General features: G+C 33.7%; 1 protein-coding gene across 1 annotated transcript; it reads left to right on the top strand.

Annotated features, from left to right (window-relative positions):
- The first annotated feature begins 163,177 nt into the window (after positions 1–163,177).
- Positions 163,178–275,406, top strand: LOC141551040 (endogenous retrovirus group K member 7 Pro protein-like). The gene is made up of 2 exons (XM_074282285.1): positions 163,178–163,281; positions 273,651–275,406. Exons 1-2 carry the CDS (start codon positions 163,178–163,180, stop codon positions 274,417–274,419), a joined length of 873 nt encoding a protein of 290 aa, XP_074138386.1. The 3' UTR covers positions 274,420–275,406.
- Positions 275,407–288,358: the final 12,952 nt, after the last annotated feature.

The following is a 288,358-nucleotide window of genomic DNA, read 5'->3' as shown; positions in this document are numbered from 1 at the left end:
TCTACTTCATCACAATGAGAGAGTCCTGGCCTCAGAAAGAAGTCTTGGCCCAAATTCAATTCCCCATATTCAAGAAACAGAACATTAGAAGGGCTTCTTGGCTATCAAATCTCTATTACAAAATAATATTTTGATGACTTCAGTGTGAACAAATCAGAAACACATGTCTTTGGTTTTCCAAGGGAATACTGATGGCTTTCAAATTAATGTAAAAGTGCCAGGTGGATTTTAAATGCTATTAAGCCTCAAACATGTGGGAAATACTTCAAGATGTTTGACTTAAAATGCATCTGGACTCATCTACTCCTAATATAAATTAGATATCATAGAAACGTGTTGAACTGTGCTGCTTTGAAATTCTTTCAAATGGGATTTGGTTTTCAGACTTCTAACTCACTTTCTATTGTCTTACAAATAATTCAGTAGGTTTGGGGAATTTATTTTACCTCATCAATCTTTTTTTCCCTTTGGATAATTTAGAGGGATAGTTTAAAACATGAAAAAGATCCCCCTTTTTTTGGAGGGGAGGTGGAGGTATGGTAAAAGGAAATGTCACAGAACTTTATAACTCACCAAGAAATGGAGCACTAGGGAGAATGAAACCTGTTTAGGTCCTTTGAGTGGATGAATCTTCACTTTAAAGCAGTAAAATATGTTAGCAGATTTTTGTACATATTCCAATAGCACTGTTTTCAAATTATAGTAAATTGGATAGATATAAACACATGTGAAAAACTTCCCTAAGCTGTACTTATAAGGAATTCACCTTTTGGATCAGTACTCATCTTTGTGAAACTGACCATACAAATGATCTGGTTCCAGAACGATTCAAACTGTAGTAAATATTAAAGAAAATTATCATGTTAGAATCATTATGGTTTGTTGTCTATTTAAGGCAATTGCTGCAATTGTTCCAGCGATTTCTATTTTGGGAGGGGGTGGGAGTGACTGGGAAATGTTCTTAAGCATATGACTCCTATCATAATTTTGCCTGCATGGATTCCTTAAGGGGGGTTTTAGGTAAGAAGATGGTGTTGGACACAAGAAACTATAGTAGAAACCAATGGTCCAAATTTCTAAGTCTGGAAGACCTGGACCATGATAATACAGAAGATATTTGCCCCTCTTCTTTGTCAGCAACATGAAGTAATCTACCTTCACTGCAACTGATTATCCCTTCCCATTTCTTGTGCTTACTCTTATGCCATTAGTCTTAATGACAACTTCCCAGTCATAGTTTTATAGGATTGCTGTCAAAATTAGCTCAATATTATTCTAAATAATCACTTTTATCATCAGCATATCTTCTACTATCCACATGGGCTTATCTTTAGAGCTAGTTTATAGAGAAATGAATTATATTTAGGATGAAATGAAATAGAGAAAAAACATATAGATAAGAAGGCATGAAATTATAAAAAGGAAATGGGGAGAAAGGAAGAAAGGAAAGGAGGAAGTGGAGGAGGGAGGAAGGGAGAGATAGAGACAGAGACAGACACACAGAGAGAAAGACTGAGACAGAGACAGAAAGAGATAAAGAAAGAGAGAGGAAGGGAAGGAGGGAGGGAGGACAGAGATTCAGATAGAATCCTTGGAAAGCATGAGCAGGAGCTTTTAAATGAAAATGTAAAATATAAATGTATATCCTCCACTCCTCTGTCAAATTAATCTTCTTATAAAGTATCTGTCTGACTATGTCACATCCCCCACCCCTACTTTGATTTCAGTGGCTCCCTATTACCTCAAGAATCAAATGTCAAAGAGATTTTAAAGCCCTTCATAACCTGGTCCCTTCCTATATAATTTAATAATGTAATTCCTACTATGTAGTTTGTGATCCAGTAACACTGATTTCCTTGATGTCCCTTGCATACCTCTAAGTTTTTTCTCCTTATTCCCAGAATTTTCACAGGCTATTCCCCCATGATTGGAACTCTGTTCTTATCTTACCTCTTGGTTTCCCTTCCTCCTTTCTAGTCTCAGTCATTGCCCCAACTTAAGAAAATTTTCCAATTCTTCTTTAATCTTATTGTCTTCTCCCTTGAAATTATCGACAATTTAACTCACATATAATTTGTTTGTACATAGTTGTGCATACATTGTATATCTTATTAGACTGTAAGCAGGGACTTTTTTTTTACATTTTATTGTATCTCCAACATTTGGCTCAGTGCCTAGAACATAGTAGCAGGTTAACACTTGGTGACTCGACTTGAACACATATTTATTGCATGTTTGCTACATGCCCAGTAATGTGTTCATTTCTGGGGAAACAAAATAAAAGAAAGGCAGCAGTACCTACTTTTAAGGAGTTTACATTCTAAGAAGAGGATAACACTTATAGAGGAATGGGGACACTAAGGGTATATTTTAGTGGTAATTGCAGTTTTGATTGGATTGGCTTCAGAACTGCAAAAGGAGGGTGAGGAATATGCACTCTGTGGCAAAGTTGTTGATGGAAAGACGGCTGGACTCCATGGCAGAAGCTAGCTTAAGTAGAGTGGGACACATGAGACACTGATCAGTTCAGATAGTAGGGCCCCATGATGTGAGTTCCAAAGCTTAAAGGATTAAATCTTCTAGGGCATAGTTTGTGGTCCAGAGAGCAAGGGGAATGGTGAAAAGATGGAGTAAAGGGCAGCATGATTGGATGTATTGTTTGAGATGAGTTTTATACTATCTTAACATATTGAAATTATGGCTTACTTTTTTTTCTTATGAATTTACAGAAAAGGAAAAAAAATACAGATGCGTAGAGCATAAGCATCTGAATTAGCCTTACTTCCTTTTCAATCCAATTTTAAAAGCATTTATTAAGGATCTATATGTGGTCTATATCTTGACGAAAGTTAAGAACGTTAAGGAAGTATAAAACATGATCTTTGTTCTCAAGGAGCTTGCTACTCTTTAGGAACTCAAGATTCTCACATATGAAAAAGAAAAAAGTACATTATATGTTAGATTGCAAAAAATATGGGATAATAACATCTAACAATATTATAACAATAGAATATGTATGTACACACACACAAATATATATGTTGCCTAATATATGCCAGACAGTATCTAAATACTTTACAATTATTATCTCATTTGATCTTCACAACAACCTTGAGAGGTAAGTGTTATTATTATCCTCATTTTACATTTGACAATCAGCACCACTTAGTAAGGTCACTCAAGTTAGGTTATTTAGGATCATGCAGTAAGGATCTAAGACTAGATTTGTACCCATGTTTTCTCAACTCTAGGTCTAGTGCTCTATCCATTGTGCCACCTAACTGTCCCAGTTACAGAAATACATAGAATTCCAGGATTTCAAAGTTGGAATAAAACTCAGAGATGATCTCCTACATGAACAAGAATTTCCTTTGTAATATGATCTCCCTTTCTGCAAGAAATCTTTCCAAATTTTCCTTTAATAGTAGTGCCTTCCATTGATTACTTTAAATGTTGCTTGCTCATCATTATTGTTTCCTCTACTAGACCATGCGATCTTTGAAAGCATGGATCATCTTTTATTTTCAGCACTTAGCACAATACTTGGCACATAATAGGTATTAAAAAAAACTTGTTGACTGGCAATTATTATAATAGTGCTTTAATTATTGTAAGATATGCCTACCTGGCAACAGTCCTATGGAGGAGGTAATCCAAATATTATTAGTTCCATTTTACAGATGAAGACACTTTAACTCTTAAAGCTTTAATGACTTGTCAATAATTATATAGCTTACATGTTTCAGATGCAGAATTTGAATGCATGTCACTTAACTTCAGATTCAGAAAATTATTATCCTGAAGCTTTTAGTCCACTTTTAGAAAGCCCTAATTTCTAGGAAGTCTTCCTTTGTATCAAGTTCAAATGTACTTCTAACAGTAATGCTGCTCCTAGTACTATCTATCAGAGCAAAGGAAAACATGTTTTATAGTCTAGTAATTATAATAGCTAGTCCTTCAAATACTTGGACATGGATAGAATGTTACAAATAATATAGGTCTTTGATTAAGAAAAAAATCTTAATAATTTACTCTCAACTGTGGGTGGCATTCGTTCCCTAATTACTTTGTGTTTATTTTATATTTATTCTGCTTATACTTTTACATGTTCTACCCCAAATTAGAAGGTAAGCTCTGAGACAATAGGGATTGTTTCAATCATTAACTTTGTATCTTCAGCTCCGAGTACAGCATCTGGCAAAGGCTAGGCCCTGAATTAATGCTTGTTGGTATATTGATCAACTTAAGAGTGAAAAATCAAGATAAATGGGATACAAAGAGATCATAAAAGAGAGAAAAGGACCCACATGTGCAATAATTTTTGAAGTAGCTCTTTCTGTAATGGCAAAGAACTGAAAATTGAGTGGATGCCCATCAATTGTGGAATGACTGAATAAGGTATATGATATATAAATGAAATGAAATATTGTTGTTTTATAAAAATGATGAGCAGGCTGATTTCAGAAAAGCCTAGAAAGACTTTATATGAACTGATGCTGAGTGAAGTAAACATAAGCAAGAGAACATTGTGCACAGTAACAGGATTATATGATGATCAACTGTGATGGACTAGATTCTTTTCAACAATGAGGTTATTCAAGGCAACTACAATAGTCTTGTGCTGGAAAGTGCCATTCACACCCAGAAAGAGAACCATGGAGAGTGAACGTGGATCAAAGCATATTATTTTTACCTTATTTGTTATTGTTTGCTTGTTTTTTTTTTTCCTTTCTCATGGTTTTCCCCCTTTTGATACGATTTTTCTTATACAGCACGATGAATATGGAAATATGTTTAGAAGAATTGTACATGTTTAACCTATACCTGACTACTTGCTGTCGTGGGGTTGGAGGATATGGAGAGAGGAGAAAAATTTGGAACACAGAGTTTTGCAAAGGTGAATGTTGGAAACTGTCTTTGTATGTATTTGGAAAAATAAAATACTATTAAAAAATAGAATATATAGTGATATAATGATTAGAATTACTGAGTGTCTAAGGTATAGAAGAGTGAGGAATATAGTTACAGGGCAAAAGCAGGATAAAGGAGTGTGAGAAAGAAAACTTCTCAGAGCATGAGAGAAAGAAGAAAGGAAAAAAGGCTGTCAAAAGGGGCAAAGAGTAATTTCTATCAACTTCTCTTAAAAACTGCTTTGGGGATTATTATCATGTAGAACAATCGATTTCTCTGCCATAGCCCTGTTCAACTGCCTGCAGTTTTGTTCTTGCTCACATTCTCCAACAGAAACACTAAAAAGATTTAATCTTCCCTTTTCTAGTTACTTTTATTACCTCCTCCTAAGGCTATATAGGTCTTCACTGGGCCCAAATCAAATAGGCCTAAATGGACTAAATAAGATCAGAATCTTCATATGTTCCCCTCAAGCTTCCATGTACAGAGGGGAAGTGTTCTGGAATGTAGCCATTGTGAAAAGTGATGGGACCAACATAGAGATGTCAACTGATTCTCTTACCATGTTGGGGATGAAAAATGACTTTAATTCTACATACACACCATCATTTGTTGAATTTTTCTCTAAATAATAATTATAATAAAGTGTTATGTGAAAAAGGTGATTAGCAGGTATTAATTTTATACTGTCATAGGTATTTTCTGAAGGAGGCAGAATACAAACAATAACTAGAAAAAATTACATATGCCCTAACAAATAAAAACATCCTTGAAATTCATTCATCCAGATGTCTGCCTTTTTATTACTATGTAACCAAATTCACTGTAATGTCTTCTTCTTTGTAAAACAAAGAAAGAAGAGATTCCTAAATATACTCTCAGCAATACCTTTAACTCAAATATGAAAGCATTGTTATCCTCAGGATGATATAAAAGCAGAGAAAAAAAAGATTTGTCTTGGTTAATAGTTTTGGGTAATGTTTGGGAGCCCCCAAATCAAAGAGAAGTTGACAGTGGTAGGCCTTGTAGCTATTTTGTCAAATTGGAAAAGATAGATGATTAAAGTATGCTAGGACTGCAATTCTGTATTTCAGAATCTGGAACATTCCAATTTGTTTCAGCAACTAATGTCTTTTCATAATGTTTTTTATAATTTTATTTTTCAAGTAGTACTTTAAAAAATATGTCCCTCCTATTATCTCCTTCTAAACAAACAAATTAAGAACTAATAAGCAAAAAATATTTCTCTTAATATATAGCTTTATAAGACAGTAAAGTAAATCCCTGTGTTAGCATTGTCCAAAGATGTGTGGATCTTTCTGCATTTTAAATTCACCATTCTTCTGTTACAAGCTGAGTGGCAAGTTTCATTTTCTTTCTTTTTGAATTGTGATTTATCATCATGTTAAATTTAATTCTAAAGTTTTTCAAAGTTGCCTTTTCTTTATAGGTTCTGAATCACTTTGTTCTATATCAGTTCATAAAGGTCTTATAGTATTCTTTGAAACTGTTCATTTCATCATTTTATGGCAAAATAATATCCCATCATATTTATCTACCACAATTTTTTAGCCATTGCCCAACAGGATGCCCTCTTAGTTTCCGATATTAATAACCTCTCTAATATTTGTCATTAATGGCTTTTCTACAGTAGTAATCAGCAGTCATTCAAAAGGAATGTGTCCTACTAAGTCATAGACTCTCAGAATAAAAATGAACCTTGAAGTTCAACATTATCTTTACATAAATTTCCAATACAATGTCCCTAAAAGATGCTAATTTTACCCCTACTTCATGGTCTCTAATGATGGGAATGAGTGGATGGAGTTTCACTGCCTTCCTAAGCAGTATTTCCATTTTTTGATAGCCTTTTAGGAAAATGTCCCTTACATTAAGCCTAAATTGAACTCTCTTTACTTTATTTCATTGTTCTATCACTGGATCCAACCAGGAAAAGTTTAATTTTTCCAGAGAGATTGACCAGAAAGCTAATAAGCAAATACTAACTGTGCTAGGCATTTGTACTAAGTGCTGAGGTTATAAAAGAAAGGCAAAACCAATTACTATTCTCAAAGAGCTCATGTGTGAATAGGAAATACAATGTTCAAAAATAAATGTATATGCTGTGTGGATATGAATATCAACATATATATACATATACATATATATACACACTATATAAAAGCTATAAAGCTAAGGAGATATTGAGATATTGATAGTTACATATATATATATATATACACATATATATGTGTGTATATGTGTGTATGTATATTTGTAAGAGACAGAGACAGAGACAGAGAAGAGACTCAGAACAGAGAGACAGAGGGACAGAGAGAGACAAAGAGAGACAGAAATAGCCATACAGAAACAAAAATAGAGACAGAAAATGGAACATAATTTCAGTGGTTAGGAATGATTAGAAAGACCTCCTTCAATAGGTAAGATTTGAGCTAAATCTTGAAGGAAGCCAGGAAATTCAGGAGATATAAAACAAAGAGGGAGAGCATTCCAGGCATGGAAGACATCGTCTTGTTCTTCTCTTAGCCAAGCATTCCAAGATTTCTCTCAGGTTCCTTTCATAGCGTGTTTTTAGTTGTCTTGCTATTAAGGCTGTTCCTCCTCTGGAGGGCACTGACAATTCAACCTAGTCATCTAAATGAAGTCTAAGTCAGGTACACCAAGAAAAGAACCACTCTGATCTTAAACCTTTATTCTTTCAGTTAAAATGGGCCCCTGTTCTTCTACTATATTGATGTCTGGAATGATATGGAATAAGCTATTATCGACATCTACCAGGAAAGGATGTGTTTAAATATTTTCAGAATTATGTGTGTGGTTGTGTGCTTGCTGCCTACATCTTTCTCCTCACTTTCAGGAAAAGAGAAATGCATCCAGGACCATAGTAGCTTTCAAAGGCATTGCCATAAGGAAAACAGAGAAGCTATAAAGAACCATCTTATTTGTTTTTTTTTTTCATTAAAAAACAAAAACAAAAAACAATGTTTAAAGCTTAAAGTTCTGTAGTGGTTTTTTAATATATAATTCATATTTTTTCAATCAAAACTTCTGTCACTTCTTTACCCCCATTTTAATCAGAGCACAGATATAATGGTAAATATATTATGAAAAGATGCAGCTAGATATAAAGCAAAAAGTGATATATCTCTACTCCATGGTAGAATAAATTTAGAGTTTGTTCATGTAAGTACTGGACATTTCAATTTCTGTAATTACATATAATATATATGTATATATACATATTCTTACATACACATATATATAATGAATTAAGCTATATAATTTGCCTTTGTATTTAATAAAATTAAGCAAATAATGATGTAGACAAATCTAACATGTAGATTCAATCAGAAGCAAAGAATAATAAAAAATAGTTATTTTTTACTTCCAAAAGATTGAGGAATCTTACCCATATATGATGGTTCTCTAATGTTTAGGCAATTATTCAATGCATTCATTGTCCTATATCATCTTATACTAAAAACAACTGATTTAAAAAGGCAGCAAGGGGCTTAAAGATGACAAAAACACATTATATACATTATATATATATATATATATATATATATATATATATATATATATATATATACACATACACATTATATTAGGAGTTATTATGAAAAAATGTCCTATACCTTAAAATATAGGCATCCCAATTGACTTCAGAATATCAATAACTTCATATAAATATATGGTTAGAAAAATAGGAGACTAGGATCTGGTGGTTGTTTTTTTTTTTAGTATATAAGAAAAGGAGTTTGTTTATGGCACCTAGCAAGCAGTGGCATCCCAGTCAGGGAATCTCTGAGCAATTGAGCAAGCCCTATGGGGTGAGAACCATATCTAAAGCCATCAGAAAAATATGCCATTTCCCAGAGAATCGCCTAAGTGGGTGTTTAATAAGCTGATCACTATGTCAGAAGCACAAAACATGTAGAAGAAACACTTGTAGATTACAAGGTGAGGTTTATGGGGGAAATGTCAACATGAAGAGCATTTCTATGGGGTACATATTTGCTTCTATGGGAAGGACATTAAATTGGCTGTTTGACATGGTAGCTAGCTGAATGCAGCTGTTTAGATATTTGTTGGGTCTGCCATAGGATTTTTCATTAAAAATACATGGTTAACAGTAGCCAACCTGATTTGCATGTATGTGTTTCTGATTTGTTCACTGCTATTCCTCCTGTCTCCTACATCTTAATCACATCCAGGCACCCGCCCCATTACATTACCAGAAGGGAAGTGATGGACATCCTTTGACTCTCTTCATGACCCCCTGATAATCCTGTTTCACACACAGGCTCCCTGCTGTATGAAACACAAAAGCTGCCACTGTAGTTCTTTACTTCCAGTCGATATTCTGACAGACTTGATCTAGCAAATTAGTATGCTGTGGTAGGGGCACGACAAAAGACCCTTTTGACACACTCTGAATCAATACCAAGGCCAACAGAGAGCCATTTCACCGTAGTTCTGTTATTTTTCCCCTTTTGATGACCCTTTGCTTTTTTTTTTTCAGCTTATGTGACCTTGTCAGATTTAAAAACATAATGTTAGAAAAGTCGTCCCTGTACATACACACATAGGCACCTACAAATCTGAAGATGCAGAAATTTGGAATAAAAAATGTAAAGGAGAATTGTAGCTAAATAAAGAGAGCTATAAATGTCATGTACAAATTATTTCCTATTTTTCAAAAATAAAATCAAACCACCAAAATATACAAAAAAACTTGTCTCAAATGTCAGTATACATTAGTGAAGATGGCCTAATTTAGTGAAACTAACCCACACATTATGTCCCCCTGGATACTCCTACTTTTTGAATTCTAAAGCTTTCTGGAATGAAAAGAAATTTCATGTCATCAGAGTTTCCATTAGATTGTTATCCATCTAGGTCATTTGTTGTTGCCATTGCTATGTCTTATAAATGTGAGAATACAATTTTTCATCCTGAAGTTAAATTCTTAAATTACTTTTCTACCAATATGAAAACATATTCCAAATAGTGACACATGAAGAAATAAAAATAACAATAAATAAGAACACTACTTACTTCCAATTCATTATCACAACTGAACATGACAATGCTAGCTTTTTGTTCAATAAACCACATCTTTTGGGTATGAGAAAAATGAAATATGCTCTCGTTTACTAATCTAGTTTCTTCTTTTTCTCCTTAAATACACTTATGTAAATATTACCAACAGCACAGCCAACTTCTTCCTTGTTTAAGAGAATATATTTGAAATGTTTGTCTTTAGAAAAAGTAGTTAAATATTGATTCTAAATGTTGATCCTCTCTTACGCATATTTAATGTATAATTACATCAAAGATACATAGATGTTAGAACCTTGCTTCATTATCATCCTGAAGGTATAATTATGCATATTATAAAGACCAGTTCAGCTCATTTATATGCTTTTATTCATCCCTCATGCACAAAATAGGCAATCTGTGCTCTGAAAAGGAATTGTGTACTGAAATCCTATATATTGTCTCCTTTTCATTTTGCAACCAAAAAACACAGACACAAACAAAACACCTGAAAACATTTTCCAGGGCCTAATCTATGAGCCTGAAGTAGTCCAGACCAAATAAAAGTTAAGTCAACAAAATCATAGACATTCTCAGTCTTTGAAAATACTTTACCTTGGCTCATAAAGAAACTTTCTCTTAAAACACAGGTGTGCCAATTACTCCTAGTGTTTGCCATGGAGTATGTACACCACCTCTGTGGCACTCCATCATTTTCAAACACATAAACCTTGTTCTCTCAAATAAAACAACTCTATAGACACAAGGGATAAAGCACACTACATCAGAAATGCAGACTACTTCAGACAACTCATCTTAGAAATGGAGCAAAATTACCCTATTTCCCCCCCAATTCCCAATTCATCTTTTTCAGTGTAAGATTATTCTGAGTTCATACTGTTGTTGAACATTATAGTTTGGGAATAGTTTGCATTCTTTCCGTTTTCATTTTTCATCAACAAATTTATGAACCACTGATTCATGCCTCAGCACAAACTGGGTATGTATTTTCATAGCACAAGATAAAATTGTTAACACTAATCATATAAAATTTATAATTCTATGTCAGATATTACATCTAGAGAAAATAGATTTTTCCTCAAAGATATTTTTTATTTCCATCTCACAATTCAATTAAGTTACTATAAAAATGAATATAAAGTTATCTCAGGAAGAAGTCCAGAAAAGACCATTAGAGTAAAGAAAAAGTACCTGTTTATAGTAGGATAAGAATTTTCAGAATATATATGGATATGCACAAATGTTTTCAAATATGCTACATATTTTGAACCATTAGTTTGATGAATTTATAGAAGTAAGAAAGGTTTTCTCCTTCCCAGAATAACTGATAGGGCATATGATACTGGACGTGGAGACCCAGTTCTATTGTTTTCTCTCCCCACTAAAATCTTTGGAAGTCTAGACCATAAATTAGCATTAGTCAGCATAGTATAATAGATAAAGTGTTGGGTTTTTCAGTCAGGAAGACCTGGATTCAAATTCTACTTCGGATACTTAGCTTTGTGACTTTAGCCAAATCACTTCGGAGTTTGAGTTTCAGTTTCTGTAAAATTTAGTGATATATTTTAATAGTCTTGAAGAATCCTTCCAGCTTAAATGTATGATTCTATGAAGGCACTGAAGATTTTTATTAGTGGATAATGATGGTGGAACTGGGGGACATTATTAGAAGGTCCTCTCCCTTCACCCATTTTTTCCTCCAGCGATTCCATAGCAATCTCAGAATATAAAAGATGAAAAATGGCCCTAAAAATTCAGCTACACAAATATCCTCACAGTATCCTCTTTGTGGAGCAATTTTCTAAAACATACCTATTGTGGTTACAGAAGTGATATACTCAGCTCACACTAATACAACCTCAAGGAAATAGTTTTCTTTAGTAAATTTAGCTAAATAAATAGAATGCTTAATACACTCAAAAAAACAGGCTTTTGGAATTTTATTAACTTCTGCATTGCTACTCCCACTCTCACTTAGGTTTCCCAATCTACTCATAGTAGTCATGATTTCTGAAGCTGGGTAGGCCATTATCTTACCTATTAGATAGAATATCCTCTTCCTCCCTGAACAGAAATGATGATATCATTAAATCATAGCTCATTATCTGGGTTGGATGACTTTTTTCTATTCATTTGTTCATTCACCTATTCATCAAATATTTTATATATGTAATATGTATGATATCTTTTCATAAAATAGTAAAGATAGGAAAAGGGAAAATAAGTTTTAGAGCTTTCAGAAAGCCTAGAGTGAGACTCAGTGAAACTACTTCATTCCAAAAACATTCACTGATGGAACTGGAAGGAGGACAAATATATGTAAAGTGAAACATATCCGCCAGCCTTTCCTTAGCAGTTTACTATCATTAATTATAATTGCCTATCAATTTTGTGCCACTATAAAAGGAATATTAGAATTATACCAAGAAGAAGTAGAGATAACATTTAAAAAGGTGAAATCAAAATAAAAAATGTCTAGACATGATATATCTATATCTATATCTATATCTATACCTATATCTATATATACATGATATGTAGAGAGGGTCCTAATGGAGATGATACCCTTGGGAATAGCATTTGTGTCATTGGGTAAGACATAATTGGGAGGTCATATTTCTGGTTGAGTAGAGAAAATCATGATTTTAGTAACTTGAAAAAGAAACTAAGACTCCAATAACTGTTTAATAGCATCTTTTTGCATTTTTGCTAAATATTTGTGACAGTGGACTATAGCTGTACCCATTTGTCTTCACTGAAAATTTAAGAGGAATACTGGGAAGTTCCTGAAAAATAAATCTCTACAAAAAAGACAGTGGAAAATAAAGAATTGCATTATATTTATGTTGTTGTTAATAATTAAAGGATTGCATTTGTCTTAGTATAATATGAAATAGCCTTGGTGGCTTTTTTTTTTGGCAAGGACTGATTCACAAATATGAAGGAATCATTTAACAATAGTCTTGGTCATACATCCTGAAGAAACCATATACCTGTAAATTCATCTAGGCAAAGGGATCCATTACCCTCATGAATGATGTCCTATACAATGTCAAATGGGAAGGAAAATGTTCTATGAATAGTAGTGTGCTTGTATACCACTTTTTGTGGATTGTACAGTATTGATTAAATCATACCCCCAAATCCTACACAATCTTCTCAGAGAAATCTATAATTGCATAAAAAGAACTGGAAAAGGTGGATGAAGAATACATGTTATACAAATTGCGATATAGAATTGGATGGGAAGTCCTTTGTGTTAGTACCAGTACATATAATTTAAATAGGTATGGCAAATAGACAGTAAGCTTGGCCTAAAACTGAATAACAGGAAATGAGTGGTTTGAATTACACTTGGAAAATTGAACAGTGCCTCTAATAATTCCATAGTTCCTAGACTAAAAGAGCCATATTTTTAATTCTAGAAACCTCTCTCCCTCCCTCCCTCCCTCCCTCCCTCCCTCCCTCCCTCCCCCCTCCTTTCCTCCCTCCCTCCTCCCCCCCCCCTCTCTCTCTCTCTCTGTCTCTCTCTCTCTCTCTGTCTCTCTCTCTCTCTCTCTCTCTCTCTCTCTCTCTCTCTCTCTCTCTCTCTCTCTCTCTCTTCCTGTCTATCTGTAAAGTTAGCTAGTTATATTACATTAAGGTTTGCAAAATACTTATATATTGTCTCATTTGATCCTCCTCCAAGTCACTTTGTGAAGTAAATGTATTTCCAACCACATTTTACAGATAAGGAAACTAAAATTGAGAGAGGTTAAATGATTTGATTTGCCTAGCTAGTCAATATCTCAGGTAGAATTCAAACTTTTTCTCTGATGACAAGTCCAATACCCTATCCATTATTCTATGATATGTCTACTATACCCATCATACACAGAATTCTTTTGTAATGCTACCTGACTGTAAATCATAAAATACCATGATGCCAGAAGAATCAACATTTAAAATGACCAAAAGAATAATGGAAAGATGCAAGCAAGTTATAAATAGTGATGTATCGTATGTAATAAAATTTTTGTAGCTAGGATTCATGTAGTGCTTTAAGGTTTGCACAGTGCTTTACAAAAATTATTTAATCTAATCCTTATAATGATCCTGGGAGGTAGGTGCTATAAGTATCCTGATTTTGTAGATGAGGCAACTGAGGCACAAAGAAGTTAAGTAATTTTCCTCCATCTACTTAGTGTCTGAGGCACAATTAAAACTTTTTTTAATATTTGTTTTTTTACATTTCAAAGTCCAACATTATCCATTACTCCAAGATATATCTGCTATACAATATACTCATGGTATTCTTATAATGATTCAACCTTTTTGCAAATCATGAAATATTACAATGTGAAAAGAATAAAAATTCAAGGTAACTTAAATGGTAATGGAAAGAAGTAACCAAAAGCATAATGTTAAGATGCATAGTGGGTATAAGTAGGTTAAGGTGCATCACCAATGATAACTATATAGTTTTCATAACATGAACAAGGACATGTAGTAGAGGAAAAGAAAGTGGATCCAGTCATACAGAAATAAGGTGTACAAATAAATGGACAAGGTTACTTTTGTACAAGTATATATAAAATATTAAAAAGAAGAAAAACGATGCCTACAGCATGTTGAGAAAATCAGGGTTTCTTAATTTTTGTGTGTATCATAGATTCCTTTTTATGTGAAGCAGCATGAGTGCCCCATGAAAGTCTGGCAAAATCTATAGAAACTATCTCAGAATGTGTTCAAATGCATACAACAAAAAAAAAAATCAGGAGATTACAATGAAAAGACTTAGGAGATAAATATAGTAAGAGTTTGGAGAGCCCTCTTCACATTGAAATTAATTAAAGGATCTAAGTCAAATTTAGCAGAGAATACAAATTGGGGGATGAGAAGAGCTATCTGCAAATATTTGAAGTCCCATAATGATCATAATGATGTTTCATTGTAGTTCAGAGGTAACCCTGGGCTCTTAGAGATTATGACAATAAAATGTAAGATCTTATAGGTTCTATCATTCTAGAAAATTTTCAATTAAGGTCATTGTAGCAGATTATGTTTTACAATGGCTATATAAGTTAAATACAGAGATAATGCTGTGCTTATTGTTTGTTGTCTATACATATACACAGACATACATATCTGTGTATGTGTGTGTGTGTATAGAATTTGATTTGAGAGAAAAATATTTTCCTAAAAATTCTTTTAACAGATTGTCTCCCAGACACATTTGGGAATATAATATAAACACCTTATAAAATTTAATAATACATTTATCTTTGACTAGGAAACTTCTGGTTACAAATATCAAATGAAATATTAAACAGCAAGACGTTTTCTAAGATTGTTCAACACTGTCACAGAAAATGTCTGATGAAGGACACAAAATAAAAGATAAATAACCTAGGGATGATGAGGTTCTCTAGATGCTCCCATCAATGAATGTTATTATGCTGATCACATCAAACCCTAGAATATTTTTTTAATTTAATTTTTATTTTATTTTATAATTATAACTTTTTTTGACAGTACATATGCATGGGTAATTTTTTATAACATTATCCCTTGCACTTACTTCTGTTCAGATTTTTTCCCTTCCTCCCCCAATCCCCTCCCCCAGATGGCAGGCAGTCTTATACATGTTAAATATGTTACAATATATTCTAGATACAATATATGTGTGTAGAACAGAATTTCTTGTTGCACAGGAAGAATTGGATTCAGAAGGTAGAAATAACAGTTTACACTCATTTCCCAGTGTTCCTTTTCTGGATGTAGCTGATTCTGTCCATCATTGATCAATTGGAATTGGATTAGCTCTTCTCTATGTTGAAGAAATCCACTTCCATCAGCATACATCCTCGTACAGTATCATTGTTGAAGTGTATAATGATCTTCTGGTTCTGCTCATTTCACTCAGCATCAGTTGATGTAAGTCTCTCCAAGCCTCTCTGTATTTCTCCTGTTGGTCATTTCTTATAGAACAATAATATTCCATAACATTCATATACCATAATTTACCCAACCATTCTCCAATTGATGGACATCCATTCATCTTCCAGCTTCTAGCCACTATGAAAAGGGCTGCCACAAACATTTTGGCACATACAGGTCCCTTTCCCTTCTTTAGTATTTCCTTGGGATATAAGCCCAGTAGTAGTATGGCTGGGTCAAAGGGTATGCACATTTTGATAACTTTTGGGGCATAATTCCAGATTGCTCTCCAGAATGGTTGGATTCTTTCACAACTCCACCAACAATGCATCAGTCTCCCAGTTTTCCCACAGCCCCTCCAACATTCATCGTTATTTGTTCCTGTCATCTTAGCCAATCTGACAGGTGTGTAATGATATCTCAGAGTTGTCTTAATTTGCATTTCTCTGATCAATAGTGATTTGGAACACTCTTTCATATGAGTGGAAATAGTTTTAATTTCATCATCTGAAAATTGTCTGTTCATATCCTTTGACCATTTATCAATTGGAGAATGGCTTGATTTCTTATAAATTAAAGTCAATTCTCTGTATATTTTGGAGATGAGGCCTTTATCAGAACCTTTAACTGTAAAAATGTTTTCCCAATTTGTTACTTCCCTTCTAATCTTGTTTTCATTAGTTTTGTTTGTGCAGAAACTTTTTAATTTGGTGTAATCAAAATTTTCTATTTTGTGATCAATAATGGTCTCTAGTTCTCCCTTGGACACAAACTCCTTCCTCCTCCACAAGTCTGAGAGGTAAACCATCCTCTGTTCCTCCAATTTATTTATGATTTCGTTCTTTATGCCTAAATTTTGGACCCATTTTGATCTAATCTTAGTATGTGGTGTTAAATGTGGGTCCATGCCTAGTTTCTGCCATACTAATTTCCAGTTTTCCCAGCAGTTTTTGTCATATAATGAATTCTTATCCCAAAATTTGGGATCTTTGGGTTTGTCAAACACTAGATTGCTATTTTTATTCACTATCTTGCCCTGTGAACCTAACCTACGCCACTGATCAACTAGTCTATTTCTTAGCCAATACCAAATGGTTTTGGTAACTGTTGCTCTATAATATAGTTCTAGATCAGGTACAGATAGACCACCTTCACTTAATTTTTTTTCATCACTTCCCTTGAAATTCTCGACCTTTTGTTGTTCTATATGAATTCTGTTGTTATTTTTTCTAGGTTATTAAAATAGTTTCTTGGAAGTCTGATTGGTATAGCACTAAATAAATAGATTAGTTTAGGGAGTATTGTCATCTTAATTATATTCGCTCGGCCTATCCAAGAGCACTGAATGTCTTTCCAATTATTTAAATCTGACTTTATTTTTGTGGCAAGTGTTTTGTAATTTTGCTCATATAATTCCTGACTCTCCTTTGGTAGATATATTCCCAAATATTTTATACTATCGACTGTTATTTTGAATGGAATTTCTCTTTGTATCTCTTGCTGTTGGATTGTGTTGTAATGTATAAAAATGCTGAGGATTTATGTGGATTTATTTTGTATCCTGCAACTTTGCTAAAATTCTGAATTATTTCTAATTTTTTTTAAAGATTATTTTTCCCTCAGACTGTATTTACCGGAGCTGCTATTGGGCCTCTACATTGTGATTAATTTGGAAGCCTTGATAATTTCCATTTCAGAGCTAGGCTGTTGTGTCTCTCTTAGAAAGTCTGGCATTCCATTCTCACTACCCATCTCTTTCTGTGAGTTCACTATTTTTATAATGAATTTAATGAATGCATCCAACTGGCTTCACTCACTATAGACCAGAAATCCTAACTTTAAGTTTTCCTCCAGCCTTAGCATCTCTAGTAGCAAGAATTACAAGTATATACAGGTATGTACAGGCAAAAGCCCCAGAACATTAGAAAACCTTCTAAATATGATCCATACTCACTTAAAGATGTTTAGTCTATCTATCAAAAAAGGAAAAGAATGAAGAATGTATATTGTCTGTATTATGATAAGCAATTGAATGGATGTCTGATACATCAGAACATGTACCTTAGATAATGCAGATAATGGAAAGAAAGTCTCAGAATGGAATAGGAGCAGAGTGTACTGGATTGCATTTAGGAACTTGTAAAGTATTTTTAATAACCTTAAGCTTGTAACAAATACAAAGGACTATTTTTATCCCCATGTTGATGCTGCAAGACTGAAAAGCACAGACTACCAGAAGAAAACAAATTGCAGATATGCTATAATATATTCTAATGAAGAATTGTATAGGAGAATTGGGCAAAAGTAGGAAATGTCTATCTTTGGATCCCGACCCTCAGCCAACTTCTACCCCTTTTATTTTCTTTTTAACTCTTTGTCTAAATTTCCCCTTTGCCATTATAGAATTTTGCCTTGTTATTATAGTTATTCATGTTCATGTTTTGTGCCCCTGGGTAGGCTGCAGGATGCTTGGGGGCAGCAATTTCATCTTTCTCTCCTTATTCCTAGCCTAGCAAACTGCACTAGAGTAAGTACATAATATATATTTTCTGAATTGAATTGAGTGGAATTATTGCTATCACTGTTTTTGATTGAAAGGCATAGAGATCCAAATCTTTACCTCTTGGGAAACTGTTGTCATTTTCTTCAAATGGGATTAAAAACGGGTAGTCATTTTGTTTTGTTTTGCCTTCATAATACTCCTCAATTTTGTCTTACTTTTATATACTCTCAGTACTTATTTTATCTAGGAAGAAAAATAAGGTATTTTATACATACATATATATATATATATATGTATATATATATATATATATATATATATATATATATATATATATATATATATATATATATATATATAAAGATTTTTCCGAGAGTTGGTGATGAATGTGGTGATTTTTGTCTTGTCTTGGTGTAAATTTTCTAAGGGATAAAAGATTTTGAAGATGTTTGTCTTTACACTCTGATGGGATTGTGAATTTATCAATGTGGATGGATAGATAGGTACAGTTTGTTCATACAGTTTACTCCAATCCAATAAACATTTATTGTGTAAGGCACTGTATGAGGCACTGTAGATAGAAAGAAAATTAAAACAGGATTAAAAACCACAACTTTTAATCCTGTACATATCTTTTCCATATCCTTCCAACAATCCTGAAAAGAGGGGTCTCCCCCAATGTGTCTGCCTTAAGAGCTCTTTAGACTATGTGAATACCAATAGAGTGCAAGGATCACCCTTTGTTCTTGCTACACCAAAGGAGAAAAACCCAAACCTGTTTTCTCTAATCAAATCACCAGCATGACTTGATAGTCAAACTGCAGAACTGCATTTTGTAGATTGACATTTTGCCATATTCAACTCTTGTGGAATTAGCTATTTTTTTATTACTGTCACAAAACATGGGTAAAAGAAACCTCTCAAATAGCTTTCTTGAAGTCAACCAGATATTCACAGGATAAGGAGGAAATAACTAGGAGGAGTCATACTCTCAAACTACCATCACACATAACAGTTATTCACTTGGCAAATATGTTTTGAATCTCTGCTTTATACAAAACACACATATTGTCTCTCAGTCTTTTAAAACTGTCCCTGAGTCTAGTAACTTCCTTGGTACTATTATTCTGAAGCTGCCTGCTACAGTTGGAAACAGATTTTCTTCTGTCTTTAAAATAGTTTGTGTCTCACTTTAAGTACATTTCTGTTCTTTAGTTCTTTATTGTTTTAAGATTGACTCTGTGATGAGTAGAGAACCCTCTGATCATAAGCTACTTGCTTAGATGAGGTAAATGAACTTGTCCAAGGGCTTTGGAAGTTATTTATAGTACAATGCTGGGAAAATCACTGAGCCCAATTCTTTGGAGAGTTTATTTCCATCAATTGAGAGAGAAGCTTATTCTTAAAGAGGAATTAATTGAACATGGGCTCTCTCTCTCTCTCTTTCTCTTAAATATTCAGTAAACTATAAGAAGGACTGGCAACTGAGGCACCCAAATCTGCCACTGTCTGTGTGACCTTGAACAAGTCATGTCACCTAAATTTCAGTTTCCTCTTTTATCACATGAGTGAGTTGACCAGACTTCAATAGTGACTCTTCAATTTTGTTCAAAAAAAAATTTACTCTTGACCAAATTGTTAGGTGAAGTTACCCTTTCTTTGACCATTTCCCCTTTGTAAAGGGCTTATCTCACCTTCAGATGCCAAGGTCCCTTATTCTCTTCCACCTTACATTTTCACTAAGATCTATTATCAGAAATGACTATAAGGAATACTAAAGTTTAAAAGAAAATATTTACTATCTTCTTATGGATACTTTAATTTTTACACAGGACAGAAACAAAGGAATTACAATTTGATGTTTCAGCTAATGTGTAATGTTCTTTTTAGGCTCATCCTGAAAAATGACAGGATCATTGATTTAGAAGGAATATCAAAGTTTGTCTAATCCATCAATCATCATTTCATCAGTAAGGTAACTGAGGCCCAAGGAGATTAAATGATCTAAGGTGATAAAGCAATTAAGTTACACTGACTTTGAAGTCAGTGTTCTTTTTCATATTCCAAATAGAAAATTTCAGTACTCCGTTGATTAATGTCTGCCTAGTAACTAAACACCGATTTTATTTTTGTGACTAACTTTACTATAATACAACCAGCTCTTATTTTTTATTTCTGGTTCTTTTCTTGAGATTTATGTGAAATATATTTTTTTTAAAAATGAATGTTGAGGCTGCTCAGGACTTACTGAGTCCTAATTCATTGCAAATAATATATGCTAAAATTATTGCATATTGGCTCTGTAGCTGAAGGAGGGCACTTTATGTGCTTCTATTTATTAACTGCCAAGGACACATTGTGTCCTTGATTTCCCCTTTAGTTAGAAAGTATGTTCTTCCTTTGTAAGCTACATTTGAAAGACAGAATAGAATAATAGAAAGAACTTTTGATCTGTAAAGAATACTAGATTTGGAGTAAGAAGACCTAAGCTGAAATCCCAGCGTTCAAAATAACCTTTTCCAAATCACTGAATCTTTCTTAGCTCCTGTTTCCTCATCTGTATGATGAGAAGGTTGAACTGCATGGATTCTAAAGTCCTTTCCAACTCTCAATATATGCTTTCATGGTCTCTTATCTCCTATTTTCTCCTATAGCATCTACCTATATAACTGTTTCTAAGGTGAAATGATTGCCATAGAATTTATTCTTTTGGGTGCTTTTTCTGCTATGTGGACCAAGCAACTGTATGAAAACATAAAGGTATTGGGATACCCTCACAGGGCAATGGCTGAGTCCAGAAAAACCCAATTGGTGTGTGCCGAGCAGAGTATGATCTAATTATACAATAAGTGCTCAATAAAACTATAGAATTGAATTGAACTTCCCTGAATGAAAATGCAACACAGAAATAAAAATTGTGCCCTATTTTTATGAGAAAAAATGAAAAAGTTTTTATCAGATGTTTACTATTTGCCAAACACTATGCAAAGCACCAGGTACACAAATACAAAGCTGAAAATAGTTGAAGGATTAACATTCTAATAAAGGGAGATAGAAAAGAGATTGGGAATAAAGGCCAGGGAAGGGTATTTTGGTTTAGAAAATTATAAATATGTTGAATGAAATAATAGGGAAATAGATGTCAATTATCAAGCAATATTGAATTAATTAAGATTCAGAGGTGAGAAGCAGAGTTGGGGATGGGATCAGGAACAGCATGGTGAGTATAGGTGCAGCAATGCAACTGCTAGAGAGTAAAATGAAGCTTTAAAGAGTGGGCCAATTAAGGTCCTTGCCAATTAGAACATTTTCACTAGTTGTCCTCTAGCCTTGGAATTTTCTTCTTCCTCATATTCATCTCCCTTGACCTTCATACATTCCTTCAAGCTCTAGGCTAAATCCTATTTTCTACATGTAGATTTTTCTAATCCCATTTAATGCCATGCCTTCCATCTTTTCATTATTTCCAACTTACCCTACATATAACTTCTGTGTATATAATTTTATATGTGTTGCCTTCTCTATTAAACTGAGTTTTTTATACTGAGCTATCTTTTAATTTTCTTTGCATCTCTGGTGCTTAGCAGAGTGCCTGGTACATGGTAGGCACTTAATAAATAAATGCTTGCTGACTGACTGACATTATGGGCATTATGGTGGCAAAAGTAAAACAATCCCGTCCTTCAGGGCATGGTTTCTGGTAAAGGAACAAGGTTGTTGAGAAAAAGGTAACTTATTCCATAGTACATTTCATGATTATATAAGGATCTAAAACTTCAAATGTTTCAGTGAATTGATTATAAATGAGTCACCCTAATGAGTGATTTAAATTAAGGAATTACCTATTCACAATGTGGACAGGATTCAGTAGCCTCCTGAGTTCACAATGTGGCAGAAAATTAAAATTCAGTGCAGCTAATGAATCTTCTGTGGTTTTTTAGTAATTCATATAAGTCTCTAGGCCTAGGCAGTGACATGATCTAGAGATCTCTGAAGGAAACATCTTGGATCTCTTCATTATGGATTGTGGACAAGTCATGTAGCATTCCTAAAATGGACTTTCAACCAGTGCTAAGACTCTGGGCTTCCTTCCAGGGAAAAAGCAGAGCACCACTAAGCACTTTTTTGCAGACATAAAATGTTAGGTCCACAAATATCAAGATAATGGAACATGTGAGTTGGAATGATGCATCTTTATATGCAAATACATTCTCACATTCTCTGTAACTCTAGCCATATATCACCAATGCAGAGGCACTGAAAATATTCACATTTTATTTCTATTTAATGTGACTAGGAATTCATTCATTTGTTCATTTATTTGTTCATTCAATAAACACTTACTGAGCGTCTTCTATTCAACAAAAAATTAAGTATCCACTCTGTGCAAAGCCCTGTGAGCCAGTTGGTATAGATACAGGGACAGCACTACCACAAATCCTTCTTTTACTGAGCTTGCAATCTAATGGAAGGGAGAACTAGAATTGTAACTAGCATTGGATAGTTGGTAATCCTTTGAATTCACCCATATTTCTGCACTTTGTGATAGTGTTTTTTTACCTATCCCATCACTGGTAGATGTGATAAATGTCTCAAATCCAACCAGTTCAGTAGGTGGCAATCATCAGTGCCCTCTCATACACACAATCACTGGGATCCCAACACTTTCAGTGCAGGATAGGATAGGTCAAAACTGACTCTGTGCTCCCTGGCACTCTTCTTGAGACACATAGAATTTTGAAAGATCTAGAAGGACAAATGCAAGGAGTGGCAGCAGAATAGATCTTAAAGTTCTGATATGGACCAGTTCCTCTGGTTCCTAGTGCAAAATAACTGAGGATTATATACTTAATGCCTCATTTCCCAAGAAGACACTCTGTGTTTATTGCTCTCTCTGAAACCTTACCTTATATATGGTCATCCCCAGTGTCCTATCTCCTAAATCTCCACATGGTAAGATGTTAGTCCTGCCTTGGATGGTAGCTGCCAAGCTGCTTGAAACCTATAGCCTATATTAGGCTATAATGTTGAAAGAAAACAATTCAGGCAGACAAGGAAATCATTTAAAATTTTATAGGAAGCCAAGAAGGGAGTAGGTATTAAAGTTTGGAAGGAAAAGGTAATCCACAATTAAATGCCACATGAGAGTATATGAAAATAAGAACAGAAAAAGGGCATTGAATTTGAAATCATTAATACAGGAGAATATGATTTGAGTTGAGTGGTAGGATCAGAAGCCAAAATGCAGAGGACTGAGTGATTAGATAGTGAACAAGGAAAGGCAACAGCTACATACTAACAGCTCCTGCTAGGAGTTTAATTGACATAGGGATTAGAGAGAAAGAATGATCATTTGAAAGAATGGCAGGGTCAAGGGAGAATGTTTTTTAGGATAGAGACCTGGACATGTTTATAGGCCAGAGGAAAAGAACCATTGAAGAGGAGAAGAATGAAATACATAGGAAAGAGGATGATTGATGGATCAATGTCACAGAGGAACGAGGAGGGGAGGAGAGCAAGGTGACAGTTGGAACAATTGATTTTAGTAGGTATGAGAGCCACTTCTTAATAGTAGCTAGCATTTGTATCACACTGTAAAGTTTACAAATTATTTTATATGCTATTTAATTTGAGTTTGACAACAATCCTGTGAAGTTTCATGCTATAATTGCCTCTTTTTGGAGATTAAAAAAGGAGGAGAGAGATTAAATGACTTAGCCAGTGTCATATGCACATGAGTTAGAATTAGAACTCAAATCTTTCTGACTCTAAGCCCAATAATCTATGTACTACATTAAGTAACCATCTCTTCCTCAGAGATTGCAGAGAAAGAGGAAAGGGGAAAGAGGGAGGGAAGGAGAGAGAGAGAGAGAGAGAAAGAGAGAGAGAGAGAGAGAGAGAGAGAGAGAGAGAGAGAGAGAGAGAGAGAGAGAGAGAGGAGAGAGACTGAGAGAAAGAGACAGAAACAGACTTGTATACACAGAAATAGACAGAAAGAAATAGAAAAACATGAGACAGAGAGAAGCACATATACACAGAGACACATAGAAAGACATAGAGACAGTAGAGACAGACAGAGACAGAGACCGAGACAGAGAATCTTCAGATTTCCTTGTTTAGATCCTATATAAAAATATAAAAGATCCCAGTCAGATCTTGTAATTATCTTCCTTCTTGACAACATCTCTCTATGCCTGTTATTTCTACCATCCTCCCACCTCCATACTTCCATAAAGATGGGAGGAAACCTTTTATATTTTGAGCTGTGTCACATCTGAGTGAAGGTCAGTGGCAGTGTTTCCCTTCTCAAAGACCAAATTGGAATCAAGCAGTGACTGCCTTTTCTAAAGCCTTCCTCTCAGTTATGTAACCTGGAATAATGTTTCTCACTTCCTCAAAAAATATGGTTCTAGCTATAGTTAAGTGGTAAAAGTTAAGTGGGAACAGCATTAGTATCCTTACAAGAAAGAAATGAGGTATCAGTGGATAATTACAATATTGCCAATCCCCTTGGCAGTCAATTTCCTAAGAGTAGGATTTAATTGAGTAAAGTCAATAATAGACTACAGGTTTGTTTTTTGTTTCTTTTTTTTCCTTCTCATTATCAGATATATTCTTAGACAATCATAAGGGAATGGTTTAAGTTAGAGAAATCAATAAAGATAACTTAGTAAAGGCTGGCCTTTCCTTGCTCCTGCCCTTACTTCAAATTCTAGTATCCTCACTCCCGAACTATCTTGAATTTAATTATTTGTGTTTATTCTATATATATACACATGACTCCTTGGTATATCAATTGAATGCTATACTCTGCTTTTGAATCTTTACTCTTTACTTATCTTGTCTTGTAGGATTCCAAACCAGGGATTCCACTTGCAAAATTCCATTATTCACTCCTATTGTTTCTACTTATCACAAGGAATTCAAGAAACCACACTGATTGGGTTCACTATAAAGTTATGCTGGCTAATTTAACTGGATCCTCACCTCACCACATCAAGGCAATCATACTACTCTTACCTAATTAGTTATTTTTATTACACATAACAATTGTTGTTCCAAACATTTCTTTTTTCCTCAAGTTTTTCATTCCCCCTCCCTTTTCCTAGCTTTTCAGAGGACTTCACCTTAATTTGAAAGAAAAATTGAAGTCATTTGTTGACAACTCCTTCATCCTCCTGCCCACATTCTTCTAATATTCCTCCACAATATATTTCTTCACTCATCTTCATCTATTTTGTATTTATTTTGTATTTTCTGATTAATATATGTTATCTCTTCCATTAATCAATAAGTCAGTAAACATATAAGAATAAAAAAACAGTTCTTATTCTCAAGGAACATAAAAATTAATGGGGGAAACAACAGTTGGATGGAGTAATACTGGGTTTGGAGTCAGGAAGAGCTGAGTTCAAATTTTCTGTGTGACTGTGGATGTAATGTCCAGGCTAGCTTTCTGGAGGATATCAGGACCAACCTGAGTCCTTGGTCTTAGTGGAGGAGTGATGAAGACACTATATGTGCCTGTATCTGTGTCTGAGAAGCTCCTTCTGTGTCTGTGTCTGAGAGAGTCCTCTGTGTCTGTGGCTGAGAGACTCATTCTCAGTCTTCCCAGCCCTTAAATACTTCAGTATAATTACACCACTACAACAACTGAGCATGTGAAGCCATTACATCACCATATCACCTTAAGTATACATTTAGAGAACCATTATCTCAAACTTCGTAGGTGCTTAATTATAAGCACCCGGCTCTCCTTGATTCAAGTACACCTTTTCAGAGTTCCAGCCCTCTACACCTAGACAAGAAACTTAACTGCTTTTTGCTTCAGTTTCCTCATATGTAAAATGGGGATAATACTAGCATCCACTTCTAAGGGTTGTGGTGAGGATAAAATGAAATAGTAATTGTAAAGCATTTAACATGGTACTTGGCACATAGTTGTTGCTGTTCAATTGTTTTTCATGACTAAGTATTTATGGGTTTCTTAGCAAAGATATTGAGATGGCTTATAATTTCCTTCTCCAGCTCATTTTACAGATGAGGAAACTGAAGCAAACAGGGTTAAATGACTTACCCAGAGTCATAAAGCCAGTGTCTGAGACTAGATTTGAACTCAGGTCTTCCTGATTTCAGACTTGGCACTTAATCTATGGTACCACCTAGCTGACCTAGTTGGCACATAGTAAGCAACATATAAAAATTTTTATTAGTTTTGTTAGTTGTGTTATTATTTACCAACAATTTAGATAAGGGATAAATTAGAAATATTTGGTAGAAGGAAAGCACTATAATTAAAGGGGATTGGGAGAGGCTTCCCATTAAAGATGAGATTTTAGCTGGGACTTGAAGGAAGTTGGGGAAGTCAGGAGGCAAAGATGAAGAGGGAGTGAATTCCATATCTAAAAGACAGCCACTGAAAATGCCTGTGGTGGGATATGGAGTGACTTGTGGGAGGAAAGGCAAGAAGGCTAGTATCATTGCATCTAAGAGTACTAAGGGAGGAGGAAGGGTATAAGTTATAAGAAAACTGTAAAAATGGGGAGTGAGAAGCAGATAATGAAGAGTTTTGGACACCAATCAAGATTTTATATTTGATCCCAAAGGTGAAAGGGAACTACTGGAATTTATACTGGAATTATATATGGAATATAATACATACATGTATTGTGGGGTTGGGAGTGAAGTAAGGGGAGGAACATGGGCAAAGTTGTACTTTAGAAAGATCAGTGACAATTGGAGCTGGGAGAAACATGTGGTAGGGAGACTTACCAGTTGGTTATTACAATAGTCCATATGTGAGGTGATAAAACCCTACCCTAAGATGGTGGCAGGATCATAATGGAAGCTCCTTGAGGGTAAATACTGTTTTTGCCATTTTGTTTTAATGTTGACCTTCCACAGCTCATTGATATGCCAGGCACAATAATAACTTAATGAATGCTTATTGGTTATATATGTACTTGTTTTCCCAATAAATATACATTTATTATTTCATGCTCAGCATATAGTAGATTCTTAGTAAATAAATGCCTTTTAATTGACTAGTACTGTTCTTTAAGGAGAACTTGTCATACCAATAAAATCAGAGGGATTTGATGTATAGCTTTAATAGATGCCCTCATTTTTATTGACACACTCACTCCTTGGCCAAAAAGAATGAAATATGTGATCATTTCTGGCATGTTGGAGTAGACATGCTGGATTTGGAGCCAGAGTACCTGTGTAACCTTAAGCAAGGCATTTAAACTTTCCGGCCTCAGCTTCCTGCACAAATGGAGGGACTACTTCTGAGTTCCCTTCCACTTCTAAATCTTTGAAATGTCATTGGATCAGTGTGGGGGCTTTCAATACACAAATCACACTCCTTTCTGAAAGTTCAGCTTTGTCACTAGGTGCATTTTTGTAGTCACACATTCACATGTTTTCTGTTCTGGTAGCACTTTCTATGGGTCATTTGATTACAGAAGATAGAATGCTAGATATGCATATGACAGGATTGTGGATACATAATGGAACAAGGGAGATGGAAATGAGACACATAAAGGCACATGGACTGAACTCTGTATAATGGGTTTAAAACATGTGAATTTCACTGTTAAAAATAGTAGCACGTGTATCTCATCCACCTACAGAGCTATACATTTTGGGTACTCAGGTTTTTTCTTGTTCTTTGGAGTCATTCACCTTCTGCTTTGTGCCCTTGAGCAATCAACCCTTATCTGTGGGCAAACTTGGCAGCTGTTGGAGGGAGGTGTCAGAAGCTGAAATATATGATATCCTTCCAGCCTGAGCATCAGGGCCTAAGGCTGATTCTTTGAATAGATTCACTGCTAGCTTTGTAGGGGTTCAGCCCTGACTACAGTAGGCAGCTTGTAGTATTGCCTTGGGGGCTTCAAAGTCAGAAGGTTATGAAGCTGACCAGATTTCTCAGACACCATTGTCTTTTGGCACTGATTTAGTGACCAGCTATTTTACCGCTGTTATCTTTACAGAAATAAAGTCTTGCTCTTTGCCTGTATGCTGTGGGTATTTGGAATGTTCAAGGTTACTTTAAAATGGAAGGGGAATTAAGGAGGGGTGGGGAGAGAGGGTACATTATGTGATCAAAATGGTTTTTCAAAGCTTGGCATGTGTATAGTCAATAAAGAGTATATTTCTCCCATGGGTGAAATGATTAACCATTATTTTTCCTGCTAAAGTGTGAGAGTGGTCAAGTTTGTTGGTAGAAATCAGTCTCTCTGTCTCTCTCTCCCTGTCTCTCTCTGTCTCTGTCTCTGTCTCTCTCACTCTCTCTCTTTCTCTCTCTGTGTGTGTCTCTCTGTCTCTCTCTGTCTCTCTGTGTGTGTGTGTGTGAGAGAGAGAGAGAGAGAGAGAGAGAGAGAGAGAGAGAAAGAGAGTGAGAGAGAGACAGAGAAAGAGAGAGAGAGAAAGAGAGAGAGCGCTCACAGGCTCAGAAATCCACATTTTGAACAGCAATAATTTTTATATGTGTCCTCAGGTGCCACAATTTAAAGAAAGATTATATGGCTGTTCAGTGTGGACAAAATTGCTTATTTCAAATCAGTCTCAGGGACCACCTGTCTATAGCAGCATCTGCAAATACATTTATAACCACAAATTTTATATTTTACACACATATTTATGTATACAAATATTATATTATATATGTAACCAGATTATCAAAGGAGTCCATGACACTAAAAATGCTAAGATACCATGCTCTAGCACTTTACCCTTCTTTTTCTTCACCAAAACTAATGAAAACCTTTGTCCCATCCTCTACAGGTTTTATATAATTGAAAGCCACAAACCAATTTCCCAATAAGGCATGTATTTAATGTAGTTAAGTCATATTTGAGCTTTTGTGACTCCATTTGGATTTTTTATGGCAAATATACTTGAGTGGTTTCCCATTTCCTTAGCATTAGGTGACTTGTCCAGGGTCACATAGCTACTAAGTGTCTAAGGCCAAACTTGAACTTGGAAGTCTAGGCCTTGACTCTATCCACTATCCTACCTTGCTGTCCTAAGATATATGTAAGTATGTATGCGTATATGCATATATGTATATGTGTTTTTATGAACATGATGATACCCCTATCTCCCAACATATCCAGTATTAGCACATGGTAAATTTGCCTGCATAATTTCTTCATCCTGGGATTATATTGTTTTTATCTTCCCTACATGAACTAACCTGACAATGTTTTTGGGGAAAATTTTCCCCTCCTTTCCCTCCCTCCCTCTTTTCTTCTCTCCTTACCTTAGTCCCTCCTTCCCTCTTTTCATGATTTCCTTCTTAAGGGGATATTCATATACTTGATCTTTTTAATGATAATTTCTCTACTGTCTGTTTTGTTTTGTGATTTGTAAAAAATGATACTTATTCATCTGCCATTTTTGGCATCACCTTCCCTTCCTCCCTTTTTTTTTTTGAAAATATGACACCTTTCCTATCGATGCCTCCTCTGTCACCAATGAGTTTTTCAGAATGGTAGCTGTTGACCAGTAAAAATTGGGAATACTTTTTTTTTTAACAGAATACTGAAAAAGTGTAACTATGGCACATTTTGTTAGCACTTCATTGCTATATCCATAGCATTCCTATTCTCTGCCAGCACTTCATCTTCATTTTTTCCTTCCAGTTTCTGGTCTTTCCCTTTTTCAGTTCAGAGATTACCATCTTTGCAAAGATTTTGACATATATTATTAGATTCCTCCATAAAAAGAACCATTTTTCTTTCACTTTTCTTGTTCCTGATATGGTAACTCTTTCTCCACATTCTTTTAAGACCTGCATATTCGACTTCATTTTATACTTTTTTGTCTTTTTAGAATTTGTTCAAAGAATTCTGCACTTAGACTTACTGTTTTTTGGAATTATGTTAAAAGAGACAAAATGAACACATTTCCTTTAAAAGTACACTGTTGGGGTGGAGGAGATGATTGAAGAAATGAAAGAACTACAGATTTTGAGATTTGGAAGAGACTGCAATGACTATTTAGGACAATCTTATTTGAAAGAAATCTCCCCTATAACATTCTTTATAAGTATCCAGTCTCTGCTCCAAGGAGGAGAATTCTACCTCTTTTCCCATCCTATCTACATGTTTTTCCTACAAATTTCTGTTTAATTAAATGAACCCTAGTACTTGTTAGATTGATTTTTTGGAGTGATTATTTTGTAAATATTCAAATAAAAAGAAATGTAAATATTCAAAGTCAATGTTTGAATTCAAATTCTCTAATTCCAAATCAGTTACTTTTTTTCAAAATATCATGCTATCTCTCTAAAAAAGAAAAGCACTATTGGATGAGGAAACAGTCTGAGGGGTGATCTGACATTCCAGTGGTAACTGGTATTAGAGATGTAATTTAATTTAAAATCTTCCTGATTCCAAGTCTAGGGTTTATTCCACAATATCATGTGCCTTCTTTATGTTGTAAAAGAATTAGGGAAACCCAGATTGTGTGTGTGTGTGTGTGTGTGTGTGTGTGTGTGTGTGTGTGTGCGCATGTTAAAGGCTTATAGTTTTAGAGCTCTTTAAAAAATGATGTGTTTCCACATATTTAATATGTATGGGAATGCCTGCCATCTAGGGGAGGGGGTGGAGGGAGGAAGGGGAAAAATTCGGAACAGAAGGGAGTACAAGGGATAATGTTGTAAAAAAAATTACTTATGCATATGTACTGTCAAAAATGTTATAATTATAAAATTAATAAAAAATGATGTTTTTTCCAAAGCCTGTTTTAAAAGTAAATAAAATTTTATGTTAGCTATGATCATGGAGTTAACTGCTCAGTAATCCACTGTGTATCGTTGATATCAAATAAAGTAAAAATATGTATATAGGTGTGGATGTGTGCATATTTCTTATCTCCCTTACTAGAATGCAAGCTCTTTGAGAACAGGATTCTTTCTTTTTTTGTATTTGTATCACCACAATTTAATACAATATCTAGCACAAAGTAGGTATTTAATAGATATTTTAAAATTTATTCATTAATTGATAAGTGAGAGAAGAAAATTCATGTTATAACTCATCTTACAGTCATGTGAGATTTAGTGATCACAAACAGGAACAGTGGAATCAAAATGAGAAATAGATTTAGGTTAAATTGATTTGGTTTGAAACATGCTAGGCTTGAGGTGCTAAAGGAGATGTTTTATAAGCAATTCATCATGTTTTGTGCAGTTTTGAAGAAAGATTAGAGCTAGAAATATATAATCTCTGTTAATAAGTAATAATTGAAGTAAAGAAATTGAACTATGGAACAAAATAAAAAACAGACACTTGAGGAATTAATTCTCATTAAGAAAATGAGAAGAAGTGAAATATTTGGTAAGGAGAAAGAGAAGAAAATAGACAATAAGAAATTGTTGTCTCTGAAACTGAGGAAGGAGAGAATACTCAATAGAAAGAAATGATTAACAGAGTCAAAACCAGTAAAGAATTTTAAAAGGATGAGGAGGAATTTTAAAAGGGGAGAAAAGGCCACTGGAATTTAGTAGATTGTTATTGATGACCATGGAGAAAAAAGTTTTAACATGCTGAAGTGGTTGAAAACCAACTACAAGGAAGTGAAAGAAAGGCATTAGTAAAAAACTGGAATCATTGGGAGTACAAGTTTTCAAAAAGTTTCTCAGTAAAGGGGAAGAGAAAGCTGGAAGATCAATCAAATTGTGCTCTTCCAATTCAGTACTGCAATTGTGTTTCTGTGAAGTTCTGTCTGTGGAATATGTCCATGATACAGACTCTTCATTCTTGGTCATTTGGTATCAAACAGGTAGCATGGTCAAAACACCTAATTCCAAAAAATTCTTCCTACTTTCCCCAGCACACTCAATCCCACTTTTTAAGACTCATACATTCCATTGTGCTCCCTGTAGTCACTTCTGTATTGAATTCAACCAACCATTGGTAAGTGCCTCCTGGAGGAAAGACTTTGTGGTAGGTGTTGGCAAAGCAAAGTTAAAGGACAAAATATGCGCTTAAAAATTGGATAGACTTCTGGGAAGATAATGGAATAGAACATAAAACTTTGATTCTCCAGATTTCTTTCACTGTGACCCTACTGACTATGGACACTTGTAGAGGACACTGGGCTGCCACAGTGGGGGGAGTGGGAGCTAGTATACACCTGGTGAGTGTAGTGAAAGAGAGGTGGTGACCCTGCTGACTGTGGGCACTTGTAGGTAAGCAGATTCCCTGGTTTCAGTGGAGGAGAGAACAATCATAGTTTGCAGTTACCAGAGGGACCACAGGAAGTAAGATCATTTGAGGGGTAGTATGGGTAGGAGTTTTAGCTATGGTATAGCAGTGAAGAGGAGAGCCCAAAAGCTGAGCCTTAGAAATGACCACAGAACATAACAATAGGAAGTACCTGAGACTTCTAAATTCTACTAAAAAGTAAAAATAAAAATGAGCAAGCAAAGGAGAAAAAAACCAACCTTAGATATTTACTTATAGGGATAGAGAAGATCTGGATTCACATTAAGAGGAAGATAATGTCACTTTAAAAAGTCACTATTTTTTCAATGAGAAAATCATATGGTCCCAAGAATAAAAAATTTATTAGAAGAACATAAAAAGGACTTTTAAAATCAAATGAGAGAAATTAAGGAAAAATCAGAAAAAACCCTCAAGAAACTAATCAAGAAAGTTATGAAAAGATCAATCAACTTGAAATTAAAAAAAAAAAAAACTTAAGAAAACAATTCCTTGAAATCTGGAATTGGCCAAAGGGAAATGTTATATTCTAAGATACAAAAAAATTATAAAACAAAATTAAAAAAAAAAAGAGAAAATAGAAGAGATATAAAACATTTTATCAAACACTTGATCTAGGAAACAGATCAAGGAGAACTAATATGAGAATAGTCAGGTTACTTGAAAAATGTGATAGAAAAGAATCTTCATACAATATTACAAGAAATTATTAAGGAAAATTGCCCTGAAGTTCTAGAACAAGAAGGCAAAGCAGAAGTAGAATCATTACCAATCACCACCTGAAAGAGATCTGGGGGGGGGGAGAGGAAACTAACAAGAATATCATAGCCAAGTTTCAAAATTCCTAAGGGAAGGAGAAAATATTGAAAGCAACAAGAAAAACATTTAAATATCTTGGGACTACAACAAAGATTATACAAGATTTAGGAGTAATTATATTGAAGGATCATAAGTCTGAGAATCTTACATTTTTTAGAGCAAAAGAGCTGCAGTTATAAACAACAGTAACTTTTCAAAAAAATTAACGTATAATGCTGAATGAAAAAAAAAAAGATGTTCAAAAATATATATTTAACAAACTAAAAAACTTTTAAATATTTGTGATAAAAACAAGAGCCTGAAGGTAAATTCAACATCTAACACTCAGAATAAATATAAAGTAAACATTAAAGACCAATTATAAGGAAATCAATAAAGTCAAATTGTTTACCTCTCATATATGAAAATATTATCAGTTATTTTATGACCATCATTTTTGTTTGGGTGATTTGAAATAAAGGTTTGAACTGAGCTGAGTATGAAGGGGGATTATATGTATATATATATATATATATATATATATATATATATATATATATATATATATATATATATATATATATATATATATATATATATATATATATATTAGTACAAAAGTCTTCTAAATTCAGAAAGAAATAAGATGACAAGGGACTAGATTGGGGGAAAGGATAAGAGACAGATTCTTAGAGGGGTGAGTGGATTGAAGGGAATAAAAGTCTTCTAAATGTATAAAGAAATAAGAGAATGAGGGAATAGAATAGGGGTATAAAAAGGTGTGTAAATTAATGGGAATGGGATAAAGAGGGAAGAAAATATGTATTTAGAAATATATAAAAGTAGAGGGAATCATGATAGCTGTCCCTAATTATCTGAAATATCATGGATAAGGTGGACCATACAACTCTTTGGCCTCATTGGAGGCAATGTTTATATCTGTCCTTTTTCAAAGAGGTTACAAGTAATCCTTTGGTGATGATCCTATGGTATCTTCTTTAAATTTGCATTTTTCTCGAAAGGATGCTGTCTCTACTAAATTAGTTCTTCTTTGTTGGAAGTAATAAAGATGGTATGAGGGTTGGTGAGAGAGAAGTTCCTCATGATTGCAATTCTAAATAGAATTATATGGGTCAATTCTCACCAAAGGCAAACATTTATCTGGCATTTGGACAATCTCAGAATGGTCCCTTAAAGCTCCCTAATACTTACTAAATGTAAATAGGCTAGAAGTACAAACAACACCCTTTAAGAATCACAAACATAATATCCATATGTTTTGATCTCATGTTCAAATCTCAATGATTTCTATTCAAATTGATGTAGGATAATTGTGAATAGACATGATACCAAAAAACTATTTGGAGATAACTAGACTAGCAAGATTTTCTCATTGTGTAAACACACAGGATCCTCATTCTGTAGAAACCTATGAAGTTGTAAAGGGTTGGAAGGAAATAACAGAATTATAGATTTAGAATTATAAGAGGTATCTAGTCCAGGGCTTATTCAACTTTTTTTACTTGCTACCATTTTTCACCTGAAATTATTTTTACATAATTCTGGGTATATAGGTATATAAAATAGATATACAAATTAAACAGTTATTGGTAATAGATCACAATTTCATGATCCCCACATTCAGTTATATGCCCCCATATGAGGTCATGATATATAGTTTAAGAAACTGGGATTTAGTCTTCCTGTCTCATTTTACACATCAGAAAAAAGAGGTCTATGAACACCAATTAGCTTGTTCAAGTTTATCTAGTTACTAAAGGGTAGAGTTGGGATCTTAAACATAAAATGTTCAAAACTGGACTCATTATCGCCCCCCCCAACAAACAAAGCAAACAATACAGCAGCAGCAGCAACAACAAAAATCTTCCTCATTTAACATATTTTCTATTACTATTGAGGAAATCACGACCCTCTCAGGTACTCAGGTTTATAACCCAAGTGTCATTCCTAATTCTTCATCTTCCCTCATCCCTCAAATCCAATCAGAAGCCAGGACATTTGAGTTTTACCTTCAAAACATCTCTCACAAATGCTTTCTTTTGTTCAGATGCTGCTACCACTCTGGAGCAAATCCTTATTGCCTTATGCCTGTACTATTCTAATTGCTTGCTGCTTTATCTACTTGTGATAAGTCTCTTTTTAATATTCCTTGCAATTAGTACAGTGCCTGGTACACACAGTCGGTATTTAATAAGTGTTTATTGACTTATAGAACACAAGCCCTCTATCTCCACATCCACCATAATATAGGATCACCATATTACATTTAGAAGTTCTTGGTGACTTCTTAGTGTAACATTAAACTAAGTATATTTTACAGAGAGCAACAGGTGAGGGAAATGGTTCACCCTGGATATGGTACAGACTGCTTTCAGTTTGCCCTGTATTTGTATCCTCTGTCATCCTGGGTTTCTGAGGCCCACCTCTATTGATAGTAGTTGAGTAATAGGTATGGTCAGCTAGATGTTGTGGTAGATAGAGTGCTAAGCCTGGTGTCAAGAACACCTATCTATCTTTGTGAATTCAAATCTGTTCCCAGACACGGACTAGCTGTGTGATCCTGGGCAAATCTCTTAATCCAATTTGCCTCAGTTTCTCATGTATAAAATGAACCAGAGAAGAAAATAGCAAATGACTCCATTTGTCAAGAAAACCCCAAAAGAAGTCCCAAAGATTCAGACATGACTGAAAAATGAGTAAACAATAAGAATTATGTGTGAATCAGATGAAATGCACAGAAGATCATTAACAATAAGTTAGAATATTTACATTCTGGATCTCCAGAGCATCTTCCTTCGATGATTGTCATACAAGTTGATTTCCCATCTTCCTAACTAGATGTTACACTCAGGTGATCAGAGAAACAATTAAAGTAAGTTCTTGGCTCTCTTCTTCCTATCCCTAAATGAAAAAGCAACAAAGTTACTCTCCTTCAGAGACACCAATATTTATGCTGTTCAATAAAACCCACAGTGAGATTGTTACTTTTAATTTGTTGTTTGTAGTACAAAATCAACCAAGTTGACCACATCTCCTAATGTACTGTTTCCTTCCTGAAGACCACAAATATTCCCTTTGGCCTTGGCCTACTAGAGAGAATCAAGCAAGATTTGCCAGCAATTCTGGTCCTTTTTCTCATGTCAGAATCCCCCAAAGTCCTTGTCTTGGCTTATCTGAAGCTCACATCAAACAACTTACTTCCCAGGATGAGATTTGAATTACTGCCAATGTGTCCCTCGGGTTCATCTCAGTTGAATTAATAATCAGTCTTCATTACATAATCTCTTACTGGACAGCTGTTCTTGTCTTTTGTGAAGTGGATTTTCACAAGGAAATCTCTCTTTGTAAGGATTCTCCCATTGTGCTCCTCCTCCCACAACTGCAGCAAACAGTGTACAGTATCCCAGACCTAAAAAAAATTGTACAATCCTGCCAATACCTGCACAAGAAACTTCTCTACATTCTATAGGAAGAAAACAAGGATTTTTTTAATGTACCTATGCTAATAGCTTTATAAATATTTTATCTGATCCTCACAACAACTTGGGAGGTAAATGCTGTAATTGTCTGTATTTTATAGTTGAGGAAATTGATGTAAAAGAGATGATTTGTTCACAATCACACAGCCAGGAAGTGTCTGAGGTCAGATTTTAGTTCATTTCTTCCTGACGCCTTACACAGAGCTATATCTATCTACTTTGCCACCTAGTTGCCTCTTAATGAAACAGACACATTAACAATTTCTGCTGCTTCATTAGTCTCCTCATTCTTCTCCTCCCTTCTTACTTTCATCTATAGTTTTCACTTTTACCTCTTAGACCCAGATATGTGATTGATAAGCTATTGTTTGATGCTATTTACTTCTCTTCCTTTCTGTCCCTGATGATCTGGTGTATCGTCCATAGAGTGTTCTAAATCTTTCCAAGTGAAACTCAAGTAATCTATTCTAAGATATAAATAGGACAGGTAGGAAATTAAGTGATAAGGAAGTTTAAGTGTTATTAGAAAGCTAGTTAATAATCAAATAAATGTTAGAATTCAGGTCTTCTAGATCTTGATCTCACAGTCCTTTCACTGAATTTGGCTATCCTGAATTCCCTGTCTCCAAGTCATCTTACAACAGCCTTACCTACCTAAACTCAGAAAATAGGCCTTAGAGGTTTTAATTCTTTCATATCCCAATCTTCCATCACAATGTTCTACTCTGACTAAAGAGCACATCTGAATTATTAAGGACCCAGCCATGTTTTACCCAGGGTGAAGTGGATAGAGCACTGGGCCTGGAATCAAGATCTGATTTCAAACCTTGCTGTGTGACCCTAGGCTAGTTGCTTAATCCCACTTATCACAGTTTCCTTATATGTAAAATGAGAAAAGAAATGATGGAACCACTCTAGTGTCTTTGTTAAGAAAGTCCCAAATGGGGTCATATAAAGTTTGAAATGACTGAAAATGTACTGAACTATAACTTCTTCAGGTTCTCTCTTCGATTTGGAAACAATTATCAAATCAACTCATTTATTACTTCTTAAAAGAGGTATGTGATTCTATTGCTAGTCATTATCACTGTAACTTTCCAGACCAAGGTTCCTCTTCTTTTTCTCTCCTATTGGAATTTAAACTCCTTAAATGTAGAGATTGCCTTAGTTATAGTGTTTGAATCCCATTGCTTACACAATGCTCAGTACATAGTACTTGATAAATGCTTGTTCTTCCATTCTTTCATTATAGTCATTAATTTGCACTTCAGAATTTATAATGAGAATTGAGATTTAGGTGATATATATATATATATATATATATATATATATATATATAATGTATATATATATATATTATAAATATTTTAATATATATTTTTTTATTTTAAGAAGTGAGAAGAGACTTGTGAAGGGTCAGAGATTTAGAAGTAGAGGGTAAAGAATAAGGAGAGCATATTGAAAGTTGGTCTACAATAGGATCATGGCCTCTCCAAAGGATAATGGTGAAAAAATTTGAAATCAATGACAAACAACATTTTATGTAGAATGTACAGTAGGGTCTGGTGAAATTTTGGGATAAAGAATATATAGCAGGGTCAAAGCAACAGAAAAGAAACATGATTTCCCCCACCCCAGGCATTTAAATGAAATAACAGCAGTGTAACTAATTGAGGTTGATTGCTAAGGAAGAACAATTTGCATACAAAGCTTGAGTGAACAATTTGTTCCAGAATTAAGACTGGGATGAATTTTTGCCAAATCAACATCATTTCAATATGGAGACATCTATTTAGAAGTGCATGTTTGTAGTTGAGTTAAAAACTGCTTTTGTCTTCTGTATTCCTCTAAGATCTAGTTATTTATTTATACATAATCCTCAGTAATATGTTTAATATAAAAGAGACTAACTGGCAGAGCTAGAGGGATTAAATTGAAAAGCTTTTCCAGTGAAGGTCCACCTTATGATAAAGCTATTTTCACTTATCTCTATAAAAAAGTCTCTGGATCTATTTTTGTGATCCACAGATGGAATAGCTGGTTAGTCTGCATAATTTGTTTGGTTAATTTTCCCCTTCAGAGTTCTAGGGGGTTACTCCTGAGGGAATGAACATGTCTTCTGATGCTATTGACTTAAACCCTCATTCTGGTGTTTCCCTTCCAAAATCATGAATTAACATCAATTAGGAAATATTTGCTGAAAAGACATAGCAACAAAAATATCCCCTTGAACAAGGATTTAGTCTTTCCTCTACCATCTCAACCACTTGGGGAAAGTGGGTTCATCCTTAAAGTGGTTGCTACACACATTCTATTCACCAGAATCACTTCCAGAAATGATATAGCCATTGTAGATATAACTACTTTGCTAGGGGGGATACTGTCTGAATTATTTGGTTGATTCACTGTTGGTCTGGATCCTACCAACTTTCCTCCTTACTAGGCTTGATGGCTAGAAAACTCTAGTATGGATTCCATTTCCTAAAACTCCTGTGGCTCTTTTAACCTTTCAGATTTTACAAAACTCATAGTAGTAGATTGTTTAGTCATAAATATTCATTGTACAGCAGAAAGAACAAAAAGGCAAAGCAACAATATATCTTCCCTTAGTTGCCACTAAGAAAAAAAAAAAAGTATGATTTGGTCAATTAGTACCTTTATATGAACTCTCAGTTTTGGTTTAGCATTTAGTTGAAAAGTTATGTATATCTGTGTATACATACACATATATGTATATACATATGCGTGTATATTGTGTGTGTCCATTATCTTTTTAAAATTTACTTAATTAATGTTTGGCAGGGCAGTTGAAGTTCAGTGATTTGTTTAGGATGTCACAGCTAGTGGATGCTAAGTGTCTGAGACCAGATTTGAATTCAGGTCATCCTGACTCCATGGCTCGCACCATCTAACTATCCTTATATTCTCTACACACACAAAGCTTACAATTTTTTATATGTTGTATCCTTTATTAGAATGTGAGCTCCTTGGAGATGAATACCATGTTTTTGCCTTTCTTTATATTCCAAGCACTTACAACAGTGTCTGGCACATAGTAAGTGTTAAAAATGTGCTGGTTAAATCATTGGTTGACATAACCTCTCGGTATCCCCAAACAACCTCTAAAACTGAGTTACAGACCTAATCATCATTGGTAGAGAGAATCTCCTCATAGAGATTTCTCTAGTGCAGTGAAATCACAGTTTTGGTCTCTCCTAAAATACCCTAAAAAGAAAAAAAAAAGGAAAAAACAACAACAAAAAAGATCCTTCCTTAGGTCTGAACAACTTTAAGTTATCTAGAAACAACAAGATAATTTGTAATACCTGCTGTTCTAATGATAGAATGGCAGCTCCTTGAAAACAGAGATAGTTTTTCTTTGACCACTAGCACCTAGCACATAGTAAATCTTTTAAAAATTATTTTTGATTAATAAATGATTAACATAGCTAAAATGTACTTTTTTTCTCTAATAATAAATTTCTTCAAAATGATTTACGCACATACATAATAATTTTAAAAATCTATCTTCTTTTCCCTCCCTGCTCCAACAATACTTCAATTTTAGTTATTTTATGGAAATGGCAAAAAAAATTCAATTCTACCTTTTGTTATACAGGCTTTCTTTAGAAAAACATATTGATACTGCAAGTCATAATTTTCAGATTTGGGAATGTAGCTTTGCTATAAAGATGACAAGAAATTAAATAGCCAGTTTGTTTTCATTTGCTATAATTTCATAATATTTTCTTTTCATAATATTTTGTTCTCTTCATAATATTATGCTTAATGCCATTTGGCCATTCTCCTAGGTCTTTACATGTAGTTGAACAATCAATAATAATAGCTACCTATTGGTAGTGATTCCATGCAGTAGATGGCAGTATGATCACCTGAGGAAATGGAGAATATGATGGTATCAGAAAAAAAATTTCCTATCCATGAAGATGTATTTTTAGCCCTTTTCTAGGACCTGACTTACTTGCAGGTAAAGTAAGCCTTATATAATCTATGTATTAATACTGGAGGGGCAGACAGTAGGTTTCCTTATATCAAAATAATTCCTTTTACTCACTGTGCCTAAAGTTGTCAAATGTTGGTATCCTTTGGATGAAGGAATTTGAGTAGCCAATATTACAATGTTAGCAATAAGTAGAAAATCATTAATTGATTAGTTAATTTAATAATTCAGTTTCTTTGATAAAATAAGCTGAGCTAAGCAGTTACCAAAGCTTGGATGGAATAAGACACAAGACAGGTAAGATTTGATAGGAGAAGGGAAAAAGGAAAGGTATAACACATTAGGTTGATGGAGAAATCAATTTCTTACATCATTTGGAAAAGAATGATGGAAGGCAGTATTTGTTAGCTGAGCACTAGGCATCATAACTTGTATAGGCACTATGTAGAATGATAAGAAGTATAAATCATGATCACTTTTCCTAATTAGGTCACAGTTGTATCAGGAAGAGGAAGCACATAACATCAAACAATAAATATGATCTTTTATCATGTCCTTTATTTTTTAATTATGAATATTTTTATTATCATATAACACATTTTTCCAATTCAATATTCTCATTTATTCTCTTTTCTTTGTCTTTTTCATTAATTTATTTGTGTTCTCTTTCCTTTTTATTTTTTTCTTTGTTAAATTCATTCAAACTTCTGTCTCCTGCCATAAATGTTTTTATCTCTTTTCCTAAGAAAGAACTACATTTCCCTTGCTATCTTTTTGCCACATATTTGGTCCATTTCTAGGAACTTTATGTGTCTTTAGTTCTCCTTTCTCCCCACTACAAGCCAATAATCAAACTTAGTTTTCCCATCACTTCCTCAAGCCAGAGATTCAATAAACATTAGGTGGTTTTTATGGACCAAATACTAAGGTGGTTGCTGGGCATATACATAGTGTAGTCTTTGATGTTCAATGTGTTTACAGATACTTCTAGAGATATATACTATAGAGAGGCAAAAGGGAAATCCAGATAAAGTGTTCAAAGAATTAAGAATCTCGATCAAATCAAATTTTCCTCAAATCTGATTTAAGGGAAATATTCTGTTGTGCTACTACTACATGATTAAGGCAGAATGGAGATTGAGTAATGGGAGTAGAAGAGGTTGAAAAACTGCGAAGCTAGAATATTCAAAGGTCCAGAGGCCACAGTGCAGAAGACTGTGATAAGTATGGATCTTATTAGAGAGGAAGAAGAGTGATCTGAAGAACTCTTATTGACAGTAATGAGGATCTGGACAGAATGAACATTTTAAAGGTGATGCTTGGGTGATAGCTACAGTAGGAAAGAGTAAAAGTAATATTGTGGAATAGGGAACAAGTTAACTCCAACTGCTGATTTTACAGTTTAGACAGAAGATATTTTGAAGAGGGTGGGAGAGCTGAAAGTGGGAATCAGTTTGGATGGAAAGAGTGCCCTGGAGAGGAGCATCCTTAGTAGTTAGAATGGTGCCTAGTCTAACATCTTGTCCATAATAGGCATATAATGTTTTAATAAATGGATTTGGGAAAAAGTGGAAAACATAAGCCAAGTTGAAACAGGATAAAGAGTAGCTTACTTTGGACATAGTGTCAAATTAGGTGAATTAAGAAAAAAAAAGTTAGATTACAGGGAGCATCCAAAGATGGACAGAATGTGAAAGAAAAATATGAAGGATCAGAGGTTCAGAGTGAGAAGTGACCTTTCCAGAGTACATTTATTTCACACACTACTCTCCCCTCCCTTCAGATGGGGAGATCAAAGCCAAAGAAATAAAGTCACTTGTTCAATGTCATACAGGGAGAAAATTAGGGATTTGAACTTAGAATCTTCAAACTTCAAATTCAGGAACCTTTCCACCGAACCATGATGAAGAGGATTTTATGTGTGCAGCAGGACAGGGGGATGAGGGAGAAAGCACTCGGGAACAACGGAAGCAAGAATAAGAATGAAATAATGTTAAAAATAAGTTTAGTATGGGGAAATGAGAAAAGGACATCAGTGTCTGGGCAGCCATTGTGTACCCCACTGATGCTAACTCCTGATATTTTGTAATGAGTGTTACATGTCCTCAAGCCATGAAAAGATGTTTCGATCTCATTGTCAGCTCATTTTAACCATTTTGCTTCCAGGCCTTGTACTAAATTCTGGGAACTCAAAGATAAAAACAAAAACACAATTCTTATTGGGATATTAAGTGGTTCATTTGAAGTCACATACCTAATAGGTAGTGGAGCCAGGGTTACAACTCAGAAAATGGGGGCATAAATTCATTTCTCTTTCTGCAATAATTCATTGCCTTTCTTTACTTGTAGAAATAGACTTACTGAGCCTCTCCATCAATAGTGCATATATTTTTTGAGTTGTTTATCCAGTAGTGATGACTGGCCTCTGCAGAACCATGTGCATTCTTTTGCCTGGTTCCTCTGGTCATTAAGAAGCTGCCCTTAGTTAGATTGCATGCAAGGCTTAGGAAAGCAGTCTCTAGTTACCAAATAGAGTGAAGTTAACCGACACATAAGAATTAATATGTTTCTGGAAACTCATGTGTTAATGATGCTAGGGTTGTGTCAAGATGACCTTAGCAGAATTTGTTTTGAAGGAAGGATGGGGTGGTTCCTATTCATTAAAACAAATATAGGGAGCTCATCAAAGAGAACAGTCTTGAAGGATTTATCTCAGCCAATCATGAAACAAGGATGCTGGTGTTTGATATATTAAATCAATAGAATTGTTTGGCTCAAGCCTGTTCTGCTGCTGGCTCATAGAAGTCAAGCCTCTTTTAGTTCACCCTCTAGCCTAAATCAAAACTTTTTAAAATGTGAAGTTCAGCCTCATGTGGGGTCTCATGACTGAATATCAGGATAGTAGAAAAATTTGGCAACAGTAAATGGTATAAAATATTCTATCAAGATGTAATTCTTTACATAAAATAAACAAGCACATCCTTCTTAGTATACAAATTTGCTTTTGTCTTAAATAATTGGTAAAATTATATGTATACCAAAGAATTGTTCTAAAACATATTTCTTTATGCTTTATTATCAGCAAATGTTTGATTTGTATACATATTTTACATACCTACTTACCCAAGGTTGTGTAAAAATTTCTTGGGCAAAAACTATGAAGTGGAAAAAGGTTATGAAGCCCTGACCAAATGACTTGAAAGTAGTAATAATAAAGTTCACAGTTATTCACTTTGGCATTTATTATTGGACTTTAAGCTATCTTTATTAGAAAGAGGCCATACCTCTTTGTCTATAAGCCTTTCAACCAACTTCACAGTTTATATTGGCCATGTTTCTTTTTGTATAACAGGATGCCATGGCTGCAAGAGAAGATTGTATTTTAAAATACATGAGAGATGATGATGATTTCCTTGGAAACCATACATTTTATCCCTTATGTTAGGATTACTAAGTGAGAACTGAGGTTGTCTGGATAGTTACAAAGTGAGAACTCAGGTTGACTTGGTAGAAGGAGCAAGCCCATTGGCTGGGGTGGTTCTTCCCAGAAGCCCTTGCATTATCCCACGCCATTCTCTGGGAGAATAAAAGAGAGAGCACTGTGCCTGAAGAGCAGATCGGCCTGGAGAAGGATAAGAGCTGGAGGAGATTCAGAGCCAGGATTCAAGAAGAAAGACTCTGCATTGCATAAGGCTTGACGGGGCTCTCTGCAGGAAGGGAAGTCACTTCTAAGGACAAGAGTTAACAGCAACTGCGTGGAGACAAAGGTTCGTTACAGGAAGAAGAATCTGTTGGAGAGATTTGAGTAGACACAGCAGATCTCTTCCCAGAGAGCGATCCAGCAGCTTCTAGAGACGACAGCTCACTACAATTGGCGTCCACACGTGGGGCAAGGACTTTTGCTTATCCTGACAAGAGGAGCTAGACCAGACCTTTGCAATTTGGCGCCCGAACAGGGACAGACACAGTCCTGATTCCAGTGGAAAAGCTTCTGATCTAGATCTCAGTCTCTCTGACCCAGAACCGTGAGTAACGAGGAAACTTTATTAAAGATTAAGTGAGCGTGCTAATAGATAAACAAGGAACTTAACTTGTTAAGGGCTAAACGAGGAATCTCTTATAGCTGAAATGGGGCAGATGTTAGCTATATTCAATCCCTGGACTTCAGCCGACTCATCCCCAGCCCCAGAAGCAACCTCAGCTCCACCCCCATTCAGGAGTGGTACTATAGAGAGTATAATCAACATAATTGAGGAGCAGAGTTTACTTGTAACCTGGGTACAGATTGCTAAACTCTTGGCTGCATTAAGACGCACATCCCCTTGGTTCTTAGAGGAAGAAAAGATAGATGTAGATAAATGGAAGCTAGTGGGATATGAAATGAAAGAATTTCAAGCAAAAAATGGGCCTCGTTCAATTAAAAAATGAACAGAGGATCTCCCCCTTTCTTTTGATTTAGAACATAGGACAGTCATGACCTTGAAACATAAATCCATCAATATGGGAAGTATTACAGATAATTACATAAATTACATAAGCACATAGTAACATAGTAACATAACACATGCTAGAAGTATATAACATAATCATAATCAAATAATCATAAATTGAAAATTTATAAATGTCCATAAGTCCATTGTCCATTAGTCTCATCTTGTGTGAGGAAGTCCAATGATTCCTGCTGGTTTTTAAAGTTCTTTAACAGTCTTCTTATTATTCATGATCTTTCAGTGTCAGATGTTTCTTAGACCTTCACTTGTTAAGAGGTTATTTTTACAATAGTAAAAAAGTTTCCAATAAAAATTAAAAATTAAAATAAATTCCTATATTTCTACCTAAAAGATACTATTTAAATCTCATCTATACTTTAACTCATTTTCAGAGATGAAAAAATTAATCATCAATCCACTAGTGTTTCTATCTGTAATTGAACATAGATCAAGGAAGGCATATTTCAAAGTTAGCATCTAATTACATTTCTTCCTCTACCCCCTTTTCTATACCAGAGAAATGACATGGGGTTAGGAGTTGGATCCTTATTTTCACTGGGCTAGAGGAGTCTCATTGAAGAACTTTCCATCACTAATGCAGGTTGGCACTTTTTTTGCAACTTACAATCTTAGAGAGTTTCTTGGGGACACTGAGAGTTTATAAATTGTTCAGGATTATGCATCTAGTAAACATCAGAGGGAATATTTGATCTTAAATCATCTCAGCTTCAAGATTGGCTTGAACTATATAATGGTGACTCACTAGAATTAACTATTGGACCATAAGTCAAAAAATACATTAAAACATTAATAATTATAGTTCATGGTCAGTTAACTTTACCAAGTGTCTGCTATCTGCCAGGTGCTATCCGAAGCACTGGGAATAAAAAGAAAGGTAAAAGGCAATCTCCTTCTTCTTCTTCTTCTTCTTCTTCTTCTTCTTCTTCTTCTTCTTCTTCTTCTTCTTCTCTCTCTTTCTGTTAGAACTCACAATTTAATTGAGGAAACAACACGAAAACAATTATATACAAACAATACATATAGGATAAACTCAAAATAATCAATAGAGATAAGGTACTAGAATTAAGAAGGAAAGACTTACTCTGGAAAGTGATATTTAACAAGAATTTGAAGGAAACCAGGGAGGCCAAGAAGTAGAGATGATAAGGGAGAACTTTATATTTATGGGAGAAGGTCAGAGAAAATGCCTGGAGTTGCCAGTTGAAGTATTTTGTTCAAGGAAGAACAATGAGGCCCGTGTCATTAAATCACTGAGTACATGGTGGAATATATGGTATAAGAAGACTAGAAAGGGGAGGTGGAGTCAGCTTATGAAGAGCTTCTCTACTTGACCTTGGGGGTGATAGGGAGCTAGAATTCATTCAGTGGCAGGTGTATATGTGTGTCTCTCTGTGTGTGTGTGTGTGTAAAAGAGAGAGAGAGACAAAGACACTGAGACACAGAGAGATACAGAGACAAAGAGATAGAGACAGATAGAAACAGAGAGCAAGGAAGACAGAATCACAGAGAGAGAGACAAAGAGACAGACACACTGAGAGGGGAAGAAAAACAGAGACAGAAAGAGAGACAGACAGAGAAAAGGAGGAGAGAGAGAGTGGGGAGAGGGAGAAAGGAGAGAGAGAGAGAGAGAGAGAGAGAGAGAGAGAGAGAGAGAGACAGAGACAGAGACAGAGAGAGAGAGAGTTGTGGTTAGGTTTAGGAAGATTACTTTGGTCATTGAATAGAGAGGATGAATTGGAGTGGGGAGAAACTTGTTGCAGGCAGATAGGCTGGGGGGCTTTGGAATAGATCAGTTGTGAGATGATAAAGGCTTTTACCACAGTGATGGCAATGTTAGAGAAGAGAAGCAGGCTTATGTGAAAGATATGAAGATAAAATGGATTGGTCTTTACAACAGATTGGATATGAAATGGGGTAAGGAGAATGAAGAGTCAAGGATGATAACTAGATTTTGAGGCAGAGACACTAGGAGGATGGTGATGGTCTCAACAGCAAAAGTAAAGTGTGGAAGTAAGGGTAGAGTTTGAAGATGTAATGCCAGAGAAACTGAGGCAAGATAGAAATTAGAGAATATTTAATATTTTATTTGAAAGGGAGAGACCTTTACTGGGACCAAATGGATCCATGGTTTGGTCCCAAAGCTGAATGAGACTATTATCTCCAAGAATTCAGGAAACAATGTGCGTTCTCAATGACACACACACACACACACACACACACACACACACATATATATATATATATATATATATATATATATATATATATATATATATATATATATATGCATATATATATATATATATACATACATATACATATACACATGGCTCAGATGCAGGAGGTAGACAGAGGCAGGGACAGAGTCAAGGTGCTGAGAGTGGGAACACGGGATTAACAATTTGGTTTTGACAGGGTGAGGGGAGGCATGGGGGGATAGCTGATAATTGGGATTGCATAATGGGGAGAGGCACCCAACATTCTGATGATAGCTAAGATAGAAGGTCTTTCTCCTTATTTGGATCATCATGGAGGTATGGTTGAGCAGAACAATTATAAACTGAAGCAGAACAATTAGGGAAACTAAGTCAGGATAATAAAAGAGAACTGTGAAACAATAAGAGGTCAGTCATTTATTTTCATTCCACTATAGAACATCATAGCATCTCTTTTTAGCCAGGAGTTCCAAAACACAATTCTGTTGAGTTTCAATAAAAATCCCAGTTCAAAAATATGTACCTTGCCCTCTAGGTAGCTTGAGTTACAATAGACTTGCTTTTCATCAAATGATTGCCATATTCTGGAATAGGTGATTCTCTGAGCCATTTGTAGTTCAATCAACAGTAATGCTAAAAAATGATATCATTGGTAACAATTTGTCGTGCTTTGTGTGCTTTGAAAGATACGTCATTAATTATAGCTTCATTCATTGTTTTAAATGTTCATTGTGATGCTATTTAAAATTTAGAATTTCATAAATTTATAAAATTATAATTTTATAAAAAGATTCACCTTTCCTTTTCAAAATTGCCTCAATAGGATCAAATTTACTTTATTCTTTTCATTTTTAGGAATGATATTTGCACTTGGTACTTGGAAGGGTCACATTTAGTAAAGGTTATATTTTTTAGACTTTTGTTTATATCACTGTCTTGTTATAATGAGAAATAAACATTGGATCTGGATACTTTGATTTCTAAACAAATTGCCTTTTAATATCACTGCGTCTTTAAAATCCGAACTAAATTGTACATTTGGGAAGGTTCAATGCCAATAAAAATCTAGGAAATTTACCTTTAAAATTTTGTATAGCTTTCTTAAACACCTCCAAAAAATTACAGGAATTGTATTGGAGTTTGTGTAGTTTGGATTACTATTAAGGGAAGCAGTTGTGCTCAGACTGGTTATTATTGACAGTTAACAACCAGCCTTAGTAAGACACTCATTTTAATTCAGTAGATGTCTTTTGAGCATTTACCTCCTACTTTCAAAGCACTGAGATGAGAGAAATGAATTTCTAGTTAGCTTTGATCGTCCAATTTAACATAAGCCAGATAGGCAGAAGACTTTAACATAGTTTCACACTGAATGTGAAGAACAGTAAATGAAACCATTAGTAATGATTGATTTCTTCCAAAGCTCACAAGCAAAATAGTTGCTACTATAGATTTAATTTATTTCGAATTATTTTTGTGAACTAAAAGAAGTTAGCACAATAAGTAGAAAAATCAGTGTCTCTAGAATCAGAGAATCTGTGTTGAAACACTACCTCTCATGTTTAATATGTGCATAATCTTAGGAAGAAGAAGATAGGCGGCACTGTGGATAGAACATTGGCCTTAGAAGCAGGAAGATACTTTTTTTTTTTTTTTTTTTTTTTTTTTTTTTTTTGTGCATTCAAATCTGGCTTCAAACATTTAATAGTTATGTGAACTTGGGGAAGTCATTTAACCTATATGTCCACATCTATAAAATGAACTGGAGAAGGAAATGGCAAACTACTCCAGTATCTTTGTCAAAAAAAGGCACATAGAGGGTCATAAAGAGTCAGACAAAATTCAAAGTGACAAAACAGCAGCTGCAGCAACAACAACAAAAACAACAACAATCTGGGAAATTTCCTTAACTTCTATTGGTCTCAGTTTCCTTATCTGTTAAATGAAAAGCTTGGAACATATGGGGGCATATGTTGGAATCAGTTTGAACTAGCTCTTGTTGAGGCAATTGTGTTCATATATATATATATATATATATATTTTTAAAAAACTGACAAAATGTTACAAATATGATTTTGTTGTTTTATTTTGTTGATTTATAAATTTAAAAAATGACTGGGAAAATTTTAATAATGAATATTAAATTTAAAATAATATTATGAATGCTTTTGTTTTTTCTGAACTGGTTCTGAAACATTTACCAGAACACAATTAAGGACATGTTCAATATGACATTGGTGCTATTATCTCTAGTCCTAACTTTAAACTATAGATAATAGGGATAGATTTAATAAATCTATTCATATCAGAAAAATCCTGTTTTCATAATTTAAATTGAATTTCTAGGAATTTGCTTAATCAAAGTATACTATTTCAAATATAGTATTCATAAGTTAAATTCCTTTCAAACGAAATTTGATTTTTTGTGTGTGTGTCTGCAATCCTTAGCATATATATGTCTCTGAAATTTCTAAATGTGTGAAATATCCTCTCTGGTTTTGTCTACATATCACTAATTTCCAGGCCTTCATAGGCATTCTTCATTGCAGTTGATCTGACAGTTGATTCTAACTATCATGACACAGTTTGTCTTCTTTAGCTATCTACCTATTTTGAAGATGGTCAAAGTGATCCATTGTTTAGATCCTGCTTTGGCTAGTTTAAACAGAAATATCTTGCCTCTTGTAGACATAGTGGAAGAATATTCAAATATAGAAGAATATACAAAATGTCAAAAGTAATAAATATGTTTTGAGGTAAATATTTTCATTTCAAAGAAAAAACCTTTCTTTTATATGATTAGAGAGGAAAAGCTTATTTGAATTCATGTCATTTCTGGCCACTGTATAATTCATAAGAAGACAAATGACTAAAAAATTCTGTGAGAAAAATGTGCCTCCAAGGGGGGGATCTTTTGTGCCAAGTTCACCGCTGAGATCATAAACTAGTGACAATAGGGGTTAATAATAGATATATTGGTAGACCTCTCTTTATAATAGAATCAGCAGTGCTACAATAATTATAATTTTCTTTTTCTTCTTTTTATAAAGAAATGAATCAATATCCATGCAGGAAGAGATTTTTTTTCAATAATTTGTACTGTTCTTTAAAAGAAATGACTTCTTAGGTCCACAAGTCAATTGTCTCATTTAAAATTATTACAAGTCTATTTATCAAACAGTGTAAATTAAAATTTATTGTGACCATTGAAAGATTTTTAAAATGTGGTTTTCAGCGAAGTGTTTGAATAATCATGCACAATTTTCTTTTTGCTACCATGTGGTTTAAATTTTTTTTAAATCAATTTTTCAAGGAGAGTTAGATGAATAAGCTCTCTAGGTAATCTTTTGCTTCATTGAATTGACAATAAGATGATAGTGACTATGTTTGATAGAATAATGATGTGTGCTGACTTGCTTATATGGATAGAATTCAGTTAGTCAATTTTAAAATATTTTATTCCCTTGATAATAATAATAATAATAATAATTTTTATATAAAATTAGTCTTGACTAAATAATTAAATACACATATAAATAGGTGTATAATTCACATATAATGTAACTTTTAGTTCTATATGTATGTTTTATGTTTTGTTATTATATATTATACATATATTATGCAGTATATTTATACTTGTAATAAGTAGATATACATATATTTGCATGTGTGACATATGTATATCTATATATATCTACACATCATAAAAAACCATGAAAATCAGTATTTTCCCATATATCCAGAGACTAAAATAATTCCATGTGGACATATTATCTTGCATTATATACTAATATAGTTATTGGTTATATACTAATATAGTTATCTGGTCAGAAGGACCAGAATAACTAAAAAAGAAAAAAAAAGAAATCTATAATAATTCTGAGTCTTAAAAGCAGTTATTTTTAATAGTTGAAAAGAATAAGAGAAGACTAGATTGGATTGAGAAGACTAGTATTCATATTTTGGCTCTGTTACTTGTGAAATTTTAAATACATTATAAGACATCTTTGGGCCTCACTTTCCCTTTTTATGAAATCAAGGGGATGGAATAAATATTATCCAAGGTCCCTCCCGATTCTAAATCCTATGATTTTTGAAAATCTATAATTATATAAGGGACTTCTATGTCCTTCCATTTATAGTTGAGAAATAAAGTTGAAAGATAAGATAGTTTAACCTACTTTCTCCTGGCCTGTGGCCATCCTTACATGTCTCTTGAAGGAATATCTCATTAGCATTTACAAATTAAACCTTTTTCCTGGGGTTCTTTTGATGTCATAAAATTATAACCTAGAATTTAGATAGAACCTCAGAAGTCATCTAGTCTATTCTTCAAATTTTACATATGAGACAACTGGGGTCTTAAAAGGTTAAGTGATTGATCCATGGCCACACAGGTAACTAAGTGGCAGACCAATTTTAAACCTAATTCAAATTCTATGTACGGCACTTTTCATTGAACAACATTGCTTCCTATAATGTTCATTCCAAATAATTTGTTCTTTCTACCTTGCTTTCTTTCCTTATGTCTTTTTTTTTTAAGAAAAAATTTTAAATTTGCCAAAATGCCCTAATTGAAGCCTATTAGATTAATGATAGGATTCCTTCCCATTTCTCCCAACTCAGTTTTTTTTTTAAACATGGTTAAGTTAGCTTAAAAATGTAATAATATGAAACAAACCAGGAGTTAATTTTTTTCACTTAATTCCTTGACTGAATTGATTTAATATATAACAATCTGCTAAAATTTGCATCTCAGCAAACATTCATTCTTCTTTAATTTTTTTCTATTGCAAATTCATGTAGAGCAGAGACTGGCTTTTGTTCTTATTTTGTTGTTGTGGCTGTTTTTTTGTTGTTGTTTGTTTTTTTGTTTTTTGTCTTTATGACCCTTGTGCCTTGCACAATGGATGATATGTAATAGGTATGTAATAGGTGCTTGATAAATTCTTGCTGAATTCTAATCTACCCTGTCAACACTTTAGTTTTAAGCACTTTTAATTACATACCTTTTCTTTGAGGAGGGATGTCTTTAGTTAATTATATTCAGTTGATTGTTTTTCAGGTTCCACATGGAAAAAATCAAATTCTTTAGCAGTTCTCCTTAGTCCCTGTTCATTGTGAAAAAAAAATAGCAAAAGATATAATTCTTTTCTATTTCTTCCAAGTAAGGACTTTGTTCTTCTTTGGCCATAATTCCCCATTGCTTAGTTCACTATTTTGTGGTTTCTTCAAGGAATCTTTCATACTTTCCCATGTCACTTATTTCTAGTGTTAAAATTTCATTACAATATTGATAGTGCCTTTCTCCTTGATCTTATAGCACAGATTATTCCAAAGGTCTTAGTGCAGCTATAGTCTATTCATGCTTATTTTAAAGAATAATTTAATAGTTTAAGTTGGTTTTCTATTGTACTTAAATTTTTTAAAAAAATCTTATTATTACACTCCAACTTCTAATGCCTTTTACCCTTTTCTTTACAATTAATCATACGAGGTGAGACAATTATAACATTATAAAATGGTACAGTCATTTTTTAAATAAAGAGATCACATGCCACTTTTGAAGCAAAAAACTAATAGGATCAAAATAATATATAAAGACAAACTTCATGTGCCATGGTAGAGAAAGGGAAATTGGTCATAGATCCTCTTTTTTTAAAATAATATTTTATTTTTAATTTATGAAATGAAATAAGCTTTGCCTTAATATTGCAAAAAAAAGATGATTGCAAATGAAACTGCAAATTTACTATGTGTAATTTGCTATTCCTTTTAAATATACAATAAAATTATAATGTAAATTTCTGGGTATTTTTCCCTCTCTCCAACCCTCCTTTTCCCCTACTTTAGAGATGGATACCATTAGATAGAAATAACTATGTATGTGTAAAATTATTCTGTACATACTTCTATCTATCAGTTCTTTCTCTCTCTGGATGCAGATAACGTCTTTCTTCATATGTCCTTTATAATTCACTTGGGTATTTGTAATAAAATAATTTAGTCACATCTTCACTCATAGAGAGCAGTAACAGCCTAATGAAGTCTCATTTTCAGTTTGGGAAGTACAGGAATACAGTATGAATAGTACAGAGCAAAATAGGACTGAACAAGGCTTCCTAAAAGCTTTGGCAGAATTATTCAGAATCCTCAGGGAGACCAAAAAATACAATTCCTTTTCCTTGGTTATTCTTGCACAGTTTATCCTCTAGAAAAAAAAATGTAATTTTATAAAATTTGTATTCAACAATCTTCTCTTTAACAGACAGATGTTTAGTCCTCTCTCACTAACTTTGAACTTCAAAGTCTTTTATAATTCTCCTTGCTTGCCCTGGGTCCCACACTATATTGTTCAGCATTTTAAACACATATGACTCTTTGTGACCCCATTTGGAATTTTCTTGGCAAAGATATTGGAGTGATTTGCCATTTCCTTGTCCACCTCATTTTACAGATGAGGAAACAGAGGTAAATTAAGTATCCTGCCCAGAGTCACATAGCTAAGGAATAATGGAGGGAAGATTTGAACTCAGGTCTTCCTAACTCAAAAGTCTGCTGCTGTATCTACTGAGCCATCCAATTTCCCATCCCATGTCATAATACCACACAGATATTTACTTCCCTTGACAGCACTTCATATTCTTGATGATTCCTGGTCCCTTTCTTTTAATAAAATATTACCTAGACTGTATCATTCCTCTGTGCAATGTTCTCTGCTATGTGAACTTCTTATCTAATGGATAAAATTATTTTAAAATGATAACTTCCAAAGGATCAATGCTACCCTTCTCATTTAACAAACTTTCCAAACTAAGACCCCCTATTATTTATATCAGATGATATACTGAAGAGAATAACTCCTAATGTATCATGATAGAAAGCTTATTCAAGTACTATCTTGGAGAACAGCTCTTCTACACTGAAGCTGCTGCTTGTTGCTTTCCCTATAGAGGGACTGACATTATCCATTGAGCTGCTTTTGCTGCTGTGCTGCAACCTATTATTTTTTTTTTCTGCTAAGCCATGATGACCAACACATGCTTTTTAATTGAATTGCAGCTGGGAATAAGTTTCTTCCATGTAAGGGAATGTCTATCACTTTCTGCTAGATAGCTCACAACCTCAGGATTTTTCCTGCTCTTTAGTGTTATATTTATAGTACTCCAAACCAGCACAGCAAGAGTCCTTCTGGTCAAGTCCGTCTTACTCACTGACTTTACTTAGCCCTCCACAGAAATTTTCCCAGGTCTGCATGATATTTAGATTAAGGTAAGTAAATTCTTTTCAAATCTCATCCTTCCCCTGGAAGTTACTACTTATGTCAAATAGAAAATCATTTACTGTGTTTTAAAATGGTAGAATAGAGGTGGTCACCTTTTTTCTAGGTTCCTACAATAAAGTTCCATCACTGCTTTGTCTACAAACATGTAAGGCACTTTTTTAATCACTGGAGACATAAAGTAGAAAAACAACAATGTCTTTATATTTAAGGACAGTATTCTATGATGGGTGGAGTCATGGATTCACTTAGCAGTAAAGTAGAAAATGAATAGGCAAAGAAGAGGCCCAGACTAAATGTTTTATGGAAAAAAAAACTATAAGGGGTAAATCAAATTCAAGATGATGGATGACTTCATGGAAGAATTAGCAACTGAGTTAGGTCTTAAAGGAACAGAATGATTTGAACAGATATTAGAAGGGAATGCATTCAAGGCTTGAGAGAGAGTTTATGAAAATACTCAGATTTGAGAAATTATAGGAACATCTACTAATCCAAATTGAAGAGAGCCAGACTACATAGGGCATCAAATACTAAACTGAGGAGTTTGTATTTTATCCTAGAAATGATTTTTCTCTTTCTATTTTCTTTTAGTTTAATCTGTTGTCCATTTGTACTTTCTATCCCAAATATACTTCTGGAAAGTTCTATAATGTAACTAGTAATGTGCTGGAAAGTGTTTAACAACACACATAAACACATACACACACTCATACATATATGTATGCCATATGTTTAAATTTAATCTGCATTAACATTTTATTTAACATTTAACATTTTTCTCATCACTTTTGGTCTATACAATAAGCAATTTTTAAGGTGCAAATGCTCACATTGAAAATTTAATAATGATTTCTTGAGAGCCATTTCATATTGTCTCCAGTGCATTTCTAAGTGTTTCAATTTAAGCTCATATTGAAACCTGTGAAATATGTTAATGGATGGGTCAAATCTCTATGCATTTTCCCATATTTCTTCCAAAATTCCCTGTAATTCTTTGGGGTTGATGATTCAGGAAGTGTTCTTGAACCTAAGATTCATAGGAAAATCAGAAACCCTGGAGGTAGCTGAAGTGTGTTTCAGGTATGGGAGATAGCCTATGCAAAGATATGTAGATGGAGAAATATAGGTAGTACCAAGAAGGCTAATTATCCAAACCCAAAAATATATGAAGAGGTATAGTATATAATAAGGAATGAAAAAGCAAAAGGTGCTCAGATTGTAAAGATTTTTTAAATAATTTTATTATATATTTTTTATAATATTATCCCTTGTATTCATTTTTCCAAATTATCCCCCCCTCCCTCTACTCCCTCCCCCCGATGACAGGCAATCCCATACATTTTACATGTGTTACAATATAACCTAGATACAATACATGTGTGTAGATACCATTTTCTTGTTGCACAATAAGCATTAGATTCTGAAGGTACATGTAACCTGGGCAGACAGATATTAGTGCTAACAATTTACATTCACTTCCCAGTGTTTCTTCTCTGGGTGTAGCTACCTCTGTCCATCATTGATCAAATGGAAGTGAGTTGGCTCTTCTTTTTGTTGAAGATTTCCACTACCATCAGAATATATCCTCATACATTATTGTTGTTGAAGTGTACAGTGATCCTCTGGCTCTGCTCATTTCACTCAGCATCAGTTGATGTAAGTCTCTCCAAGCCTCTCTGTATTCCTCCTGCTGGTCATTTCTTACAGAGCAATAATATTCCATAACCTTCATATACCATAATTTACCCAACCATTCTCCAACTGATGGACATCCATTCATCTTCCAGTTTCTAGCTGCAACAAAAAGAGCTGCCACAAACATTTTGGCACATATATGTCTCTTTCCGCTCTTTAGTATTTCTTTGGGATATAAGCCCAGTAGTAGCGCTGCTGGGTAAAAAGGTATGCACAGTTTGATAACTTTTTGGGCATAATTCCAGATTGCTCTCCAGAATGGTTGGATTTTTTCACAACTCCACCAACAATGTATTAGTCTCCCAGTTTTCCCACAGCCCCTCCAACATTCATCATTATTTGTTCCTGTCATCTTAGCCAATCTGACAGGGGTGTAGTGGTATCTCAGAGTTGTCTTAATTTGCATTTCTCTGATCAATAGTGATTTGGAACACTCTTTCATATGAGTGGATATAGTTTCAATTTCATCATCTGAGAATTGTCTGTTCATATCCTTTGACCATTTATCAATTGGAGAATGGCTTGATTTCTTATAAATTAGGGTCAGTTCTCTATCTATTTTGGAAATGAGACCTTTGTCAGAACCTTTGCTTTTAAAAATATTTTCCCAATTTGTTACTTCCCTTCTAATCTTGTTTGCATTAGTATTATTTGTACAGAAACTTTTTAGTTTGATTTAATCAAAATCTTCTATTTTGTGATCAATAATGATCTCTAGTTCTCCTCTGGTCATAAATTCCTTCCTCCTCCACAGGTCTGAGAGGTAGACTATCCTCTTTTCCTCTAATCTGTTTATGATTTCATTCTTTATGCCTAAATCATGGACCCATTTTGATCTTATCTTGGTATATGGTGTTAAGTGTGGATCCATATCTAATTTCTGCCATATTAATTTCCAGTTTTCCCAACAGTTTTTTCCAAATAATGAATTTTTATCCCTAATGTTGGTATCTTTGGGTTTGTCAAAGATTAGATTGCTATAGATGTACCCTTTTTTGTCCTTTGTATCTAATCTGTTCCACTGATCTACCGGTCTATTTCTTAGCCAATACCAAATGGTTTTGGTGACTGCTGCTATATAATATAGCTTTAGATCAGGTACACTTAGACCACCTTCCTCTGACTTTTTTTTCATTAGTTCCCTTGCAATTCTCGACCTTTTATTCTTCCATATGAATTTTGTTGTTATTTTTTCCAGGTCATTGGTATAGCACTAAATAAATAGATTAGTTTGGGGAGTATTGTCATCTTTATTATATTCGCTCGGCCTATCCAAGAGCACTGAATGTCTTTCCAATTATTTAAATCTGACTTTATTTTTGTGGCAAGTGTTTTGTAATTTTTCTCATATAATTCCTGACTTTTCTTTGGTAGATGGATTCCCAAATACTTTATACTCTCAACATTTGTTTGGAATGGAATTTCTCTTTGTATCTCTTGCTGTTGCATTTTGTTAGTGATATATAAAAATGCTGAGGATTTATGTGGATTTATTTTGTATCCTGCCACTTTGCTGAAATTTTGAATTATTTCTAGTAGCTTTTTAGCAGAGTTTTTGGGGTTCTCTAAGTATACCATCATGTCATCTGCAAAAAGTGATAGTTTGATTTCCTCATTTCCTACTCTAATTCCTTGAATCTCTTTCTCGGCTCTTATTGCCGAGGCTAGCGTTTCTAGTACTATATTGAATAGTAATGGTGATAGTGGGCAACCTTGATTCACTCCTGATCTTACTGGGAAAGGTTGTAGTTTATTTCTATTGCATATTATGCTTACTGACGGTCTTAAATATATGCTCCTGATTATTCTAAGGAATAGTCCATTTATTCCTCTACTCTCAAGAGTTTTTAGTAGGAATGGATGTTGGATTTTGTGAAATGCTTTTTCTGCATCTATTGAGATGATCATATGGTTCTTATTAATTTGATTATTAATATGGTCAATTATATTAATAGTTTTCCTAATATTAAACCAGCCCTGTGTTCCTGGAATAAATCCTACTTGATCATAGTGTATTATCCTGGAGATGATTTTCTGAAGTCTTTTTGCTAATATCTTATTTAAGATTTTAGCATCAATATTCATTAAGGAAATTGGTCTATAATTTTCTTTCTCAGTTTTCGATCTACCTGGTTTAGGTATCAGTACCATGTCTGTGTCATAAAAGGAGTTTGGTAGGACTCTTTCATCCCCTATTTTTTCAAATAATTTATATAACATTGGGGCTAATTGTTCTTTAAATGTTTGGTAGAATTCACATGTGAATTCATCTGGTCCTGGGGATTTTTTCCTGGGGAGTTGATTAATAACTTGTTCTATTTCTTTTTCTGAATTGGGACTATTTAAGCAATTTATCTCCTCCTCTGTTAATCTAGGGAGCCTATATTTTTGGAGGAAGTCATCCATTTCACTTAAGTTATCAAATTTATTGGCATAAAGTTGGGCAAAGTAACTCCTTATTATTTCTCTAATTTCCTCTTCATTGGTGGAAAGATCCCCCTTTTCATTTGTAAGACTAACAATTTGATTTTCCTCTTTCTTTTTTCTGATCAAATTTACCAAAGGTTTATCTATTTTATTGGCTTTTTCATAAAACCAACTCTTGGTTTTATTTATTAATTCAATAGTTTTTTTACTTTCAATATTATTGATTTCTCCTTTTAATTTTTGTATTTCAAGTTTAATTTTTGGTTGGGGGTTTATAATTTGGTCTTTTTCTAGCCTTTTAAGTTATAAGCCCAATTCGTTAATCTTCTCTTTCTCTATTTTCTTCAAATAAGCCTCTAAAGATATAAAATTTCCCCTTATTACTGCTTTAGCTGCATCCCACAGATTTTGGTATGATGTCTCATCATTGTCATTATCTTGGGTGAAATTATTAATTGTTTCTATAATTTGCTGTTTCACCCAGTCATTCTTTAAGATGAGATTGTTCATTTTCCAATTACTTTTTGGTCTATTTACCCCTAACTTTTTACTGAATGTAGCTTTTATTGCATTGTGATCTGAGAAGAAGGCATTTATTATTTCTGCCTTCCTACATTTAATTTTGAGATCTTTATGTCCTAATGTATGGTCTATTTTTGTATAGGATCCATGAACTGCTGAGAAGAGAGTATATTCCTTTCTATTGCCATTCAGTTTTCTCCAAAGGTCTATCATACCTAGTTTTTCTAATGTTCTGTTTACTTTTTAAATTTCTTTCTTATTTGTTTTGTGGTTTGATTTGTCTAAATCTGAGAGTGCAAGGTTGAGATCTCCCACTATTATAGTTTTACTGTCTATTTCTTCTTGCAATTCTCTTAATTTTTCCTTTAGAAAGTTAGATGCTATACCACTTGGTGCATATATGTTTAGTATTGATATGGCTTCATTATTTATGCTACCTTTCAGCAGGATAGAGTTTCCTTCCTTATCTTTTTTAACTAGATCAACTTCTGCTTTTGCTTGATCTGAGATAAGGATAGCTACCCCTGCTTTTTTGGCTTTACCTGAAGCATAATAGGCTCTGTTCCAACCTTTTACCTTTACTCTGTATGTATCTCCCTGCTTTAAGTGTGTTTCCTGCAGACAACATATTGTAGGGTTCTGATTTTTGATCCAATCTGCTATCCGTCTCCATTTGATGGGAGCGTTCATCCCATTCACATTTACAGTTAAAATTACTAATTCTGTATTTCCTGCCATCATATTATCCCCAGATTATGCTTTTTCCCTTGACCTCCCTGATCCCCCTCCCCGATATTTAATTTACAGACCCCCCTTGTGACGCGCAACCCTCCCTTTTTTTTAGTATCCCTCCCCCCTCCCTCCAAGTCCCTTCACTTATTCTCCTTTTCCTTTTCCCTTTTCCTCTCCCCCCTTTTAATGAGGTGAGAGAAAATTCTCTGAAAAACAAATATGTCAATTATTTACTCTTTGAGCCTCTTTTGATGAGAGTAAGATTCACACAATGATTCTCCCCCTCACTAAATTCCCTCAGATATGGTGTATTTTCTATGCCTCTTCCTGGGATGTTGTTTCCCTCTTTTTATCATTCCTTCCCCTTTTTCTGAAATGACCTCCTTCCCTTTACTACACCCCCCCCTTTTTTTTATATCAGTAAAATCAAATTATCCATGAGTACTTTTTATATACCCACAACAGAGTTACAGTTCTCAAGGGTTCTGTGTACCTTTTTCTGTTTCTCTTCAGTCTTGTGGATGTAGATCAAATTTTTTGTTTAAGTCTGTTTTTTTTCTTAGAAACATATAGAATTCCTCTATTTCATTGAATGACCATTTTCTTCCATGGAAAAAGATGCTAAACTTAGCTGGGTAGTTCATTCTTGGTTGCAGTCCTTGATCTTTTGCCTTACGGAATATCAGGTTACAGGCCCTTCTATCTTTTAATGTGGAGGCAGCCAGATCTTGAGTGACCCTTATTGTGGCACCTTGGTATTTAAATTGTTTTTTTCTAGCTGCTTGCAAGATTTTCTCCTTTGTGTGGTAATTCTGCAGCTTAGCCACAGTATTCCGTGGTGTTCTTTTTTTGGGGTCTATTTCAGAAGGAGTTCGATGAATTCTTTCCACATCTACTTTCCCTTCTGTTTCTATTATCTCTGGACAGTTCTCTTTGAAAATTTCCTGTAAAATGGAATCTAGGCTCTATTTTTGGTCATAGTTTTCGGGAAGTCCAATGATCCGCAGATTATCTCTCCTAGATCTATTTTCCAGGTCTATAGATTTTCCCAGTAAGTATTTGACGATGTTCTCCAGCTTTTCATTTTTTTTTGTTTTGTTTGACTGATTCTTGAGTTCTCTGTGAATCATTCATTTCTATTTGTTCCATCCTGACTTTTAAGGAGTTATTTTCTTCTTTCACAGTTTTTAGTTCTTTTTGTAAATGCCCAATTTCGTTTTTAAATGAATTATTTTGCTCTATTGAATTTTTTTCCATTTCCCTAATTTTTTTTGAGAATTATTTTCTTTTTCCAATTCAGAAATTCTATTTTCTTGAGACTTTTTTATCTTCTCCAATTCAGAAATCCTACTTTCCTTTGGTTTTTTAACCTTTTCTAATTCACAAATTTTGTTTCCCTGCATCTCCTGTGAATTCTTTATTTTTTCCAACTCCAATTTCAGGATGTTGTTATTCTCTATCATAGCTTCCCTTTCCTTTCCCCATTTTTCTTCAAACTCTCTTAACTTTTTAATAGTCTCTTCTAGGAGAGAGTTATGTGATGGGGGCAGGAATCGTTCCCCTTTAGGTTGTTATCTGCTGACTCTCTGCTGTTAACTTCCTCGGGGTTGGATACCCGCTCTTTCTCTGTGTAGAAGGAATCTATAGTTTTTCTGGATTTTTTGTTCATACTTAAAAAATCTTTTGGGGTCTGTCCCTGGGGTAGGAAATTATTTATTTACTTCTTTACCAGCTTCCTCCCAGACCGGATGGATGCAGCGCCTCTTGGGCCTGAGCTAAGATCGAGCTCTTGGAGAGAGTTCCCCACCCCCTCCCTGGAAGTGCCTCAGAGGTGACTAGCACTGCTGTGCCTTGAGGGCGTGGTGTTCTAGCAGCTTCCCTGAGGTTTGAGACTGAACAGTAAAGGCGACACAAAGCCCAGCCTATGTGTCCTGGTGGGGAGTGGATGTTTTCAGCAGGTGATATGAAAAGCCCCTGTGCTCAAACTGGAAGTGTCTGCCAGAAACCTCGGTCCCTAGTTCAAAGGTTCTGCTTCTCTGGGACTTCCAGAGCTGAGTTCCACACCCTCCAGCTAAGCTAGGCAGTGTGTGTTGCCTTGGGCCGTATCCGCCCACTTGTCAATCTCTTAACTAGTCTCAGGTGGGACCTGAGGCCACACTCCCTGGTGCTGAGATCTGCTGAGTCACCCCTAGGATCAGGGAAAATCTAATCTATCTGAATTTTTAAAGTAGTTTAGATTTCTCTTCTGAACTGCTATATTATAAGCAGAGAAGAGCTAACAGCCTGTGCCAGATTCCTTTATCTCAGTGGCTTCTCTGATCCCAGAGCCCTTCCCAGCGCAATAGGCGCAGTATGCTAGCACCCAGCTGTCTGTGCTGGCCTCTCTTCTTCCTCCCCTGGGAACTGACCTTTTCTGTTGAAACTCCAGATTCTCTTCAGCTGGTAAGTTGTGCTTCCAATCCTTGTGGTATCCATCAGTCCAGCGCTATTTCTGAGGCTGATTTATCTAATTGGTTGTGAGGGAGTAAGGACGTTCACAGAGTCGTGTGTTTCTTCTCTGCCATCTTCAGATTGTAAAGATTTTAAAATGTGTTTTGAAACAAAAATTTTTATTTGGTCTCACTGGAGTTCATCAAGTATTTAGACAATGGTTTTTTAGAGCATGAATTGGAGAGATAAAAAACTTGACGTGTTTTTTTTTTTAACATTTTAATAATATTTTATTTTTCCAAATGCATGTAAAGCTAGTTTTCAACATTCACCTTAGCAAAACCTTGTGTTCCAAATTTTTCTCTCCCTTCTTCCTCCCTTTTCCCTAAGACAGTAGGTAATCCAATATAAGTTAAATATGTGCAATTCTTCAAAAGAAATTTCCATATTTGTCATGCTGTGCAAAAATAAAAAAAATCAGATCAAAAGGGGAAAAAGCCAAGCAAATAAAGAATAGCAGCAAAAAATGTGAAAATACTATGCTTTGATCCATATTCTATCTTCATGGTTCTCTCTTTTGATGAAGATGGCACTTTCCATCCCAAGTCTATTGGAATTGCCTTGAATCACCTCATTGTGGAAAAGAGCCAAATCCATCACAGTTGATCATCACATAATCTTGTTGTTACTGTTGACATGGATCTTGACAAGGAATATCAATTAGAGAGTTATTGTAATAATCCAGATTAGAAATTCTGAAGGCCTGACCTAGGATTGCATCTGAGTCAAGAAAAAGAAAAAGATTTTTAGATGTTTATTGTATAGTTATAATCAATACGGTTTGGCAAATAATAAAATCAGTCAATAAATAAATAAGTTAGTCAATAAATATTTATTAATTACTCACTGTATGATAGATACTGAGTTTAGCACGGAAGATATAAAAAAGGCCAAAGACAATTCCTCTTCTCAGGAAACTTGCAGTCTTATAGGCCTGTGGGATATGGGAGGGTGGGAAGTGAAAAACCCATTTTATGGTTGTGAACCTGGCTGACAAAAATAATGGTGGTGACCTCAATAGAAACACAGATTTTTAGAAGAGGGGAGATTTAGAAGAGAGGATATAATGAATTGTCATTTGGAAATGTAAAACTGGAGATGCATGAGGGACATCCAGTTTGAAATACCCAAAAGACAGCTACTTAATCACAAATTGGAATCAGGACATACATAAATGTGTCAGTTACCTGTGAAGAAATGACTTTCAAACCCCCCCAAAACATAACAAGGTTACAAGGAGAAAGAAAATAGAAATAAAACAAAAGAGCCTAGGATAGAGTCTTGGAATATATCCATAGTAGCTGAGAATAAAATAAATAATGATCCAGGAAAAGGGGATTGGGAAGGGGATAGTCAGATAGGAATGAGAATGATATAGACATAGTAGTGCCACAAAACTCAAAGGGGGAAAGAATATTCAAAAGATGAAAGTCATGTAACAGCTTTAAATGTTACAGGGAGGTCAAGAAGGATGAGGAGTGAGAAAAAATTATTACATTTGTTAATTAAAATTTAATCATTATAAAATATGTTCCTGGAAAAACATAGATGATGGATTGAACCTGAGGGATTGCTGACTGAAGATCTAGCAAAGCTTAGTGACTTGGTCAAAGGAGAGGGGAGAAATCAAAGACATTATCAACAATAAGAACTCTATTGGATTGTGAGTTCCTTGAGGGAAAAAGAATGGCTTTCACATCTTTCCTGTGTCCTCCATGTTTTAGTAGAATACTTAGTACATAATTTGCTGTTTAAAATATATATATATATATATATATATATATATATATGTGTGTGTGTGTGTGTGTGTGTGTGTGTGTGTGTGTATGAACAGTTAGCTAGCACAGTGGATAAAGTGCTGGGTCTGGAGTCAGGAAAACTCATCTTCCTGAATTCAAATCTGGATTCAGATACTAGTTGTGTGACTGGGCGTGTCACTTCACTCTGTTTGCCTCCTACTCATTTGTAATATGAACTTGCAAAGGACATGACAAAACTACTCTAGTGCCATTGTCAAGAAAACCCCAAAATGGGGTCAAAAGGAGTTAAATATGATTGAAATAACTGAACAAAATCAACAAAAATATGTATTGACTATTTACTATTGACAATAGCAGCCATGAGAACAGGGAGAATTATGGTGCTAACGGATACTGCTCAGAACAAATGGCTCTTGGTTAAAGCAAATTCATTTTAAAATTCAATTTAACAAATATTTAATGATTAAGTCATGTTGTAGAATCCCAAAAAGCTTTCCCATGAATAGCTGGTGATAAAGTCTGGAACCAAATTAAGAAACTAAAGTACTCATAAATTGATAAAACATTTCATATAGTATTTTACAGTTAACAACATGCTTTTGTTATAACAATTCTATGGTATAAATAGTGCAAGCATTGCTATTTCCATTTTACAGATGATGAGACTGAGATCCACAAAGACTAGATGGTCATTCATTCAATTAGTATTAAAAATCAGGATTTGAGCCCAGAGCTTCTGAATCCAAATTTAAGACTCTTTGCATACATTATCATATCTTTTTACTTACTGAATATCATATTGACAATATTTACACCAGTATTCTTACTTAATGCTACTCGGAAGCAAATCTTTACAACGTGGGGGGAAGGACAGGAGGTGTCTGCTGTTTCTAGAACTTTTATAAAAACCAGTGTTTTTAAGAAAAACAAAACAAAACAAACAAAAATACTCTAAACAACCTAATATCTGGATAGCTGTTGGAGCCACAAGAGTTCCTGGAAAAGTAAAGAAAGCACCATAGGAAGACACACAATATAAATAATTTCACTGTCTCCAGTTAATTCCCTTGATTTAAAAGCGATGATATTTCTGTTGCTTGTTCCCATGGTAATAACTTTCTACAATGATAACCTTTTGCCGAGCCAAATTAAAGTTTTAGAAGTTTCAGGCCAAAAATAAAAAAAAAATAAAGTGGATTGCAATGAAGGACTAAATTAACTCATAAAAACCCTATCATTGATTGTAAATGCCAAATACAAGACTTGTGGATTTCTGTACACAGTCAAAGTAATGAACTTCATTTCAAGGGACTGCTCCTAAAAGTATGTACTTCGTCAAATCACTGCCAAAAAAAAAAAAAAAAAAAAGGAGAGCAATGAAAAAGAGAATAATACTCTTCTCCCACAAAATAGTCTGTGGAATAATATATGGAAACATATTATGAGTACCTATCGGATTCATTATGTCTTCAAGTATCTTATCAATTTTTTTAAATTTGAAAACCTCCATATTTTCATCATTCTATCCTAAAACTATTATTTGTAATATGTATTTGGGGGGCATAACTGCTGCAAAATGATTTAACTCTTTTTCTGGTTCCTAATTATTAAATATTAAGAATGGTCACTCAGTGCACCTGAGGGTATGCTGGTCGTAGACCTTACCACACTCTTCCTTGAGAAATTACGTGCTAGGTTATTTGTTGTTGTTGTTTTTGCAATCTTGCCAAAATTTTTAATAGATCAATCTTAAGGAAATAACTCAGGAATGTAGAAATTAAGTGTCTTTCTAGATTTACACAGTTAATAATTGGCATAGAAGGGATTTGAATCAGTCTTACTGACTGCAAGGTGAGCATTATCACTAGCATTTGAGGCAGGGCTCCTAAATAACAACAATGATAATACTAATACATGAATTTGCCTAACACACTAATAGTTGCAAACAGTCTTACATATAATTAATCATGTTTCCTCTCAACAGTTCTGTGAAATAGTACTATTATTACCTCCTTTTTATAAGTAGAGAACAGTGTCTCAGAGAACTTAAACGTCCGGTGTTGCACAACTAATTTGGATAGGCTTCCATCTCAGGTGGTTTTGATAACACTATCACTATTTGCAATATACTATATTGCCCCATGGGTCATAAATAAGAGCATGAAACTAGGATTAATAGAAATGAAATGGTTTTAAGGCCACAGATTGGTATACATATCTACAAAAACTAGTTTCATGAAAGTAATCAAGATGTATCTTTAAGCCTGCAATTAACCATTATTATTTAGAATTAATAACATTTTGATAATTATTTTGAGTAAATAATAAAAATGTACTACAATGATATATGTTAATGGTCATAATAATGGTATAAAATATTTGTAATAATAATGGTCATAATAACAATAACATTAATACAGCAACTTAATGTTTGCAAAGGACTTTACATATATTATTTCATTTAATCCAAATAGCCTTGTGAAGTTATTACTACATGTATTATCATCACCATTTTACAGATGAGGAAACTGAGGTTTAAAGAGGTGAACTGTCTTGCCCTGGGCAATACAGTAAATATCAGAGACAGGTGTTGCCATAGGTATTCCTCCAAAATTCCATCTATACACTATATCTTGATATGTTACTTAGGCAGTAAGATTTATATCTGTGTTCACATTCCATTATTAGAAAAGGGAAAACATAAAGTGGCAGAAAGTGAAAGGTGGGGGAGTGTCAACTTCCAAGTAACAGTAACAGATAGCTTGAGGGGACAAGTATTTTATTCTTGGTGGAGGGGAGGAATTGACTGAAACACTGTATAATGACAATTCAGTTATATAATTGAAAAAAGTTTTTTAAAAGATTTTTTAAAGTCTGCTTCTAACAGAAAGATATAAGCAATATATTTTTCTGATGAAAGATACTGATTCTTTGTTGTTTGTTGTCACATTTGAAAAAGAGAAAAATATTTCTTGATTCCTTTGGAATTTTTTCCTCTGAAGTTGTGTTTCCACGGGACATCTTTATATTAAATAGTAGTCAGAATTGGAGCTGATATATTAAAGTACATTGTAATCCTTTGTAATTTTAAAATTTTTACGTTGCTTCAACTGACTTACCTAATAATTGTGTTCTGCTATAAACCAAGGCAATAGGAATATACAAAGAAAGCCATTTTAAACTTATTTTTGTCTAGGAATGACAAATATGTCGGTATGACTGTATATATGATGGCAGATTGTCTTTTTTTCCTCCTCCAAATGAAAAAGGAATGCTTTTCATTTTCTGTGACTTTGCCTTGATATGGAGGGCTTTTCAAAATAACTTTGAAGATGGGTGAAGTTGCATTGAATTGAATTCTGGTTATATAATGTACGATTATTCATTTTTAACAGTTGTGTTATTTGGAACGTGTGAATACTGTTACTTTGGTGCTTTCTTTGAAAAACTGATTTCATAGCTTTTTTAGAATAAGAACACTTCTGTTGAATGACATCATTTAGTGCTCAGAGTAATACTTGATGATTGAATAAAATATGAGTATATTATACCCATGTGGCACTATTGATGAGAAGAGAGATATTGCAAATCTAACAAATTTAAAATATTTAATTCAATTCAATTGTGGCACCCTCAGCTATTTCCATGCTTTTAAAGCCTGTCCCACATCCAGTTTCCTCAAACTTATCCTTCTTTACGTGAATGAATGAATGAATGAATGAAATTAGTAGGTGATTAAATGAATGGAATTAAATGCTGAATATACAAATAAAAAAAAATAAGATCTTCCCTATCTCTTAAAGAGCTCATAATTTAAGAGGGAGAGGCAACATATGCACCAGATTTCTGCTCTAAGTCAGAAGGATAGCTGATGGTCTTTAGAACATAACAGAAAAACAGATGATAATACATCTTCTTTACTATCATCTCCATTGATCAATAATATCAATTTCTGCTATTTGACCATTTGACAATGTCAAGGACTTTGCTGTCAAAGACTTTCTTTTCTGGGTCTTCAGTAGTTGCAACTGCTTAGGAAGTGGAATAAGTAGCATTTTTAAAAATTTCCAGGTCTTATCTCCACAGAGATGGCTTTCCCAGATGATTACTGCAGGGATTGGGCTGAAGACACAGCTAATTGTCAAGGGTTGGGGGCACTGTTACTCTGAATCTTTTGCTAAAGGATCTAGTCTGTGCCTATCATAGTCTAAGGGGAGTTGATAGTAGTAGTGGTCTGACTCACCTGGCAACTGTTGCTTCATGTTCCTCCCTCTAAATGACTTTGCTTCTTCAGCTAGGATACCTTATCTGTATTGTAAGTAGCAGTTGGTCATCAGTTAGAAGGTATGTCTGCCTCCTTTCTGACCCTTTCTAGATCATAATTGGAATTTGGGCTAGAAGTAAGGCCAATATTCTGAAGTTTTGCTTTTCAATGACTTTAAGATTTACCTATCCATGAATAATAGGTAGTATTCACAGTGGTGAGAATGTTGGATCCCTTCTCAGGAGTTGTACACCTAAATGAAGGTTTTGAGGGCCACACTAGAATAAGAACCATTGTCCTAGAACTATTTGTGCTATACCTAGAACTCTTGTGCTCAGAATCATAAATTTTTTCTCTATGGAGTCAGTGGATGCTGTCAAAGGTATTATGGTTTGACTTGTATGGTACACACTGCTTTTGTTTTTGATAAGTATCTTATTACTCTCTACTACCAGGGAGATACTTCTGAGAGGACAATAAATGAAAATGCTTACTTTACTTAAAATTGAAAAGCAAGATAAAATTAGGAAAATTCATTAACAGCAAATATTATCAACAACTATGGCTCCTACATAACTAGCTCTATCATATTTCATCTTTTCTCCAAAATATGTAGCACTATAGCTCAGTGCTAACCCAAGTCCCAGCCATGAATACTTTCTGGGGAATTGAAAACATCAAGAAAGCAACTTATCCATCCCTATAGGATTGCTATAGTTTTCATGCTTGAAAGAGATATATGGATGCTTGTCCATAAGGAGGGAATAAGAGATCTGCAGACACCAGAAGATCTTGGACCTCATTAAGTCCCAAGTCAGATTTCAGCAGAGACAATGAAGCTTCTTAGCTCTATTACTTCAGGACCTGAACTCTCACCTTGATATAAAGGGAGGAAAAAATCTCAAAGACTCAAGAATCCTTAGAATGATATACCATGTCATTTTTCTTACCTCCTTTTCTTGTTCTCCCAACTCTGCAAACAGACAGAATTTCCTTGATCACAAAGACTTAGAGAGTTTAGGGAAATTGGAGAGACTCCTTATATAATTAAAAAAAAACATTTATTAAGAACCTACAATGAGAAAAGCACTAAGCTGGGTTCATGAGACACAAATGGAAAATGGTATAATTCTTTTCTCCAAGACCATACAATTTAAAGGAGAAAGAATAACATGCTCATTATAATAAACATGAGAAAATAGGATGTGATAAGGACAAAGTTGAAGTCTAGACAAATTGTCCTGAGCAACATTATGGTAGGGGAACATTGCTTTAGTTGGGGGATGGGGAAGTGTTGAGGGAAGAAGTACCAGAGAAAGCTTCATGGGGGAAGTAATACAAAAGAAAATTTCAAAGAGTCAGAAATGAGGAAGAAGTGTTTTTCAAGTATTTGACTGCAACTGCATGGGAATGGAAGGATAGGATTAATGAAAGCAGGGAACAGGGTAATGTTCAATTTGGTTGAATTAGAATACAAATGGGAGTAGGGAAGTAATAGTATGTGGGGAAAACTGAAAAGGTATATTAAAACCATATTTTGTGAATAAAAAGCATAAGGGCTGGAGATGCAAATAAAACAAATTAAGACTGGTCCTGCCTTCCAAGAACTTATACTCTAATGCAGGGGAAAACAAATGTAGCAAAGAAATAAAACTGGGATAAAGATATGATCTGGGTATTCATAGATATAGGGAATGAAATTGCACAATCAATTGACATACCTTTTCCAGGGTCAGTAGTCATGATTTAATTATAGTTCTCTGATAATAAGGAGGGAGGATGGAGTATGTATCCTATAACAAGGCAGAAATGTCAGTGGTGAGGAAGAGACTGATTGTAAAAGACTCTAAAATCTCCTAAAGAACCTGTTTTTTTTAACAGAATCAGACATATAGGTTAGAAAGATTATCTTATCAGCTATATGAAAGATGGATTGAAGAGGAAAAAGGTCAAGATGACTAGTTAGAAAGCTGTTTTAATAACAGTACAAGTGAGAGCTGATGAGGTACTGCACTCTGATATTCTCATTATGAATGAAGAAGGAACAAATTCAAGAGATATTGTGTAGGTAAAATCAACTGAAATTTGAAGTTGATTGGATAAGGAAAATGAAAGAAAAGGAAAAATTAAAGATGATACTAAGACTTAGAGCCTAGGTGACAGAGATGAAAGTGCTTTTTCAATGCACATATCAAGTACCACTTCCTGTGGGAAGCCTATTCTAATCCTTATTAGTGTGCTATAATGCCTTCTATGATACTTGACAGCTAGAAGATCCTTTATTAAGTGCTTATTGAATGAATGAAGAATTAATCTTTAAAAATTAATATTGTGGGCAGGGATCATTATCTTATCCATATCTTTATTCCTCATAGTCTTTAGCATATTAGTCATAGTAAAATAGTCATTTTTTGTTGAATGAATCAATGAATGAAGGGTTTTTTTTGTTGTTGTTCATTTAAAAAAACCCAGAAATATAAGTAATAAGTTTTACTACTAATACTTAAATCCAAACATTCTCACTATAAGTCAAATAAGCTTTATACTGCTTTTACATGGTCTGGAGCAGAGTGTGATTGGATTTCAATTAAGCATTGGAGAAAAAATATGATAATTACTAGAAAGCAACATGACTTCCCTAAGCCTGTTAGGCTAAACAAACCTAATTCCTATGTTGAAAGAACTATTAAACTGGTAGATCAGCAAAATTCTTAGTATATAACATGTCTTTATTATATGCATGGTATGTGTTATGCATAAATATGTCATAAATAAATGACATATAATATTGATATATAATATATACTTTATATTATATACTTAGTACATTTTATATTATATACATGACATGGGGCATGTAGGTGGTAAAGTGAATAGAATACTGTGTGGAGTCAGGAAGACTCATCTATATGAAATTAGATCTGGCCTGGTTTCAAATCCTACCTCAGACACTTACTAGCTAGGTGACCCTGTTTCTTCATCTGTAAAATAAACTGGAGAAGGAAATAGCAAACCATTCCTCTATCTTTGCCAAGAAAACCTCAAATGGGGTCATGGAGAATAGGATGCAATAGAAAAATAACTCAAAAACAACAAAAAGACATAATATATCTTGATTTTAGTGAAATATTTAATGATGACTTTCATGATAACTTAGGGATACTGTAATGATATGTGGGTTAGATTTTATTATAGTGATTGGATTTGAAAAGGTTGAGTAGCCATACTCAGATTATAAAATCCTTTAAGTCAGGTTTTTACTTTTTTACTTTTTCTAATGAGTAAATAATAGAGGCCTAATAAACATATTATCATATAAACATGTTTAGTAAAATGTGGTTGGGTACATCTTATTTATATTTATAAGTTCTTCAACAAGTCTTTGATAAAATTAGATTACATATATAAAATGCTCTATATGCCTCACAACTCACTGTATTGCATATATTGTTATTATTAATGTTTATAAAACATATAGTAAAGTCATCTAGAGATCTATCATTGACTCTATCTTGTTGAATGTTTTGTTTATGACTTGAATGAAGTATATGACTTAGGGAGATGTGATTTTATTGGTATATGTATATATTGGTATATATGGTATATATATATATATATATATATATATATATATATATATATATATATATATATATATATATATATATATATATAATTATTAAAAATCCAGAGTTAATGAAGCAATTTGCCAAATCAAGATTTAACATTATTTTGACAGATTAGAATTCTGGGATCAAATCAGTAGGATGAAGTGTTAATGCTTTAATAAGTCTGGTAAGTAGGAACTACCTCACTGACACAAAGGATACAATCTTACAATACTTTTATAAATTGGTAGGCCAAAATATCCATCAGCTAGTGATCATCTTCTATTAAAATTTTGTATTTACTATAATGGTCATCAAACAAAAGTCACTCAGTAGACTGAGTCTAGAAATCTTTAAAGTCTGGTAGGAATTGTCAGAATTTGAACTCTGTTAATGTAATGTTTAGAGAATCATTGTATTAGAAGATGTCAGGATAAAGATTGTTTGATCTAGCTGAATGCCTCTTTTCTCCCTCAATGGATGTGGGGGGAAAATGTAAAGTACTGAATATAGATAGACAGACACCCACAAGTAGAGAATCTTGGAATGCTAAAATTTATTTACAATAATTCAACACATTCTAGTTAATCATGAGTTCAGTATATAGATAGTGCCATATAACTACTAAAATGCAATCAAGTACAATAATATAAATTGTAGCAATCAATGGAAATAGAAACTAATCAACAAGAACTTATTGTCTACTTTGTTAGCCATTCTGCTACTCCCGCTGAATACAAACAAAAATAAATAATGAACCAATACCTACTAAGAAGGATCTTATATTTTAATGGGGAAGACAAACATACATGTATCTGTTTTGGGAATAATATAAAGTGACTAAATTTTTAAAAATGATAAAACACCTATATTTTCTTGTTGTATGTTAAGTATTAGATTCCAAAGGTATAAGTAATCTGGGTAGATAGACAGTAGTGCTAACAATTTACATTCACTTCCCAGTGTTCCTTCTCTGGGTGTAGTTGTTTCTGTCCATCATTGATCAACTGGAAGTGAGTTGGATCTTCTTTATGTTGAAGATATCCACTTCCATCAGAATACATCTTCATACAGTATTGTTGTTGAAGTGTACAGTGATCTTCTGGTTCTGCTCATTTCACTCAGCATCAGTTGATGTAAGTCTCTCCAAGCCTTTCTGAATTCATCCTGCTGGTCATTTCTTACAGAGCAATAATATTCCATAACCTTCAATATATGAGTAAAATTACAAAACACTTTCCACACAAAAAAGTCAGATTTAAATAATTGGAAAAATATTAAGTGCTCTTGGATAGGCCAAGTGAATATAATAAAGATGACAATACCCCCTAAACTAATCTATATATTTAGTGCTATACCAATCAGATTCCCAAGAAACTATTTTAATGACCTAGAAAAAATAACAACAAAATTCATATGGAAGAACAAAAGGTCAATAATTTCAAGGGAATTAATGAAAAAAATCAAATGAAGGTGGCCTAGCTATACCTGATCTAAAACTATATTATAAGGCAGTGGTCACCAAAGCCATTTGGTATTGGCTAAGAAATAGATTAGTTGATTAGTGGAATAGGTTAGGTTCACAGGACAAAGTCATTAATAACTATAGCAATCTAGTGTTTGACAAACCCAAAGATCCCAACTTTTGGGATAAGAATCTGCTGGGAAAACTGGAAATAAGTAGGGCAGAAATTAGGCATGGACCCACACTTAACACGGTATACCAACATAAGATCAAAATGGGTCCATGGTGTAGGCATAAAGTGTGAGATTATAAATAAATTAGAAGAACATAGCATAGTTTACCTCTCAGACCTGTGGAGGAGGAAGGAATTTGTGACCAAAGAAGAATTAGAGACCATTATTGATCACAAAATAAAAAATTTTGATTTTATCAAATTAAAAAGCCTTTGTACAAACAAAACTAATGCAAACAAGATTAGAAGGGAAGTAACAAACTGTGGAATTATTTTACAGTTAAAGGTTCTGATAAAGGTCTCATTTCCAAAATATGTAGAGAACTGACTCTAATTTATAAGAAATCAAGCCATTCTCCAATTGATAAATGGTCAAAGGATATGAACAGACAATTTTCAGATGATGAAATTGAAACTATTTCTACTCATATGAAAGAGTGTTCCAAATCACTATTAATCAGAGAAATGCAAATTCAGACAACTCTGAGATACCACTACACACCTGTCAGATTGGCTAAGATGACAGGAACAAATAACGATGAATGTTGGAGGGGCTGTGGGAAAACTGGGACACTAATACATTGCTGGTGGAGTTCTGAAAAAATCCAACCATTCTGGAGAGCAATCTGGAATTATGCCCAAAAAGTTATCAAACTGTGCATATCCTTTGATCCAGCAGTGCTATTACTGGGCTTATATCCCAAGGAAATACTAAAGAAGGGATAGGGACCTGTATGTGCCAAAATGTTTGTGGAAGACCTTTTTGTAGTGGCCAGAAACCGGAAGATGAATGGATGTCCATCCATTGGAGAATGGTTGGGTAAATTATGGTATATGAATGTTATGGAATATTATTTTTCTGTAAGAAATGACCAACAGGATGAACACAGAGAGGCTTGTAGAGACTGACATCAACTGATGCTGAGTGAAATGAGCAGAACTAGGAGATCATTATACACTTCAACAATGATACTGTATGAGGATATATTCTGATGGAAGTGGATATCTTCAATATAGAGAAGAGCTAATCCAATTGCAATTGATCAGTGATGGACAGAATCAGCTACACCCAGAAAAGGAACACTGGGAAATGAAGGTAAACTGTGAGCATTTTTTGTTTTTCTCCCCAGGTTATTTTTACTGAATCCAATTCTTCTTGTGCAGCAAGAGAACTGTATGGTTTTGCACACATATATTGTATCTAGGATATACTATAACATATTTAACATGTATAAGATTTCTTGCCACCTAGGGCAGCGGTTGGAGGGAGGGAAGGGAAAAGTCAGAACAGAAGTGAGTGCAAGGAATAATGTTGTAAAAAAAAAATTATCCATGCATATGTTCCGTCAATAAAATAGTTATAATAAAAAAATGTAGAGAATGGGAAAAGCAAGATCTCACACAATTGGCTATAAATTTCTCAGCGAATAAAAGGCAAGATAGGGCAAGGGTAGGAAAGTTTTAGAGGCTTGAGGAAGGAAAATGAGGTTTTTGGAATCATTTCTCTGATGAAGGAGATGTGTAGTCAATTAAAGAGGAATAAAAGGATCCCTTTCTGTGGTAGAGGATATGAATGGTGGAAGTAATTGATTTGGGAAGAAATGAGTAATAATAGGACAAAAGTGAGAGGTATTTAACTACAGGCATCCTTATAAAATTGAAATGGTGAACAATAGTGTTGAGACAGAAAAAGGATGAAAATGAAGTCAGAGCAGCTTCCTCCCTTCACCTAGCCTATTCCCAATTCAAAGTAAAATAAAATTATTTTGTTTTGTTTTCTAGGAAAAACTGGATATTATAGAGTTTGTCTCCTTAGTTCACAGAAGGATTAAACTGAGATCCTAGAAGATGATAATACTTGCCCAGGATCCCATAGTGAAATGATAAAGCAAGTGAGCAAGTTGAGCTACTTCCAAGGAATATATAGGCCTCAATGAGGGAGAAAATAAGTATAGAAGTAGTGGAAGGATTTACAGATAGTGGAAGAAAAATGTTTCTGATTAAAAAAGCAGAACATTTGTTGGTAATGGGAGATGCAGTGTGACTGTCACTATCTGTGAGTGAGATAAAGTGAAGGAAAAGTTTATAGGATGTAAGAAGTTGAAAAATTGGAAGTTAGGGAATTTTGAGGGAACAGCATAGTAGTGTAATTAGGATGAATTGTGCTTTTTTATTTTACAATATACTTGTTTATTTCTTTGATTCAAAAAGCAGAAAATGAATAAGCAAGAATATGTATCACAAAAACAATGAGAATGTTCAAAATTATATACAAATATTTGCAAATTATTATACTTTTTTAAAAAAAATATTTTTCACTTAATAGACATTTGTTTTCCACTCAGACCACCCAATTCAAAAAAAAAATTATGGTATGTTTTCTAGGAGAAACTTTGGGTAATATGAAGCTTATTGCCCCAGTTTATAGAAAAGCTGTTGCGTCACAGTTCCTTGCAAATTGTTCTGCCTCAGTTCCTAATTGTTCTGCCTCAGTTCCCCTGGTTGCAACACCACCCTTCTCTCCTGATCATTAGAACTGATATAACTTAGGTTTGGCTAGGCTAAGATTATAAATTGTAAATGTTTAATCCAGATAAGGGGAAAAGACCTTCTATCTTAGACATCATGACCCCAGACTTTCCCTACTTATCAGAATGTCCGGTGCCTCCCCTCATTCTGTCATTTGTTCTGCTTGATCTCACCTTATCAGAATGTACAGTGTTTCCCCCTACCCTGTAAAAACCTGATTGATAGTCCATTCCTACTCTTAGTACTCTGGCTCCACCCCTGCCTCAGCCCACCCCGGTGACTTGGAGCCATGTGTGTATATATACTTCAGGGAAACACACATTAGAGGCTTGAAGACAATAGTCTCATTCAACCCTGGGACCATTTCGTCCCAGCACAATCGCTCCCTCTAAAAATATTAAAACTCTCTAATCTCTATCTTGTCTCAGTTTCTCCATCATTACAAAGTGAGATCAAGAGAGGTAATTAATTTTACTTGCCCAAGTTCACACAGTGAAGTGATAGAAAAGTTAAAGATATTATTAAGGTCTTCTTCATCTAGTCTGGCTCTTTCCTGGAAACCAAGTAAATCCTGTCATATTCTGTGTCAATCAAATATTATACTTTGGAAATCATATTTTAGATGGACATTTGCAATCTATAGTGAAACAAAGAGTCAACAAGATATTGAGGGGGCTGCAAATCATACCCTCAGAAAAATATTTTGGAGTAGCACAGAATGTTCAACCTGCAAGGGATTAAAATTAAGTTGGTAAAGAAACAGAAACATCTATGGGTCAGAAATTGCAAAAATCAAATGACAACCCTTATCCCATTTAATCCTCACAACCATCCAAGGTAGAATTCTCTTATTATCTCCATAATACAGTTGAGGAAATTAAGGTAGATACTGATTAAGTGGCTTGCCCAAGTTCAAACAATTAATAAGGACCCAAGATCAAATTTGAACTCAGGTCTTCTTAAATCAAGCCAAACACTATCTCTGTCCCTTGGCTTAATTTTAAGATGAGGCTTAATAATGGTATTCTCATATTTGGCTTTGTTCTCCTTAGCTTCAGATTTCAGAATGAACAACAATAGGAACAAAAAGAACAAAGAAGTAACATTTTTGATTCATATTAATGGTCTTAAAAAAAAAAAAAAAAACAATTAGATCTCCCTTCCCAAGGGAATAGATTGCCTCATTAAATAACAATAGTCCTATCCCTGGGAATGTTTAAGCATTTGGATGTTCTCATTGTTAGTGGAATTGATACATGTAAAGGATGAGACGATTCCTTTTCATCTCTAGGATTCTATGTTTCTTGTTTACTTCAGAAATCACTAGCTTATCTTGGTCTTATTCCTGCATTTAGAGATTTATATTTCTCTGTCAGTATCAAGGATTCACAGGATATCTAAGTTGGAAGAGTTCTCAAAGGTAATTTCTTCCAACGAACATCTGAACAAGCATTTACTTATCAACATAACTTTTGCTATTTGACCTAATAGCTTTTTTTAAAATGTATTTTAATAATATTTTAAGAAAAAAATCATAATTCTTAGGCTATCTACAAATTCTAAATTAAAGAGCTAAAATTATGTACATTTGAGTAACAATTTATACACTATTAAATAATTTATACTCAAATATTCAGTTTAAACACATTCAACTTAAATCCAAGAAAAATATCGTTCATCTCCCAAGTTTTCACATTCTAATGTCTGTTGCCAGGCACATTTTCTTGTCCATTTATAAAGGGCTAGTGAGATTCTATGGCTTTCAGCCAATTCTTAGATGTGTTATCATTGCTGTCTCCTTTTTGATGTAATCTGTATCCAGACTCTCAAAAAGCATGGGATCTAATCAAGTAGCAACAAGCAGATATCTGGGAGATAATAGACACAAGACATATAAATTCCTGACTATCCCTTTCAGAAGGTCAGCATACAGAACTATACCAAAGGAATATAGAGGAGAGCACAAAGGTGCATCACCTCACCACAAATAAGCCACTATAGTGCCCCCTGGGGTTTTCTTGATTCTTCACTCTCATTCTCTTCCAATCACTGTATAGTAAATTTAACAAAGAATGAGTCAACATTGATAATTGAATACGAGTATTAGATATATTAGTGGTTTCTCCTAATATCTCTCTCTGTCTCTGTCTCTCTGTCTCTGTCTCTCTCTGTCTCTCTCTCTCTCTTTCTCCTTTACCCCCCCCCCTCAACACAGATATGGATGGAGATTCTGGGGTGTATCTCTCATGTAGCTTCATGTGTGTTCTTCTGCATTTGTAATCATTTCTACAATTGTGAAGATCGAGTAAGGCTTCATCTACCCCAGAGTTTGAGTAGACCTAAAAGTCTTTGAACATTGACTCAAGGGCATACCTAAGTTCCCTTTCTGCTATCCTCCCATGACATCATTTTCTCCCTTCCATGATCCAATATGGGCAACTATTTACTTATTGGCCAAGTTCAATTTCTTGTGTGGTTCCCATGTTTAGAATGTAAGACCTTCAGCCAATGAGGATGATGGTCAGTGCTGGGAGGAGTATTTGCAATAGGGACTATTTAAAGTGTAAAACCTGTCCCAAAAGGTGCCTCCTTCTTTCAATTGCTTGCTTGATGGGAGGGATGCCTGTTTCTCAAGAGAACTTACAATAAACTTTTGCTTTGCTCATAGAGAGCTCTCCAGCTTTTTATTAAATGGTGACCACTCACCATTCTGAGCCACACACAGGTGATTTGAATGAAAAGTGAAGCAAGATTGAAGGTCTTCCAAAAATAGGGAGAAAAGTAGACTTTGATAATAAACAGTGAAGGAAAGTAAGGAAGAATATAATTTGGTGAAGGAAAATGAAAAATAAATGTAGTTTAAATAGGAAGGTCTCTGCAGAATTTTGATTCAACATAGGTAATACAGTATTGAGTAAGTTACAGATATGTGGAGGACAGAGAGAGCGAGTTTTCAGACTTGCTGGGGATTACTAGGAGTTTTGACTAAGACCCTATTATAGAGTGTTTTGGTTCAATTGAAGAGTTCAGACTTATTAAGTAGAGAGTTGAGCCATAGTAAGGAAATTTTACATAATAGATAAAGGATTGATTTCAGCATCAGGAATATCTGCATGCAAAACCTGCTTCTGATACAAACTATGAGGCCTGGATATGAGTATTACGCTCCCCCCTCCAAAAATAGTATGTCTATAAGTTACCCACAAGTTGTTGATCTGTATCACATGAAGTCATAGATTGAGACTCTTATAATTCTCACCCCCTGTAAAAAGAAAGGAAAAAGATTAGGGATTCTTGATGAAGTGAGTAATATAATAGCTATTTTAAAAATATCATTGTAGGATAAATTATAGTAAATAAGCATAGGTAAATACAGGAAGAAATTTAAGAGATTGTTATAGTTCTTCAGGTATGAAGTGACACAGCCAAACCTAGGACTGTATTAGTGAAAAGAGTGAGAAATGGGCAAATCTGACACATTTCAAAAGACTAAGAAGGAGAATATGGTGACAGTTTATACATAGGAGATGGAGGGGAGGAAAGAGAGAATCAAAGATTACCCAGATTTTGAGTCTTGGAGACTGGAAGAATATTAGTGTCAATGATAAACAGGGGAATTGAAATAGGAAGCCAGAATGATATAAGGGTAATGCATGATATTTCTTTCAGGTGATTTCTATTTACAGTGGGAAAACACTATGGAACAGTAAAAAACAAAATGAAAAGAGAGATGTTTAAAGCATGAGAATAAAATGCCTCTAGTTGGAAAAGAAAAAATAGGAGTTACCTTTAGAAAGTAGGAAAGCTCTCTTTCCCTGGATTTGTAGCAAAGGCATAGAATTCTTCAGAGGCAGAGATGAGTAATAGGAGTTTTAATACAGAGAAGAGTGCATATTATATGTGTGTGTGTGTGTGTGTGTGTGTGTGTGTGTGTGTGTGTGTGTGTGAGAGAGAGAGAGAGAGAGAGAGAGAGAGAGAGAGAGAGAGAGAGAGAGAGAAAGAATGTTTTACAGGGGCTTATGTTTCTTAGGAAAGGTCCCCGTTAATCATAAAAAGTGTTTATAATAATATAATAATGTAAAATAATAGAAGAGATAAATAAAAACAAATGGAATTAAAAAGAGGCATGATTCATAAATAAATTAGAGGAACATAGGATAGTTTACCTCTCAGACTTGTGGAGGAGGAAGGAATTTGTGACCAAAGGAGAACTCATTATTGATCACAAAATAGAAAATTTTGATTATATCAAATTAAAAGGCTTTTGTACAAACAAAACTAATGCAAACAAGATTAGAAGGGAAGTAACAAATTGGGAAAACATTTTTACAATTAAAGGTTCTGATAAAGGCCTCATCTTGAAAATATACAGAGAATTGACTATAATTTATAAGAAATCAAGCCATTCTCCAATTGATAAATGGTCAAAGGATATGAATAGACAATTTTCAGAGGATGAAATTGAAACTATTTCCACTCATATGAAAGAGTGTTCCAAATCACTATTAATCAGAGAAATGCAAATTCAGACAACTCTGAGATACCACTACACACCTGTCAGATTGGCTAAGATGACAGGAACAAATAACGATGAATGTTGGAGGGGCTATGGGAAAACTGGGACACTGATGCATTGTTGGTGGAGTTGTGAAAGAATCCAACCATTCTGGAGAGCAATCTGGAATTATGCCCCAAAAGTTATCAAACTGTGCATATCCTTTGATCCAGCAGTGCTACTACTGGGCTTATATCCCAAGGAAATACTAAAGAAGGGATAGGGACCTGTATGTGCCAAAATGTTTGTGGAAGACCTTTTGGTAGTGTCTAGAAACTGGAAGATGAATGGATATCCATCCATTGGAGAATGGTTGGGTAAATTATGGTATATGAATGTTATGGAATATTATTTTTCTGTAAGAAATGACCAACAGGAGGAATACAGAGAGGCTTGTAGAGACTGACATCAACTGATGCTGAGTGAAATGAGCAGAACTAGGAGATCATTATACACTTCAACAATGATACTGTATGAAGATATATTCTGATGGAAGTGGATATCTTCAACATATAGAAGAGCTAATCCAATTGCAATTGATCAGTGATGGACAGAATCAGCTACACCCAGAAAAGGAACACTGGGAAATGAAGGTAAACTGTGAGCATTTTTTGTTTTTCTCCCCAGGTTATTTTTACCTTCTGAATTCAATTCTTCCTTTGCAACAACAACAACAACAACAGAATTCGGTTCTGCACATATATATTGTACCTAGGATATAGTATAACATATTTAATATGTATGGGAATGCCTGCGATCTAGGGGAGGGGGTGGAGGGAAGGAGAGGAAAAATTCGGAACAGAAGGAAATACAAGGGATAATGTTGTAAAAAATTACCTATGCATATGTACTGTCAAAAAATGTTATAATTATAAAATTAATAAAAAAGAGGCATGATGTTTCTGGTTACTAGAAATGATGTTATATTATTTTTTCATTTCTTATCATTGATTCAGTTTGGATCCAGGAAATATACATGACAGCTAAACTTCAAAAGATTGAGTGTGTCCACATCAAAATGCTTGTACTTCTTATTTGTCAATTCCTAAAGCAAAAGTAGAACCTATTTTTTTCTTGAGGATTAGTATTGTGTATGTTATGCCACAGTTATCAATTTCTCCAAAATGCCACAAGTAATATTAATTTTAACTTGTAAATAACACAATTAAAACTAATCATGTCACATTGGGCACCTATGCAGAAAAATGTATTTGAAAGATATCTTATAGATTTACATGTAATGCTGGAGAAACTGAGCAAGATAGAGATTAGAAAGTATTTATTAAATGGGAGAGATATACTGGGACCAAATGGATCCATGGTTTGGTCCCAGGGCTGAATGAGACTATTGTCTCCAAGAATCCAGCAAACAATGAGAAATCTCAATGACATATATACACATTGCTCAGATTCAGGGATCCATTTGGTCCCAGTATCTCTCTCCCATTTAATAAATTATTAAATACTTTCTAATCTGTATCTTGCTCAATTTCTCAGCATTTTGAAGAAATTTTTCCAATAATGGAATTTAATAGTAGGCTGAACAAATATATTTGGAAATTTACCTTTTTTATGTGATAGAATACATTACTTACTTCTTTATTTTGAAGTCTTTGAAGTCCTAAAGTCAAGTCATCATTCCTTATATAAAATAAACTTCCAGTAACATTTCACTCCCACATTTTAAAAAAGAAGCTACTTGGAAATCTAAAAAACAGATGAGAATATAGATCAAAGTTAAAAATAATATCTAACCTGTTAAAATAAATCTTAGAAAGTCCATAAATTTGAACTTAGAAAGTCCAAAATACATGTATTTTACTAAAAGAGGATTCCTTAGATCCTCTGTAAAATACTATTTACTCTTATTTTATAAACAATTTTGACAACTTCACAAGAAGTAAATTTTCCAGTAGGAGTAAAAGTTGGTATACTAAAAGCAGCAAGGAATGATAAAATGATTCAAAGATAGCAGATTGACATACCATTTCCTTTCCAGGAACAGTGGTAATATTGACTAGATTATGCCTAGAGCAGGAGTTGGAAAGCTGGGGTAGGGGGAGATATAAAAGTTGGGTCATAGAATACATCCAGCAATTCTGGAGAGCTAATTGGAACTATGCTCAAAAAGTTATCAGATTGTGCATACCTTTTGACCCAGCAGTGTTACTACTGGGCTTATATCTCAAAGAGATCTTAAAGAAGGGAAAGGGACCTGTATGTGCAATAACGTTTGTGGCAGCCTTCTTTGTGTAGCCAGAAACTGGAAACTACGTGGATGCCCATCAATTGGAGAATGGCTGAATAAATTGTGGTATATGAATGTTATGGAATATTATTGTTCTATAAGAAATGACCAACAGGATGATTTCAGAAAGGCCTGGAGAGACTTACATGAACTGATGCTGAGTGAAATGAGCAGGACCAGATCGTTGTATACTTCAACAATACTATATGAAGATCAATTCTGATGGACATGGCCATCTTCAACAATGAGATGAACCAAATCAGTTCCAATAGAGCAATAATGAACTGAACCAGCTGCACCTAGTGAAAGAACTGGGAGATGACTATGAACCACTACACAGAATTCCCAATCCCTCTATTTTTGTCCACCTGCACTTTTTATTTCCTTCACAGGCTAATTGTACCCTATCTCAAAGTCCTATTCTTTTTGTACAGCAAAACAATTGTTTCCACAAGTATACATATATTGTACTTAATTTATACTTTAACATATTTAACGTGTACTGATCAACCTGCTTTGGGGGGGGGGGTGAGGAGGGGAAAAATTGAAACAAAAGGTTTGGCAATTGTCAATGCTGTAAAATTACCCATGCATATATCTGGTAAATAAAAACTATAATTAAATTAAAAAAAAAAAGTTGGGTCACAGAATTTGGACTGAGTGGATTAAATGTGATGTAGGGTGGGCTTCAGCTAGCTATAGTGGGTTAGATGAGTTTGTATTCACTATCTGATCAAAACAACACGGCCTAAATTGAGTAGATTAATGTCTGCAGACAATAGAAGCATGATTTCTAAAGATCTCGTGGGAGGGGTATAGTTCTAGGTGGGGAGAAGTAGGTCATCAGCAGAAAAGTGGTAAGATGATTAAGGTACATTGCTGAATATATGTCATCTGACAAAATACTCAATTAGAACCACAGAGAATATTAGAATTGGGCATGATCTTAGAGATAATTTTATTCAACTCTGTGATTTTATAGATGAAGAATTCTAGAGGTGAAGTGATATACCAAGGCACATAATTATTAAATGGTAAAGCTAAAATTTAATTAAGGTCCAGGATAATTTTCCTGTGTTGCTTTTTTCTCAGGGTGACATATATTAAATATGCATTTGGGATTTTAATTTCCACAAATATGAATCCATCAATTACTTTATCTAAGACCCTACTCAGTGTCTTATACACAGTGCGTTTCTTATTTCTAGCTTTGTCCCTTAGTTTTTTGTACTTCATTTTTTCTCTACGTCAAATAACTACCAAATGATTTAAAACCAACACTTCACAATTGTTATAAATATGTCTGAGATAATTTCTATTTTTCTTTACAACTTGTGTGCTTTTAACTGGAGATTTATAGTAACTACTTTTAATAGGCTATCATGCTCTGTCTTTTTTTCACTGCTTACACAATGTAATCTGCCATGGAAATCCAATTACTTAAAATTAAACCTTGTGGTTTCCAGTGACCCAAAGTCTGGAATAGCCATGGTCTTAAATTGATATGGGTTGTTTCTTAACATGGGATCCCTCATTACATGCTAAACATTGTCTGGAAAGTACATTTTCTCAATTGCAAGTGCCATGTATTATCTCATAGCCTCTAGTGCAGAACAACCTACATAGTGGGAATCTAATATTTTTTTTTTCAAATAATTTCAAATGAATGAGATCTACCTTGCCTTCTAAAATTTTCAGAGTCCAAGGATACAAGGAATATTCTCTGAATAAAGACAAACAAAAAACATCTAGTTTCTGATGCTACCATGCACACTACATGGGAGGAAATATTTAAAACTATAATGAGTACAGAAAAATCTGCAGAATACAAAAATGTTAGCTCTTTTATGAATGTTGTTTTAAAAAATTCAGTCTATAGCTTCCTTTGAGTTAGATATAAATAGATATAAAGTTCCCAATGTTTAGATTTAAAATATTTTTCCTCTGGAGGACATACCCATCTAGTCATAAATATAAACAAGAACTCTAAAGTCAATATATGTAAGAAATATGATGAATATGGGGGAAAGAATATTGGATTTAAAATCACATGACCTCAATTCAAATCAGAGCTCTGCCACTTATTACCTAGGTAAGTAATTTAATTTCTCTAGGCCTTGGCTTCTTTGTAGTTTTGTTTTTTTTTTTTAATTCTTTAAAATGAAGGGGCATACTAGATCAATCCATTAACAAGAATGATTTTTAAGTGCTTACTATGTTTCAGATACAATGTTAAGCACTGGCAACACAAATACAAAAAAAAAATAAAAATCATATTCTCAAGAAGCTTACATTTTATCAGAGAAGATAAATTCTAGGATATTAATAATCATTACTTGGTTATGTTGTCTTCTAAATCTTTATTTGTTCTTTATTAAACTTTTTTATTTGGCTTTTCCCTGATCCTCAGTCTCATATTTCCAAATACCAAGCATCTTGACCTGAATGTCTCATACAAATCTTAAAATCAACATGGACAAAATTGAGCACATTATTCTAGCTATAAACTCTTTTCTCTTCCAAGATTTCTACTGCTATACAAGATAACAACCTCCCCCCATAACCTGGGTTCTGAGATTGGCAACCTAACTGTTATCTCAGACACCTCCCTCTTTCTTATGTCCCATATCCAATCTGTTGCAGAGTCCTGTCAATTTTCCTTTTACAATATCTCTGGCATAAGTCTTTTCTCCTCTGGCAAGATTGCCTCCCTTGTGCAAGTCCTAATCATCTTATGTATAGAGTATTGCAATGCCTTCTGGTTGGTCTCCCTAACTCAAGTCTCTCATTTTAGTCCATTCTGCATTCAGCTCTCAAACTGATCTTCCTAAAATATAGGTTTAATCATACTACCTTCTCCTCCCCACCCTAATTCAATAAACTCCAGTGGCTTTCTATAACTGTCAGGATCAAAAATAAATCTGACTGATATACAAAATCATTAATAATTTCTTTCTCCCCCTCCATTTCTAGTATCCTTTTATCCTCCTCATATTCTTCCCACACGACATCTCCCAACTCCATGCATTTTCATGGACTGTCCTCCATACATGAAGAAAGAATGCCCTTTTTTCAATGCTGCCTCCTGGTTTTCCTGGTTTCCTTTAAGTCTTGAATTCTGCAAGAAAATTTTCCCAATCCCTTTTAATGCTGGTGCCTAGATTCTGATGACTATCTCCAGTTTATCCTATCTATGTCTTGCTTGCACATTGTTTCCTCCATTAGTTTTTGAGCTCTTTAAGAGCATGAACTATTTCTTACATATATATGTGTATATATATACACATATATATGTATATATGTATATGTATGTATTCCAGTGCTTAGTACAGTATCTGGCACATAATGGGTAATTAATAAATACTTATTGTCTCTGTGACTTTCTAATCTATTTTATTATCTTTTAAAAATTGTTACTATGTTGATAAAGAAAACTAATATAGGAAACTGGATCTCGATATTATTAATTCATAATTTCTTTATCATTATTGTGCTTATATTGTTAATTGCAATCTTTCTAAATTGAAAGAAATGATACTACTATGTGGAAATGTATATGAACACTGCAATAATAACTTATTTATTTCAGAAAATGAGTAATAATTAGATATGTAACAAATGCAGCCCTAAGACGGAGATATAGGAAACCTAAGGAACATGCTTACTCAATATTATGCACAAAATGGTAATTTATCTGCCCCCTTAAGAAGGAGGAAAATCACAATGTCAAGTTCAAGCTGTGATGTCTAGTTAACACTGTGGCTTGAATGGATTCTTGAGTGCTTTCTTAGAGAAACCATTTAGATCCTAGTGTGGGGAAGCAAGGGAGAGGTCTAAAGAGAGCATGGTAGCCATGAAGTGAGGGTATAAATGAGTTTCAGGAAAGTGCTTTGTGGTAGACAAATGAAGGGAAGATAATTGTTGTTGCTATTGTTATTATTAATTATTATTATTATTAATACTATTGCCAGGACAACCAGGTGTTGCAGTGGATAGAGTACCATGCATGAAGTCAGGAAGACTCAAATTCATGAGTTCAAATCTGGCTTCAGACACTTATTAGCTATGTAACTCTGGGCAAGTTGCCTCAGTTTCCTCTGGAATGAGCTGGAGAATAAAATGACAACTACTTGACAACTACTCTAGTATCTTTGGCAAGAAATCTCCAAATGGGGTCACAAAAAGTTGGATATGACTGAAGGACTAAACAACAAGAAAACAACAACAATATTGCTATTAGGGGCAGTGAATAGGGAATGATCCTCAAAACCAAGAGGGCCTGGGTTCAATTTCTGCCTGTGAAACATATTGTGTTTGTGATTTTGCACATTGTTTAATGACCCAGTGATCTAAGCAGCTCTTTAAGATTGTAAATTGCAGAGAACATATTGATCTATACTGGTAAAGGAGGTTTCCTCATATGAGTTCCTTTCCAGGTGTGTCAAACTCCCGATCAGCTGCATGAATCCCAAACCTTCTGATTAAAAGATAATAAGGAAATATTTAGCAAAATAAATAAAAATATGCTAACACATGATATTAATTTGTACTTTTCTAAATTAATATGTGACTCCCAATTTTCTATTTTAGTTTGACATCTTGCCTTATGCCAATGAAGCATTCACAATAAGGAGACACAATAAGATCCACTTATATAGATCCTGGTCCTATCACTATTATTTTTGATTCAACTATATTTACCTCAAAACAAAAATCACTCCTGAACTTCTTCTTTTCACTGATGAGGAAAGAAAAGGGGGAAAAGGATAGAAAGGTAAAGAGAGTATACATCACTACTGAGGCAAGGAAAAGTCACTAGGCTCATCTGGAGTCCTTGGATTCAACCTAGCAGGAATGTTTCATTGAGGAGAAAAGCTGCCCTAGCAGCTATTTTCCCTGCTATTGCTACTTTTATTTCCCATTCTCATTTTGAATGTTTTCTTTCAATTAGGACATGAAGCAAATTTTACAAGTGGAACTGTAAGATACATTGATCTTGCCTCTTAAAGAACATATAGCATTGTTTTCTTTAGCCATTTTACTAATATATGTAGTGAAGGAAGTAATTTTAATTTTTTGTTAAAAAGAAAGAGGGTGAAACTGGCCTATGAATTCCTATATGTGTATATGTGTATATATGTGTGCATGTGCATGCAGCCTACTTAAGAGAGCCAATTATTAAATGTTCAATTTGAGTATGTACATGCCAGAAAGAAGCAAGCACTACAATTCAGAGCTTTATCTATTGTCTTGTTGATTGTTGATTTAAGAAAGTAATGGAGATTAAGAAAGTAATATCAAAAAAGATCCACCTTAAGTATATATTGTCTCTCTCTCTATACATATATATATATATATATATATATATATATTTTTCCAAGAATATGCAATGTTTTCTTTGATATGTAGTAATGGGAAATCATAGGAATTTAAATAGAACTAAGATGCAATCTTCCTAGACTTCCCTTCTCACCTGTACCAAAAAGAACTCTCCCCACCATTACCCTTAACTTGAAACAAGAAAATTTAGGAAATAAAAAACCAATGAAATTAAAATGGAAGATTTACTGGAATTCAGATTTACCATTCTAATAAGTGCCCTTTTATGTATAAATAATGAACAGTATATTGCAAACAGTTTTCTATACCTTATTGAAATAATACTAATTGTTTACCTTTTATAATCCATAAGTTTTTTGAAAATCTCTTTACAAAGTTTTTGCCATAGCATATCTGTGAGATAAATATTATATGAGTCACTGCTCCCTTTTTAGAAATGAGGAAGTAGGTTCAGATTGATTTTGTAACATGTATATAGGATATGGTTAGAAAATATTCTAGCAGTATTCAAACTCTTCTTCTAACTATCAGATTCGTACTTTTTCTTACTACCCTACTGAGTAAATTTGGATGAGTGTCATAATGTTACATGAAATTTGTCAAATCCACTTATATAGTATTCATTTGTTTTGAATGAAGAATACCCTTCTGCTCCCTAAGTATATACCTCTCACATACTAGCCATATGCTTACAAATTACAAATAAATTACAGTCAAAATCACAGAAAACATTTTCAAAGTGCCTGAAAAAAATTTTTTTTTTTTTCCATTTGGTTTAAAGAGCTCATATTGGGGCAGCTAGGTGGCGCAGTGGATAGAGCACCAGCTGTGAAGTCAGGAGGACCAGAGTTCAAATCTAATCTCAGACACTTAAAACTTCCTAACTGTGTGACCCTGGGCAAATCACATAATCCCAATTGCCTCAGGAAAAAAAAAAGAACTTGTATTAGAACATCAGATAATTTCCTTATCCTGATTACAAATAATCAAAGCAGAAAGTCAAGTTAGCATTGCTTTTGGATATAATGAGATCTAAAATGGGAATTCAATGTCATCAAAGGAGGATATAAACACATCTAGAGCCTCTTTGGAGTTTAGTGCAACAAAAAGGTATGCTTTGGGTCTGCTCAGATCTGTTGGTGATCTCTTCTCTACTCAATATTAGCTAGAATGGAAGAAAAGTCTTGGGAGATTTTTCATGTGGGTGTCTTGTCCGTTTTTATAACAGGCAACTGGTAGAATCAAAAGGCAACTCTGTATATGGTCATCACCAGATAGTCAATACTGAAATCAAATTGATTTTATATTTTGTAGTCAAAGTGAAGAAGTTCTGTACAATCAGCTAAAAACAAGATCTGGAGCTGCCTTAGTTCATATTTTGATATTATTGTAAAATTCATACTTAGATTGAAGAAAATAGAGAAAACCATCAGATTATATTGGTGTAACTTAAATAACTTTTCTTGTGAGAGTGATAAATGGATTTAAAGATTAGATCTAGTGAATAGAGTAAGTGAACAGCTAAGGACAGAGGTTTATAACATTGTACAGGAAGCAACAACAAAAAATAATTCTAAAGAAAATGAAAAGCATGAAAGTAAAATGGTTCTCTGATGAGGCTTTGGAATTAACTGAGGAAATGAGAGTAAAAGGGAAAGGGGAAAGGGAAAGATATATTTAACATAATTCCAGGGAATAGCAAGGAGACATCAGAAGGTTTTCTTAAAAGACTAATGCAAAGAAATAGAATGGGAAAGACAACAGATCTCTTTAAGAAAATTAAAAGTAAAAAATGGTAGAAACTTAACAGAAGTAGAAGAGATTAAGAAGAGGTGGCAAGAATATACAGAAGAACTATACAAGAAAGATTTTAACATCACCAATAATCACATTGCTGTGGTTACTGGCCAGATATTCTGGAGAATGAAGTCAACTAGGCTTTAGGAAACATTGCTAACAAGGCTAGAGGAGGTGACAATTCCAGCTGAGCTATTTAAAATCCTGAAAGATGATGCTATTAAAGTGGTGCATGTACTATGCCAGCAAATTTGGAAAACTCAATAGTGGCCATTTGATTGGAAAGCATCAGTTTATGTTCTAGTCCTAAAGAAGGGCAATACCAAGGGAGCTGAGTAAAATACAGATTCAAACATATACTAATTGTGTGATCTTGAGCAATTCACTTAACTGCTGTCTGCCTCAGTTTCCTCAACTGAAATGGATTAATAAAAACAATTACCTCTTAAGGTAAAGGAAAGATCAAAATAGATAATATTTGTGCTTAATACAGTGCCTGACACATAATAGACATGTTATAAATGAATGTTCACTTCAACCTCCCTCCATTATATCCAGGGAAGCCATTGATAAGAAGAAAGCCATTGCATACACCAAAATATCCATAACAACACTTTTTCTGATAACAAACAATTGGAAATAAAATAAACCTCCTTTGATTAGAGAATTACCAAACAAATTATGGTATATCAATATAATGAAATGTTAGTATAATATAAGAAATGATAACCATGAAAAATTCAGAGACATGGAAAGATTTATATAAACTGATGCGGAGTATAGTAAACAAAGCCAAGAAAACAATTATATAAAGTAATTCCAAAAGTATAAATGCAAAGAACAACTATTAAACAAAGTAAGTATTATAAAATTATAAAGAACAAGAGAGAGAGAGAGAGAGAGAGAGAGAGAGAGAGAGAGAGAGAGAGAGAGAGAGAGAGAAAGAGAGAAAGAGAGAGAGGGACAGGTGATGAGGTATTCTTCCTCTCCCCAAATTTCACTGCAGAAGCAAAAAATCTAGAAGTGTCATATAAGATAATTTTCCAGACCTTTTTTTCATCTAATAAGTAGGCACATTTTTTTCCTGTTTGTTTCTTGTCTTTAAAAGAATTAATTTGTTATATGAGATAGCTCTCGGAGGCAAGGGGGATAATGGGAGAAATTTTGGTGATATAAAAAGCAAATAATATAAATAAAAACTCATTTTAATCTAAAAGATATAACTATGTGGATGGTTAGAGTAGCATTCTACGGTTAGGATTATGTGTTGATGCATTTTTTTTTTTACAAGAACAATGGGAGCGTTGATTTGATCATGGTTTGAGAATTGGAAAATGAATGGGTTACATACATTGTAACAAAGCAATGGTAAGATTATTGAGATGACCATAAAGTAAGAATAAAATGAAATGAAAAATATTGATCTTTCTGAAGTGTCAGAGATGAAAGTTTAAAATTGCCAGAGCATGGTCTTAGTCCAAGCTAAAAGTTGTTGGATGAAGCTAAAGTGAAAGAATTAGTGGAAACTGAGGATAAATAAAGGTGATATTTGAGTATTTGCATAGAGAGTTTGTTTCTCACTTTGGAGAAAATCTAATCAAAACCAGATCTGGGCAATGAGTCAAGGAAAGAAAGTGACTTTTTGAAGGCAACCACTAGGATTTGATTTGATTTGATTTATTTGAGCCTAGAATTATGGAAAAAGGAGTTTGGTCATAAACCACACTTAGTAGTACTTAATAAAAGTTAACTGAATGCAATTTATAGTCTCTTCTAGTAGAGTTTTCCCAGCTATTCCCCTCCTTTTATTTTCTTTTGCTCAGTTTGTAGCTCTACTTCTTTAAGACAGGTACACTCAGGATTTGTGCAAGCCTCTCTTCACAACTGCTTCATGGATGATCTAAATTCTAAGACCTACTTAATAAAAAAATCATGACAATAAAAATCTTAATTCTTACATATAAATAATTTTGTTACATGGGATCAGAAAGAATACACTTATTATTTTTGCCTTTCTATATTTGATTTTGTGGATTTTATGCCTTGTTACATGATCAATTTTTGTGTAGGTGCCATATGCTGTCAAGTAAAATGTGTATTCCTTTCTGTTCCCATTCAGTTTTCTTTAAAGGTCTATCATTTCTAATAATATATTTACAGGGAAAATCAAGAAGAGGCAGACAACAATATCAAAACACCTATGGGAAAGACCCTCAAAGAAAAACAGTAAGTTGTCTTAAATCCAGAAAGAATGCATGGAAGATCTCAAAAAGGAGTATAAACATCATATGAGAGGGAGAAGAAAAATTGGGGAAAACATGAGAGTGATGCAAGAGAAATATGGGGAAAAAATCAAAGGTTTGGAAAAAGAAAAGAACTTCTTAAAAATAGAATTGACCAAATGGAAAAGAAAATACAAAAATCAATTAAAGAAAACAGTCTTAAAGAGTATAATTGGGCAAGTGGAAAAGAAAGGTCAAAAGCTAATTGAGGAAAACAATATCTTAAAATTAAGCAAAGGAATGTCAATAATTTGATGAGTCAACAACAATCAATCAAATATAAAACAATGAAAAAATGGAAGCTAATTCATTGGAAAAACAATTGATCTGGTAAATGATTTAGGAGAAATAACATCAGCATCATTTGCTTACCTGAAAGCCACAATCAAAAGCAGGGCCCAGATATGTTATTTTGGAAAATTATTAAGAATACTGTGCCGATATATTGGACTAGTACGCAAAATAAGCATAGAAAGAATCCACCAATCACTTCAGGAAAGAAAACCCAAAATAAAAACTCTAAAGAACATTATAATCAAATTTCAGAACTATCAAATCAAGGACAAAATGCTACAAATGGTCAGAAGAGAAAAAAAAAAAATCAAACATCCATAATCAGGAGCCACTACCAGGATTATACAGGATTTGGCAGTTACAACTTTAAAAATCAGAGGTCATTATATATGATAAGGCAAAGAAGGTAGAACTACAACCAAAAATCACTTACCTGGCAAAATTAAGTATAATAAATCAGGAAGACCTGAGTTTAAATCCTATTTTGCACAGCATCTATATGACACTGGATAAATCTCTCTTCCTCAAAAATTTTAGCTGTCAACCAACAGGATAGGACTTGATGGCCTCTGAGGTCCCTTCAAGCTCTAAATCTGTGATCTTATGACTTGTAGAAAGTAGTAAGTTTGTTCATTGTTAGATAAGGCTGTTAGGTAGCACAGTGGATAAAGTGGGAGACCTATAGTTAGGAAGATTTATTTTCCTGAGTTCAAATCTGGTCTTAAATACTACCCATATGATCCTGGGCAAAGTTTCTTCATCTGTATAATGAGCTGAAAAAGGAAATGACAAAGCATTCCAGTATCTACCTCCCATGGTCATTTTGAGGAAAAATGAGAGAATGTATTTTGTCTTTTCTACCTCCCAGGTTTATTTTGATAATCAAATAAGAATCTTCAAAGCCAATGATTTAGAGTTATAAGGAAATTTAGGAATAATGTAGTCCATCTCTATTTTAAAGTAAGAAAACTGAAAACCAGACAAGGTTAGTGCACAGATGACATGTGTAAAATATTTTGTAATTGCAGATTTCTGGATAAATGTATTTTTCTTTTTCATTTTAACCATGCCTGACATTTCTGTCAAATATATCCCTTTTCACCTACTCACTACACCATATTATAAGTTTTTTGGCTAGATTTATAGAATTTTTCTAATTATACAGAAGTTTAAAGTAAAGGTGCAGTATGACCAAATGGGATATAATTAATAGAGGCAGGCTTCAAGAAATGGTCAAATATGGATAATTAGGACCGTTATTTAAGATTCTAGAACTCATTCATTCATTTAATCATTCAAATGTGAGCTTCTTAAAGGTCCAGACTGTATCTTTCCTTTCCTTTCCAGCACTTACCACAGTGCCAAACATATAGGATATGTTGAATAAATATTTTTGACTTTTCTTTTGTATTACTCTTATCATTGTTAATGTTCATGTATGGATTATCTCAATGAAAAAATAAATCACCAAAATAACTGTACTTATCAGTTGCTCACTCATGGAAAAGAGGCTATCTTTTTTTTTTTAATTTTATAATTATAAAATTTTTGACACTATATATGCATGAGTAATTTTTTTTAAATAACATTATTCCTTATATTCATTTTTCCAAATTTTCCCCTCCCTTCCCCCACCTCCTTCCCCAGCTGACAGGCAATCCCATACATTTTACATGTGTTACAGTATAACCTAGATACAATATATGTGTATAAATCCAATTTTCTTGTTGCACGTTAAATATTAGATTCCGAAGGTAAAAGTAACCTGGGTAGATAGATGGTAGTGCTAACACTTTACATTCACTTCCCAGTGTTCCTTCTCTGGGTGTAGTTGTTTCTGTCCATCATTGATTGTAGCGAGCTGTCGTCTCCAGAAGCTGCTGGATCGCTCTCTGGGAAGAGATCTGCTGTGTCTACTCAAATCTCTCAGACAGATTCTTCTTCCTGTAGTGAACCGTTGTCTCCAGGCAGTTGCTGTTAACTCTTGTCCTTAGAAGTGACTTCCCTTCCTGCAGAGAGCCCCGTCAAGCCTGATGCAATGCAGAGTCTTTCTCTTGAATCCTGGCTCTGAATCTCCTCCAGCTCTTATCCTTCTCCAGGCCGATCTGCTTTCCAGGCCCACTGTTGCTTTTTATCCTCCCAGAGAATGGGCGTGGGATAATGCAAGGGTTTCTGGGAAGAACCACTTCAGCCAATGGGCTTGCTCCTTCTATCAAGTCAACCTGAGTTCTCACCTTGTAATTGTCCAACCTGAATTCTCACCTTGTCACTATCCAGACAACCCGAGTTCTCACTTAGTAATCCTAACAATTGATCATCTGGAAGTGAGTTGGATCTTCTTTATGTTGAAGATTTCCACTTCCATCAGAATACATCTTCATACAGTATTGTTGTTGAAATGTACAGTGATCTTCTTTCTGGTTCTGCTCATTTCACTCAGCATCAGTTCACATAAGTCTCTCCAAACCTCTCTGTATTCCTCCTGCTGGTCATTTCTTACAGAGCAATAATATTCCATAACCTTCATATACCATAATTTACCCAACCATTCTCCAATTGATGGACATCCATTCATCTTTCAGTTTCTAGCCACTACAAAAAGGGCTGCCACAAACATTTTGGCACATACAGGTCCCTTTCCCCTCCTCAGTATTTCTTTGGGCTATAAGCCCAATAGCAGCAATGCTGGATCAAAGGGTATTCACAGTTTGATAACTTTTGGGGCATAGTTCCAAATTGCTCTCCAGAATGGCCAGATTCTTTCACAGCTCCACCAACAATGTATTAGTGTCCCCGTTTTCCCACATCCCCTCCAACATTCATCATTATTTGTTCCTGTCATCTTAGCCAATCTGACAAGTGTGTAGTGGTATCTCAGAGTTGTCTTAATTTGCATTTCTCTGATCAGTAGTGATTTGGAACACTCTTTCATATGAGTGGACATAATTTCAATTTCATCATCTGAGAATTGTCTGTTCATATCCTTTGACCACTTATCAATTGGAGAATGGTTTGATTTTGAAAAGAGGCTATCTTGCTCAGTGTTAAAACCAAAGAATAATTCCATATAGACGTTTTCCAAATGTTCCTGTTTGCAGGTGATATTGTGCTTATTGCTTTGTGGCTGTTTCTCCCAGCCCCAGAGAACTTTGCCACTGTTGTAGTTTAGTTGTTTTCAGTCACGACCAATTCTTTGTGAGTGCTTTTGGGGTTTTCTTGGCAAAAATAATATTTTGCCCATTTCCTTCTCCAATGAAACAGAGTTAAGTAACTTGCACAAGTTTGCAAACTAGTGTTTGCAAATGGGTTTTACATTCCATTTGTACATCCATACAAATGGAGTCAGGTCTTCCTGACTCTAGATCCAGGATATTGTGCTTATTGCTTCATAATTGTTTCACCAAATCCCAGAGAACTTTGGGGTCTGATTAATAAGATTCCTGACCACTTAAAAGATCACACCAGCAACCACATAGGAGAAAAAATGAAAATAATTGGCCAAAGAATGCTTTTCTAGGTGATGATATGTACTGGATGGACAGCTCATTGGGTTAGATCCTGTTTAAATCCTTTTTGAATAAGAATTGATGAAGGAAAATTGCTGGGACTAGAAATGAATAACAGGAAGAAGTAGCCTAAATTGCAGTTGGAAAACCGTCTAATACTTTTGATGTTCCCAAGAGTCTACTTGATTGAGAATTTAATCCTTTTGGCATTCAAATTCTTCTAGTTACTCTAATGATTTGATATGACTATGAAAGATGGAACACACCAATATTTGAGAAAACAAAATTGTATGGTACTCAAAGAGCAAAGGCAGAAATATGTTGCATATATTATGTTACAGCAATGATTACTTACAGGCAAGAAAAGACATCAAAACTTTCATCCGGGAAAAATATAAGCAGAAAAGGAGGTGGATTAATCATACATCAAGAGCGAGTGAATAAAAATGCATTTATTAAGGACAGTATTTGCCAAGCACTATTTTAAGTACTAAGGATATACAATCTTATCAGGGGAGACAACTGATAGAGGAAGGATCAGTGGCAGGACAGAAAGAAAGCCCTGATGGCATTCAAGGAAGATATCATGGCCCAGTAATCTGGGAAACATAATGTCAGTTTAGATAGTAGCACCTAGTGGTCTTTAGGGCACCGTGGCAGGAGAGACGATAAGGCTTGCTGATTCTTCATCTTACCAAAAGAATTGTAGTTTATGACTTCCGGCTGAAGGAATGAAGATGTGTGAGACATCATGGTAACTAGTGTAGAGAATTAAAGAGAGCTAGATCCATAACTTCCATTGGGAATAAGGAAGTTGACATGAGGGTCCCTTTGAAAGGTATCAAGCTTCAAAAAACAGTGTTTACATTGGATGGGAATATTGACAGGAAGACTGAGGAAAAAGGAGATTTCAGTGAAATCTGACCAGGAGATAGACTGGCTGTTAAGATGAGGAATACTGCTTAATCTTCTTTACTGGATAAGCTGGTGGGAGTGAAGGAAGAAGGAGCTGGAAAGAGTGGAGAGAAGTTCTCCATGCCCAGTGGGATCTAGCAAAGGATATACTGGGTAGAGGAGAGGCCTTAATGTTTCCTGATCTGCTCTGACCTCTTTCAGCCAAGACAGACCTAAAGCAAATAGATGAACTATTTGAAAAATAATCTCACAAAATCAAACAACCTAGAGGTTGTTTGACAGAAGGTATAGCTCTTCTGTGAAGGAGTTATAGGAGGATTACATTAAGAATCACATCAAATGAGGCACAAATGATTTGCAGTCTGCACTGATATAAAAAGCACTCACATTTGTGAAATCACATAACAATTAAAATATCGAACTATTATTGATTACACATATATTGTAATTTGCAGTTGGCAAAATTCCTTCATCACAACACCCTCAGTACTCCAAAGGCTTTGTTATTTCATCCCTTCCTTTAAGTTTAGTTTCCTATATGCAGATGAGTCTCAAGTTTGTATCTTTAGCTCCAATATTTCCTTTCATATGTATAATATTCCTATTTTGAAGGCCAAGTATGTGACACTTTCACCCCTCCCTTAAGGTTTTCCAGCACTCTTAAAACTATGTAGGCTCCCTGCAAATGGCTCTGGTCTCCAAAGATAGTATTTCTTCCAATTATAGTCACCTATAATGCAATTCTGTTTAGCCACTTACATTCAAATTCATTTACAAGGAAATATTTTCTTCAAGAGATATGATCACAAATATATAAATTTCCTCTCTCAAATCCCCCTAACCCTTTTCCCTACCTCAGTCTCTGAGGAGGGCATTAGGTTCACAGTTAAGTTTAATTCCTTTAGAGTAATGGTAAATCCAAAACCTCTATTGAATTCAAGTCCCAGGCAATCTGACTTCTTTTGACTTCCCTGCCAGGCTGATCAACTGTACCATCCTGTCTCTAATCCTGGCCCCAAGTTCACTATGGTACCAACTCCTGTGTCCAATGAGTGTTTATGATGTGGTGACACACTAATAAGCAGTGGATATATATAAAAGGGCAAAAGTGTGATTTTGTTTTATTCTTAAAGTAAGGAGGAGTACCAAATTTTTTTGTGTTGGCAGTGATAGCAGTGGTCAACTATCAACATCTGGACATGAAACTGAGAAGGACAAATGACATGGAATAGAAATAAATAGTCCCAAATTGCCCATTGCTCAGAGTAAGAGTCAAAAAGATGAACTCTTTCTCCCCTCACTGGTTCAGTTCATGGCACATGCAATGTATATATTATGATTTTTAATTTCTGGATTCATCAAGAGTGTATAGGAAAGATCTAGTATAGAGGGCTGGAACTTTGAAAAGGTATACTTAAGACAGTATAGTTGATAATGTAACGAGCTGTCGTCTCTAGAAGCTGCCGGATCACTCTCTGGGAAGAGATCTGCTGTGTCTTCTACTCAAATCTCTCTGACAGATTCTTCTTCCTGTAACGAACCGTTGTCTCCAGGTAGTTGCTGTTAACTCTTGTCCTTAGAAGTGACTTCCCTTCCTGCAGAGAGCCCCGTCAGGCCTGATGTAATGCAGAGACCCTCTTCTTGAATCCTGGCTCTGAATCTCCTCCAGCTCTTATCCTTCTCCAGGCCGATCTGCTCTCCAGGCCCAATATTGTGTGTTTTATCCTCCCAGAGAATGGGCGTGGGATAATGCAAGGGCTTCTGGGAAGAACCACCCCAGCCAATGAGCTTGCCCCCTCTATCAAGTCAACCTGAGTTCTCACCTTGTAATTGTCCAACCTGAATTCTCACATTGTCACTATCCAGACAACCTCAGTTCTCACTTAGTAATCCTAACATCTCCCCCTTTCTTTTGATTTAGAACATAGCACAGTCATGACCTTGAAACATAAATCCATCAATATGGGAAGTATTACAGATAATTACATAAATTACATAAGCACATAGTAACATAGTAATGTAACACATGCTAGAAGTATATAACATAATCATAAATTGAAAATTTATAAATGTCCATAAGTCCATTGTCCATTAGTCTCATCTTGTGTGAGGAAGTCCAATGATTCCTGCTGGTTTTAAAGTTCTTTAACAGTCTTCTTATTATCCATGCTCTTTCAGTGTCAGATGTTTCTTAGATCTTCTCCTTTATTTTGAGGTCTTTCTCTTTTTCTGTCTCTCTCTGATGGACAAGGCGAATATGACTCGTTGGCACCCATCTGATTCCTTCTCCTGCTGAAGAAATACAAGCAAACCCTCTCCCCCAGGCAGTTAACCTATCTAATTACCTTCTATTTACCACTTTCTAAATCTCTTCACATCATCTGGCAATTATATTGGAGTTGTTTGCACTGGACACAGCCCTGTTGGTTTAAAAGGCCTGTATTCTCCCCAAGTATAATCCATTTTTGCAATCTGATTGCCTTTTGGCTGACTGATTGGGTAATCCCTTTCTGCCATGTGATTGCTTTTCTGCTGGTTGATTAAATCAGAGTCCTGGCCTTCTAAAGGTTCTTTGGATGTAACATCAGCTGCCATCATGCCCCAAGTCTTTTTTGCCTGGGGCCTTGGACCTGGGCCCCTCATCCCATTTCCCTGAATTATTCTACACTCTGATGCCCAATGGAGTCCTCTGTTGCATTTTGGACATGGGGTTTTAGGTCTTCTTTCACCCTGTCTTCTCACTGTATCTCCATACCTACACTGAGCTCTTAGATGTCCAATTTTTCCACATTGAAAACATCGCCGAGTTTCTCTAGAAGTCCCTTGCCAGGAGGGACCCTGCCTTTCCACATTCATCATTGTCCGGGTGTAAAAAGCATGTGTTCCCACTGTAGCACAGCGTCTTATGATCTCCTCTAAAGGAGCATCTTTGTCTAATCCCCATATAATTCTTTTGCAAATCTCATTGGCATTTTCCTTAGCCGGATGTCTGGTCATTATTTCTGTAGCTGAATTTTCTCCAATAGTTCTTTTGACAGCAGTTTGCAAACGTCCCACAAAATCTGCAAAAGGTTCATTGGGACATTGCTGTATTTTAGTGAAAGCCTCTCCACGATCTTTCTGTCCAGGAAGGACACCCCAAGCTTTTATTGCAGCCTTAGCAATTTGTTCATATATTGTCATGGTATAATGAATCTGTTCCGAATTCTCTCCATACTGACCTTCACCAGCTAAGTGCTCAAAAGTGAATTGTGTGTTAACTCCTATTTCCAAATTGCATCTGACTTGAATTTTACATAATTCATGAAATTCCGCAAGCCATAATAAATTTTCTCCAGGTTCCAGACATGTCCTTGCTATGGATTTCCAATCATTCGGGGTTAAGACTTCATAAGACAAACCATCTAGTAACATTTTGACATAAGCTGATGTAGCCCCATAAAGGGTACAACCTTTTTTCAAATCCTTAATTTTATTCAAATCTAAAGGTGCATATCTTCTCCTTTTTTGACCTACAGAGTCAATATTTTCAATCACAGGATATGCATGTATAAAATCACTTATATCCTGTCCTTCTCTCTTAGCTTTAACCAATGCTTTTTCTAATCTTGTCATAGGCTTAGGCTGCTTCACAGGCAATTCTGTTTGTGTTTCTGCCTCTTCCTCTCCTCCTTCTTGCTCCACCCCTGAAGGGTTAATTGAGGGAGGAGATGGGAGGTGCTCCTGTTGCTGTTGCTCAGAATTGTACTTAACTTCATTGTTATCTGATTCATCCTTTTCACCTAGTTTAGTTGACACTTCCCCATTTTGCTCCTTCATCTCTTCCTTTAGAATAACATTTTTTAAAGCCATTTGGATTAAATTGTAGGTATGAATTGTATCTTTGGAAACTGAGTTTGGTCTGGAACCAAAGGGTAAAATGTCACAAAGGTAATTGTACTGTTCACCTAATTGCTCTCCTACTAATTTCCACTCATCTGGATCCAATTCTTCTTCCAGAGAAAAAGAAGGACATATGACCTTCACAGTTCTTAAAAGTTCAGTAATCTCCTCTAAAATTATAATCAAGCCTTGGCTTTTCATAACCTTGATGATGCTCTCTAAACATTTTCCTTGAACAGAAGGTGTTTGCCCCATTTCACTATAAGAGATTGCTGGTTTAGCCCTTAACAAGTTAAGTTCCTTATTTATCTATTAGCACGCTCACTTAATCTTTAACAAAATTTCCTCGTTACTCACGGTTCTGGGTCAGAGAGACTGAGATCTAGATCGGAAGCTTTTCCACTGGAATTAGGACCGTGTCTGTCCCTGTTCAGGTGCCAAATTGCGAAGGTCTGGTCTAGCTCTTCTTGTCAGGATAAGCAAAAGTCCTTGCCCCACGTTGGGCGCCAATTGTAACGAGCTGTCGTCTCTAGAAGCTGCTGGATCACTCTCTGGGAAGAGATCTGCTGTGTCTTCTACTCAAATCTCTCTGACAGATTCTTCTTCTGTAACGAACCGTTGTCTCCAGGTAGTTGCTGTTAACTCTTGTCCTTAGAAGTGACTTCCCTTCCTGCAGAGAGCCCCGTCAGGCCTGATGTAATGCAGAGACCCTCTTCTTGAATCCTGGCTCTGAATCTCCTCCAGCTCTTATCCTTCTCCAGGCCGATCTGCTCTCCAGGCCCAATATTGTGTGTTTTATCCTCCCAGAGAATGGGCGTGGGATAATGCAAGGGCTTCTGGGAAGAACCACCCCAGCCAATGAGCTTGCCCCCTCTATCAAGTCAACCTGAGTTCTCACCTTGTAATTGTCCAACCTGAATTCTCACCTTGTCACTATCCAGACAACCTCAGTTCTCACTTAGTAATCCTAACAGATAAGATAATAATTCTCTAGCTATTGATGTATTCACTCTAGTCAAGTGCATATACTTAAGGTAATATGGTGATGTAATGGCTCTCCTGACATGTTGGCACATGCTCAAGTGGGGTTGGGCATGCTCTGTGTGAGGTAGTGATGTGATTGTACTGGAGTATTTAAAGGAGTTACAAAAACAGAGGACCCTCCTTCTCCCTCTCCCTCTTCCTCTCCCTTTATTTCTCCCTCTCCCTTTTACCTCTCCCTTCCCTACAGGTCTTGGCAGCAGTTCTCAACCATAGAAAACTTCAAGCTCCAGATTCTAGACTCCATCTTGGACCATCCATATGGTAACTCTCCTGCCTCTTTCACTTCTCCACCTAAAGACATCTGGTGTCCAGAGAGTTAGCCTGGACATTACAATCTTGAGCCAGAAATCAAGGTAAAACTCACTATTGTCTCACTCTTACCCATTTTTAAGACACATTCTGGTTAGTAGTCACTCAAAAGAGGCTAGCCCCACTCATATAGTGAGGACTCAGTCTGCCTCTTACATGATATGAATACACCCCGAGAAGCCTCCTTTGGTGCTTTTATGTTACCTGGGAATGTTCCAAAGGTCTTGTTATAATATCTACTTGTTCTTTTTTCAACTAAGTACTTGACTTTTACCTCAAAATCAACCTGTTCAAAAGTCATTTTCACTGTAATGTTGGAGAAACTGAAGCAAGACAGATTAGTTTTTAGTGTTTTATTAGTGGAGAATTTGGGCTAGCCAAGACTAGCCTGCTAAATGGGAGTCTTGTGTCAAAGCATCCAATAGCAAGCAATTAATTCCAGAGACTTTTATAGGGCTCCAGCTATTAGGGAAACAAAGGCAAGGGGGGGAGGACACTGCGTAAGTGGACAAACCATAACTCCAGGAAAGGATCATTACTTAGTCCTGACAAGATGGGGATCAGGATAAGAAGATCAAGAGCAGGAGACAGTGAGTCCAGGACCAGGTATTTGCGATAAATGACCTGGAGTTTTATGACTCACTGGGATGTGAGAGTGGCCAGAGCTTCAAAGCCCCAATTGTCTCAATCACAATGGGGTAAGGAATAGGGGTGGCCATAACAATTCCACTCAGGGTGGCACAACAACTTAGGGAAACTGAGGTACAACCTTTCCTTCCACCCCTTTTTATGTTAAGTTCAGTATAGGTTTTTTTTTTTTTTAATAATATTTTATTTTTCCAAATCAATGCAAATGTAGTTTTCAATGAGATTCACCTTTGCAAAATTTTGTGTTCCAAATTTTTCTCCCCCTTTCTCTCTCATTTCCCCAAGACAACAGCAATCTGATAGAGATTAAACATGTTCAATTCTTCTAAACATATGTATATATTTGTCATGCTGCACAAGAAAAATCTAATCAAAGGAGAAGGATTAAAAAAAAAAAACACAAGAAAGAAAAAAGCAAAACAAAACCAATAACAACAACAACAACAAAACAAAACAAAGCAAAACAAAAACAAAAACAAGGTTAAAAATACTATGCTTTGATCCACATTTGGTCTCCAGAATTCTCTCTGGATGTGGAAGGCACTTTCCATCACAAGTCTGTTGGATCACCTTAGATCACCTCATTGCTGAAAAGAGCTAAATCTATCAAACAGACTATCCCTTTTTAAATCTTTCTAAGTAGTTGCCTGATCCAGGCTAGAAAGCTTTTTTGAGGCTTTTTTCTCCTTTATCTCCTCCATCCAAAGTAGCAGCTTTGTTCTACTTTCATGGTAGCTCTCCAATCTCACTTCTAGTCTCACTGTTAATGAGCTAGTTTAGAATCCTTGCTTCTTAGCCTGGATATTTGATCACTCTTCTAATAGGTCTCCCTTAATTTAATCTTGTCTCTCTGATCCATCCTTTACACAACTGCTAAAAAGAAAGTTTCTTAAAGTATATCAGTAATTATTATTTTTTAATTGGTAGCTCTTTCTTATCCTAAGAATAAAATATAACCAAACTTTTGTCTTTTTGTGTGTCTCCACTGCTTATTAGGGTGCAACCACATAATCACTTAAATAATAAGTGTTTGTTGGTTGATCATTGTTGAGTTACTCAATGTCCTTGAGGGAACAGAAGTAGGATAGAGGGAACAGATACTGTAGAGAGACAAAAAGATAAAAAGGAAGACATGGACAGAGAAAAAAACGAGCAAAGTCATACGAGAAAGAGAGATAGCCTTGGAGTAGGAAAGACATGAGTTCAAGCCCTCTTTCTGCTTGAGAAGGTCTAGTTCTAAGCATGTGACCTAAGCAATGCACTTAACCTCTCCAGCCCTTGAGCTGAGGATTTTCAATTGCAGTAAGGGCACTGACAACAACTGGGGAGAAAGCTGCTGATTCTTAGTTCCCTCCACTCATGAAATTACAAATCCATAGCCCCACCACTACAATATTATAATATCAAACATATTTTTAGCCAAAAATCTTTAATTTGGTGTTCTCAAATACATTTAATACAGAATCTTAGGAAAATGTTTCTCCTTATTGCTGTATCTATATTGGCTTATTTAACCTAAGGATATATCATTTGGTGAGAAAAAGAAGTGCTAATTATTTTTTATCACTTTTGTTCTAATCCCCAAGCTTAATTTCTACCTTAAATACTATGTCTTTTCCCATTTGTTTAATCAGCATGAGTTGGGGAATTAATGCTTTAGTTAAAGACAAGAATCTGAATGTCACTTGGTAAAAAGTAATACAGAATTGTAGTCTGTTTCAGAAAGCAAGTAAGATTGATACTTTGCATTGAAATTTAACAAAGCCAAGAAATGTTCAAATTTATGGTTTATAAACTATGACATAATATAACTTAGAATAGGTAAGTTGAGGAATTTGAGTGCACTAAACTGAAGTAGCTTGTGAATAAATAATATCCCTGATTTAAACATTTTTAAAAAAACTTGTTCTTGTCATCTTTAGGGGAAAAAAACCTGAAATGAAAAATTAGGAGTAAGACTGTCTTTAAATAAAGTTAAGTAAAACATAATTAGAGAAGTATGTACTCAGATAATAAAAATCTAATTATTAGTTTTAATTTTATTTTGAAATGTATGTAAAAATGATAGCCATCCATATTTAAATTGTCTTCCTAATTTTCAAAGTGGGAGATACCACTGTAAGTTATCAGTATTCTTAAGATGATATTGAAAACATGATTAAAAAAATAAATAAATAGCTATTAGAAATTTTTGGAGGAAAAGAAGAAAAAAATCTCAAAGTAAAAAAAAAAAAATAGTGAATGGATCTGGTATAGTAAATTGCTTTTATTTCATCCCTTAAAGACAATTGTTAAAAGTAAAATAACAAGGCTGCCCTATCTTAGGTGTGACTGTTTCTGGTTCTGAGCAAACAAAGCTCTTTTTTCCCCCATGAGCTAGCTTCATTTCATATTTGTGTAATACCCTGGAAGAAATTAGGTTTCAATAAAGTCCATTTTTGTCACCGCATGTAGCAATGAATATCACACCCAGCAGGGCACAGTGGCACCTGGCTGTCCAGACCCAGTGTAGCACAAAGCCATCTGGGGGTAATTACAACAAGGTATTCTTCAAGGACCAGATGGGACTAAGGAACAGAAGCCCCTACCCCTCCCAGTCATTTACAACATAATTCCTTTCAATGATATACTTAATCCTCCCACCAGCTACGCTTTTCAGCTAGCTGTTGTCACTGTTCCTTTATGTTAATTCAGTCGAGAGACAGAGAAAAAGAGAGCTGGAGGAGAGGGGGAGAGGGAAAGACTGAGAGAGCAAAAGGGAGAGGGAGAGCCGGCCGGTGCCTCTGGGGACCAAAAGAAATTATTCATCCCCAAATTGTTTCCACTACACCAAGTACAGTAACAAATTTTTCTTTAAAGAGGCCTGAAATTATCCTAAAGAAGGTCAATGCGGCAGCCCTGTGTGGCACCAGCTGAGGTTTACTCTCAGCCACCTGTTAGCTAGAAGGGCTCTGCACACGCTGATGATGCATTTAACCAGTTTAAAGAAACCTTATTGACAGGCAGGCACCCTCCATTCAGCCCGCCCCAGCCCGAGGCCAGCTTTGTCATCATATGTGGCACACAAGCCCTAATTCAATTATGCTGTAAGCCTATCCAGTTTGCATCAGTGCCCTTTCACTTTTGTATCATTTGTCTTGTATCTTGTAAAGAGTTTTATTTTTGAAGAGGAAAAGGCACCCGACCACCAAACTGCCTTTATTTCCTCCTTCAGGTTTGCGCTGCAGGTGGACAGGCGGCTTTGAAACTCCAAGACTAGCTTCATTCAGAAGTGATGTTTTAAAATAAAATGCTAATATTTGGTGGGATAAGTTTTGTTTTTTAGTTTCCCCTTTCTTTTATTTTCCTTCTTCTTGTTTTGTGAATGTGGATGTTTTTATTGTAGAAACAAAATCTCCAAGGTTGGCTGTAACAAGTTGGAGAAAAAAAAAATTTTGCAGATGACAGGAAAATGAGGCATCTGAGTCAGGGCCACTAAAATTTCAGAATGTACCAATTGAAAGGAATCTTAGAAAAGAAAATTTTCATTCAAAAGAAAATACTCATTTGTACATTTTTTTTCTGTGATTAAATATTTCATTTAAAATTTTTCATCCATGTCCTAGATGTCTTATTTCTAACTTACTTTGAAAATTAGCATTATCTTAATTTAAATGGTGGTTGTTGTCCTTCATTTTTGAAGAGGACCAAAATGATCTTAATTTAAATAGTATGATATTGACTAAGAATTGAGGGTGTATATATCTTTTAAGTACATCTCTAAAGGGATTCAGTTAAAAGGACTAACATTTTTCAAGATATTTAAAGATCTTTATTGTTCAAAAATTTCTAGCACTGTAACAATTTAAACAGTGGCAAATGCTGAAAGTTTTCATCATAATTTACAGAAAAAGTAAAAAATGAAGCCAAATTTACCTTTATAATTCACTCTTCAATGATTTAAGTATTTTACTCTTCCAAAAGGTGTTGAAATATGGCCTAAGGAGAAATGAAAATCAGATGATCCAGATAAATTATATATTCCAGGTATTTTGTGTTCTCAGATGTAGTTTTCAAAATTGGTTAGTCCTTCTATAACCATAGGAGAAGGAAAATTTCCTTCGTTATCTCCTGTCACTATTTTCCATTCAAGTCAAAGAGGGGACAATAGTGCTAAGTTACTTACCCGTGTTACACAATAAGTGGGTATCAATTTCTGTTGCCTCAACAGAAATGATATGTCTGGTTATGTGAGGACATTCATTTTCTTCTTTAAAATGTTCAATCAAAGATGTTCATAGAGGAAAGTGTAGTAGAAGATCGGATCCACTTAATAAATAGATAAAACAATAATTTGAATGGATGTATCTATAATTAAAAGAGAATCATATAAAATAAAGCTATTTGGTATAGTGGATAAAGCAGTAAAGTTGGAGTCAGGAAAGTCTGAGTTTCAATCTGCCTCCCTTTCCTCATCTATAAATTGAGGCTAATAACAACCTAACACCCAGGGCTATAATAAAGATAAAATGAGATATTTGTAAAGTGCTATCTAAAGGTCTTTATCTTTAAAAGTTTTAAAAAACAGAGAATAAACTATGGTATAGACACATTCAATATCAGAAAAATTTGGAGAGGCAATGCATTGGAGTAAAGAATGGTGAACTTGCTATCAGACTATTTAAGATTCCATTATTAGCTTTAGTATGGATTAGCAAATTGTAGGACTGTAGACACGCTACCAACCTTTCCTCAAGCTGTAGTGTCTACATCCTTAAAGAGGAATCATGATTTCATATCCTATTTCACACAATTATTATGAAGAAAAGGCTTTTTTGAGTAATAAAGTTTCATAAATGTCAATAATTATTAATCAGGATTTATTCATCTTATATTATCTTGTTAGTGCCAATAGACTGGCTCTCCTCCATGCCTGGAACATTGTCCCATTTTATCCTACCTCCCTGTCTCCCTTCAAGCTCTCCCTAAAATACAAACTTCTATAGAAAGTTTTCTTTAATCTCGTCTGATTCTGGTGCTTTCCTATAATGATTATTTCTAAGTTTATTGGTATATAGTTTGCTTTTACATGTTTTCATGTTGTCTCCCATTAGACTGGGAGATCCTATAAAAAAGAGATTGCCTTTTATTTATTTATTTATTTATTTTTGTATCTTCAGAGTTTACCAGAGTTCCTAGTACATAGTAGCCACTTTCTAAATGCTTGTTGATTGACATCCAACCTCTAGCTTCTGAAACTATGATTCTTGATCTCATATGATATCTTGTAACTGAATGCATGGGTTTGCAAAATGATGGTTTATTATTAGTAAACATTTGATTTGTATACCTATTTTACATACGTATATATCCAGAGTCACATAAAAATTTCCCAGATGAAAAAAGGGTTGAAGATAGAAAAAGTTTGCCCTGATCTAATCTGTAGGAATTATCTAAGTAACATCATAAAAATGACCAAAAAAGATCATAGTTTATAGATGTAGAATCTTATAAAATATATTTCCATATTAGTCATTTTGTGGAAGAAAACTCAAGGAAGGAAGGAAGAAGGAACAAAATGAAAAATAGTATGCTTCAATCTGCATTCATATTCCATCAGTATTTTTTTTTTTTAATGAATGGCATTTTTCATCATGAAGATTTTGGCATTGCCTTGGATCATTGTATTGCTGAGAACAGCTAAGTCATTTGATAGTCTTATTACAGGATTGACAATACAAATAGTATTATTGATTTAGAAGAGATTTCAGAGGTCCACAGGTCTAATCTCTTCATTTTTTCAGATAAGGAAACTGAGACCAACAAAGGCTAAGTCTTTGGATTATAGTGATTAAAATAAGTATCTGAGAAAGAATTCAAATTCAAGTGTTCCTAACATGAAACTAGCTCTATACCTACTATAAAATGTAGTTTCTCAAACATGCAAATCTAAGTTTCATGTCCAGTTTCATAAATCTTGTCATACCAATGAGATATTTGGCCTGTTTTAATTCAATTCCTTTATAACATAAGAACAGCAAGATTTTATTAATTTTAAAACTAACATTATGGATCTAATGTGACAATGGTATCAGTGCATTCTGATTATGAGATAGGGAAACATTGGCATTTATACCTGAAAATTATTGGTTTAGATCCAATAAGTATCATAAAGTACATCTCTTTTAAAAGCTTTGTTGCTTATTATCTTCTTTTATGTCAATTTTGTGATTGAAAATGGCTTCCTCTCCTCTTTTCCCCCACCACAAAACTACATAGACTATTTTCTAATGAATAACTTTGTAACAATTTCATAGAAGGACCATTATATAGTAAATAAAGTGGTAGGCCCAGAATTGGGAAGAATTAGGTTCAAATCCTGCTTTAATACTTAATAGCTGTGCAAGTCATTTAATCTCTGAGATGTTTTCTGAAGCAACTTCAGAGGACTTCTTAGCTAAGTTTTAAATCAGTTGAAATCTCTATTTGGTAGATGACAGGACTTCCTATAACTAGAGTTCCCTAAGATGTAGAAATTGTGGCCCCTTTCCATATTTGAAACTTCTCTAAAAACTATAATCCTGTAAAAATAATAATCATTTAATTATATGGTATAATTAAATTCAAAGAAGGCATGTGTTTCAAATTGAACTTCATACTATGTTTTTATTGTCAGTCTCACTTAGTACTTCTCTGTACTTTCTTACCTCTAATTCTTCCATTCTTAGGCAAGGATAGAATTGTTTCTTCAAAGGAAAAAAAATACTCCAAACACAACTTTAAAATGTCTCTTTTACTAAAATCACAAGAGAAATAGAAACAATCATGAAAACTAAAATAATAATAAGAACCAATGTAAATATATCAAAGTGAAGTTAAAAGCCAAAATCTAATGTAATAAAGACTAAAGAAATAAAGAATCCTAGATACATAAAATGCATTTGACTTGCTGCTTATAGAGCCTCAAATAATTTAAACTGGGGAATTATTTGGCAACAAATAGCCATGGTTTATACATGCACACATGTGTGTACACCCATATATACATACCCACATATGCATATATGTATGCACACACGTGTTTTTCACAAAGAATGATATAAATGAAAACCTATGGGACAACTTCCTCTGAAGGAAGATGAAGAAGTACAAAATATGCAAAGTGATTTTAGCTTCATATGCAAATGTGACCCAGCACAATGAAACTTCCTCAGATTCAAATGTGCTTTTGAAAAAGTTTCAATACATAGAAGGGTCTTGCTCATGCAAAAATCCCACTCCCTTGAATGGGATTTTCAAGCACACTTAATGACTACAGAATTGGGGCTTATGTGAAGGTCTCTAAGCCAATTATGCAGTTTGAATTCAAATCAACTATCTCTTCACCATATTTTTTGGTTCCCAAACACTCATAGAAGCATCTGACTGATTTGATTTGGCTAAATTTGATGGGAAATCTCATAAGGAAAAATCTCTGGTAACATTTTCTTATAGTCTGTTCATATTTCCGGCTGTAGTACTATTTGATTTTTTTAAAAGACAGTTATTTCCTTGGACAACACCAGTTAGTATGAGAGATTTTACTCTCATGGATGTAATTTGTTAAGTCCAAGCTAGCTCCCTGGAGGCCTCAGGATCAGCCAGAGTCAAGATAAATAAAAGTCCTTGGTCTTTAGGGGGAGGAGTGAAAGAAAGCAGGCAAACTGCCAGGAGTTTGCCAAAGATCTTTTCTCACTCAGTTCTGGAGCTTAGAATCTCCACATTTCTCCTCTTCTTCCTGCCTACTAAGTGAAGCTTCACCTTTCTCACCCCACCCTCTAATTCTTGCCTACCATTATCTTAACATCAAACATTGATTGAGCCAGCACCAATGGTGAGAAGAGCCAATTATCCAAAACATATGCTAATAGAGTCATTGTCTCACATTGAATAGGTAATTAGCCTTAAGTGCTCCATTGTCTGATTCAAGTACACATTTTCATAGTTTCAGCCCTTTACAGTTAACTGATTTTAAAAAATGGATTTGATATCCATATTTTATCTTGTCATTTTATAGATAAACAATCACTTATTAAGCTCCTACTGTTTTCCAGGCATTGTACTAGGTACCAAGTATAATTTCAGAGAAGGGCACAATTGCTACTCATAGGAAGCTTACATTCTAATGGAGTTGCTTAAGGAGATGTTACCCAATTGAAGCCTTAGGCACTTTTCTTAAGTTTCTTCATCTGGGAAAAGAGAAGATTGAACTAGACGACCTCTAAGATTTATTCAAACTGTAAATCTATACAATCGTAAATTAGCTGTAATATAATTATACTGAACATAAGCTTGAAAACTTATTTAGCCATCTCTGACTTTTCATGACCCTTTTTGTATTTTGGTAGATACTAGAATGTTTTGCCATTTGCTTCTCAAGCTCATTTGACAGATGAGGAAACTGAGGCAAATAGGATTAAGTTAGTTCCTCAAGGTCAAACAGCTAATAAGTGTCTGAGGCCAGACTTGAACTCAAGAAAGATTAGTCTTCTCAACTTCAATATTTTATCCATTGCACCATTCAGCTGCCCTAGGAGATTTATATTTATATACTATTAAAAGTCTTAGTGTTTCATAAAAGGGAATGCTCAACACTGTACAGAAATGAATGCAAAGATATAGAAAACAATTTCACTCCCACTTTTGGTCCTCAGTATCTCACCATAATTGGCCTTCATAATTCTCTCTCTCTATCTAGGGAATGAATTTAATGGGGCATTAACAAATTCAAAACACTTTCAACTGCAGAATGTTACACCTACTTCTCCCATCAGACTATAGCTACTCCCACCATCTGTTTTATGTTCTGTAACTGCAACCTCCATGAAAATTTGGGCTTGAGATACTGAAATAGGTGGATACATTTGGGAAATGTGTAGGATGAATTGAAATAGAAATCAGAAAGGGTATTACTTAGGATTGACACCAACAGATAACTGTCATTAACAATGTAGACAAAAAGAGCCACAAAAAAAAGAATGTTGCAAATGATAAAGAACAAGTATGGCTTGAAAGGAAAAATATAAGAAAACACACCCCTCTCCCCATTTGTAGAGAAAAGAAGTCAATAATTTTTTTTTTGTTGTACATATTTTCAAACTTTCACCATCTATTAAGTTATGTTTATTTCTCCCTCCCCTTTCCTTTCCCTTTTTCTTTTGTCTTAAAATACAATTTTAAAAATATATGGGATAGTTTTTTGGGGAGAGAAATAGTGAAAATGGTGGGTAAAATTATGGTGATTTAATAACAAAGTATCATTAAAATTTTATTTAAAACCATAAGAAAAGAAATTAATGGAAAAAGGAAAGGAAAGCATGAGTCTGAGGGGAAGATGTTCATGTACTGGATTACACATTCCTGAGTATATGTATTTGTTCAAAAGGCATTTATGTGAAACTATGTGAATTAGGTCTCTGTGTAGTTAAGCACACATGTGAATGTGTATAAGGCATGACTCTATGACTAAAAATCATAGAGTATATTAGAAAGTTAGACTTTCTACAGATAAGGAACCTGAGGGCAAGAGAATTTAAGTGACTTGCCCAAGTTTCAATGCCAAATTAGGTGATTTAAATTAAAAATTCAATAGACTAAAATGCTGGCATTCTGTCTTCCCAGAAAGCAGCTGGAGTCAGGATCACTAAACGTCTTTATTCTTGATCTTTTACAGTCAAGTTCAGGGGGTTAGGCCTAGCTACCTCACACACATCTTCCTCCCTCAAACGCCAGGAGAGACTGAGTCAGCTTCTTCATCTCACTTCCTCTTCCTCCTTCTCCTCCTCCCACACACGTCACTCCCCCCTCTTTGTCCCACCAATCAAGTCAGCACAGAACAGCTGGGGAGGGTCAACCTTCAAACAAGTTAATAGGGAACTGTCCAATTGGCAATTAGTCTCACGTGCTTCATTATTCATGTGCATTGCTCAGTTCTAGCCCTTTACACTAAAACTTTTTTACCTGAAGGATATTTGGAAAAGGAGCTTAAGAAGAGGCAAAAAGTCAGAGATATACTTTAAAAAAAAAAAAAAAAAAGGATGAAATTTCCAATACTTTAAAATAAAATGTGCAATTCTCATTATTATGGGTCAGTGTGGTCTAATGGTATCAAAGTTCTCTTTTCCTCCAACTACTTTGGCCATTGCTTGTCAAGGTGTTGGTGTCTAGAAATGATTGCTGGGGTCATTATTAGCCCTGAGTGTATGCTGAGTTGATTACATTCTATAGAATATCATTTCAGAGACACTGAAGATTTCCTTTGCAAAAAATACATTTCCCACCTAATCCAAAATTCCACCAAATATATATTAATTAATATCAACAAACATACTTTAAAAAAAATATAAACATGAAGTTAGGATTTAAAACTATCAGGAACCCGCATTTCAATGAGAGTTAAATGAAAATTAGTTCAAATGACTTTACTCTTAGCTGAGATAATGGGAGTGGGAATTTTGATTGGAGACTGAGATAGAAAGTGAAAGAAGGTAATATTGGAGCATGGGCTATTTCTTAGAAGAACAGATGTGCCAGACTATAGCATGAATACAAAGAGCAGCCATGGTATGAAGGCAAGAGGAGAATAGGAAGTAAAAGTCAGTCTCTGAAAGGAAAGAAATAAAAGTAACAAAGATAAAACTTTTCCTATTTATCAATTTTGTTTTACTGCTGACCCTCCTATCTGATGATTCTGGAATGCCTAAAACAAATCATAAGGAGTCTGATAGTTTTTAGGAGCTCTAAGGAGTTTTATAAAGCTGAAGTTAAGTAAATGTATTTATTTCATCTACTCAAAGTTATCTATTTTATCTTTTTGTAATTGTCTCTATCTATGCTCAAGAATAGATCTCCTATTCATATATGTGTAAGAGGTATATTAAGATCATGTATCCATTTACTATGTGTTATTAAATAGGTTTCAAGGTATTGTTCTAAGTCTAAATTTTGCCATACTACTTTGTAGTTTTTCCAATAGTTTTTTTTTAATCAAATAACTAGTTTTCTTTAAGATAATTTATGTTATCTATTTAACAAATAATAGGTTTTCTAGTTTCATTGTGATTTTTCTTTGTTTATCCTTTCCCATTGATCTATTTTTAAAAATAATTGTTAAATGGCTTTAATGATTGATATTTTTATATTATTGATTGAAGTATGAAAATACCCTTTCTCCTTCATTTCTATCTTTTTGGTCATTTCCTTCATATTTGAAAACTTTTGTTTTTCAAAATGAATTTTCTTATTATTTTATCAATTTCTAGAACCTAAACCTTTGATAAACTGACTGGCATAGCCTTAAAAGTCTAAATTAATTTTGGTAATATTGCCATTTTTTATTATATTGAAATCATCTATTCATGAGTACTAAATATTCCTCTATTTAAGCTGTTCTTTATTTCTTTAAAGAATACTTTATAATTGAATCTATACAATCCTTTATTTGCTAAGGTAGTTTGAACCTCAGATATTTTATGTAGATATTTGGAATGGGATTTCCCTTTGATTCTTGGGTTTTGTTATTATTGATAAAGAAATATTGTTGATTTTTTGAGAGTTTATTTTATAGTCTGAAACTTTGCTAGTTACTGTTTCAATTACTATTGTGTTGATTCTATAGAACTTTCTTATTATATCCTAACAAAATTAGCCTATAGGAATAACTTTATCTCTTCTTTACCTCTCTTTAGGCCTTTAACTTATTTCACTTGTTTTATTATTGATGCTATCATTTATAGTACTAGATCATGTAATAATAGGTAGAGCAGTTCTACCTTACCATAATTTTGGTATTTATTAAAAAATGTTTTAGTATATTTTCCTATTATTTTTTTTGCTTGCACTTGGTTTTACATGCCTATGCTTTATTTTTTTAAGCATAAATGAATATTGTACTTTTCAAAGACTTTTTCTGCATTTGTTCAGATAATTATGTAATTTTTTATATATTGGTTTTTAATATGATTAGTTATATTGTTTTGCATCCCTGTTATACATCTGACTTAGTCATAATGAATGATTCTTAAAGTTGCTGTAGTCTTGACAATATTTTTATTTAAACTTTCTGAATATTCATTTAATATGTTGGTCCATAATTTTTCTTTTGTATTTTATCTTCCTCTAGTTTAGCAATTAGGATTATATTTGTCTATTTAAAATTACTGTAAAGTCTTAATCTTTGAGAATAATTTGTGAAGTTTGGGGACAAATTTTCTTTCAAAGTTTTATAGTATTCTCCTATGAATTTATCAGGACCAGGGGTTCTTTTTTTTTCTTTGGAATTTCCATTGCAGTTAGGTCTATTTCCTTTCCTGAAATTGTGTCATTTACTATCTCTATCTGGTTTTTTCATAGTTAGAGTTTTTTATATTTTTGAAAGTATCCCCCCCATCTTTTTGCAGTGAGGGATGTGTTGCTGCATGAACTCAGAGGTAGGTGTCAGTTCATTTTTTTTTTTAAATCTTCTTTTGAACTCTGAGTGTCCTGGACTGGAGACAACTAAAGTTGCCTTATCTTTGGCACATAATTTTGTTTCAAAGAGATCTTAGAGATCATGAAGATCAGAGAAAATGTCTCTTACTTCATTTTGTTGGTCATCTCACCCAGAACTCTCAAGGGTATGGATCTATTCTTCACAATCACCTACCATTTATTTGGGTTGAATTTATCTTCATCCTACTAAGATTCTAATCTTTTTCCCAACTTTGAGTGAAATGAAAGAATTATATCAGTTAGAGTATATTTACTGAGTAAAACAGGAAATGTAAGAAGAAATATTAAAATTTATTTAGTGGCAAAATTAAACCATTATGAGTAAGGTCAACAATTCTTATTCTTCTCAACTGTTTTGACATTCTGTCCTTCACAAGAAGAAATGTGCCCAAAGATTGTTTTTATGAGTCTTCTATCATGCATTCAAATCAGAGGGTTGGAACACTTGATTGGCCATTCTTCTTTCAAAAGTCTTACTATTGTTAGAGCCATCCTACCCCCAACTCATATTTTTTTGTGGACTTTTCATTATTCTTTTACATAGTAGCTAGACAATGTCTTGATATCTATGTCAGAGATTGATTAGTGCAAGGCATGTGGTTAATACTATTTCAAATTATTCTACAAGTGTTCAGTAATTTTCTTCCACATTCTTTCCTGGTTTCATCTTGGTTACGTAATTTTCTGTTCAAATGTTCCTTTCCTCTTGGAATAGATAATTAACTGGACTTCAGGCATGGTAGCTCTAGGAAACCTTCTTAGTTTTCATTGACCCCTGGAAGGCAGGGAAATGAAGAGGAAAAGAAAAACTGAATAAGCAGGGATTATAGAAGTTGACATAATTAAGTGTTAAGTTTTAGAGGTCTTGTTTGGGCCTGTAACTTTGCCATAGCGGAGAACTCCCAGGTGTGGAAATTCTCTATTGCTGCAGGTCATAGTTTACTTGTAAGTATAATCTTAAATAACCTAGAACATTGAGAGGTGAAGTGACTTGTCAGTGATGACACATCTTCTATATGTTAGAGACAGAATTCTTCCTGATTCAAAGGATACTCTTCTGTTCACTACAATATGCTATAAATGCCATAGGAGATAAGAGAGGCAAAGAATCTATATGGGTTAGTTGTTAGGAAGTCTTCCTGGTGAAGATATAATTTGAACTGGATTTTGAGGAAAGGGACTTGGGCTAAAAATGGAAGAGAGCTTAAAGAATTGTTATTTCCCACCCACTCCCAACAGAAATTAGTTTTTCCTAAAAGGTAATGATGCTGTTCTGGAAACATAACTGACCCTTGCTTCCTTTAACATAGCATGGCACCTAAAAGGGACTGGGAGATGCAAATATACAAGCCAGTTATGACAGTTTCCTTTATACTCATCGTTTCTATATTAGAGATAAAGCAGCTAGGTAGAGTCAGGAAGACCTGAGTTCAAATTCACTTCAGAAACTTCCTAGTTGTGTGACCATGGGCAAATCATTTAACTTCATTTGCCACTGAAGGAGGAAATTGTAAACTATTCCAGCATCTTCACTGAGAAAAATTCATGTACAAAGGTGCATGGGATAATGAAGAGTTGGACATGACTAAATAACCAAACTTCCTTTTTTCTTAACTGTTCAGTGACTTAAAATATATCATTTCATCTCCAAATCAAATCTGAACTAATAGGGTACTGGCTTCCAGGTAAAAGTAGGTAGAGAAGCCTGGTGGAGAGCTAAGTATTTCACTAAGCATTTCCTTAAATAGTCTTATTTACCTTAAATAAAAGCAAATAAAATCTAATCCATATAGTGTCAATTAGAGTACAAAGAACTTCACTTGCAAATGCAATCCAGTGAGCTATCTCTTGCAACAAAGAATAAAAAAGAGAAAAAAAAAAAAAAAAAAAGCAGTTCAACAAAACAAGCCTAAAATCAGTGGAGTTCAGAAATATATTCAATGTTCTAAATTTGTGGTCTCCCAACTCTACAACCAAAACAAAATAAAGAGAATGCATTTTCTAATCTCTTTTTTAAAAAGTTTTCTTTAAGTATTTAATTTTGTTTAAAACACATTTGTTTTAATGCAAAAGAGAGAATTTACATAATTTTTATATATGTGGTAAAACACAAAGAGAATTGCATATGAAACTGTGAACTTTTATTTCCTATCATTTATTTTTAAAAGGATAAAATAACTTACATACATTGCTTTCAAAATTGTTCTGCCTGCATATGCTTCTTTTCCACTTATTACAGTGTTAGCATTGCATTATGATAAAAATCCTTTAATTGTTCATATAAGTTTATTTCTTCAGCTTCCTCTTGACTCTTGTACTAATGTTTCAAAATTCCTAATCAGTAGTAGGAAGATAGATTTTCAAAGGCTATAATGGAATGCAACCTCTAGTAGGTCCTACAGTGGTAAAACTATTTTGAGCATAGATCCAGAACAACCTTCAAGGTAAAGATCACACTAGCCAAATATGGAAAAGCATGCCACTAGGTTACTGGCATGACATACTATTTTTGACCATGGAAACTCATGAACCTTATACCTGGAAAACATTATTTTTCTTGATAAGATGGAATTTGTTGAACCTTATATTGGTTTAACATAAGGAAAACCATCCACATAATTGATTATAAAAATAACAAAATCAACAAAAATCATGATTATATTAATAGATGCAGAAGAAATTTTTAAATAATTTTGCTATTAAATATTTGAAATCATAATTATAAATAGTTTTTGTTAAAATAATTCAAAGCATCTACCTAAAACCACTACTAGCAAACATTATCTGTAATAGGCATAAATTAGTTACTTTCCCAATAAAATTGGAAGTGAAACAAGGCTGTTCACTATCTCTACTATTATTCAATATTATTCTGGAAATGCTAGTAATAACAATAAGAAGAAAATAAAATGAAAAGAATCAGATTGAGTAATAAGGAAACAAGACTATCTTTTTGCATATAAAAATCCTAAAGATTCAATTAAAAATTAATCAAAACAATAATTTTAGCAAAGTATCGTGATATAAAATGAACCCACAGAAATCATCAACATTTCTATATATTACCAGTAAAACCCTGAAAAGAGAGATAACAAAAGATATTCCCTTTAAATAAGTGTAGACAATACAAAATATCTAAGAGCACACCTGCCAAAATAAACCCAGCAGTTCCATTAAAAATTATAAAAAAGTTTTTATACAAATTAGATTTAAATAATTAGAGATTAAATAATTTTAATAAATAAATAATATTAGATTCAGTATAATAAAATGACAATTCTACCTAAGCAAGTCTTCTTATTCACTAGTATGCCAATCAAAATAGAAAAAAATTATCCCATAGAGCTAGAAAAAAAATAATAAAAAAATTCATTTGGAAAAATAAAAATCCAAAACATTAAAGAATTCAATAAAAATATGCAAAGAAAGGAGGTTTAGTAGAACCAGAACTTAAATTATATTGTAAGGTGGTAATTATCAAAATTACTCAATAAGAAATAGACAGGTGAGACAGAAATAGAGTAGCTATACAGTATATAATAGTTTAGTATAGTATAGTATAGACGTTAGTAATCTTATGTTTAATAAACACAAAGATCTAAAGCTTTTGGGATATGAACTCATTATCTGGTAAAAAAAAAAAATATTTTTTTTTTCCTAAGATAAGTGGAAAGCAGTCTGATAGAAACTAGGTATAGACTAACAACTTACACCATTTACCATAAGTTCAAAATGAGTATAAGGCCTATATATATGGAAGTATAAGTGAATTAGAAGAGCATGGAATATATTACCTAACATTTAAATAGTCAAAGCATATGAATAAGCAGCTTTTAGAAGAAGAAATTAGAGCTACACATAATCATGCTTTTAAATGGTCTAAGTCATTATTAATTAAAGGAACACAAATTAAAATAATTGTGAAATGCCATCTCACCCCCATCAGATTGACTAAAATAATAAAAGGGGAAGTGGCAAGTGTTGGAAGAGATGTGGAAAAATTGAGCCACTAATACACACAACTTGGTGGAGTTGTGAAATGGTCCAACAATTTTGGAAAGGAATTTGGAATTATACCCAAAGAATCATTCTTTGGTATTTATCCTTTGACCCCCTCCACCCCCCAAAAAAAACCACACACACAACACTATTAGGTTTGTTTCTAAAGATGATTAGGGAAAAAGGAAAAGATCCTATATTTTTAAAAAAATTCAAAGCAGCTCTTTGTGGTGACAAAGAATTAGATATTGAGGGGGTGCCCATCAATTGGAGAAAATTAGAATAAATTTTGGTATATGATCATGATGGAATATTACTGAGCTATAAGAAATGATAAGCAGATTGGTTTAAAAAAGCATGGAAAAATTGCATAAAATATTGTAGACTAAAACAAGCTGGACCAAGAGAATAGTAATGTTCAAAGAGTAACTGAGTGACTATGCTGTTCTGAATAATATGATCATTAATATCAACTATAAAAGGTTTATGAAAGAAAATATGAGCTACTCCCAGAGAAGGAATATAAAAATATATATTGTAAGGTTCCACATGAATATTTATTTCAAATGTTCGCCTTCTGTAATGCAAGGTTGGAGGGAGAAAGGAAGAAAGAAAGTCAAGTTGGAACTCAAAATTAACAAAAAGTTGTTTTTTTAAAAGTTTGAGTATATATACACAATAATGGAATAACAGAACATTTTAAAGTAATGGAATAGAGAATATCTTAACATAGGAGATCCACTGATGATCATGCAAATTTTTGTGCAGTGATACTCTAGATTACATAACAGTTCTTTATGTTCAGACATGCCTTCTCCGGCAATTGAAGTATTCAAAAAATCCTGGATTAAGTTGATAAAGCTACATATTAAGACCTCTGCTACATTCCTATTAATTTGGGAGGAAAGGGGAAAAAGAAGATACTGTAACATCTAAAAGTAGCTCTACCACCTACCTCAGTTCCCTCATCTATAAAAAGATGGCCTAGATGGCCTCTGAAGTACCTTCAAGCTTTTCAACTCTGTATTTATTTTCTAGTGCTTTTTAAAAGTGCTTTATATTATAGGGAGGAGAAAAAAAAAACAATTTTTCTTTCACTGATATGAATATAGATATGGAATGCATGGAAAATATTTCAAGACTACATATAAGGTATGAGAATGATCTTTACTTTGTAACACTTTTGGTAAGGGGAATATCTACCCTATTTCTTGCCTCTCTTACAAAAACAAAATAGCTTTTAAAAATCTTCATCAATTATCAATTATCAAATTATGAGAAACAGTAATGATTTCCAAAGTTTGCCAACTACCAACAGTTAATTCTTATTATACCAGTTGACACAAATTTTATGGTCAGCTGACTCCATTGTTTTTAGATACCATACTTTCTACTACATAGGACAACTGATGCATTTACACAAGTTTCCATTATACATATATGAGTTCCTCTGTGTGTGTGGGTGGATATACATGTGTGTTTTGCTTTGTTAGTTTAGAGCAACATATTCACAATCTATGTAAGGGAATTTTCACACTAACCAGGAACAAGCTGTTTTCTCTAAACCAAACAGATGATATTTTAGAAAATTTATGAAAAACACACTATTAAAAAAAAAGTTTATTATATTTTTGTCAACAGCTCTAAGGCAGAAATATTTAGTGCTATGAAATAAAACTATATGAATACAAATTCTTGAAATATTTCAATTCATTCATAGGGAATAAAAGGGAAAACAATGAAAAATATTTAACAAAACAAGTTCTTCTGTATTCTTTTTTCTACACCTCTGGTTGTCAGTCATTGCAGCTGTGGCTAACTCTTTATGATCTTATTTAGGATTTTCTTTGCAAAAATACTGAAGTGGTTTGCCATTTCCTTCTCCAGCTTATTTTTTAGATGAGGAAACTGAGGCAAACAGAGTTAAGTGACTTGCCCAGGATCACAGAGCTAGGAAATGTTCAAAATTATATTTGAACTCAGATTTTACAGATTTCAGGGTTGATACTCTATCTACTGTACAACCTAGCTGCCCTAATCAAGATAGTCCAATTAAGAAATCAGTAATTGTAACTAGGTAGAGGAAAAACCTATGCAAGCAAATACAAAACAAAACAAAAAATTTGGTTTGGGAATTTTAACTGCTATAACTTCCTATATACTATTGTCATGTTCATTTTTTGACTGTTTTTTTGGTTGTCATCATCAAGAATAAGCCTGAACCCTCAAGAAAGGTGACTTAATCAAACAGTAAGAAAAATCTTAATATCATATCCCTGAAATGTTAAGAGAATTAAATGAATAATTTTAGCAAATTATTTTCTTATAGAATATATATGGTAGGACTAGAATAAGAATTGGGCCGGTAAGTCATTCAGATTCAGATTCTGAGCCTGGAGTCAGGAAAAATTCTCTTCTTGAGTTAAAATCTGGCCTTAAACATTTACTAGCAATGTGATCCTAGGCAAGTCATTTTACCCTATTTACTTTAGTTTCTTCATCTGTAAAATAATCTAGAGGAAAAAAAATGGCAAATCACTCCCTTTCCTTTGCCAAGAAAAATCCCAAAAGTGTCATGAAAAATCAGACACAACTGAAAAAACAAACAAACACAAAATAACATGGATAAGAATTATTCAAGATAAAGAATAGATGATTCAAGATGAGAATAGATGCAATCTATGGACAGTGTCCATATCAAATGCCACTGAAAAACTGAAGCATTCAACAATAGTTATTAAATATTTACTAGGTCCCAGACCTGGGAGTCTAACACAAAAATGAAATTTTCTGTAGGAGTAGTAAGTACTATTGTTTAAAATATATCTGCCTATCAGTAATTCACAAATAAGACAAAAAAAAATACTTCAATTTGCTAAGGCAAATTGTTTTGAGCAAACTCTTCAGTTTGACAGACAAATTTTGATAGTGAAAATATTGCTTATATTTTGAATTATAATGTATGGTTGTTATTTCACATAATGTACAGAGCTTTTAGAAATTGATTTTTTGCATTAGTTTTAGAAATTTATCACACTTTTGTTTTAGGGATAGTCATGATCAATTATCCTTTACCTAATGACCAAATCACTATTGATGTCCCTTTTTGTAATTACAACAACCTATCTGGGTTGGTTTTTAAAAAGCAAATCCAGATTTCTAGTAAATTATCCTGGAAAGTTTAAATATAATCGTATATCTTAAATTGGAATTGATTCAATAGAATATTTAGATTTCATAACTTGCATTTAACTAACTTTGCATTCAAGAAACTAGGGTCACTTTCAGCTATGATGAGGCATCAGAGACACCAATGAACCAAAATTCTGAGAAAGTCAAAGATCATTATAGGAAATTATACTGGATGAATAGGCTACATCATATTGCCAAAGTCAATTTATGCATTGTCAATGCAATAAAAGGTATCTTATATGTAGTATAATAAAGAATATGGGTTGATTATGTAGTAATCAACAATCAACAAGTGCCAAATATTATGGGAATAAAGAAACAAAGCAAAAGTACAAGTCCTTGCTTTCAAACAGTTTATTGCAAGGTATTAGTTGAACAGGTTAAGTGGGGCATTGGTATCCAAATAATTTGACCCAGAGAAAGCTGCTCTATAGATGATTTCCTGGGGTTCATGGAAGGGTTCATGCACAAAAAGGTTGGTTTATAATTTATATCCAGCTTGATATCATAAAACTGAGTACTGAGGAATAACTTTTTAATATTTTGTAGCAGAGTTGTAAGCTAAAAATGTTCCAAATTATTAATACTAGACAAATATACATAAAAGCGATTCTGAGATTTCATCTCATACTCATAAGGTTGACAAATACACCAAAAGACAAAAAAAAAAATTACAAATGTTGGAGGGGCTGAAGGAAAATAGGAATATTAATATAATTTTTAAAGTTAAATTTTATTTATATTCTTATGGACTGTTAGTGAAAGATGTTATTGGCCCAGTCATTCTGAAAAAAAAAGTTTAAAACTATGCTAAAGTCATTATAAAGACTGGGGGATGCTATCTCTTACAAATTTACATAACCTTAGATTTGCACTCTAGAATCCTTGGTTAAGAGAAGAAAAGATCAGGGAAGGGGAGGTTATGTGGATAAAACAGCATACTTCAAATACTATCCTCATTCACCCTTATAAGAAACAGTCTTACCACTACCCAATTATTATTTTCCTTTGCCCTCCCTTTCAGCTATTTGCTCTTGAATTCTCCCTTATTGTTAACAAAAATCATATAACTCTTCCTTTCATATTTATTCTTCTATCTTCTTTTATTTAAAAAGCAAACAAAAAAAATTTAACAAACTAGCTTACTTCTAAAGACATCTTCTTCAAGGTGGTTGTTCCTTCTCTATTATCCCCTTGTGATACTACAAGGGCCAGTAAGAGGATTTGGCATACTCCTAATTCACTCTCCCTCTGCTACTATTATGAAGCACCACCTCTCTTTTTTTTCAAATCCACTCCATCCTCTTCAGATCCATTTGGCTATCATCTATACACTCGGTCACTCTGTCCTCCTCAATATGTTGAATACTCTTTTCTTTCACTATAATTCCTTCTTTTTTTGAACATCTATGAATATTTTTTATATTTAGTTCAATTGAACCAGAACTTATTAATCATCTGCCTGCATATGCTTCTCAAGGGACATATGCTTCTTTTCCACTTATTACAGTGTTAGCATTGCATTATGATAAAAATCCTTTTAATTGTTCATATAAGTTTATTTCTTCAGCTTCCTCTTGACTCTTGTACTTATGTTTCAAAATTCCTAATCAGTAGTAGGAAGATAGATTTTCAAAGGCTATAATGGAATGCAACCTCTAGTAGGTCCTACAGTGGTAAAACTATTTCGAGCATAGATCCAGAACAAACTTCAAGGTAAAGATCACCCTAACCAAATATGGAAAAGCATGCCACTAGGTTACTGGCATGACATACTATTTTTGACCATGGAAACTCATGAACCTTTTCCTAAAAGAGATCCCAAAATGAAAATTTCTAGAAATTTTACACAACAAAATTCCAGAAGTCAAGGAGAAAAACAATTCTAATATAATGGAGCCATAATGAGATTAAAACAATATTTAGTAATTCAGTATTAAAGCATGGGAGAACTTGGAATATGACATCCTGGAAGGCAAATAAAACTAGAATTACAACCAAGAATCATCTACTGAACATAATCCTTCAGAAGGAAAAATGGATATTTAGTGAAATAGAGTACTTTCAGGCTTTCCTGATAAAAGAGACCAGAACTGAATAGAAAAGTTGACTTTCAAATACAAGAGTCAAATGTAGCATAAAAAGGGAAACATGAGAAAGAAATCATAAAGGATTTAACATGGTTAAACTGTTTATATTACTACTTGATAATATAATACTAGGTTATATATATTTTTAAGAGGAAAGCTCTAGATCTCTTCTGGGGCTTTTAAAAAAATTTATTTTATTTGAAAATTAAGAAAAAAAAAAAGAAAAACAGAAAAAAGAATACAAAACAAAATAAAACAAAACAAAAAAGAACATTATCATGTGCCCAGCAGAACATCAGGAAGTATTTAAAATATATAACAACAAACTACCAGATTAAAAAAAAGTTTTATATATATTAGTTCAAGAAATTATTTTTATAAATGTCCATTTTTTCTCTACTTCCTTGTAAATTATTCTTTGGTTCTCTATTACATACTTTAATTTATTCTTTTTTCCCTCTTAAATTCTCCCTCCCCCACTTCCAAGCAAGCTACAGTTAAGAAAAAAATATATTTATGTATGCATATATCGATATATAGATATGTAGAGGGCTGGAACTCTGGAGAAGTATACTTGAAACAAGGTGTTAACTCAGTGGAATTGATGAGGTGATGGTTCTCTAGTTCACATATATATTTAGTACTTTGTATGATGATGTAATGGTTCTCTAGTTCACACATATTCAGTATGCTGTAATGATGTAATTGTAATAGGATATTTAAGGGCTGAGAAGGACTGGAAATGAGACATTCCATCTTTGGCCATACTTGTGGTGGCTGTCCTGCCTCCTTTACTCCTCCACTAAGGACTCAGACTGATCCCAAGGTCCTCCAGAAAGCTAGCCAAAACATTACATAGATATATTCTGACACTCTTGCACACACATCCCTTTCAATATACACACATATGTCTTTCCTCTTCCTTCTGACTCTTTAATTAAATTCTGCTCTGTAACATGCCCACTTGGCAGTTACAATTACTAGTCTGTCCTAGGCCCAACAGAGTACCTTTGACCACTGACCTATGCACTCTATGACTCTACCTGGCTTGCCTCCTCTGAGGCTTCAAAGGTCTCTGGCCACAATCTCTTGAATCTATAGCTTAAGAACAGCCACGTGTAATCTTAAAAGCCTTTATTATACCTACTCAAATAATGCCCTGACTTGATGCCCTGACTTGTTGGTTCCCGAGTGAACACCTGGTCAGAAGACCCACGTGTTCACTACCAAAATCCTTACCTCTTTTGGCTATCCATCTCAGCTTGGCCACCCAGGTTAGGGAGCCAGGTTAAAGAGTGCCAGGCTAAAGAGAGTGACTGCTGTCTGCAGTGGGCTTATAAAGGGCCTGTGAGGTCACACACATAGCCAATCAGTGAGAGAGTCATCACCCATTACGAAGCTATCTCAATATGGCCAAGATCCCACCCACAGGGCAGTCCTAATATCCACAGAGATTACTTCTGGACCACTCGAATCTCCTGTTGCACTGTGGCGCCGCCCATTTAAAGGGCCCTTACACTGCTCCATAACTTGCCTTACTATTATTTAACCTTCTTTCACCCAAGGATCCTTCCCTTATCTCCCTCACCCTTAGCTTCCCCATGCACCCACCCCTCCCCACTATTTCTTTATAGATTTTGGAAGGTGCTATATCCTTCTTGATATATGTGTAGTGTTGCCTATTGAACCCATTCCTGATATGAATATGTTTTCAGAAGTATGAGCCCTTTTCTCCTCTATCTTTTCTCCTCTGTGTCTATTCTTCCTCTACACCTCGTTTGTATAACATGATTACTATTTTTTACTCTAACTCTGCCACTCTTTCTTTTGAGCTACCTTATTATTAATGTGAAACAAACATATAATATGCATTTCCTATATTAAAAAAAAATTTGTCCATATTTAAACAGCTTGTCCTTGTTGAGTTCCTTAAAATTGACCTTTGGTATTTAACATGTAATCTTATATGTTATATTTTGTGTTAAGTTCAGGTTTGGTTGATAGAAATTCCTAAAAATCTTCAAGTTTGTTGAATATCCATTTTTTTCTCATTCAAAATGAATACTGGATATGATATTTTTATCACAGGCCTAGTTCTTTTAATTGTCTATAGATATGATTCTGGAATCTGCAGTTCTTTATTGTGGCTGCTGATAAATCTTGTATAATTCTAATTGTAGCTCCAGAATATTTTAATTGTTTTTCTTGTTTCTTGCAAAATTGTCTCTTTGACCTGGGGATTTCAAAATTTAGCAATACTATTCTTGTGTGTTTTGCACAAAGGATCATTTTGAGGTGGTGACTGGTGAATTTTTTTCTATTTTTACTTTTCCCTCATGTTCTATCACTCCAGGACTATTTCTTGGATTATTTCCTGAATTATTGTGACAAGATTCTCTTTGTGGTCACAACTTTCTGCCAATACAATTATTCTTATGTTTTCTCTTCTTGATCTATATTCTGGATGTCATTTTTCTTATGAGATGTTTTACATTCTGTTATATTTTCTCATTTATTATAATTCTGTTGAGTCTTTCAAAGCTTCATTGGCTTCCCCTTGCCTGATTCTAATTTTCAAATAATTATTTTCATCTTTGAGACTCTACTTCTTTTTCTGTTTGCTTTCTTTTTTCTTAATTGTCTTGTTTTTCTTGACTATTTTTTAGTTTTATTTTTTCCTCAATGTCTCTCATTTGATTTTTAAATTCTTTTTTGTATTTTTCTATAAACTCTGGCAGGAAGACATTTTACATTATTCTTTGGGGTAGAAGTGTTTTTGTTTTTGTTTTTGTTTTTGTTTTTTTAAATTAAAATGTTCTCCTTTGAAGATGAATCCCAGTTTTCCCTGTTCCCATAATATGCTTCAATGGTGGGATTCTTTCTTCTTTGCTGGTTCACTTTTTTTTTTTTTTTTTTTTTTTAAATAAGAGGTATTAGTATAAGCAATTGTGGGATGGGGGATAGGGTGCCTCAAGCTTCCCTTCAGTTCTCCCCTATGATCAAGAATCCTAAACCAAGTCCCCCTTACTGAAAGTACCCAAGCTAGCAATGTCTCTGCCCCACTGCCACTGCGCTCACCAGTGCTAGTTCCTTCTCACCCAGGGCCTCCTCTCAGTAGCACAACTGAGCCTGGTATTCCTAGTCAGCTGAGATTCACTTCTTCTTCCCAGGCTCAAAACTCTACTCAACAAACCTGGGGAAATGTCTCTGTGTTTCCTTCTGAGACTACAGTCATACCCAGCTAGCCCAAGGGATCCCCTATTGCTGTTTCACCTGGAGATGTTTGTACTTCAGACTGTTTAATCCCTAGCCTTGGTTATTCATATCTTCTGGGATTGTTTCAGGAAGATAGATATTCTGTCCCAAGTCTTCTTGATTTTTCACCAGTCTATGTTCACCCTGAGGCTTGCAAATTTTGTTCTACTTGTAGGGAAAATCAGGAGAGCTTGAAATTTAACAACATACTCTGCCATCTACCCAGAATCTTCTTAATAACATAATACTTCTAACTCTTAAGGATTTTTTTCATTTTTAGTTATGTGTTAGTAGTTAGTAATATTCATAGGCAGTGGGCACAAATGTGAGTTAACTAAAATGAAATGGTAATTTTTTTTAAAGGGTGAGAAAGAGGCACTGGGAGAAGGGGAATAGGAGATACAAAATAAGGTATATTTTTTCCACATAAAACAGGTATGAAAAAGATTTTCTACTGGAGGGGAAAATTAGAGGTTATAGCAGGCAATGCTTGAATTTTACTCTATTTGAAATTGATTCAAATAGAGAATAACATACATAGTCAGTTGAGTATAGAAAACTATTTTACCTAACAATGACCTTTATATTTTCTCTACACCCCATGCCATCCAAACTTTCTGGGGATGGAGATGGGAATGGGAATGGGGCTTGGGAAGTGGGAAGTGGGAAGAGAGAGAGGAAAGAGAGGAGGTGTTAGAAATATATTCTTGACACTGAAAATCAGATATCAAGGAAAATTTATTAAAGCATCTTAAGGAATTGTCTTAACATTTCTGATCAGAAGCAGCCTCTACTCCTCTTTGAGAAGAGAAAACATTGAACACAGAAGCAAAAGCTTTATATTTGTTAGTTTGGCACAGGCCCTTCCTTCAGAAATTGTATTGTCCTTTTTCTTCTGGGTTACAATCTTTCTGATATGCCCACTACATGTTTCCCCCTAAATATGTATAAACATGTTTCCTCTCCTTCATCATACATCCCATATTCAAAAATGGTGGAAAACTCCTCCTATGGGGTATATTGTTTAATATTCAACTAGTCTGTTAAACAGGGCAATAATGATTTAATCAAGGTCAAGTCATTGACCCCCAAATAGTTTGGGCTGAGCCTTTCCCAAAACCACAAGGCTCTTTCTGATTGGCTGAATACACCTTTGCTTTCCTAGTTCCCCAATTTCTTGTTTAAGCCTTTAAGACTTCCATTGATCACTTAATTATTCTGTGGAATCTTAACCTTCCTTAATTTCTTACATTCTGAAAACCTTTGGGACAGTGGTACCCACAATCCCATACAATCTTCCAGTACTCTGTGGAAACTCAACTTTTCAGTATTTCTGAGAGAACTGATGGAAGGGAATGTGGGTTGGGGAAATTAGTGGTTAGAAACAAACTATTAGAAAAAGAGAGAGAAAAAGAAAGGGCACACACACATACAAATATATAGAAAGAGATAGAGACACAGAGAGAAATGGGAGGAAATAGAATGGATGGAAGTACACAATTGGTAATCATAACTGAGAATGTGAATAGAATGAAATCACCCATAAAGTGGGAGCAGATAGCAGAGTGAATTACAGTGGTATCTCAGTACTCTTTGTTGATTGGTTCTAGAAGGCAAAACAAATAGCAAAAATGATGAATACTGAATGAATTTTTCCCATAGGGAGTAAAACTCCAGCATGTAGCCTAACCAAAGGGACAAGTGGGGCTTCCAGCTTCAGAGAAACAAACCAGTCCAACCCAGGCCAATACAACCAGGCTCTTCCCTTCTTGATCCAATTCACTTTTTGAGAGGAACAATGACCTTTATGTTTTCCCTACATCCCATGCCATCCAAACTTTCTGGGGATGGAGGTGGGAGTGGGAGTGGGGCTTGCATTCTGGATATGGAGGTGGGAAACTAAGGTCAAGCCCTGGGTTTGGGAATGCCAGGAGTCCTGAGTCCTCAACCAGCAAACCCTACCTGAGCTTTTACTGATGCTGCTGCTCATTCCACTCCACTGCTCCTGCTCCTGCTGCTTCTTCTCCTGCTGAGCATGCCAGCTGCTCCATGCCCTTTCTAGTCCTACTCTTTTGGGAACTCAGAAACTATAGTCTCATCATCCTGCAGGATCTGCCTTCTGACCTGGTTGCCAATGCACACAAATTCAGCATCATGGGTACCAACCTCACATCCCTGCTCCCTATAGCCTACACTGAGGAGTATACTATACTGCCCATAGCAGAGGACAAAGTGGCAGTAGAAGCTAGGAACTATGCCTGGCCATTCTGTTACCTCTACTGCTCAACCAAGACAACAACAAAGTGTGATTGGTGCTCCACAAGTACAAATTTTGAAGCATTTTTTTTTTCTTGTTGAAATATGTCAACTACCAAATTCTACCAGTTTGCGGAGATTTCACTGTAAGTGATTTAGACATAAAGGGCAATACCATGAGCAAATTAGGGGATCATGGAATAAATTCCCTATGAGATCTATGGATAAGGGAAGAATTTATGACCAGACAAGCGACAGAGAGCATTATGGGATGTAAACTGGATAATTTTGATCCCATTAAATTAAAAAGATTTTGCACAAACAGAAACAATGCAGCTGAGATTAGGAGAGCAGAAACTGGAGGGAGAAGATTTATAGAAAGTTCCTCTAATAAAGGTCTCATTTCTCAAATATATAGAAAACTGAGTCAAAATTATAAGAATACAAATTATTTCTTAATTGATACAGTCAAAGGATATGAATAGGCAGTTTTCAAAGTAAAGTTAGAAAGAAACAGAAATTAAAACAATTCTGAAGTACCACCTGTTAACCTATCAGATTGACTAATGTGATAAAAAGGAATATGATAAATGTTGGGGAGGAAGGGAGAACATTGGGATATAAATGAATTATTGGTAGAGTTGTGAACTTATCCAACCATTTTAGAGAGCAATTTGACACTGTTCCCCAAAGGTTGTATGTTATGGGCCAGAACTCTAAACTTGAAACAAGGTGTCAAGTCAGTGGAATTGATAAAGACAATGGTAGTTCAGTACATGTACTTAGTACTTAATATAGTTCTACAAGATTCACACCTATAATAAAAGAGAATATAAGCTTGGACAAACTGAGTCAGAATCTGGAAGACAGAGATCATGGTGGTGATCCTCCTGCCTTCCCCCACAAAAACCAAGACACATTCAGGAGGACCTCAAGAAGCTGGTAGAGGCAGAGAACACAAAAGACTGGTGGTGGAAGTTCATGCTTTCAGAACCAGGGAGAGAGATAGGCCTCTAAGAAAGCTAACCAGGCCCCAGGAAAGGAGACAAGACTTTGAAAGAGATAATAAAGGATTTGGACTTTAACACCTGGCTGTACTTGTGGTGATTACTGAACTGAAAGGAAGGCTACTCCCAGAGACCTCCAGGAAACCAAACCAAGGAGAACATTACTGTTATAAAATTCTGAGTACCCTTCAACCCAGCAATATGACTACTAGGTTTATATCCAAAAAGAGGGTTTAAAAAGGAAAAAAAAAAAGAAAAGAAAAAGTACCTATATGTAGAAAAATATTTGCAACAGCTCTTTTTTGTGGCAGCAAAGGATTGGAAATCAAGAGGATAACCATTAATTGGGAGATGGCTGGACAAATCATGGCATATGATTGTGATGGAATATTATTGTTCTGTAAAAATGTAGTATACTTTCTTTTTTTCACAATGTTTTTATTATAGTTTTTTGTTTACAAGATATATGAATGGGTAATTTTTCAGCATTGACAATTGCAAAATCTTTTGTTCCAATTTTTTCCCTCCTTCTTCCCCACCCCCCAGATGGCAGGTGGACTGATACATGTTAAATATGTTAAAGTATATATTAAATACAATATATATATATATATATATGTGTGTGTGTACATATATATATATATGTACGTATATATATACACACATATTCATACAGTTATTTTGCTGCACAAGAAGAATTGGACTTTGAAATAATGTACAATTAGCCTGTGAAGGAAATCAAAAATGCAAGCAGATAAAAACAGAGGGATTGAGAATGTTATGTAGTGGTTCACATTCATTTCCCAGAGTTCTTTCCCTGGATGTTGCTGGTTCTATTCATTATTGAACAAATGGGACTGATTTGGTTCATCTTATTATTGAAGATGGCCACGTCCATCAGAATTGATCATCACATAGTATTGTTATTGAAGTATACAACGATTTCTTGGTCCTACTCATTTCACTCAGTATCAGCTCATGTAAGTCTCTCCAGGCCTCTCTGAAATCATCCTGCTGGTCATTTCTTACAGAACAATTGTGATGTTCTGTTTCTCTAAAATATAATCATTCTCTGGGAGGAGATTTCTTGGGGAGCTTCTTTTCTGAAGGTAGCCTTCCTTTTAGTTCAGTTCAATAATCCCAAAATGCAGCCAGGAGTTAAAAGTCCAGATCCTATATTGTGTCCTTCAAAATCCTAAATCTTTTCCTGGGGCCCAGTCGGCTTTAGTAGAGGCCTATCTCTCTTCCTGGCTCTTGAGAACTCTTATCAGAATGTCATCAGCCAGTATGAACATTGAAGTAGGAATGAAATCTTGACTCTGCCTCTGAGAGTGGGCTTGTGGGTTTCTGTGTTGTGAATCTCCTGGAAGTCCATGAGCAGGCTTTTCCTTTAGACTTGTGAATCTCCTGGACTTGTGAATCCACTGAATCCTGGCTCTGAATCTCCTTGAGCTTTCCTGAAGTTCTCCCTGGAAGTCCTCTCCTTGACATGATCCAGACTCTGACTCTCCCCACTGAATCCTGGCTCCTTATATCCTCCTAGAGAATGGGTTTGTGGGTATTCCCTGGGCTTGTGGGAGCTCCTTAAAAGTATGTTCTCTTTAAGGTGTGAAAGGTGTGAACTCTGAACTAGAGAATTGTGAAGTACCATTCTAAATTAGATAATTATATCCATTCCAGTGACTTAGCACCTTGTAAGAATTTTAACAAACAATAATATTCCATAACATTCATACCACAATATACTTTCAAAACAACAACAACAACAAGAAATACTTGCATGAACATGCAAAATGTAGTAAGCAATGCCAGGAGAACATTGATCACATTCAGTTTTACTTGGTTGTTTGCTTCATAATATGGACAATAAAGCAGCAGATTATTGCTTATTGTTGTACAGAAAATAAAGTAGTTCTTACAGGGTTTTAAACTTTATCTCAGAATAAAATGGCACTTCAAAAATCATTCAACTCAACAAATAAACATGAATTTCTGAAAACTGATTATTCAATCACATACACACATGTGGATATATGTATATTATAACATGTTTGTGTATATATGGATATGCCTGTATATGAAGAATTGCATATATATATATATATATATATATATATATATATGCACACACATTCACAAGTATTTCCATATTGTCCATGCCATATATCTTGGGGGGGGATTTAGAATGTGGTTGGGGTGAAATGCTTTATCACCATTCTTTTGGAATCATGATTGGTCATTGTTTAATCATAGTTCTTAAGTCTTTGGAAAGATTTTTTTTGGGGGGTCTTTATTGCTCATTGTTGTTATTGTTTAAATTTTTTCCCCTAGTTTGACTTCTACCACTTTCTGTCATTTCATACAAATACCAGTTTGCTTCAAAACTTTTGTTATTTCTTGCATATAATAGCAGCCAGATATACACATTTATCATAATTTGTTTAACTATTCCCCAATTGAAGGAGATACTTTATTTTCTATTTCTTTGTCACTACAAGAAGAACTGATGTATATAATTTTTATGTATAGGATCTTTTTCCTTATTTTTTGTTCTGTTTAGGGTATTAACATTTAAATAATATTATCACTAAGTCAAAGGATAGTCATAGCTGAGTAACTTTGATGGCATAGTTCCAAATTACTTTTCAGAGTGCTTTCAACCTCCTCTTCAAGACCTTTCACTTTCTCTTTGAACATATTCCACTTTTATACATCGTTGGGAAAAATTCTTTGGGTCTACCATTTACAGATTAAATTAATGTAGTCAACACCTCAAAGGAAAGTCACCTTCTTGACAAGGAAGATAATAATGCCTTTTCACTCAAATGTGATATTCACAAGTGTGCATATGTAATAAAAAGGATGAATATTAGTCCTTATATGGAATAATAAGGAAGGCCATAGAAGGTTGGAATCTCAGCTTGAACAAGTAACAGGTCCTACATATAACAGTAATACAACCATAGATAACATTTCTCAGACAGTCATGAATATTGCCAACTTTTCAGAGGAAAAATACAAAAGAATATAAAATTGAATGCTATAGTTAGTCAATAACAATGATAGGCCAAGATACCATCTGTTCCTTTGGCATTGACTATTATTGTTTTCTAGGGAAACACACTTAGTTTAATTGAAAAAGAAAAAACAAAACAAACAAACTAAAACCCAGGATAAACTGCATGTGTCTACTATGAATTTTCTTGGCAAATTGAACATGAATCAATTTAAAGTAAATAATATGAGGATGTTATTTTTGATTTTTATTTTACTTTTCACAGTTTATGATGTTCTGAAAAATTACTGTATCTGGATCTCAATTTCCATTAGAATGCAAAAAATACCATATTTATACTGAGCATTTTCAAAATTTAAATGAAAGTTATTCTTCAAGCAACTGATGTGACCAAATTCTGTCCTATTTCTTGAACAATGGATTATTTACATATATTAAATGCAGATCATTCAAGGAGGAAATAAAGATATTTAAGTATTGAAAATGGGAATATTCAGTGTCTGTGAGAAGAACAAAAGATACAAATAATTTAAATGAAAATGCCAATGGCAAAGTTTGAACTCAGTATCCCTAAAATATTAAGGTGATACTTTGTAGTCTGTAGTAATAGAATATCTGGCTATTAGTCAAAAGAACTTAATGGTATTCATTTGGTAACAAAAGACTTACCACATTATTTCAAGATTAAACAGAAAGATTTCTCCCATTCTATAGCACTTCTTTGTAGCTGTGATGTACTTTTCACAAGAAAAATGACTTCATAATTTGGATACAGAATGAAATACATAGCAAGGATCATTCCTGAATTTCTTCAAACAAAAACAAGTTTTTCAACCATTTTGACTAAATTGATTCAGTTTAAATCCCAAAGGAAAGTTTATTGCTTAATACAAACTATAATAACTATTTTTTCTCAAATGCAATACTCAGTTTCAGAGAAACATTGAAAAACCTATATATCAATGAAAAGTAAAGCAAATAATCAGAATAATATACATAATGATTACAATAATATAAAAAGAAACAACACTTAAAAAGTAACTTGTGTGGCTCAGAATGATAAGTAGTCACCATTTAATGAAAAGCTGGAGATATCTCTAGGAGCAAAACAAAAGTTTATTATATGTTCTTGTGAGAAGCGGGCATCCCTCTAATAGGAGAAGCAATGGAAAGGAGGAGGCATCTTTTGGGACAGGTTTTACACTTTAAATAGTCTCTAACGTAAATACCCTTCCCACCACTGACCATCATCCTCATTGGCTGAGGGCCTTATATTCTAAACATGGGAACTTACCAGGAAATTGAACTTTGGCCAATAAATACGTAGTTGCCCGTATTTGTTCGAGGTAGGAAGAAAATCATGTCATAGTAGGAAGGGGAATTAAGTATGCCCTCAAATCAATTCCCAAGGATCTTTAGACCTACTACAATTCCAGGGTACATGAAGACTTACTTGATTATCCCAACTGCTTTGAGAGATCTCATTCTTTCTCATTCCATCTGAACTCATGGATATTGTGATGGCCAATCTTAATTCTAGGATTAAGGAACTGAAAGTGAAGAAACACATCTTCTTTTAAAAAAAGAAGTAGAGAATTATGATTACAGAATATTGATCACATCATTAGATGCTTTCACTTTATTGATTTGATAAACTATTTTGTTAGTTACAAGGGAGATTTCAAGGGTTAGATGTACAGATAGATAATAGGAAATTATTGTGGTATAAACAGACCTGATAAAATAAATGTTGTTATTTATGCAAAGTGCATATGCAGATCTTGATTCTTCAAGTTTTCATTTTAGGTTTCTCTTTGTGAGGGTGTTCTTATTTGCGTACTATTAAAATCATGAGGGTGATATACCAATTGAAAACATATGGACATTTTTGAAGGGATGTATTAGTAGTAGGTCTTCATTATTAATTTGACACATAATTTAATGAATTATTGTAAAACAACTATTTTTCCACTTTTATTTTGATGAGTTATAAGTAGACTATTGCTTTTAGTTCATGAAGAGCATTGATTAGCCTGGGGATTGTTCATAAAAGGGCCAAAAGAGCCTCAAGAACATGCCATGTAAAGATTAATAAAAGTAAATAGGACTCAAGCTTAAAAAAAAAAAAGAAAGGTTCAGAATAATATCTGCCTTCAAGTATTTGAAAGACTTATCATGTAGAAGAGGGATTATATTACCTTGTTGGCCCAGGAGGAAATAACTAAGGAAAATGGGTAGGAATTGTGGAAAGACAAATTTAGTCTTAGAAAAAAACAAAAACAAAATAAAGCAAAATTTTCTGACAGTAACAACTATCCCAGAGTGGAATAGCATCTTGAATAAATAGTCAGTTTCCCAACTAACAAGCTACAGACAAAGATTGGATGACCATTTATCTTTCAAGAACCCTTTCCTAGAAGTTATTAAGCAAAGAATAGAAAGTTGATTGAGTAGTAAGCCACAAAACAGACTCTTGTTTTAATATAGTTTGGACCCACATAGCTTCTAAACCAGTTCTGCAATGTTATTATCATTATTATTATAGTCTACAGAAAGTTATGATAGTAATGGGAGCTCTTCTATTTCTTCATGCATTCAGAATCCAGTAATTGCCCAGTATTATATATATATATAAATGCATTTCTCTATAGTAGTGATAGGGGAAAGGGTTGGTTGGAAAAAAAAATAAAACTCCAACAAATATTTTAGCTTTGATAGTTTAAAAGTCTTTAGGTATCCCCTTTTCTTCAGGATTGTGGAGAAGGTTAGCAGCAAAAAGATTGGTCAAAGTTTACCTTCAGTAGGTAAAGAAACCCATGATTATGACTGACTGCAATGTTTAAAATATGCAGTCTTTTATGATATTAGATTTATACTTTCTAGATTCATGGAATTTATTTTAAAGAAAAAAAGGAGGAAAATAAGCAAATTATAATCTCTGGTAAAAACAGGAATACTAGGTAAACTGAGAATTGAATTATCACTTCTCACTATAAGTGAAAATATTATTCTCATTATAAATGGTTTGAGATCCTTGTCTGAAAACCATATATTTAGTATAAAGTACTACTATTATTTTCCAAGTGAGATCCTTTTAATTTTCTGTATCACATATATTTTTAGTAGAAAAAGATGTTCTATTCACTAAGAACCCCATGTCACTGATAAATTTCTTTTAAAGAATTAGCTATATTGTTTTAAAAGCCAAAGCAGTGTTAACTAATGGCAAGTTTTAAGTATTGACCAAATTGTTTCATAAAATCTCTCTGTCTCTGTCTCTATGTCTTTCTCTTTGTTCTTCTGTATATATGTATACATACATATGTATTTTTGTGTGTATATATATATATATATATATATATATATATATATATATATATATATATATATATATATGGCATACCTGTTCTCCAAACCTAAAATATTCTGAATCTAGAAAATATTTGTAAATGGGTGAGATTTCTGTCTAATTTAGATAGAATAATCTCTAAGTCATATTTGTTTTTTTGTAACCTTCAAAATGTTATTGTGACATTAAAAAGGGTAGTACCATTTCTTGCAGATAGCATGCTTACATCATCATATCCTTAGAGGATAAAACAGAAAATAAAGATGTGTATATAGGAGTTCCCAAACATCTTATCACATCCAGGCAGAGGTTGGCCACAGTTTTTTGACTAAGTCCCAAGGAGGAATATCTTCTTTGATGTAAACATTACTTCTCTAGTTTAGATTTGGTGCCTCTATCTTTGGAGCATTTGAGGAAATATAGTGGCATTTAGATGTTTTTCCCTTAAGACCTCAACATTCTTAGTTTGTCCTCCACCTTACCCCCCACCTAAGGAGTTATGTTGTAGCTTTTTAGATAATGAAGTTTCATTGACATCACAGCTATTCAAAATATACCAATACACTGATCAAAATGTTGAAAACACTTAAACATAATTATTTATGATTGTCATCTATATGGTCCTGTTATTTATTTATTTATTTTTTTTTCAATTCACTTTCCTTGCATTCCTCCATGCTATTTGGTCATGCTTTGGTTTGTGTGCTCCCAAAAAGGCAGATTGAGGCCACACATGGAGAACAAGTGTTAAGCTCCTCCCTTTTTCACCCTTTTTAAAAGGCTTTTATTTGTCAGCTTGGCTCTGGACAGCCCACCACAAACAGTGGGTTAGAGACAGAAAGGTGCTTTGTTGCCAATTTGGAAGCATCTTTCTTTTAAATTTGCCATTGCTCATATTGTCTGAATAATAGAAGTAAGAAATAAAAAGTGTCATTAATGGAAGCATGGCCTTTCTTTAGTTTACCAATATATAGGAAGTACTATGGGGAGACAAAACATAAATTTGGGAATAAACAGAAAAGTGAAGAACTTTTTAAGAAAAATCAACATACTATTCAATCAAAAATAATCAGAAAGTTTATAAAATAACTAAAGGAAAAAAGTCTTATCACATAATGATTTCTCCTGATGAAACTGTCTAAAATTTGTATAGTGAATGTATATCAATGTTCATCATTCTGTACCATTTGTCAAGTGAATTTCTTCATATCTAGTCCATAAATATTAAAGAACAGCCTTCAAAAAGAGGGAAAATGCAGTCTGGGTGCTGGGACAACTACAAAGAAATAATAAATTATTGCTGTAATGACATGCTAATTAAAATTTTGCTTGTAACTCATGTAAGTGTTTGAAGCCCAGCAAATTCTCTTTTCATTTGTGAAGTGTGAAGGTAAATTGCCCAGTGACAGTGGGACATCGCTAACAAGTACAAATTGAATAACATGCTATCTCGCTCGATTAGCCCTGACTAGCGTGTCTGAATTAGATATTCAGCACACTCACCATTGTAGGCTGATTGATAAATGCTAAGGAGAATTTGTCAAAACAACAGGGGCTACACCCAGTGGGACATCAATATGCTCCATTTAGTCACCCACACGACACTTCCTACATGGGATTGTCACATAAAATTAAGACTGGCCGCTAACCAGCCATCAAGCTTGCAACAGACGTCAGGCAGCCTGTATTCTATATGCATATTAGTCACATGCTTAACAATTTGGGCTGTCATGACTGAAGCATGCAGTGACCTCTGGAGCAGAGGTTGAATTTTCCAACTACACCAAGACATCATGCTCAGCTGTTCAAGATTTTAGGCCATTTCCTGCCAGATCTGGGCACAGATGCACTGCCCTAAGCGATCATCTGTGGCTTGGTCCAAATGACAAATGGCCCAGTACAGATTATTGCATTATATATTAAGTACTACAAGTCTGTAAATTATAAGTAAACTACTGTCCAGGACCAAATGGCTTCTTCAGCTTTCAAAATACTTTCTTCCCCAATTCTTTATATGAGCTTAATAAATATTGGATGAAGCTGGAGATTAAAGTCCCCCCACCCTGCATTGAATTAGTTATCTCCATTGCTAATTAGCTGCTTGAATATCAAAAAGCTCAGTGTCAGCTATAATTCTAGAAGTCCTGGCTTTGGGGTTGGCCTGATTGCCTTTTTTTCAAGCTGATACTTTTCAGGTGCCAGTGTGGACAGTTATAGAATTCTTAGGGATTTGTTGAATCTGGATACATTAGAAAAACAAAATAATGATAATAATAATAATAATAATTACTGTCAGTTTTGATGATAAATGCAGCAAAATAAACTATCAATAATTAAAAAATAATCATATCTTCATGTGATTAAATACAAATGTTTCATATTTGTGTTATATGATATTTGATTTTGTTTTATAGAAATGGATTTGTTTAAAGGTCAGGAAATTCTTGAAAGAAATATAGAAGTAAGCTAATTACCTGATATAGACTTTATTTGGCACTGACATTAAGTACTTACTATATGTGAAAAATGAAATTAGCAGTTGGGAAAGACATAAAGTTTTGACAGATTCCTTAGAAACAAAAGGATTGGGGAAAGTTTTTAAAGAAGAAAAGTAATATTGTCTTTATCACCACATATTTTAGCCTGTTACCATAGATTGTTAATATTGATCAATTTGACGTATTGGTAATGAAGCATGTTTCTTATCCATTTCCAAAAAAAAGATGAGCACAAGGTATGGGGTGAAGCATACATTCTCCAACTTGGTCAATTTGTTTTGCTTGATTATACTAATTTGTTATTGATGAGATAGGAATGGTTGGATTAGAGTCATTGGGAAGTAGCTGTAATTATTTTTTTAAAAAAAGAATATCAATAAAACATTCACAAAAAATAAATGTGTGATGTTTGGAAGTTTATATTCTACTTAAAATTAGTCAAAGTCATTCAGATATATAGGTATTTGCACATTTTAAATGGGATCTAACGTTATTAGTAGTCTGATGCTATAATTTGATATACTATTGCATAGGTCAGAGAAATTTTTTTTCTAAGTGTTAAAACATGAAATCTGTCAATACCGAAACAAAACTAATTCTGACATGAACTTTAAAAAACCCCATGTTGAGCATTCTACAAAAGCATGTCCATGTAATTTGGCACCTTTGGGTTTAGTCTGAAACCTGAAACAGAAAGATCTAAATACCATGAAAGAATAAAAAATATTTTTCTGACATTTTCAATTCAATAGAACCTCAAAAAATGTAAAGAGTATGATGAACAATCAAATTTTCTTGGTCTTTCTATCTTGTTTTATTTTTAATCCCAGGTATTCAGAACCTTCACCTATAATTAGTAATAATTATTTTCCAGCTTAGGTTTAGCATTTGAAAAGTCCCATTTCTTGTTACTCTTTTTTCAACCCTTTATCTTACATATATATGTATATATGTATATATATATTTATATTTATCTTTATCTTACATATATATATATATCTTAACATTTTAAGGACAGATTATATTCAGTGGTCATTTTCGTATCACTACTATAATGCAAGGAGACTTGGAATGGCTTGATTTTGTGAATTTGCTTTTTACAAACATGGGGAATTTTTATCATATATATAAAATTAAGAAAAATTATTCAATGACAGTGAGACAGGCAAGACAGAATTGCTTATTTGAAATCACAATTGGGAAGGAGCAGGGAAAACATGAAATAACAATTAAAATATGTATTAAAAGTCAGAGTCAATCTTTCTGGTGATTTTTAAGAAGATGTATCTAAGAAATGGCAGAAATAAATGTGTACTTGTTAATATTTGATGGAGAGGAGAAATAAAACTTTTTACATTCAACATTTGAGTTGGACATAGCAAAATCCACTTTCCTTTTAAAAAAATTCAAATACTTTTTAAAAAGTGTTTTTCTATAATTTTTTTTTAAACTTCATACATCCCAATTGCAGTCCTCAAACTGCATAATAAAGAAAATGTTAGTAGAAAATAAGATTTATTTCAACAATAATCTTCCAACAAGAGCCAAAACATTAAAAAAAGCATTAAAAAAAAAAAAAAAAAAAAAAAAAAAAAAAAAAAAAAAAGACAGCATAGTCCTATTGCCTAAGGCAACATACTTCTCCTGGATAATGTACCAGCTGAATGATTCCTCAACCACATGCTAAATCCTCTCTCTCTCCTAATTGTCAGCAATATCATCTTTGTCACAGGCAGAGCTCAGTGCTGCAATCTTCCAACTTTGTGATGCAATATTACCCTAGCTTTTTCTCTTGGGACTGGTGGTGGCTTGGTGCAATCTGTGAAAACACTTAGCAGAGGCTCTTTGTTGACTCCTAGAAGGTAACAGATGATGCAGCCAGGCCTCTGGCCTAGTTTGATGCCTCTTCTGGATGGTGAGCCTGCCATTGTTCAGTGTCCTGAGGCAGATGCCATGGAAAAGCCAGAACTCCTGCCATTTTTATGGTACCCCTTTCAGCAAGAGAGAGTGGACTGAATTATACCTCCTGGAGGGTAAAATAAACATTGCTCTAGTTTGTCACTAGCTGTCCATGCTTTACGAGGATCTGCACGTGCCCTGGAGTGTCTTTAAACATATATCTCTGGGTTATTGTGGGGCTCCATGGGAACAGGAGGTGTCACTTTTGTCTCCTCTGGCCATTGAACTCCTCACTCCTTAAAGAGCTCTCTATCTTGGCTGTCCCATTTGGGAAAAACTCATTTACAATGAGGTTATTCAGATTCATGGGTCAATGATGGTAGAAAGCTGAAAAGTAATTGCTCCTAAGCAAATCATGATTTTTATGAATAATTGTTGATGCTTTCACTATCTTCCTTTCTCAACAACAGCAAACAAGTTAATTTTCTGTATATCCATAATACATAGCAAGATCTAGCCACAGCAAAATGTTATTAACCATCTATTAGTATAAAATCATAGTTACATTTATTCTCATAATCTGAATTACATAGATTTTCATGACATATTTTATAAATAAAGAAAATTAGGTAACTGGGATAAATTCAATAGTATCCCAGCTTTCCTTAGGATCAAAAATGCTATGATTTCTGTTAGTAAAGAATGAAAGCTTGGAGGCAGCCATTCAGAGGAAGAAGTTTTGTTCTGAGGCAAGTGAATTTAATTTCTTGAATCCAAGTGTAACAATTTATATGTATCTCTATTAAATTTTCTTTTCTTTTCCTCCACTCAATGCTCTCATTTGTCAAGATCTTTTTAAGTCCTAACTCTCAAATTCAATGTATTCTCCTTCTAGGATTCATATTATTTATCACGTTGATATACATGCTATTTATTCCTTTATACCAGTTACTGATAAAAATGTTAAATAACAAAGGGCTAAATACAGATCCCTGAGGTACTCCAATGGAAACCTCTTAGTAAACTGACATTAAAGTCTTCTTTGAATCTGAATTCTTAATTAGTTTTGAATTGATCTAATTGTATTATCCACATATAAATGTATTGTCCACATTTTTCCAGTTACTCTATAAAATGCTGTGAAACAACATATTAAATAATCTGCTAAGATATAGGTAAATTATGCCTATAATATTTCCTTATTTTAATCATGACACACGTTGTCAGCCATCATCTTTATTCCAAAGGAATCTTGGACCATATCCCTAGAACTAGGGATTAATTCTGATAGATCATCTTTAGCCTTATATGGTTGAAAGTAATATATGCATATCATTTCCTAACTATTAAAATCAGACTACATAATCTGTTCCTTCCCAAGCAGGCATAGTGTTTTTCATCTCCTGTTTGTATGTGCTTTTTTTCACACTAGGATGAAAATTCCTTGTGGTAGTGGCTGTCCTGCTGAAGAGTGCCTGGCACATCTTACTATCTAAACCTCTCTCTCTCTCTCTCTCTCTCTCTCTCTCTCTCTCTCTCTCTCTTTCTCTTCATCCATCTATTTATCCCTACTCAGCCAATTTAGTAAACTTGTTAAAAAAGAAAATTGGCATGATCTATCCTTAATGAAGTCATGCTAATTTTTTTTTTTTTTTTTATCACAACTCCATTTGCTATCCTACTTCATTCACCAATAAACATTTAAATATTCTATGACTTCCTCTGGCAGCTAGTTGGCACAGTGGATAGAGCACAGGCCTTAGAGTCAGGAATACTCATCTTTCTGAGTTCAAATCTGGCCTCAAACATTTATGAGGTATATGACCATGGGCAAGATAGTTTTGAATTTATTTTTCTTATTTTTCTTATTTTTCTTATTTTTCTTAGTTTCTTCATCTGTAAAATGAGCTAGAGAAGAAAAGGGTAAATTGCTCCAATATTTTTACCAAGAAAACCTCAAAGGAGGAAATGAAGAGTCAGACACAGCAACAAAATAATTTCCCCAGAAATTGAAGTTAAGTTCACTGGACTATAATTTAAAATAAAAAGCTCTTTTTTAAAAAAATTATTAATTAATAAATAATATATTTTCCTTTTCCAGGATTGTCATACTTTTCCTGTTCTTTAAAATATTATCCATAGTAGCTTAGCAATTATATTCATCTATTCTTTCAGAATTCAAGTATGTTGTTCACTCAGTCAGGCAGCTTGATTAATGAAGAACAGTAAGGAACTTTCCTTGCTCGTACTGGATATCACATTTACGTTAGCTAGACATTTTTGTTGTGTCTTCCCGATACAAAATTATTCTATTGGTAGAAAAAAAAAAAAAAGAATTAATAAGTCCTTTCATTTCTTTGTTGTCAGTGATCAAAATGCATTATCCTATTCATTTTAAGCCATGTTTTTTGATTCCCTACTTTCCCCTCAGTGTAACTAATGAAAGAATGACCAAATGAACAAATAATATTTTGGAGGGATCTTTAAATTTCCTCACCTGTTTCAACTCATTCTGAGCTTTAATACTTCTCACATGCTTTTTAAAGGAACATATATGATCTTATATTCCCTATTATTTGTTTTTACTTTTATTTTCAGTATTCACTTAAAAAATGAGAGTTGTTCAATTCTTCATTTCATCCTTATGAATCTCTTAAGGCAACTCCTGTTTTTTACTTATTAGGATTGGTTCCATTTATGACTTCAAAGTTTCATTCTCTGGAGTTTCCCAACCTCAATAGAATAGACTTCCTCAATAGAATTTTAGTCCATCTTAGAATTGGGACAGCAGAGCTGGAAGAGAGCTTACCAGATTCAGTGCAACCATTTTATTTTCCAAATAAGGAAAGGAAAGGAATTATTTTAACAGCCAAAATAGTAAGTAGTAGAGTCTGGATTTGTCTCTAGGTCTTCTAATTCTAAATCTTGTATATTTTCTACCATAACACAGCATTATTAAACCTTTATTTCCTCTTCTCTCACTTATAAACTCTGGTTTTCTCTAAAGTTTTCTATGTTTTCCATGAATGGCCATTCTTCCCTCTGCTGCTATGTATTTTTTGGAATAGTGTTTCCCAGGTTTATGAGCAAATATTTTGTTGCTAATTTTATTATGCCATTTTATTAAATGCCTTGTCTTTGAACTAATTGTGTCTTCCAGCTATATGTTAAAAGTAGTGATCCTGAAGAAGATTTCTGACCACAAAGTAGCTTGTGTTTGGAATAACTATTGACTTGGGACTGATCTTTTGAGTTAGAACTACCCTCAGGTACTGCTCTTGATTACATTCATCTATGTACATATCATGTGCTTCCCCTCAATAGAATATAATCTCCTTGAAGGCAGGAAATGGTTTTATTTGTTTGTTATTTGAAATCCCTATATCAGTTCAGCAAATAACCACTCATTCCAATCTTGCCCAAGTATAGAAATTTCAAAAACTTCTTTCATTGTCATACTCATAATAAGTGCTTAATAAATGCTTGTTGGATTGAAATTAATTTCCAAACATCATAGTATGTTCCATCTCATCCTTGGAAACTTCAAACCGCAGATCATAGGCCTTATAGACTCTATTAAATGACTTCATGAATTGATATGGCTAAAAAATTATGCTCTACCCAATGGTCAATGCTCAGTCTGACTTTTGGCTCCCAGAAACTTTGCCAGGTCCTATTCAAAGCCTTTCCAGGGCAGTAGAATCTGCATTGTCAGCAGAAATTTAGAGAACCTGAGATTACTTCCCTGCCACAATAAAGCAACATAGGACTTTAGTTTAAAAATTTTTTACAAAATAGATTGAAAATAAAGTTGATTTTTAAAAATACTTTTTATAGGAGCCAAGAAAATGGGATATTTTCAGGAAAAGTGTGACTAGAAATTTATTTGCTCTTTTCCCCTTATTGAGCTTGACTCAGTGTAAAGAATTCAGCATTTTATTCTTCTATAGGCTATACTTCTGCTTTTTTTTTTTTTTTTTTTTTTTTCTTTTAATACCACCACAGATTGGATTACTGCAGTGCCCTCTGCCTGAGGTTTCCCCAGAGGACCACCCAGAAGCTTCATCTGGCCCTGAGGGCAGCCACCTTTTGGCTTTAGGGTGTTGCATGAAACACATTATATTTATGAGCCGCAATGCATGCTGCCTGCTAGTTGTATTATGGTATAATTCAAATTATTGATCTTCACTCTGCAGCATAAAATCCAGCATACTGAGGGCTTGAAACACCTGAACAATTGGCTAAGCATTCTCAAACCAGTTGAGACTAGCTGGATATTTTCTTTTGGAATGATTAATCTTATCATCACCCAAACATTGCTTCAATAATAACAATAATAAATATTAATAATGATGATGATGATAAATAATAGCAATAATAACCATAGAATGTGAAAATGATATAGCCCAATCTACCAATTGCATTCTTTATGCTATCCTCTTTTATTTTCCCAAGCATTCAAGGCCTGTAGCTCCATTTCATATATGAGAAAACCATTCAGTTAATTGCCCAGGGACACATGGCTAGTATAATAGAATAAAAAGCTCTGGTCTTTGCATCAGAAGACCTGAGTATGAGGCCCAGCTTCAATACCAAACAATAGTAGCCATGATTATTTACTGTCCTTATGGCAAATCATTTGAACTCTTTTTTTTCTACCTCTTCATGAAAGGAATGAACTAGTTGACCAATTAGTTTTTTTCTAGCTCTGACCAAAAAGTCCTTTTCTTTCTAAAGGTCTGTGATCCTAAAGCTTAAATTTAAACTCAGGTCTTCTTTTTAAAAGATTTTTTCCCACTTAATAGTATTTTTTCAATTATATGTAAAGATGCTTTTCAATATCCATTTTTATAAGATCATGACTTTCTTTTTTCTCCCTTCCTATCTAACTTCTTTCCTCCCTAAGATAGCAAGCAATCTAATTTAGGCTATACATGTGCAATCATTTTAAATATATTTCCACATTAGTCATGTTGTAAAAGAAAAAGCAGAATAAAAGGAAAAAAATCATGGGAAAGAAAAAAAAGTTAAAATAGTATGATTCAAATTAAATACAGTCTCCATAGTTCATTCTCTGGATGCAGATGGCATTTTCCATTCCAAATCTATCGGAATTATTTTGTATCACTAAGAAGAGTTAAGTCTATCATAGCTGATCATATAATTTTGCTGTTAGTGTATAATGTTTTCTTGGTTCTGGTCACTTCACTCAACATCAGTTTATGTAAGTCTTTCCAGGCTTTTCTGAAATCAGCCTGCTCACCTTTTTTTTATACAATAATATTCCATTACATTAATATACCACAACTTATTCAGTCGTTCCCCTATTGACGAGCATCACTTTAATTTCTAATTCTTTGTCACCATAAAAAGAACTGCTACAAACATTTTTGTGCTTGTGGCTCCTCCCTCTTTTATGATCTCTTTGGGAAGCAAAGCCAATAGAAGTGCTACTGGATCAAAGAGTATGCACAGCTTTATAGACCTCTGGGCATAGTTCCAAATTGTTCTCCAGAATAACCTAGGTCACCTAACTCTGAATCCTGTGACCTTTCCACGACCTCATAGTTGTCTCAGAACTGGATTCAGTTAATTGCTGTCTTCCAGTTCCACCTTACCTCCATTTCCAGAGGATAACTTGGCTCCTAATCAAGGGAAATATAAGAATCTCAGGAACTTAGCACAAACTCAGCTTTGTTGTTGATTCTGCTCTGACAGGGTCTTAATTCTAGTAACTGGAATCTTGCTTATTCTTTGTGTCCAAGCTTTCACCTTCTGCAGTGCTGGGATTATGATGTTGCCCAGCCCTTCCCGATTTTCCTGTCTAAACTACAGTTTCTAAGTCTGAGTCCCCATTATTCTGTCTACTGTCCCCACCCCCAGGTGATCCTCCTACCCCACCTATCTCTTCCTGTCTTCTCCCATGACACTATTCTTTATTGTTTCTCTAGGCTGCATCTTGATAATGTCCCTAAGCTACCTCCTGAATGAAATTTAAATATTGAAATAGTTATCAACATATTTGATTTTTCAGAAACACATATAACTTATATAGTATTTTTCAATTGAACTTTCCTCCCCTAACTTCACTATTTTATGCAATGAATACCATCGTTTTCAATCACCAAGGACTGAAATTTTAAAATACCTTTTATTTTTCCTTATCCTTATTCTCAAATTCAATCAACTAAAAAATTTAGATTCTTCAGGATTTTCAAATTTGTTTCTTTTTTCTACCAATAGTGCTATTATTTAAAAGCTTAATACTTCATGTATTTTTAACTGCAGTATCCAGCACAAATTTCTTTAGTGATAAACAAACTCTTCAGCAAGAAATAAAGGAAATAGAAATTGTATTAATTAACATTAAAAAAGAAAATGAAACTAAGAGAAAACAAGCCAGTTTGGATGTAGGTTATATATTAATGCTGAAAGTATTATAATTAAGAGGGTATGGAGAAACATATTTATATAATTGGAAGCAAAAGGAACTAGGGAAGTCCCAAAAAGCTAGACTGGCAAAAGAAGTTTATTATTGGCATTGGGAAGTCAGGCTTTGCTAGAAAGACTGAATTCCTTGGTGGCAGGTCCTGACAGAGGGATATAAAGAAGTTTCTAGTGGAAGAGAGAGAGAGAGTGTTTGTGTGTTTCTAGCAGAGAAATCCCTATAGAGAGGTAAATAAAGTCTTGTTAGGGAAATAGATGAGAAAGAGATAAAGAGAGGGTAAAGCTGAAAGAGAATGTCTTTCAGTTGGCAAAGTCCCTCACAGGTGATTCCTGCTTTGGGGTCTTCTGCTGCAAAGACCATTGAACCCAGCTGCTTCCTTTTATAATTGAAAGCTTGGCTAGAAGCTGGGGGCAGCTTTGATGGGGGCTAGGAGCAGTTTGAGCTGGAATCAACATAGAGAATCTTGGAATTGAATGAGTATTTCTGGGTTAATTTCCAATGATAGAGTTAGGATCTCCAGCTCCAGCTAAGTAGAAGTGGTTCTCTAGTCAACTAGCCCCACCTAGATAATAGAATGAAACCACTTTATCTTGATTCCCTGGGATGAGTCTCTCAGGGGAGAGCTTCTGTGAAGGAGTTGCCAAGCTTTCCCCCCAAAGTCTGAGAGAGTGAGAGTGAGAGCAAGAGTGAGTTTCAGGGCTCCCTTGTAATTTATGGTTAATTCACATTCAGAATAAATTATCCTGAGATCTCAGGATAATGAAATTTTATTTTATTTTATTTTTATCCTATTTTTATTTGTTTTGTGAAACATTTGTCAGTTACATTTTTAAAATAATAGCTTTTTATTTTCAAAATATATGCAAAGATAATTTTCAACATTCACCCTTGCATAACCTTGTTTTCCAAATTTTTCTCTCTCTTCTTTCCACTCCTTCCCCTAGACAGCAAGTAATCCAATATATGTTAAACATAAGCAATTCTTCTATATATAATTCCATATTTATCATGCTGTACAAGAAAAAATCAGATCAAAAAGGAAAATATTTGACTCGAGAAATTTTCTTTGGCTGTCTCTTATACATGGAATGTTCTCTCACCTCCTCTCTGACTATTAATATCCTTGGTTTCCTTTAACTTCAACTAATTTCCCATATTCGGCTGGAAACATTCTCTTAATTACAGTATTTTCACTCTGTTATATTTTGTTATTATTTGTGTTTATACTCCATTCTCTCCCATATTCATAACCTTATTGTTATCTTTTATTTTTCCTTCTTCACCTCTTACAGAGAGCCAGCTACCAAGCAAAATGTTTAGCACATGATAAGAATAAATGCTTATTCATTCAAGTCTCATTAAATCACTTCTTCAGCATCTTTCTTATCTATTTCTTCCTCACTATTCTGAATGTGATCACTCTAGCCCAGGATCTCCTTGCTATTGACTTACTCTTTGTAGAGTTTCCCATAGGACCTCTTTACTCCACACAGCCCACTTAAATTTGTCTTCCATAGTATTACCATTACAATCTTTCTTATGCTTTGATTATTCACAGGGAAGCAATTTAAGACTTATTTATGAAACAATTGCCTGTATAGTCAACATTGACTTGCGGGAACAAAGATCAGAATCAACAGCAAATTATTTTTTAAAAAGTCTAATTATAGCAGTTCCAACCTGAGCTATTAAAACATATAATGAAGACAATGGATAATTACACAAGTAATTGACATTAGTGTAGACCTTCACTATCTCCTAATTTATACAAACATCAAAGTCATCCTTAAAGAAAGGTATCAAAAGGGGATAGGTAAGATTTCTCAGTGTTCTACATAGCATATCACATTTGGAAAGCTGTAAGTTCTGTTGATCTCTCAGTAGTAATCTTTCTCTGTGAGGAGGTTTCTTTTCTGTATAATCTTTTCCTCTGGAAGCAGGTTTCTTGGGAGGCTTCTGGAGTCTTCCCCTCCAAAAGTGTGGAATTGCTGGACTTGCGAATCCATGGGACATCTTCTCTTTGACTCAATCCAGACCTCTCCTTCCAGACAGCCGTCCAAACTCAATGTCTCGGGAGGCAGCCGTGGTGGCTCCTTATATCCTCCCAGAGAATGGGCTTGTGGATATTCCAAAGGTGTAAACTCCTTTAAAGGTGTAAACTCCTTTCAGAAGACTAAAGGTGTAAACTCCTTTTAAAGGTGTGAACTCTAAGCTAGAGAATTGTTTAGACAACCTGAGTTAGCACTTTGTAATCCTAACAGAAAGCCACCTCATTGCCTGAAAGGTACAGAAAGTAATAGCTTCTACTATATTTACTGGTTGATAATTAAATAAAAATATTTTATTTAGTAGAATAAAATGCAACCCTAAATTTTTTCTCCTATAAAGTTTTTCCCTACCTATAACATCAGGTACTACTTCTTTTTTATTTAATATTTTATTTTCCCAGCTGTATGTAAAACAATTTTTAACATTTGTTTTTAAAACTTTGAGTTCCAAACTGGGACACTGATGCATTGTTGGTGGAGTTGTGAAAGAATCCAACCATTCTGGAGAGCAATCTGAAATTATGCCCAAAAAGTTATCAAACTGTGCATATCCTTTGACCCAGCAGTTCTACTACTGGGCTTATATCCCAAGGAAATACTAAAGAAGGGAAAGGGACCTTTATGTGCCAAAATGTTTGTGGCAGCCCTTTTTGTACTGGCTAGAAACTGGAAAATAAATGGATGCCCATCCATTGGAGAATGGTTGGGTAAATTATGGTTTATGAATGTTATGGAATATTATTGTTCTGTAAGAAATTACCAATAGGATGAATATAGAGAGACTGACATCAACTGATGCTGAGTGAAATGAGCAGAACTAGGAGATCATTATACACTTCAACAATGATACTGTATGAGGATGTATTCTGATAGAAGTGGATATCTTCAACATAGAGAAGAGCTAATCCAATTGCAATTGATCAACGATGGACAGAATCAGCTACACCCAGAAAAGGGACACTGGGAAATGAGTGTAAACTGTGAGCATTTTTTTGTTTTTCTTTCCAGATTATTTTTACCTTCCAAATACAATTCTTCCTTTGCAACAACAACAACAACAAAATTCGGTTCTGCACATATATATATATTATACCTAGGATATACTATAAGATATTTAATATGTATGGGATTGCCTGCCATCTAGGGGAGGGGGTGGAGGGAAGGAGGGGAAAAATTCAGAACAGAAGGGAGTACAAAGGATAATGTTGTAAAAAAAATTACCTATGCATATGTACTGTCAAAAATTGTTATAATTATAAAATTACTTTTAAAAAAAGCATTAACCTATTGAGAAAAAAAAAAAAACAAACAACTTTGAGTTCCAGATTCTCTCTCTTCTTCTCCCCTCTCTCATCCCCACCTTCCACTAAGAAAGCACATGTGAAGTTATATGCAAAAGAAAACAGATTTCCCTTCCCCACAAAACCCCTCAAGAAAAAATAGAATAAAAGAAGAATGCTTCCATCTGTATACAGACACAATCAATTTTTTCTGTAGGTATGGATAGCATTTTTCATCATAAATCCTTCAGAGTAGTCTTGGATCGTTGTATTTCTGAGAATACATACATGCATTATCTCTTGACAAGCACCTCTATAGAGTTAACTTCATTTGATGATTCCTGGTTATCAGTATCAAAATGATGCATAAATCAGGGAGGTGTATGTTCATGAGCTATATTTGTCATCCTCATAGAAAATGCCTAGAATAGAATACAAATAGAAAGGGAATTTTATATAGTTGGTATGGTCTTCTAAATGCTCAAGTAGAGAGAAGTTCTGCTAATTTTATAAAGCCTCAGAATGTTGTGTGGCATTCTAAATGAGTCACAAAAACTCAGTAGAGTTTCACATAATAATCTACATATCTATTTAAGTGATTGAGCAAAGACTGCTGTTAAGACATTGTATTTAAAAAGACAGTCCTTTGAGTAGTTCCATCAGTAAATATATTTTGTACAGATATTGTAATGGAGAGTGCAATGGTCCCCAAATTAAACAACATGAAGAAAGTGGGCTAGATTATTTGGGAAATATTGAATAGCATATGAAATGATCCCGAACTTGTCTTTTAAACAAAAAGCCCTTTTTTAAAAAGTCATTTTTTTCTGATAATGCTAAATGATTAATATCATAGAATACCACATTTCAAAGAATTAAAATTGTGAGTTGCCCCCCAACAATGAAGAGATATATGGCAAATGGTAAGGTAGAGTATGTGCAGATGAGATATATAATTCAGTTGTTGTTTCCCTTTGTCCTTAAAAATGACCAAATTGACATTACTGTTTTAGTGTTGAGTTTAGTATATCTGACTTTTGCCAATACATGTTTGCTTGCATACTCTGCCACAGTTTAAGCACAAATCATTCATATGAACATTTGGGGTAGATTCTCTAACTTGTACATTTTGCATTTCTTCTGAGCTTATTCAATTCTGCTTTGCTCAAAGAGCACAGCACCTTCTCTGATGAGAATACTTATGCTGTGTGGTTCTGTGCCAATGTCTCCCACATTATGCAATTCTAAAGTTCTTAATAGAAATCTTGAGAGTGTGCTTGTATCACTTTTTCTTACCAACTTGTAAGCACTTACCCAATGTGAATTATCCATAGAATAATCTTTTTAACAAGCATACATTTGGTATTCAAACAATGTGATCAGCCCAATGGAGTTGCACTCTGTACAGTAGAGTTTAGATTTTTGGCTTAACAATTAACATCAAGAAAACATAGGTATAGCATGCAAAATATCATCTAGGAGATGTCTGATTAGATAATCAGGTAAATTGGTAATATAGTGAAAGAAAGGATTAACAAATGGACAGTGTAAGTGAACCTCATTTAAATCATAATGTTCGAAAAGAGAGAGAAATGCTTTGAATATTTTAGGTGAGTCTTTTTAGAGGATTTGCAAGAGGATACAGACATGTCATAAAAGACAAGACAGGGCATTGGTTTTGAGCTATTCTTGGAAATCATCTTATCCAAATTCATTTTTTTTTTCAGATGGAGAAACTAAGGCCCAGGGAGAGTAAATAACTTGCCAACTTGGGTCACAAGGTGTTGTGTGGTAGAATCAGGGTTTGAATTCATGCCTATCCTTCTTTTCAATTCACCCCTTATAGTATTGAAATATGAATAGTTCTATTAATCAAAATACTTCAGTGACTTCCTATTGACTTCTGAGTAAAGTTTAACTTCCTTTGCTTATTTTTGAAGACCCTCCAGACCACATTTTGGCATTACACTATCATCCACTATCCTTATGTAATATGACTTCCTTTCATGTAATCCTTGCTTCATACATCCTCCACTCTTCAAAAGAAGTCTTATAATCTTCTAATATTGTGGCCATGCTTACTCTGTTTCTTTTGTGTAGAGGGTAATTCTTCTCCCTTCTTCTTCCCTTTTTACCAATTAACTTCCTACAAAGCCTTTAAAAACTCAAGTTTCAGCTCCTCCAATAAAGTCTTTCCAAATCCCTTAATTGGAAATGACTTTTCCTGAGATGTTACATAGTCATTTATGTTTCCACTCTCTGATGCACTTTTAAGATAATTTAACATATTTTATTTGTCTTCCATTCTACTTTGAACCTCTACTAAGACTATAAATTCACTAAGGTGAGGAATCTTGATTGACTCATTATTTTCGTCTCTTGAAACATTTATCAGTATGCTCTATACAGAGTCAGCACCAAAATATAATGGTAATAATGAATAATGATATAATATCCGATATTTAAATAGCTCACCAAAGGTTGCAAAACATTTTGTTAATATTATCTCATTTGTTTTTCATAAAAGCTTTGTATTTTACATATGAGGAAACTGAAGCTGAGATTCAAATGAAATAAATTAACCAGTTATTCAACTAGTAAGCATCTGAGTTGAAATGAGGGCTTAAATCTTTTCTGATTCCAAGTCCAGAAAAAAAAAAATAAGAAGAAGGAGAGAGGAGAGAAAAAGGGAGAGAGAAATAAAAAGATAGAGTCAGAGACAGAGATTCTATGAGACACAGAGTATAAGAGAAGAGAGAAAGGGAAAGAAGAAAGCAAAAGAAAGGGAAGATGGGAAAAAGGAAGAAAGAAGGAAAAGAGGAAAGGAGAAAAAGAGAGAAAGAGAGGAAGAAAAGAAGAGAGGGAGGTAAGAGGACAGAAAAGAGAAAAAAAAGAGAATGCAGGAAGATAGGAAGAACAGGGATATTTAAATTGTTATCTCAGCATGAACCTATAATGTAATATGTCAGCCAAAAAAAGCTCTTATAATCTCAGGTTCTGTATAGTTTGGTGTGTTCTGAACAAGTTAAATCATAGTTACTGGTTAGTCTACAGCTGAGTTAGTGCATTTATCTCTAGACAATATATTTTAAGAAAATCATTAACAAGCTAGAATTCATCTCTAAGCTAACCATTTTTAATTTTTCTTATTTTCTCTTTTCTCATTTCTGTAATTCACCTCATTTAGATACTTTCTGGCTTGTCAAGGTTCTTCTTATAATATGGTATACAGACGTGAACATACAATCACATTATCTCAGCTATAGAAACACATACACACACACACACACACACACACACACACACACACACACACACACACACACTGAGAAATTTTCTTTCCTCTTTGAACCAATTCCAATGAGAGTAAGATCCAAATATTGTCTATCCACAACTACCGCTATCATCTCATTTTCCCCTCCATTATAAAAGTTTTTTCTTGTGTTCTTCTTTTATGTGAGAAAACATTTGCCATTATACCTCTTCTTTCCCCCTTCTCCCAGTGTACTCTTCTTTCTCACTTCTTTCATTTTTAGATCATTCCAAAATAATTGACTGAAATTCATGATTTATATCTATGTCAACTCCTTATCACCTTAATAATGAAAAATTTGTAGGAGTTATATGTATTTTTTCTCATATAAGAATATAAACAATTTAGCCTTATTGAATCCCTTATAAATTATCTCTCATGTTTACCTTTTTAATGCTTTTCTTGAGGCTTGTGTTTTAATGTTGGTTTTCTATTTAGTTTTTTTCATCAGGAATTCTTGAAAATCTTCTATTTCATTAAATATCCATTCTCTCTTCTTCCCTTGTGAAGGATTATACTCAGTTTTGCTGAATACCTGGGTTGTATTCCTAGCTCTTTTGCCTTCAGAAATATCATATTCCAAATCCTTTGCTTTTTTAATGTGGAAGCTGCTAAATCATTTGTGATTCTGACTTCAACTCCATTATATTTAAAGTGTTTCTTTTTGGATGCTTGGTATATTTTCTTCTTGAATTGGGAGCTCTGGAATTTGGTTATAATATTCCTGAACATTTTCATTTTGGGATCTCTTTCAGTAAGTGATCAGGTGGTTTTTTCAATATTTCTCTTTCCCTCTGTATATAAGATATCTGTTTTTTTCCTTTATAGTTTCTTGTAATAAGATATGTCTGCTCTTTTTTTGATCATGTCTTTCAGGTAGTCCCATCATTTTGAAATTTTTTCTCCTCAATCTATTTTCTAGTAGTTGTTTTTCTAAAGAGATATTCTTTTAATGTTTTATTGTTTAATAAGAATCATTAGTTTCCACTTATCCAATTCTGATTTTTAAGGAGTGATTTTTTTCAGTTAGCTTTTGTGCCTCCCCTCCCCCCTCAATTTAGCCAATTTTACTTTGTAAGACATCCCTTTCTTCAGTGAATTTTTGTACATTATTTCTTCCTCTCCCATTTTGTCAATCCTGCTTTGTAAGGACTTCTTTTTTTCATTGAATTTTTGTGCTGCTTTTATTCTTAGGCCAATTCTGTTTTTTTCCCCCTAAGGTCTTATTTTCTTCAGTAATTCTTTGCCTCTTTTAAAATCAAACTCTTAATTTTTTTTCATGGTTTTCTTGTATCACTTGCATTTCTCTCCCCAATTTTTCCTTTACCAGTCTTATCTCTTTTCTTTAATTCTCCTAGGAACTCTTATTGGGTTTGTGTCCAATTGCCATTTTAAAAAAATCTTTGAGGCTTTGCATGTATCTGTTTTCACATTGTTGCCTTTGTTAACAAATGATTCCTGGGTCAATAGAGAGACTTGAGATGAACCAGAGTCTGATCACCAATTAAAAGCATTTATTGTGTGAGTAAAAGATTATAAGGGAAAAAAGATCCTACAATGGAGCAGACACAGAGAGCATTTTTCAGCTGCTCAAAAGAGAGTGGGGGAAAAAAAGATGCGAAACTGTAGTTTCTAGAGGCTTTCAGGCAGAAAACCAAGATTATAGGAGACAATATCAAAAATCATGAAAATATTTGCCATTGCACAATCTCATGGTACCTTTTCTCTTTTGCATAATCTTTCAGATATTAGTGACAGTAGTTCAGAAATTGCATCTGTCAGTTCTTTAAGAACCTGAGGATATACTTCATTCTTGCCAAATAACTGAAATTTATCAAAAGCAGGGATGGATTCACCTCACTTATTCAACAGTTAATTGATAATCATTTATTATCTTATATTATTATTATCATATATTAAAAATATATGACAGTAATATATTAATATAGTAAGTATATTATACAACATATACATATCAAAAGGATGAGATAAAGATGAAACAAAGAGTCAATTTAAAATATTTTATTCACTTTTATTTAATGGAATATTTTACTCTAACCAGAATATTATTCTTGGTTTTATATATACACATATATAAAGTGATATTTTATTGAGAATTATATGATTAAATAGGATTCATTATTTTTTTAACATCTTGGCTTAATATTTATGATACATTTGATAGTCTCAATTCTATATTCATCATATTTAATCCTTAGTTTCAAAAGCTTAACAGCTGAAAAAAAAAAAGGTACTTCACAAGTTTTCCTTATTATGTGCTTCTCATAATGGCCTATGGAGTAGGCAATGCAAATATTCTAGACAAAAAGATATGGAACATGTAATTGTATTGATGCAGGATTGATATGGAGAATCTATTTTTTCAATAAACAGAAAAAAATTAAGTAACCAAAGGAAACCATCTTTCAATAAAACCTCATTGCTAGACCATGCAGTAGATAGTTAAGAATGTGGCTGTTACTCAAAATATTCTGAAATGAATTTGTGTGTTATTTTTCATCATCACCATCTTATAAACCAGAGTAGGAAAAGTGTTACTTTTTGCCCGCATTTGATTTCCAGCTGCAAATGTATTTTCTCCTGTGATAATTCCCCTTGGAAAAAAGGGGAAAAACTCAATTTGGCTGTGAATACTTTAACTGTTTCCAAAAGTTAAATTCAAGCATAATAGGTGGAGATTTCAATTTTTAAGTAATTTCCAAAGTTATTTGAGCAATATTAGTAAAATAAGTAGAAAAACTATTGAAGTGACTGAAGTTGACAACATTCCTTTTGATTAGTAATTTTCATATTTGTTTTTAAAAAGTTATGTTGCTTTATATAAGTACTATATACAAAGCCAAATGATAAGATTTGAAAGACAAATCTATTTTCCTTATTATAGAATGAAGAATATCATTAACATAAACACACTTTGTTTTTTACCATTACCAAAATTAATAACATTCTTTATATGATAAAAAAATATGGATTTCTTAGACAATGATTAGCAAATGTGATAAAAATAACTAAATAATATCAATATAGACTTTTTAAAGTGTGCAGCTTTGTTCACAACAACCATGTAATTTTTTGTTTGTTTTTTATTATAGCTTTTATTATAGCATGGGTAATTTTTCAACATTGACCGTTGCAAAAACTTCTGTTTCAACTTTTCCCCTCCTTCCCTCTACCCCCTTCCCTAGATGGCAGATAGTCCCATACATGTTAAATATGTTAAAGTATACAATATATTATACATATTTATATAGTTATCTTGAACATGTAAATTAATTTATCTTTCTCATTTTTTTTCAAGAAGAAAACCTGATAGTCATAGACATTAAATGTTTTTTCATGATCACAAAATTGGTGAGTGTCAAAGTTAGAATTCAAACCTAAGTTTAGTGGTTATAAATCCAACACCTTCCACTACATAGTTTTGATCAAGAAGCTTATAATCTAATAGAAGAGGGGCAACTAGATGGCACAGTTGACAGAGCACAGGTCAGGAGGACCCAGAATCAGGAGGGCCTAAGTTCAAATCTGAACTCAGACATTTAATAGTTCCTAGCTGTATGACCCTGGGCAAGTCCCTTAACCCAATTTCCTCATAAAAGGAAAAAAAAAGGAGAGATTAAAATAATAGAAGACAGATCAGCCCAATAAACTTCTACTTCCATTACTTTATGATATAAATTAAACCACCACTTAGAATCATAGAATTACATTGGAGAAATAAGATGCCATGAGAATTTGAAAGAAATAGAGAAAATTTGTGGCTGGGGGAGAAAGAAGATAAAAGAATGCTTCATAAAGTAGTTGACAACTGATGCAGGTCTTGAGGAATAGCAAGTATTTTAACCCCTGAAAATGAGCACTGAGGGAGTTTTATATTTTAGCAACCTCGAGTGTGCAAACAAAGAAAAAGGAGTGAAAAAAAATATCCAAAAGGAAAGTCGTCCATCTGAGCATGGAGATGAAAAGGAAAAAGTAGAAAATCAGGCTTAAAAGTCAATTATTCAGGTAATTGAAAGCAGGAATATTAGCACCAGGAGTTGAGACACTTTTTGGTAAATCAATAGAAACCTTTTTTTTTTTTTCCTATGAATCAAAAGATATAGAAGTGAACCCAGTAACTTTCTGAAGAGATTGGAATGATTATTTATCATGGTCCAAGTTGCTTTGAAATGATGCTTTTTCAAGGTCATGGCTTAATGTAAGGGAACTAGAATACAAAGAGAGTTAAAGATGAAACACAATCCCCTCCCCCCCAGCCACCTGGCACAATAAACACATGTAATCAATGTGGACAAATAAATTTAAATTCTAACATTGTTCCTGTTTAATACTGAACTTAATGACAAGTTAGATTTGAGTTACAATTCCTAGAATTACTAGCTACAAAACCATGAACTAATTATTGAACTTCCCTAAGCTTTAGTTTCTTATTGCTAAAATGGGTATAATATTTATACTACTTAACTTTCAGTCCTACTGTTCCAAAAGAAGTTTATAAATCTTACTTATGGTATTAAATAAAATGTGTCTTTACTAGTAAAAGATAAGAAAATCTTGTAAAATGTCCCCTTTTTGACCATAATGTCCCAGAAATGTCCATTTGAAAGGATAACCTAATAAATTGAATTTAGATGAAGGAGGTGGGAAAAGAAATGAAACAATGCATGGATGTCATATAAAAAGACACAGATACTTCTCAAAAACATGATTGGTTGCATCCCACTAGTTGATTTATCCTATAAGTTAGTTGAAATTTACAACTTTCCTAGAAATCTGTTTAAGAACATGCTAGTTAAATACATGGATTTCCCAGCCCAAACACAGTGAGGCAGCTGCAAGTCCCACAGAATGACAGTGCTGATTAATTAGCTACTCCTACCCCTAGCACTTCAGGTTGATTTATGATGCCCCATCTCTAATCCAATCCATTGTGCTGACTGGATTAATGGAGTGAGCCAGAGAAATTCACTGGCCTTGCTTTCTACCCCACACGGAAGCATTAACCCTTAGAGCATACTTATCTAGCCTATTGACAGAATATCAATTATGACAAAACATGAACATCTCACCTAATTATCCTTTGATAACATCGTTTACATATAATACATGTGATGGGTATGTTTGGAGACAATGAAAAAATCCTGGCATTAGAAAAAATGACAAACATTTAAGGATAAGAACAATTAAGCTCTACTTCCTGCTTTAAGTTATACAAGAGAAAGGGGGTGGGATTTAGAGATCATTTAGCTTCAAAATTTTGCTTTGCCATGAACAAGTTTTGTGACATAAGGAAAGTCACTTAAACTTTCTGGGATTCAGTTTCTGCATCTGTATTTTGCAGCCTTTGTACTCTCTGCAGAGAATTTAGTTTTACTTTGCCAGCTTAGCCAGGGTGCACAAAGGGAGAATTGAACCATGGATATGACATGAGGTCTGATAGCCATGTTTTCCCTCAAAGTGGCAGATGACTGACCAATTGGTGGTTCTACAGTTAGATTGAGGAGACAAAGAAAAAAAGTAGGGAAGATATAGAATTGAAAGATCTATAGAAGACATTACAATGTTAGGAGAAGAAAATATAAAATTAAGTTATAAATAAAAGTATAATTAATTGGACTTTGGGACTGAGTTATAATGAGAACTTTTCTAGGTTCAAGTACTTTAAGATTTTTCCTACCTAGGAACAACATTTTTCCCCCTGCAGAGAGATGGTTATATATAGTTTGTTCATCATTACTATATCTAGCCTATTCTCAGGTATTTGCAGTAATGTCTCACAAAAGGACAAACTAAGACCCTTTTGGGGTCCCAATGCCTATACCTCTAAGGTCCTTTCCAGCTCTAAATTTAGAATCCTATGAACTGATCATCCTCTGTAAACAAGAACACTGTTTCCTTTACTTTTCTCCCCCTCCCATTTTGGCCATTTATTCAAATTCATAGAAACTTCTTAGAAGGTGCAACAAAGGTAAGTAGTCATTATTTTACAAATGTCAATCTCTCACATTACATCAGGAAATCCACTGAGATTTGATATTACAAATGTGAAAATTACATGATGGTAATGAAGCTTAGAGCTAAAGAGCAATTCTTTTCCTAGATACAAAAAAAAAGTGCTATAGTTTATTTAGCAGGGGGTTATATTAAAACTGTTCTGAAGTATGCCTAATCAAAAATGAACATATTAGCACATAAATTGCCTCTAGTCTATAAATGAAGACTGGAGTGTCCCTCATTCCCAGTATGCAATTAACCAACTTCAGGATGTAATTTTCATACTATATTTAAAACTGCATGGGTACTGAATCAGGGGTCCTTCCTGAGGGTGAAGAACAATTAAAAGCCAAGTTGATCTTCAGTTTTTTTTCTTCCCTGATATATAAGACTCATACCACTCACATTTCTAGAGATATAGGGACACATGTGAAAAATTATGAGTTCTAAGTTAAATAGATCTCAAGTCAATGTAATTAATCAATAGTCAGTAAACATTTATTAAGTACCTATTATGTGCCAAGAAATATTAAGTCTTAGGGGTAAAAAGAAAGTGAGAAGAGATTACCAGCTTTTAATGAGATCGCACTCTCATAAGGAAAGACAACAGGTAAAAAGAAACGGAGAAGTAGGGATGGAATAGGAGAGATGGTATGATGAAAGGGCCATGATAAAAAATTAATAATTATTATTTATTTTATTCTAGGAGAAGGAAAAGAGAGATTCTGGAAAGAGATGACTATGATGTTCCAAATAATGCTAATGTTCCTGGAACTCTCAAGGTCTAGAAAGTTAATCATAATGATTTTCAGGCAAAATATGAATGATAATTTATAGGTCATAGAGAGACTCATTTGGAGTATGCATTAGACTAGAAGATAACTTTCTTTCTAATTCTCAAATTTATTTTATTATGTGAAAAAAATCTCAAATAATCACTAAATAAAAGTGAAATCTCACAGAAGCACAAGCTTTATCTTGAGATAATCTAATGGCACTTAAGAAAAGCTTGTTCACAGTCTAAAATGTTTTAAAGATTATTTCCAATTAATTAAAATATTTTCTCAAGCTAATTTATTTGTGTTTATAATTTAAAGACTCAGTGTAGCAGAAAATACCACACAAAGCAATTGGTCCAGAAGAATTCTGATTAACTCAACTTCTCCTGGCACCTCTTCAAAATAAAGTTCCTTTTTTTATCTCAGATTAAAAATAGGGGAAGACTTTATATATACATCTAAACATGCATAAATGTATATACAGACTGTTCTTGATTTATCTAAGTGCACTATTCCCTAGGCCTCTATGTAAAGCAAATTTTATATAATATGAATTTGCCAGTGAATGTGGGAAAGGAAGGAAAGGAGGCAAGAAAAGGGACCATAAGTTCATTGAAGGAGAGGGGCATATGGTTCAAAGATATATGGGGACTAGCGACAGAGAGGCAAAAGAAAGAGGAGGAACATATAGGCTAAGTCCATCTATATGGACAAGGCCAGAACCAAAAGGAAAGGGATGACTAATATGTGCAGGTAGACATGTGGGAGCCAGACATGATCATGGACAGAAAAGGACAATCACTGCCAGTCAGTACAGACACAGGGGTGTTAGGTTGTACTGGGGACTGGAATCAGATTGGTGGGTATGTGAAGGTCTCTTCTCTCCAAGATGGAATCCTCATAGTTCTATTTTCACTTGGAAGTTTTTGTTTACTTAAGATAGGAGGAGAGAATGGGAAATCAGAGAGAGGGAGAGCACAAAGTACAGTAAAGCTATATCGTGTTTTGTTTTGTTTTGTTTTTTTACTGTGGATTTCTTTCAGAATTCTTTATATAAAATTTAATTTGCATAATATAAATTTCTGTAAATGTTATGTGAATTTATATCTGTATACACACACACACACACACACACACATATATATACTGTGTGTAAATGTGTATTTCTCATTTAACTAAATGATCAATAATTTAATAGAAAGAGCTTGGGATTGAAATCCTGGTTTGCACACTTAATATCAATGGAATCTTTGGCAATTCATCTATCTTCTTTCAGCCTTATAGATCCATTTTGAGAAAATTCCAGAGAAATAGGAATTTGAATTATCTTCCTTTGAGTGTCTTCTTGATCAATCCTGTTTGAATTCTAACCACAGAAAGCAACCACCTTACCTCTCTTCCTTCTACTGCTTCCAATCTCATCCATCTTTTTAGGCTCCACTCAAATCCAAAAGGCATTATATAATTGATAGCTTTATTGTTCTTGCTTTTACTTTTATTACTATTATTACTATCACTGCCTGCACACACAGATTAGAGTCCTGGAACTTCAATCTATATAAGCAAATTGGATGAGTTTTGGAAACGTAGGGTGAGTGAAGGATTTGGATCAGGCATGATGTTTGTGCCCTTCACATTTATAGAGTCCTCCTTGAGCTGCCAAAGTTCTGGAGACATTTTCCAACCAGGAATTGACACTTTGTTGAATATCTTAGCTTTAGTTCAGGGATTGGATCTACTTGATGCCATGTATCCTCACAAGTCAGATTCTGGTGATAATCCTTTAGGATTATGTTCCTAAAATAGATCTGGCAGTTTGCTTGGAGTACACTGAGTGAGCACATATAGTCCTACTTTTTCTTTCTTTCTTTCTTACTTTCTTTCTTTTTTTTTTTTTTCATTTTAAAAGGGAACTAAATGATTTTTTCTATTTTGCTATGAGTCTGAATAGTTTCTCCGACATCCTTAGGGACTGAAAATCTCCAGGATAAGGTTTGTGTCATGGCCTGAAAATCTTTATATTCAACCTCAAGGGCTTACTCCCATTTTTTAGGGACTCTATATCTCTTGTGCCTTGAGCTTATTTTCCTTCTAAATTTGCCTGCTTATGAATAGGGAAGTGAATTAGAAACTCTATTTGAATTTCCCTGTCTATTGATGAGAATCCTTTAGGAAATTTGGTGTGCCCTCTGATGAAAGGATCATGAAGAAATATTCAGGTTATTCACCTGAAGGTAAGGGACTGACTTCCAAGGGATATGAATTCCTGGTCTATAAATCCAGCTGTATTCTCTTTCTCTCATGGATCTGAATTGCCAACTTCATTATAGATATCTCAACTGCATATCTTGAAGACTTTTAAAGCTCAAGTTGTCAAAACAGAATTTATTAACTTTCCTCAAACCCTTTTCTTTTACTAACTTCCCTGTTACTATTGAAGAGACTATCACTATCCCCATTCACCCATGATCATAATCTTGATGTCACCTCTAACTTCTCATTCTCATTCATTCATCTCAACTATCCAAACTGCTGTGAAATAGCATCACTTCTGTTTTTCTTGTATACATCTCCTGTGTGGTGACACAGACAGTCATCATCCTAATTCAGGTAAATATCATCTCTTGCTTAGACTATTTTAATAGCCTTCTAATTGATTTTCTAAGATCCCAAAGCTTTTGCTGTTCTTTCCACAAGGACTAAGAATCTGAGACTGACCAAAAACATCAAGCATTAATAAAGTGCTTACTATGAGTCAAGCACTGAACTATGCCCTGAGGATGCAAAAAAAAAAAGCAAAAACAGGTCCATCCCTTAATATATGAACTCTCCTCTGGATGCCTTTTACCCTATCTGTTCCATATGCCTGGAATGCTCTCCTTTCTTAATTCTACCTCCTATAAATTTCCTGAATTCCTTTTAGACTTAGCTCAAATACCACCTTGCATAGGAGGCCTTTCCTGCTTCTACAAGCTGTTGCTAGTGCTTTCTTCTCTGAAATTGCCTTCCATCTATAGTATAAAGATCTCTGCACCTAGTTATTTACATGGTGTCTTTCTCATTAGAATGCAAGCTCCTTGAGGGAAGGACCTTTGATCATCGGATAAAGACAGATGATTTCACACAGAAATTATATGGAGATTAGCTGAAAGTATTAAACACAATTCTGAGAAAAAATGGCAAGTGATTTTATAGTTACAAAATCCTGTTGCTATACCAATGGACATTTATCCAACAGCATTTATCCAACATATTTATATAATAGATGTATTAGGCCTAGCAAGTAATGTTTTTGATACAAGGCATAGCTGAAAACTTATTGATGGGATAGACTTTCTTACTTCATTGGCTTGAAACTAGCTCTTACTACCAGCCTAATTTCTCTCTGCTTTTCTGTAAATGAAAAAATTCATTTGTGTTTCACTAGCTTGACTTTTTGTTTTATACGTATTATTTAAAAATAATTTGTTTGCAAAAGAAAAAGGATCATAGTTCCACCATTCAATTTAATATTTAACCAGCAATCATTTAATTCTCATTGTGTTTACAGCACTTTTATTAGCTAGTGGGGGAAGTACAAAGTTTAAATAGGACTCATTTTCTGTCATAATGCATCTTAGAGTATACTAGAGTAATACATTTAGTAACTTTAATACATGAAGTAACATTATATTTGACATGATAAGTATAAAAGTGATATAGAAAATACTACATGAAATACGGGAGAAAGCAACTAGAAACACATTCTGAAAGAGAGAGTGTATTAATGTAATCTCAGAGAATAGGAAAGATGCTATAGACAGAAAGTATGAGTAGAAATTCCTTCTAAAGAGCACAAAGTTGCAGATGTGGAAAATATGGGTGTAGTATACGGGAGGAGAAGCTAAGTTTTCTTTTGTGGGATATAACCTTTTTCAAGAAGCTTTTCTTGGGATCTTCTCCCTCCTTTTGAAGTTTTCACTTCAAAATTACATTGTATATGTATCTTTTGTTTCTGTTTTTTACACTGTATAAGTTCCTTAAATGGAAGGATGATTTTAGTTTTTTATTTATATGTCCAGCACCAAGTATAGTGTCTGACATAGAGTAAATGTTTAATAAATGCTTATTTTAGACATCTTTGACCTTCCTCAACTGCTAAAAAAAGAGAATAGGAATAGATATTCTAAGGTCACTTCATCTATAAATATATTTTCTGAGTATAATGATTAACCATTACATAATTCTTATTCCTCCACTTGAATTAAGTATCAAGATATATCCTGATAACCATAACTACATGATAATCCTTTTCTGAATCAGTCAATAAGTATTTGTTAAGCCATTACTTTCTACCTGTCATTATGCTAAGTAGTAGGAATACACATACATGCAAAAAGATAGTCCCTTCCCTCAAGAAATTTAATTTTTTTTTTTTTTAATAAGGCTGGGGTTAAGTGACTTGCCCAGGGTCACACAGCTAGGAAGTGTTAAGTGTCTGAGACCAGATTTGAACTCTGGTCCTCCTGAATTTAGGGCTGATGCTCTATCTTCTGCGCCACCTAGCTGCCCCAAGAAATTTAAATTTTAATGGTAGAAAACCACATGTCAAAAAAAAAAAAAAATATGAAGCCCAAAATCCAGGAGGAGGAGGAAGAGGAGAAGGTACTCAATGTGGGAGTGTGGTAGAGAAAGAAGTCCAGAATCTGAGTGGATATCAGAGAGGAATGAAGAAAGACTGAATGAAGGATATTCTATCAAATCAATCAATCACAGGCTTTAGACTAAATGTAGAAAACATGCTTCAGTTTCAATGACCTTTAGAAATATTGGATGATTTGGAGTGACATTGCACAGGAAGTTGGTTGAGGAAATTCAGTCATATCTTGTGTGTCATCTATAAAATGATAAGCTTTGACCTCAGTTTTGGTTTTCTTTCCTTCCTTTTTGACTTAAGGGTTTCTTTAACTTCAGAGACCCAAATGATTGGATTTTGTATCATCATAATAGCATCCCAAGAATAGCAACAAATTGTTAGTAGAGTCTTCATTGGGAAACAAAGATAAATACAGTTTGGAATGAAGAAAGGAATATAATAAGCTTTTATAGAACTTGGAAGAAAAACTACAGCATACCTAAAGAGAAAAATATTTGAGACTCCATCAAAAAGATGTCTAGGATTTGTGAATAATATTTTCCCTTAGATTCTGTAGGTGTTGGAAGGAGAGTATAATGGATTTGAGGTGGGAAAGGGTTTGAAGGAAAATATCAGTGTTTTTAATAAAGTTATCAGTCTCTTTTTTTGGTTGTATACAATTCTTTTTGACTGCATTTGGGATTTTCTTGGCAGAGATAGCTGGTTCGCCATTTCCTACTTCAGCATTATTTATAAAGATGAGGAAACTGAAGTAAACAGGGTTAAATGATTTGTTCGGTAATTATCTTTTTCTTAAAGTTACTTATGTCTGGCTGACTAATTCACATAGACTGATAATCATTATGGAAAGCACACCAGTAGGGCTTGTGAACCATAATGATATAAAATCATAGTCTATTCCTTGGGCTTACTTAGGGTCCAGACTGATTGTAGTACCTATTCTCTGGGAGCCTACACTGCCAATGTGACTGAGGTATGGGAGAGTAGTTCCAGAACCTATATTAGACTTTAACATTGTGATCCTATGCATCTGACAGCCATTCTCTACTCACCTTTTTTCACAATCATCCCACACAAGCTCTCTAGGAAATAGTTGTTGCACTTACATTTATGAAAATGTAAAAAGGCTTAAATGATATATTGTAGAAATTCAGGGGAAGGGACATGTTTTGCTCAGACTGGTATGCAACTCATGAATCCACAGTCATGGCTCAGTGGATAACAATGAAGCATTTAATGTTCTCAGAGTATTTCCACAAAAATTCAATGGAATAGCAAGTGGGAAATTTCCAGCAGCCCAAGATTTTGTTGTAGCACTTTACACACAGGGGAGGAGGAATAATTTTCCTATAGTTGTCTCTTGACTTTCCTCACTACCCACACAAGATCAGGCCAGCCACATAAAAGGTATAATGGCAACATGACAATAACTCTGTATAACAATGCTCAAAGCAACAACAATATTGCAGTGAGTAAGTTTTCAGCATTCCAGAGGTAGGTGAATGGAGACACAAGCTTGCCTGAAGATAATGGCTGACTGATCAGTGGGATAAAAATCTTTCAAGTGGCTGAGGAACAAGCTTTTCTAGTTGAACTTATTCTTGGCAAAGGTCAGGAACCCATGTCAGCTAAAGAAAGTCATTTATGCCAACAATTTGCTTCAAGTATTGATGAGAGAGAGGAAAAAAAGCAAAATAACTGGATTAAATGGCTTTTGCAGTCTGACCTCCCAGAACAGGATGAAAAAAATCCCAAGTGCTCTAAATGCTCAATTATAAGGTGCTTTGAAGATGAAAACCTCTTCCCTAAGTACTATATACTGCATCACCATTAATGTAACCAATAAAGAGGCAAATCATTGATTTGCCTTATTTATTTATTTTTTATATTTTTATCATCATTTTCTCTCAGGTTCAGAGCTATCTCATATCCATAACAAATTTAAGAAAATAGGAGTCCCACAAAACAGAAAGCTAGAGAAATGGCTTAGCAGAGCTAATATAAGAGACAATGAAGACAAGAATTAGAAATACAGGATGAGGTGGGAATAGCACAAATGGGATGTGCTTTCTTGCTTAGCAGCAATATCCTATGAGTGGGAATTATTGAAGTGAGACCATGAATATTCAAGCTGGTCACTATCTAGAGGTTGAAACAGGTAAATTTCTGAGAAAATCACACATCTGGATCCCAATCTTAGTGAAGGTCCTTACTTCCGATGTACCTGGGATCACAGATGGAAGTACCAGCTGGGCAATGACATCAATGTATGTCTGTGCTACTCAAAAATTAAAGAAAGGAAAGACCTAGTGGGTTCTCTTGTCAGTATAAAATTGAAAATCTACTTTTAAAAGTCTTCTTTTTTCATGGGTGGCAAAACACTCAATTTTATCAGTTATATTATTCTACATACCAATAAGTTTTAATTTTGGACTTATAGGGAGGGGGAGATATTGTTTGGATGAGCTTCTGGACCATGTACACTATTACAGGTCATCTTTGTGAAGTGATTTGTTACTTTGTCTATTGGATCTCAATGAAAGCTGAACTTCAGGAGAAGAGGCATACAACTTCATGTGATGATAATTGCCATGAAATTTTTGTCTTTAGTGGGGAATGTTTTTTCTCAGCACCTAAGGATTTCTGAAACTCAAGTTAGAATGTTAACTTTTCTGAATATTATCCAAATCAATGAATCATCAATACCTGTATATTCCTAAAAGTTCATTGTATTTTTAGAAGATTTTGTATGTTTTTAAAGAGAAACAAATTCTATTCACCATTGTATAATATATTTTATCAGGACTAAGAAGCTCTCAACTGAGGGAAGCAAACATAGGAAGAAGAGATATCTGGGAAGAGAACAAGTTTAAGAAAAATTCACCCATAGGGACCATCCAATAACTCTGCAGTTTAACTACTCTTGTCTAGGTAGGATACAGATGGCCTGCTCAGGATGGCAGGTATTGATGGGAGGATTTCTGACATCCTCTATTCTACTCCACTCTACATGCCAAAAGAGGGAGATAAAGGAACTTATCATTTCCTCCCAAGCTTTTGTAATCCAGCTGGGGGAGAAGGAGTAGAAATCTTTTTGAGGTGGTAGAGGGGGCAGTTAGGGTGATATCTCATCTATCCTGATGGATGCATCTTTGGAATTTGCTGCTTAGCAAGTAAAAAGATACAGGTACTCCAATGAAGTATCTTCCAGTACTCCCTCCAACTCCATCTGAATCTTTATTCTCTTGTGGATGGAAATCCCATGAATGTTTTCAGATTCTTGTCATTCCCATGTTCATATCATCAATTCCAGATCTATTGTAATATTTTATATTTTCAAAAATCACAACACACACATATATGTATGTGTGCATAAATGAATATAGTTTTCTTCCAGAAAAAGAATTTTTACACATCTGAACCAAACTGCCCTTCATATTATAGGGAAAGTTACCATTAACAAAGATATTTTGGATTTTTTCTCCTTTACTCCCAAAATAATCAGAGATGAAGAAAATAATTCCACTTGGATATTCTCCCTCAAAAAAAAAATGCACTTTAATCTTAGATACTATAAATCTGCATTTCTATGTGCATAAACACTGGGTCCATGGTGAAATAAATTAGCACTGTAAAGTATACACATGTCAACAATTACTGAATACAATAATTTAGGACCTGGTTCACTACACTCACCTTTGGCCAATAGGCACCCTTGGTCTAGGAAAGTGATTTAAGAGACTAAAAGGATTGCAGTATAAACATTACACCAACTCCATCTTTCATATTCAGAAGCCTTCTAACTCCCTGAGCATGATTTTCTACATTTATGGCATGTCAATTTGCTCCCTCCTACCAACAATTCTTAATGTCATCATTTTTGCCCTGGATTAGTTCTGATTTACAAATAAGCATGACTGTTGAAAGGAAAGTAGACCTCTGATTTAACCAAAGGCAAGAAAAATGCACATGTTGGAGAATGGCAAAGAGTTTTAATTTATCAAAGCTAGTAGTTGCCTAAGTAGAAAGAACACTTAATACATGAAAAGAAAGTATTGTGATTTTTACTTTTAAATTAATTTTCTTTAGGTTGAGAATTGTTTCCTGAAATTGAAATCTAATATCTTCCGCTCTTGAATTGCAAAGCTTTCAGGGACAAATATTGATTTCAGATAGTTTGTGGTAAAACTTCCCGAATGTCTAATATACAATAATACTTAATACATCACCTGGATGGGTTATTTTTCCTGCCTGAGCTTTTTGTAAGATGTATGAATCTAAAGGGGGGGAGGTAGAATTCACATTATAAATACAAAAAGTAAAAAGACATAGGAATGCATCATTGTAGCACATGAACTACAATACTTATACTAAATCCTAAACTGTGCATGTTTTTAAATCTAATGTTGGGAAGTATTTTACTCTGTTAGTCAGACTAACATATTACATTACCATGTATTCATGTTAAAGAGTACCTGAGTAGATTTATGGGTACCCTCAGAACAGAAGTTCTTTTCTAGTTCTACTAGACAAGAATTAGTGTACTGAGTTTAATACCAGAAAGTAACCTAGTCACTAGGAAGAATCAGATTCCTTTAGTAAAATTTTCTTTATGATAGTGGAAGTACTGGTGGTGGCAATACAATAATATATATATATGTGTGTGTGTGTGTGTGTGTGTGTGTGTGTGTGTGTGTGTGTGTGTGTAATGATGAAAGCTGTTTAATACAAAGTGTCCCAAAGTTATTGTGCAGATTAATGTTTTAATGTCTTAAAGATGCAATAAGATTTTAGGGGTATGTTGTATAATCATTTACATTTTGGAAAGTGATTTATATGAATCTCATTTGATCTTCACAGGGACCATCTGAAGAAACTACTAAGTGTATTATGATTTTTTTCTCAATAAAGGAATTGAAGGTTATAAAGGTTAAATGATTTGCCTAGAGTTATATGAGGAGGTATCAGAAGTAGGAATTAGAACTTAAACTTGTGTCCCTTGATCTCCCCATCCTTTTATTTTCCCATTATATTCCATCATCTGTTTATTATAATGAACTATATATATATTAAAATGAAAAAAGATAAACTTAATTAAATATAAATATGCTTTGTAAAAATATAAACAAAGAATCTCAACTTGGCCATACTAGAACATTGGGTGTTATTGATAGTTGATATTGTACTTGTGTGTTTTCCTTTTCTTCTGTGGTGCCAAAGCAATTGCTCAATTCATTCAATGCCATAAAAAATTTATTTAGACCAATGGGGGGAAAAGTCAATAGGTTCATTATCCTCTTTTAGACGAAGTAATGGTTTATATAATAAAACTTTTCACTTTTCAGCCAATTGGGTTAGTGTCATATAGTCACAGGATGAAATAAAAATCTGACAGCATTTATATCTCATTTTCCATTTTTTTACTGGCTCTCTTCTTTAATCTTAGTCAGTGTCATTCATATAAAAGATGGGGACATAATTACATATTTTTATTACAACTGAGAAAACATAAAAAGTCATGTCAAATAAGGAAATGCTCCATTTAAAAATAAAATCTGATGCCCTTCATTAAGTTTATCTCAAATTTCACATGTCCAACACTTAGCACAGTGACCAGAACATCGTAGGCACTTAATAAAAATATATTGAATAATTGATTTTAGAGAAATATACTCAATTTTGATGTATAGTATATAATGAGAAGGAATATTTATATAAAATAATTTAAAAACACTCCAAAATGAGATTAGAGATATAGCCCCCTCCACCACCATTCCTATATACAAAATAGTTGGAGTAAAGGATTTCATGTTGGAAACTATTTTCAAATCATTTCCATCAATGCACAGCTCAACACTTTGTAGATACTTAATAAACATTACTCAGTGATAGAAATAATCCTTTTGTCAAATAGAAAATATTGCCATTTAAAAGCATCATTGATGTGCTTAGATTCTGTGTAATGTGAATAAGGTCATAGGATTATTGACTTAGAAAGAGATTCTAGTGATCATGAAATGTAAACCCTTCATTTTACAGATTCGGAAACTGAGGTCCAAAGTGGTTAAATGTCTGATGCAAGGTCAAACAGGTAGTAAGGGGTAGACTGTATTTGAACATATGTCTCCTGACTATAAGTCCAATGTATCTTTTTCATAGTACAAGTATTTAATAGAATAATCTATTTTATACATTCTTCTGGGAATGCATCAAAGTTATAAATCATAATCTTCCACAATCTGAGGATAATCAACATTACAGGTGAACCAAAGAAAAATGGAGAGACTGATAATGGGCATAAGCAAGCAGACTGTGAATGTTCTGTACACAAAGGAGTATAAAAATTTTTCTCCATAAAATGTTTTCATCCTAAAGGGTGGTAAGTCAGTAATATAATTATATAGTGAGAAGCAGAGAGAGGGAGGGAGAAAGAGACAGAGACAGAGAGAGACACAGAGAGACACAGAGAGAGACACATAGAGTGAGAGGGGGGAAGGAAGGAAAGAAAGAAGGGAGAGAGAGGAAAGAGGGAGGGAAGGAGGCAGAAAGAGTCAGAAATAGAAAGGGAGAGAGGAAAGACAAAGAGACAGAGAAACCAGTCACAATCTGGAAAAGAGTCCTTTTTAATATTACGTAGGAGGTAACTTTAACTTATTTATTGTCCAATCCTCTCTGATGTGACTTTAGAATAACTGCCCCATTTACTTCCTCTGCTTCTGTCAATCAAGAGAAATTGAGAGTTTAATTCACTTAATAAAGATTTCTATTTTTTTAAACTTCAAAATGAAAAAAATAAGGGGAGAAAAAAGTTGTATGAATAATTATATGATATTCAATTGTTCTAACATGACTTAGAATTTTCACTTGTCCACAATGGCACATACTGAAATTAGTTCAGAGTAAATATGAACCCAAAGCTGCCATTCATGACCTTTGAAGTCTGATAAAAGTTATGATCTGTAAACAAATATCCTTGAATACATAAATCAAATTTAATAAATTAAATAGAGTAAGAATGTGTTTTTCCATTCTCCTTCAATTTTTCAAGAATGGTTTTGCATAAAGTAGATACTTAATACATATTGTGCAGATATTCTTACCCCTACTTTATAGATGAGAAAAATGAGACCTGGAAAAATTAAATGATTTGGTCTAGTCTTACAATAAGTAAAGAAATGATCAGAATTCTAATACACATCTTCTGACTCCCAAGCCAAGGGTCTTCCCATTACACCACAACTTGCTTCTTGAGATATTTACATTCAGTACCACATGTCTTTGTTTACCTTTGCCAATCTAGTTTCTATGAAATCAAATGGAAAGCCATGTGCATCTGTAATTTTGTCATTGAATTAAATATCTTAATGTCTATTCTCATTAATTCTTCAAAACACTCTAATTGTTTTGGAGAATTGGACTCCTGGTACCAAAGTATTTTTTCTTATTCTTTTTTCCTCAATGAAATTATATCTTTTAAAAAGGGTTATATTTCAAGAAGCACCTATTTATCTATCCTAGTCATCCATTTGCCCAAACCTATTATCTCTAAAATGCCTGTTTATTTTTTAGTTCTCCAGTATGAAGTCATGGGATTTAATGTTTGAGTAGGTTTTTTTTTTCAATCAAATATCAGCATTCCATATTTAATTAAATCAATCAACAAATCAGTCTTTTGACCTGTTAAACCAGTGTGGGATGCATGGAAGCTATGAGTAGGAAGCCATGTTTGTTCAACAGATACCCAGTGACTCAATTTCTATTGCCTCTTTAGCTGGCAACAATGTAGAATTGTTTTTATAATGATTTTTACCTCACTTTACTTTGGTAATGGTTTACTTGATTTTGTAGTGATACAGATTACTGCCTATTCTATGCTGAGAGCTAAAATTGTCACCAATTAGATGGACTTGGGTCAACAAATTATCTGAAATTTAAACATCACTTTAATAAATGGGAAAGAGGACATATTATACCAACAATAGCTCTGGAACAGACTGGCTAATAAACTTTTCCCAACCCACCATTAGCAATTGTTTCAAGTTTATTCTTTTTCCTCAAACACCTCCCCATTCCTAACACCTAATAGATATTATCACTTATTTTTACTAAGAAGAAGAAGACAAGCCATTATGTGTTCCTTCATTTCTACTCTTACATATCTCAAATGTTCTTTCTACCTTAACTTACTCATTCTTCTTTGGTCTAATCTATAAAAAGAAAGTAGACTATCTTTGATTGTACTAACTGGTTAGAGGCAGTTGATGACATAGTGGGTAGATAGTTGAGATTAGAGTCAGGAAGAAATGAACTCAATATTGATAATAGATGTTATTAATTATGTGACCCTGGATTAGTTATTTAACCTCTGCTTCAGTTTTCCTCAATTGTAAGGAATAAAAATAACACCTAACTTATAAGGTTGTGAGGATTAAATGAGATAATATTTGCAAATAACAAGAACCAAGCAGACAAAAAATCCACTTAGCACATTATCTACCACATAATAGGTACTATATAAATGCTCTTTCCCTTTTTTCCCCCAACTCCACCATAATCTATCCATATTGCCTTTGTCCTTGATCTCATTTTCCATCTTGATTTCCCCTCAAGAGTATTTTCCATCTCTCATTTCTATCTTGAGTATTCCTTGAGTTAGTGGCTCCCTTTTGTCAGTCAACAAGTGTTTATGAAGCCTAACACTGTGTTTAGTGCCAGAGATAAACAAAAGGCAAAAAAATAGTCCCTATCTTCAAGGAGCTCCCATTCCATTGGCTAAGACAACATATAAAAAAGGAAAAAGTTATTAAATTGGGTAAATGGAACATAATCTAAAGGAAAGGCATTGACATAAGAGGGCGAGATAGTGAAGATAGGAAAAAGTCTCCTATAAGAAGTGGAATTTAATTAACATAACTTAATTATAAATAAATAATTTAATTAAAATAATGAGGTTATACCTACCAGAGTGATTAATATGACAAAAAAGGAAAAATATTGAATGTTGGAAAGAATGTAAGAAAACTAGGACATTAATGCACTGGTCATGGAGTTCTGAACTGATCCTGCCATTCTGGAGAGCAATTTGATACTATGCCTTAACTATGCATGTCCTTTAATCCAGCAAAAGCCCTGCTAGAGCTATATCTAAAAGATATCACAAAAGGGGAAAAGGACCAATTTGTGCAAAAATCTTTATAGCAGCTCTTTTGTTATGGGAAAGAATTGAAAATTAAAGCAATGGCCATCAATTGTGGAATAGCTAAACGAACTTGTATATTATTATAATAGAATATTATTGTGCTATAAGAAATGCAAGCAGAATGATTTCAGGAAAAAAAAAACAGAGAAGACTTGCATGAATTGATGCATAGTGAAATAAACAAAACCAGGAGAACATTATACACACAAACAGGAATATTGTTTGATGAAGAACTTTGAATGACTTAGCTATTCTCAACAATACAATGATAGAAGATAGTCTTAAAGAACTAATGATAAAGAATACTATCTGCTTCCAGTAAAAATTAGATATCTTCCAAATAATATATCTGGTCTGAATATTACTCTTGAATAATAGTTCTCCATATTTGACTTCCTATTAGATAGTTCTAGCTAGATGTCCCACTGGTTGCCATGTCATTTAGGTAGAAAATTTCTGAATTTTCTTTGGTCCTCTTTATTTTCCCAGAGGGAAAACTCTATATCACAGGGAATGGGCATGTTTGTAACTCCAGATTTCTTTCCAGAAAGGCTAGACCACTTCATAGCTCTACTAGAACTGTATTAGTGTTCCTTTCTTTTTACATGCCCTCACATACTGTCAGGATAGTAAATAATTGCCACGTTTTTGTTCTAGTAAAAAGTAAAAAAAAATAGTTTAAAATATTTTTTCCATTTAATCTTCTGCAATTTTAGTGATATATTTAAAGAAAAATGGCTCTTATTTGGGTATGCTTTTACTCTGAATTTATTTGGCTAGACATTTCATATAAAGGGAAAATAGTTTTCTAATGTCATTTGTAACTTGATATCATTTTAATAGATTTGTAGGATATTAGAGAACATTGAAATACCCTTAATAAACTTTAGCTATCTCCCACCCATAACTCTCTCGTCTGAGCAGGTCTGTCTAAAATCATGTCAAAAAAAGTTTTTCAAGACATTTTCTTTTCTCTACTAAAATCTACTTTTTAAAAATTTCATGCTACTTGATTTCACTGGCTATGCTCCCTAGCCTTCTTTTCAAGTTTATTTGTGTTGGGCAAAGAGCCAAAGGTGTTAATGCATGGAAACCAGGTAGCTGTCAGAATGACTGTGGGAGCATGTCTAATTTTGCTATATTAAACCTGTCACAAAATGTTAAGAGATTACAGGAAGTATGCATAGGGCAAATAGTTTATAACTTAATAAACTTGTAATGTTGGAAACAAGCTAAAACACAATCTCTTTTATCTTCCTTACCCTTTGGATTTTGCCAATCTTTCTTAAACCATTGCTAGAAAAAGGGTTAGAGTTATAAACTTTTCCATGACCACAAGAAAGCACTCCCTTAAGAAATAACTATACTAAAAAGTCAGAAATATTTGAATAACTAATAAGGATTTCTTTTCAGTCAGACAATTATCTCTGACCCCTGGAAAATGAGATTTAAAAGAATGACTTCTACTCTGTAAATGTTTTAAATTTCCTAGAAATCAGATTGATTATCATACCATAGTTTTATCAGCTCTCTGTGTGTTTATATTCTAAAATGTCAGAGGTTGTGTTTTAAAATATGGAATTATTTGAGAAAGATTTTTTTTCATTATTTGACCTAGTGATACATACCTACTAGATATGTATGCTAAGGAAGTCAAAGACAGAAGTAAAGGTCATGTGTGTGTGATGTGTGTGTGTGTTTGTATGTGTGTGCATATATATATATACATATATATATATATAGATATGTGTGTGTATTATATATCTGTGTGTGTATATGTATGTATATGCATATATATATATATATTTGTAGCAGCAGTTCTTATAGCAACAAAATTGATAATTTGAATATTTACCCATTAATTGGGGAATGGGTAATCAAAGTGTAATATACCAATGTTTTGATATAGTTTTATTTTTATATTATAAAGAAATGATAAAGAATGGATAGTTCAGAGAAACAAGGTGGACTTTATGAATAGACACAGCAAATAGGACTAAGAGAACAATATTCATAATGTCAATATTATAAAAGCAAACCCAAAACTAAAACATCACCTAACACAAATTATAGGGAATTAATCTTAAATCAGTATTGTTTTTGAAGGGCATATAATATAGCCCTATGCTCCTCTCATTGGATTAGGGGACCCACAGATTAGGAATATGAAACAAAGACATTTTGGTGAGTTTTTATTAATTTGTTTTCTTTATTATTTCTACAAAAGAATACTAGCTTCCTTGTAGTAAAATTGCCTTATTGTCTAGTCTGACTTTCAGGAAAACACTGATACCAAGTTAAGATTAAACAAATGACCGAATCATTGTTAATTGCCATAATAAGAGAGAGAGAACATCTTGAAGATAAAAAAATAATTCTTTTCATTTTGTTGCATTTATTACCTCAAAGGAATTAATTGGTAAAGGAAAAAAAAAACTAGTATAAAAATTAGAATTGGATTTTTACCTATTCCTTTAAGATTCCTATTCATGTAGAATAATATTAAAACTTTGGAGGTTTTATTTTAATTCTCTCATTATACAGTTCAAGAGATTGAGTCCCAGAGACATTAGCTGATTTGCCAAAAATCACACAGCAAATTAGTAATAAAAAGATTCTTTTTATACCATCTTGAGATTATTAAATATACAAGCCAACTCTAGAATATTCTGATACAGTAATTATTCTAGTTTAATTTCATATTTACATTTTATTCAGAAGACATTCCTTTGTGAAGCTCTGATTTGGAATTTTTAATATTGTAGTTTGAGATGTAATGTCAATCTTTTGATTCATGTTGGTTATGGTTAGCATTCTTTATTCTTGTTTGTATTTCGATTTTGGTTGTTGTTGCTCTTGTTATCATTAGTTATTTTTCAAATTATTGTCCTCTCAGGGCAGCTAGGTGGTACAGCAGATCAAGCACCAGCCCTGAAGTCAGGAGGACCTGAGTTCAAATTTGATCTCACACACATTTCCTAGCTGTGTGACCCTGGGCAAGTCACTTAACTCCAATTGCCTCAGCAAAAACAAACAAACAAACAAACAAACAAACAAAAAAATTATTGTCCTCTCTCTGAGTTCTTTTGAGTGTCAGCTGAAATTCTACTGTTCAGGAAGCTTTTCCCAGTACCTCTGAATTCTAGTGACTTCTCATTTTTGGTTATTTTCTATTTATTCTGTACAAAAATTTGTTTGTTCATAATTGTTTGAATATCATTGCCTATTTTATATTGTGAGCTTCTTGAGGACAGGGACTGTCTTTTACCTTTCTTTGTATTTGCAACAATTAACACAGTTCTTGGCATATAGTAAACCCATAAATGTTTATTGACTGACAAATTTAGAACTAAATAGCCCCTCCTGGCACAAACTTTGTAGAATGAATTGTCATTTTAATAATTGCCCAATTCTTTTCAATTTTCAGTTACTATCAAGATAATCAAGCCGTTGATCTGATAAGAAAAAAAATACATCTGAGCCACAAAATACATTATCTTATGAAACCCCTAAATTAATATTAGGAATGATTAATGCATTATAAAGTCATTGAATTCAATGAACTGCATTTTATAATTTTCAGGTGAGAAAATTGAAATATTCTCATTGGGGTAATAAATAATGATATTACCTATTTGAATTACCAATACTCAATAAACTTTATAACAGTTACACAATTGACCACAAGTTATTGAAAATATGATCCCACTGAGTCTGTTATATGGATGAGTAGGCCTCCTTATCATTCCCTCTTCATTTTAAAAGCCAAATTAAATTGATACTTTGTATTAGGAAGACTGTCAATCGATTCCTCTATGATTCTAATTACTCCAAAATCATCACTCCAAAACTTTCCAAATGCAAGTGTCTCACTCTGGCCACCATATTTCTTTGTATATTTTTTTTGGCTAATAGGATGGAAGCTTTTTGAGGGCAGGGATTGTATTTGTTTTTATATCTGTGTCCTAAGTTTAGTCTAATAATTGGCATATATGCTTTTAAAGATGTTTTCTCTTCAAAAGGCAGTTCTTGTGCTAAAATTGCTCAACCTTCCAATAACTGATGTTCATTTTACTTTGACTTTTTTTTTTTGCAGAATAGTGTTGGTAATAATATACCATTTAAAAGCTATGTGTAGAGAAGAGAGAAATGTCCAGAAGACATTTCTGACTTATGCTGACTATTTGAGTAAATCTCTTAACCTCTCAATACCCCAAAATGACTCTTTATGGCTAAAAATCTACAGATCCAGTTGTTAGTCAGCATTAGTATTGGAATATATTCAGCAGGAGGTATCTGTATCAATGAAATAATAGGCATAGACTTAAAAAATAATTTTATGATTTGTGACCTTTGACAAGAACATAAGAGACACTTATGCTTTAATATCTTCATCTATCAAATGATAGTAATAAAACAATCTATCTATATGAAAGAGTCATTATGAAGGTAAAATGATAGACTGTATGAAACTTTTAGAAAGGTGCAAAGTGCTATTCAAGTGTAAGAATAATTAAAATATTCAATTGTTTGAATAATTTTTCAAAATGATACTGATGGAATTCAGTTGTGAAAAAACCCATCCCTGCACTCTGGATTTTATACATGAGACTATCACTATAAGTTATTTTGTTATAAAGTAAATCCCATAACTTCAGGAACATTCAGCATATCAATGATTGGGATAAGGAATGTTTAATAAATGTATTATCCCATAAATGTTCTTGTATTATCAGAAAAAAACATCATCATTGGTCCAAAGCAAGAGGTGGGGGAAGGACGAGTAAGTGATGAAAAGCCTTCTGGCTCTGTTGACATTCAAACCATGTCAAAGCATTTATAGGAAGGTCAAGAATATATTTGGCAAACATTTCCATCCTCCACACAAATACCTTGTGATGAATTTCTTGGACATTATAGACAAAAGCAATGGTATCAAACTTAAATAGAAACTGTGGTTACTAAACCATTCATAAGGATCACTACAGTCTGCATATTGACTTAGAAAATCACATATTAACATAATTTATGCTTTACTGTGTTTTTATTTATTTTGTTAAATATTTACTACTTACATTTAATCTGGTTTGGGTTATATTCAGAAATGTTTTGGGTCTTGTGTTTATCACCTCTGGACAAAAGTCACACAGTAGGAGGCATCTAGGTGTCACAGTAGATAGAGCACCAGCTCTGAAGTCAGGAGGACCAGAGTTCAAATCTGGACTCAGATACTTAACACTTCCTAGCTGTGTTACCCTGGGCAAGTCACTTAACCCCAGTTGCCTCAGCAAAAAAAAAAAAAAAGTCACATAGTATCAGCAGGCATTGATAAGTTGCCATCTTAATCATTGACCTTTGATGATATCTCAGACCCACTGAAATGATTTTATTTGATTTTTTACTTTTTTTTTTTATCAATACTTATTGTCAGCTGGCAAAAAATGTCAGTTTCATGAAATAGGAATAGCACTAGTAGTAATTACTAGTTACTAGTAAATTCAGTAGGCTGTCTGTAACCATTAATGATTATTACCCATATAGTAGTGCAATAGAGGGATTTTAAATGGATAAGTAAGATCTTATACTAATTTTTTGCTGTTGTTGCTGTTGAATGAACAGTTTCAGTAAACATTTACTAATTTCCCTTTGACTCCATTGGAATCTGGAACTACAATGAGGATAACACAGTCCTTTCCTTTAAGAACTTTATATTACAATGAATGCTGCCATATTTATTTTAATCTTGGTTAGATTTTTTTCTTCTTGAATCTGGTCCATTTAGTCTGTATGTGTACCAGTTCAGCTGTCACTTAGATCACTAGGGAAAAACTATTTAAATGGTGTATTGAACAATAATTATTGATTTAATTAATTTAGGTAGATGATAGAAAGATGACAGATGATGATCATAGAGAAAAAGATAATATATAATTGATAGATTATATTTAAGAGACAACTATTGTTTGTTACCCTGGGCAAGTCAGTTAACCTTATAGTATTCTAGTCTAAGACCATAAATTCCAAAGTGAGTGCCTATTTTATTGTTGGAGGGATTTTCCTAATTCCTTAAATCAAAGAAATAACAGTTCTAAGAAAAACATTTTTTAAAATGACATATTTATCCTATAGATTTTTCATGTCTTAAAAGTTAATGAAACTGAATAAGATATTTACAAAGGAAATAGAAATAACATTTGACCAGAATTATTTGATGATCTGTTAACAGCAATTACTAGCACATAATTTATAATAAATGTTTAGGTAATAGTATTGACTACATATAGGAAGTGTGACTCCTTGTTAGTAGTTTTCTTGGGATGATATGTATGGCAAACCAGAAAATCCTTTGTATAGATTTTGCAATGTGGCCAAGATATGGTGATAAGTTTCTAACACTAGGAATTTTCAGAAGCTGATAAGAGATTATGTTTATGAATGATTGCTATGTCAATTTAGTCCTTTTAAAATGTCAGACATTTATTTATTCCAATCATGTTACTTGTAACATATTAGAATATATATCTTTGGGATTTGCTTCCATAGTCTGCCAAACAAGCAAACAAAATATATACACATAAGAACATAATCAACATCAACTCTCTCTCATTTTCTTATTTATAAAATTGAACCTTATTCTTTGACCAAAAATAGAATCAGTCAGCTTAATCACACAGCCCATCCACCATTGGAATAGAGATAAGGCCTAGGATTGTGATTTCATTGATATAAACAACACCTAGTGGTAAAACTTCCTCTCCCAAAATAGAATGTTTTTGTTGTCTCCCATTATTAGAATTAATTTCATTGAGGACAGGAATTAACTTTGTCTTTGTATTTGTCTCTCCTGTCTAGTATATTGCTTGGCATATATACACTTAAGTGCTTTATGTATCTATCATGTATGAATACATATGTTTACTTATTGTCATTTAAATTATAAGAGCAAAATGAAGCCTTAAAGGCTCTAATACAAAATTATCTCTATGGTTGAATAAAATAAGGAATTTTGTACGATCTTAACCTATGACTACAAAATTCCTTATTTTATTCAACCATAGAGATAATTTTACTCAGTGACATCAAATGAAGCATAAATTAAAACAATTGAGGTATCCTGTATTTTTCTGACATAGAATATCCCCTATATAGAATTTAAAATTAAGAGGGAGTCCTTAAAGATGACATACTCCTATTCAGGGATGCCATTATGTCCTTCATCTCAAACCCTGAATATTATAGAGTGTCCTAAATGAGATCCATGACTACACAATTTGAAAAAAATGGATGAAGACAATATGATTTAAAGTTGCATGGACCACTCATTGAACTAGATCATCAAAAAAGATCATAACAGTTGCCAAAATTTTAATTACTATCACTATGCAAATAACTCCAAGATTTGTATTCTAACCTATCTTTCTTGTGCTTCGAACTGGGTATTTTCAAACCATCTCAAACACATTTTTCCAAATCTTAACTCAATATCTTTTCTCTAAACCCATCAATTCCACTTCCTAACACCCCTCTCTTATTGAGGGCATTGCTTTCTTTGTAGTTACTAGATTCACAAACTCACAGTCATCAATGACTCCCCATTCACACACCAAACTTGTCACATACACTTGTCAGTGTTGCCTCTTAAATCTGAGGAACTATACAAGTAGAGATCATGGATTACTGAGGCACAAGTTTTTTTTTTTTTTTTTTGGTGAAATGTGATTTATTATGACCTCTCATCTCATTACTTCTATAGATGGAAGTAGATTTTGAAGATATCATATTGATAGGGATTAGATATAAGATTTCATTGATATAATGGCCTAGTAAGTGAGGACAGTTCCATAACCAAAGCATATCAATATCTTTTCTGAATGCAAAGCCTTGCAGAGTTGCTTTAAACATTACTGAGAGATTAAGGATCATGATCAAAGTCACATAGTCAGTATGTGTCAGAGACCACAGGGCTATGAACTATGCTATACTACCTCTTAGTTATAAAAAGTACATAATTTTTTAGTTAGTCAAACCAGATTTGTCCTATTGGTAACAATGGAGATATAAAATGATAATAGGCAGCATATAAAACTCTGACCAGTAGCAAGAAGAAAGATGAGAAAGAAAATATTGAAGAGTGGCAAGAAGTCAAATTTCTTCAGATTAGCTATGGATAATAACTGAGCACAGTCATTGTTTTCATTTAGATTTTGGCAGGAATTGCAAATAAAAATGAATCTAAGCAAGTAGTATCAATTTTTAAGACAAAAAAAAATCTCCTAAAGGAATTGCTGATTACAGAATCCTAATGCAGCAAACAGGGCAATTTCCAGGATAATTCATTACAAGAAATGCAGAAAACTGAGGCTTTCACATTCCCAGGTTTGAAAAGATTGGCCAGTATTAGTTCTAGTGACTCACAAAGATTGAACTAGGTTTTCATTTCTAAAAAATAACAATGGGAATATAGGATATAGGTGAATCTCCCTGGGGAAAAGGTAGAGAAATACCTCTTCTAGTCTATGATTTATCAGACAGTGAAATAATCTTTGAAATAATGGAAAAATTGTATCAAGAGGAGAATGAAGGAGAAAAATAATCTGACAAGGTACAATGGAATCCTAAATATGAGAATAAAGCACAGGGAAGCGAAGGAAATATGTAATGGTTTGGAAGACAATCCCTGAGAGAACAAACTTGGACCTTCTGAATCCGAAGCAGGTGTTTGACTTTCTGGGAATTATGATGAAAACGGTTCTTGAGAAGAGATTAGTGTGGGTGACTGACAGATACCTGATGAGAAATTCTGACCAACATAACCATGTGAGAAGCAGAAGAGTAGAATGCAAGTTCTGAATGGAGTCAGTAGTCCTGGGTTTGGAAACAGACTCTCTTGTACATTGGACAAGTTATTTACTCTCTCTGGGTCTCAAATTATTTGTAAAATGAAGTTGTTGAAATGAATAGTGTCCAATGGCCTTCTAGCTCTAAAGTCATACTCCCTGAAGTAGACAATGATATCAGATTCAAATACAAAAAGAAGCCACTGAACAATACATAAGGATTCAATATATCACATATTGACTTAGAAATAGCACCTACCAATATCATTTGTTCTTTATTATATTTTTATTTATTTTGTTAAATGTATCCTAAATACATTTTAATCTGGTTGGGCATATACTTGGGAGTGTTGTAGATCACTTGTGGCCTATTGTCCATAGATTTGATACTTCTGATACAGATCGCAGGGAAATATTATTTCTTTTTGGGTTGTGTATGACAAAGAATCTCCTGAGGTTTGTCAAAGCAATAACCCATGTTCACTTTTGAGAATCCCATATAAAGGAAAAAGATGGCATTGTTCAAAGAAACCTACAAAGCATCAATAGGGACTGTGAAGCATAAGCTAGGAACTAAATACCTCAAAGGTACAAGTGGTATTTTTTTTTTATCTGTGATGTCAGTTGAATTCATGGGCTTCAAAAGAAAAATACTAATTTGGAAAATGAGCAGTTGGCTTAGCAGATAGTCTCATTATTTGGATTTCTGGACTAGGGCTTTACAATATTTTTGGCAAGAGTAGAAATGAATCTAATGAAGGCTACATAGAGCATATTTCTCTAGATACAAATGAATCTCTTCAAGAGAATATTTTAAAGTGAAAACAAATCCATTTCACTTATATCCATTCACATATATCCTGTAAAAATCTATTTCTAGTAAATAGACATCCAGAATAATACTATAAGTAATAAAGTGCCCCTTTTCATAAAGCAATCCATTCCAGCTCTGGAAAGCTTTAATTCTGTCTCTCTGAACAAAAAAGGGGAAAAGAGTAAGCATTTATTAATAGCTTGCTATTTGTTAGATACTGTACTAAGCATTGAAAAAATTATCTCATTTGTTCTTTATAACCACTCTGAGAAGTAGGAGCTATTATGGTTCACATCTTACAGTTGAGAAGACTAAAATAGGAAGAATTTAAATGACTTGTCGAGAATCATACAGTTAATAAATGTCTAAAATCATATTTGAACTCAAGTTTTCCTTACTCCAGGGCCAGCTCTCTATCCACTAAATCATTTACCTTCCTAATGCTCTGCCTTCTGGGTTCAACTCAGGCAAGTGAGTTCAACATCTTCCATATGCTGGTCCTTAAACTTCTTGATGGACTACCATAAGTCTTCTATTTCCTGGCTGAACAATCAATCCTCATATGGAATGATTTCTACTTTTCTCACTTATCTTGCTCAGCCTGGATTCACTCCAATTTATCAAAGCTCTTACTTGGATTAAGCATACAGAAGTAAACACAGTATTCAAAATGTAGTCTTTCTAAAGCAGAGTGCAATAAGATCAGTCATCACCCTCCTTGTCAACACTATAACTTTATTAATAATACTATGTTATAGTATCACATTATGACAAAAGATAAATTTATTATTATATATATATCTATTTTAAAAATCCAAATGTAAAAGTATATGTTTCCTAAATTTAGTGTTACTGAAATCAACTTGTTTTCCAATGTGCTTAAATATTTTGAGGTTCCCATTATAATGTCTTTGTTGAAAGTACTCACAGCATGAAAATACCTCAAGCAAATCTGATACATTTTTTTTCTTAATTTAACACCTTACACTTCTAATATGTCAGTGGTCTAATTGGTTCATAGCACAATACATACTTTTTACCATGACAAATTTTGACCAATTGACTGGCTCTCACATTTTGTGATTCTTGTCATGTCTTTCAGTAAATTCTCAATAGAATTTACTATTCATTATGATATAATTCCTTTATTCATTTTACTATTTAGGGGATATAAGAATAATACTATATATTATCCAATATATTTTGATGTCTCAATGATTGGTTAGTTGATTGTAATATATTTCTTGAAGAGGACCAAAAAGACATGATTATGTTAGAATCAAATTACACCATCTCCAACAATGGCTGATCACACCAATATGAATTCAGAATGATCTACTACAGGTTGGTACAAATAATCCATGTAAATATTGAGAGCATATTCTCTAAATTTGTGCATCTCACACTATAATGAAATGTTTAAATATAAATATTTAGAACTATATAAGATTAGGGACCTTCTTCCAGTTAGATTTTGGTTCAATATTATGACCATATGTAATCAAACAGTTCATATTTTGGTAGTTAGGTGACACAGTGCATAGAGTGCTAGGCCTAGAGTCAGGAAGACTAATTTTCATGAATTCAAAACTGATCTCAGACATCTACTAGCTATATGGCTGTTGGCAAGTCATACTATTAACTCTGTTTCAGTTTCCTCATCTTTAAATGAGCTGGAGAAGGAAATGGCAAATCACTCCAGTATCTTTGCCAAGAAAACTTGTAGTGACTAATAGGGGGACACAACTAAAAAATAACTAAACAACAAATTTGGATTTAATATTCTCTGGATCCACCTAAACTATTTTTTAACTCTTCCTTTCCATTTTACCAAGCACAATAGCATGAAAATTTGTCAAATTTCTTGGTGAATTCCTTATATGTTTTTGCAATATTTCCTTGATTCACTAGCCTCAAAATTATCAATAAAGGAAATGACAATAGTTTGGCATAATATATGCCTTATTAAACATACTTACAGATCATCATTATTATTCCTTAGATTATCTCATTAATAATATTATCTAGAATATTCCCAGCAATTGAAGTATAGCTAAATAATCCACTCTTTTCCTTTTTTAAAAATTAGTAAATTTGTCCTCTTTTGTGGAATTTTTTCCTTCTTCACATTTTATGAAAACCACTGATAACCATCCATAAATCATGTTTTCATTTTAATTTTTTTCCAGAATCCTGGGATCAATCCAATGATTTAAATGCATTGAGAGCAAGTTAACCACTACTTTTTCATTATCTCAATTCTCTTGGATTCCAACTAGTAAGGTGGGGTTTTTTGTTCTATCTTTTTAAAGACTGGTCTCATTCTAAAAGGAAAAAAAGCAAAAGCAAATTCGAACAGTCCCTTATTTTTTTGTATTTTTTATCTTGTCCCATTAGACCAGAACAATATTCTCTCTCATTTTTTTTTTTAATTCAACAATTCTACAACATCTATTAAGTTGTCTGTGATATCCCAGGCACTATGGTAGAAACAGGAGATACAAAGACAAAAGCTAAATAGTCTCTCACAAGAAATTCATATTCTACTAGAGAATACATGAATACCAAGAAGCAAATGACAATTAATTTCAGAGAAGATTACTAATAACTAGAGAGATTACAGCAGGCTTTATTTGTAGCAGGCACTTGACCTGAGCCTTGAAGGAAGCAAATTTTCTGAAAGGCAAAATTGAGCAGGGTTCCAGACAGAGATGGGTGGTGGCTTGTGGATCTCAATAAACTACTTGCTTTCAATTTACAAAAATTCACCTTCAACATATTTTTAAAGGTGCAATTTTTGGTCCTTAGTATGATAAATATTGTAAGTGTCAACTTATACTGAAAGTTAGTACTTTCAGCTTTGAATCCCAGCTTTACTATTAAGTTGTACAACTTTGAGTAAATGACTATATTTCTCCCACTGCAGTTTCTTTATACATAAAATTAAGAGGTTAGCTTCAATTAAGTCTAAGATCCTCTTTTACTCTAAAGCTCATGATAAGCTTTATTTTCCTTTTTTTTGCTTAACAAAAATGCAGAAAATAAACATAAAAAGTTTGATCAATCTAAGTTAAAGATTTACAATAATGTATATAGACAGTTTAATTTCACATAACACTATTATTAAGTTAATTAGGCTTTTTGTGGTCTTTTGGTTGGAAAGTGAATTTTAAATTACTTTTGCAAAGCATATTATTTTCTTCATGGACTGTAAAAACTCCTTTGAAGCTTTTAGGTTGATCTTAGACTAAATCCAGAAAATCATGTTGTAGCTTGAATCAGTAAAACACTAGGGATAAATATATTTCAAATTTTTGAATCTCTACAGCTATCTCCATGAGACTTTTAAAACATTTTAATTATAAAGTCCTTTACCTTTAAAATTTTTTTAATTAAAGAAACCTAACAAAGTAGTATTTCAATGTTGAATAAAAGTCATCTTTGAGTGATAGATGCTCACAAAAGAGCCAAATTAGTAAACAATAATGGGCAGTCTTTGCAGTCTGAAAATTTATAATGTAAATGATGACAGACTTATCATCAGATTGAGTGCTTAGGCCAGAATATAATAAAGGATTATGTTTCTCTTGGATAACTACATTCAAGAAGCCATACTCCTGTGTAGCTATCCATATATCAAGAATGAATAAAACATCCCAAATGACGAATGTACTAGCACCTCACATATCTAGAATTTTGCTATCCAACAAAGCCATGTATTCAGATCACAGTGGAAGGGAGTCATTTAAAGCTCTTAATCAGATCCCATTAAATATTTTTTTAATAATCAGTTCTAACAACAGGATTGTTTGGTTTACAAATACAAAAGGGGGAAAGTTGCTGTAAGAATGCATTCCAATCTCAGTAAGAAATAATAATTGAAAATCTTATATTGAAAAGAAGCAATTAAAAAATTAAAATACATAAGAGAAGAAATTAAATATCTAGGCACATAGGCACAGGCTTTGAGAGCATCACTGTTTTATAGAATTATACAATCAAGAAACATACATATATTTAACACCTAACATTTCAGTAACTGCTCTAAATAATAGGAATGCAAGGACAAAAATGACACTATCCCATGCCTTCAAAAATCTCTTATTCTACCAAAATAAAACAGTAATTGATGCTTGTAATGATAACTCTGAGTTAAGGGAAAATAGATTATATTCAGCATATTGTATCTAAGAATGAAGAGGAGAATGCAAAATTAAAAAAAAAAGAAACCCAGGCACTCAAAACAAAACAAAATTATACTTATATGGATATTTTAACTCTTCTAAAATGATTAATAATTCATTCCTTTCTAATTCTAGGTATTCAAATTCATTTAGGAACTCTACAATGAATTCTGGGCCTTGCCAAATAATGTTTTTAATGGGAAGAAGATATCAAAGCTGTTTTTGGTCATATTAACTGGAGCACCCCTCATCACCAAAAATCAATCAATCAATCAATCCTTTATCAGGAACCACAGAGGATGTGGAAATGTTAGTCTTGCACATTGCAGTGAGAAATGGCTAGAATGGGACTATAGCCTTTGATTTGTTTATACAATTCAACCCAGTCTTGGAAAAGTGAGAAGTCCTACAGTATGACTACACATTGGTTCCTACACAACTTACTCTCTTAGTTTTTCATGTCTGCCATCACTAAAATCTTCTTTTGCTTTCTCTTTACCATTACATATCCTTTCCCATCTTTAAATTTCAATTAAGGCCCTTCTCTGACAATCTCAAACAAATCTAGTTACTGTTCAATTTCTTTCCAAAGTCATCTATTATTTTTTAGTTGTCAAATCTGATGTTTTTTCCTCATATTTTATACCCTTTCTACCTTTCCGCATCTTATGACACTGTTAATTACCTCCTAATTATCTACTACTCTATTAGTTATCCTACTTATCTGAGCTCTTCTCTGATTCCTTTTCTGGCTCATCATCCATATCAGGGTTTCCTAACTATCAATGCTTTTCAAGGCACTTATGTTGTGTCTTTATCCTTTTTCTCCATTTTGAGCTCATTTGTTTACATGAGTTTAATTATCATCAATATGTAGATTATATATATACACATATATGCGGTATATAAGTTTAAGCATATATAGATATAGATATATCCAGCTCATTTCTCACCTGAGCTTCAGTTCTTACATTACTAGCTACTAATTGGGTATTTTAAAAGAAATATCCCTCAGAAAATTTCAAACTCAACATGTCCAAATTAGAACACATGATTTTTTCCCCCCTCAACCATATCTTTTTGAACTGTCCTATTTCTGTTGAGGGTAACATCATTCTCCTAGTATCCCTGTTTTGTAAGCTTAATATTTTAAATTAACTTCAACTTTCTTTCAAAGTGAATATTCTGTCAATTGCCATATTGCCATTTTATCTCCATATTTATTACATCCAATCTTCCTTTTACTCATACAACTATCAATTTAAATCATCACCTCTTATCTTGATGATCACAATGATTTTCTAATGGATTTCCTTGCCTCAAGTCTCTTATCACTCCTATCCATATCACACAACTTATGAAGTGGTTTTCCTTAAATGCATATCTGACCATGTCACTCTCCTACTTACTAAATGAAGTGCAGTGACTTTCTATTATCTCTAGGATCAAATAAATATATCCTCTGTTTGGCTTTCAAAGTCAATATTAGCTGGTGCTAAGTTATATTTTCAACCTTATAAAGCATTTATTTTCCCACACTCTATGGTGTAAATTGGCTTTCTCTTTGTTCCTTACACATGACATCCTCCATTTCTGTATACCAGGTGTCCACTATACCTGGAATGTTCTTCCTCACCCTTCATCTCTTTCCTTTTTTTTTTCTTTCAAGATGCAGCTCAACATTTCCTTTTACATAAAGCCTTACTGGAAATTCACTATTTCTGTCCTTTTTACCTTTTTTCTCTTTATATTTATTCCATATATAATTACAATGTGTACATGTTGCCTTTCTCAGTAAAATTCAACATCCTAGACAGTAGAGAGGGATTGCTTCTTTCTTTATATCTTTAATGATTAACATAATCGATGATTACTAAATACTTTTTGATTGTTTTATTGCTGAGTTCATTATCTTGGCATCACTTATACAATATACTCCAATATATGTGAGTTCCTTCCGCTAAAAAACACATTCCAGTACTTCAATATGACATGGATGGAATCAGAGTTATCAAAGGCTATGCCAATGGAACTCGAGCTTGAACAAGCTTTGCAAAAACAAAAGGATTATGGTTCAGCAATGGATCATCTATCATCTTTGTATCAAACTAAAGTAATCTGGAAATTTTAATCAACAAATATTGTCCACCAACTAATTGTTTGGGGATAGAGGAATAAATTGGGGGGAGAATCATAGCAAATTATGAAGATATATTATCTTCATAATTTTATCTTATTATCTTATAATATTATTATATATTATTATCTTATAATATACTGTAGTACTTATATATTATATGATATATAATATATTATATATATCTTCATAATTTTATCTTATTATCTTATTATATTATAATATTATTATATATTATTATCTTATACTGTAGTACTTATATATTAGTAAAGGAAGTCCTTACATGGACAAAACACTGAAACATAGCTGATTTCAACTTTTTAAAAATATGAAGTCTTTGTACTTGTAGGGTTTTTTCTTTGTTTGAATTGTCTTCACCTTAAAATGAAAGTTTTTTTTTTGTTTGTTTTTGTTTTTTTTATCCTTCTGCAGTTCCATTCCTCCTATCCCCACAGTATGGAAGATAACGTTCAGTTCAGAGCAGGTGCTCAATGAATATTTGACTGCCCCTTAGGAAAGCTGAATCAAAAAGGAAGGAAGGAAGAAGGAGGGGGGGAAGAGAGAGAGAGAGAGAGAGAGAGAGAGAGAGAGAGAGAGAGAGAGAGAGAGAGAGAGAGAGAGAGAGAGAGAGAGAGAGAGAGAGAGAGAGAGAGAGAGAGAGAGAGAGAGAGAGAGAGAGAGAGAGAGAGAGAGAGAGAGAGAGAGAGAGAGAGAGAGAAAGGTGAAAAAGCTGCTCTCATCACCTGAGATTAATCAGGACCCCAATCCATGCTTTTTAAATTTCCCTAGCGTTAAAGGCTCCCAAATTTATCAGTTGACTTTAAAGTCTATCTCTCCTATCTTTAAGAAGATAAACACACACACACACACACACACACACACACACACACACACACACACACACACACACACACACCCCTCAGGTTATTGGACCCCTTCCTTCTTGAATTACACCTGCAGCTCTGTAATTGTGTAATGAAGATAGCAGTTAGTCCAAAGTACTTTAGTCATGTGACCATACTCTTTCTTCCCTAATTAGCTGAAGAAGCTGTGCCATCTATGACAGGGAGACTGTATTTTTCAGATGCTGCTTTTTAAAGGAGATGATGGTTAGGTGGATACTGCCTTATGGTTTGAACAGCCATATTTTTCATTTTCACTGCTGTTCCTTCAGAATGACAGCTGCATCACTGAAAGAAGATGAAGTTGCAAAATTTAAGTGCCATTGGAGCTTTGTTTTCTCTCTTCTAAAAGAAGCAATTTCCCTAGTGCTAGCCTAGAATATTGCTACCCATGATTTCTCTGATTTGGTTGTTTTAGTGATGTCAGTAGCTGCATCATAGAGAAAATAATTCCTTGCTTTGGTTTTTTGCTTTCATGAGGTTGTGAAATTGGGGTGTGATTTAGATTTCCAAGCCTTTGGAGGAGAAAGAAGTGAGTAGTTTGTTTTGTTTTGTTTTGAATTTCCAAAGGTTCCTATTTGCATATATTACAAATTGCAGGTCTGTACTTTGAAAATTATAAGTACATTTATGGCATATATGTCAATTAGAATGCCAAGTTGGATGTTGCACCTGTAAAAGTCTAGCTGATCCCAGGCTTCCATGCAGGGTTTAAATAGGTTCCGCCTTACAAGATAGAGCTGTTTAGCAAACTGCAAACTCTGCCATCAATGGATGATCCAGGGATGGAGATAAGTAATAGAATCTCAAAAGAATGCCTTAAAAAAGTCTTGGCTTTTGTCACAAATATATTCCTTTTTCCCACTACACTTATCAGAATAATAAGGAAGTAGAAATGATCAGAATTATTTTAGCTGCTCAGGAGAAAAAAAAAAAAAAAAATCTTGGGCCTCCTTGCTGTTAAGAGCTGTTAATTGCAGTTTACAAAAGAGGAATCCCTTATCTCTGAAAGTTCACTTGCTTGAATGACTCATTCTTCCTGGGAGGGATTAATGCTTAATTAGAAAAAGATGCTAAACAAGCTGATGTGCTTTCCTGAATGAATATCTTACCTTAGTTTTTAAGAGTCTTAACAAGGTAGCATGCTAATTATTTAATGAATGATTTGTGCTGGGAATGAAGAGATATGTGTTAAAATAGCAGCGCTTATAGTATCTGGCACAGCTCCCAGAAATCAGTCCATTGAACATTTGGGGACTCAATGCCAAATGTGGATTTGTTGTTGTGTTTGGTTCTGTTTTCTAGCTTTGTGAGTCTAAACATGACTTGCTAAGGTAGGCTGGGGGAGGAGAAGCTGAGAGGATGAAGAGAGGCAGGCTCCTCCGTGCTCATGAATAAGGGAATGCAAAAGCACAGCAGTGCTTCTGTCTGTCTCATTCATGGAGTACCTTCAGCCTACTAATACATACCTGGGAATATCTGCTTTCCCACGTACAGTAGCATAAAAGGAAGTTAAAAAGAGATGCATGTCGACTTCATAGAAAGGTAATAAGGCATTGCAAGACTAACTTCACACTTCGCTTGTCTGTCAAGGGGGTTTCTCCTCCACAACAATACCCCAATGTTTTGGTAGGCAGGCTCCAGTCCACTTAGTAAGTGAGGAGGCATGGGTGGAATGCCAGGTATGTCTACAGAGCAAAGCAGTGCAGGCAGGCTGACGCCAGGAGAGAATAGGCAGGTACCTATTGAGTTACAGGATTTCTACAAATCTAATCCACATGTAATGTGAGACTTATTACAGAGCCAGCTTCTGCCAGGGCTGTGAAGTCTGGGGTTATGAACAGCCCCAGGAGCAATGATCCCATTTAAACCCATTGAAACCCAACTTCAGTTGACCAAAACTAATAGCCTCTTATCCTTGTAATTCTTTTGAAGCCCAGCAGTGATTACAAGTAGCCTTTTAATTTTATAATAATACTCAATGTAAGAAATTATTAAATGCATGGAAGGAGACATTTAATATGCTTATGCTATAGTTAACAATACATACAACTAAGTCACAGGTATTCAGGGTATTTCAAGGTAGTCTCTGTTTAATATGTCTGACACTGGATAGTCTATACATTACTAATGATGAATATTTATATTTTATGAAACATTCTTGCAAGTGATAAATTTATTATGAAACTCTTTGAAAATAAATAGCAAAGCTATTTATCGGTGTTCTAATAATAATCACTGGGAGGAATGCGTATTTTCTGAGACAGATTAACGGATTGATTATTTAAACAAATTAATAACACATCTCTCTAAGGAAATAAATTGGAATTGCCTCATTCAAAAGGAAATAGTCTCAACTACTTTAGTTTCAAACAATGAAAGAATGTATCACATTTACCTTAATACACTCTTTACCTTTATAGATGATTATTTTTCCATGTATTGGTAGCTATTTTTTTTTTCAGTGAATGAGAAAAAAATCACCTGAGGACAAGCTTATAATAATGAGTTCCTCCATATTTAAAGAGGCTAGCTCTGAGTCAGCAAAAACCCAGAATCCTTTGCTAGGCCCATACTTGAAACTGCTTCAGCTTTGTAACACCTGTTAGTTCTTGTGTTCCATTGGCATGGCAGTGAAAGCAGGAATAAATGTCATTTTCTAAAATTTTAACTAGAAAGTGACAATCTTTCTTATTTGTAAATGGATGAGAGAAAATATAAACATTTGATCCCCCCATCTCCATATTTAATCTTTGAAATAATGATGGACTCTTCTTACAATCCTTAAATATGTCAAACTAAGGCTAAACAATTATGGCAAGTACCTCTACTTTATCAAAGTAAAGAGTGATATCAAAGTGGAGGGATGAGTCCTGGAATACCAAAAGTCCTTAGAATTTTTGCCAATTAGTCACAGAATCCTTCTTTCTTCCTCCCCTCCCTCTCTCCCTCTCCTTCCTTCCTCTCTCCCTCTCCTTCCTTCCTTCGTTCCTTCCTTCGTTCCTTCCTTCGTTCCTTCCTTCGTTCCTTCGTTCCTTCCTTCCTTCCTTCCTTCCTTCCTTCCTTCCTTCCTTCCTTCCTTCCTTCCTTCCTTCCTTCCTTCGTTCCTTCCTTCCTTCCTTCCCTCCCTCCCTCTCTCTCTTCTTCCTTTTCTTTTTCTTTCTTTCCTTCCATTTCTTCCTTCACTTCTTTCTCTCCTATTTAGGGTTTGAGGTCACAACATCATTTCAAGCCCCCCCAAAAGATGACATGACACTGCTCTAAAACATTAAAATTATATCCTCATGTTTTTGCATTACTTAAGTAGGTATACATGGCCTTTTGACTTAACCTCACTATTATATTTCTAAATTCAATGCTGTGAAAGATTCTATGCACAGAGAAAAAGATTTATACAAATGTCAAATGAGTGAGAAATGTATTGTGAGTAAGCCTAAATAAACATATAAATGAAGTAATTTTCCCCTATAAAAAAAGACAAGAGAAACACAGGTCACTCATGCGACAACAGATGAGATTTTATTTCTGAAATCTTACTGTAAAGAATCTTAGGGGTAAGTTTTGTCAAGAACTTGGCCCAAGATGACTTATGCCATTTATTCTGTCACATATCTGAATCTTCATACTTTCTTGCTTCTCTTTGTTTTTTGGCAACTACTGCCAACCTTCCGTTCTCTGTGGTAGGTAGGAAAATGCTCTTAAATCTTACACTGTGTAGACCTCTTGAAAATAGTCAAGACCTGACAGAGGAATGTTATAGTCATTCCAATGTTAAACATGGTAAAACTCATAAGTTAATCACACTTGAAGTGGTGATGAATTTTTTTAATGCAAGTTTATATAATTTAGAATTTCTGGTGAATTTAAGAAAATTCCTCTAAGTTTATTTAGTGACTATATCTATTGTACCAAATAGATGACTAACATCTTTGAGTGTGAATCTTCTGATTTTTTTTTAATATTTTTTCTTTTGGTAGGATAGGAAATGTTTTCTTTTGTCTTTTATGTTAAATGCACTTTTGAAATGCAAAAATCACCATACCCAGTATGCAACTGTTAAAAAAAAGTCAAATGTTTAAAACAGATTTGATATCCACAGTTAGCAAAACTGATAAATAATTTGCAACATTATCAAAAGAAGACAGCATTTAGTCAGAGAATTTAACTTCAAATCTGCCTCCGTTACTTAGGAATATTACAACCTTAGACAGCCTTAGATATTAGAATTATTAAAATTCCCTGTCCCCAAGTTTCTTCATCTATAAAGTTAGGGACCTGGGCTAGATAGACTAAAAAGTGCCTTCCAGCTCAAAATCTCTCTTTTTCTTCAGCATATTTTCTTTATTTAAAGATCTTTTTATTTATTTGTTTATTTATTTTCAAGCAATTGGGGTTAAGTGACTTGCCCAGAGTCACACAGCTAGTAAGTATTAAGTCACTGAGTCCATATTTGAACTAAGGTCATCCTACCTCCAGGACTGGTACTCCATCCACTGCACCATCTAGTTGCCCCTTAATGATCATTTTTTAAAAGATGCATAAAAACTAAAATCAACATATAGCATTTACTAGGGAATTTTCAATATAATTTGAGGAAAAGCTATTTCCGGCTAGTTTTTGAATAACAGGACCATAGACCTACACAGATCTTAGATTAGAGTATATTTACTCACTATTGTCAGACAATGTTTTATAAACTTCAATTGATTTATAAATGTGAGATGTTATTTAACCAATAGCTTCCCTTTGCAGAGAAGATACTGAACTCCAAAGAAATTAGGTGACATGCTCAACTTGAGGATAATTATTGGGAAAAAACTATCAGGAACCTAGATTTCCTAATTTCTGGTTCAGAATCTTTGTAACATCCTAGCTATTTTCAAGTTTTTCAAATTTTCAGTATTTCTTAAAACTATACACTGAAGTCACTAAAACTTCCTTCATTTGTGTAACTTTCATTAAATCACAGATTGCGGTGATAGAAATAATCTTAGAAATTGTTTAGCATAATGGAAAGGGCATTGGATTTAGTCATAGGAGCAGGGTTCTTGTTATGGATGTAACTCTGGCAAGGCACTTTATACTTTTCAGGAGAAACAATATTCCATAGTGGATACGGTACTGGACATAGAGTTAGGAAGTCTTCAGTCATTTACTAGCTATGTTCTTCCATATAAGTAACCACCTCTCTCTCTTTCTGGAGAGTTTAGAACAAATGACTCCAAAATCTCTTCCATCTATAAATCCATGAATTTCTGTTCTCTGGGATGCTGTTTTGTCATTAGCAAAGCAGTGGATTTTGATCTTCAAGGGCTCTTCTGCTTCTAAATCCTGTGGTCCCATATCATATTATCCCAAACCTTATTTTACAAATGAGAAAACTGAGTTTCCATGAGGATATTATTTAGGTAATATTTTTATAAAGCCTTAAGGTTTGTAACATGTTTTACATGTATGATCTCATTTGCTTATAATATATAACATCTAAATAAGGAATTACATACATAAAAGCCCAAAGAGTTTAAGAATCTACACAAGGATTGTACTCCATACTGCTTACTTGCTGGGTACTTTATGATTATCTTCCATGCACCAAACTATGAGCAGAAAATTAGAGTTGGGTCTTGTATAAAACATCTTCTCTGCCATTTCCATGAAATAAGACAACAGATGACTAGTTTAGCCCAAAGGAATTAGGAAGAGATAATTTCAATTTAGGTCTACCAAATGACAGAGTGATATCTAATAGGACCTCTCAACTTCTGTGAGCTAACATTATCCTAGTTATCATCAGATCTACACTAACCACGTAAACTTTGAAAAAGAATCATGATAATAATGACATTGGTTTGAATGGATCGGCCATTCATGTCACACACTTCTGAACAATGTTAATAGTGCCCTATATTCTAAATTCATATCTCTTTTCCTACCTTTCTCCTTAAGCACAAAGATTTCTTCTTTGTTACAGTCCACTTTATCTTAGCTAATTGCTTCAGAAGAATCTAGTATAATGAACCAACTCACATAGAAGCAGACAATCACATAGGACTTATAAATGACACTTGTACTTTGTGAAAAGAAGTACATAAGAATAATGTTAGAATAGAGAATTTTCAGTTATTGTGATAGATAGACAAAGAAATAATTTGTGATTATAAGAGAAAGGGCCCTTCCTAAGACACAGATTATATCTTATAGGTTATCACTTACTCTTTCTATAAGCAAAAATGGGAATGGAAAGGCATTAGCCTTTATACAGCACCCACTATGTGCTAGACAATGTACTAAGTGCTTTACAAATATTATCTCCTTTGATTTCATTATCCTATTTGAGTAAAGTTCCCCCCTTCAAAAAGAGGAAAACTTGATCTGTTGGTCTCCTTATTCCCTATGAATGTCAGGTTTACATAAAAGAGGTTTTTTAAAAAAAAATTCTTCCCAATCTTTTACTAATACCATTTTAAAGAATTCAGAAAAAAAATCAAGTTGGTAAAAACAAAGGATAAAGAACAAGAATATTTAATAAAGAAAATGACTAGAAATTCCTTAAGGAGCAGAACTATAGAAATAAGATCCTATGTGATTAATTGTAATTTTACTCAAATGAATATTTTTTTTTCCTTTTCCATTGGAAGAGCTGAGTATAGAGGTGTGACAAAGAACAGGAATTAGACATTCATTTCCACCTAAACTAATTGCCTAATGAGCTCTTTATTTTATCAGGAAATCCACTAATAAATTTTCTTCCTGACTTATACTAATCACTTTATTAATGCTTTTACCAGACATTAAAATATACAGTAGTATTGATGCGTGAAGAGAGAAACCATCATTATGCATAAATTACAAATTTACTATCTCAATTGCAGTTGGAGTTTTAATGTTTCCTTTCCAAAAAGCCCTAGTGAAAATCCTTTAGGGAGCAATTCCACACTCTTAAGGGAATGGGCTGGATGACCTAATGGGCCCTTTCCATCTTTAATTTCTATAATTCAGGAAAGAATCATAAAACATCAGCTTCCTTTGCATATTAACTTTTAAAGTACTGCAACCAATTTCTTGCTCTATTTGGGATTACTTAGAATATTGTAACTGTGTATTTGGATTGATTAAGATTTGGATGGTTTAAGCTTATATCACATATAGAAACCATATTATGGCAAATAACCTTTAAAGGTCCTTTTCAACCTCACAAGATTATAATGTCATAATATCCTGCATAATGTTTCTGGTAGGTAAAAGCTACTTGGGTGTGCTTATGGAGCCCCTGGTGTAGGTAAAGAGCATTTATTTCAACATTGCTCTGTACCTTCCTTTTTGTTATGTGAAAAGGTATTTGTTGCCATACAGCATAGTATTTCTTAGTCTTAAATTGATTAAAAATATTGTGTCTAGCACTAGGCTACAAGAGGAATGTAAGAAAAAATTTTAAGACAAATTCTGCTCTCATAGAGCTTACAATCTAGTCAGGGAGTCTAAATTAGTTGTTAGATATGAGAGGCAACATGGAGGAATGAGTAATCTCCTAGACTTGGAGTCTTGGAAATCTGGGCTCAGATCCTTTCTCTGTCACTTTCTTACTTGTATGACCATAGCTTTGTAACTTGTACAGGTTATTAAAAAGTTATTCCTTTTTGTAACCTCTGTGAGCTTGTTTCTCCAACTATAAAATGAAGATGATTCCTACTTCATAGGTTGTTGGAAAGCTAAAATGGGATAATATATTTTAAAGCAAATGTTTTTCTCACTTCTCCTCCTACTTTTCCTCCTATTACTGCTGCTGCTACACTACCACTATCACTACCACTACCACTCTTCTTTTTCCTCCTTCTCCTCTTCCTCCTCTTACATCAGTCTCATCTTCCTCCTCTTACTTCAGTCTCCTCTTTCTTTTCCTCTTCTCCCTTCTGCTCTTCTTCCTTCTCCTCTCCTCCTCCTACTCTCATCTCCCTTCTTTTTCTCCTCCTCCTCTTACTACTTCTAACACCATTACTATCAAATTTTAAAATTAAATTGAATGGCACAGACCTAGTTCTATAAGAATGCAGAGAAGATAAGATCATTGAGAACTGGGATAAAAGGGATAAGGTTCATTTAAAAGGAAGGGTCTGAAACATATTTTGGATTATGACTATTTGGAAAAGACCATTTCCTCACCTCTGACTGAACAATATCTCACCTTTCAATCTACCCCTCTATAGATATTCACATAGCATTTTATAAACCCTCTATAGCTACAAGGAGCTTTTATAAGCATTTTATCATTTGATCCTCACAATGTCAATATAAGGTAAGTAGTAGAAATATTATTAACCCATTTTAATAGACAAGGAAACTGAGGCTCAGAAAAATTAAAAAAAAACTTGTTCTAAAGGATACTGCTGGCTAAAGCTGAAGCCAACACTGGAATCTAAGTATACATATTCCAAATCTCCAAGCTTCTCATACTGTACCATGATCTCTGCCAAGTAAATATTAATTCACTAAATATTTTTTATCATTTATGAAAGTGTTTATACTTAATATTTTGGAATAAAGTAAAAATTAGTGAATTAAATATGTGGTTTTTCACATAGAAGTAACCCTTAATAATTGTGAAAAAAGTTTGAAACAGAATAAACTTAAATGGGGGCATAAACTATAGAAATAACTCAAAATAATTCAAGGCAAATTAGCTCTTAAGACTATATAGACACATTTACACCCCCACACACACACATACTCTATATATAGATTATAGATATAGAAAGACACTGTCTCTCTGTGTGTCTGTCTTTCTGTCTCCCTTCAAAGATTTTGCCTTTCATTTAAAATATTTTAACTTAAATTTTAAAAAATAATAAACTCTGGAATTTCCCCTAATTTTAGTCTATTCATCCCTTGATATGAAACATAAATCACAACTCTACACTCATTAAAATTTTTTTTTGAGAAGGTTATAAAAATTTATCCAGAAACAATATATCTAGGACTAAAAAATAGAGGCTGAATTTTTTTTTACTTGTTCTGTTTTGATCAAACAATGCCCAATACTGATCTAGTCTCACAAACTAAGCCAGCATTATGGAAGTTTTCTATATTACCACCCACTCACCAGATAGGGAAGATTCTGGCCATGGGACATTCTGCTTTGATTTGCTTCCATTGTTGAGAAAGATAAGAAGAAATGTGAGAGAGATATGAGGATTGATGAGTAAAGAGATCAAAAGACAAGCCAGAAAGGGATCACTTGATTTCTGACAACAAAGGAAGAAAATAGGGAAAAAATAGGATAAATGCTGAACTCTCTCTGTCTCTGTCTCTCTCTGACTCTCTATCTCTTTCTTTCTCTTTCTGACTTTCTCTCTTTCTCTCTCTCTCTCTCTAGTTTTCTAATGTACAAGGTTGAACAATGAGGACAGTCAAATTTATTCAAAAGGGATGACTTTTTTACCTTCTTTCTGGGAAACATTTGTAGGCTAATGTCCTCAGAAAGCTAGTTTCTGGATAGTGATATATCTACTAAATGGAAATGAGCTATTTTAGCATAATGTTCAAACCATAGATGATTGAATAAGCTTTCAAATAATGGATAAGTTAAAGAAAATTTTTTTCTATGCTTTAATTCTCAATTCTTTTATATGCTATTTTCTTTCAACAAAAGTAAATGCAACCTCTTTTCCTACATCAGCACTATTTTAAAAAACTATATCACAGGTTATAGTGTGTGTGTGTGTGTGTGTGTGTGTGTGTGTGTGTGTGTGTGTGTGTGAAGAAGCAATGGCCCGTGAATCAGAAAGACATGCCAGCACCAGTTCTGGGTTTGCTTCCCATTATGTGGCTCAATTTCTCTTGCTTTCACTTTCTTCCATTTGTAAAGGGATGGTGTTGGAAGACATGACTTCAAAGGTTCCTTCCTGCTTATTAGTCTATATTCAGTTCAGTTTTTACAAAACATAAGCTTAGACTATACTCATTATGGTATATTGGTTAATACCTACCTTGTCGATAGAACATGTTCACAAAAAACTGACTATAATATTTTAAAGAGTTAGAATTCTATTGATGTGGAAATCTATTTAGAGACTCAGCTGATAATCCTTTATACTTCAATCTTCATAAATTTTTGTGGCTCCATAGGCTTTTAGAGAATCACTCAACTACTAGCCAAAAAGTTCATTTCCTTCATTCAAGACTGTAAAAGTGAATAGAGTTAACCTTGGTAAACAAAAGCTTATTTTATCTATCCATTACATATATAATCTCAACCAGAGAACTATAATGCACAATAGAACATTAATTGCATGCCAGAATGTAATATCCTTGAGGGTAGGTATTGGCTCATTTTTTTCTTTGTATTCACAGTGCCTAATTAGCACCATCCCTGATGTGTGATAAACACAACATGTATCATACATTTAAGCAAAAAAAGATCTCAGAGTTTATCAAATCCAATCCCCTTCATTTACAGAAGAGAAAATGGAACCTTGGCAGTTTAATTTTTCCAGCTAGTCAGTGTCTAAAGCAAGATGCAATCCCTAGTGTCCCTGACTCCAAGTCCAGCATGTTATGAATAGATATTGGTTCTGTGATATAGTTTTTAAAAATTGTATTGATGTAGGAAAAGAGGTTGCATTTACTTTATTGAAAAAAATAGCATATAAAATAATTGAGAATTAAATTACAGAAAAAAAGAAAAAAATTTCTTTAATTTATCTACTATTTGAAAGCTTGTTCAATCATCTATGTTTTGAACACTATGCTAAAATAGCTCATTTCCATTTAGTAGATATATCACTATCCAGAAACTAGCTTTCTGAGGACATTAGCCTACAAATGTTTCTCAGAAAGAAGGTTAAAAAAGTCATCCCTTTTGAATAAATGTGACTATCCTCATTGTTCAACCTTGTATTAGAGAATTAAGATCTATGTGAGTTTTCAGATTAATCTTTAAAGTAAGATATTTAACATGAGTCAACCTACAATTGATTTATAGAAACTGAGAAGGGTAAGGGAAGAGAAGAAGAGATAAAGACAACAATTTCACTACTGGCTATGAATACAATATGTCATTTATTCTAACTAGCATACTCATCATCAAGTTCAACCTCTACAATGCAGAAGCATCATCTGGGAAGTTGTTCAAATTTACTTTTATATAACTGAGGTAACTAGAAAGTACACAGGGTAACCAAATAAGGTATTAGGGGTTTTGTTGTGGGATGCAGTACGATGAGATGGGAATCACTGAAGGGCAGGTGGGAAGTTGGTAATAGCAATGCAAAATACATTCAAGTACTTTGAGTAATGTGTGATGGGTAAGTGAAAAAGAGGAAAGCGGATTTTGGATTGCTGACCATATATATATATATATATGTATATATATATATATACATATATATATAAATATATATGTATATATATATATATATACATTCTTCTAGCAATGTTCAGAGATAAGACCATCTAGAAAAATGTGGAATATTCAGGAATGTTTAACCATAGAATAACATACAATACAGACACTCAGAATTTTGGCATATGTATTAAATAGTCAGTGGTTTTCTTGCCTAAGGAAAATCTGTGTTGCTGAAATTGTATTCTTCTTGAGATCATGAGATGTTTTTATTTATCTATTAAAACTTCCTTAATACCTCATATGGGGCATTATACAAAGTGGGCCTTTAAACAAAATAAAACCAAAACACATTGCTGTTCATTCATGTCTAATTCTGTGTGACCTCTGTGTTTCTTGTAAAAGGTACTTGAGTGGTTTGACATTTTTTTCTCCAGATAATTTTATAGACACAGAACTGAGGCAAACAGGGTAAAGTAACTTGAACAGAGTCACACAACTAGTAATTGTCTGAGACAAGATTTGAATTGTGGAACATTTCTGACTATATACAAGGCACTCTATCCACAGTGCCACCTAACTGCCCCTAATTTAGTAAGATTCTGATACTCAAAATAATGTGTTCAGGTTTCTGAATATCATGAAAGAATACTGTATTTACCAAATAGAGTTAGAGAGCTATATGAGATCCTTTTCCACATATTCCTTTTGTTATTGTTTTTATAGAAGAAGAAAATGGCCCAGAGAGTTTAAGTGACCATCTTGAAATTTAATGGGGGCAGCTATATGGTGCAGTGGATAGAGCACTGCCCGTGGAGTCAGAAGAACTTGAGTTCAAATCTGACCTCAGATATTTAACTAGCTATGTGAATATGAGCAAGTCACTTAACCCCAAATGTTATAAATATCATGGAGAGATGGCAGAAACTAGACATGGACACACATTTAACACCACATACTAAGATAAGATCAAAATGGGTCCAAGATTTAGGCATAAAGAACTAAATCATAAATAAATTAGAGTAACATAAGATAGTTTACCTCTCAGACTTGTGGAGGAGGAAAGAATTTGTGTCCAAAGGTGAATTAGAGACCATTATTGATCACAAAATAGAAAATTTTGATTATATCAAATTAAAAAGCTTTTGTACAAACAAAACTAATACAAACAAGATTAGAGGGAAGTAACAAATTGGGAAAACATTTTTACAGGTAAAGGTTCTGATAAAGGCCTCATCTCCAAAATATACAGAGAATTTACTTTAATTTATAAGAAATCAAGCCATTCTCCAATTGATAAATGGTCAAAGGATATGAACAGACAATTCTCAGATGATGAAATTGAAACTATATCCACTCATATGAAAGAGTGTTCCAAATCACTATTGATCAGAGAAATGCAAATTAAGACAACTCTGAGATACCACTACACCCCTGTCAGATTGGCTAAGCTGACAGGAACAAATAATGATGAATGTTGGAGGGGCTGTGGGAAAACTGGGAGACTGATACATTGTTGGTGGAGTTGTGAAAAAATCCAACCATTCTGGAGAGCAATCTGGAATTATGCCCAAAAAGTTATCAAAATGTGCATACCCTTTGACCCAGCAGTGCTACTCCTGGGCTTATATCCCAAGGAAATACTAAAGAAGGGAAAGGGACCTGTATGTGCCAAAATGTTTGTGGCAGACCCTTTTGTAGTAGCTAGAAACTGGAAAATGAACGGATGCCCATCAATTGAAGAATGGTTGGGTAAATTATGGAATATGAATGTTATGGAATATTATTGTTCTGTAAGAAATGACCAACAGGAGGAATACAGAGAGGCTTGGAGAGACTGACATCAACTGATGCTGAGTGAAATGAGCAGAACTAGATCATTATACACTTCAACAATGATACTGTATGAAGATGTATTCTGATGGAAGTGGATATTTTCAACATAGAGAAGAGCTAATCCAATTCCAATTGATCAATGATGGACAGAATCAGCTATACCCAGAAAAGGAACACTGGGAAATGAGTGTAAACTGTGAGCATTTTTTGTTTGTTTGTTTTTTTGTTTTTCTTCCCAGATTATGTTTACCTTCCAAATACAATTCTTCCTTTGCAACAACAACAACAACAAAATTCGGTTCTGCACATCTATATTGTACCTAGGATATACTATAAGATATTTAATATGTATGGGAATGCCTGACATCTAAGGAAGGTGGTGGAGGGAAGGAGGGGAAAAATTCGGAACAGAAGGGAGTACAAGGGATAATATTGTAAAAAAAATTACCTATGCATATGTACTGTCAAAAAAAGTTATAATTATAAAAAATAATTAAAAAAACAGTCATTGACACCCATGAGCCATAAAAAAAAAAGAGTTCCATTGATACTTAATAAAGTTTTTTTTTCTTAAAAAAAAAAAGCATCATGGAGAGGATTGGAACTCTGTACCTCAGACTCCAGCACTAGTATTTCATTTATTTATTTATTCATCCATTTATTCATTCATCTATTTATCTATCTATCTATCTATTAATTAATTGTTTCATTTATCTATTTATTTATTTATTTGTTTGTTTGTTTATTTATTTATTTATTTATCTTCTCATACCACTCTTCAATTGACTTCAAAGTCAATAGTTCTTCCACCACACCACAAGCTTCAAAAGTAGCATACCACATCCTAAAATCAAAAAATATTACATGTGATGCTAATTATTCTCATTGATATATTTCATGTTGTGCAACTTAGGATTTTTGCAGCAATAAACTTTTTTTCCTTTTTTTCCCCCCAAAGTTTCCTCAAAATAGAATTTTGGCAATGTTAACTATATTTCTTCAAGAATACTAAAAATCACCTGAAGGTCAGAATAAGATAATTTCACCAGAGTTAAAGAAAGATAGATGGAGTTCAATGAACTTGGACATACGAACAGATGAGAAGTATTGCCATGACTTAAAAAGAATGAAAGTCTACATTACAACAGTTCACCATATCATCACTCTGCACTACATTTGCTTTTGCTACCCAGGCAAAGTCAATGAAAAATAACTAAGGAAGGTATTTCATAATAACCAAAACTATTTAAATCTCCCTGGCTGTGATCTTCTACATGTATCCTCCACACAGTTGCCAAATGGATATTGGTTTAAAAAAGACAGCTGACCACATCACTTTCCTCTTCAAAAATTTCAGTAGCTCCCCACTGCCTCAAGGAGATAATACAAACTTTCAGCCTACCATATAAAGGCATCTCTCAATTTCTTTTCCAGTAATTTCACACTATTACACATCATGTTACCCATCATTCCCAGTTAAACTTACATGCTAGCTGTTTCCAATGTACTATCTCCTACTCTATCTTTTTATATGGTTGTAGAACATACTTCCTCCACATCTTTGCCTCAAAAAGTCTCTATATCACTTGAATATTGAGTTCTGGCATCAAATAACACATAACATTTACTCACTCCACTCAATCTGTTTTTTTTTCACCTATTTGAAATCTGATAAATAGATAAACTATTAAGTGTTTATAATGTGCCAACATCTACACTAAGCCCAGGGGTGTTTGTATATGCTTAGCATGTGTATGCTTAGCATAGATATTGGCACATTATAAAGCAAAGGGCAAGCATAATAGTTTAGCCCTGAAAGAGCTAGTATTCCAATAGGGGAAGGCAACACAAAATGGGAGCTGGAAAATTGCAAGAATTGAAGAGGCAAAATGGCATGGCCCTGGCTTGAAAGTGAATCATTCTATGCATATTTAATATTTATTTACCTTTGTATGTTTTGTATTCCCCATGTAGAATATGTTCTTCCTGAGTTAAGAATTGTTTAATTCTTGCCTGTGGGACCTTAACACAGGTTTTGTATACATCTCCATGTACATTAAGCACATAGTAAATGCATAATAAATTAATTCAACAATAATTAATTAAGTATTCACTAAAAACATAGCACTATAATAGATGCTATGGGACATATAAAGGACATAACAGACTTGTGAACCCTGCATATTCTTAAGGATCTTATAAAACTTTCTCTACTAGTTCCTTTGGGATGCTATGAGTCCTTACATAAACAAGTTGTCCATTATTATTATACTCTGTATATAGCATTAATGTACAAAAAAGGTGTCAAATTTATGTTATGTTTCTTGGGGTATAGGGGGGAGAGAAAAGGACTATCTTTGTTCATTAATTATGATATATTTTAAGAGTGATTGTTTATTGAGGCAATGGTAACTGTACTATTTGTCCACACAATTTTATAATCAGTTCTTCTTTTGCAAATACAGTTAATTTACAGACTTATAGGAAAAAGACAAAACTTAAGAGACAAACCAAATTTTGGCAATTCTCTTTTTGGATTTTTTTGGTAAAGTTTTATAGTATTTTGATAGGATGTCAAGAAATTTCCATCACGAAGTGGATATCTTCAACATAAAGAAGATCCAACTCACTTCCAGTTGATCAATGATGGACAGAAATAACTACACCCAGAGAAGGAACACTGGGAAGTGAATGTAAATTGTTAGCACTACTCTCTATCTACCCAGGTTACTTATACCTTTCGAATCTAATACTTAATGTGCAACAAGAAAATGGTATTTACACACATATATTGTATCTAGGTTATATTGTAACATATGTAAAATGTATGGGATTGCCTGTCATCAAGGGAGGGAGTAGAGGGAGGAGGGGATAATTTGGAAAAATGAATACAAGGGATAATATTATAAAAATTACTCATGCATATATACTGTGAAAAAAATTATAAATAAAAAAAAGAAATTTCCATCACAAAATTTGTTAAAAAACATAAAATAGCACTAATGACCTCTGGTGTGAACTAAAGAATAGATTTCATAAGAGAAGAGTAGATGCCCATCAACTGGGGAATGGCTAAATAAGTTATGGTCTATGAAAGTAATGGAATATTATTGTTCTATAAAAATGATGAATAGGCTGATTTTTTAAAAGCTTAGAAAGATTTATATAAACTGATTCAGCACAAAACAAACAGAACCAGCAACATTTCATAAACAGTAATAGCAAGATTGTGCTTGGATCAACTATGACAGATTTAGTTCTCAGCAGTTCAGTGATCCAAGGCAATTCTAATAAACTTTGGATGGAAAATGCCATCTGCATCCAGAGAGAGTGAGCTATGGAGACTTAATGCAAATAAGCACATTGAACACCTTGAACACATGTTCATTTTTTCCTAGTGAGTATCTAAGACTAGATTTAAAGTCAGGAAGAAAAGTCTTCCTGGTTTTCTACCCAGTGCTCAGTCCACTGCACTACTTAGCTGCCCTATTGATTATAAGAGAAAATTTAAACTTATTCTAAGATTGAAGGTGCTCTGCAAGCCATCCCCAACCTATGTTTCCAAATATGCCTTCCTAAGAAGAACCATTTGCTGCAGAAATCCTGGCATATTCTTATTCTCTAAACACAAATGAAACCTTCCCGAATCTTTGCTAATGGCATTTTCTTTGCCAAAAATATCCCACTCTCAAAGTTGACCATCCCCATTTTCTCCATCTTCCATAGATCAGATGCTACTTTCTTTCTGAAATCTTTCAAATTGAAATGAATTATGATGTCACAGAATCTCCGATTTGAAGAGACTTCAGAAATAAACCCTTAACCTAACTAAGAATGTTTTCTACAATATATCTGGCAAATGGTCATCTAACTTTTGCCCAGAGACTTAAATGAAGAGGAAGCCACTACTAATCAAGGTAGCCAAGACCACTTCTGGATAGCTCTAATTTTGAAAGAATCTTTTGTAACAACTTTTCTTTTCTCTAAATTTGTCTCTTTGTGCTTTAATCTGCTCTTTTTAGTTATTGTATGAAACAAAATAGAAGAGGCACTATTCAGTTCTATTGCAAGGTAAGACTCCAAATACTTAAAGGCAAAAATACTATCTCCTCTCAATTATTTCCACTTTATATTAAATCATTTCAATTCCATCACTCTATCTTCACATAGGATTGTTATTCCACTCATTATCTAATAATAATTCTATAAATAATGCAGCATTTATTTCTAGATGGCCTCAATGTATATATTATCATATTAACTTATTCCTGGAAGAATGAAATAGGTAACATCATAAATAACAAGAAGAGCATCAAAAAACACTTAGTAAGTGTCTACTTGTGTAAAATACTTCATACACATTTTCTTGTTTGACCCCTCACAACTTTGAGAGTTAGGTACTATTATTACCTTCATTTTACAGTTAATGAAATTAAGGCAGAGAGAAGTTGAATGACTTGCCCAAGGACATACAGCTAATAAATACCTTCAGCAGACTTTGAACTTGTCTTCCTAACTCTAGTCCCCAGCACTTTCTTCACCATGCGACCTAGTTGTACTAAAAAAAAAAAAAAAAAAAAAGAGTGATTAGTACTTTTCCTTAAGATTTCAAAATCTAGAGGGAATTGATGACTATTGCACCTTTTCTGCAGTTGGTGGGGGTGGGAGCTGAGTTTTGCATCTTGTTGACAAATGACCTGAGTTTATCAAGGAACATTGCAGTCCCATCCTTTCATCCCTGTCAACCACTTACTCTGGTCAAAAATCTCTAAGTATAGATTTTGAGTAACATCTTGCTTTATCAGTCATTTTCCTAGAACATCACCCTTCTTCCCCAGAGAGAATCTCTAACACATCAGAGATAGAACTTTTTCTTGTACAAAAAGGAAACGTAGAAAGCCATCTTTGAAGCTGCTAGAACACAATCTGCAGAGTTGAAATCCCATCATTCCAGTCTAAGCACATATTTGGAGGATAGTACTCTCATTTTCAGCCAATTTTAAGAATAGCCTTTTTTCAAATCTCAATTGAATACTTGGATTTCCTTTTGTCATTTCTAATACACACACACAAAATTAATACATGAACACTTATTTGAAGATAGCAGCATTTGTTTTCAAATTAAACAATTGAAATATGTAGGAGAAACTAATTAAGTCTCCTTATTTTTAAATTCCTCAAACAAAAGAAGCCCTCATTCAAACATACTTCAGTGATTGACCCTGATTCCACTTTATAGAATTCTTACCTTATAATATTTGTAAAAGCACTTAGAACAGTGTCTGGCATATAGTTGGTACTATATAAATACTAGCTGTTACTACTGGGCTTTTATCCCAAGGAAATACTAAAGAAGGGAAAGGGACCTGTATGTGCCAAAATGTTTATGGCAGCCCTTTCTGTAATGGCTAGAAACTGGAAAATGAACGGATGCCCATCAATTGGAGAATTGTTGGGTAAATTATGGTATATGAATGTTATGGAATATTATTGTTCTGTAAGAAATGACCAACAGGAGGAATACAGAGAGGCTTGGAGAGACTTACATCAACTGATTCTGAGTGAAATGAGTAGAACTAGGAGATCATTATACACTTCAACAATGATACTGTATGAGGATGTATTCTGATGGAAGTGGATATCTTCAACAGAGAGAAGAGCTAATCCAATTCCAATTGATCAATGATGGACAGAATCAGCTATACCCAGAGAAGGAACACTGGGAAATGAGTGTAAACTGTGAGCATTTTTTGTTTTTCTCCCCAGGTTATTTTTACCTTCCGAATCCAATTCTTCCTTTGCAACAATACCAACAACAAAATTCGGTTCTGCACATATATATTGTACCTAGGATATACTATAACATATTTAATATGTATGGGAATGCCTGCCATCTAGGGGAGGGGGTGGAGGGAAGGATGGGAGTACAAGGGATAATGTTGTAAAAATTACCTATGCATATGTACTGTCAAAAATGTTATAATTATAAAATTAATTTAAAAAAAATAAAAATAAATAAAAATAAATAAATACTAGCTGTTATTTATTATTATTATTATTATTATTATTATTCCAACTGGAATATAAATTCCTTGTGGACTAGAACTATATAATTTCTCATCTTGATATAATTTAAACCTAGCACAGTATGTTATTTGCAGTAGCTATTTAATATATATTTGATGATTTACTATTCAACTCTTGACAGTGAGGTAATAAGACTTGTAGTATAGAATAAGGTATTTATTTTTAATATTACCAGTATTGGAATTTGTTTTTTCTTGACTGTGAATATTTATTATCAGCTTTTCTCCCCTTTTTTCCCCAGTAAGGAAAAGGGGTGGGAGGAAGAAGAAATAGATTTTTGTTTTTAAGAATAAAGATAATTAACCTGAATCTGTTGAATAAATATTCATATTTTGCTTTTTTTTCTGCTTTGCTTTTGGTTGCAAAACATTTTCTAGTATATGATATTCTGTCTAGTCAGTAAATAAAAAAATGTTTAGGAAAAAAGAACATAAGAAGAATTATCTAGATTAAGAAAAATGATATTGCATTTAAAATTCTCCAAAGTATGAAGTTACAATAGATAATATGTAATACTTATTAAATAATTCAAATAAATTAACAAAGTTAAAAAATATAACAAAAAAAAGGACAGCCCTCCAAAACAAAAACTAAACTAGCTCAAGAATTAGAACAATACCTTGGACAATATTCAAATTTAAATCTACAAAATCATACTCATTTTGATAATTTGCTGGACATGTGATTTGGTTATTCCCCTTACCAAAGCAGATTAGAATCCCTTTTCCTTCTTTGGTTTTTGTCATATTTTAATTTTGTGGAAGCAATAATTCTTTATTTTTTTGTATTGAACATGATTTTAATGGTTTAGAAATTTTTTGTGAGATCTGTAAATACAAGTTGGCAAATACTCTGAGATCTTCAAATAAGCAGAAACAAGAGAACCATGTATTCAGTAACAATGTTTTAAGAAAGAACTTTGAAATAATTTGACTATTATAAATACCCAAATTAACAACAAAGGATGTCTGAAGACAGGGCACTATGTGCAACAGAGAAAGAACTGATAAATAGAAGTATGCATAGAATGATAGTTGTGCATTTGTAATTGTGTCTAATGGTATCCACTTCTAGGGAAGTGTGGGGGAAGAAGGAAAAAAGAAAGTTACATGACAAGTTATATATTTAAGAGAAATAAATTGTACAAAATAGATTTAATATAAATCAGTTTCATGTACAATAATCTTAAAACTTTATGTTATTGAAAATGCTTGTTTTGTTTCTTAAGTTCAGAATAAAATAAATAAAATGATAATCATAGTCTTAGAGTTAAAAACTTAAGACAATTGACATAGTGCTGTTTTTCAGTCCTGTCCAGTTCTTTGTGACTCCATACATCATAGTATCTGAAACAAGATTTAAACTCAAGACTTCCTAAGTTCAAGTCCAATGGGATATTCACTATGCCACCAATTGCCTCTGTACACAACAGAATACATCATTACCTTTTATACTATGTCTTGGAGTTAAAGAGAGGTATATTTTATCTCAATGTTAAGGAAAAGCTTATTTTATGTAAAGCTTATCTATTATCTCAATATAAAGAAAAGGTCTCTCAAATGTAGAATGAGCTTCTTGTGGAAACATATAGAACTTGAAAAATCATGTGTTTGGGGTAATCTATTGTGCTTTCTGTTCCAATAAGGATTGGACTAAAATAAAGAAAAAGTAATGAGTTCAAAGCACATTGCAGAATATAAGGCAAACTGACACAGAGTGTGTCCATTTTCTTCTGATCATAGCATCTATTTTGTTAGCCTAATAGTCTTTACTCTTTTGGGGTTTATTGCTCTAAGGATAACTGTATCTTTCATAGGCAAACCAGATTCTCAGTGCTTCAGTTCTACCACTCTCCCAACCATATTCCTAAGGCTCAGTTCTGGTTTTGGCTCTAGTCTAAGGGGTTCTCATCATCAGGGAGGTGAAATAGGAATAAAAAGGGAGGGGACCTAGAATACAAATTCTAGTAGGTATATCTATCAGATACAGATACTAAATACCAAATAAAGAATCTACCAAAGGAAAGGGGATAATAAACAGAAGTTAGTCTTATCCCAAATTAATATTTGCCTAAGAAGATATGCTCTTATGGAGCTAGACTTCAATTACTCCTTCTTATGCCTCAAGACTGGCAAGGGAGGAAAGTCTGAGGGGCAGGGATAGCCCTTGTGTTACACCCTTATAGTTCTAGTTTCCATCATGGAACTCAGGGGAAAAAAAAAAACATTTAGAGGATGTGTGCACCTGTTCAGAAGCATTTTTGTGGGGGAGAACTCCATTACATAACCCAAGGGGGTGTTATTTATCATTACAATACTTGTTTTACTTCATACTATCTTTTTAGTGTAAATCAAAGGTTAATCTGTAGTACTGAAGAATAAATAGCTGTTCTTTCCACATTTGTTATTTCTGACAGCATTAGGAGAATAAAGAACTAAAGATAAAGTCTGATATTATCACAATAAGAATATTAGTGATATCAGAATACAGCCATAGAATACTTTAGTGTTTATAAGCGCTTCATGGTTTATAGCCATGGATCATATTTATTGCCTCCTTTAATCCTATCAATCTAAAAGATTATTTGGGCATATATTTCTTTTCTGGTTTGGGGGGATCTTCTAGTATTTATACTATCTTGGTACAAATTTCCAAATATTGTCACTTCAGCATCTTGATTAAAACAATGAAGACTGTAGCAAAGAAAAGCTAATCCTATCTACATAAGAAATCTTTGAACACAGGCCTGTTGATGGATTGTGATTTGTGATTCAAGAAGGACATCACCTAATTCAGGGATGGTCATCAGCAAAATCGTGGTAACTGGATGATGAATGTCAATTAAAAGAGAAGAAATTTATCTATTAAATTGTAGTTGGAGAATTCACACAAAAGAAGTCACAGTTCTTTTGAAGTATTGAATTAAGAAATAAAGGCAAGATTAATATCTTTAAAGCGTTACTTTTAGGTTGAACATTTACTTTGTATATATTTTAAGAGACAACATAATATAGTGGACAGTAAGCCATAGAAACCAGGAAGACTTGGACTTAAATCCCACCTCTAATATATTCTGGCTCTGTGATTCTGAGCAAATATCTCTGTAAGTAGGGGAGAAATGACGTTGAATTTTAAAAACCAATAACTATTGCTGACTTCAGCAGAATTTTAAGATGAACACTAGGAGGATGCTGTAAAATATAACCAGGAAATATTAAAATTTCTTAGTAATCCAGATGATTAAGAAATATACTTAATGAATATTTTTGTGAAATAGTATTCCAAACTTGTGATGAAATCAAACCACAAGCCTCAAGTCCTCAAAAAGCACAAATAGATTTTCTGTTAAGTTGAACTTCTCTGTTGGTGCTTTTTGTAGAAGATGGTGCTTCCTCATCAGAACTTAACTATTTTAAGGAAATCATATGCTACTTTCAAATGCATATATCATCATTATTATTATTATTTGGGGTACCATATTTTTGCACTGAAATACATGTTGGTTGTGTTCAGAATTGTACTTCTATTCTGTACATACACATATGTATTTCATTTTTATCTTTGTATCCCAATTGTCTAGGGCAATGCCTGGTGCATAGTAGGGTTCTCAATAACTGCTGAATGAAGAAATGAATGAATGACTTTGAATTTATAAAATCACAAGGTACTTTCTACCAGTTGCAGATTCTGTTTTTTATCCTTTCCTGATAAATCAAACGTCAAATCTCCTTATCAGAATCAGCTATACAAATTTTGGCAAGGATCTTTCATCTAACAAAGCTCTCCGGTTTCAGGATTCTAAGAATAGAATTAATTGTACAGGAGATTATATTCTAGTCACTTCCTAACCCTAAGAGATTTATATAAATTGAAATAAATTAATTTTTCATTATTTTGCCAGAGACTTTTGAATTTAGTACAAGGGTTAGGTGAAAAGATTTAATTACTGTCTAGGTAACTTAATCTTAGACATCTTAAGAATGATTTAGACAAGACTTCTTGTTGTTTTTAATCATGTCTCAAATGTCCAATCTTAGAATAAAGGGTTGGTAAGTCTGCACTGTCTCAGGAGTTTAAAATGATGGGTGATTACTTAGAATTGATTCCATGGAAAGAAGATTGTACAAGCGCTAAAAAGGAGTGAAAAGTGAGGTCTTTTAGAATTGAGAACCGATTTCAAAAGCCACAGTTGACATGTCCTGATATTGATTCAAGATCATCCTATTTAACCATGGTTTTAAAGTTGGAATCTCCCTAAAATTCATAGGTTAATCCTTTCTGTTGTGTGTTTTGGCTGTGGGGGTTGAATGGAGGAGGAGGATGGGAAGAAAGGTTAAGAATTGTTTATTAAGTGTCTTTAAATGAAAAAGGATATTATATACTAATATCCAAAACATCCTAAGATTTACTCTACACTACTTTGCCCACCTTTTAAGTACTTAAATTGTCATCTGGAGAAATTTTAAAAGTGATATCACTCCTTTGTTTCTTGTCCATTCTGTGGTAGAGCTTTAATGAATGGATTATGACGGTCAGTTGGTAATGTCATGAATGAAAGATTTAGGACATTTAATCTTAAGAATACTTCTTGGCGCCAGTAAAAAAACAATGCGCTCCTTTACCTGTTATCTTACTCTACTAGGCTTTTGCCTTCAAAGTATATGAATATACGCATATATTCCTGTAAATAGTATCCATGGTATTACTCTCCAAACAAGGTATAATATTAAATGTTTCACATAGGAATTTTTTTCCATAGAGGTAAGGAGTGGAGCAAATTTAAATTTTAAATATGTATCTATTTTTGAAATATAGAATTTTTGAAAGACAGCTTTGAAATATATAACACACTACAACAAAATACAATATGACATACTAGAATAAATGTTTATAAAGCATCTGCTATGTGCCAAGCATTGTTCTAACCATTGGATATACAAAAGAAGGAAGGAAGGAAGGAAGGAAGGAAGGAAGGAAGGAAGGAAGGAAGGAAGGAAGGAAGGAAGGAAGGAAGGAAGGAAGGAAAGGAAAATTTTCTACCTTCAAGAAGCTTATGATCTATTGGAAATATGCTGTTATAATGATAGAATTTTGTCCCTTAGAAGATTTAAGAAATAATGTACCTCCTTTAGAAGAGGGATCTTAGGAGTATAGAATATTGTTCATACCATCAGTCATAGATAAAGTGTTAGTTTTGTGGAATAACTTTTTACCCCTTTCTTTTTGTAGTTGGTTGCAAAGATGGGTCACTGAACAAAGTTTTATATCAGGAAAAATATATATATAAAAGCAAATCCAAATATTTTTAAAAACACAAAAAGTAAAGATTATTTTGAAATGACCAGTACCTGGTTAAGTACTTGATGTTTAGCTTGATCCTGCCAACATCTCCCTTGCCCCAATTATTTTTTATTTAATTACTTTGCTTGCATAGATAACATATTTACTTATTTGTGCTCAAAACTGTTTCCCTGCAGTAGAAAGTAAGTTTCTTGTGAGCAATGTTTCACTTTTGCCTTCGTATCCCCAGTGTCTAGCACACAATAAGAGAATAATGCACGTTCCTAGAATGGTTAAATGAATGAATAAATAAAAGAATGAAGTTAATTGGATATGTCTTATTCAAAGTAATCAGAATTGCTTACATATTGCTTATAGTTTTATTATAACAATAAATGAAACATGATTAGAACATATTCCTTTTCCAAGGCTGGCATTGGTTCCTCTCTCTCCCAATCCACTTGATCAGGACTGACCTGTTCTGAGGTATTATGGTCTAAGCTTATACAAAGAAGTTGTAACTATTAGAGTTAGAGAATTGAAAAATGTATAGTGGTTTCAGGGCTCAAAGTCTTCTCCTGACTTCTAATTTTGTCACTCTGTATAATTGAACCATTAAAGTTCATGGTATCATGGTACAAAGAATTCATTTTATACTCAATTTTAAATTAATTTTGACAAGTAAAGTTAATCAATGTGAACCTATTTTTTTTTTTTTTTGAAAAAAAAAATAATGGATTGATGTCTTTTACTCTACATATTTCTGGAATGCCCAGTCTGCTTACCTCCATCTCATACAATCCCTGGTTTCCTTCAAAAAGATAATATGCTATGTCCATCTTTGTTGGTCTCCCACCATTTATCTTTCCTCTTTGATGTTACTTTGTATTATGTAATTATTTTTTTACTTATTTTGTGCATCCTATATTCCCTTATTGAATATAAGCTTCTTGAGGGCAGAAATGTTTAACTTTTGTCTTTGTTTGGTCTCCAGTACCTAACTTGCTTTGCACTGAGTTGATGTTAATAAGAATTTGTTGAATTAAATTTGATCTTATTTTCTGAGAATTTTAATTCTAGTTTTAAGAAAATATTTTTCTTTGGAAAAATTGTCTTTGAATTAGCATCTCTCGGTGTGAAATAGACACAATAAGAGAACTATTATTCATTTGAATTATTTATTTATTTATTTTTTCTTTTTTTGAGGCTGGGGTTAAGTGACTTGCCCAGGGTCACATAGCTAGGAAGTGTTAAGTGTCTGTGACCAGATTTTAACTTGGGTCCTCCTAAATTGGGTCCTGGTGCTCTATCCACTGCGCCACCTAGCTGCCCCCATTTGAATTATTTATAAAATTACTTCCAAATGGCATTAGTGACACTAAAGAACTTATATATCTTCTAAAGTAATAATTTTCCTTTTATGTCATTTTATTGACAAGAGAAAAATAAGCCCTCAGGAAATATTTGTTCTATAGATGAATACATGAATAGATAGATTGATGGAGAAAAATTTGGGGCAATATCAACATTATTTAATTATGCTCATTTTATTTTATTTTATTTTATTTTTTGGTTTCTGTCCCTCCTTTTTTAAAATTATTTTTATAATTCTAACATTTTTGACAGTACATATGCATAGATAATTTTTTACATTATCCCTTGTACTCCCTTCTGTTCTGAATTTTTCCCCTCCTTCCCTCCACCCCCCTAGATGGCAGGCATTCCCATACATATTAAATATCTTATAGTATATCCTATGTACAATATATATTGCAGAACCGAATTTTGTTGTTGTTGTTGTTGCAAAGGAAGAATTGGATTCAAAAGGTAAAAATAACCTGGGGAGAAAAACAAAAAAAAAAAAATGCTACCAGTTTACACTCACTTCCCAGTGTTTCTTCTCTGGCTATAGCTGATTCTGTCCATCATTGATCAATTGGAATTGGATTAGCTCTTCTCTATGTTGAAAATATCCACTTCCATCAGAATACATCTTCATACAGTATCATTGTTGAAGTGTATAATGATCTCCTAGTTCTGCTCATTTCACTCAGCATCAGTTGATGTCAGTCTCTCCAAGCCTCTCTGTATTCCTCCTGTTGGTCATTTCTTACAGAACAATAATATTCCATAACATTCATGTGCCATAATTTACCCATCCATTCTCCAATTGATGTGCATCTGTTCATTTTTCAGTTTCTAGCCACTACAAAAAGGGCTGCCACAGACATTTTGGCACATACAGGTCCCTTTCCCTTCTTTAGTATTTCCTTGGGATATAAGCCCAGGAGTAGCACTGCTGGGTCAAAGGGTATGCACATTTTGATAACTTTTTGGGCATAATTCCAGATTGCTCTCCAGAATGGTTGGATTCTTTCACAACTCCACCAACAATGCATCAGTCTCCCAGTTTTTCCACAGCCCCTCCAACATTCATCATTATTTGTTCCTGTCAGCTTAGCCAATCTGACAGGTGTGTAGTGGTATATCAGAGTTGTCTTAATTTGCATCTCTCTGATCAATAGTGATTTGGAATACTCTTTCATATGAGTGGAAATAGTTTCAATTTCATCCTCTGAAAATTGTCTGTTCATATCCTTTGACCATTTATCAATTGGAGAATGGCTTGATTTATTATAAATTAAAGTCAATTCTCTGTATATTTTGGAGATGATGCCTTTATCAGAACCTTTACCTGTAAAAATGTTTTCCCAATTTGTTACTTTCCTTCTAATCTTGTTTGCATTAGTTTTGTTTGTACAAAAGCTTCTTAATTTGATGTAATCAAAATTTTCTATTTTATGATCAGTAATGATCTCTAACTCTCCTTTGTTCACAAATTTCTTCTCTACAGACTCTACAAGTCTGAGAGGTAAACTATCCTATGTTCCTCTAATTTATTTATGATCTCTTTCTTTATGCCTAAATCCCATGATTGACCCATTTTGATCTTATCTTAATACTTAGTGTTAAGTGTGGGTCCACACCTAGTTTCTGCCATACTGATTTCCACTTTTACTAGCAGTTTTTGTCAAATAATGAATTCTTATGCCAAAAGTTGGGATCTTGGGTTTGTCAAACACTAGACTGCTGTTTTTATTCACTATCTTTTCCTGTGAACCTAACCTATTCCACTGATCAACTAGTCTATTTCTTAGCCAATACCAAATGATTTTGGTGACTGCTGCTTTATAATATAGTTCTAGATCAGGTACAGCTAGGCCACCTTCATTTGATTTTGTTTTTCATTACTTCCCTTGAAATTCTCCACCTTTTTTTCTTCCATATGAATTTTGTTGTTATTTTTTCTGGGTCATTAAAATAGTTTCTTGGGAGTCTGATTGGTATAGCACTAAATAAATAGATTAGTTAGGGAGTATTGTCATCTTGATTATATTCTCTCGGCCTATCCAAGAGCACTCAATGTCTTTCCAGTTATTTAAATCTGACTTTGTTTATGTGGCAAGTGTTTTGTAATTTTCCTCATATAATTCCTGGCTTTCCTTTGGTAGATATATTCCCAAATATTTTATACTATCAACAGTTATTTTGAATGGAATTTCACTTTGTATCTCTTGCTGTTGGATTGTGTTGGTAATGTATAATAATGCTGAGGATTTATATGGATTTATTTTGTATCCTGCAACTTTGCTAAAGTTCTGAATTATTTCTAGTAGCTTTTTAGCAGAGTCTTTGGGGTTCTCTAAGTATACTATCATGTCATCTACAAAGAATGATAGTTTGATTTCCTCATTACCTACTCTAATTCTTTGAATCTCTTTCTCAGCTCTTATTGCTGAGGCTAGCATTTCTAGTACAATATTGAATACTAATGGTGATAGTGGGCAACATTGTTTCACTCCTGATCTTACAGGGAAAGGTTCCAGTTTATCACCATTACATATGATGTATACTGACGGTTTTAAATATATGCTCCTTATTATTTTAAGGAATAGTCCATTTATTCCTTTACTCTCAAGTATTTTTAGTAGGAATGGATGTTGGATTTTATCAAATGCTTTTTCTGCATCTATTGAGATGATCATACGGTTTTTGTTAATTTGGTAATTGATATGGTCAATTATGCTAATGGTTTTCCTAATATTAAACCAGCCCTGCATTCCTGGTATAAATACCACTTGGTCATAGTGTATTATCCTGGTGATGATTTTCTGTAGTCTTTTTGTTAATATTTTATTTAAGATTTTAGCATCAATATTCATTAGGGAGATTGGTCTATAATTTTCTTTCTCTGCTTTCAGCCTACCTGGTTTAGGTATCAGTACCATGTCTGTGTCATAAAGGAATTTGGCAGGACTCCTTCAATCCCTATTTTTTCACATAGTTTATATAGCATTGGAGTTAGTTGTTCTTTAAATGTTTGATAGAATTCACATGTAAATCCATCTTGTCCCGGGGATTTTTTCTTAGCTTGTTCTATTTTTTTTTTTTCTTCCTGAAATGGGACTATTTAGACTCTTTACTTCTTCCTCTGTTAATCTGGGCAAGCTATATTTTTGAAGGTATTCTTCCATTTCATTTAATTTATTGAATTTATTAGCATAAAATTGGGCAAAGTAGCTCTTAACTATTGTTCTAATTTCCTCTTCATTAGTGGTGAGTTCTCCCTTTTCATTTTTGAGACTATCAATTTGCTTTTCCTCTTTCCTTTTTTTAATCAGATTCACTAAGGGTTTGTCTGTTTTGTTGGATTTTTCATAGAACCAACTCTTAGTTTTTTGGGTTTTTTTAAATTTTATTTATAACTTTTTTGACATTATATATGCATGAGTAATTTTTTTTATAACATTATCCCTTGTATTCATTTTTCCAAATTATCCCCTCCCTCCCTCTACCCCCTCTCCTTGATGACAGGCAATCCCATATATTTTACATGTGTTACAATATAACCTAGATACAATATATGTGTGTAAATACCATTTTCTTGTTGCACATTAAGTATTCGATTCCAAAGGTATAAGTAACCTGGGTAGATAGACAGTAGTGCTAACAATTTACATTCACTTCCCAGTGTTCCTTCTCTGGGTGTCGTTGCTTCTGTCCATCATTGATCAACTGGGAGTGCAACTCTTAGTTTTATTAATTAATTCAATAGGTTTTTTACTTTCAATTTTATTAATCTCACCTTTTATTTTTAGAATTTCAAGTTTCATGTTTGTCTGGGAGTTTTTAATTTGTTTCTTTTCTAGCATTTTTAGTTGTAAGCCCAATTCATTGACCTTCTCTTTCTCTATTTTATGGATGTAGGCCTCTAGAGATATAAAACTTGCCCTTATTACTGCTTTGGCTGTATCACACAGATTTTGGTATGACGTCTCATTATTGTCATTTTCTTGTGTGAAGTTATTAATTATGTCTATGATTTGCTGTTTCACCCAATCATTCTTTAGTATGATATTATTTAGTTTCCAATTATTCTTTGGTCTATTTTCCCCTGGCTTTTTATTGTATGTAATTTTCATTGCATTGTGGTCTGGAAAGGATGCATTTCTGCCTTACTGCATTTGATTTTGAGGTTTTTATGTCCTAGGATATGATCAATTTTTGTATAGATTCCATGAACTGCTGAGAAGAAAGTGTACTCCTTTCTGTCTCCATTTAGCTTTCACCAAAGATCTATCATATAAAACTTTTCTAGTATTCTATTTACCTCTTTGACTTCTTTCTTATTTATTTTGTGGTTTGATTTATCTAGTTCTGAGAGTGCAAGGTTGAGATCTTCCACTATTATAGTTTTGCTGTTTATTTCTCCTTGCAGCTCTCTTAATTTCTCTTTTAAGAATTTAGATGCTGAACCACTTGGTGTGTATATTTTTAATATTGATACTGCTTCATTATCTATGCTACCCTTTAGCAAGATATAATGCCCTTCCTTATCTCTTTTAATTATTTCAATTTTTGTTTTTGCTTGATCTGGGATGAGCATGGCTACCCCTGCTTTTTTGGCTTCATCTGAAGCATAATAGATTCTGCTCCACCCTTTTACTTTTATTCTGAATGTATCACCCTGTTTCAGTTGTGTTTCCTGTAAACAACATATAATAGGATTCTGTCTTTTAATCCAGTCTCCTAACTGCTTCCTCTTTATGGGCGAGTTTACCCCATTCACATTTATGATTAGAATGACTAATTCTATATTGCTTGCCATCCTGTTAACCCCTGCTTATGCTTTTTCTCCTTTCCTTCCTCTTACCTCCTTACCCAGTATTAAACTTGTGAACACCACTTGCTTTTCACAGCCTTCCCTTTTTAGTATCCTTCCCCCACCTTAAATTTTCTCTTCCTATTTTACCCCTTTTCCTCACAATTTCTGTATTCCCTTCCCCTTAGCTTACTCCTTCCCTCTCACTTTTCAGTGAAGTGGAAGAAGTTTCACCATAAATCGAATATGTCAATTGATACACATTATGTTCATCCCTCTCTTTTCTTTCTCTCAGATATAATTGGTTACCTTTGCCTCTTCATGAGAAGTAGTACCACCACTTTACCCTTTTTTATGATATAATTTTTTTTTTCCACCTCCGGTTTCTAGGACAAATTATACATGTGTTCTTTACATATCTTTATGGAAGAAATATAGTTCTCAAGATTTCTTATTATCTTTTTAGAAATCTCCTGAGTTCTGTATTTGAAGATCAAACATTTTGTGTAGATCTGTTTTTTTCATCGAGAATAGATGGAATTCATTTATTTCGTTAAATGTCCATCTTCTTCCCTGGAAAAGGATGCTCATTTTTGCTGGGTAAGTTATTAATTGCATACCAAGTTCCTTAGCCTTTTGGAATATCATATTCCAGGCCTTTTGTTCTTTTAATGTGGACGCTGCTAGATACTAGGTTATCCTTATTGTGGCTCTTCCATATCTGAATTGCTTTTTTCTAGCAGCTTCCAATATTTTTTTACTTTGTCTGATGGTTCTTGAACTTGGCCACTGTATTTCTTGGCGTTTTGATTTTAGGGTCTCTTTCAGTAGGTGATCAATGAATTTTTTTGATGTGTATTTTACCCTCTTTCCAAAATGTCTGGACAGTTCTCTTTGATAATTTCCTGGAAAATAATGTCCAGGCTCTTTTTTTCTCACATTTTTAAGGGAGTCTGTTTATTCTCAAATTGTCTCTCCTGGATCTGTTTTCCAGTCTGTTGTCTTTCTAATAAGGTACTTGACATTCTTTTCAATTGTTTTGTTTTTCTGGTTTTGCTTGACTACTTCTTGGTTTCTCCTTGAGTCATTCATTTCTACTTATTCGAGTCTAATTTTTAATGATGTATTTTCTTCACTCACTTTTTTTATATCTTTTTGTAATTTTCCAATTGAGTTTTTAAGTGAGTTTTTTTCTTTTGTGGAATTTTTTTCAATTTCATCCATTTTATTTTTTAGAGAGCTGTTTTCTTTTTCCAACTCACTAATTTTATTTCTCAGTGATTTGTATTCTTTGTTTTCTGTGTTTAAATGCGTGGGATTACTTCTCCAGCCTCTCTTGCCAAGCTTCCCTTTTCTTTTCCCATTTCTCTCCTAGCTCTCTTGTGAGAGCCTTTTTGATTTCCTCTATGAGAGTTTTGTGTATTGAGGAGCAGCTCATATCCCCCTTAGGGGATTCCTCTGGAGACAATCTGCTTTTAGTCTCTTCAGGGTTTGAAGTCTGCTGTCTATCTATACAGAAGCTCTCTATACCATGTCAATGTTTAGAGCCCTTTTAAATTTTTTGTTCATTTTGTCAGAGCAGGAATCGAAGAAAACAAATTAGTAAGATAAATAATTGGTCTGTTTCTGGGGGGGGGATGGGGCTGAATGGGGTTACCGTGCTTACTCTACAGACTGAGGGAGAGAGCAGCAAGGCACTAGCAGGACAGTGATGGCTGCGCTGTGTCTGTGTTCTGAGGCTCTAAGAACAGGCTGAGTCATTCCGGGTGGGGGTGGGGGTGGCTGGGGCCCAGGAGATGCTAGCTTTCTGGGGTTTTATTCTTTACCTCTGGTGTTTACACCTTCTCTGCTGCTCCTGGCTTGCTGCCAAGATGGAATATCCACACTAGGTTAAAGGTCGTTTCTCAGAAATGGCAGAGATCACACCCCTCCCTCTCTGTTCTACAGTGTGAACTGCCTGCCTCACTCTGGTTTCTTGCCCTCATCCTGTGTCCAGTCTGTTCGTTCCCTCCCCCGAGCAAACACAGACCTTCTCTGGCGAATTTCAAGGATGTCTTCTGTTGGTGATTATTTGTGGGTTTCTTTTCTGGTCAAGCATTAATTCTGAGGCTTGTCATGAAGTAAATTCTGAGAGAAAATGCAGAGCTCAAGCAGCTGTTTGTCTCCTCTTCACCATCTTGGCCAGAAGTCCAATTATGCTCATTTTAAATGGTCAATCCTTCAATCAATCAACAAATATTTGTTGAGCACTTGCTATTTGCCAGGTATTGTGCTAAGTATTGGTAATAGAAAGATCCCATAGGAAAATGTAAATTCTTCATATAGTACAACTTTGTTGTGTTTTTGCTCAATGCAAAACTCTTCAACTTTATTTTCACGTTGGAACCTATTTGAAAGGCGTTAAACTAATAAATAGTGCTCCCACAACTAGTTTGGTTTTCTGAATTATGAAAATTGGAGACTTCCTTGCCCAGACTCATGTAATGGTTTTCCTGTTGCTTATTGAAAACTTCAGGATGTTCAAAAATTAAGCAATAAAAATGTCGTTTGATATTTATGGAAATTCAAGGGGAAAAACCCCAGTTCTATTTCATTATTCCAATTGAAAATGGCTACAATTAAAATGTTAAAGAAATGCTTTATAGCAAAAGTCACAGAAAAAAATACAATTTTTTCTATAACTGTTAAAAAAAAAGCAATAGACAGTTTTTCTGATTCAGCTTGTTATAATGTAATGAATTAACTGTTCTGGTCACCAAAAAGAGATCACTTTTAAATATCCAAGCTATATCTTCTTCAAAAGATAATTATGTCTACAGCCTTGTAAGTATAAAGTTCCCATAGGGGCACATATACATTATATTGCATTCTTTGTGAAAAAATAAATAGGATTTCAGGTCTTCTTTGTCCTTCAACTTACAGATGCTTCTTTGCTCCTTCACAGATGTTCTGTAAACTTCTATTCAATATTCTATGTCTGTAATCAAATGCCAATTCTTTTAAATCCTTAGAACCAAAGCATAGGATTGTTGGAATTTTGTGCTTAGAGAAATCTGATCAGTAAATCTGCCCACAATAAGCATATGTGATTAACAGTTACAAAATCACAAAATTACAGAATTTAAGTTGCAAGATACATTAGAACCCATCAGTATCTACATTTACCTATTGTTTGACATAATTACTTCTCTTCTGAGTTTTAAGGTATTAAAAGTTGTGGTTTTTCTGTACATTAAAAATGGCTTGCAGAAGAAAAAAATGTTTGATTTCCTTCAAGCAGTCAATTATTTTAAAATAAATTATGAAATTTAAGTGACTTTTTAAAATAATTCAATGAAATTAACATTTTATTTTCTGAAACTATGTTTCAGTTATACAATCTTAAAAAAAACATTAAGGCAATATTTTACAAGAATGTAAAATACAAAAGAATGAGAGGAAAATATGAATGATATAAAATCCTCCAAAATGACTATCAATATAGTAACTAATAACCCATATTTATAAACTTCTTATGAGATTAAACTATTTGAGTATCAAGAATATCCTTAATGAAAATATAATAGACTATAAGGGCAAAAACTATTTCACTTTTGGCCTTGTATTCTCTTTCTCTCCTTTTTTTTTGACTTAAAAAATAATTTTTTTGATTAAAGCTTTTATTTTCAAAGTACATACCTAGATAATTTTCAGCATTCACCTTTGTAAAATCTTATGATCCAATTTTTTTCCTTCCATTTTCTCTACACTCTGCCTCTAGATAGCAAGTAATCCAATATGTTAAACATGTGCAATTCTTATTTCCACAATTATCTTGTTGTAAAAGAAAAATCAGATGAAGAAGGGAAAAAATGAGGAAGAAAACAAAATGCAAGCAAACAAGAATAAAAAAGGTGAAAATACTATGTTGTGATCTACACTCAGTCTTCTCTCTGGGTGCAGATAGCATTCTTCATCATAGGACTACTTAACTATTGGTCTTGTATTCTCAATACCTAGTACAGTTTTGGACACATAGTAGGAGATTATTATATGCTTGATGATTGATGCTAGCAGGAAAAACCGACTTCCACAGTAGATTTTATCATTATATTAAATTGAATGTATATAATGTTTCTATGATTATTCTTTATTGATTATTTTAAAAACATTTCATTGAATAAGTAACATATCTTAAAAGGTTTTTCTTCCAACAAGGAGTCTTTCATAGATATGATACTAAAAATGCCTTGGTAAATATAATGACAGAGATAATTTTCCAACAAGTACAGATTTGTTATTAACTTGAAGCTAGACAGAAAATATGCCAAAGGTTTGCACTACTGTGGGTGAAAGATCCAGATAGAAGAGGGATTACCTAAAGATGAAGACTTCCCCATATGTTCCTGTTTGTAAGGTGATATTGGATTGACCACTTCAAACTCCAGAATATTACAAGGATTCTTCCCTGAGAACCATTTAAACTTAACGATTTATTTAACGATTCATACAGCAAAAAACAAATGGATTTTAAAAATTGCTCTTGTCTTGGTATGTAGCTGGATGACTAATCCTCCAAATTAGTTCAATCAAGTGCATCAGGCACTGGATGAACAATTAATTCAGCCAAGAATTAAAAGAGAAAGTTTGTTGGATTGCATTTGAGAAACTATTATTCTTTTTAATGATTCAAATCTGATTCCTTGTACAAATATGCATTTTCTTTCTTTCTTTTTTAACATAAATTTTATTTTTATTTTACCAATAGTACTATATGATTTGGAGTCTTAGAATATCATAGTTTCTAAAGAATTAAAGAGACAACCCAAAGAATAATGAAAAGATTAATGGCAGGTACAAATAGGTTGTTATGTTTACCTATATTATAGGTAAAAAGTGGCACAAGGATTCTTATCATGGAAAATAAGCATGGAAAAAATAAGATTGCTTATCATTCCTATTGTATCCCATAATGCAAGAGTAAGAGATAATGAAAGTAAGGGCTCCAGTGGTATCCAAGAAGGATGGCACATAGGACAAGTTGAATAGGTCCTTTGAGGACAATCTATGAAAGAGTGAACAAGAATAAAATGAGCGAAGGCATAAATGTCTTGCCATCATAAGTGATATGAAGAAAATACCCAAATTAATCAAATCATAGATCTACTGAAATACTAAAATTTTGAATAAGCTTTTCACTCTTGTTCCTCAATAGAAAGATCGCTAGCTTTGATATTGGAGCAGCTGGATTTGAATCTTCTAATTTTTACTACTCATGTGACTTTAGACAAACAAATTAATACCTCTTTCCTTTAGAGTCTTGTCTATATAATTTTGGGATTGGACTACACAGTTGCTCAAAAATTCCAGCTCAAAAGCTATGATGCTATGAGCTTTCTGTCACACCTCTACCCCCTGAAACTACCAAAAAAAAAAAAAAAACAGTTGTTAGTACACTGTTTATGGTTGGTAAATTCTGCTCTAGAAAAGTTTTGTCCTCCTAATAAACACACATGTATACAGTATTTTCTTTTTTTTTTTTTTTTTTTTTTTTTTTTTTTATAATTATAACATTTTTTGACAGTACATATGCATGGGTAATTTTTTACAACATTATCCCTTGCACTTACTTCTATTCAGATTTTTTCCCTTCCTCCCCCAAACCCCTCCCCCAGATGGCAAGCAGTCTTATATATGTTAAATATATTACAGTATAATTTAGATACAATATATGTGTGTAGAACCGAATTTTTTGTTGCACAGGAAGAATTGGATTCAGAAGGTAAAAATAACAGTTTACATTCATTTCCCATTGTTCCTTTTCTGGATGTAGCTGGTTCTTTCCATCATTAATCAATTGGAATTGGATTAGCTCTTCTCTATGTTGAAGAAATCCACTTCCATCAGCATACATCCTCGTACAGTATCATTGTTGAAGTGTATAATGATCTTCTGGTTCTGCTCGTTTCACTCAGCATCAGTTGATGTAAGTCTCTCCAAGCCTCTCTGTATTCCTCCTGCTGGTCATTTCTTATAGAACAATAATATTCCATAACATTCATATACCATAGTTTACCCAACCATTCTCCAATTGATGGACATCCATTCATCTTCCAGCTTCTAGCCACTATGAAAAGGGCTGCCACAAACATTTTGGCACATACAGGACCCTTTCCCTTCTCTAGTAGTTCCTTGGGGTATAAGCCCAGTAGTAGTATGGCTGGGTCAAAGGGTATGCACATTTTGATAACTTTTTGGGCATAATTCCAGATTGCTCTCCAGAATGGTTGGATTCTTTCACAACTCCACCAATACAGTATTTTCTTGATAATAATACTTTGGGCATCTAATAAAAGCCTTATAATTCTCATTTTACAGATGCAGTGACTTGCTTAGTAGCTAATGATAATAACAGTGCATATGCTTGTAGCTCCTTGCCTTTTCCTCTTGATACTCTTTCATCCTTAAATTCTGATAACACTGCTCTCCTGGTTTTCTTTCTATGTGACTACTGACTCCTTTTCAGTATTTGGTTTTTGTGCCACACCCACCAAGTATGGGGTATCCTTGTCCCCTCTTGCCACCTAAGATTCTGAATCAGGCTCTTCTCTTTTTTACTCTATACTATCTCTCTTGTACACTATCTCATAAGTTTCTATTAGTTTAATTTTGTCTCTCTAGATGACTATGAGAACTATATACAATATTCAAGTCTCTTGAACTAGTTTCATATAACCAAATACCTTTCAAAAATATTTAATTATATATCCCCATTAACTTTCCCCTTAAATTCTCCGTTCTTCTGCCTTGCTTTATTACTATCAAGGGTCCAATCCTTCAGCAATGGCCCAAACCTGGCACCTCAGTGGTGTCTACTACACTTTCCTCTCACTCACCCCATATATTAGTGCATTGGTAAATATGATTTCCACCTTCTCTTCACAAAACCACCTAACCTCAGTATTAGATATTTCATCCAGTCTCTCCCCTCATCCTCTCATTCCACATATGGGAAAGGTAAAGGGCAATGGTATTAAGTGATTTGGCTTAGATCTCATAACTGATTAATGACAAAACTTGGATAAGAGCTCAGATCACCTGACTAACGACTCAGTGATCTTTTGGCTACTTCCAGTCACTCCCAGAATCATTCCATAGACATGTTTTAAAGTAATATAATTACTTGACTGTGATGATACGATAGGAGTATCCAGTTGGGAGCATTAACTTCAGAGACCCAATTAAATAGGCTGACCTTTGAAATTTGTAAAGATTTTATTTCTTCTTTTTTCATCCTAAACCTACATAACTATAGCTAATTTTTCAGATTTTTACTTAGGTAAGTTCCTTTTATGTACAAGTTTTAGTTTATATATGTATTTCTAATTAACAAGAAATATCATGTTTGAGTTCAAAAGTCTTTATACGGGAAATTAGGATTCATATTACTGATGTGTGTGCTTACTAAGTGCATTCCTTGACCAAACTTCTGGAATGTGTTTCCCTCCTGATGCTGTAAGATTCAACATGAAAATATAGCATGGATTTCTTTACATTCTCTCTCTCTCTCTCTCTCTCTCTCTCTCTCTCTCTCTCTCTCTCTCTCTCTCTCTCTCTCTCTCTCTCTCTCTCTCTCTCTTCCTCTTCTGTTCATCCAACATGTCATGTTTATATGCTTACATGATGCTGGATTGTTGATAAGCTTCTTGTAACTCTGCGAGTCAAACAAAAAGAAAGCATTCTACAGATGGCAGTCTAATTCAGTAGGATAATCCACAGAAGCAGATTCATATTCTCATGGAGAACATTTTAATTAAATGTTTGGATTTGATCACTAGCTTAGCATACACCCCTAATTTTGGCATCCATTTCTCATTTTCTTATCTAAGCTCTATTTTTCTCCAAAATACCATTGATTAATTAGAAATCTTGCTACAATAGCAGTGAATTTCTACAGTAATATGATGTGTTATATTATAAAATATTTATTATATTTTCCCATTATATTAATAACACCTCTGTGCAACCAAAATATTATACTGTCATGCTATTGAGTTAATTTTAATTTCTTCTTGTTCATTTTTCAAATATGGAAATAAAAACATTTAATTTAATTCCAATAAAAAATATATCATTAAATGTCCATTACATGTTAAGCCTTCTACTAAACTCTGGGGAAACAAAGACAAAATGAAACAGTCCTTGCTCTTAGAAACATGTATTTAGGACTTAACTAGTCATCAGAATCCTTAGTGAATTTCTATACAGTCTTAAAATAATGGGAACAATTCAATTTAATTCATATTTCAACAACTGGAAAAAGAATGACCTCTTATCTTCTCAGTAAATATGGATTTATTAGATACTTACTATGTGCTAGGCATTGTGTTAAGCACTCAAAATAAAAATACAAGCAAAAGAAAAAGCAGTCTCAGTCCTCAAGGAGCTTACATTCTCCTGGGAAAGACACCACATAAAAGGGAGTTGAAAAGGGTTGAGAATTAGGTATCCATAGGGGAATGCTGGAGAAATCCAGAGTTCAGAAAAAAAAGGATTAGGAGAAAAGATTTAATTTAAAATCCTTCATTTGATGTTCATAGCTCTCCATCCCTCTTACATACATCCTTCCATGGTCTTCTTCAAGTGTTCTGTGTTCCAGAGATGCTGGCCTCCTTTGCAGTTCCTTGAATGAGGCATTTCATTTCCCAATTACAAGCATTTTCCTATTCAGTTTTCCATATTCTCACACTCACCTAACTTCTTTCAAATCCTAGATAAAATCCTACTTTAAAGAAGAAGCCTTTCCTTATCCCCTTTAATTCTACTGCCTACTCTGTTAATTATTTCCAAATTATCCTGTATATATTTTGATTCTCCAGAATTGTTTACATGTTGTATTTCCTATGAGACTACAGACTTCTTGAGAGTCTGGACTACCTTTGACCTTTTTTTTTTTTTTTTTTTTTTTTTTTTTTTTTTTTTTTGTAGACACAAGCATTTAGCAGAGTGCCTGGCCTGGCCTTCTCTCTAAATAAAGGTTCTGGAAGAAGCCCAGCAACCAAAGGGAGTGGCTACATCCGTAATCACACATACTTCAGAGGTGTGAAACTATAAAGATGAAGATTTTTCTGGGAGTTCAGCCTACTGAAGTTCAAAGGAGTGTAGTCTAGTGAAAAGTGAAGAGATGGTAACACAGGATCCCTTCCTAGAATTTTAAAACTCTAGAATTTTTATTTTTATTTTTTTAGGGAGTATTCAAATATTCAACAGTATTCAAGGCCCAATTTCAACTTACATCTTTCTGACTCCAGGGCCAATGTTCTATCCATTGTACCATCCATTAGGTTCCCTGAAGTTCTAGAATTTTTTTTAAGTCATACACAAGATCTTTCTATAAGCACAATAATTCTGGTACATTTTCCACAGGGAAAAAAGACATGCAAGGATAAACTGTATTTTCCCACTTGTTTGATATTATTTACATATGAGATAAATATTTTTCTTTTCTTTTTTAACTTCAAATAACCAGTTATAAAGATCACATTACCCTTTTTTGTTTACATTAGGTTGATTTTATAGTATTTCAATTCTTCCATTTCTGAGATCTCTGAAAACACTGAACATACATCCATGAAAAAGATTATGTGAATGCAATCTCAGTTAACTGAAATGAAGATAACTATAATCATTCTGGCTAAGCTCTTTGAGCTCTGTCTCTCTCTAAGAGTCTCTATGTGTCTTTGGGTCTCTATTTCTCTGTTGTTTGTCTGTATGTGTGTGTGTGTGTGTGTGTCTGTCTGTCTGTCTTTCTTTGTCACAGTTTTTTAAAAAAAATGTATCCCCATAATAAGTGTTTAGCAAATGTTGAATTGAATTGGTGTTTAGACTTCAAAGACGTGTGAAGAGTGATTCTGAAAGGCAGTCTGTGTCCTGAAATTCTCTACTCAATGTGAAAAGTAAATTTATAAAAAATAACTGTTTTGTATTATTCCATTCATTTTGGAAATTGTATAAGAAATCCCTTTTAAAAATCATTTGTGATTATTTTGTTTAGCCTATAATTTTCATAAATCAATAAATCTTCAAATAAAACTGTTAGGCATGTTAGTTCCACTATTGGAAATGCTAGCTTATTCAACAATATTTTGAAATTAGGCAATAAATAAACATATATTAAGGGCCTACTCTGTGCTGTGTTAAGCATAAAGAATATAAAAATGGCAAAAGAAAGTCCCTGCCCTTGAAGAGCTTAAAGTCTAAAAACTATATACAATCAAGATATAAGCAGAATAAACTTGGATTGATCAGAAAGAATATGTCATTTTTTTGGAATAATAAAATGTGGCTATATGAAGGAAAACAACAACCTTACTGCAGACCTGACTCTGCCTGCCTGAGCACAGCTGGGAGTGTTTTAAAGTGAAAAGTCTGCCTTTTGAACTCAATGGGAAATGTATCATTTGACCTAAGGTGGAAGAGTTTTCGGTACAATGGTTCAAACAGGTAGCAACTTTGATTTGAATTAAGAGATATTTACCCTTTGCCTGAGTGTTGAGCAAGAAATGGTACTGAATTAATGCCCATAAAACTCCTACAGAGAGGTGAATGGATATTCTTTTTGCAAACACAGGCCTTATGCACCCTCTCCACCAGACCTCTCCAGTATGGTGTGAAGAGCTAAAAAGCTTGTCATTCATTGGCAGAGAATAGAGAACCCAGGTGCATGTCTTCTCTACAGAGAGGTAGTAATTTCTTTTCATTGGATAATAATATGGAGTTGATGTGAGAATGCCTTCCCACCTCCGATAATATCTAGAGATATTTCTAAAGAATATTTTATAGTGGGTAATTTTTGTTGACAAAGCAAAGTAGACACAATCCCTGGGAGAACATATAGTAAGAACATATAGTAATAATGAGAGAAATTAGTGGAAGAAAACACAATGTACTGAAGTCAAAAAGCTAAGGAAAATCAGATTGGTACAATTCAGGAAATGTAACCTCCATCAAGGGTGCTGTTAACTCTGTCCTTACGTTGTCTGACATCTTAAATCAAGCTTCAACAATCAAACAACTTTTCAAACACTGGTCCTAGCCAAGGTCTTCTTTAATTCTAGAGTACTGATTTTTGGAAGCAAGTAAGTTTAGGCATTAAAAAAAACCTATCTAAAATCAAATTCATTTAAACAAGTTTGGTTGTTAAACCAGTTTGGTTGTAGATTCAGTCTTTTATTGTCAAATAATATAACTTACCGAAATGACTGGATATTATGATTCAGCAATAATTTAGGACAATTGTCTCTTAATATTTATAAAATTTAAATGAAACTTGTTTTCCCTAAAGTTTTGTTTTAATCTGTGCTATAAAAAAATCTTCCCTCTACTAAATAGCAGGAAAAAAATGAAGATAAGTAAGTCAATGTCAATAAGAGTGATTTAATGATGTAAAAAAAGTTGTCAAGAGTTAGGAAAACATATTGATGCATATCTTAAAATAAGAAGTTTGCTACCAGTGTGAAGTTCCAGATTGTAAATGCAAATGGAAGAAGGTAAAGATTTTGCCTTATGTTTTCAAGTACATTTTTTGTCTGTATATATTTTTCCTCAACATTTTCATGGTGTTATTTGACTATTAGTTTTACATATCCTTGACTGGGTAGAATAACTAATAATATCTTTTTATAGTTACAAGAATACTGAATGTATCCTCCGTATCATGAACTATTTCTAAAAGAGAATCTTTCCCTTACTCTGAATTTCATTGTTATTACTTAGCACACAGAATAATTTGGAAGTATTAGTGAAGCAATATTCTTCATTTCAGTAATTTTTTAAATATAAAGTTCAAATTCCTGCTTAAAATCATTAATCTAAAGGCACGTCTACAAGTTGGCTGGATTTTCCCTGGTTCTTAAATATACTTTATATTAAACTAAATTAAAGTTATATTAAATATACTTTATAATATTATCCATGCATATATACTGTCAAAAATTATAATTATAAAATTATCAAAAAAAAATATACTTCATACAAATCCATACACTTAGTAGTGGTAATACTTTCTTCCATAGGAAGAAAGGGGATTTCTTTACAATTGTACAGTTCTTTATAATTCACTGTTTTACCCTCAAAATGTTCTACTCTTAGGCGTAATGTGAAGGTGAGTTGGATCTATCAGTAAAGTGAAATCTTTGAAAGTTCCCATCAAATTAAAAGGTTTTAATTAAGGGTGCAACAAAAGTCTAGTATCATAGAAAGAGGATTGAATCTAGGTCAAGAAGACCTGAGTTCAAATCTCTCCTTCATTTCTTCCTGGCTATATAATTCTGGACAGGTTAATCTCCCCTAGTTTCAGTTCTCTCATTAATAATATGATGATGACAATAACTGTGGTAACTACCTCACAAAGTACTTGTAAGGGTCAAAAGAGGCAATCAATATATGTAAAGAGTCTGAGAAATTTCAAAGTGCTGAGTAATAAAGTTCATTTTTAACGTCCAAAGATAGCTTAGCTGAGTATTCTCTACAATTAGACAAGAAGGGCAGTTTAGCTACTGGAAGAGAACAGGAAGGTGAAAGCTGCTGCTAATAGCACTAAATAAGGCCATTAACCTCCTTTCCCTTTTAAGACTGCCTGGAATTAGCAGTTAAAAAGAGGTTCAGAACGTGGGTCAATGTTCCTAAGTTCGTCATTAGGCTGTGGTGACTTTAGAACTCATTATATTATATTAGTAAGATGGCAGCAGTCTGGTGGAACTTCAGCCTTAAGGTCAGAAATCCTGGTCTTGAACTCCTGCTTCTGACACATAATAGATAAATCAATTAATCTTTTGCTATATCCAGTTACTCTCTAACACTGGCATATCTTCATGGATAGAGGAAATTTCCTCATGGGGGAATCTCTCTACACCAATAAAATCACATGTTTGGATTTTTTTTTAATGTTCCAGGAACTGGCATTAAGCATTGGAAATAAAATCACAGTGTCTTTCTCCCCAAGGAATATAACAACTATCAGTGAAAACAACATGTATGCATATAAATATAAAATAAATGGAAAGTAACTTAGGGTGACACTAGAAGCTGGAGGAATCAGCAATAGGAGAAACAAGCAATTGAAAGCATAGAGAAAGCAGCAGGAAGGAAGTGGGTGGTGGTGATAGCTTTGTGGAGTTTGACTCATTTTTAAAGTACAAAAATTATTTTGTCACATGGAGCTTGAAGCTAGACCATCCCAGTCAGAGGGATACTTTTAAGTATATGGAAGTGAGGTGGGAAGGAGGTTGTGAGAGGAGGGGGGAGAGGAGAAAGAGAAATGGGGGAAGAGAGGAGGGGAGAAAGGGAGAGGGAGAAGGGAAGGGGAGAGAGAAAGAAAGACAGAGAGAGAGAGAGAGAGAGAGAGAGAGAGAGAGAGAGAGAGAGAGAGAGAGAGAGAGAGAGAGAGAGAGAGAGAGAGAGAAGAGAGAGAGAGAGAGAGAGAGAGAGAGAGAGAGAGAGAGAGAGAGAGAGAGAGAGAGAGAGAGAGAGAGAGAGAGAGAGAGAGATTGTGTGTTTCTGGGAACACTTTATGAAGATTATCCTGATGTCTGATTTGAGCCTTAGTCCAGAAAGGCTTGAACAGTACTGACTTCATACGCCAACACCTATAAAAGCTGAGTCCTCCCTTCTCCTTACTAGTACTTCTTCAACCAAAGTTATGGGATTCTGGTAGAAATATAAAGAAGTTTATTCCTAGAAGTTTTACCACTAGATAAGGACCTTTTTTCCTCATAGAAATTAACCATAGAAGAGATTGTGATCTACCTACATGTTTACAGGCAGTTGCTGTATAGCAAAACCACAGATATAGCAAAATGCCAATTAAAAGTTGAAGTCCTGGAGATTGCTGAAATGTGAGTGATAGAACTTTGAGCTTTTTTCTGTCATAGTAGTTTCAAAAAGCAGAAGATACTGGTGCAGTAGATAAAGCATCATATACTTCTAACTGTATGACCCTGAGCAAGTCACTTAATCTTGTTTTACATTAACTTTTCATGTGAAAAGCAAACCATTTCATTTCATCTGTCAAGAAAGCCCCAGTGGAGTCACATAGTTGTATATAATTGAAAATGATTGAACAACAACAAGAAGTTTTATAAAATGATTCTATAATTAAGATTTTTTTTTACCATTTCTAAACTAAGAGGTCTAGTGCCATAGGGATATGATTAAAGGGCTTGTTCATTTTGTAAATTCTTACATTGTTATAAAATGCTATACATAAAACATAAACTCCTTTTGTAGGTAAAATATGGCTTCATCTTAGCATTTTATTACACATTCAATGTATTTTTTGGGAGATTTATGGGAAAATGTTCTATTTTATTATTAGCTAGGAATGGTTTCCTTCATGGATTAAAGAATTAAAATGTTGATGGGAAATTCATAATTCATATTTAATTTTTTTTCCAGAGTCTGAGTATACATGCTACACATTTGGCTATTTTTAGTATTATAATCCAGAAAAAAATATTTAGGTACATATTTGTATATTGAGCATTAGAAAATAAAAAAAATCCTTCTAGAAACAAGTTTTCTTTTTTCAAAATAGCAGGGAGGGATAAGAATATTATTTAAATAATGTGGCTAAAATCTACTACAGAAAATTCTCCATGACTACCCCTTACCAAATTGCCAAGTTTTTTTTCTTTTTCTTCTTTCCTTCCTTTCTTCCCTCCTTCCCTCCTTCCTTCCTCCCTCCCTCCTTTTCTTACTTTCTCCCTCCCTCCCTTTCTTCCTTTTTTCTTTCTCTTTCTTCTTTCCTTCCTTCCTATTTCCTTCCTTCCTTCCTTCCTACTTCCTTCCTTCCTTCCTTCCTACTTCCTTCCTTCCTTCCTTCCTACTTCCTTCCTTCCTTCCTTCCTTCCTTCCTTCCTTCCTTCCTTCCTTCCTTCCTTTCTTCCTTCCTTCCTTCCTTCCTTCCTTCCTTCTTTCCTTCCTTGTCATTAAGCTGCTCTACTCTAAATCAACAGCTTCAGTATGGGGGAATTAAATAAGTGCTAAAGATGTATAATATTTTGCTAAAGAAAAATTTCCAAACATTTATTATATTTCAGACATGTACTGAAAGAAGTATGAAGTAGGTTCATTTTAAAATTTGTATTTCTTTTCTTTTCTTCTTCCCAAGTCTAAAGATAGTTATTATTAGGCATAAATGTGTATATATATATATATATATATATATATATATATGTATATATATATATATATATATATATATATATATATATATATATATATATATAAAACCATTCTATACATATGAAGTATATACACTGACATCAAATGTAAGAACTGGGCATCTGTGGGCTGAATGAGGAGTGTCTGCATTTAAGTTATCTGACAGTGTATTTGAAGATAATTAGGGAAGCTGATGATAGCATTGAGAAAGTAAATACCATGGCTCTCTGGAAGCCCTAGACTCTTTGACATTCCAACATTGATTAGGGCCTTCCTTTTCCTTCCCCTATTTCCTTTCATTGTATTTCTCTTCTCCTTTCTTTTATTCTTTTCTTAAATGTATCCAGCCATAACAGAACTACTACTAATTTTTGTCTAACTGGACTTCCTTCATGGACCCTAATCATGGTAGGTAGAATCCAAAGAAGACGCATCACCTCCTCATATTTGAATGTAAACACTTCATTATTATTTGGTACTCCTCCATTGTTCTTCCACATTTACTTTTTTATGTTACTCTTATTATTATGTTTGAATTTCAAAGTTTCTCTCTGTTCTAGTATTTTCTTCATGAATGCTTGAAAGTCCTTTATTTTATTTAAGATCTCTTTTACTCCCCTATTTTGCTAGATAAATTATTTTTGACTGTAAGGCCACTTTTTTTTGCCTTCTGGAATATCATATTATACATTCTCTACTCTTTTAAAGTGGTAGCTGTCACATCATGGATGATCCTGACTTTCATTCCTTAATATTTTATAATAATATAATAATATATATATTTTTCTTTCTGGCTACTTGCAGCTTTTCTTTAACCTATTAGCTTTGAGTTTTGGCTATGAAGCCAGTCTATTCGGCCAAGATCAAGAAGGCTTCTCTAACAACCAAGGTTTTAAAGAAGTATTTTTTGTTGTTGTCTGACTTCCCTGCCAGTATTAGTAATCATGGATGAAAATTTAAAACCAAGTGATTATATAGGTGCTTGACATGAAAGGAATTAAGAAGTCTAGGACTAAACTCATACTATCCTTTTTTAAAAAATTAATTTAAAATTATACATTTTTGACAGTATATATGCATGAGTAATTTTTTTAATAACATTATCCCTTGTATTCATTTTTCCAGATTTTCTACTCCCTCCCTCTACTCCCTCCCCTAGATGACAGGCAATCTCATACATTTTACATGTGTTACAGTATAACCTAGATATAATATATGAGTGTAAATCCGATTTTCTTGTTGCACTTTAGGTATTGGATTTCGAAGATATAAGTAACCTAGGTAGATAGACAGTAGTGCTAATATTTTACATTCAATTCCCAGTGTTCCTTCTCTGGGTGTAGTTGTTTCTGTCCATCATTGATCAGCTGGAAGTGAGTTGGATCTTCTTTATGTTGAAGATATCCACTTCCATCAGAATACATCTTCATACAGTATTGTTGTTGAAGTGTATGGTGATCTTCTGGTTCTGCTCATTTCACTCAGCATCAGTTTATGCAAATCTCTCCAAGCCTTTCTGAATTCATCCTGCTGGTCATTTCTTGCAGAGCAATAATATTCCATAGCCTTCATATATCATAATTTACCCAACCATTCTCCAATTGATGGACATCCATTCATCTTCCATAAACTCATACTATCCTTAAGTAATCTCACACCTCAAATATTTTAACAATATTCTACTTAACATGCTAGTGACTTGGATATTCAATTAAAAGGCTCAATGGAGGAAACAGGTTATCATTCTAATACAAGTCTATGTTGCGACCAGGAATGAAACAAGTTTTATCCTCATATCTATGAAACTCACTTTCTTCCTTCATACTAGATGTCTAACATTCTTTCAAACTCTAAATCTGTGATCCCATTAACCTATGGAAAAAACATGATTTCTTTGCAAGAATGTTAATGATGCAAAGAAAAAATACAAAACACTGCTCTCAAGTAGCTTGCATTTTACTTGAAGGACCTAACATGGCCACAGATAAATATAAAGCTTATACAAATTAATCTAAAATAATTTCACAAAGAATAGATTCTTAAAAACTAGAGACAAATCAGGAATGGCTTCTGCAAAAAAGTTTTTTCGTTGTCTTGAGTGAAGCTAGATATTGTAAGGAGAAAGAAGGAGGGAATATGTTTCAGACATGCCAGCTATCTTATATAAAGGCACAACAATGGGATATGGAATGTGAAATATATACATCTAGAGATACACTTTAAATGAAATATAGCATATAAGAAAGGAAATAATGTTAAATAAACCTGAAAAGATAAGTTAGAATAGTTTAAATGGAAGCATGGTGGGGTTTCTTTTAGTGACAATAGAAAGTCATTTAACATTTTGTTCTTTTTGAGGATAATGATGTTGGTATATCCTTTGGAGAATTTTGCAGAAGTTTATTTATATAAAGGCAGAATCAACAAAAGCTCTCTTAGTTTCAGATCTACCTAAATCCAGATACTGGAAGTCCCTAATTTATTCTTATGTATTATATAACATTCAAGTGTTAAACCACTGGGTAACACTTGTTCAAGATAAAATTGCTGAAATGATTACAAAACAAAGAACTCAATTAAATTTAAAAATATATTAGTTTGGTTTAGCTTAGCTTAGGAAAGCTAAACAGGGAAGCTACTTGAAATAAACCCATATTGTTAGTAGTTTGCTACACACCCAGATTGTTCCACAGGGTCTCACCACTTCTGTTAGAAACATAAACCCTCTGTTGCATAAAGGTCTTTCTGCTACTTCTTTGTGGCTCTCATTACCACAATGTTCTATAATGTTCTTGAATTTAGGTCTTTCATAATCAACACATAGGCACAGCTGTAATTCAGAAATATCAGCTTTAAAACTATGAGGATGACAGATTAGAAAGAGGAGAGAAGAGAGACAGGAAGTTAAATTAATAGGCTACTCTATTGATACTGGTGAGAGGTGATGAAAGTCTAAACCAAGAAAATGAAGAGAAAGAAATGAGTGAGATCTATTGTGAAGATAGAATCAATATAGCAAGTGGTTTGCTGTATGGAGAGGGAAGAATCCAGAATTACTTCATGTTATGAATGTGACTGATTAGTCATTTGGTAACCTTAGAGAGAACAATATCAGTCAAGTGGTGTTGGAAGACAGGCCTAAGGAATAAGAGGGAGGTGAGGAAGTAGAGGTAAGAATTATTGATACTTTCTGTTAAATGAAAAATTAGAGCTTTTGCATTGGAGTGAGTCTAGAAGTTTTCCCAACAAAATGACGGGTGAAACATATATGTTTTCTATCTCCACTATTCTTCAATATATTATTCCAAGGAGGGAAATGGCATATCCTTTATGTATTAAAATATTTTTAACAACATTATTTATGATAACAAAGACTAGAAATAGATTAAGAGTTCAGTGGTTGACTATAGCTGCTAGACTATAATATAATGATATAATGGAACATTACATAATAAAGAATGATGAATATGAAAAATTCACATAAAATGCACATAATCTAAAGGAAACAAAAGAAAGGAGAAACAGAAAAAACAAACCATGATTACAATTAAATAAATGAAGACAACCTTAAAACACCACAGAATTCAGGTCAAATAGAATGGTGAATGATGATTTAGATTACTGATGTTTTATATATATATATATATATATATATGTATATATATATATATATATATATACATATATATATATATATATACTTCCTGTTTTAAAGTAAAATAGTAGCCATATCAAATTATTTGACTTTTTATGGGAAGATATAATTGGGGAAGAAGATGTGAAGTAATTGATGCATGAAATACAAAGTATACCCATTAGAAAACAAAAACAATAAAAAATTAATGGAAAAATATAAAATAACAATGTATGTTTGAATAAAATAAAAGAAAGTAGAGACATGTTTGGAGAAATGGCAAACTGAGAAATTCAAAGGATGAAATTGAGCAGCTTATGAAGGAAAGAAAATAAATAAAAAATCAGGTGGTGCTTATCATTGAGGAACTACTCTTTAAATGTTTATTATGACTTCCTAAGGCTGTCAGTGCTATTGACCAAATTCAAATCCTAGGAATGTCTATAAGAAAACCAAATAGTTAATTTTACACTTACTTTTTCAGCCACATTAAATTCTAGTTGGAAGAATATCATGGAATTGGCAATATATTCATCTGGAGGGCCTCTCTTTCGCTTACTAACAAATTTATATTGCTGAGGATAAACTCTATAAACTCTGCTAGAATATATGCTTTTCAAGATGGGTTCAAAGCCTTCAAGTACTTCTTGTTTGGTAAAGCTATAGATTCACCATGCTGAACATAAAACCTTGGATTCCCTCTTTATAACATAATATATTTCCCAACAAGATTGAAATTTATTTTTTAGAAAGAAGTTGTAATTTATATGCACATAGTATGTTAGACTTTATAGAATACTTTCCTTACCAAAAACCTTTTGGAGCAGTTGCTGCAATAATCACTGTTTTACAAAAAAAAAAAAAAGAATCTGAGTTAGTAAGTGACTTGTCCATATTCAAATAATTAGAAATTCAGAACCTACTTCTTTTTTACTTTAAGATTAGTGCTTATTTGACTAAATTTTACTACCTTGAATATCTATTTTCGATTAATAAGAGAAAACATTCTTTCTCAGCTATAAAGTTTTATTTCTACAAATTTTTGTTTTATATCTATCATACTGTAAGAAGTGAAAGAATATTAGGATGGTATATAGTCCAAATGCTTCTTTTCACAGAGAAAAAGTAAGAGTTACATCATTTGCCCAAGGCCACCTATCTATTTAGTAGTAGAGCCAGGACTAGAATGCAAGCCTTTTGATTTTCAGTCCAATGTTCTTTCTACTATAATTTTTATTTCCATAATGATATTCATCAGGTGGATGTGACTCTTTTCAACAATGAGGTGATTCAAGCCAATTCCAATAAAGTTGTGATGGAAAGAGGGATTTACACCCAGAGAGAGGACTTTGGAGACAATGTGAATCACAAAATAGTATTTTCACATTTTTTGTTGTTGTTTGCTTGCTTTTTTCTCTTTCTTTATCATAGTTTTTTTTTTTCTTTTTGGATCAGATTTTACTTATGCAGCATGATAAATGTGGAAATAGGTATGGAAGGAGTGTACTTGTTTAACATTTATTGGATTATTTGCTCTCTAAGGGAGAAGAGTGGAGGAAAGAAAGAAAATAATCTGGAATATGAGATTTTGCAAAGATGAATGTTGAAAACTATCTTTGTGGAGTTCTGGGGATGAAGCCAAGATGGTGGAGTGAAACAAGGAAGCTGAACTCTCCCAGTTTCCCTTAAAAACTAAATGAGACCAAGCCTCTGAACAGAGTTTGACAGAATGAAACCACTCTCCAGTTCAAGATAGATTGGCAAAACTTCAAGAAAGGTCAATCTCACTGAGGTGAAAAGGACATTCAACCCAGCTCAGACTCTGAGAAAGACAGAACTGAGACCCTCAGTTCTGGTTCAATAAAGGAGCAGATCAGTGGATCAGCCTCCAGTCCCAGCTCAGAAGGAAAACTCTGGAAACCAGGCTGTTTCCAAAAAAGAGCAGGAAAATCTACCCCTGCAAACTCAAGGAGCCACTATGTTCAAAGCCAAGACTCAGAGCTGCATAGGAAGCTTGGGGCAGTGCCTCCTTTACTCCAGGAGCAGAGTTCAATCATGAAAGTAAAAAAAGAAGAAATACCAAAAGAAAAGAAAAAAAAAATGAGTAAGAAACAGAAAAGAACTTTGACCATAGAAAGCTACTATGGTGACAGGGAAGACCACTCAGATGAGGACAGATTGTCAACAGAGGAAATCTCCAAAGAGTGGTATAAATTGATCTCAAATCCAAAGAGGATTCTTGGAAGTGTTCATAAAAGACTTTAAAAGGAAAATAAGAGAGGTAGAAGAAAAAAATGAGAAAATAAATGAGAGGTATACAAGAGAGAATCAATAGCTTGGAAAAGGAAGGCAATTCCTTAAAAAATACAATTGGCCAAATGCAAAAAAAAAAAAAATCCATTGAAGAAAATACCACCTTCAAAAGTAGAACTAATCAATTGGAAAAAGATATGCAAAAGCTAAGTGAAAAAAAAGAAACACACATTAAAATCTAGAATGGGGCAAATGGAAGCAAATGACTCTATGAGACATGAAGAATCAACCAAACAAGCTAAAAAGAATGAAAAATAGAAGAAAATGTGAGGTATCTCATTAGAAAAATAGCTGACCTAGAAAATAGATAGAAAAGACAATTTAAAAATTATTGGTCTACCTGAAGATTATGATCAAAAAAACAACTTGGATAGCATTCTTCAAGAGATCAAGGAAAACTGCCTCGATATTCTAGAAACATAAGGAGAAATAATCATTGAAAGAATCCATTGATCACCTTTGGAAAGAGATCCCACAAGGAAAACCCCAAAAAACATTGTTGTAAAACTCCATAACTACAATCTTAAGGAAAAAATAGTGTAAGCTGCCAGGATCTGGCAGCTTATACAATAAAGGATCAGAGGGCCTGGAACAGCATATTCAGGAAGGGAAAGGATCTGGGATTACAATCAACTACCCAGCAAGACCAAGCATCATCTTACAGGGAGGAAATGGATCTTTAATGAAGTAAGAGACTTTTAATCATTTCTATTGAAAACAAAAAATAACAAAAAAGAAAATTTATTCTACAAACACAAGACTCAAAAAAAGCATAGAAAGATAAATAGGGGAAAATATATATTGTTTAAAGGTTAAACTGTTTATATCCTTAGATGGGAAAATGATATTTGTAACTCTTGGGAACTGTATCTGTTACTGAGGCAGATAAAGGGAAGCATCACATGGATGGAGGGTGTGGTTTGTGAATGGACTCTGATGTGATTATATCAAAGAAAAAAGATATTAAGGGCTGAAAAAAGGTCTGTACTAGAAAAAGAGGAAAGGGAAAATATAATGGGACATATTAGATCATATGAAGAGACACAAAAAACTTATTACAATCGAGGAAAGAAGGGAAGGGACGAGCATTGCCCGAAGCTTGATCACATCAATTTTGGCTCTAAGAGGGAATAACTTAATCATTCAACTGAGTATAGAATTTTTTCTAACCATATAAAGAAGGAGGAAGGAAAAAAGGAAAGAAAATGGAGGGCCTGGATAGAAGAGAAGGCAGAAACACTAGGAAAAGGTAATAGAAGCGGGAGAGTGAAAAAAGCTAAGGGTTGGATTAAAAAATACCACTAAGAGAAGGGGGTAAGGATGATAGCAGATAAAGTAGTGATTGAGGTGGTTAAAAAAAAAAACACAACCAAAACATTACTAAGGAGAAGGTAGGAAAAGATAACAAAAGTATATATAGAAGAGAAAATAAAATGGAGGAAAATACAGAGCTGGTAATCATAACTGTAAATGTGAATGGGATGAAATATCCCATAAAACAGAAGTGAATAGCAGAGTGGATTAAAAAAAAGAATCCTACAATAAGTTGTTTACAAGAAACACATCTGACACTCTGACACACAGAGACAAATATAGAGTAAAAGTTGATATTGCTTCAGCAATTGATTTGATTATGCTTCAGCTGAAGTAAAAAAAAAAAAAAGCAGAGGTAGCAATTCTGATCTCAGATAATATAACAGTAAAACTAGATCTAATTAAAAAAGAACAGGAAGGAAAGTACATCTTGGAAAAAGGTACCATAAACAATGAAGTAGTAACATATTAAATGTATAGCCACCAAGTGGTAGAGCATACAAATTCCTAGAAAATGTATTAAGCCAGCTACAGGAAGACATAAACAACAAAACTACATTAGTGGGGACCTCAACCCTCCCCTCTCAAAATCAGACAAGTCTCACTACAAAATAAACAAGAAAGAAATTAGGGAGGTTAATAGGATCCTAGAAAACCTTGATATATTAGACCTCTGGAGAAAATTGAATAGAGATGGAAAGGAATATAACTTTTTTTTTCTCAGCAATACATGGCATTTACACAAAAATTGACCATGTATTAGGACATTAAAAACTTCACAATCAAATGCAGAAAGGCAGAAAATGTAAGTGATCTCTTTTCAGACCACAATGCAATAAAAATTATATTCAATAAAGGACCAGGAAAAGATAGACTAAAAACCAATTGGAAATTAAATAATCTAATTCTAAAAAATAAGTGGATCAAACAATAACTCACAGAAATCCATAATTTCATCCAAGAGGATGACAATAATGAGACAACATACGAAAAACCTACAGGACATAGCCAAAGCAGTTATTAGGGGAAATTTTATGTCTCTAAATAGCCACATAAATAAAACAGAGAAGGAGAATATCAATGAATTGGGCATACAACTAAAAATTTTAGAAAAAGAACAAATTAAAAAACAATTAAATACCAGATTAGAAATTCAAAAACTCAAAGGAGAGATTAATAAAATAGAAAGTAAGAAAACTATTGAACTAATTAATAAAATTGAGTTGATTTTATGAAAAAAATAAATCATTGGTTAATTTCATTAGAAAAAGGAAAGAAAAAAAATAAATCATCAGCATTAACAATGAAAAGAGTGAACTTACAAAAGAAATTAAAGCAATAATTAAGAATATTTTGCCCGATTCTATAGCAGCAACTCTAACACATTTATTTTATTTATTTATTTTTCATAAAATCAACTCAATTTTATTAATTAGTTCAATAGTTTTCTTACTTTCTATTTTATTAATCTCTACTTTGAGTTTTCGAATTTCTAATCTGGTATTTAATTGTTTTTTAATTTGTTCTTTTTCTAAAAGTTTTAGTTGTATTCCCAATTCATTGATATTCTCCTTCTCTGTTTTATTTATGTGGCTATTTAGAGACATAAAATTTCCCCTAATAACTGCTTTGGCTATGTCCTGTAGGTTTTTCGTATGTTGTCTCATTATTGTCATCCTCTTGGATGAAATTATGGATTTCTGTGAGTTATTGTTTGATCCACTTATTTTTTAGAATTAGATTATTTAATTTTCAATTGGTTTTTAGTCTATCTTTTCCTGGTCCTTTATTGAATATAATTTTTATTGCATTGTCGTCTGAAAAGAGATGAATATTTACAAAAATATAAATTGCCCAGATTAAGAAAAGAGGAAACAAATTACTTAAATACCCATTTTAGAGAAAGAAATTGAACAAATTATTAATGAACTCCATAAGAAAAAATCTCTAGGTCCAGATGGATTCACAAGTGAATTCTACCAAACATTTAATCCCAAAACTATGTAAACTATCTGGAAAAATAGGTTAAGAAGTATTCCTGCTAAATTCTTTCTATGACACAAATATGGTTCTGATACCTAAACCAGGAAGAGCCAAAACAGAGAAAGAAAATTACAGAATAATCTCCTTAATGAATATTGTTGCAAAAATTTTAAGTAAAGTACTAGCAAAGAGATTATAGCAACTTATCAGCAGGATAAAACACTATGGCCAAGTGGAATTTATTTTAGGAGTGCAGGGCTAGTTCAATATCAGGAAAACTATTGCCATAATTGACCATATCAATATCAGAACCAACAGAAATCATATGATAGATGCAGAAAAAGCTTTTGACAAAATATAGCACACATTCTTATTTAAAAAAAAAACACTAGATAGCATAGGGATAAGGGGAGATTTCCTCAAAATAATAAGCAGTATCTATTTAAAACTAACAGAAAGCATTATTTGTAATGTAAAGAAGCAGGAACATTTCTAATAAGATCAGTATGAAACAAGGATGTCTGTTATCATCACTATTATTCAATATTGTACTAGAAATGTTGGCTTTAGCAATAAGAAAAGAAAAAATAAAGGAATTAGAATAGGCAATGAGGAAATAAAACTATCACTCTTTGCATATGATGATATGCTTAGAAAATCCTAGAAAATTATTTGAGAAACCTACTGGGAACAATTAACAGCTTTAACAAAGTTGCATGATATAAAATAAACCCACACAAATCATCAGCATTGATATATATTGATGACAAAGTCCATCAGCAAGAAATAGAAAGAGAAATTTTATTTAAAATAGCTATAGATAAACTAAAATATGTGGATGTCTACCTGCCAAGACAAATCCAAGAATTATATGAACACAATTACAAAACACTTCTCACATAAATAAAATCAGATCTAAATAACTGGCTCATGAGTAGGCTGAGCTAATATAATAAAAATGACAATTGATCTACTTGTTCAGTGCTATACCCATTAAACTGCCAATTATTTTATGGAAATCAAAAAAATAATAAAATTCATCTGGAAGAACAAAAGGTCAAGAATAGTAAGGGAATTAATGGGAAAAACACAAAGTATGGTGGCTTAGCAGTATCAAACCTAAAACTATATTATAAAACAGCAGAGAACATTATGAAAGACAAAATGGATAACTTTGATTACATTAAATTAAAAGGCTTTGTCATAAACAAAACCATCAGAAACAAGATTAAAAGGGAAGTACAAAGCTGAGAAAAAATCTTTTCAGCTAGCATTTCAGATAAAGGTCTCATTTCTGAAATATATAAAGAACTATGTGAAATGTATATGAATACAAGTCATTCCCCAATTGATTAATGGTCAAAGGATATGAACAATTGTCAAATGATGAAAGTAAAGCCATTTTTAGTCATGAACACCGTTAACACATTGTTTTAATGTTGCCTCATATTCTCACCAAAATAGTTTTCCACTTTTAATTTGCCAAAAAGGGTAGCTTTAGAATCCTTTTTTATAGGATCTTATATATATGTGTGTGTGTGTGTGTGTGTGTGTGTGTGTGTGTGTGTGTGTGTGTGTGTGTGTATTCACTACATTTAAATGAAACAAATCATTGGTGGATCTCAACTGAGTCTTCCTTGATTTGAATTCTTTACAAAGACCTGTACATTTTGTTCACAAAGGTACAGTACCTCATTCAAAACTATCTCACAATATTCTATTATTTATGATGGCTACTCCAATTGTACAATATTTGAAGGGGAACAGATATATATGGAGAGATCTTAAAATGTGTTATAAAGTTTTTGATAACTTGGTTACTACTTATTGCTATTTTTGTAGTGGCTTATTTTCTGACCTTCTTCTCAGTCTTGTATTTTCAACATCTTAAAAACTTTAATCTAATGACAAAAACTCTCAACTACTACTTAGATTCTTTAAAAAAAAATAGAAGAAAAAATATAGACTCTCAAAGAGCAATACAAAGCAGCTGCACACTCATTCTAGTCACCTCTGAAGAGTGATATTGTTCAATACTGCCATTCCTGTTTTTAAAAAACAACAACAAAAAATAAAGTCTTTTATTTTCCCTAAATGCCGACTTCTTCAGATCATATGTTGGCATACGATTTCAATATTAACTGGTAATTTTTTTTTAGAGTTTTCTATAAATTTTCATATTAATCATATCTCTAAACAATCTCAAATAAGTAAAAAAATGGATATCTCACAAGAATTAATTCAATACACTTCCTAGTTATACATTTAGAGACTTAATAGTAGTGAGGGCAATCAAAGGAACCTGCTTTTTTGCTGAACTAGAATACTTTTGATGAGATAGGTGATGATCTCTGGTCCCCTCCACTGAGAAATGTGAGAAATTAGATCTTGTTAAAGATTGAGGACAAATGATGGTTTCTAGGTATTCTGTTGGTTTCCATGGAGAAACCCCCTCTGATGGGGACTAAAGTCAATTATGATTGGCAAAAGTTGGAAAGGTCCATAATTCAGCAAGCAATAAGAATTGTTGAAAGATTTTACCTCTCTCTATTTTGAATATATTGCTCAGAATTTGTCCAGCTTCTCCCTTGGATTCCCAGAAAAGTAAAAGATGACTTCTCTTCCTTCTCCTCTCCCTGAAACAATAGACAGTATAGGTACTTAGCAGTATGAACTGAGGTGTGCCTACATGAAAGTAGGACTAGACATGGAGTCTCTTGTTGCCTCATTTATTTTATTTTATTTCTCTGAGAAAGATTATCAAACAACATTTTTGAGCAATTGGCATGTTCATCCTTGTGGCTGCCTTATGAGTGTAAGAAGGCAGGAGTTCTTCAGTTGGTAGATAGCACTACTATCTAGCTAAAAAATTACACAAATACACACTATACTGCCTTTTAAAGGAGAAGATGCATTATAACCACCAGAAAAAGCTTGGAAAATATACTGTATGATGAAATATAGGTAGGATGAAATATATGTAGGATGAAGAAAGCCTAAAATATTATCTTTCCTCCTCAAAGATCTGAACATTGTGGATTGTTTAAACAAGCAGACCTGAGGGAAAAGTAAAAACATCTGCTCATCAATACCACAAAGTGCTTACCTTTTAGGAAAACATAATATGTATGATGAATAATTGTTTTATGTTCTTAAATAGCTATTACTCTGAGTTAATGAGTCTTCATAATTTGCAAATTTTTTGTAGAATAGGAAATAAATATTTTCTTATAATTGATATTTACTTTGTACTGTATTTTTTAAAGAAGGGACTCCATTCCATTAATCTTTCTCAAGAGAGATCCTAGACATGAGCCATAGGCAAACTTCACTTAAGAAAGTTTCCCTAGAACTTTGAGAAAGGGAAAATATGTCAAAAACATGAGAAAGGCCTGATTCCCCTCTTTGGAGATCAGGTATCCCCAAAGACTGAACCTTGTTTGCATGAAGCTAAACTAGAGGACTCTTTTCTAAGAGGAGATCTGCTTGGGTCATAGAAAACATAGTAATTTACAGATGGAAAATCTTTCAGAGTTTATAATTTCTTCATTTTATAGATGAGAAACCTAAGCAGGAATGAGTTATACAAAAGTACATATTTAGTGAAAGTCATGGCCAGAATTATTATCCAGAAATCCTAAATCCGAATCCAATGGAATCTTCACTGCAACAATCCTAAATCTGAGTCCAATGGAATCTTCACTGCAATGCATGCTTTAAGATGTAAGCAGCAGCAAACATGGTGAAAATAGAAATGCCTGCATGCATGAGCTAAATGCAAAGTGAAGTTTAAAAAGAGCTAAAAAATATACAAAGTTACTTTAACATCAGTGGAAAGAAAAACCACAATGATAAATGATAAATCACAAAATGATAAAAACTGAATGTCACCAAAGTAAAAAGAAGGTTTGGCCCAAAGTAGGGTTATGAGAAGACACCAATCCCAGTTCTTTTCTCAATGTGGTTGTTCACTGTGTGGAACAGTGAATACAATGTCAAAGTTTTTCAATATGTTGACTGGTTTTGCTGATTTTTTTTCTCTTTCTATTTAAAAAAATTGCATTGTATCCCCAAAATCCACAAAGTTGAAAGTAGAGGAATAAAATAAAAATATTATCCCTTTTATAATTCACAAGGCCAAATACTTATACAATGGAAATTTTCAGACAAAGTACACACCCTAATCTTTAGGCAATACTTTTGTGAGTACTCTCCAGCCACAAACTCCAGCTTTTTACCAGGTGTTTCACTTGAGACTGACAACTGTTATTAAAACACTGCTGACCCTTTAAGCCTGTGTCCTAACATAATACATGTTTATGTGACTCATTACAAATAGAAAAAGGAATATTCTCTAAATATTGGGCTAAATGGGAATTTCCTCAGAAACATTACTGCTTCCCATGCCAAATACTGTTAGGGGAAAAAAAAGATATCAGCATTTTGGTGGTAGCAATAATATAGTCAAGATTTAAACTTTTTCTTTTTATTTGTCTTTTTCCTTTTCCTTTCTGTTACGAGGTCAGTTTGAGTGAATACAATATTTATAAACTTTATTTAAAACATTCTTAAAGAATTAAGATCATTAATTGGAAATTTAATTTAATACCTCTTAAAACATATGTGAACGTCAAGAAGCATGGGGCCAAAGAGACAATAGTAATGTTAGTAAAATTTTATTATTAATATGGAAATTAACATTATGTATATTTTTCATCTTGGGTGGCATTTTCAATCCAGTGTGCCTGTGCTTGGTGCTTATTTAACTACAGTCTTTTAAAAAAAAAGGATAAATAATTGAATTTAGTAAATGATACATGCTTTACTTCATATAATGTTGAATAAAAAGTTTGAATTTTTCATCAATTATTTTAGAATTGTCTGGCCACAATAAGTGAAAAAAAAACATGTGTGTGTGTGTAAATATATATATATATATATATATATATATATATATATATATATATATATATATATATATATATATATATATATATATATATATATATAAATGTTTAATATCAAGCATTTTTGTATGCAAAAAAAAAAACAAAACACTGTGCTGAGTTCTGAGGATACAAATAGAAAAGTAAAATACCCTCGATTCTCAAAAAGTTATCATTAAATGCAAGAGACAACACAATGAAAACATGCTTATAATGACTTTCTATGCTTAATAAATTGTATAAATATGAATTTGTAAAGCTAGAACCATCCTACTAGTTTCCTTTCTGGCCATATTTGACCTGAAACTCTTATGTACCTTAGTCAAAATAATAATTTCTGGGTTTTTTAAAATTTAATTTTTAATAATTTTTATCTGATATCCATGCCACTTATGGGATAGTAAAACACAAAATATTATTAGTCCATAATAGTGTATAATACTTTAATATTAAAAAGTTACTTTGTGTTTAGAAACAAAATATGGGGAGACTTAAGTGCCTACTTTTTTTAAAATAAAAGGAGAGGAAATTTTCAAAAAGCCCCAAATAATTACTCAGAAATATAAATTTTTTTTACTTAGAATAAAAGCATTAAAGGGATTTATCAAATGTAACATATCCTCAATAATAACATTTCTATTAATTTCACTGTGCATTGTGGTTATAAATTATCATATTTTCATAAATAATGGAGGAATCATCACATCATTTCATTTCAAAGGAAAAAAGTTGGGTATAGAATGTTTTTATTAAGATAATAATGCAGTATCTTTGCAACCATTTAAGAGAGCTTTGATTTTAATTTATTTGCCTTTTAATACATTATCTAAACTTATCATTTTTGAATATGGAAAAATATAAAATAATCATAATCTTTTGTTTTGGTCTGGACATGTGATTTTTATGAGTGCATGAAATTCTTGTTGTGGAAACTATTAACTATGATATGCTCATCAATTCATTTCTCTTTGAAATTGAATGGTATAGGGGCAGCTAGGTGGCTCATTGGATAGAACACCAGCCCTGAAGTCAGGAAGACCTGTGTTCAAATTTGACCTCAGACACTTAACACTTCCTAGCTGTGTGACCCTGAGCAAATCACTTAACCCTAATTATCTCAGGAAAAAAAAAGGAAGGAAGGAAGAAAGAAAGGAAGGAAAGAAAGAAGGAAGCAAGGAAGGAAGGAAGGAAGCAAGCAAGCAAGGAAGGAAGGAAGGAAGGAAGGAAAGAGAAAGGAAAAGAAAGAGAGAAAGGAAGAAAGGAAAAGAAATGGAAGGAAGAAAGGAAAAGAAAGAGAGAAAGAAAGAACAGTTGCATGAGATAGTAAGAGGTTAAGTAACTTAAGTCAAGAACACATAGTTAGTATATATTAATGTCAAATCTTAAGTTCAAAGTATCTTGACTTATAACCATCCTTTCTCTGCTATGACTTGCTGTCTCTCCAGTAGCACTGAAAACACTTGTCTAGGAACTAGATCTAGATTCTAACCCAATTTTCCCAGAAAGTCACTTAATCTTTACATAACTCAGATTTCTAATCTACAGAGGTTTTGAGGAAGGGAAATAAGATGAGATTGAAGGTTCTTTGAACTGATAATACCATATAATTCTATCTGAAACTCTGACACTAGCAGACAAAATAATCTTAGAAATATCTTATTTTTTTCTGTCCTTTATTTTCCATTTCCAAAAATTCCAAAATAAAGATGATAATGTAAAATAGCTAAAACTGAATAATATTCCCCCATTGAAGTCCATTCTTTTAATTAACTATTTTTAAAATCTCATAATATAAAACTCAAAGGACCAAAAAATATATTTGCATATTTAGGGTCTCCTCTGACTTCAGTAGGTGCTCATTATTTATTTATTTAGTTTTGATTTTCCTCTAGGACCAATAGTGAGGAGGCAACTCATTGAGAATTACCAGAAATTATTTTATCAGAAAATCCGAAGGAGTTACATAGATCCATAAATTTTTTCATCTTGAGAGAGGAAAGTGTTAAAAACAAGTCATATAAAAACTCATATTTTTACAGTGTTCAAGCAATATTTCTGGTTTTTCTAGTTCTCTCATGTGGCTCTCATTAAGTGGGGTCATCTTCAGTTAACTTGAGTACCTAAGACCAAGGAGACAACAATAAACTATAATGCAGGCAATGAGTCTAGACAGTGCTATTATGTTCAACATATTGTAGCTCAACAGAACAACTTGGATTGTTTCAATAATAACTCTGGCCAGCCATTCTCTCTACTGGCTGTTCCTGACTTCTACAGGCTGATAAACTTATTAGGTACCTATTACAGCATTGCTACCAAGAAGCACATTCAAATGTAATGTTGTACCTTTTATCTTTAAGTGTGATGAGGAAAAACACGACTGCCAATGCCAACTTGGCACCAGGTACTCTGGTTGTTTAGCTATTTGGGGTTGGATACAACAACAGCAAGTAATTCATATCAATCATCAACACAGAGAACAGTACAACTCAAGTGGGTGGTATTGTATGCATCAAGGCTTAAAAATATAAAAATGCTGTCCTCACATACACTGTGCTATCATCCTTTAACCCCAAAGAAACAAATGCATTTCCAACAAGAGACCATTTTAATCTCTCAGTTGGCCAGTTTATGTGCTTTCTCTTGGCTATAACTTGTGCAGAGATTAAACTTAAAGATGCAATGTGATAAAAGAGAAGCATTTAGATAGCTGGTCTTGCAATCAGGATACAGGTCCATTGTGTCAAAGAAAGGACCTAAGCTGAAGTTCAGCTTCTGATACAGAGTAGCTGGCTGATCATTGGCAAGTCACTTCTAGAATCAAATATAAACTGCTTCTAGGCATGTAAAGTTCTTTACAACTTAGCTTCAACCTATGTTCCAACATTATTATGTTTTGTTGCTGCCTAATCATTTCAAATTCTTCATGACCTTATTTGGAATTTTCTTGACAAAGATAGTGGAGAGATTTGCTATTTTTCCTTTTTTATATAGATGAGAAAATTGAGGAAAATAGGGTTAAATGACTTATCCAGCATCATACAATTAGTAAGTGGCTGAGGTCAGATATAAATCCAGGAAGATGAGTCTTCCCAATTTCAAACTCTGCACTCTATCCACTATGACATCTAGCTGCCCTTCCAGTATCATTATACAGTCCCAAAAGTCTTGGTCTCAAAAGCTTTAATAATTTAAAACTATACAAAAGCTTTTGGAACACCCTATGTACTATTCCCCTTCCCTATAATAGTGTTACAATATTATTTCACATGCTATTCTGATGCATCTGTAAGAGGGAGACTGAAATCTGTAGTTCCTTCAAAGCTCAAATACTACCTCCTAAGATTATTTGATACACACATATATGTGTGTGTGTATGTGTACATACATGTCAACCCCGGTAGAATGTAAGCAAAATGAGAGCAGAAACTATTTATCTTATGATATATGTTCCCCTTGTGGGTAGAAGCTCTTCATTCTAGCCAAATTAATTTCTTACCTATGTCAGGAGGATATTGTCCCTGAGCCTTTTTTGTGGTTTATGCCACTTTAAATACTCTCTAACCTACTTTCTTCTCTCCTTTTACTATACCAGAAGCTTTAATGGTGAGCTCACATTCTACTTCCTTTAAGAGGCCTCTTATAGCCAATCCCAAACTCAATAATTCTCTTCTGCAGTCTCATAGGAATTAAATCTATGTCATGCATTTGGAATTTAATATACTTCATCTTATATTTCTTTTAATGTATAATTTTAGCTTTTTGAGGGTAGTGATGTTTTCTTCATCTTTGTATATCTATTACTGGGCACAGTACCTTCAACAGAGTAGCCACCCATGTAGTCTGTCAACAAATATTTATTAAGGGTTTAATCTTTGCCAAACACTTTGCTAAATAAATGGTTAAAAAAGAGTTACTCCTTTCAAGGAGTACACATTCCAATGAAAGGAAAACATGTAAATATGTAGGTACATACAAGATATATATGAAGTAAATGCAGGTAATCTGAAAGGGGAAACATTAGTTTAGGGGATTAGGAAAGTCTTCCTGCAGGAAAGTGACTTTAAATTGAGTTTTGATGGAAGCTGGGGAAGCTAAAGGGCTGGTAAAGCAATAAAAGTAGAATAATGTAGCTTAATCAGAGACTGTGTTGAAGGGAACAAAGTGTAAGAAGACTTAGGAAGAAGGAAGGGACTAGTCTATTTTGAAGCCTAAGTGAGAACTGTATATTTTATTATGTATATAATTAGAAAATCACTGTAGTTCATGGAGTAGGAAGATGGATAATGTCAAACCTAGACTTTAGAAAAATCACATTAACAGATAAGTGAAGGACTGATTGAATAGGTAAAGACTGGAGTGGCTTGGAGACCCACTTTGTAGTTGAGGAAACTGAATCAAATAAAGGTTGTTTTATGATTTTCCTAGAGGCACACAGTCTTAAAAGATATTTGAACTCAACTCTTCCTGACTCCATGCCTAGGGCTCTATCCACTGTGCTAACTGCTTCTGATATAACAGTCCTGGTAAGAAGTAATAAGAGATTGAACTGGGATTATATTTGTGTAGTAACGGTGAATATTTTCTATTGGATTTTTGGTCCTACATTTTTTTTTAGAAATCGGTTAAGGAAATTACATAATTAGCTGAAGATTTAGCCATTTATCTGTTCAAAAGATTTTTTTTTGATAGTAGGCCTTTAATATTGCAATGATTTCTTGGTTCATGGGCTGAAATAAAGATATTATAGTTGGTTGCAAAAACAAATAGCTTTTGCTTCCTCACACACAATAAGCAGAGCATAATTGGATAACCAGGGAAATTATCTTAAATAAGTGATACTTTTATCACAATATTGTAGTACTTGCAATAGTTTTTAAAAGCTTGGTTAAATCAGTCTTTGAAAAGATTTTTTTCTTACCCATGCTTTCTTACTTGACCATCAAAGAGGTACACTTTCTGGTTGTAGCTTCTAAGAATTTAAGGATAATTTTAATTTTAAATCTCCTTTTGTATTATATCACAATAAAAGTATGGAACAGTCCTTAGCTGCTTTAATTCAGGCTTTTATTTCTTATGATGCAAGTTCTGTAAGGCATTCTTTTCTATAAACAATCTGTTTTATCCTTATATTAAAAAGTTATTCATTAGCATATTTACTTTCTTTGATTATTTTCCATATACTACCACAATAAAACTTTTAGCTTCCATGTTTTCATCTGAACTCACTGATTCTCTGACAATTTTAACATTATTCAAATGAACTCATGTTAAAAATCAAGCCAACAAAAGTTTGTGGTAAAAGTTTCTTTACTATATACTTCATTAATATCTTTTTTTATGATTTAAATAAACATGAAACTTTTGTCTAAATGGCTACACTGGTTGGAGGACTGCAATTGTCATTCCATACAGGTAAAAAACCAATATTTCTATTATAATAACTCTTTTATTCATTGCAGTTGCTTATATACCACAAGCATTTGATTCAATTTTGTTTTTCTTTTATTTTGCCTTCATATTATATAATATTCTATACTGTGGACTCAGGTATGTTATGGGCCAGAACTTGAAACAAGGTGCTAATGTACTTAGTTCACACCTTTAGAGAGCATATTTAACAAAGAGATTCACAAGTTGGGCAGAAATATAAGCAAGAAGCTCTCAGGGCCAAGCCCACAGAAACCCACAAAACCACTCTCTTGGAGGAGGAGTCAAGATTCATTCCAACTTCCACCTTTGTGCTGGCTGGAGACATTCGGAGAGAGTTCTTAGAACCAAGGAGAGAGATAGGCCTCTACTAAAGTTAACCAGGCCTCAGGAAGAGAGACCAGACTGAAGGAGAAAATAAAGGATCTGGACTTTAAATTCTGGCTGCATTTGAGGTGATTACATTGAACTGAAACTAAGGCTGTCTCCAGAAGCTCCCCCCCGCCAAGAAACCTGCTCCCGGACAACGATTATATTTTAGAGAATAACATTACACAGGTATTCTAACATATCATCCTATCTTAAAGTTTTTAATGACCATATTAATGACTTTAAGTTGAACCAAATTTTCACTCTAATATAATAATTAGCTTCTGTTTCTTCTTCTTCCTTTTCTCCTCCTCCTCCTTTTTTTTTCTGCTCTTCTTCCACCTTCTTCATGTTGAAGTTCCATCTGAAGTATTCTTCTTGTTCCTTTATTAAGGGCACTTAAAAAAATTAACACAAATTCTTGGTAATATGGCATGCATCAGTTCATCATACCCATCAACAATGATTAGCTAGTGAAAATTTACAATGTAATGTGATTAAACCTTCTGCTAATTGGTACACATTGCATTAATTGAATTTTGGCTCATATTAAATGTAACTTAATAATTTACAATTAAAAGTTTCATATTATTAGTTTCACATTAATCTTATTCTATTATATACTTTATAAAGCTGTTGGAAAGATCAAAAATTTATAAAAAATGTGGAAAACATAAAACACCAAGCAAATAGCAGATAATAAATAATATCAATAACAGTAATGTTATTTAGTACAGTTAGGATTTGAAATCAACAACTTCCAGGTCAGACCTACTGCTGATATTTGGCTGCACCACTATACATAAGTTACTTAACGTCTCTGAATTTCATGTTTTAATCTGTAAAATACAAACAATAGAAACAATATTATTTGGTTTCTGGGATCAAAAGAGCTTAATATGAGTTATCCTCAGAATATCAGAGAGTCAATGTATAAGCAATCAATCAACAAAGTTTTATTAAGCACCAACTATATTCCAGGTATTGTTCTAAGAATTGGGAATAGGGAGAGAGGTAAAACATAACAAATAAACAAAAACATTCTCATATCAAGAAGCTCACCATATAGGAATGAAGATAATATACAACCCATTATATAGAAACAGGATATAGAAAAGATGCTATCTTTAAGGGAAAATCCTGGCATTAAGAGGGTTTGGGAAATATTTCTTATAAAAGGTAGGATTTAGCTGAGACTAAGAAAGCCAGAAAGAATAGAAAATAGGAAGATATGGAATGAGGGAATTCCAGGCATGGGGGTCAATTAATAGAAATGCAAAAAGTAAGAAGATGAAGTTCTCATTTAAGGGATATAAAGAAAACCATTATTACTAGATCTTGCATTCATGGTTGGGAAGTAAGATATTAAAAAAACTGGAAAGTAAGAAGAGCTCAGTTTATGAGGATTTTTTAAAAAACGCTCCTGGCAATAATAGGCAGTTATTGATAGTTTATTGAATAGTGGGATAGCTTAAGTTAGTTGAGTTAGACTTACTTTTTAGGAAGATCAATTTTACAACTGATTGGAAGATGGACTGAATTAGAAAGAGATTTGAAAAAGAGAAAGTAATCACAGGGTTATTGAAATAATCCAATGGAAGATGGAATATAGGCCTGGCCCAAAGCATAAAAAGAAAAAATCAGATATAGACAAGAAATATTACAAAGGTATACTAGAGCTTTTTAAAGCTTTTTAAACTGTGCATCACCATCCCATATGGAGTGCTGAAACTGAATGTGGGTGTCACAAAAAACTGGCAACAGTAAAAGGTATCAAATATGCTTCCAAGATTTAATTCTTTATGTAAAAATAAATAAGTATATTTATCTTACTAGTATGTAAATTTGCTTTCATCTTTAATAAAGGTTAAAATTACATATAAACTAAATTGTTTTAAATTAAATTTCTTTATGATTTATTATCATAAAATGTTTGATTAGTATACTTATCTTTTATATACTTATATAACTGGGGTCATATAAAATTTCTCAGGTGAAACGGGGTAACATGTAGAAAAAATTTGGGGAGCCCTCTGATAAGAAAAGAAAAAATTTAGAGATATCAATATTCATGGGTCAGAAGTTTTTTTTGAGAACTTCCCGGCTAAGACTCAAAATATTTGCTTGGTATTTTACAATGAAATGCATGCCATTCATGATAACATAGGGCTTGGCAGCACACAGCACTACTCTGAAGGATCTAGTTTATTTAAAACATTTTAACTAGTGGCTTTCTAAAACAGGCCTCAGACACTTAAGCTTACATATATTTTTTCCTAGTGCTGAGAAAAGCACCCCGTGATCTTCGCCAAGATTTTCTCCTTTCAATAAAACAGCTATAGTGCCCCAAAATGAAGGAGCAATTATTGTTACTGTTCAAGCACGGTGCCTACAAGTAGGTAAGCACATAATAGTGGCCGTACTTTTCTACTTACTTACTGTATGCCAAGCACAGAGCTCAATAATACATAAAGTGTTTGGAAATACTTTAGGTCTAAAGAGTGCTTCATAAAACCAAATTTCTTGGTACTTGCCATCCTTTCAGCAGTCTAGTTTGAGATACACTTACTTATCTACCAGGTACTGAAAAAAATTAGTACCTGAGTGTTCAAAAGGTATTTAAAGTACAGTAGTTTTGTTCTTGTCAAGAGTGTCAATGTAGTCTAGCTAAATTCATATTTCTTTTTCAGCCAACATAGGAATTTCACATTATATCCATAGCTTTTAAGATCATTTATTTAGTGGCAAGTAAAATTAATATATTGACATGATCCCCAATCTATCCTTTTATCTTCTTTCCCCAGACCTGTTACAGCCCAGTGAGGAGGACATGACATGATTTTTTTTTTCTGAGGCTGGGGTTAAGTGATTTGCCCAGAGTCACACAGTAAGAAAGTGTTAAGTGTCTGAGATCAGATTTGAACTCAGGTTCTCCTGAATTCAGGGCTGGTGCTCTATCCACTGCGCCACCTAGCTGCCCCAGACATGACATGATTTCAAATATCAGCTGGATCATGTGGATGAAACTGCCTAAAGATTGGGCACTTAAAAGAGCAGAAGTCAGAGTGATGAGCTTTCTTCAATATCATTTTTATTCTTCATCTTTTTTCCTCATTTACTTTCTCCCCCCCCATTATTGTTCATTATTATTATTTCTACGAAATCACTATTGTATGGCCAGCTCCCTATTCTTTCCCTCCATTCTTCTTTGTGTATTTCTGTATCTTGCCAGTTGTTCAAACCCACTATAAATTAGTGGAGAAACTGCTAAAGTAGTAAAAGTAAACTATTTTAAAATGGGAAAATAAGATGCCATCTACCTTTGGTATTTGACCAAGATGCCTTATTAGTTAACTGTGATAGTTAAGCTGCTCTTTTCTCTGTTCTTGCCTGTGTGTTCATAATTAGAATGTAAACTTTCCTAGGATTAGTTGTCTTCTTTTCAGTATCAATTTAACAGATGGGCTTTTTCTTTTACACTTCAACTGAGTAATTTGTAATTGGTTTATTTCTTTTCACTAGTCCAACATTTGGCCAGACAGGAATATTAAAAAAAAGTATCTAATCAGGCTCAGAACTGTCCAGGCTGTAAGCTTTCACTTCATGGATGTGTACAGATCTGAAAGAAGAAAGTTGCTTTCTTCTAATGTTACTATAACTTGGAAGGGATAAAATGAATTGTCAGCCCTTTTTTCCATTAGGTTTAAATCATATGCTGAGAATAATTCTTCATGTATCAAGATAGAATAAAATAGGTAAGATTCCTAGATTTTTTTCCAAAAATTATCTCATATTTCTTTAAAAGAAACTTTTAAATTAACAAATATTTATATATGTATCCTTTTAATAAATCTTTTAAATAAATATGCATAATCAAATTTAAAATTTGTCTCATAGGTGAGGTCAAAAAATATGTTTTATTCTGCATAGAAAGACCCAATGGTCTATCACCTCTCTCCAGAAAGTAGATTTCAAGCAGTACCAAGTTCATTGCATTAATAGAATATAGCTTGAGGATCTCAACTCTGAGCAATGAAACTTTTCATGGAACTACTACCTACTGAACAACTTTCTGATCAGCTCTATTTATTTGCTGATGATATCGTTCTCTGGAATTTGGTTCCATGAGCCTGCATAAGCCAAAACTTTCTGACCAGGTTTTTTGGACTATAGGATTTCCAAAAGGAAATACTAGCCATGTTGCTTTAGTCCATCACACCTCCTTCAAGAAGTTTTATCTGTGTTCTCTCCCTCTATACCTCTGAACCACTCATTGTTTACATTGTTGTTATTTCTTAATTCATATACTCTATTATTCCAATAAACTGCAAATTCCTTTATAGCAAGAACATTTCATTTTTGTTTTTCTATTCCTAGTGCCTGATACATCCTAGCTAATAGTAAATGCTTGCAAACTGATTGATTCCCAACTAGATTTGAAGTGTCTCAATAGTAGTATCATATGTCATTCATTTCAATTCAATTTATTGAAAATTTATGTGATCAATACCTTGTGCTGTTGATATATACTAAACTTCTAGACTTCTAACTTTCTAACTCTATCAGCAGATTTCAATTAAATATTAGCTGTCAGTAATCCAGCTATATTCTTCTGGAGCTTCATCGAAAAGTATATACTTTAGTCATCCTCTTTTATTTACTTCTAACTAGTATCATGGGATCATTAGATCTTAGATGTGGAACAAGATGAGTACTCTAGAGGCCACTGAGTCTAATTCCCTGTCCTCATCTTACACATGAGAAAACTAAATCTGTGAGAGATGAAATAACTTGAGTCTGAAGCAGAATTCAAACCCTGGTGTCTAACTCGAAATTATAAGTTCTTGTCACTATATCATGCAGTCCTTCCTTTCCTAGTACATTGTCAATCAAAAGCCTTTCTACAAGTGTTGTTCTTGCAGTAAGTAGTTTAATTGGTTTGGAGAGAAAGGTAATATAAACAAAATAATTACTGGTACATAATATGCACATTAGGCAAGAGGGAACTTTTACAGATTTTTGTACAGAGGAATGACATAACAAAATCTTATAGATTTTTGTGTTTTGTGTTTCTACCTAAAATATAGTAGGTACCCAATAAATGTTTCTTGATTGTGTAATCCTTTGACAATATATAATTTCAAAGACAGCATCATATATTCTTTTTTGTTGTTAGAATCATATATTCTTAATAGAGTTAAACTTCTTAGTTGAACCATGTAGGTAAGGCTTGAACCTGGTTTTATTGCCACACTGTCAGGATGGATGCTCAATAAATATTGCAGGAACTATGTTTGAGAAGCCAGTTGTTTGACTTACTGTCTTTCATTTGAATTATCTCTCTGAAAAAGATGGAACAGAAACCTTGATTTCTTAGTGTCTTTGTAGCCTTTCTTCTAAGGTTTTTGGACAATGGTAAAGTCTCACTTCCTTTTGGAGCTCCAGGTGATAGAAAATTTTCATTTCTAGGCAAAAGTAGCTGCTGTTGAAAGAACAACTTCTAAGCATTAAGGAGCTTGTGTTCTCTGGACTTGTTCAAAATTGTTTTCAAGGATCTTGTGGACCCAGTTTCAGGAATTCTTCATGTTATATTCAGGAATTGTAGATGTTACTGATGTTGAAACTGCAGATTTCAACAGAAGCAATCAACTGCTCTTTAAAATTTACTTTTCACAAGCTAGTCCTAGGAAATGGATTTGGGCTTGTAAAGGGATTGATCAATAATGTCAAGTTGGCTTCTAAAGAGCTAGTCACTGAGTTACAGAGCTAGTGTGCCAAATAGTCAGTTCATGTTTTACAACATTATCCATTTCCTCCATGAAATCCACTTTTAATACTTAGCAATATGGATAGTGCTGAGAAAATTGCAAGAAAGGATGATCTAAAACAGGAAAATTGGGCCAGTCTCAAAAATAAGACAGATAAAATTTTAAATTTGAGAATCAAACTATTCTGTCTCTGTATTCACACATTTCATGTCTTTCTTAAGGTAATTATTTAACCACAAGACATAGTCACAAATTCCCAAAGCCTATCCACTGAAAAGAACTTGTATTCCATATAAATATCTCTGTGAAAGAGTTGATCATGGGGTACATAAAGGGGTCTATGTATTAATTGCCTGAAGCACTTGTTAGTTGTGTGACATTAAGCAAGTTATGATATTTAAGCCTGCCTCTGTTTCCTCATCTCAAAAATCCAATCCCCCTAAATGGGGATGGTATCTGGCTTAATAATAATAATAATCATACCTCATAGTCAGTGTCATCTGATTACTTCTATGAAAACAAAGAAATATATTGTGTTTATCCTCCTTGAGACCATTGTGAGGATTGAATTGAAATAGGTAGGAATTCAATGAATGACATCCTTTGGTATTCTGATACCATTATATGTCTACCACTGATAGTAGACAAACAACAGACATGAAGAAAATGGACTGATGACATAAATACTTTCAACATTAGTAACATTTCACCAATTATACATCAGCAAGCACTTCTTCCTGCTATATGTCAACAGTAAACTTTGTTTCATGTTATGAAGAAAATATTGCCATAATGTTTAAAGCAATCATTTAAAAAACATATCTAAAACTCAAGTAGATAAAATAAGAGATTAAATCAAGGAGCTACTAAAAGCTGAAGATGAACATTTTGGAGAACTTCAGATCATTGAAAATTTTTATTTCATACAAGAATCAAAATTATACTTAAAAAAGAGGTGACAAAAACTCAAAGTCACAAAATATTTTTTTTATTATTATATATATATTTTATAATATTATCCCTTGTATTCATTTTTCCAAATTGCCCCCCCTCCCTCTATTCCCTCCCCCCGACGACAGGCAATACCATACATTTTACATGTGTTACAATATAGTCTAGGTACAATACATGTGTGTGAATATCATTTTCTTGTTGCACAATAAACATTAGAATCCGAAGGTACATGCAACCTGGGCAGACAGATATTAGTGCTAACAATTTACATTCGCTTCCCAGTGTTCCCTCTCTGGGTATAGTCATCTCTGTCCATCACTGATCAACTGGAAGTGAGTTGGATCTTCTTTAAGTTGAAGATTTCCACTTCCATCAGAATACATCCTCATACAGTATTGTTGTTGAAGTATACAGTGATCTTCTGGTTCTGCTCATTTCACTCAGCATCAGTTGACCTAAGTCTCTCCAGGCCTCTCTGTATTCCTCCTGCTGGTCATTTCTTACAGAGCAATAATATTCCATAACCTTCATATACCACAATTTACCCAACCATTCTCCAACCGATGGACATCCATTCATCTTCCAGTTTCTAGCTACAACAAAAAGAGCTGCCACAAACATTTTGGCACATATAGGTCTCTTTCCGCTCTTTAGTATTTCTTTGGGATATAATCCCAGTAGTAGCGCTGTTGGGTCAAAGGGTATGCACAGTTTGATAACTTTTTGGGCATAATTCCAGATTGCTCTCCAGAATGTCTGGATTCTTTCACAACTCCACCAGCAATGTATCAGTGTCCCAATTTCCCCACATCCCCTCCAACATTCATCATTATTTGTTCCTGTCATCTTAGCCAATCTGACAGGTGTGTAGTGGTATCTCAGAGTGGTCTTAATTTGCATTTCTCTGATCAGTAGTGATTTGGAACACTCTTTCATGTGAGTGGATATAGTTTCAATTTCTTCCTCTGAGAATTGTCTGTTCATATCCTTTGACCATTTATCAATTGGAGAATGGTTCGGTTTCTTATAAATTATGGTCAGTTCTCTATATATTTTGGAAATGAGACCTTTGTCAGAACCTTTGTTTTTAAAAATATTTTCCCAATTTGTTACTTCCCTTCTAATCTTGTTTGCATTAGTATTGTTTGTACAGAAACTTTTTAGTTTGATGTAATCAAAATCTTCTATTTTGTGATCAATAATGATCTCTAGTTCTCCTCTGGTCATAAATTCCTTCCTCCTCCACAAGTCTGAGAGGTAGATTATCCTCTGTTCCTCTAATCTATTTATTATCTCCCTCTTTATGCCTAAATCATGGACCCATTTTGATCTTATCTTGGTATATGGTGTTAAGTGTGGATCCATATCTAATTTCTGCCATACTAATTTCCAGTTTTCCCAACAGTTTTTTCCGAATAATGAATTTTTATCCCTAATGTTGGAATCTTTGGGTTTGTCAAAGATTAGATTGCTATAGATGTACCCTTTTTTGTCCTTTGTATCTAATCTGTTCCACTGATCTACCGGTCTATTTCTTAGCCAATACCAAATGGTTTTGGTGACTGCTGCTATATAATATAGCTTTAGATCAGGTACACTTAGACCACCTTCCTCTGAGTTTTTTTTCATTAGTTCCCTTGCAATTCTTGACCTTTTATTCTTCCATATGAATTTTGTTGTTATTTTTTCTAGGTCATTAAAATAGTTTCTTGGGAGTCTGATTGGTATAGCACTAAATAAATAGATTAGTTTGGGGAGTATTGTCATCTTTATTATATTCGCTCGGCCTATCCAAGAGCACTGAATGTCTTTCCAATTATTTAAATCTGATTTTATTTTTGTGGCAAGTGTTTTGTAATTTTTCTCATATAATTCCTGACTTTTCTTTGGTAGATGGATTCCCAAATATTTTATACTCTCAACATTTGTTTGGAATGGAATTTCTCTTTGTATCTCTTGCTGTTGCATTTTGTTAGTGATATATAAAAATGCCGAGGATTTATGTGGATTTATTTTGTATCCTGCCACTTTGCTGAAATTTTGAATTATTTCTAGTAGCTTTTTAGCAGAGTCTTTGGGGTTCTCTAAGTATACCATCATGTCATCTGCAAAAAGTGATAGTTTAATTTCCTCATTTCCTACTCTAATTCCTTGAATCTCTTTCTCGGCTCTTATTGCCAAGGCTAGCGTTTCTAGTACTATATTGAATAGTAATGGTGATAGTGGGCAACCTTGTTTCACTCCTGATCTTACTGGGAAAGGTTGCAGTTTATTTCTATTGCATATTATGCTTACTGATGGTCTTAAATATATACTCCTGATTATTCTAAGGAATAATCCATTTATTCCTATACTCTCAAGAGTTTTTAGTAGGAATGGATGTTGGATTTTGTCAAATGCTTTTTCTGCATCTATTGAGATGATCATATGGTTCTTATTAATTTGATTATTAATATGGTCAATTATATTAATAGTTTTCCTAATATTAAACCAGCCCTGCATTCCTGGAATAAATCCTACTTGATCATAGTGTATTATCTTGGAGATAATTTTCTGAAGTCTTTTTGCTAATATCTTATTTAAGATTTTAGCATCAATATTCATTAAGGAGATTGGTCTATAATTTTCTTTCTCAGTTTTCGATCTACCAGGTTTAGGTATCAGTACCATGTCTGTGTCATAAAAGGAATTTGGTAGGACTCCTTCATCCCCTATTTTTTCAAATAATTTATATAACCTTGGGGCTAATTGTTCTTTAAATGTTTGGTAGAATTCACATGTGAATCCATCTGGCCCTGGGGATTTTTTCCTGGGGAGTTGATTAATAGCTTGTTCTATTTCTTTTTCTGAAATGGGACTATTTAAGCAATTTATCTCCTCCTCTGTTAATCTAGGGAGCCTATATTTTTGGAGGAAGTCATCCATTTCACTTAAGTTATCAAATTTATTGGCATAAAGTTGGGCAAAGTAACTCCTTATTATTTCTCTAATTTCCTCTTCATTGGTGGAAAGATCCCCCTTTTCATTTGTAAGACTATCAATTTGATTTTCCTCTTTCTTTTTTTTGATCAAATTTACCAAAGGTTTATCTATTTTATTGGCTTTTTCATAAAACCAACTCTTGGTTTTATTTATTAATTCAATAGTTTTTTTACTTTCAATTTTATTGATTTCTCCTTTTAATTTTTGTATTTCGAGTTTAATTTTTGGTTGGGGGTTTACAATTTGGTCTTTTTCTAGCCTTTTAAGTTGTAAGCCCAATTCGTTAATCTTCTCTTTCTCAATTTTCTTCAAATAAGCCTCTAAAGATATAAAATTTCCCCTTATTACTGCTTTAGCTGCATCCCAAAGATTTTGATATGATGTCTCATCATTATCATTATCTTGGGTGAAATTATTAATTGTTTCTATAATTTGCTCTTTCACCCAGTCATTCTTTAAGATGAGATTATTCAGTTTCCAATTACTTTTTGGTCTATTTACCCCTAACTTTTTACTGAATGTAGCTTTTATTGCATTGTGATCTGAGAAGAAGGCATTTATTATTTCTGCCTTCCTACATTTAATTTTGAGATCTTTATGTCCTAGTATATGGTCAATTTTTGTATAGAATCCATGAACTGCTGAGAAGAAAGTATATTCCTTCCTATTGCCATTCAGTTTTCTCCAAAGGTCTATCATACCTAGTTTTTCTAATGTTCTATTTACTTTTTTAATTTCTTTCTTGTTTGTTTTGTGGTTTGATTTGTCTAAATCTGAGAGTGCAAGGTTGAGATCTCTCACTATTATAGTTTTACTGTCTATTTCTTCTTGCAGTTCTCCTAACTTTTCCTTTAGAAAGTTAGATGCTATACTACTTGGTGCATATATGTTTAGTATTGATATGGCTTCATTATTTATGCTACCTTTCAGCAGGATATAGTTTCCTTCCTTATCTTTTTTAACAAGATCTACTTCTGCTTTTGCTTGATCTGAGATAAGGATAGCTACCCCTGCTTTTTTGGCTTTACCTGAAGCATAATAGGCTCTGTTCCAACCTTTTACCTTTACTCTGTATGTATCTCCCTGCTTTAAGTGTGTTTTCTGTAGGCAACATATTGTAGGGTTCTGCTTTTTGATCCAATCTACTATCCGTCTCCGTTTGATGGGATCGTTCATCCCATTTACATTTACAGTTAAAATTACTAATTCTGTATTTCCTGCCATCGTATTATCCCCAGCTTATGCTTTTTTCCCTTGACCCCCCTGATCCCCCTCCCCGATATTTAATTTACAGACCCCCCTTGTGCCGCACAACCCTCCCTCTTTTTTTTTTTGCATCCCTCCCCCCTCCCTCCAAGTCCCTTCACTTATTCTCCTTTTCCTTTTCCCTTTTCCTCTCCCCCCTTTTAATGAGGTGAGAGAAAATTCTCTGAAAAACAAATATGTTAATTATTTACTCTTTGAGCCTCTTCTGATGAGAGTAAGATTCACAAAATGATTCTCCCCCTCACTAAGTTCCCTCAGATATGGTGTATTTTCTATGTCTCTTCCTGGGATGTAGTTTCCCTCTTTTAATCACTCCTTCCCCTTTTTCTGAACCAACCTCCTTCGCTTTACTACACCCCCCTTTTTTTTCTTTTATATCAGTAAAATCAAATTATCCTTGAGTATTTTTTATATACCCACAACAGAGTTACAGTTCTCAAGGGTTCTGTGTACCTTTTTCTGTTTCTCTTCAGTCTTGTGGATGTAGATCAAATTTTTTGTTTAAGTCTGGTTTTTTTCTTAGAAACATATAGAATTCCTCTGTTTCATTGAATGACCATCTTCTTCCATGGAAAAAGATGCTAAACTTAGCTGGGTAGTTCATTCTTGGTTGCAGTCCTTGATCTTTTGCCTTACGGAATATCAGGTTCCAGGCCCTTCTATCTTTTAATGTGGAGGCAGCCAGATCTTGGGTGACCCTTATTGTGGCACCTTGGTATTTAAATTGTTTTTTTCTAGCTGCTTGCAGGATTTTCTCCTTTGTGTGGTAATTCTGCAGCTTAGCCACAATATTCCGTGGTGTTCTTTTTTTAGGGTCTATTTCAGAAGGAGTTCGATGAATTCTTTCCACATCTACTTTCCCTTCTGTTTCTATTATCTCTGGACAGTTCTCTTTGATAATTTCCTGTAAAATAGAATCTAGGCTCTTTTTCTGGTCATAGTTTTCGGGAAGTCCAATAATCCGCAGATTATCTCTCCTAGATCTTTTTTCCAGGTCTATAGATTTTCCCAGTAAGTATTTGACGTTGTTCTCCAGCTTCTCATTTTTTTTGTTTTGTTTGACTGATTCTTGGGTTCTCTGTGAATCATTCATTTCTATTTGTTCCATCCTGACTTTTAAGGAGTTATTTTCTTCTTTCACAGTTTTTAGTTCTTTTTGTAAATGCCCAATTTCGTTTTTAAATGAGTTATTTTGCTCTATTGAATTTTTTTCCATTTCCCTAATTTTTTTTTTTGAGAATTATTTTCTTTTTCCAATTCAGAAATTCTATTTTCTTGAGACTTTTTTATCTTTTCCAATTCAGAAATCCTACTTTCCTGTGTTTTTTTAACCTTTTCTAATTCACTAATTTTGTTTCCCTGCATCTCCTGTGAATTCTTTATTTTTTCCAACTCCAATTTCAGGACATTGTTATTCTCTATCATAGCTTCTCTTTCCTTTCCCCATTTTTCTTCGATCTCCCTCAATTTCTTAAGAGCTTCTTCTAGGAGAGAGTTATGTGATGGGGGGCAGGAATCGTTCCCCTTTAGGTTGTTGTCTGTTGATTCTCTGCTGTCAACTTCCTCGGGGTTGGATACCTGCTCTTTCTCTGTATAGAAGGAATCTATAGTTTTTCTAGCTTTTTTGCTCATACTTAAAAAATGTTTTGGGGTCTGTCCCTGGGGTAGGAAATTATTTACTTCTTTACCAGCTTCCTCCCAGACGGGATGGATGCAGTGGCCCCTGCGCCGGAGCTAAGATAGAGCTCTGGGAGAGAGTTCCCCACCCCCTCCCTGGAAGTGCCCCAGAGGTGATTAGCACTACTGTGCTTCGAGGGCGTAGAATAGTGAAGACAGCACGAAGCCCAGCTTATGTGTCCGGGTGGGGAGTGGATGTCTGCAGCAGGTGACGTGAGAAGCCCCTGCGCTCAAACTGGAAGTGTCTGCCAGAAACCGTGGTCCCTAGTTCAAAGGTTCCGCTTCTCTGGGACTTCCTGGAGCTGAGTTCCACTCCCTCCAGCTAAGCTAGGCAGTGTGTGTTGCCTTGGGCCATATCCACCCACTTGTCAGTCTCTTAACTATTCTCAGGAGGGAGCTGAGGCCACACCCCTTGGTGCCGATTCTCTGCTGAGTCACCCCCAGGGTGGGGGGGGGGAGAATCTAATCTGAGTTTTAAAATATTTTGGCTTTCTCTTCTGAACTGCTAAATAATTAGCAGAGAAGAGCTAACAGCCTGTGCCAGATTCCTTTACCTCAGTGGCTTCTCTGATCCCAGAGCCCCTCCCAGCGCAATGGGCGCAGTGTGCCCCTACCCCACCGTCTGTGCTGGTCTCTTATTCCTCCCCTGAGAACTGACCTTTCCTGTTGAAACTCCAGATTCTCTTCAGCTGGTAAGTCGTGCTTCCAGTCCTTGTGGATTCTATCAGTCCTGAGCTAATTTTGAGACTTAATTTATCTAATTGGTTGTGAGGGAGTGAGGACGTTCACTGAGTCGTGTGTTTCTTCTCCGCCATCTTGGCTCCGCCCCAGTCACAAAATATTTTGAAAATAAAATGGAAATATTTAAACTGAAATTCACAAACATTCTTTTAAAAATCAAACCAGCAAACTAATATGTAACAGGAGATTTAAGAAAAGTTGGCATCTATTATATTCATTGTGAATGAGTGATTTTTCTCATAATATTTGACAAAAAGAGTGAAAGCAATTCAGGGCCTACAAACAGTTGTATATGTGGCAGCCTGAAATACTGGTGAATTGTCTGGTGACACCACTTTTTTTTGGATTAGTATCCCAATCATTGTCAGACTATTCCCCTCTAAAGTCAAAGAAATATAGATGAAGCATAGAGTGGCAGGTTGGAATTTATTGATCTAGTCAGTAAGATCACTAACATTTCAGGGTTTTTGCTGGGACTTCACTAGGACTATAATGTTTTCCTGACATACATAATACATTTATTCATAACCTTTCTTCAGACCTTCCTTTTTACTGTCAAGAGTACCACCATTCTTCCAGTTACAGAGGTTTGCAATCTCTCTTACTCTCAATTCATCACTCTTACTCACCTCAATTGCCAAATACTATTGTTTCTACTTCCATAACATCCCCTGCTCTACTTTCTATTCACAGAGCAACCAGTCTAGTTCAGGCCTTCATCAGCTACCTTTAAGGATTGTTGCAATGTTTCTTTATTTGATTTCAAGTAATAATCATTCTAATATATCCTCTACTGTTACCTAAAGTAAAGACTTGATAATATCTAGATAATATCTAGAAACTTCAATAGTTCCCCCATTACCTTTAAGTTCAAATTTGTCAGTTTGGTATTGAAATCTCTTCATAATCCCTTCTTACTTTTTCATTTTTCTAAAACATTGCTCTACTCCATGTTTTCTACAATCCAAATATACCATTATACTCAGTGTTTCACATACATAATGATTTAAACCCATCTTGTACCTTTATACCAATCATTCCCTTTACCTGGAATGTATTTCCTACTTATGTCTACCTCTCAAAATCTCTGTTTTCTTCACACTATACACACGCACACACACACAATCCTGGCCTACACAACCCAGCACTATCATATTATTACTATATCTATACTCTATCTACCTACTTATACATATTCATGTTGTCTTTCTTTGTAGAATATAAACTCCTTGATATTAAAGACTAGATATTAAAGCCTTGCCTACTGGCTCTTTTGAACCTCCGCCACCTGGGTCTTTTTTCCTCATTATAGGCCGTGCCTCATGTACCCTTCAAGGGATAATTATTCACCCCACCTTGGTTGACAATGACTATGAGGGAGAAATTAAGGTCATCGCTTCTTCCCCCCACCGCACTATTACAATTCCCCCGAAACAACGTTTGGCTCAAGCACTGCCACTCCCTTTAGACACTAGCTTCCCAGCTTTCAAAAATAAGAGAGGAATATCTAACCCTGGGTCATCTGACATATATTGGGTACAGTCCTTATCACAAGAGAGGCCCACCTTAAAACTAAAACTACAAGGCAAATCCTTTACGGGACTAATTGACTCAGGGGCTGATGCCACAATCATTTCTGCCTCCCAATGGCCCAACTCTTGGCCCCTGCAACCATCTCTCACACATCTCCAAGGCATAGGACAGACTCAGGAGACTATGGAATCTACACAAATGCTGATATGGGAGGATGCAGAAGGAAACAAGGGCATAGTACGCCCCTTTATAGTTCCTAACCTCCCCATCAACCTTTGGGGTAGAGATATTTTATCTCAAATGGGCATTATCATGTGTAGCCCCAATTCTATTGTCACAGAGCAAATGTTGAGACAAGGATTCCTTCCCAAGCAAGGACTAGGAAAGAATAATCATGGAATTCGGGAACCTATACAGCTGCAACCCCAATCAGACAGAACAGGCCTTGGCTTCCAAAACCAAAACCTTTTTTCATAAGGGCCACTGATCCCCCCAGCCTACAGGCGGATAAGATCACCTGGAAATCAGATACCCCCGTCTGGATAGATCAGTGGCCCCTCCCAAAAGAAAAACTAGAGGCTGCAACTAAATTAGTTCAACTACAATTAGACGTGGGTCATATAGAGCCCTCTAATTCACCTTGGAACACACCAATATTTATAATCAAGAAGAAATCTGGGTCATGGAGGTTACTCCATGATCTTAGAGCAGTCAATAAAACCATGATACCCATGGGGGCCCTTCAGCCAGGCTTGCCTGCCCCCGTAGCAATCCCCGCTGGGTTTCATAGGATTGTCATAGACCTTAAAGACTGCTTCTTCTCCATACCATTAAACCCTGAAGATTGTAAAAGATTTGCCTTCACTGTCCCTGTCATTAACTGTATAGGCCCATCTCTTAGGTTCCAATGGAGGGTCCTGCCACAGGGCATGGCCAATAGCCCTACCCTTTGCCAAAAATATGTTGCTCAAACGGTAGACCCCTTTAGATTAAAATACCCACATCTCTATATAATCCATTACATGGATGACATCTTAATAGCAGGCCCTTCAGAATTAGAATTAGTAAAGGTATCTGATAGTCTAGTTTCAGCCCTCCAAAAGAGAGGCCTGCAAGTTTCACCAGAAAAAGTCCAAACTACCCTCCCCCAACTTTTCCTTGGGTTTGAGCTACATTTTTCTCAGGTAATAACCCAGAAAGCCCAGATACGTACCGCCCATCTTAAGACATTAAATGATTTCCAAAAACTTCTAGGGGATATTAATTGGCTACGTCCCTATCTGAAATTAACTACAGGGGATCTTAAACCCCTCTTTGACATTCTAAAAGGAGACTCGGACCCTTCCTCACCACGCTCCATAACAAAGGAAGGTGAGACTGCCTTACAGAAAGTCAATCAGGCAATATCCACTCAAAAGATTGGATACTATGACCCTGCAAAAAAACTCTGGCTTCTCATTTTTTCCACAACCTTTTCTCCCACCGGTTTGCTATGGCAAGGAATGCCCCTGTTCTGGATCCATAGCTCAGCAACTCCTAATAAAATACTTGCCACTTATCCCATACTTGTATCAGAGATTCTACAAGAAGGAAGGACCCTCTCCATAAAAATTTTCTTTAAGCTCTCTAACAAAATTTTCTTCCTTACTCAACTTAGATCCCATGATATCGACAGACGCGAACACTTACCTCTTTTTACTTTCGTTTCACGGAGCTCCGTAACGCCAGCAGCCTGGGGGAGCGAAATCGTCTCTGGGGGTCCGGACGGGCGGGGGGAGCGTTCTGTCGGGTCAAAGTCCCTATTTTTGAGCCCCACGTTGGGCGCCAGTTTGACCTGTCCAGCAGGTCTTCAACGTGGGTCAAAAAAAGAAGGACATAGACCGAAATTAAGGCAAAAGCCTGCGGGGGCTAAGACAGCCCGGGAACAGGATCTAGAGAGAGAGAGAGGGGAGACTACTCAAAGTAATGGTCAAGCATGTCTCGTTTATTAGCTTACAGTTACAGAATTTATAGGCAGAAAACCGCAATGCCATGTATGCATAAGGATTGGGTAGCATGATAGATGAGTCAAATATTTTTGTAACATTTACCAGGTGCAGATTATGAGACGGTTAGGGGCCCAAGGACGGGGTGGAACAACGTAGTTTTGTCTATTCCATATCAGTTCTGGGAACTGTGGTCTTGACATTCCTCAGAAATCATCAGCCTCAGGGCCGTGGTGACCTGGGTTTGTTCAAGAGGGGGGAAGAGCAAGGGGAAAGGTTGGGGAAGGTTCCTGACACCATCTTGTACCTTTATACCAATCATTCCCTTTACCTGGAATGTATTTCCTACTTATGTCTACCTCTCAAAATCTCTGTTTTCTTCACACTATACACACGCACACACACACAATCCTGGCCTACACAACCCAGCACTATCATATTATTACTATATCTATACTCTATCTACCTACTTATACATATTCATGTTGTCTTTCTTTGTAGAATATAAACTCCTTGATATTAAAGACTAGTTCACACTCTTCATTGAATTATCAGCATTTAGAAAAGTGCTTGGTACATAATAAACACATGCTTATTGGGTGTTTTAATGAATGATTTTTTTCATTGGTAGTTTCTTCTTTCTATAGACACCTTTTGAATGGCAGTCATCAAAGAAGAAAAGTCCAATTAGAGAAAGAGTTCTTATCCTTATTGTGTCATGATCTTCTTTTGCTTCTGGTAAAGCCTATGGTTTGCTTTTCAGAATGATGTTTTTAAATTCATAAAATAAAATACAAAGAACTGCAAAGCAAAGCAATTATACACACACATAAATATGTTCATAAATAGAAGTTTAAATGTAGGGAATGAGGGAAAAAAGATGTAGAAGAAAATTTAAAAAAGAGCTAGTTCTGTTAGAATATAGGGTGTAAAGGTCTGGATTTGTAAGGGTCCGGTCGTCTCTAAGTTGTCCTTGGGGACTACTGTCTCAACTCAGTCCCAGACTCGACTCTTCTTCCTCCAGAGAGCCATCCCAACTCTGTCCTCGAGTAGACTCTTCTTCCTCCAGAGAGCCATCCCAACTCTGGCCCAGAGTAGACTAACTTCTTGCTCAATGTTGTCTTCTTTTATCCTCCCAGAGAATGTTCCCCTTAAAGACTGGAACCAAAAGTGTGAACTAAAGAATTGTTAAGTACCGACTTAGTACTTAGTAAGAACCTAACAATAGGGTGCAAGAAAATAATATTAAAAGTATATTAGAATGGTGTTATTGATGACTGTAAAATGTAAGTTAGCTAAGTGTTTTTCCCTATAAGCAATAAATAGAATTTTGCTAAAGATTTTAAAGTACCAAACACAGCCCAACCTATGTATTAGGAAAAACTTTGGCATCCCCATGAAGAATGAATTAGAGAAGGGAGAATCAGAAGGTTGTGATTCTTACTTTAAAGTCTTTTATAAAAATTAAGATAAGATTATAATGGCTTAAACTGGGATAATGACATTGTGAGCTTTAAAGAAAAGGCAAATACAAGAAAGATTTCTGGAGGGTGAGTCAACAATTGGTGACCGGTTGAATTTTGTAGTGAAGAAGAGACCAGTAATGTTAACAAAAAGTGTCCTAGAAAGCAAAGTGTCCTAGAAAACATGGAGATTATGATCAGCTATGTAAAATGCATTGGGGGAAAAGGTTAAATAGAATAAGAAATTTGTAAAAGTTCATTTGTTTGTAATTAAGAGGTAAGTGATAATTTTAAAGTTATTTCAGTAAATTAATGATGTATTTATAGATTCATAGATCAAAGTATTATAGATTTAGAGTTCAAAATGATCCTACAGGTCAACTAATTTGCCCTTCTTATTTTAAAATATGAAGAAAATTAGTCAGATAGATGGTGTGGTGGATAAAGCACCTGACATGGAGTCAGGAAGACCTCAGTTCAAATCTAGCCTCAGACACTTAACACGTCTTGGCTGTGTGATCCTACACAAGTCATTTAACCCTCACCAAAAAAAATGAGGATACTCAGGCATTTTTAAAGTACCTATTATACCATATACTGTATATATATATATATATGTATATATATATATATATATACATATATATATATATGTATGTATGTGTGTGTGTGTATATATATATATATATGTATGTGTGTGTGTGTGTATATATATATATATATATATATATATATATATATATATATATATTCACATAAACACATGCAAAACCTATATTTGAAAAGCTTATATCCTAAAAAAAAAGTCTCAGAGAGATCAAATGATTTACTCACACTATTCATTGTGCCTCCTACTTGCCTTTTGACATTAAAAATATCTGAATTTGTATCTGGCTTCAGATAATTTTTAGCTCTGTGACTCTAGGCAAGTCACTTCTGTTTGTCATAGTTTCTTCAACTGTAAAATGTAAAAAATGTAAAAACAGCAACAATAACAAAACAGGATTTATAAAGTGTTTAGTACAGTACCTGACACTTAGTAGGCATATATAACAAATCATTCTTTCTTTCCTTCTCTCCTTTCCTCCCTCCTTCCTTCCCTCCCTTTGTCCCTTCCACCTTCTTCCTTTCCATCCTTCTCTTCCTATCTCCCTTCCCTCCCTCCTTCCTTTCCTCCTTCCTTCTTTCCTTCTTTCTTCTTTTCCTTCCTTCCTTCCTTCCTTCATTCCTTCCCTCTTTCAAAACCAGTCCTCTATCCTTTATACCATACCGGCCCCAAAAGGTATTTGCCTTGGCAAGTAGGAGGGTCACCTCATTCACTGCAATCAGAAGATAGGAAAAGAAAGGATTTGTGATAGGAGGGGAGATTGAGGGATCTAACTATAATGGCCTCAATTCCAATAAAGTAGGAGGCAAGGGGTGGAGAAGGAACAAATATGAGAGGAATGGAGCTTGGGGCTTGAGGAAAATGGGGAAGATTGCATTTCATTTCATAAAATCAGTTCCTTTGCTTTTAAATTCTATCATATGAATACATTTAAGGCTGTCAAAGAATACACAACTCACAACCAGTACACATCCCTACAGTTAGAATTCCTTGAAGACCCTAAAGCTCTGGTATTGCAGTTATAGAACAAACCCAGTGAGCAGAACAGTGAGTACTTGGGAGCAGGCCACATGTGGCACAGCTTGACCTTTCAGATCAAGCAGATTAAGAACATAATATTTTCTAGCTCGTCAACGCAGGGACCACGGTTAATGATTAAGCCTAAATCCCACACCCAGTTTTCTGTCATTTGGAAAATAATCAGAGCCCACATCCAGCAAAATCTGGCCTTGATATTTTTGGCAACCTATTCCAGGGGCAGATGCATTCAAGAGAAAAGAAAAACAACAACAAAGATGACAACAATAACATTTGGTATTTCAGATGAAATTTATATTTCATAGAGTCGAACCTCATCACATCATGTACTAGAAATGCTGTTTTGATATTACAGTGACTTGGAATATGGAGCTATTTTACTCACACTTAAATGGAGAGAACAGTAATCGCCTACTTTATTATTCCAGTTTCACACTAGACAATTCAATTTCCATAATATTGTCAAGAGTACACTGAAAGAAAAAAATCACCATTTCTGCACAATAAGTGTTTCCTAAGATAGTACAGGAAGCCATTGGCAAAGAGGGAAAATATATTCCAGCATTGTTCAAGTAGGAGAATCATTGAATACCCACAGGAAACATGCAGAAGGAAGAGGTGGGAGCAGAGAGTCTAGGAGTAATGACTCATGGGCATATATATCTGGTCAACTTTTGGTTATAGAAAAGCATCATCTCAATTCCTCCTTCTTTCTTTTCTCTTCTTTTTTCTTCTTTTTGGTAGGCTAAAGGGATGTAGAGGGGGCTAAGGAGAGATTTGGAAGAGTAATTGGTATGGGAGAATGAATTTGATGAAGAAAACTGGAATAATCTTTGATAGGTGCCAGGATGAAATGAGAAGGGCTAAGGTTTGATACCTTTGAAATCAGAACTATCTTAATTCAGAAACTAGTCAACTTGAGGCCTGCTGTGCAGGGGATAGTTTTCAGTGGCAGCCATGGGCAGAATTGCAAATTAAATTGAGTTTGCCCTTGGCCCATCTTGCCTTCATTTCTCAACAGCTTTCAAAAAGTCTGGCTGTTCTTTCTTGACATCTGAGAACTCAGTATATTCTCCCTTAAGTATCCAATGTCCCAAAACTATCTTGATTACTTCCTTGTTCCTTCTATACCAGCCAATTAAATAAATAAGTCAAATTATTCCCTGGAGTATATGTATATCTATATAGCACAAATATTTAAAAAATAATAACAAATCATACTATGAATAAAAGTCATATAAACCAAGAAATTTTAATTCTACAAGCAAGGGGAAACTGAATCAAATTATGCTGAACACAAGTACTATTCTATATGATACATAACAGAGTTTTAGATTTTTATAGGTTTAAGTAAAATCAATAATAGAAAATAGAAAATCCCAAGGATAATGGAACATTTTGCATTTTCTTGGTTTTCATTCTGAGATATTTATGCTGTATATTCTAAAATAATTTGCCTTTTAAAATCCTTTTGATATTATAATAATGAGATTGTCATGCTAGTCTTAATTTATAAGGTTCTTCCAAAATGGTGTCAATATTGTTCTTCATCTCTATTGATAACTAGCTACTGAGTATAAAATACTATCTAGGAAATGAGAGAGATAAAAATATTAAGATTTAAAGTCCCTAACCTCATGGGACTGATAGTCTAATAAGGAGCTAAGTAAAAACAAATATATAGCAGGTATAAGGAGGAAGATTGCATGTGTGAGGATCATGAAAAGCTAGCAGAAATATGTTGCAAGTTGCTTTGCTGTTTGATGGATATCAACTTCTGGTAAAGCAAAATATTTCAATGAAACTAAAAAATCAGAAAAGAAACAAACAACAACAAAACAAACAAATAAAAACACCATACATTTATATTATTCTGGTAGAATAATCCATCCTCTACAGAATCTTTTCTTCAAGGCTGCAGATTTTGTTGTTGTGTACCATTTATGACACCTGTTTTTCCTTGCATAATTTTTTAAAATCTGTGTTTAAAATTCTAGATTTCCTCATGGGTCATTTACATCCAATTTAAAAGCTTATATTGTTTTTTCACACACATAGGTCTGGGAGTACCATTCCCACCATCCTTCTAAGCCCATTAGCAATATGTGCACAAGGAATACAAACTCCTTTAAATACTAGTTTGAGAATGATTAGGAAGATTTTTTTTTAAAGAATATATTTGCTGTCAAAATGTCAAGCTTTCATTAGGAAGCCAAAGTCACTTTAAAATATTGTACCATTAACTCTTTTTTTTCTAGTTGAGATTTGACTAGAGTTTAAAACTCTTGAAAAGATGTGAAGAATGCAGACAATGACAAACTGAAATATCTAATCATATCCCAATTGCCTTTAACCTATAGGTACTATCAGTTTTTCTGAGTTTCTTTGAGGGCTAACAGGGAAGCTAATTGCTGTGCAATGATAATTGAGAATTCTGTGACTTAATTTAAAAACTAGAACATTAGAGCAATTAAATTTTATTCTAAATAGTGATGTATTCTTTAGAGGACAATGTTAATAAAAATCCCTTTGATTTTTAGTGGGAAGAATGAACTCCATACCACTCCCATTCCTGGTATCACCTTGAAATTTTCCTTTTCTTTGAAGCAATAAAATTGTGCTGCTCACAATTAATTACAACAAAAATTGTGTACAAATAATGAAACTTGAAATTAAGGATATTTTTTCCAGGATCACATGATGTCAAAGTGGTTACTTATAATTGAAATACTTAATACACCATTTTCTTCTCAATACACAAAATAGCAACATCTTCCAAATCTATTTTTTCTCATTATAATGTTTTAATCATTAACGTGTTATTTAAATACACTTTATGGTTAGTCAGAAGATTTTTGCCCAAATTACCCCTCTCGACCAAAGGTTTTTAATTATATTTTATGTCATGGACCTTGAAAGTCCATGGACCATGTCATGGACCATGGTCTCTTGAAGTATATAGTTGAGAAAAATGAAGCAAACAAAGATTAAATGACTTACTCAGGGTAATACAGCTATTTACTGTTTGAGAATGAATTTAAACTCATTTTTTTCCCTGAAGCCTGATACAGTACTCTATGCAATGCAATGCAGTACTAGGGAAAATTCAACATTTGTGCCATCAAATATAATATTAGGTAGAGCATTTTGAAGAAGAAAAGGAATCCAAATCAAATGCTCCAGAGATTTTGAAGCAAGAAAAAACACTTTCGGCTGAGGAGATGGGATTTCATTCATTTGGAGGGGGAGGAAAAGGGGAGGCAGTTTAGGAAAGAGCTAAACCTTGAAAGAAGAGGAAGATTCTGGGAAGTGATCAGAATACAATTTAGATAAAGCAGCTGACATATGCAAATAGTAGGACATAGTATGTTAATTTTGGCTAATAGTCCATTTGACTAAAATTAAAATGTATGAAAGAAAGTAGTATTAAATGAGACTTGAATTATAGACTGGGATCAGATTGGGGAAGTCATAAAATGCTGGAGAAAGATAGTCAATAGGGAGCCACTGGAAGGTTTTGAGCAGAAGAGGCCCATGATCAAAATCTTGTATTAGTTTATATTAGTAGCTGTGTAAAATATAGAGGACATGGAGGAGATGAGGGAAAAGCATTAAGAGAGCTATTGTAAAAGAGCAAATGAGAAAATTTTAAAAACAACCCACAGTGATTTCATTCTATATCTACTACTCATCTAATGCAAAACAGATGCATTGTAGTAGATGTCTTCAAGAGATTCTTGACTAAAATAATTCTTTTCCTAAGGGCTAAATTTCTGGTGATGATTCTTTGAATATAGCTAGACTGGTCTTTGGAAATCAAATATATTTTGATCACCAGGTTCATACCCAAAATCTTCTGATAGTGCTTGCCAGAGCCTAAATGTGAACTTTTGAAAGCACCTCTGCACCATGATAAGGCACCAGAATAAGACGTTAGTGAAGAAGAGATAAAAGAATTTTAAAATATATCTTGAGTTCAGTATTAAAATGAATAGAGAGCCAGAGCATTCATGGAACCTATGCATGACTTCAGCTCAAGATAAATACACATAATTGTCTGACAGTGAATGTCACCATAGAATACAGAGATTAAAACTATTGAGAAATCAATGTGACGAGTGCCCTTGAAAAGGTTAAGGCTCTCAAAAAGCAATTTGAAATTGTCATTAGCAATGGTACTCTGGAGGGAGAAATGTAATTGTGTGGTATTTTGAAGTGAATTTGTGTCTTGCCCTATGTCTATGAGGAAAGAAAAAAAGAACGAGGAAAGAGATTCACCCCCCAAAAAAGAGCTATACTTTTGTTTCATGGGACCTTAAGTTTTGTATAAGCTTTGTTTTTATTTTGTGTGTGTGTGTGAACAGATAATGGCAGAGCATTCCAGAATCTCTCAGATATGATAGAGAAATGTACTTTGATGTTTCAGGAAATGTACAATAGGAAGTTGTAGAATAGTAGGAAACTGCTTTAAAATCTGGAGAAAAGAGGTAGCATGAATAAAGTGACATTTTAGAAAACATTATTTGGCCAACAGTTGACAAGAATAGTTTGCTGCAGGCAAAAGAGCAAGGTCTCAGGTTATTCAAATAGTCTAGGAGTAATGTGATGAGTCACAAGGGTGTTGACAATAGGAAGGGAAAAGAATCATAGGTTTTAAGGTATTTTGAAGAAAGAAATAATAGGACACAGTAGTGCAAAGGATCAGGTCACTCCAGAAAGATTGAACTTACAAGCTATTTTGCAGAACCCTTCCTGAACCACAGGAACCACGTGTCTGCAGTTTGAGAAATTTACCACTAGATGGTGATCCTTTTTTTAAAAAAATTATATAGCTCAAAAATCTGATAACCTAATTTGTGCTGAAAGCATCAAAATTTTAGCATCAATGATTCTCCATAAGCCATGTCATAACATTTTCACCTGGGTCAACAAAGAGCAGAAGTCTGAACTATGTGGGACTCTGAGGAGATGAAAGATAGGTTCAGGTAGATAAAGTCATGTAAGTGCACTCACCTTGGGTGAAGGAAGGGAGAGAGGGAAGGAAATATGGAGAAACACTATCAAGTAGTTTGGATCAATCAATCATCAATCATTTACATGTGTTTTTCACGGATTGGGCACTATAGTAGGCACTGATAATACAAAACAAAAATAAGATAGGTCTTGTCTTCAATGGGCTTACATTCTACAAAACATTTTTAATAATATAATAACTATCAGAATGTAACAAGATTTAGTTATATAAAATAATTTTCTATTCTAACAGATTCTTCCTAACAGGGGTTCTAAGTTTCTATGCTACTGAAGAACAAGAATTTTCCTTCCTGAGGAATAACCCAAGTTATCCTTCTAGCATTATAAAGCTCTCCATCTTTCAATAAACCACTTTTTAAGTTTTACATAAAAATATTTTTATCACTTAGAAATTTCTATAATTTCTATATCTATATAGAGTTATTAAATTCAATAAAGATTCTATATCAAGTAAAGAATGTTATCTATATAACATATAAACATAGAGAACATTCTAGGTACACCAAGTACTTAATGCAGTTGATATTTCTTCTTTTCTCAACTACTATTCACTAACAAAATATAAAACTTCAAAAATCAAAGATAATTCCTAGCTTGGTTTCATTCTGTACTTTATGATATTGTCTAGGAGATATTGACATGGACCAAAGGTCCCAACTAGGTTTTAGTAACAGGACTAATTGCTCAAGTAGCAGCCTCAGATTTAGTGAGTAAAAGGAAAGCATGAATTTGGCTAGATGTTGGCATCTCAATTAAATAACTACTATCTTTCACTTAATTCATATCCCTGATTAATAGCTGTTTAAGTGACTTGTATTAATAAGGCAGTTATTTTCTCCTATCCTGAATTTGTTTCAACTAGCCAAGTGAATTCAGAGAAAAGAAATTAACTGCCCAGCCTAATTCAGTTCCCAAAACTTAATCATTTCTCTCTCCATCCCCCCAATCAGAGAAACCGATGACATGAATAGAAATACATGGGTCCATCCCTTTAGTTTTTAATTCTGAATCTACTAATTTTGCTTGGTCAAATTTCTCTTATTCCTTACATTTCCAAAGCTTATAAATGATGAAAATGTTTCAAGTGTTTTGCAAAAAGACTTCTTTGTATCATTAAGACTACTAACATATAATGTTTTCAAACAAAAAATCAAGGTTATGATTAAAGTAAATTATTTTCAAATCTATATTTTCAGTATTGGTCATTTTTCTTAGTTCCAAAGCTCATAGCCAAAAGTTTATGAAGCTAACTCTCAGAACTTATTACCACCTTAAACTCAACATGTCAGACAAAGGAACATCTATATGCCTTAATTTATTCTTCTTTTAATTTGTCCTTAATTTATAATATTTTAGTTTTGTCACCAGTGAGGCAGGATTCTCTGTTAGCAATTGGCAATAAATTTTGCTCTTCCCATCCTTTTTCATATCAAATAAATTGTCAAGGGCTATTCATCCTGTTTCAAGAGATCTTATTGCTCTGCTCCTAGTTAATTCATCTTACAAATCCCATGAACAACTGCAATAGTCTCCCAAAAAGTCTACCAAATCTACTTTCTCTTCTTCTAATCCCCACTTCACATCAATATCTTAATAATCATTTAAATTCAGAGATTTGTTCACATCAGTTTGAGAATTTTAATGGCTCTTTATGACCTAAGGTTCAAACATCTTGACCTGACATTCAAAGATCTTCACAAGTGGCACCATCCTACTTTTTAAAACTTATCTCTTAGAGTACTATTCAAACTGCATACAAGCTATGCTATAAAGAAATATACTAATTTAGGATATCCATACCCCATAATAACTATTAGTCTTTAAAGGTTTCCTGGGTCTTTGTTCATATAGTTATCTGTATTTGAAATCCCTTCACCATATCTGTCTGGTAAATTCCTATATATTATTTTATCATTGAAAACCTAATTTGAATTCTGCCTCAATTTATGAATTAAGAATTCTGAATTGAAGATCAGAAGACTTGGGTTTAAACCCCAGTTCTACTGCTTGTGTCACTTCCTTTAACCTCTTTAGGCCTGTTTCCTCAACTCTAAAAAGAAGGAGTTGGGTTAGATGACCTCTGACATCCCTTCTATCTCTGCATCTGGATCTCTCTAGTTAGTAAGAAATTTTGTCAATCAAATATCATATAGCCCTTATTTTGTAATTCTCTGCTGGCTTATCATTTAACATTATTTTCGATGGTTATCTGTATTAATGGAGTATCCCCTTAGTAACTGGAATGGGGGAGGAAGGTGTTTTATCTAAATTATGCCATTTTTATTAATGACTTTTATGTGGTCTTTAGCAAAATTTGGGAAATGAATACAAATCAAATGAAAAATATCAAGATATTTTGGAATAATTATATATCATTTGGAGATATTTTACAAATTTAATATTCCATGTATTGGTTTTTACCCCCTCACCTTAAGATTTTTAATGAATAAGAAAGAGGCTGACAGTTTTTAAACCATATATTGGAATACAAACATAGATTTAAATGTAGAAGAGACATCAGAGATTATCTTGTTCAGATGAGAAAACTGAGTCCTAGAGAGACTGAATTTCTTTCTCATTGATGGATTGGTTAAATAATTGAGTATGCAATTTAACAAACAAAGTAACAGAGAAGGGATTTGAACTCAGTCATCTGATCACATATTCAATGCTGAAGAGGTATTAGAACATTCATTTCCAGAGACAATCATTTCTAGAGCACTATTCACAAAAGGTATTAAACTGGAATTTAAAAATATAGTATATCAGTAACTTTGTCTTTACATTGAAGTAATTTCTTACCATCCCCAAATGTATTTTTTCATTGTAACAAAGAATATCACTTAAACAAAATTATCTGAAACAGAAATCTAGTCTGACAAACATATATAATATTCTATCCTAAGATTACTCCATCTCTCTGTCATGATGGAGATGTATTTTGTTATTCCTTTTCAAAAACCTTCACTTTTTTTCATTAATCAGAGTTGGCTTCCTTAAGCCATTTTTATGGGCAACTAGGTGGTAAAGTTGATAAAGCATTTGGCTTATAATCAAGCCTCATCTTTGCGTGTTCAAATCTGGCCTCAAACATTTACTGTTCAATCTATGAAGTTTGGCAAAGGTGAGTCCAAATGGGAACACAGGGATATAGGCACATTGATGCACTCCCGGTGATTCTGGGGAAATGATATAACTATCTTGATTTAAATTTGGAATGACATGGCAAAAGTTGCTAAAGCACCCATATTCTTTAATTCTGCAGTTCCAGTTGTAAGCACATACCTCAAGACCAAAAAGACAAAAACAAAGATCAATTATATAATAACAATAATGATAACTAGAATTAATATACACCTCCTTGTTGGAACAAAGAATCAGAAACAATATGGAACTCCATAAATTGGAGAATGATTGTCATTTAACCCTAATTGCCTTAGCCAAAAAAAGAGCGTTTGATAATTCCCTTCAAAACATTGTGCTTGGTGCTGTGGCTATAAAGATTAAAATAAAACTATCTCTAAATTTAAAGGGTTTATATGATACTTTTGTAATCACAAAAATAGTATGTTATATTGTATATGGCTAGAATATACATATTCTGACATGTTTTTCACTCCAATGTATGTTCCTAAATAAGAGCAACACACGGATTTTTAGGTCAGAACACATGGCACACTGTTATCAGATTTTGTGAATAGAAATATCAGATCCTTCATCTCTGAAACATGGAACAGGGATCATATTTTTATGTATTCCTAAAAAGGCAATACATTATACATATTAGAAAATTTAATTTAGAGCTAGTAAAAACTGTATGCTAATTTCACCTCCAACACTTACTAGCTTTGTAATCATAGACAAGACACAACATTTCTGAGCCTCAATACACACCCAAATACTTACCTACTAATTAATAATCTAGTATTACAATAAATAAATTATTAATTTAGGTTTTAATGAAATTATGCTTCTTGGTGATTATTTAATTTTTATAATTCTCATTTTTGTGGCATATCTATTTTTGTTAAAATGCTTAGTGATATTATTCATTCCATTAAAATTTAATGAAAGATTGGGATTTTTGTGACATATGAGTGACTTAGGAGAAATTATAATGCAAAATTTGAAATCTATACCTTCCCAGAAAAAAAGATGTATAATCAAAATATCAACATCATGTGACTTCCAGGCAAGATGGTGGGGTGGAGGCAGACAGCTGCTTCAGCTCTGTGTTTTCTCTCAGCTATTACTTCATGACAAGCCTCGGAATTAATGCTTGACTGGAA

Source organism: Sminthopsis crassicaudata, chromosome 1, assembly GCF_048593235.1.
Source record: "Sminthopsis crassicaudata isolate SCR6 chromosome 1, ASM4859323v1, whole genome shotgun sequence".
NCBI classification, from domain to species: domain Eukaryota; kingdom Metazoa; phylum Chordata; class Mammalia; order Dasyuromorphia; family Dasyuridae; genus Sminthopsis; species Sminthopsis crassicaudata.
The sequence above is the reverse complement of the archived record's forward strand: the minus strand, read 5'-3'. Positions and strand labels throughout refer to the sequence as shown.

Coding starts and splice junctions, on each gene's coding strand:
- LOC141551040 (XM_074282285.1), top strand. CDS start 163,178: ATGTGGGAGCCAGACATGATCATGGACAGAAAAGGACAATCACTGCCA. Junction 163,282..273,650: donor GACTGGAATCAGATTGGTGG/GTATGTGAAGGT, acceptor TTGATATTAAAG/ACTAGATATTAAAGCCTTGC.